The 209,210-nt window shown below is 41.0% G+C and overlaps 5 protein-coding genes across 6 annotated transcripts; 3 read left to right on the forward strand and 2 right to left on the reverse strand.

The window, feature by feature from the left end:
- The first annotated feature begins 22,100 nt into the window (after positions 1–22,100).
- GPD1L (glycerol-3-phosphate dehydrogenase 1 like) lies at positions 22,101–46,196 on the forward strand. 2 transcript variants are annotated; one of them, XM_086467797.1, is made up of 8 exons: positions 22,101–22,153; positions 27,569–27,746; positions 29,121–29,261; positions 33,093–33,240; positions 34,410–34,528; positions 42,072–42,305; positions 42,715–42,821; positions 46,063–46,196. In XM_086467797.1, the coding sequence occupies exons 1-8, from the start codon at positions 22,101–22,103 to the stop codon at positions 46,157–46,159; spliced, it is 1,077 nt and encodes a 358-aa protein (XP_086323923.1). In that variant the 3' UTR covers positions 46,160–46,196. The 2 variants fall into 2 exon arrangements, with proteins under 2 accessions (XP_086323923.1, XP_086323922.1); XM_086467796.1 differs by having other exon boundaries at positions 33,093–33,231; positions 34,416–34,528.
- An 18,515-nt stretch (positions 46,197–64,711) lies between these two features.
- On the forward strand, positions 64,712–101,513 carry CMTM8 (CKLF like MARVEL transmembrane domain containing 8). Its single transcript, XM_086468416.1, has 4 exons — positions 64,712–64,882; positions 93,288–93,461; positions 98,534–98,650; positions 101,430–101,513. The coding sequence occupies exons 1-4, from the start codon at positions 64,712–64,714 to the stop codon at positions 101,511–101,513; spliced, it is 546 nt and encodes a 181-aa protein (XP_086324542.1).
- A 4,480-nt stretch (positions 101,514–105,993) lies between these two features.
- Positions 105,994–139,590, forward strand: CMTM7 (CKLF like MARVEL transmembrane domain containing 7). Its single transcript, XM_086468527.1, has 5 exons — positions 105,994–106,155; positions 124,261–124,434; positions 127,113–127,211; positions 128,242–128,323; positions 139,376–139,590. The coding sequence occupies exons 1-5, from the start codon at positions 105,994–105,996 to the stop codon at positions 139,588–139,590; spliced, it is 732 nt and encodes a 243-aa protein (XP_086324653.1).
- A 1,177-nt stretch (positions 139,591–140,767) lies between these two features.
- CMTM6 (CKLF like MARVEL transmembrane domain containing 6) lies at positions 140,768–153,710 on the reverse strand. Its single transcript, XM_086467893.1, has 4 exons — positions 153,588–153,710; positions 147,710–147,886; positions 146,759–146,857; positions 140,768–145,258 (listed from the first exon to the last, which is right to left on the reverse strand). Exons 1-4 carry the CDS (start codon positions 153,708–153,710, stop codon positions 145,109–145,111), a joined length of 549 nt encoding a protein of 182 aa, XP_086324019.1. The 3' UTR covers positions 140,768–145,108.
- A 5,945-nt stretch (positions 153,711–159,655) lies between these two features.
- DYNC1LI1 (dynein cytoplasmic 1 light intermediate chain 1) lies at positions 159,656–185,412 on the reverse strand. The gene is made up of 13 exons (XM_086467977.1): positions 185,237–185,412; positions 184,832–184,905; positions 173,763–173,879; positions 172,934–173,164; positions 169,483–169,652; positions 168,191–168,284; positions 166,415–166,550; positions 165,927–166,038; positions 164,423–164,482; positions 164,258–164,302; positions 163,150–163,270; positions 162,816–162,974; positions 159,656–160,593 (listed from the first exon to the last, which is right to left on the reverse strand). The coding sequence occupies exons 1-13, from the start codon at positions 185,395–185,397 to the stop codon at positions 160,481–160,483; spliced, it is 1,593 nt and encodes a 530-aa protein (XP_086324103.1). The 5' UTR covers positions 185,398–185,412; the 3' UTR covers positions 159,656–160,480.
- Between the last annotated feature and the right edge of the window lie 23,798 nt (positions 185,413–209,210).

Consider the following 209,210-nt stretch of genomic DNA (forward strand, 5'->3'; position numbering starts at 1 on the left):
CGAATCACTGCTGTGGCCACCCTTGCCACCTGAGCCAAGCGCCACAGTCCTGTTGCGTTTGTATCCTCACAGCGCACCGGAGACGTAGTTACCTTGTGTTCACTTGTAGTTGGAGACCCGAGACACGGAGGAGCGCAGAGAGCCAATGACAGAGTGAGAGCAGAGGGTAGGTAGCTCCTGTGCCTCAGCCCTGTGGAAAGTTTTACTGCCTTGTGCACTAGAGCTTTTCTGAGTGCACTGAGCACCGTGTGCCCCTGTGTCCTGCACCCCAGAAGACACAAACCATCCGAATCCACGTACAGCTAGACGTCTACCTTCCCCACACGAATCGGCACAGAGAGGAGGGCTTCTAACTTAGATTCTCCCAGTTTTCTCTCTAGAAAATCCTACCATATGTGTTGTGATTGGGTAGCTGAAATGTTGGGCAACTTGATCGTGAATTTTGGGTGGTTAAACTTCTCGTGTTGTAGCTAAATACTGACGCATTGCAGTCTGGAAACTTGAATTTTAACTTAGTATTTCATTGGTGGAATATTTAATGCACATCTCTTCCAGTACAAGCAAAGATTATGAACTGAAGTTATTTTATAAAAGAAAACAACTTTTTGTAACAACTTTTCCAAGTCAGAGCTATTACTTAAGATGTTCATATCAAATTCCCCAATTGTTTACTACGGAAAGAAACACCATGACCACAACCTGAAAATCCTCATTCTTCAACTCAACTCCAGCACTTCTGATGAGCACAGTTTTCAGGAGACATCAGAATGAACAAGGCATGCTCCTTCAGGAAGCTCCAACCTTGCTGGCTGGAGATAAGGAGGAGAGCCCTTAATTTCTCCTTGTGATCTGTTACAACAGCCCAGAACAGTGGAACAAAATGCTTTAATGAAACAACAGTGTCATCACATCAGCCACCGCAACACATTACTGATGTATGTGCTACATTATAGGTAATGAATGTCATTTTTTCTGCCTTCGAGAGAATTTTTTGGAAGAGAATTACGTCAGCTGCCTTGCCCAGGTGCGGAGAAGCCGCTCCCTACCTTTCTATACAGTAAAACTCAAGTAATAATGGTGCGCTCATCGAGGAATTTCTGAAATGAAAGGGACAACAGGCTGTAAGTATGTTATGTCCCCAGGAGAATTTTGCAAAATCCCAAAACATTCTTCACTGCTTCTAGAAGGATTACAGTGATGTGGTAACATTGGAAGTCCTCTGATGGGTTACAAACTAGTCAGTGGATGGGAAACAAAATCCAGGACTAAATGGCCACTTTTCAAATAGAGGGAAATCACGACTCCAAGTTACTCAGTGTCTTCTTAAATCAGAATCCCTTCATTCGCTCATGGTTAAAACTAAAATCAAGTGCAAAAAATAGCAGAAGAGAGACCTCACAGTAGTGACTAAATCACTGATAAGATGGCAACTGAAATTTAACGTTGCTAAAAAACAGTAAAGCACATGGGGAGGAAATAGCTTTTACTATGCATGCATAATGATGGTCTGTAAATCACCTATAGTCTCTCAGGAAAGAGATCTTGGAGCCCTTTTAAGTCGTCTTCTGATAAACCCCATCTCAGTGTTCAAAGGTAATTGAGCAAACAGCTGTGATGAGCTCGTAGGAAAACAGAAATAACAGAATGCTGCTATATAAATCTATAGTACAGCCAGTGTCTGTCTACTCTGCGTTTATAATACTCTTTCAAAAAGGACAGAGTAAAAAGAGAAAAGGCATGAACCCCAGCTTTTCTGTTAGGGGAGAGCCAACCGAACAGAGCTTTTACTTGGAAAAGAGACAACCGGTGTACAGAACAGTATTCAGGTTAGTAGGAACGATTCTTCACTGTTCCTCGTGAAACAAGAACTATGGGGCAAATGGTTTAAAACAAGCACAAGAAAATAGTTTATCGCATGGTTTGCACTTGTAAAACTCATTGTTACAAGATGGTTTTGGATGCCAAATGTCTAGAAAGATTAAAAAAGCAATTGGTTTTGAAGAAACTTTAATGGACGTATTCAAAGTTCAGAAAGGCCCTAAACTTTTGACTCCTTGAAGACTGTGTATTGATGAAATAATCCCTGTCCCATTCTTGAGTCTTTCTCTAAGCACCTACTAGTGGAAGGAATAAAGTACCGGGCTAGACAGGCCTTTGGTTTAACCTGTAGTGCAGCTTTTCACATACTAAGGATTCCTTCCCTTTGGTTAACGAAAGGTCCTTTTGAGTCAAACATTGGCACTCACTTCAGCTTCTGGGTTGTATTTAAGCAAAAGAATATGTAATTCTTCTCATCCCTTTTTCCTTCCCAGAAGGTACATACTGTTGCAATCTAACAAAGCTGGACAACCTTTCTTAGCAATCTTGATATCAGTGAGCCCCTATCCTCATTTATTTTAAGTTATTAACTGTTCTTCAAAATGACTGAACCAGTATTTATTTTTTTTACTAGCTGATGGTCTGTCCCAGCAGAGCCAGACTTCGGGGTAACACACACTGACTTAGTCTGATGCAACACTGCATGATGTATGCTTTGTTACAAGTATTCTTAATTAGCTATTTATTAACAGCAACCTGCCTAATGAAGCTTCTCACAGTTTCCAAGGTAACACAGCTGCTGTGCTACAGTCCTCCCATAGAATGTTACTTTCACTCTCTGATCAAACCAAAATTTTGCCTCTTTCTTTACGTACCCAAAAGAATCAAAATAATTCATTGTATTTCCCACCTTTTAGAAAGCAAAACTTCTGGTAAGATAACAAATTCAATACTGTTTGCCCTTATCAGGAAACAGCGATGTTTCTCCATCCTTTGCTAAGCTCCACAGTTTTAGCTTCTAGAACAAGGTCAGCTCATAACCCGTTTGCTAATTTCTGTTTCCTGGTCATCTTGGTTTGGGTTTCTACACTTTTTTGATGTTCCCCTAGTAAACAGTTTTCTAGAATTACTTTCCAATTTCTTTTTCTACCTCCTGCCACCAGATTTCCACACTTCTTACGATCATAATCATATGGAGGAATGTATGGTCTACAGAAACTACTTCTGCCTGGTCAACATTCCAGCATTGAACCTATTCCATGGAAATGCCCCAAGGCTTGCTCAGTTTTACTGTCTGAATCTCCCTGAGACACTGCTTCATTTCACATCAGCTTTGGAGACTAAAGCCATCTGTCACTAAACGGCGGGCGATACTTGGAGCACACTGTCACCACTGTCCGTATGGCATCAGCACTGGAATGACTCAGACACAGTACCTGAAGTTCAGTTCATGCCACAGTCACACCTGCACCAAGCCTGCTCTCACTAATGCTTCCCCGAGTGCCTACAGCAACTGCCAGAGAGTGAACACAGCAGGTGGAACAGTCCACAGCAGCAGCATGTCCTCCAGTCCTTCCTCAGATCCAGTTCCACGGATTCCTGGACTTGAAGGTCTAAAAGAAGCAGTGACCCCTCTAATGTGGCCTTTTTGATAACACAAGAATTGTAACACTACGTGCTATCTTACATCGTGGTTTCACTTAGATTTAACCAGCATATCATCCATGAGTAAAACACTTCTGACCTGAGGATTTCAAGAACATAGGGAAGCCACCATTAACTTTGCAGTCTGCCAACTTTACCGTTAGCTTTGCTGAATCACTATATATCTTGCCCTACCTCCTTTGTGCCTGTGAGCCTGCAACGTTCGCTAAACACGCTGCTTTGCCAGTCTTCATCCTGTTGTCAGCAGCTTCTCATCTAGGTTTCTCATCCACCAGCAGAACCATCCTCCTAAACCTCACATAGCTGGTGACAGGGTAACGGCATATGGCAAAAGTACCCAAACTGCTTTTGCCACCAGAAGCGAGCGAGCGAGGAAACAGTGTGGCGTGCATGGTAATTTACTGTACCACGAGGCATTGCAAAATCATTTGGACAGAGGTTTGTGCTGCCACAGCTAGACTCTCATAGCTTGTTCACTCAGCTACAGTGCACTGCTCTGTAATATACAGGTTAGACCAGTTGAAACAAAACGTGATCAAAATGGCTGACCCTCTGGAATACAGACTTTGGGATGGTTAGCTGCAGAGAATACTAGTTTATATAACACATATTATATACATTTGCACTGGATGTCGTTAAATGTGCATGAGGAAGTGATGTGTACGACAACTGTGACAAAAGGGTATTTTCTGCATAGCTTTGAACTGCAACTGGAAACAAATAGGAAGCCAGTGCATAAAGAAACTAAGTGAGCATAAGAAACTTAAGTGAGCATAAATGTCACTGACACTACATATTGTGTATTTTAGGTAGTGGGAACAGCTTTATTCTGTGCCGACTTAGTTTGAACAGTTGTTACAGGTAGTTGCACATACAGTTCTTTAAAATAGATTCATTCATACACTAAGGCCAGAAGAAAACACTGAGATTATCTAGCATAACCTGCTGGGTAACAGAAACCGTTTTCAGTTTGATGTAAAATTACAGATAAATATCAATATACCAAAACTTCAACAAGAGTGTGCAGGAATTTTTCCCCACTGTTTTTCTAGCTCTATAGTTAAACATTCAGAGATTTGAAAAGTACACTAGTCTACTAAGGGTCAAATTCAGATTCAAGACCAGGCTGAGTTTATTCAATGCCACTCTCTTACATCGTATCTCAAACCAGTGCTCAAGCTCTCTTTTATCCCTCTGTTTTGGAGAGCTGAGTGGTTCCAGGGGATTCTGTTAGATTTCAACATTTATTATTCATAAGGCATGAGGCTTGTATCACCGTAAAAACACTCATCTTAGTGTCCATCCACTTTCTAAATTACGTATCTGTGTACCTGTAATCTTATGCCTAATTTACAAAACCATTTTTAAATCCTAAAAGTATTACTATAGAGCACTTATACTGCAGAGTGTATATTTATTGGTAATATGATACCAGCTTATGCCACTTGGGCTCTGATTTCATACTCCACCAACAGCAATTTGCATAGTTGTTTGATAATAGCATGCAGTATCTTACAGCTCAAGAATCAGTCTAATTCAAATTGGACCAGTCTCTAATCCCCTTATTCACCCACAGCAGAGCTGTATTTTACTCACATCATCTTTAAAAATACTATTTAAGTAGTGTTAGAATCCACCACACAACTGGATGACAGTTTAAAAAAAAACCAACTATGCCTTAGAAACTATAAACAAAACACAAACACCTAAAATTATTTGGCACTAAGAAAGGGAGATAAATTCAGTTAATAAAACTTTCTAACAGCTGCTTATGCAGAAAGTACTTTAGATTACTAATTTCAGACTCCATTCTGCAAGCAGTTTCATCTACAGAAACTTAACTGAAACAAATACAAGATTCTAATGCAACATGATTGACTGCTTTTTTACCTACAAATCTGCATTAAAAATACTGTAGATATTTCAATATCAGTGACCAAATTACATAGACACAACAAAAGACAATGTTTGAAACATTTTCTGAAACTGGGGCACTTCATATTAAAGCGAGCGTAATGTTCACTCCCTTTTTCATGACAATGTGTTAGAAACTGGGCAGATTATGGAGATTTCCTAGATTTTTATGAGTAATGTTAACACAAAATGCAAGAACCTTAAAGCAAATCATGATACCTATATTTTAACTGCTTTTTACTATCAAAATAAATCTCATGTAAATTCAATAAATTACTGAAACATATTTTGCCATTCAGTTCTAAATTTTAGCTCTCAGCAATAAAACCAGTCAATAAGTGTGTAAAAAGCAGTAAAACATGGAGTTTTTTACAGTTTGGGGGTTTGTAGTCTTGGGAGTTATACTTTGATTAACTCTAGAATGTGTGGTGTGGGCAATTATCCCAAGCTGGGGATGACATTTTGTTTGCCAGGGTTCGCAGTGAGTGATTTTAATTTGACTGATAACAGACAAATTATAATAGCTTGTGAAAAACACATGAACCAAAAATTTCTTACATATTACAAAAAATAAGATTGATTTTTGAAAAACAAAACATAAAACCAATGTGTTGCATATTGCCTAATTTGTGCAAATTCTGGGCTAATTCTTTTGTGGTCTGCAGGTTTAATGCTGGTATAACATGGTAGGCAACATTATGTTCATCAGGACCCTGCAGCACTGAATTGACTGTTATCTTCACTGATTCTGAAGAACAGTAGAAACTGAGGTTCATAAAAGCCTGACAAGGTCATTTATCTAATCCTCTTCTGTTTGCTGGACAGAAACAGACAGCCATATTTTTTTCTTCCTCTTCTCCAGTGAATTTGCTTGTAATGCTTGCTCTCTCATATCACACAGCCTTGACAAGGGTATCCAGGGGAGATAACCTCAAATATGCAAAGGGCTGAGTTATGATTCCGTCTCTCTGGTTTCTAAACCTCAGCTGTCAGCTTTGATCCTTGACTTTTGAGAGCCTATTCCACAAAACTGAATGTGAGTTCTCACGTGGCTTGATATGAGAGTATTTGCATTATTTCAAAGGTAGAAACAAATGTCAATTTTTTAGAATAAGCAAACTGCAAGTTCAGGAAGCTGCCGTTTTTCAGTTTAACTTTTCGTGACCTTGGGCTTTTCCACAGAGGATGCCTGGAACAGGCACTCCTTAGCTGCAGCTTCACAAATCCAGACATTCTAAACTCTGAGCTCTGCCAGCTTCAATCAATCATAAACTTCCCCCTACCATGGTGATACTGTGTTGCAGCCTAAAAATAGGGCTATGCTTTCAGAAAGCAAGACAGCATTAAAGTTATGAAAGTTGATAAAACAGATTCTAGGCACTAACAACCTGAAATGACAACAAGAGGAAGAATCCAGGGGTTTGCACACACAGACTATCTTCCTCCTTCTTTATAAGATATACAGGAGATAGAAGAAATTTGTTGTAATTTTTCTGACATGCTGTTTGTGTGAAATGATGAAGGAATGTGTCATCTTACTATCCGATTGGGGAAAAATAGTGACCCATTCTGGGGGACCTTGAAATCCTGATCAGGAGAGGTCAACCCCTAACTGACAAGACAGGCATTGGATCTCTAAAACAAATCTTCTCACAAATATTTGAAACCGTCATCAGAAATAAAAATTTAAACAGCATCAGCAAAGCTTTGAAGGGTCTCAGTAAGAACTTTCCCTATCCAAATTAGGCTTCATTTAATGATAGCAGATTTTAAAATTCTGTAAATTCTCCACATAATTTTCAAAACACTTCATGAAAAAAAATAGAAAAGGTCTGAGGTTTTAGTATAAATATAGAATAGAACAGGAAAGGTCTTCAAAAGATGATGCACCTCTTTTTTTAGAAGACTACTTGAACAAAATCATAATCTAAAAGCTATGAACTCATACACAACACGTGCTTCATAATCTGCAATAGGGTCTTATTATGGGAAAACACAGCCCATATACTGATTTAATCTGATCCCAGATCCCTTCATGTCAGAAATCAAATTCAGATTGCTTTTAGTAGAGAAGGGCATAGAATTCTATTGCTGACAGGGAAAAATGGGGCTTATAGGGAGAAAAAAAAGACAAGAATCAGTCTGAAAGAGTTTTAGATTTTTTCTTTGCTAACAACAAGGACTGTCACACCACATTCGGAGCACCAGCAAGGTCTTTGGCCGTTGCTATCGCCTTATTTTGCCAGCAAGATCTGTTCTAACCAAGTTTAGACAACACTTTGATAGCAACACAGGCGCCTGGTCTACTTTAGAATTCCCAGTGGAGGTGGAGCTGCTCCAGTGGCCGCCTAAGAGTGTAATGGGGAGTTTGCCAAAAAAGGCTTGGTTAGATGCAGCCTTCAGAGGCTGCACATAAACCACACGTGTCAAAATCCTGGCAGTTAAATGCCAGGAAGTTTATAACCCAGGGAGAAATAGAAGACAAGTCTCCTGACATAACCACAGAATTTTCTCACTCTCATAGAGCTTCAGAAGGAAAACTAGTGTTGTTTGATGACGCAGTGCACCAGAAATAAGTCAGAGGTCATCAACCACAGACAGAGGTAACCGAGCATTTCAGGGTAATTTGAATCTTAGGAAGATATTGCAAAGGGAAACAGATCTAAGGAAGCCAACCCAAGCCATTGCACAAGAAAAGAGAAGGGTTTAAGGAAAAAGAAAGTTTTCTCTGCATGAAAGTAAACTGATGCCCTGATGCCAGAGGTTTTAAGATTATTTTTCTTTAGTAATTTTGAGGGGAAATACCACTTCTATCTACATGAATTTTATGCACAACATTTCTGACACATTCCTTGCACTCAAGTAATTTTCTTCACAGAGGACAGGAACTGTGTTTATGTCTTCAGAGGTACTAATGGCCTTATTAATTAATAAATATGGGAGAAAATACACAAAGCAATTTATTTCCTCTTTGTGGTTTCCTAACATTTCTCTGGTGTAAAATTAGCACAGTTCTCAAAAGTGAAGCTGTTTAAATGCAGTACTGGTCCTCAGGCTTGAGTCTTGCTAAAAGAAAAAAATAAAAGTGAGGGAAAGGTAGAAAAATACTCTTACATCAGCCTCTTTCACAGGAAAATTCTCTGCTTTAGTTCAAGTCAAGAGAGCTAAGGTTACCAGCTTCTTTTTCTTTCGTCAAGAGCAGTTTGCTTCAACCTGGACTGGGGAGGTAGAAATAAACAGCAAGCAATATACAGTATCAGTGTACAAAAAGGGATGAATATCCATTTGTAACATAGAACCAAGGCAGTACTTTTTTCATTTACAATCTGTAGCACAATGTATTTGATGCTTCTTCCTTGGAGAATAAAGTTATTTTGTTCTCACTAATGCTGCTCTTAGCTACCCAGGAATGCACACATGAAAGTACTGCCCAGGAAGCACGTACCTTCCTGCTTCACTGGCTTCACATGGACTTCCCTTACGTTCCCTGCACTGTTAGTGGCACCCTTTGTGAAGAGCTGCGCCTCTGAGAAATTTGTGCTGTATAATAGAGAAGTTCAAGAAATTCAAACCCAGTTGAAATCAAAGCACTTAGTGTAGTTGATCTCTGCTATGCATCCTGTGTCCCAGAGTCTACTTAATGTCACATAACATCAGAAATAAAATTAAAATACATATCCTAAAGCCTCAACCACAGCTCTAACTCTCTAGAAATAACAGCAGACAATGGAAGTTCAAACACTTATACTGTGTATACACAAGCAATAGGTATCATTAAAAGAAAAAAATGACATTGAGAAGGTTGCCTTTTTATGGTGGCTGGTGCTGAAATACATGGTACGTTTAGGCATCTTCTGTTAATGTAGGTCATAGGAGGCAGCAAAACTGCAACAGAGAAATAGAAGAGGTACAATAGCTGTGTCATAAAATGAAACACAAAAATGTGCTTCTAACTAGGGTACAAGATTACATTAGAAGTATCTGTGGGTGAAAGGAAGCTGAGGAATCAAATTTGGTTTCTCATGACGGAAAAGAATATTGAAATCTAGGACAATAAAAAGCTTCAGAAAATACTTAAAAGACTGGAAGATTTAGAATTAAATCTGGGCACATTATTTAGAGTTAGCTGAAGATCTACTCAGTCCAGAACAAAGCTTCTAGCAGAGGGATGGCAGTCTAACTCAGCAGACATGGCAGAAAATTCAAAATGCCAGTAAAAAGGACGACTCGGGTGTGAAGCTCACATCTGCAGGGTAATAAGGAATATGCATACAAAGCTCAAAATCAAAGTCAAGCAAGATAACACAAGAAGCCTTACATTCTGTGATAGCCAGCGCAACCTAGGAAAACATGTCACAAAACATATGTAGAAAGAGAAGCAAAAGGTGTAATGCATTATGTCATTTTGCAAGGGTGAACAAGCAGAGCACCCAACATTGAAAAGGAGATGATAAGGGCCTCATTAAGTCCGACTAATTCCTCACAGGAGTTGTACCAGAGATGAATGGACTGTCAGCTAGAAAGCAAATGGGAAACGTATTGCTTTGTGCACCAGTGTCCAGCTTAAAACTAATGTATTGCCAGAGCTGCAGAGTTTCTAATGAAATGCCTCTAATAATAGAAGATAAGCAATAGGACCTAGATCTCACAGTGGTCAGCTTTTCCCACAGACATAATATATTAATTAGACTATATTTCTATAAATTATAACAATGTCAAAAGCAAAAAAGCCCCAACTTTTGGATTAGTAAGACCAACTAACATCCTTGGTCTTACTAAGGAGGCCACACTCAGAGGCAAAGGGAAAGCAAAATAATTCAGGTTATTAAGAAGACATCTTCCTAGAGAGAGAAGAGAACAGAGAGTATAGAAAAGAGCTGGAGAAATTCAAGCACTTCACATTTCATGCCTCCAGGGAGGTTGCCCTTGGCCTAACACAGCATGAAAAAAGAACCCGAATGCATTGTTTTGGGAGTCACACAGCAAACAGAAGAACCGAAAGAGCAAACGCATCTAAACATCACAGAAAAAATATTCCACTTAGGCATGGATTCAAAAGTATTCAGCAAATATTTAAAAAGGGAACGTGTTCCATTCCCTCAAAGGGAAGGAACACTCAGGGAACGTGGCTGATGCCAAGGAATTTTCTTCACTGAATGCAGTCTCAAAATCTTCCAGATACATCTGCAATAGCCTATCCTGATTTTCCCTTTGAGAAAAGACTAAATCATATTTTTATTTAATCCAATATTCTAATAAAATCTCCAAGACTTAAAGGTGCAAGAAAGTGCCCAGTTAATGTGGTAATTAATGACTACAAAGTCAATTTTCCATTTCATTATAATTTGGACAGCTCACGCACTTCAGAAGACTTCTAATTGCATTACTGATGATGAATTTTGAATGGTCAAAGCATTTGACTTTTGCACATTTTAATGCCTTCAAGGCCAACACACTAAACAATTAAAAACGTTCAGATAAATACTCTTGCGAACTTGAAAGCTAAGCCATAAACTATATTACTACAGCAGATTAATTAGTCACGCAATAGTTTATGGGTGCACAAAAAAAGACAGACAATGCATCATCTCTACTAGCAGCAAATATGAAGATCTGAATCTCCAAAAGAACTGATAATATTTCTTCTAAAAGATGTAGCAAGTTTTATAGCAGTCAAGAAAATAAAAACAAATGAGAAGAGGCTTCATTATCTACTGTGTTAGTTTATTCTTTAATCCAAATGTTTTTTACACCATCCTGGAATCTATTCTGGTGTATTAGGTATAAACTAGAAAATCAGAGCAGAGGAGACACGTTTGCAGAGATGGGGATAACTATAGGGAGGATAGTCTCTTTGTGCTAATAATTGTAAAGAATTTTACTCTTTAACCAAATGAATACAAATTAGACTATCAAACAGTGCTAGAGCCTCTTCTTTACATAAAAAGACAGCTAAAGAGACCCGCTCCCTCAGCCTTTCATCATAAGGGAGATGTTCCACCTCCTTAATCATCTTTGTGGCTCTGCGCTGGACTCTTTCAGGCAGTTCCCTGTCCTTCTTGAACTGAGGGGCCCAGAAAAGGAGACAATATGTGGGTTTTATTCCTACTGTTAGTGACTAAACTCGACTCTTCTTCACCCTGTTTCTTAATCAACATAATTGCATCTTATACTCCCATGATTTATGCTTGCACACCCTATCCATGGCAGCCAAGTTGCATGAGCTTTGGGGATGAATACTTCAGGCTCTAGAACATTATTTTAGGTCTGAATACCACATTAATACACATAAGCATTGCAAACAATGAAGTTTTTATATCCAACATTAAAGAAAATCAAAACTAGTGATGAAATCGTTAACATCACCGCAGTTCATACTTATTTTTCTAAAAACTTGCAGGGATTTTTTTTTTTCCTGTTGCTTCTCCCACACCCAAGTAACCAACTGAGGCATCACTCAGGAATTCGGAACTCAGAGCTCTTTTGGAAACACCTCTGTTGAGCAGGGACCTAAGCTAGCTGCTAAAACCAATGAAGCTATCCCCAAACTACAGATTTTTAGGTTTGCTATGAAGAACATTCCAGTCTTTCTTAAACACAAATGGTGGAGACTCACATTAGGTCCAAAGTAGGAGATTAATTCAAATAATTTACTAATTTTAAGAATTGCAATGAAAATTGGTATGTTAACCAGCTGTAAACTTTGTTTTGTGCCACATCTTGCTCAGAAACGTTCCGTCTAATGTCTCCTTTGTCTCCATCTTGGTCTTTTGCTCAGTCAGTTTGCATACAAACTCTTTAAACCAATCAGGTCCCCATAGGTTTGAATTTTAGTTACATGGGGCAGGATTTATTGTCAGGAAACAGTAACTCCCTCTAGTGCCAAAGGCGCGTCCTCTTTCACAGCACACTAAACTAATCTCCAGTGAAAGTCATTCTTTGCCAATTAATATCATGTTCTTTTTATGAAGTGGCATTCAGGAGTCTTTTCGTCTGTTACCGGGCTGTGTTGTTAACAGACACTAAAATTTAATAGAAAAAAAAACCCACTTCTGTGCTTGCAAATCAGGACACTGTTGGGCACTGATGATTCTTCCTTTGAAACAAATGATGTTAAGCACACTGAAAAGCTTTGGTTTACATACTCAGACCCTGTCAGACTGGCACTAAAGCTGGCTAGCTGCCATCTTTGAAAGCTGTGTCAGAACCCCCTGGCATCTCACGATTTATGGAAAACGTATGATTTCCAAATAAACAAACACATTGAAATCAGTCACAGCTACTCTGGATGCTAAATGTGTCCTAGTTGTCGGTACTCAGGAGGTTAATATGCATAGACTTTACCACGGAATAACAAAACAGAAAGTTGGAACACCCTCGTGGGAGTTTTTATCCTCTGCAGATAAGATAAATAAAGCCCTACGCCCTTGAGTTACAAACTAGCTGCAGTGGATCAGTTCCACAGGGGACATTCCATGCCAGCTTGGTATGCCGATAACAGGGTTTGGATGCTGCTAGTACTATTAGGCTGCACATACTGTACACAAAGGTTACTGAAATTGTCACATTCGATGCAGAGAGGCTTTGCACACTTTAGAATTCCACAGCTTGCACTGTTTTCTCATGCACAGCAATGGAACAGCACGAATCTAAGTGGTAAAGACCAAAAAAAAGCCCACTGCTGGTGAGAAATAAGATTGCGTCTCATTAAAGGCGACCAGAGGCAGCAGGGAAGCTGTCCTACCTCCATCACAGAGAGATGACTAGCCTGCAATGCTGGACCTGCCCTCAATCCTGAAGATACACTAAGCAATATGGGTGGAAAGGAATAGGAAATGGGGTTTATAGAAAAGATCTCACTAGAAACTCCTGTTACAATGCTCTAAATCTTAGATAATGATCCAATGTCCAAAACCATGCATTTTTAAATCTTTGTAGGATCACTTATTATGACCTACTACCTAGAAAAAGGATAAACACAGGAAACAACCAGCTGCTCTGCTGTCTTAAGGTCAGAAGCTGAGGTATAAGCTGCCCCTCCTGTAGCGTATGTGGTAGCCACTTACAAAGCAGACAAGCACAGGGCAATATACGTGTCCTGTAGAGATCCGCAGCAGCAAGGCATGTCTCTGTATGTTGCAACGTGGCAGAGTTCTGTACAATGCACAAGCTAAAATAGCACAAAGTCAGCAGACAGAGAATTAGGGTCTCTACAGTGCAAATAGAAGGGGTGAAGACAGTGGGGCCAAGAAATTACATGTCTGGCCCAGTGCAGCTACCAAGTACAATTTGGCTCTCTTACTCCTGTAGCCTATACTTTTTTTTTCACTGGCACCCTATGAGTCCCACATAGTAGAACTCCTGCAGATTGTATGGCTTTACACAACTGATAACCCACAACCTGGTCTTCGTCAACAACCAGCTTGGCTTTGAACTCAGCTCAAAGGCTCGCAAACTTCCTTCCTGCTATAAAGAACCACTTATGAGAATGTCACCTGAGATTTACCTAAGTAACCAGCCTGACTGCCCAGGTGGAGCCACGGGAAAAGGTGATTCTCTTAAGTCTCCCAAGAATCTCTTAAGGCAGTGTTTCTATATCTATTATGTATTTTATGGCTAATGAAACATTGGCCGATGTAGTTGCTAGAGTTTTTACATTTTGCATGAAGAGTTGGTAAGCTGCTTTTTACTAAATACCGTATTAGTTTTGCTTGGCATGTAAAGTGTATTTTCAAGATATAACATGTTACAGATACAGATTTTGTTTATCCTACCTGATTTATTTTTAATATGCTCTTACATAACAATAGAGTGATTTGCTGCAATTCTGCAACAAGGGAATAAAATGTTTTCACTTCCAGTCTTAAATAGTTTTGTAATCTGGAATAATGTGCCCTTTGTACATACCTTCCTTGTATAAGTGAGTCATGTATTAATTGCTACTTCTTACGGCCATGGTCACTAATCCTGCATAACTTTACTCAAATAAACTGGCTCTGCAACTGCTCAAGTGAGTGAAGTCAGACACGAACACAAGCAAATTGCCTTTCTGTGCAGCCGGTCTTTGTCCTGTTGTTAGTCTTCTACTTTCAGTGATGCAGGATTGGCCCGGGTGCATCCACATTAACTAAGAAAACAGTTACGCATTTGCTTTGCTAGAAGTGAATCTTATATAAGCCTGTGTCATTTTAGGTTTTAAAGCTACTGTTGAAAAAGATTTCTAGCTTTAGCTGTCAGGAAACAGGCAGAATGAGCTGCTCTGCAAAGAAAGGTGAGTCAAGAGGACAAGCCAGGATGGCAGTCAGATGAGAGCAATGCCCTTCCTAACGAGGGTGTAGTCCCACACTACCAGACCAAAGCAGGTCTGGTGACAGTAACCATGTTCAGCCAAATGTCCACTGATGGCCAGACAACTCTGCAGACATCTGGCAGGTCCAAGGTCAACCCAGGGAGACAAGATCAAGGTCGGCAAAGTACAAGGCCGGGCATTGCATACATGCAACATAGTTCAGGCAGGTATGGACAGCAACACCTGTGCTGAAATGCAGCTCCTGAGACGGTAGGTGGAGTATGCACGGATGGAAATGCGCATCCTGGTCCCATCTGAGGTTTCTCACAGATCATTCTTGTGATCTAGCAGTTTACAGAGCAGTCTGATCCAACATTACACAGTTGTGCCACACACCATAGCTGCCTGTGAACAGAGGCAGCCAAAGCCTGGGTTCTGGGGAAGGGGTTCCAGAGGAGGCTCACAGAAAAAGATGGTTATGGGCTGGCCAAGGCAACTAAAGCCTATGGGCTCACTGGGGGCAGCTTAGTTAAAATGTTTTGTAAAAACTTTTTAGCTATTCATTTCCATTTAAAAATGGAGTACGCTTCTCATATTTCTTACTCTCCTTGCTACATGAAGTGTTCACAAGCCCATACATACTGAGGCTCTCATTTTTCTTAAAAAGAACCAACAGTTACTTTCTGATTGTAGTACTTTACATTGACTGTTTCACAGTAAATTGATATTGTTTATTTGTTTCACAATGTTTACATTGTGAAAAACATGTTCCATGGTTCTAAGTTTAGTTTCTCTTGATAGACAAGGCAGTTCACTAATTTGTTCCAAAAAATGACAATGACATATAATCAAATTTGAATGCAACAAAAAAATCAATTATGGAACTGCATACAATTTCACATAGTCTGTGTCAATAAAAGGTATTAAACAGTAACAACCTGACTTTCAGACACAATATTGAGAGCACCAGCTAAGCATATCATTGATCTAGCAGGAATTGCTGGGCACAATTATTTCTAAAAATCAGTCAATACATCTTTCTACAATAACTTTATCTGAATGTTTTCTTCAGACTGCATGAGACTGAATATCCGATATAGAGAGAAATGAAGATATACATATCTAGGTCAACATTCACTGTGTTAATGGAACTGTTTTCACTGTCTCAATCCTTATTTTAGAAATTCCAAACTTCACATCTTGTGTTACTAAAAACTTGCAGCGAAAGCACTGGCAGTGTCTTTCCAGAAACTTTCAACCTGGAAGTGTAGCTATGTGCTGGTTAAAATTCATTCTAGATGTAGTAGAAGTCATAGAGCACAGTAAAGAGACACTACAAGTGATCTACCCTGATTCCAGATCATTGGACAGCACATCAGATTTCATTATGGATGAGAACTGCACGGTCACTTAGCTATGCTTCCCATCATGTGAATATCAGTTACATCCATGAACTTCTGATTCCATAATTCAACTGACCACAGCCATTTTACATCTTGACCAGCTGGAAATAGTTTTCACATCAAGTCCAGACATTTTTTACTATGAGATCCTTCACTGCAACAATGTATTGCTGCCAAGTGCCCCTCCAGAGCTGCCCAGTGTCAGTATGATGCTAGCACACAGCACTCACTGTACCTAACAATGCAAGAAACCAGTAGTGGTAAAGAGCAACACAAAGAAAATCCTGACTACTGCTTGTTAAGAGCTTGCAAGCTCACTGAAAACTCTCCTACATTAAAGTGTTGAGGCAGTGATGCCAACACGGGTGCAGCAGATCTGCAGTCATCTGTAGCATCACAGCATAAATAAAGAGGCACAAACTATTCCACTCCAGTTAAAGCAGTTTTCCTGATTGCAGCATTCCATGGGATAATGGTACATGCAGAGAGAGACCTGGTCTTCTTTTTGTTCCCAAATGAGAACAGTTACGTCACATAGACACTAGCCAGTGCAGTTTATCTAAAGATCCAGATTTTAATTTCACTATGGGGGTTTTTTCCCCACTCAATAATCCACTTGCAATCAGCAGACTGCAGGAAAAAGTTGACACGTGATCCAAACCCAAACCTTGTTTGACTAATACATTTGCCAAAATTTTATGTAGAATTCCACTGAAATAGGGATAAAGAGTAAATAATTCCAATTCATTCCTCCTAAACCTCAATTATACTCTATATGTGCTTGGTAATAGCCCTGTGTAGCTACAGGAATACAGTTCCATGGATTGGGGCTGCACAGCAGCAGGAGGCTCATTTTGGGGGTTTGTAAGAGATCCGGTCACTGCACTTTCTGGAAGGCAGCACAACCATTTGAGCAACAGTTGTCTGCAAAGCAGGGCTCAGTGATGAGAGTGGGACATGGCTGCAAGAAGCGCCAGAGCAGAGGGACTAGCTAGTCTCTAGCACTTGTAAGGGTCACATCAGAGATACTGATCTCTGCTTTGCAAATTGAACCGTTGTCAAAGCTGGCTGTTAAGCAGCACGGAACTAGGCCTTGTTCTTACACTATCACCATTCTCCCAGCTTCCAAGGACAAAGGTCTTTGCTATGGTCTGCTTTGGGGAGGAAAGGTTAGAAAGAAAGCATTCCCTGCATGCCATCAGAATGGTTCAGCTAGTAAGGTGAGGTGAAGACTAGATCAATTTCAAGAAGAATGGAACATCTAAAGAAAGGAATGATTTGAGGCCATCTGCACTTCAAAAAAAGGAAAAAAAATCCACAAATGTAGGGCAAAGCTTGCCTTTGTTTTTTTCTTTTGTAAGGAATATCTTTTAATACTGTTTATATATAGGACAGAGCAATGACAAGCAATTCTTCTAAAAATAGTTCTCCACTGCCTAGAGATTGTAGGCAAGAAACACTTACCTGACAGACACCCATATTTCCCAAAATTAGTTTTGTGTATTGCCCTTAGCCCACATAATTCTGTCTCTGTTTTATATTTAGACTCTGTATTCCAGAATACAAATCTAATAGCAGTAAATTGTTTAGTCAGACATTTGACTTCTTACACTGTGGGCTGAGTCAGTCATTCAACAAGCACTTTAAGCTAGAAAAAAGCAGATAAACACAGCTAATTTGCCTATTTGATTTTCTGCATGGCCTGCACAAAGAACAACTTGTGTGTCAACAAAGAGTGGAAGAAGAAAGTGCGGAAAGGGGAATGAGCAACTGGGGGAGGATGGCCTTTTTACTGACCCAAAAGGTTTATCATGCCATGACCTTAAATAATAATGATATAACACAAAAGCTTAATGGAATAATTTGTAACAAATTACTGTCAATAATAGGTTACCTGAAAGAAGTACACCATTGGGCCGGCAGAGGAAAAAACAGTACCGGCAGAGTCTGTAATATACAGAGAGAAAGTCTTTATGAAGCTAAAATGAGACATTTATTTTCCAGCTTTCTCCTTATCTATTAAGCTTCATAATTTGTACTTGACCTAGGTTCCCGGCTAGATTAAAATTGTATTTATCTTGAGGGCCTGCCAAAATGCAGTATGGTCTCCAAGCAAAGCTGCAAACATTCTTTCTTCTTTGAGAATGAAGAGGTGATATATTTGGAAGACTGACTTATTTTGAAGGTGCCTGTCAACATTGCATGAGGCGGCTAGTTATCTAAAAATAAATTGAGTACATTTGCCTCAATGTAAGGAAACGTAAAATGGCTTTTAACCCTCAAAACACCTTCCTTTCCTCATTAACTTTTTGTCCTCAAAAATGCAGAACAGTCAGCCAAAGTAGAGCAGGACTAGGAAGTCTGAGTTGAGAATGGGCATAAATGAGAAACATTTGAATAAATGTATGGAAAGCTGACAAAATAAGCACAGATAAGAGGTGGGAGAACAGGTTATGTGAAGTCAGGATGAGGAGGAATAGGGAGTGGAGTTGAAGGGGATGAAGTGTGAGTGGGAGGGAAGGTAAAATCTTTATGCCTTTTGTGCATTTATTTTTTGGGGACTTTAAAACTACTGAACGGTCACTGGGAATAAAAAAAACAAATCAAAAATTAAAAGCCAAAAGACTGTGGGACATAAAGAACACTTCCTTAATACTATTATTCAGTTACATCTACGTTTATTTAATTTAGGCGGGATCTTACCCTTGTGTCTGTCTTTAAGAAACTTTAGAAACTGAGGTGTCTTACAAAAATATTAATCATTGTATCTTAGTCTTCTTCCTTTTGAGGTCATCTACTCAGAAAGGCTGAGCTGTGCTACATAATCCATATCCATAGTTAGGCTAAACAGTTTATAATACTAAAGTAATCACACAGTTTTTCCAGTCCCACACTCACACAACAGCACGTATGCAAAAGAAGTTCCTACAAAATCAGCAGAATTTAGAATGACTCAAGACATTTTTCCAGACCTTAAGATGTTCTAGTGCAACAATTACCTAATTATATATAAATCAGAGTTCTATCTTTTGTACAGAACACTAAGACTAAAATTAAACTGCTATTTAATGCTTTTAAATGTATCCTAAGGAAACTATGTTTTATAATAAACTATTCAATGAGAAAGTCAGTACATTAAATGGAAATTTTCCAAGTAGGTAACCAGGATTATTTTCAGAAATTTGAAATTAAAGCTAAATATTTTGTACTATTATAACTTTCCTGTATTTCCTAGTTGCCACATTTCTGCTTTGTACTGGACTTTTTATGGTTATAGATTAGCACTGACATATCTTATTATCTCTGAGTACTGAGTTTTGAAAGGAGCTTGTCAGGTTTTGATAAATGCTTGGACATCAGACAAATAGAGAACTTCCTAGAAAAAGAAGAGCAGGCACCTCAGCAATGTCTAAAATAGTTAAAATAGATCAACAGATTAAGCTGTAAGTGCAATGAGTCTGCATATAAGTAGCCTAGAACATGCAACTGGGGAATCTCAGAGCTTTATACTGCCCTTATAAGAGTTGGGTTTGTTCTTCTAAATGGATGCTTAATCCATGCTGCCTTATTCATCAGCATGTGTAAAGTTGTCTTCTTACCTCAGATGCAGCTTAAATTAATCAATACTCTATTAATCGCCCCAGCAGCCAAGAGGGCAAACTGCATCCTAGGGTGGATTAAACACAGTATAACCAGCAAGTCAAAAGAAGCGGTTATCCCGGCAGGTCAAAAGAGGTGATTATCCCGCTGTAGTCAGCTTTGGTGCGGCCTCACCTTGAGCACTGTGTGCAGTTCTGGGCCCCACAATTTAAGAAGGATGTGAAGGTCCTTGAATGCATCCAGAGGAGGGCAACAAACTGGTGAAAGGGCTGGAAGGAATGTCCTATGAGGAGTGCCTAAGGACTTTGGGCTTGTCTAGTTTGGAGAGAAGGAGGCTGAGGGGTGACCTCATCGCTCTCCACAGCTTCCAGAGGAGAGGGAGGTGTCAATCCAGTGATAGGATGCATGGGAATGGTTCAAACCCACGCCAGGGGAGGTTTAGACCGCACATTAAGAAGTATTTCTTTACCAAGAGGGTGGTCAAACACTGTAACAGGTTTCCTAGAGAGGTGGTCAATGCCCCAAGCCTGTTGGTGTTTAAGAGGCGTTTTGGACAATGTCCTTAATAACATACTTTAATTTGGCCAGCCCTGAATAAGTCAGGCAGTTGAACTAAATGATCATTGTAGGCCCCTTCCATCCAAAATAGTCTATACTATCCTATTTGTATTCTATTCTAATAGGTCAAAGTCTCTATTTGGGATGGTATGGCTAGGCCTCTGCAATGTACTTCTGCAACGCATCTGAGGATTATTGAAGATTAATATGTGTTTACATTGTATTTTGGTTCTTCACAGAGTTAACTGTTTAACTAAACTGCAGTTTAGTTCATGGTGAAGATGTACGTTAAAGTTCAGGTTGCAGGCTGCCAGGAACACAATGACAATTCTGTGTAAAACACAAAAGTAAACACCTCCCCCTCATAAAATATTGCAGACTGATGGACCATAGCCTTCTAGACTGTTGAAGGACTGTCAGCTTTGTGAAAAACTCCATAGAAATTATAATTTGTCTGTATTTTTGGTATTTCCCATTTAGCTTAATAAAGACTTTTATCTTTTCTGTCCAGGTCATCAAAATGATCCTGAAATGCTTGCATCAAGGATGTACTTTTTGCATAATTTTCATTCACCTATTTCATTAAGTATTTAGACTCCAGTCACTTGTTATTCAATTTTATAGGACTACCTCTTCCCTAGTCCCTCAAAAGCTAGGCTGGGTATTATCAACACTCACTCACAGAACTCAAACAATAATGAGATGAGGTTTTTCTCCACATCAGGAAATTATACCAGTGGAAATGAAGATACTAGTGCAAGAAAATTGGATTTAGGCATGTTCTGTTTTTTCCCTTCTGGTTTAGTTTAAATTGATAGCAAACTGGCAGTGGGGTAAATTCAAACCCCACTTTTAAACAGAAAGGAGAACACCAGGTAGCAGTTTATGGTGCTTCAGTTGCAATGACTCAAAAGGAAAACAAGCTGGTCCAACTTTTCCTCACATGTAGCCTCTGATTGAAGGAGCATTTCAGGAACTGCTAACACCATCAGGATCCAAGCAAGCCACTTGGAAAAGGTACAAGAGAAGTCTGCTGAAGCTCCCTGTAATGAAAAGCTCGAAAGGGCATTGTCTTGGTATATGGTTTACTCTAACAAAGGGAGGGGGGCACTATCTTTGCACAGAGACAAGAACACGTATCTGAGTGCTTCCAGGTTATTATTAAATACAGCTAAAGGTGTCAGTAGAAATACACCTTTGATGAAAAAATTTACAGATGAGTCTAAACCATCTTATCAAACCAACAGCTCATCCGCATTTTTTTTTCACCCTGGAGAAGCATGGGGGATGGAGAACAATACGATTTTGGGTAAAACATGAGGGGAAAGAAGTATTTGAAAACACCCCTATTTCTCTCATTAAGATCCCACCGGGCCTGACCTACATTATTACTTGATACGTTGGTTCCTCCACATCTGGGCGCTTCACAGATTTACTCCAAAGCTATTCAGTGCTGCTAGGAGAGAGCAAAAGAGTTTTGTTGTGACATATATGACTGAAATGTATGGCATTAGTGGAGTAGAACACGGTGACAATAAGGATGTGGCACAACGCCTGAAGGACTGTCAGGTTTGGTTGAGGGCTCCCGCCGTGGAGGGCGAGGCAAACGGCAACGGCCCTGGGCCCTGGGCCGTTGCCGTTAGCCTCGCCCTCCACGGCGGGAGCCCTCGACCCCTCCACAGAGCCGGCACGGAGAGGGAGAGAGCGACGCGGGGCAGAACTACACTTCCCGGCAAGCCGCAGGGGCGGAGGGAGACGAGGGCGATCCCCTGCCGGCGGAGGCGGGGGAGCGTGAGGCGCTCGCCTCCCGAGCCCATCGCCGCGGCCATTGGCGGGGCGCGGGTGGCGCTGCCATGGCGCTCTCCGCGGCGCCCCTCAAGGTCTGCATCGTGGGCTCGGGGAACTGGTGAGTGCGGCGGCTGCGGCAGCCCCCGAGAGGGCTGCCACCTCAGCGGCGGCCCCGGCCTGCCCTTCCTTGGGGCTGTGCCTCCCCGGGCCTTGGTGTGGCTTCCCGCGCAGCGCCGTCGTGCCCCCGGCCCGCGCTCGCCTCCCGGGTGGCGGCGATGAGGGCAGCCGCGCCCCGGAGGCGGCGGCCCCGGTGGTGGTGGCGAAACGCGGTGTCGCCGGCAGCTGCCAGCAGGGCTTGGTCTGTGGCGGGCTTTTGGGCGCCCTTGTGCCGAACGGGTGGACTTCTGCAGCGCTGGGTCTCCCTCGGAGGCAGAGGTACTGCCCTGAAGGAAAGGGAGGGAGAAGCGGCAGGATCGAGCACCCTGTTCTGGCGTGCTTGTAGGCACCCGTCTGTTCAGCGAAGCAGTTATTTCAGGTTATTTTTAACCTGGTATTTGTTGTGTGGTTTGTCCGATGTCAGGTGACGTAAACATTAAAGATACTGAACGTTGTTTTGTTAACTAAGCGCTGCCTGTAGGACTTCTGTAACAACTCCACTCCTCAAGTATTGTTGGGGGTTTCCTATGTCAGCTGTTTTACAAGGCAGTGAGTTGCGAGATGCTAGGTTGTTTGAAATACCTTTTCTTTTACAAATTGATTGTGCTGAGGCACACTGAAGGCTTGAGACAAGGTTTTATTGCTGCATCTATCACTGGCTTATAATTAGACTTAAACTTACTGTTGTGTCCACTGAAAGCAGTAGATTTACTAATCACTTTTCTAAGAGGAGCATTGTGTTAATAACTCTTTGGCTTGCTGCTTCAATTTCTCTACCATTCCTGATCACTTTTTACACTGGGTCCCTATTTACAATGAATAAGTTAAGTACAATGTGTTGCATAAACATGTCTTCACAGTTTGTCACTTTAATTACTGATGCTAAGCATACATTATTTCTGATAACATTCTGATTTTTAAGACTAAATCTAAATTCAGAGGAGTTTAGTGTCGAGTAAAGTACTGCAGTTTATTAAACTAAACAGCCTTTTGTCAAGATGATCTCAGACTTGTTGCTCACCGCCTGCCCCCTCCGTGCAATTGGCTTTTGGTGCTCTTTTGCATAGTTAAAAATATCAGGAACTAGCAAATTATGTTTTGCTTTGTGATGGCTCGTTGAGGGAGTGGCTGATGTTTCAGTGCAATATCTCTTGCTTTCCTTGCGCTAGCTTGTCAGATGAACGGGGAGATACTGTGCCTTGCAATATATGTCAGAAGAAAATGATGTAGTTAGACCTATCAATCTTTTAGGAGTATTGTCGCCATTCTTCCATGCTTGAAATCTAACAAAAAGTTTTACAGGAAGTTTGACTGCATTTATATTTTATTCACTGTGAAACACACTTGCAGAAGCTAAAGGATCTGTACATATTGCCTACTAGCAATAACCACATGCATATATGTTTTCTTTTCACCTCATTGGATCAGCTTAATAACAAGAAAAGCTTCTGCCTAACAGGGTGGATATTTCGGTGGCAAAATGCCCATATCTGTGATGCTGAGAGGAAGAGATAATGCTATTACTGGCCATCAGCTTTTTTCTTTCTTTTGGGGATAAATATATTCAAATAATTGGTGGCAATTTTTTTTTTCAGCAGGAAAGAAGAAACTGAAGTAATTAATTTTAAATTGCAAATTACTTGGTGTGCAACAGCTCGCTCATCCTCCTTTCCCCTTTCCCCCTAAACGTTTCTGAAAACAATCATTCTTGGAGAAGTAGGTGATGTCTTCCTCAGAGACCAAGGGATGACAGACACCAAATGCTGGCTGCAAAGAGCACTGTGATTCAATAGCATATGTAACCATTGAACTAAAGAGGACTTAATTTGAATTGTGTACCTGTGTGCATGTAAGTGCCTTTTTGAACTGGGGCCTGTGGTTCCTAAGTGGAAGCATTTAATGCTCAAAAGCAGATAAACAGAAATAAATTGAAGCACTTACATGCATCTTATCATTGGTATTTTGGGGTCATATATTTTTGAAGCCTGTATTACTGGAGTGTGTGACTGGTATCACCTAAATTCTAAGCATGTAAGTAGTTGAACTGCATGGCGTTTGGCATCTTTAGCAGTTTGGAGACTGTGGGGTTTTGGGGTTCTGTGTGAAATAATTCTGTCCCACAAGTGCCAGTAACTGTATGGATGTCTTTGCCTTCTCACAGCCCTTTAACCTATATCTGGGATAAAAAAACCACTAAGGGAGCTTGGCCCAACAGTGACCATTTAGTAGGGTTGAACCAATCGCCTTGGATGATAAACTACTTCCAGTCAGACTTGTTTGGTCGATTTGCTACAGGGAAGGTCACCTTAACAAGGAATTTGACTTGGCAGGGGTCACTGATGGAAGATCATGGGACAGGACAGAAGCCTTACAAGGCATAGGAGAGCAGGAGCTGTGCTTTTTGCTGGCCTAGCCCATTTAGGGTTACTCAGCTGGTGGATAAATGATTGTATTGGGATCTTTAAGATAGGGAATTATGCAAGCTTTCTCGAATGTGAAGAGAATATACCTTGGGAAAATGCCTTGGAGCCTCAGGATTCAAGGGCAGTGCCAAGATTAAGTTAAAACACTGCAAATGCTGCCTCAAACGTGTACTACAGCCTGCTCTTCTGATAACACTTCCAGGGCAGGTTAACAAGGTGTGCATGGCCAGAATTTATCCCTGTCTGGTTTGCTAGAGCAAGTTGTTTATCTGACTGTCCAGCTTGAACAGAAACTGTAGAGTTTGGGAAGAGATGGGAAGTTACCAGAATAGAGGGGTTCATACAGCTACGAACTTGCTGTAGAAAAATGGGAGGTAAAACTTGTGGCTTAACTGAGGTGGTTCTACAGCGACAAGTGGTAGAGCTAGAGTTAATGGTATTTGCACTTGCATATCGTGACCTCCACTGATGCTGGTATCAGGGCAAGTTTAGGAGTTTCTGAATTTTGTGCTTTACTTTTAAAGTGATAAGGAAAGCAGACCAACTGTGACACACTAACAATGAGGGACAGGAGACAAAGTGGGTGGTCTTGCTCAGTAAGTGTCAGATACAGTTCTTCAGAGGTGTTAAATAAGTGTATGTGTTTGTGTTTGGGCGTACCTTTGGTACTCTTTGCAAGGAAGAGAACTGCTGTGGCGCACAACTGCCTTGTATTACTTGAATAGCATTGACCATCCCTCAGAGCACGTCAGGGTTAAGGTTTATGAAGGAATCTTTCACAATGGTTTTTCTTGTGTAACTGAGCTGCTGCAGGCACCAAGTCTTGCAGCCTAGCTCACAGTAAAACTCTTACTGCTACAAATAAATTGCCAAGAATTCCTGTTCCTTTGCCTTGTGATGCGTCAGGAGTATGCAAGACGAGCCAGGTATTCGAGTAAATTACCTCAGAGTACACACTGAGGAGTAGTAGGGCACAAAGGAGAGTATAGGCTTGCTTGTTGGATTAACAGGTGTGGGGAGCTGGTATTTCACCTTGCATAGAGCAATCTTAGACTCGGTGTCAGTTGTTTGACCTTGCTTAATTTAGTCCTAGAACAGTTGTTGCAACGTAACAAGAAATGAGGAACCAGAGAAGCCAGTCAGAATAACCTTCTTGAATTCAGGAACTAAGACTAGGGAAATCTTTATATTTTTTTTTTTAAAATACATTCAAAGGCTGAAAAAAAGACAGCTAAAGCATTTCAGTGTTAAATAGTAATGGAATTAATCTCTCACTCAAGTAGTACAAGCTGCCAAACTTTATGCTGGCAAACTGAAAATCCCAAGTTGGACAGTTGCTGAATCAGCTATTTCTGCCTTTCTTTATCAACACTAAGAACACAGAATGTGTGTGAAGTTCGAACCTGAAAACAGTGATTTGCCAGGATCTGGACTTTGTGTATGAATCTGCAGGAGTAAATGTGCTTTTGTTCAGGGAACTCAAAGCACTTTCAGAGGAACATATATCTGTGTGGTATTGGATGATTCATACAGTTTGTGTGGATCTGAAATTTGGGGGTTGAGCTGGTGAGTTGTCTACTCTTGCAATGGAAACCACTCTGTGTGCATGCAGATCTAGAATATGAGCTTAATAAGAGGTGGCTGACAGTTGTGGCTTCTGTATCACTTCCTGAACCCAGGGAAATTGGTAGTATGTGAAGTGCTATTAGAGAAGTACATTCTAGTCTTTTAAGACATTTTTATCATTTAAATGAAGAAGGTCTACTTAGAATAATATATTTTTTTCTGCCACTATTTAGAAAGTGACCTTAGGCCTGTGGTAGCACACATCTTTAATATGGCACAGTGAGTTGTGCCATATTAAAAGCTCTTGGAGCAAAATGAGTCTGTTCAGTTTAGTTGGTTAGTTGCCAGCTATGAGTTTATTATAACCAATGTCCATAGTAAATTTAGGGGAGTGCATGAGTATAGGTAGATTTGAAAAATTAAAGTGTTCTTACCTCCTAATAATGCATGCATTTTCCACGCATGTACACATGTAAGCCTCAGATTGGTGACACTGTGTATTTTTACCACGTGTTTCTAAATATTTTTTTGTCAGCTTAGTAGGTTATCACTAATTATGAAGCCACCTTCTTGTCCCAGGAAAGAAGGTTAGGTTAACAGGTTTTATAAAATTGCATTTTTTTCTTCCATGTAGCATTCAGGATAGGAATGGAAGGGAAAGTTGCGTTTGTTCCTCACCTTGTATGTAGCCTCACTAATTCTGATTAATTTCATTGTTGCTTAGAGATTTGAGTAGTAAAATTGACCACCATCCTACGGGTCTCACTGTGTGCTGTTCCTGGGGAGAAAATGAGGCTGACAGTAATGGAATTGTCTATCTGCAAATTCAGAGGATGCCATTGCAGCAGTTAAATTCTGTGAGGTTGGCAGCATAAGCATAAAGCTTATAACTTATGCAAGATATAAATGTTTCTTGGCTTTAAATGCATATCAGTATTGTACAGCAGTTGTCTGCTGTATATGACCCCAAAATACCAATGATAAGATGGATCAGTCATCTTAGCAAAGACAGCTTCCCGTTTCTTAAAGGTGGAAAGGACGCGTTTTTTAAAATTGAGTATGTCACTTTTTACCACTGCCTTGAAGATACAATCCATTTGATTTCTGGAAATACAATAACCCAAACTTTCACTGGATTGTCAATAAGCAGACAAAGTAAGTAAGGACGTTTTCAGTAAATGCTTCAGTCCAACCTGCTCGAGGTATATTTGAGAGAAAGCAGCAGGTGTGAATGACTGGTGTATTTTTCCACTTGTTTTACTAGATCAAAAATGCTGCATAGTAACTGGTCCAATAACCTGTGAATTTTTGTTTATTTTAAAGACAATCTCTTTCTCCCAGAGCAAAATCATAATTTTTTAAGAATATATTTGTTTTCTTTCCTGCAGGGGTTCTGCGGTCGCCAAAATAATTGGCAATAATGTAAAAAAATTGCAAAAGTTTGCTTCCACAGTGAAGATGTGGGTCTTTGAGGAGAATATTAATGGGAGAAAACTGACAGATATCATAAATAATGAACATGAAAATGTAAAATATCTCCCTGGATACAAGCTGCCAGATAATGTGGTAAGGCTTAGAAGCTAAATTCTGATTATGGAGCAGAGGGAATATTGCTCATGCTGTGAATGGAGGTGGAAATTTGTTTTGTTAACACCTTTAGGCTTTATAATGTTTCAGAGTGTATGCTGTTACTGATGAGATCAGAGATTTGAACAAGTAAAATTAGGAAATTACGCAGGTAAGTAAATCCAACGCACTGTACTCTTCAGGTTTTTTCTTTTTTTTTCCTCCGGTCTCACTATTGGCTTTATGTCACTTCAGCTTCTATGTAGGGAAACAAATGTGAAAACAAGGGCAAGATTAACAGCTTTGACCATACTCATTAAAAAAAAATTTGGGCCTCAACATTGGAAGGAAACTGGCTGGTCAGTGAGAATTGAAGGGATTTCAAGTACTCTGAAACTCTTAGAAGGTATCACAGGATGAGAACTAGAGTGTTTCTCAGGCAAACTGCAACCCATTTGTAGTTTTTGTGGGTCTCAGTTGCATTTCAGCTGTGTGCAGTCAGATCAGCATGTTAGATGTAGCATTGCTGGAGCAGAACAGTAGGACTCCAGATCTGTTCTGTGTTGGTGTAACATGATGGTGGGTGGGCAGGTGGTGACTCTTGCCTCAAGAACATAGGAAGAGGCTGCAGCCACTGACAATTCAGGAGAGATTTTGGGCAGGAAGAACATGAATTGCCACTCATGCAGTTTTCTCTTTAACAATAATGCTGAAATCCCATTTCCCTAGCCTTCAGCAAGTGCGGTGTTTCTGCTGTCCACTATCTGCTCCTTCAAATTTGTTCTCTTTATCAATAGGTTGAGCTTATTGCTGCATTTTAAACCTGAGTGTTATTTTAAGATGGTCATCAAGTGTTAGGAAAAGTGGAGCCTGGCAAGTGACTTCAAAGTAGGTCACCTTCTTAAAGGGTAACCAAAATCTATGAGTACAGAGAAAGGGAACATAAACTAGGAGCTGTAAGAGGCCTGGAGAAGAAATTTAAGTGTGTAAGGAACTAAATACAAACTACTTTTCTACATGCAATAATTTGTCAAAATTTGAGATTATTTTGTCAAAGAGAAGGCAGCTTGTTATTTTATATTTTCTTACTCAAAGTACTTGTTTGAATATTAGGAAACATTTTGATTTTTCATGGCACTAACCATGCTGGTGGCTGTGAAGGTGCCCCTTTCAAGACATAAAATAGCTTGTTTGAAAGCTTAATTTCTTTTGGTTTTCTGGGAAGTTTGTGTTACTGCTTATTTTCAATGATGAAGCACAGTAGTTTGTAGCATTCAGTATAAATCCAAAATGTGCTTTTACTTACCAGGTAACACTTGTGTGTAGTGTTAATTTTAAGAAGTTATGTGGCTTTTCTCTCCCGTAACTACACAGGTTGCTGTGCCAAACCTTAATGAAGCTGTACAGGATGCAGACTTGCTAGTTTTCGTCATTCCTCACCAGTTCATTCATAAAGTCTGCGATGAAATCACAGGACGGGTACCCAAGAAAGCGCTCGGTATAACTCTCATAAAGGTATGATAAATACTATGCATGAATAACAGAGAACGTGCCATGGAATCTTCTAAAACAAGATGGCTTGATATTTTGATATAAAAAGTCTCTTTGCATTATTCACTTGATTGTTCGTGAAACCTTTCTAGATGTAAGATTGGAATTTGTCTCGATCATTAGTGGATTGTTATGCGGTGTTTTATTTTAGGCTAGCACTTGCAGGAACAGGAAAATGAGTCTGTTCACAAGACTTTTAAAGAGAAGGAGGGTGTGAATATGTTTTGCACCACCAAGCTTTCTAATCTTTTATTTGTGGTTTCCAAACACATCATTAGATGAAGAAAAGAGCACAAGCATAATGCTTGATTGTTAGCGCACATCCCACACGCTGGGTTGATCATTTCAAGAACTGCTGAGAGAATTTCATGTGACTGAGAGGATAGTGCTCTTGTTCACGTCAAACACTGTGTTGCAACAAGAGAGTCTGCTCAGCATGGCCCAAAAAGACAGTTTGAACATAAGAAATAGGAAGAGGCAGAGGTGCAGGAAGTGTGCCACTGGAGTGTTTTTGGGTTTGGTGGCAGGAGAATTTTTAAATGTGGATGAGCTGGTTTGTGGGGTTGGTTTTTTTTCTTCTTCTGTGTGTTTAGCGGCAAAGAATAAGATATTCCCACAAGGTTTGGAAGATTCTAGTTTGTTGTTGCTTTGTACTTAGTTGCGAGTAGGCCATTTTCTCAGCACACATTCTCTTGTTTACTGTCATTTCTGGAAAATTATGCGTTTATGGATCTGTGCTTAAAAAGAATAGAAACCCCCTATCACTACTTACTGCAAGCTTGTCTCTTCAGTTTGGCTGACTAAGCCCATCAAAACTGTTTTGTTTTGTCGCTGCTGACCTAATATATTGCTGAGATATATGTAAAAGTAGTGCTTCCCGAGCGCACTTGCTGCATTTTGTAGATAAACTTTTCATATTGCAGAAGGATAAAATAAGGCAGTGTTAAAAGAGCTGAAGCATAGCATCAAAACCACACAACTGTCCTAGGTGACTTTAAGTTTATTGCTTTGAAGTTGTCCGTTTATGCTGCTTTCTTCTGTAAGATCAAGATAAACTTTGTTCTCCTTTAATTTGTTGAATATAATTTATGTTCTCATGTCCTTAGTGATAGGAATAGCTCTAATGAAATCGGTGGAGTAAATGAGGATTTTTGTCAACAGATCTGAAGTCAGATTCTGTATTCCTGTATTCCCTTGGGATTATTGCTCAGGGTACTGATTACCAATGCTTTAATGGAGTGTTGATTAATGGCTATGTTTAAGAAAAAAAAGGGGGGGAAATACTTACCTTAAAAAAAGGGAAAAGAAAAAAAAGGAATCCAAACCCCAAACAAAAAAGCCCCAACAAAACAAAAAGACTGAACTTAGTGTAGGGTGAGTAAAATAGTGGCACCTGCCATGCAAAGCAGAGTTGATTACTAGGCAGGTTCCCAGTGTCACGTTGGGACACTGCATCAGTAGGTGGTCTTTTGAAAGAAATGGTGTCAGGCCCCTTAATATTTTTGCAGGAGAATGCAAAGTACATGTTAGCTTTTATGAAAAGGCATAACCGTGCGTCATTAGAAATATCATTTCAGAAGAAAGGGCAGAGATTTAACGCCACAATGAAACTAAGTAGTAGAGGCAGAAATGCATTCTTTCTTCTACTTTTGCAGCTTCTTTATGCATGCTGCTTTCATCAAAGTCATATTTTTAGTGATCTCATTATGCTCAACACTAATGCTATTGAAGCGGCTTTTGTTAACTTTGGCAGTTAAAGTGCAGTTCTACTCTGAAAAATGTCATTAGTGGGACCTCTTGTTTCTGTGCTTTCTAAATTGCTTGGCAAATAAGCAGTGTGTCATCTTTTAGTCTTTTTTTGTCTTTATTTTTTTTCTTTTTTTGACAGTCTGATCTTCAAGCAGAGCCTAACATCTGATTATAAAACTGAGTCTTTGGGAAATAAAGACATTTGTCTGCTGGTTAATCTGTGTTCCCATTGAAACATTTGCAGCTATATTGCTTTACATAAGTTCTGATCACTGGTGTCTGAAAACCTAACAAATCATTGTGTGGGTGTGGGGGGAGGAACCGTGTACGTGTTCCGATGCGGTACAGCAGTGAGCACAGGAAGCAGGGTAAGTGGAGGTCATTCAGAATACTTTTCAGGCAGCCTCAACATCAATCTCATTTTCATCTACCTATACACGAGCCCTAGGGATTGCTCTGGCAGGCTTGTTAGGATGCAAGTGATAAGACCACAGAATTGGACTTGCATTGCCTGGGGATCATTGCTGCCCAGTGGAAATTCCCATGTTGGAGCCTTTGTTTTTGGGGGAGGGTTTTTTTCTCCTGTCATCTATCATTCAGTATTGCGTTTAACTGCAAGAAACAGGTGCAGCTCTCCCTGACTTTGTCAGAAGTTACATCTGTTTCATAGCAGAGCTGAATTTGGCACCCAAGCCTTTCTGATCTTCTTTCACTTGATGAATAATTGTTGTGTACGTATTCACGCTTTTGAAGTTGTTCCCAATGTGTACGTGCTTTTTCGTTTATTAATTGCCTGCTTAGAAGGTGGGGCCCTACAGTTATTTTGTGGGGACATTTTTGACACTGTGAGGGAAAAATACAACATGTATATGTGTGCTTGCTTTCAGATTCTTTCTGTATGCCTCACTAAAGATGAGAAAGCAGAGCTGTGCATTAAGTGATACAGATTGAAAAATAATGGAGCAATGCAAGCACTAGTTTAATTGGCCGGGTTTATACAGTCATTTCTGCATGTCTCTTGATTGCACCATGTTATTTAAAGAGTAGCACCTCTGATCTGCGGAAATGCAAATTATTGCCTGCCTGAAATGTCACTACTGGCAATGTACAAATGTGTGTGTATGTGGAAGTAGTAAAGGATCATGCTGCCTTTTTGCCTTTAAGCCAGAATTCAAAATTACCGATCCCCAAAAGTACCAAATCCCCAATATTAAAAACCAGTACTATATAAAAGGTGGTATACTGTGGGAAGGAAAGACCATTTCACTAGCTTGTCTGCCAGCGGCTCTTCTAAAAACTCGAAAGGAGTGTGCATTTAGCAGGCTGGGAGAAAAGGGTTTTGTGAGAAGAAAGTGGTCTCCTTTGGTGTTCTTGGTTCAGTCAATTCAGGGTATCAGACTCTCTTCTCCATTGCATCATTGATCTCTGGGGTGGTCTTAAATTATTCTCGGTTCAGTTCAGCTTTCTACATATCTGTGAACAGCTGTTCCAATTGTAATAGTATTCAAAATGGTTAAACTGGGTTTCTCTAGCAAACTGTTGTTGGTATTATACACAAGGGAGTCTGTCTCCACTATTTCCTTTCAGATACCTCTTCACAGAACAGGTTATTGGGTTGTCATTTTGTGAGTTCTGGTGCAACTTCAAAGCCAAGTGCAGGCCTGATTCACAACTGATGGATTGCTGATGCTTCACTGGTTTTAGTAAGGATACACCGAAAATAAGCAGCTGAGATTCTGAACTAACAAAGCTGAATATTCAGCGCTTCTTAGAGTCAGGTCTTTGATTGAGCATAGAATGAAAACTGTTACCATCGTCTAGAGTTTAGTCCTAATTCTTAAGGTGCTACCTCCTGTGAAAAGAAGACAGCTTGGAGATGTCACAACAATAGCCGAAGTTTCATGAGTAGCAAGTCTTGTCATCTTTAGTCTCTGAATAGGCCTTGTTGCACTTCTGACCCATGGACAAGACTAATTGTGGTGTGCTTTCTTCTCTCCTGTGTCTAATGAATGACTTTTTAGTAATTCCCTTTAATGTTGCTTGCAGGGAATAGATGAAGGCCCGGAGGGACTCAAGCTGATCTCAGACATTATTCGAGAGAAGATGGGAATAGACATCAGTGTGCTGATGGGTGCTAACATTGCCAATGAGGTGGCTGCAGAGAAATTCTGTGAAACCACAATAGGTACTGTTCTGAGTAATAAGAATGTTTAAAACATGCTCCTGTCCTCACAGTTGGACACCAAAAAGATAAAATGTTACTGTTTTCAACATTAGCTGGCTGTTATCAGAAACTGTTGGGTGGTTTTTATTTTAAGGTTGAATTTCCTAGAATGTTTATACGTACAAAAGTACTAGGACAATACCAGGGATAGAGGGAGAGGGAGGAGTGCAGTTTTACCTAGTCTTCCTAGGGTTGTGACCTTAGCAGGTGTAATACTAAGCATGCTTTTTATCACCCTCTACATGACAGCTTTATTTTATTACTGTGCTTAAGATTTGTCTTGGGTCTTCATGGCTTTATACGGATAAATGATTATATATTCTGTACTCCAGCTCAGGTGTTATGGTCACAGATAATACCTTTATGCATGTTTGGGTTGTGAGGTTTTTTTAAGGTATCATTATCATATTTTAATTTCTCAAAATAATTAGTTCCCCCAAAAGGTAGACATGGTTTTAGTTCTGTGTTAAGGTCTGCACACCTTTGCAGCATAATGTGCCTAGTCTTGGATTTCATAGTGTCTAGATAGACATATGTGCGTGTGTATACTCATACAGGTGGTCGTTCATAATATAGCACAGAGCTCATGTTATTTTTTCAGTGTTAATTTTTAGAATTTTGTGCATTTTTAGCTTTGTAAACTGTCATTAACAGCTTTTGCATTGAACTTATTTTCGAATCGTTGAATTAACTTCTTGGTGCTTAGAAACATTTGTCAGTGGCAGTATGCTCAATTAATAAAACATCCTTGACATGCCTTTATCAGTAGATATTTTTCTGGAATGCAGGGCCTTAAAATAATTGATAGACTTACACCTACTATATTTTTAATTCACCTTTGGTTTATTATTAACTGTTCTTTTTAAAGAGAATAATCAAAAAAAGAGAAAATAGAGAATTAATTGAATTGTTATTTAGAATCTGTTGCTGAGCAGACAATGAATTATGAAGAAGTCCAGGGTAACTCAGTGCAAAACTTTTAAGTGCGGTGTAGACATGTTCATACTTACTTAAAACAGGAGTCTGTTTAGGACAGAGATAGAATAACCTTATCTCTGCTTTTAAGTCTTTTGGCTTGCACAAGAAAGGCTAAATAACACCCAAATAAGTTATTCATATTTTAGCGTTGCTTTCTCTCTCAACAGGCAGCAAAATCTTGGAAAATGGCCTTCTCTTCAAAGAACTCCTGCAGACTCCAAACTTCCGAATAACTGTAGTAGATGATGCAGATACAGTTGAACTTTGTGGTGCTCTGAAGGTAAGATTAGCAGTCTGCAGTTGGTACACAGATGGAACAGTGATCTTTGTAGAAAAAATAGGGTCTTTTAATTTAAAGAATTAAGTTTATTGTGCTTCATGTAATATATAAAACTGCTACATAACATTTCCAGAAGAAACAGATGGGAGATTAGGGAGTAGCATGTTCTAGAGTTGGCTTTTAGACCCTTGTCTCACCATCTCCCAAGTTCTCTTTCTGCATATTTCTACATCTTTCATCTAACTAGTCAACGTATTTCTAAATCCATTTTAGCCTCTTTTCTTTTTGCAACAGTGTGTTTACAAAAAGAAAGGGAGAAGGAAGTTGGCATTAATCCTTTGTGTCTGTTGACAAAACTATTTCCTTCTTTGTTGACTTAGGCAATGTGAGCACTCTTGTATTTTGTGGACCTGCATAAGGTTTGTGTGGATAATCACATACAGAAATGACCTGAATAGTCATTTCAGATAGTTACTCATCTGAATTTTTTGGTGACAAAATGAATGCTGACAGGAAGCAAAGGCTAGCTTAAACATATTCTTATTGCTACTTTTTTCAGGTTAATTTACAGGCCTTTTGTGAAAGGAAGGTATTAGTCACTTGGCACTCTGGCCCATGGTACTGTAGTTCATGTTGACTGATATCTATCATGGAAGCATTTCTGATGGGTGTAGTGGTTTAGTAGATAATTTGGCTTACTTTTTTATTTTTTATGTTTTGCATAAATATTTTGTATTGAGTTGTTTTCTCTATTGAAATTGCATGTAAACTACAGCATTCACTTGCAGAGCTACCAAGCCAATGAATGGTGTCTTTAAGCTAAGGAGTTCTGATTCCTAGCAAGTAGAAGTAGAATCAGGAAGTAGATTGATAGCTATAATATAATTTTTGGCGTACTGGTGTTCTTGATAATTTTGTCTTGAGAGCTGTCATACTGGAAGTCCTGAGAAGGAGGAGGTCATGGGTCTCTGCACTGGGCTAATGGAATGCACTTTGGTGTGACATGCTTTGGAGTTACTGTATTTATAGCGATTTCTCAAGATTGTGGAGCTCATAATTTGGCCCCATAGCCATTGCTTTAAAATGCTGTGGTGATGTGGGAGGTTAGCAGGAAAGAAATCCCTGTATATAGACTCATGAAATTAGTCAAAATGTTTTACAGGTTTATTTTGCTTTGAAATCTGCTCAGCCTGATGGTTTCTGGCTAGCTTAAGTTCTTGCTTGATAGAGGAGTTCTGTCCCAGGTAATTTTTATTCCAGATAAATCTCGTGAAAGTGTGCTAGAGATGAGCATGCCCATCAAACTGAGCTACTAGTCAGCGGATACTCAAACTCCACTGTAAAGGCCCAGGTCAGGCAAGATACCAGTATCTCTTTGGAAGTGCAGAAGAATTTAAATAAATTGTTGTTCTTGACCTGGGAACATATTGAGGTGAAACTTGTGTATTTTCTTTATATCCTTGTTTTGTTCCTCCCTTCTGCTTCATTATTCATCATGCATCCTGCAGACTGAACTCTAGTTACATTTCTAAAAAGCTATATATATTCTGTGTGCTCTGGTCATTTGTTTTTTTGCAGTATATTTTGTTAACTGAGTTGAGACTTCCAAAGATGTGCATGGTATGAGCTCTAAACAAAATGTGAATTAAGGATAGATTAAGTTGTTTAAAAATGCTCTGGGTTTCTTGCCCAATTAAAAGGCATGAACCGCTATAAAGTAGCATAGATCAGTCATGCTAGTATAGATGACGTTTTTTAAACATACAACTCTTCCTTAATCACAAAGAAAATGTTATTAAAATAATACTTTTAACAGTAATTTTTCGTTCAAAACCCTTTCTAGTTTAATCCTAAATCTTGTGCTGACAGCATGTAAATAATTTCCTGATCTGTTTTTAACTCGGACATCACAAAATTTTATGCATTGGGAACATGTATGCCTCTGAAAGAAAATGAAGCTAAGATTAAACAGATGGGTATGATTTTATTGCCTGTGCAAACCAAAATGCAAAGCTCAGATGTGAATAGTGGAATGTAAACTTGAGCTTTTTTTCTTAGAAGTTGTACATTCTTAGTATTAGGAGAATTGTTTGCTGAGGGTAACAATGAGCACTTTGCTTTTTTGGTTAATCTGATAATCTTTGTAATAAAAAATGTGGAAAATAAGCATCTTTTCATGTGATTGTTTTTAGGGAAAAATCTAAAGTGTAGCTTCTGTCAGCTGACAGTTACTTTATTAAAGTGGGAAAGTTACATTGTGACAAAATAGTAAAAATTAGCACTATTTCGGAAGATGCCAGTGTCACCTTGTGTGAAGAGACAGGAATAAAAAGAGAGGTTCTAGTCTCTTTTCTATAGCAGTGCCAATTCAAAATGTCATCAGCGTCATTGCAAACTACAGCTTAGAGGAGAGAAGCAAGCAGGCAGACATGCCGGTCCAGACGGTCTTTTTGGATGTGGAATAGTAAAAGCAACTCCTGTATTGGTATGTAAAGGATGAGAAATAGTACACCATGAGAAACAGTACATTTTCCCAGCTTCTGCATTTTTCTATAAATAACCAGCTTGGGAGAAGAAGACTTTTGTGGTATTTCTGGCATAATAGACTAGATCTTGTTAAAAGTCTATACTTAACCTTGCTCTTTCTTTCTGCAAGCCTTTCTAAGCAGGGAAGATTTTTGATATAGAAGATTGCCTAAAGCCTGAGAAAAAATAACAGAGTGCTCTGAGCACAGCTTTCCCATACAATAATGATAATTTTAGGTTTGAAATTTGTTTTTCTTAAGAGTATTTGAATTCAGACTGTAATAATAGGTATTGCAGCTGGGTGATCATGAAAGAACATGTGCTTGATTGCTATTTACATACATATATATGCATATATATATATATAAAATATCCACTTCATTTACTGTATTTTTTGTGACAATGGGCTGATGGAGATGTATTGAAGTATAGAAATCAGCGCAGTGGAGCTGCGGCCTTGCATCAGCTTGGAGGCTGGCTGAATAGGCAGTAGTAGTCACTTCACAAAATCTGGTGCTACTGGGGATGAACAGCTGTCTACAGTAACTTGTTGGCTGTAGGAAAAAAAAGTGCTTGGCATGTTTTTTTCTATCCAGATTTTTTTATTTTGAGGACTGAAGCACATTTCACATTTATTTATTGCCCTTTTCTAAGGGTTGAAGTCAGAAATTAATAAACTTCAAATTTGGATAGTTCTGTTTCAAGGTATCCAGTTGGCTTTACAGGCAGCGTGATCCAAGGCCACCTACAAATTCCAGCTGCCATTTGCCAGACAATGAAGGGTCCTTCCTAGGAAGTGCTTAAAGGTTATGACGCCTCTGTAAGAGGAGTATGTGCAGCTATGCATACATATGGATGTGCTCCCCGATGCTGGTGAATGCGATACTGCAGAGTAGCACAGACCCGAAGTTATAACCTCTGAAGTGTCCTTAGAGTCTTTAGTGTGTGGTCTTGCAATCAAACAGCACAGATGTGAGGCAAGACGGAGCTGGTGTATGAACCTCGCAGCGTACTTGAGAGGCAATATAAACATTGGCAGCTGCACTCTTGGGTGTAAACTGTACTAGAATCACTTACCCAGTGCAGCAGTGCCAGGGGTGAGTGTGAGTGAAGAAGAGAGAATCTGATCTCTAGATATGGCAAAATGGCCATGCTCCAGCTGCCTGATACATATGTTCAGGGATCTGGAGAGTTAAAAACCCTCAAGTGGCAGCAGTGAAGGACCGAGGCAAATGTAGGAAGGAGAAGGAGGAGCAGCTGTGGCTGCCTTTCAGGTTGCTTCAGGCCCATCTCTAAATCTTCTGGCTCCAGCTTAGCTGTAAGGAAAGAAGTAAGAAGTGTAACGATGATTTATTGTTTACCAGGTTATGAAACCCAGCACTATTACTTGCAAAGGTCTTGCCAAGTGTGTTTATGGCAGTCAGTGTTGTATAGTCAGCTTCGGTACTGTAGTTGTTGATTGTGGCAATTACTCTTTCCTGAGATTAAGTGAAAAGTGAAATCCACTATTTACGTTCAAGTTTGCCAGGAGCAAGCAAGCAGTTTATGCTTAACCTCTCTGACAGTCTTGCTGATACTGTGTTTGATTTGTTGAGTCTTCATTTGACCTCTCTCAGCCATGATGTGAACCAAAGAGCTCCCAGTTCATGTATCAGCAGGAGGGAAAGGCTGTGCTGAGCTGTGACACTACCTCAAGGAAAGCTGGACGTCCCAGGTGAATTAACATTTCTGCTTAGTTCTCTAATGATCCATTTCATTATGGAGAGGTAATGGTTGCCTCAGAAATGGCCTCAGAAGCTGTCTTCATGAGCACTCCACAAACTTACTGTAAACAGAGTAGGACTGTAAATGGATGTTTCTGAGCACTAACTGTAAGAGCAATCTGTCAGCAAAGTCTGCAGACTTGTTAGCCTTGGTTTCTTGGTCATCTATTGACCTTGCATTTGTGACTTCTGGCATGTTTGCAGCAGGTCATGTGCAAGTAAAAGACACTTTTTCTCATTTGGTCTGACACATACTGTGAGCACTGCCTGGCATCACTACTTCTTTTCTGGAGCATAGCTTCACTATCCCGGTGATAAAATAACTGAATCTAGTCCGTGTTCGTGATCTAGAAAAACAAGGACTAAGACTAATGCCAGCTTCTGGATACCAGACCAGCTAAAGATGCACCTGTTAGTGCAAAGTATTTTAGTAGCTTAAAACCATGTGCAAATAAAAACACCCTGTGCATCTTGCTTACAGGATGCGTGGTTTAATGTAAAAAGCTGTTAATGCTGAGTTGGGGGAAATGTGTTTGCTCAAGCGTGAATTGGTTTTGAGAGCTCTGAATCCCTCAGGCCAAGAGGACCATTGTATTGCAGTCATTTTGGTGTTTCTGTGACAGTATTTTAGAACCTTTGGAACAACAGGTTTGTCTGTAGGCTAAAGTTGTCCTTGCATATTGGGCTCTCAGACTTCCATGTTGTGTATGTAAATACAGGGAGTCTTAGAGCTCGCAGAAGCATGGGCTCTTTCCTCTCGCACAAATCTGTACCCATTGCATTTGCAGGAACTCTTGTAACTTCAGGTGTAGGCTTTGGTAGTGTCAGTATTCAGGATCAACCATATCAGATACAGAAAGATGTTTTTGACAGATGGATACGTGACTCTCCCCGCTCAGTCTGCTTCTCAGAGGATCGCTCTAGTGCTTGTGCCATTAGGCTCTTGTGTGTTAATTTGTTCTTTTCTTATGCATCTTCCTGAAACAAACTAGGCTTAGTGCCTGCACCCAGAGATTTCCGAGTACTAAGCTGCCTGGTTTGGTCTTGTTTTGGACTGAAAGATGACTCGGTCTCAAGTTTTGTGAGATTTTTTTGTTGTTGTTTTGTTTTAGAAGGAGTGGCTCATCTTTCAGTAAGGTGTAACTTTCAATGTGGTATAACTCAGTTCTCTACAGTATATTAGACACAAGAGAGTTGTCATAGATTCTTCAAGGATTTAAATGGAACTATATGGTAAACCTTGTAAATTCATAGTTGTGGCCTGAGGGTTATGTAGACCGGGATGTAACAGTCCTCCTAGGCATGTGTGTGTGTTCTAGAGCATAATCATTTGTCTTGTTTCCTCATTATTTGCGAACTATGTGTAAGAAAATACAATGTGGACATTGTACAAACAAGGCGCTTAGTGTTTCAGAGTTAGACTCACAGCTTCCCTTCTTCCTTACCACATTTCCTCATAAGTAGCTAGGCTTGGTGTGACTTGCTTAAAACAATAGTTCTGTTGCTCCAAAGACAAACATTGCAAAAGGTAGAAGCAGACAACAAAATACCAGCGGCCAAATCATACTGTAAATTGTGATTGGGTAGCCTGCTTCAAAGGGGAAAGGAAAGTCAAAGCAAGCAAAGTTGGAGAGAAGGGGAAGCTTTAGTATTGGAGCGTTCAAGAAGTACATACAAAAAGCCCAGAGGTTGTTCAAAAATGTTTTTGTTTATAGCTGAGCATCAAACACTTGCAGACTTCACATATGTGTAAATTCCATTTAACTGGGTTATCCCATCTGAAAACTTCGTAAATACCTGTTTGACTTCCTCTTGCTTTGACACCAGATGAACAAATATTGGGGGTTGCTAAGGGAGAGGTTCCTGATGAAAATATACCTTGACTGAATCACCACAGACAAGATTTAAGCCAAGATGATCTAAAGTACCAGCTTTAAAAGTCTGGTCGTCTTTTGCTGCTTCCAATCTGATGTTGAGATACCTGTCTGCAATTTCTAAGGTCACCATTAGACCTCAGCTCGCTGCTTGAAAAGAAATGACTCATCCTCTGACCTCATTTGATTCAGAGTCACCTAGCTATGACTGACCACACAGCACTGCAGCTGCCTGCACTTTTTGGTTCTTACAGTCCAAAAACCAAAACAAAAATGGTTGTTAATCAACTTGTTGCTTTCATTAGCAACTTCTGACTGTTGCTGTTTCTTCAGCAACATTAAAGTTGGGTGGGTTCGTTGGTTGGTTTTTTCCCCTGTGTCAGGTGCTACATTAGGTGCCATAATGTTGTTTGTCCTTTGGTTTGTGTTGAGGTCCCTGCTGCTGTTGTTGCATGCAGGAAGATATTAGTACATCTATTGCTTCCTTGTTTGCTTTATCAGTACATCAGAACACCATCTTTTTTGGAATGTTTTATCTTTGGGAGGGAATTTTTTATTTTCTTTTTGTTAGGGAGAAACTAACCATGGCTAGTCTCTGACTCCCGGGCCAGAAAATAGCTTTTATAGTCACTTCACTCAAATGTCTCTCAACTAATCTCTATGTTTGTAAACCGAAGAAAGGACTGTATAGCTGGTTGTTCATGAAGAACGAGCACATTCTTTGTAGAAGGCTGTCACCAGGTCTAAGGGAAAAAAAAAAACCCACACATTAGGAAAGGTCATTCTGTGTCATGAACCTTCTGGGAATCCTTGATTAACTGCTACTGTTATAGGAACTCTGCCTACTTAAAAGAGCTGAATACTGTTAGCTTGGCTGAATTTGGTCCCTTAGCATATCAGCATGGAAGTCAATAAATATTTCTTAGATTCAATATTACTTTAATCATAAAGAAAATATAGATAAAAAGGCTGTGGGATGTCAGTCTAACTTTACCCCTACCTCAGGGCAGGAACAGCTCAATTAGATAAAACCTTCTTTGGGTGTAGTGTAACCCTTTTGTTCTTAAAGATAGTCAATAATAATAGCTCCACAGCCTCTGAGGCGACTTGTTCCAGAGCTTTAACTATGCTTTTATCCTTGGAAATACTTTGTAATGGAAGACTTGTAATTTTTTTTTTCTTTAAGGTTATCCCATAGACCTCAAAATCCCCAAATCAAAAAAAAAAACAAACCCAAAGAAACCAAAACTACAACCTAATCTTACACTAGTAAAGTGTTTGCAGTTCTTAAGAACATCTGCACTCTGTCTTTTGGTGTCTCCTGGGATTCTGTAAGCAGTAATAGACTCGTTTCCCGTATGTTTTCTCTCTTCTCATTAGAATATAGTAGCAGTAGGAGCTGGGTTCTGTGATGGCCTTTGCTGCGGTGACAATACCAAAGCTGCCGTTATTCGCCTTGGCCTAATGGAGATGATCGCCTTTGCCAGAATTTTTTGCAAAGGGCAGGTGTCTACTGCCACTTTCCTGGAGAGCTGTGGAGTTGCTGATCTCATCACAACGTGTTACGGTGGCCGGAATCGACGTGTAGCAGAAGCATTCGTTAAAACTGGAAAGGTACTTTATTCACTGAGTGAGATTCGTTGTTGCAAGTACTGGCACTGCTGGTTTGTTGGAGTGATAGTACAGGTATCTGAGAGATGCTAGGTGTACTGGGGGAGTACCCTTCTCTTTCCTCTCATTTTTGAGTGTTTTACAAGGCTAGAGTGAGTGTAAAGGTGTTAAAAAGAAGGGGTGATTAAAAAAAAAACTGTAGAGGGAAGATGTTGGGAGATGCAGATTTAAGGAGAATATTTATAGCAAGAATATAGGAGAATATTATATGTGCTCACTCAAGGTGAGTTTTGAGAAAGGAAAAACCCTCAGTAACATCTTTTTTTTTCCATCCAGATGATGTTGTGAGGCTTATGAAAACTTTATCATAGTTCTCCTTTTCTTCCCTTTTTTTTCCCCCTCTGTTGTTCAGTCTATTGAAGAATTGGAGCAAGAAATGTTGAATGGTCAGAAACTGCAAGGACCACAGACTTCTGCAGAAGTGTTTCGCATCCTCAAGCAGAAAGGAATGCTGGAAAAGTGAGTAAGAACAGATAAAGGAAGTTCCGCATACCTCTTTTTATCTCCATAACTTTTTCTGCGTATTTGATGTTGATATCTTCATGAAGGTAATAGCCGAAAAGAAGATCACTGTAATAAGCTTAATGTAGCTTAATCCCCAGTTAAAATCACAGGGAGAGGTGAATAGAACCTCAAAATAATATTGCTGTAGGTAGAGCTAATATTGTGATGTTAAACTTGTGAATGCCCTTCTGTTTGCAGAATTTATTGTTGCATCTGCTATCACAGAAAAGCACAGTGAGTGTGTTTTAACATGTGAAAAGAATAAAATGCATGAAAATAGAAGCTGAGCTTCCTAAAGAGACTTGTGAACAGGCTCTACAGCTCACTTAGTAGTAGTAAATTCATTACTTCTCTCCAAGGAAAGGAGCTTTGTTACTGAGGTCTGTGTAGGTGATCATCTGAATAGAGTGGCCGCTTCTGTCCACTTGGATCCTAGCTCAGATACCGCGGCTCTCTTTCCTAATGCGACATCCAGTTTGGTCTAGGATAAAACCTGCCATCTGCTTGTGTAGGTCAGGTGGTTTTTGTGGTATGAAATTAAGCAGGTTGTCCGGGCTTGTTCATTTGTATGCGAGTCAGAACACATGTGATTCCTAAAGCCACACACACAGTTGGCTCCTTATGAGATTAAGGGATGCACCTAGCTGTTCCTGTTTGTAGAGGAGGCAAGATCAGGAAATAAATGACTGCCAGTCAGAAGACAAAGCCTTGTTACTTTTTTTCCCAAAGCAGTTTTTAAAGTCTAGTTTTAATGGATCAGCTGCATTAAATTACTTATTTTTTAACATTTTCTTTGGGTATAAGGCACCTAAGTCTGTCTCTGCAGTGTACAGTAATTAAGCTAACTGCAGAAAAAAATCTAATTAAAATGTTGCCTTCAGTCTTCACTGTTTATGATTCCCTAAATGAGACAGGATGCTGTGTTTGGGGTTTTTTTTGATTGGGTGGGATAGAAATCTTACAACAAATAGAACGCTTTATAGAAGACTTTGGGTGGTGTTTCTAATGAAACGTACGAAAACAGAGAGTTGCTAATTTCTGTTTGGTATACCAACATCTCTGTGTCAGTTCTTCATAAAAGGTCTCATTGAACAAGACCTTTGAAAGCAACTTTCAAAGTGCTTTTCAAAAACTTTATTGCTACTGCTTTAAAACACAAAACACAGGAAAACAGCCATGCTTTTCAAAGTGAAGAGGTAAGAGTCTAGTAAGAGTAAAATTTCATACTCTTATCCTACAACAAGAGTGCCAAGGCTACGTAGAAATATGCAAAAGTCAAAGTTCAGCAGAAGAACGTTGGTAGCAAGGTTGATGCCTAATGATATTTACAGTACAATTATTTTTTTTCATTTTAACAGTTGGAGAACTAGCCCTCTTAATGTGCTCAGGCATAAGAGGCATTTGGAGTTTGCTGGCCATGAACCTCAAGGCAGGCAGTCTCGATTCTGCTTTCCCCATGTGAAGTGTGGCAAACCTGTTTGAGAAGGGTCACATGTTTTGTGGCCACGTCTAGTAAAATCTCACATAAGTGTAACAAATTTTATTTTAGTGCCTACCTTTACGTTTTTATGGTAAAAGCAAATTCAGCCCACCCCCAGCCCAGTATATTGTACAAAAGTGAGTGATAAGTGAGGCTTGTTAATAAATGCAGAAGTCTGTGTAAATTTTTTTTCCATATATTTCCTAGTAAGGGTTTTGCAACCTAAACCGTCTAGGATTGGATTTGAAAGAGCAGCTGTGTGGCTATATGCTAATTTTGGTTCCACCAATGAAATAAAAACAAAAATCAAGGCAGTTGGATTGACCTAAAATAGTTTTTGCTATTGCTGCTATTTTAATCTTGTTCTCCACAAAAATAAACCAAAAGAAGTGGACGTGTGTCCATGAAGCATAAAATGTTTCCGATAAAAATGAAATTCTGCATTTTGAATTGAGCACTTGTAACAAAAGCCGTAGAAACGATGGACTGAATTCACAAGCGTGTCCATTCCCCCAATTCTTTTCCCCAGTCGTGCAAAGTGCCGCATTCAGCCTAGTACAAACCCTGTGTCTGCCGCTGAGAATGCAGTAGTCGCCACGCTGTAACGGTGCTCCTGGCGGCTCCTGGCTTCTCGCGTGACCTCTGGTTCGCTCTGAGGTCACAAGCTCAGAGCCATGTGGTAATGCCAGAGTTACTTCAATGTAACACATGACAGCAGGGTGCGTGGGCAAGCACATGTGGTGCTCAGTACTGGCTGGAGTTCTGCTCAATACTGCCTCTGTGCCTTACAGGGAAAGCTTTAGAGTGGGTGACTGATGGGACCGCTTTCCTGAGGAGAAAGTCCTAGTCCAGGTGTATTCTGAATCACTCAGAAATTAACTATTTCAGCATCTCCAATGAGCCTTAGTTTTTATTTCAGTGAAAATAACAGAGTGTGTTTGGTTGAAATTTATGAATGTAAAAGACCACACCAAAATGGCATATTTATTTTGGTGAACAGATAATTAATCCCTAAAATCACCAGGCTCTGTATGAAAATGGGAGTTGTCTGGCTGTCACTGGCCAGGATGGACAGAAAGGAAATACAGATTCCTGTAAAGCGTCTTGGCTGTAACAAGCCTTCTGATTATTCAGAGAAGCCTGAATAATTTGGGGGTTGTTGGAAACGTGGCCAATTTAAAAAAAGAAGAAAAGAAGAGATAGAATTTAGTGTTTCAAAATCAATTCAATGTTTAATTTTGGACTCTTATTAAAACCTTGACCTTCAGTTTCTTCTTGAGTATCTTTGTGTCATATTCTGCAACTGTATTATCAAATTATTGCTCAGAGATAATGCATAACTGATGTGCCAGTCATCCTTTTTAACCATAGATGAGTACAGCTATAAGAATGTCAAGGAAAGATGCAAGTGTTTTTAATTTTTAAATTTTTTAAGTCACGTAACGGTTGTGCCATACATAATGAATGCTGCAGGCTCCATTATAGCTAGCTAGGCTTCTGAGTGACTCATTTTAAGACGTGGCATGTAGGTTCTGTTTTTATGCAGTGCTTTTCAGCCCAGTGTTAGCGCTTGACAAATACTAAAAGAAATTGATTTTTCAGTCTCTGTCTTTTCCCTCCCTCCCTCCCTCCCTTTTCCCTCCATCTCCTATTTCTTTCATTTAAGAAAGTGTTACACAATAAACTTAACGCTGCGTTTGCTTTCTCCGTCCTCAGGTTTCCACTATTCACTGCTGTTTATCAAATCTGCTATGAAGGAAAACCTGTCAGAGAGATGATATCCTGCCTTCAAAGTCATCCAGAGCACATATAAAATCAATCAGGCCATCGTACTAATGCAGCTTTCTGCCTTTCAAATTTATGTCTGGGTTCAAGTGGATGTATTATTGAGCTTCGTTCAAAGCCGCTCACTAGGCAACAGTAACAACGGGAACGTCTCTGAGCGTGTACCGGTGTTCATTATACAGCCTAGTTTGACATAGCATGCAGTCTTGGCATGGTGATTGTCATTTTACTGGCTAAAATGCAACTGTTTTAAGATACACAATGCAAAAGTTGCACTTCACATCTAGTGTGTATACACAAGTGTACTTTGTGTGTGTTCCTGTACCATGAAACACCATGTTTTGTTGTCTCTTATTAAGGCCTAGTCCAAAATCCACTGGACAGTGGGGGAAGAATCCCACTGGTTTTAATGGAGACTGAACCAAGCCTATAACCTTGAAATATTAGGAGTCTTTCTATTAGAACTTGGTTTTATTCTTGTATACACAATGAATTTTTAACATTTTGCATGCTTATGATTATATTAATTTAAGCAATATTAATGCAAAACAAGTGGAAGCAGTTATTCAGGGGGCTACAGGGATACTTTAATGAACTCTAGTGAAGAATATTTTAATTTTTGAAGGTCTTTAAAACTGTCAGACTGTTTTGAAACCAATTTCTAAGTGAATTTAATGTTTTAAATTACACTGTTTTAAAGGGAATATGCTAGAGGGGGATCATTACCTCCCCTTCTGTTTTTTAATCCTTGAATTTTTGTATTTCTCTGTTTCTCCCTTGCTGTTCCCAGGTGTTAGGCTCTTCTAGAATCCCATTCCCCAAAACAAGAGGGAGATGTTGATCTGGGGAATCTGAACCGTGGAGCCTAGGGTTCATTTTAGTGTTGTACCTGTGGTCGTTCTTCACTGGTATTGTTTGGTGGGTGGGGAAGGATACTGTTGGCTACCCACTGCTCAGAATTGTCATGCTGTGTTTCTAGCTTCACCATCAGCTACAAAGTGTTGCACTCCACACAACACTCCAAGGAATGTCTGGGGAATTCCCTGGTAGATTGTGTTTCTGTTGTCAGAAGGGTTTTGTGCCAGTACACTGACTGCATTCATTTCAGTGCCTGCCAGTGACTGACATGTCAACTGGACTGTAGTCCTGAACCAACCTCCCCAGAGAACCGGTGAATTCTGATGTTACTCTTTCACTGGACAAAACTTCAATGGTGCTGGATCAAGTCCTTTCAACCGTCTCCCAGAAAGCTTCTCAAAGGCATCTGTCTTTTATTCCACAGGCATCTCAACTAGGTTTTTTTCAGGCATCTTTGCTTCATAAGGGAGGTTAATATTATTTATTACTGGAAAATCTGTGATTTTATGGAGTTTGGGGGTGGGGGTGGCTTGGGTATTTTTATTTTTTTTTTCACAAAGGTTGATGCAAGAGAAGATACATAAATGAAATCTGTCTTGCTTTTCTTGCATACCAAACTGATTTTCTCGGTAAAGCATACGCTAGGTACCTAGGGAGTGGACTCCATCTTGCAGCTGGGAGACAAGGGTCAGCATCGAGCCTTACAGAGCTCAACAAGAATGCCCATCTGCTCTGAATACCCACTCCAAACCTCTGAGCAGTATCAGAACTGTTGTTCACTGTTCTCGGTGACGGTTTAGACCAGAAATCGTGAGCACAAGCCCATCCCAAAGCTTTAAGTTCTCGTTCCAAACTTGCTAAATCAAAGTGGATGCCTGGGAATAATTGTCATACTTAAGTAGCCTGGATTACTCTGAAACAGGCGAGCATTGGGGCAGCTGGGTGTAGACAGGAAGACGCTTCAGCTCAGGGGTACCATTTCTTGTGCTCCTATCATGTTTTGCATTAATTTTTGGGAGCTCTTATGAATGTCATCAGATAACTCACCGATGAGAAAATTTATTTGCCTTATTTCTGGTTTAGTGCTGAATATAACAGGTGGCTAGAGGTCAAGTAACGTCAGATGTTTAGGGCAATTGAGATCGCTGGTAGAGCTGACCTGGAGCGTGCACTCTGCTTAGACAATTAAAAGGACGTGTTAGGATCGGAAGCGCTGTTACACTAACGCACACGTGGAGCATACACTCCCCATTACTGCATAACTTTCAGTGTGTCTGCTTGTGCTTTTTGTTGTGGCTTTTTTTTTAATATCAAGCTGAATGGCTTTGCCTTTATATGTGTATATATCCATATATATATATATAAACTTTTTTTTACATGCAGTATGTAGAACAGTAGCATTTTGTAAGATACATAAAGGGCTATATGAGCTAAATGTGGTAAATTAATATATATTTTAAAATTATTTCTTTATTATTCCAATACTACTTCTACCACTGGAACCCCAAAAACTTAATCGTTCTTGTTTTGTACAGAAGCCTGTTCTAAGGCAAATCCAGAGAAAAGGTTTTTATGGAATTCTTTCCTTCAGTCTGTAATGGTATTCTTGTTCTTTTGAAGTGAGGTTTCAGTAACTAAAATAATTTATTTAAATTTCTATAGATACTTTACCATTTGTATTTGCTTTTCAGTGCTTGGGAACGTTCAGCTTGGCACTAGATATTTTCCCCCCACTTTTACTGCTTATTAAAAGACTGTGATATGATACTGGAACTGAATGATTAGGCTCCTGTTCTACACACACTCTGTTTTGCCTAGTACTGGGATAGTCTTACTGAAAACATTAACCCCTCTGTAAGGGGTCCTAAATTTGTAACTAGTTCTTAATTTCTGAACATTAATTACTAAGGAAAGCATTATCTTCTAATGGCACATACTCGACTTGCCCTAGCCATGTGTACTGATTTTGTTTAAAGATTGTGAATGTATACCCATTTGAATGGAGAGTTAGTACAAATAAACATTTTTGTCTTGGGAATCGCTTTGGTTTCTGTTGTCTCATTTTATATGGCTCACGATTAATATTTTATTCACTTGATGGAATGTAGGTTTTTCTGGATATGGTGTGTGATGATAGCAGAGATGAGATTGCCGTGCAAGAACTTAAATTTTTAAAAGAGCTATTTGATATCCAGATGTCAGCATTTTCATTTCTGTCCATTAGCAAAACAATTATGTTGTCTTTGACCTCTGAAACAAGTCCTTGTCTTCAGTTCCTTGAGTTACTGTGTGAGCCACAGGAGGGCACTGGTGGGTAAGTGACCAATTCCCCCTGCTCCGCAGTTACTTCCCATTTATTTCTGAATCTCCTTAGGTTCCTGTAGGACCGCAGCTGTCTTACACTGTGTTCCTTGTATTTGGAGATGGCTGTAGTTCAGGACCAGATGCACTGGAGCTGGAAGCGAGAGAAGGAGCTTGCTATAAAACACCCAACGCCTTATTACTTCTGCCCAAGGCCCAGTCTTGCCTGTTGTCTAAGACCCTGCCAGTACAGGGCAACAGCCGCTACTTCAGCTCTTGGACAATATGGTCTCTGAGATCTTTCAGCATCAGTTGGGTTCCTGTATTGTGCATCCAGCCCTGCTTGTTTCTGTTGCATCTTGAAGTTGCAAGAGCCTGGAAAATTATGGGAGCAGATTGTGCTCAGTTCTGTCCGTTTTTATATTAAAAGGAGCGGGAGGTGTCACAAGTGTTTAACCAGGGAAAGGGAGGTCTGCCACTTAGTTGTGGGGCACCATGCTGTGGAAGAAGTATGGGGGTTTTGGTGAGTAGAATAATGCACTGTCTACCTGAAAGCCTCAAGGCATTTCATTATTCCTAATGTCCTAATTCCTCATTTACAAATAGGGATACTGAGATGTAAAGGTGGTTGCCCAGCAAACCTGTGACTGGATGCATTTAATCCCAGTTTTAAGCCAGAGTTCTCAGATTAGGTGATTTCTCATACTTCTAGCTCAAATTTTATTTAAGGGTGCATGAAATCAACTAGCAGAATAAATATGTAGGTATCTAAAACATACCATCCAAAGGGCCTTTAATTCTGGTAAGTCTGAGTCAACAGGAAAGGAAAAACCATCATGAGAGTACTAGGATGGATAAGTTTCTTTCACATGGGCATTATCTTCTGAAGGGGTGGTGCTTTCTCACTAGATCAGTGCTTACAGGCTGGTGTCTTTGGCCATCTGACTGTATGTAGCGCTCAGGCTGGCCCTGAGGTGCAGGAAACATGGCAGACAAGAAGTCAGTTTCCAAGGGCCTGTGCTGCTGCTGCTTCATAACACCCCCACCCTGGACTTCACTGTGAGGCTGGAGGTGTATGGATAAAGTACATAGATACTGCAGGGGCTGGTTAATGCTGAAATTAAATGGTGTCCTGGAACATGTAGCACTTCATATTATTAGAAAGTGTAAAACTATTTCTCTTCTGCCTGTTTCCTGCCCACACGGAGTTTTCTCCTGTGATTTGCCCTGAGCTGATAGAAATCTGAGCGCTGAAAAGTAACACTTCTATTGTGAATAATGGATGGGAAGAGTATCTGCCTTCAATCCCAGCATGTGCAAAGGAGAGGTGTTTGGCATTCAGATGAAATGAAACCTAGTTCTCTTACCAGTCTGTGCTAAGTTGATTTCAGTTCCCAACAATACGCTTTGGGTAGCGGCTTTCAGATACTCTCGATCTATCAGTCTAGTCCTGCGCTTGCTGAAAGCAATTGCAGAACTGGATTTTAAGAGGCGAATAGTCGGGTGACGCCCAGCGGAATGGTAGCTCTGGCAGAGCTCCCCATGTCTAAATTGAATTTACCTGTTTGTTATATTTGCTTATTGCCTACAGTATCTGTTTTAGAGAAATGTTGTGAAGGGTAATTGTAGGGAGCACTGGGGACCGATGTTGATTATTTCAGTAAGTTACTAGAAACATGATGAATTACTACATTTAAATGTATGTCCTTCTTGAAACTCATATTGAAGGAATTAGTGAATAATAAAGCACAGCTCTGACCTGTGAGCAATCTTGATTGTTTAGATGGGGGCAACTGCCCAAGTCTGCTCAGTATGACGCATATTGCACTGATGTTGGCACTGCTTGTTGTCACTACACCGCGTGTTTCATTTTCTTACTGGATGGGAGTCATTTAGTGTCTTTCACCCTACAGCTTCCCTTCATATCTCTTCCAGCTTCCCTCTTGTCTTCATGGAGCTGCACCTGTATGTGCTGGTTTGTAGTGAACCTTAAGAAGGGTTCTTCAGATCAAAAGGTGGAGGTGTGTATATGCACACGATTATGCACATCTATACAGGTAACCCCCCACCTACCCTCTGTTGAACGTTTGTGTGCACAAGGAAGCCTTGTAAGGGGCTGGGAATTTTGCATAGGCTTTTAGCAAGGCCACAATGAGAACTGATGTTCAGCTGCCTTTGCACTAGCTGTGTCCATCCATTCGTTTAGAGCTGCTTGGTCAAGAAGGTAGAGCTTAGATCTTTTCCAGACCATCCCACAGTCTCTGGGATGGCAGTCATCAGCTTGGGTTAATTAAAAACATTGCTACTATTTTCAGGGAACAGTGTCACGTCTATGCTACCAGTCATTGAAACTCTGAAATGCCATGTTTGTAAAAAATAGTGCATATTCCATGTTTAGGTGAAAATAATGATATTAATTTAACTAGTTTGCCTTTTCTTTCTCCAAATCCATTATAAACCTCATTTTAAAAATTGCAAACTACTGCATCACGTTGTTGTCACAGAAACACACTTTGGTTCTTAGTGGGATAGATTCTTTCCGAATAGTTTGTTTTGAGGACTTAGCAAATATCTTCAGTTTGATGATTACTGAGCACAGGCATGTGGTAGACTCAGAAAGTACAACCTTGGGGATTTTTAGTTCATTTTTTTGCCTTTTGAAGGCCGGAGAGAACTGGAAAGCAAGCCAAATTTGTTAGCAAGCACTGGCTGGGTAAATAGTAATATATTTTGAGACATTTATGAAGCATTAGCTAGTATTTAAAATTCAAACTTCAAACAAAAAATACTTGCATCACAGTTTCTTGGAAGATGTAAGCCATTTTTTTAACATGCTATTCTTTTTCGTGGTATCTACTTGATATTGTAGCATCAAGGATAAACCAACACGTACCATGATCATGATTTTGAAGGCTCAAAATACTCACTTGAAAGCACTTTAGCAAAGTGAGCTCAAAGCAAGCTGTTCTGTGTTGTGACAGCTGAGCAGAGACAGCCTTGGCCGTGCCTGTGCTCTGGATTAAAGACCAGGTTTTATACAAGTGTTTTTAGCGGTGTATGTAAAGCCAGTTTAAGGATTTTTCTAATTTCTACTTACTGTCCAGAATTGCATTTCAATGTGACGGAGATGCTTCAGTTTTGTTTTTCTTTTCAATGCAGACTTCATCAGCATAATTTTCTCCAAGCTTCAAGTTAGGTAACCGCAGTAGCGCTTAGTCATCCCAGTCTTCCCTTGTCTTATCCTCCAGTTTTCTTCATCTGCATTTTTTTCATGCTGCAGGCTACTACAGAGAAGGAACACCTGTTATTCCCAAAGCTTTAGCCAGCACGGAAAAAAAAATAGGTCAGCATACCACCATCTGCATTTAGCCTTGTCTTACGTTTGTTGCCCAGTAGAGAGATTAAGTGTGGGACAAGATCTTTCAAACTTTCACACTGTTGAGTTTAATCCTTCTGCCACTCACATCTTTATTCATATATTCACTGCTTTAAAACAGCAGAAGCTCAAATTTTTTCTTAGTGGTATTCCCTGGTGCAGTTGCTCAGGCTGCTTTAAGTCTCTAGAGTATGTGATCACATCAAAATCTTGGTAGCTAGGAGTGATCTTCACCCAGCCAGAGTGCTTAAACTTTGCAACAAAGGCTGCTTAAGTTAATAGAATTCACAGAATCCATAGAATCATTTAGATTGGAAAAGAACTTTAAGATCATCAAATCCAACCATTAACCTAACAAGTAAGTTGATTCTAATGTATTCCTACTTGAAAGCCACAGTATCCTACACTTACATTTAGTGTACCTAGTTACCATACTCATTCAAGTAATCTTTTTTTTTTTTTCCCCCCTCAGAAATTTTGTCTCCAACTTATCCACAACTATACGTTATTCACAGATAAATTCTAAAACTTGTAATTCAGCTGCTTGTAACCGTTTGGCAGAGGAACGTGCAGTTACCCAGCACGACGATTTCTAGGAGTGGCTTTTCTTCCAAAATACAATGTGGTTGTCCTGACAGTGCTGGGCACTGTAGAGCAGCAGAGGTGTTTCCTAGCAGGCACAGTTAGCATTCTGAAAGCAATCAGATTAGAAATGAGAGAGTGGAATGGGGTTGGACTGCCTACCCTACAGGTAAATTGTTTTAAGTGTAATTTGTATATACTATGTTTGGAGAAGAAAGGGAACAGAGTTCAAAATATTGCACTTGTTGGAAAATAGAGAGTGAGACCAAGTCAGTTTTAACCAGTGCAAGAGCTGGTAATGCAAGGACGTGCACTACAACACAGGAGGAGTGAAGACAAAGCTGTCGAGAGCTGATTCAAGCCGCTTTTGGCCTGTCATTCTGTACCAGGCACGGCTTCACTGTAACAGCTTAGTGCAGCAATGTTCTCTTCAAAACTAAAACCTGGGAAATGTCTCCTCAGATAACTTAGCGTTGCTGAAGTGCAAGAGAGATTTCACAAGCACACTTGGTATTATCAAAATGCACTGAGATACAACAATTGCTGTTGAAGTTACCCCCCCTTCTGTCTATCACTCTCCAAGCAAGAGATGGAAAACTCTTGAGATGAGAAAAATATGCTGTTCACGCACTCTAGACAGGTTACACAGAGGAAATATGCACTTCACTCACTTTGCAGCAGGATCAAGAGAGTTCAGAAAAATGCGCTGATAGTCGTGAGAAAGGCTGGTAAGAGATGGTCAGAGCAATAACTGCAATCTCCTTGCGGTAAAGGCCTCCATTCTTTCTTGCACATGCTGCATTTAACAAGTGAGAAATAATCAGAAGTGTTGGCTACCTCTCTGTCAGTTTGCGATTTTTCTCAAAGCTGAACCAAGCAGGATTAGGTCTAAGTAGTCAGAGAGAAGCCTTCAAAAGCTCCTCAAAATGTTCTTCCCGAAATTCTGAGGGAATTTTCTTCCTTTCTCTTGCAATTACAGATTCAGAGCTAGAAGTGAATAGCAACGTACCCACACCCCTGGCTATTAATAGTTTTATGTGGTCTTAACAATCAAATAATTACAATGCTACCAGTGGCTGCAGCCTGGTGTCACCAGAGGTTGAGGCTAAATGAGAGAAATTGAGCAGGGACACTCCTGACTCCTGATGCATTTTTATCCTGACCCACAAGTGGCTGGAAATCTTGCTGGTTCCTTCCACCTGAGAACTTGTGTGTTGTGTACAAGCTTCCCCCTAGCCAGAATCACTGGTTTTCTCATTGCTACTGTAACCAGTTCTAAAACAAAGAGTAGAGGACTTGGTTACATGATTTGTGAATTATCAGTTATGGTGATGGGGGCATGAGAAGCGCTTTGTAAATAATCACATTTAGACAGAACCCGTCATGTCAGCATGTGGGCTGAGTGAGGGGAGCATCCAAGGAGTGGTAAGCAAAAACTGGGAGGTTTAAACTTCTCTGCTCTTCTAATGTTGGGACAGTAATTAGGTCCAGACTGGATGGACAGTCGGATTTTAGGAAACAGAGTGGAAAGGCCTGGTATGGGAAAATTTGAAAAGCACAATTCCAGGTAACCTTGTTTTAATTACAGAGTTGGACTACACTGATCTAAAACTCATTGTTATAATGACTGGGAACTCTGCACCAGGTAGTCAGGCCTCAGATAAGTCCCTCTTGAATGCATCACCAAAAATGACCGTGTGGTTTATTGTCACAGAAGTCACCGGGTAAGTAAGCAGGGAAGCTAAACTATTCATAGCAGCCCACTTGAGTCAGGATGAAAGCATTTCAGCTGGGCTGTTACAGGGAAGTTCCTGGGGTTGCTGACTGTGCTGAACATGTCCTAAGGAATCAGTGACTTCACTCCCTGGGACTGCTTGCTGTCTACCTGCCTCTGTGTGTTAAATGCATGTTTTAAAAAAGGAAATGCATGCGCGCACACAGACAGCACTTGAACAGGGAAAATGCTTAATTTTCAAGTCTGCTTTCAGTCCTGAAGTATTAGTGTTAACATACGATTTATCTCTATTCAATGCAGTTTTCTTGGGCTTACCTAGTCACAAGTCTTTGTGTAGCTAGCTAGAGTTTGGAAAGATTATTTTGCTTTCAGAAATATTATCTGGCTTGAGATGATTAGTAAAATGCACTGAAATCCAGTAGGCAGATCTGAAGAAACAGCTGATCTTCATACGGATTTTAATACAGATTTGGAGTGTTTGGAGTTGGTGGTGATTTGGGTTGGCAAATTTTTTATTTTCTGTACTGCCTTTGAGTAAACATAGCTTATTGAATCTGCTGTAGTCCAGTATTGTTGACTGATTATAATGCCTTGGTGGCTTTTTTTGGCACAACTTATGTTAGGGGATTCACTACCACACACAGGGTAGAGGCGGCTTTGTTGTGTAGTGCTAACGGCAAGACTATGCCTCTCTCTGTCACCCATCTTACAGCTGAGTGCTAAAAGTTATTTTCAATCACATTAATGAAATACTGTGAAATAATGGTTTCTTTTTCAAGGTGGGGATACAGATAGAGCAAGTATGTTGTGCATGTAGTCCTTCAAGTCCTGCTTTTTCTTTACTTCCCCAAATTTGGAGGTGAACTTGAACTGTATCACACTCAGATGAGGTAGACTGTGGATCTGTAACCCCTCTGTTCCCCTCTCCTAGAGGCAGTTGTCATGCGTCCTTGTGGCTCCTTTTCTGTGCTTTTATAAGAAGACGTGATTGAATACTTGTCTTTGTAGTAGAGGTGCCTTCACCAGCACCTTTTTTGTTTTTCCTTTTCTATGTGTGTTTTTTTCTTCTTGCCAGTTGCCTTACACCCAGTTGCTTTACAGATCAGAGTACTTCTGCAGGCTGGAGGTTGTCACGTATAACTCATCTTCTGATTAGACAGATACCTTGAAATACCCCTTAAAATATCCCAGTGTTTTCTTTGCTATTTATGAAGATTATTTATTAAATCCTGCATTTCAGCACTGATGAGAGAAAGTAATCCTCTTACTTGTATTTCACTTGTGAATTACATCAAGAAATCCTCCACTAGTGAATTCAGACAGCCCATAAAAGTCAGCTTCTAGCACAAGAGGGATGCTTGTATGCAAGAAATAACCTCAGATTTCATCAAAGTAACACCTGGTTTGAATATATCCTTGCTAACTTTGATGTTTTTCCTTGTACTGTCTGCTTGAACAATGAACCATGAAAATACGATCTCCCTTACTAGTACTTCACTGAAATAGTAATCATAACATCACTTAAAAAGGAAGCACAGCGGTTTGATACATGACCTTTATTTGCACACACTGATAGAGCTTGTTTCCTGAGCCTCCGACTGAATCCTTGTGTGGCAGGCAAGGAAGAAATCATTTGACTGGCATATCGAGAGAGCCACACTGCTTTTGTAAAATCATAATTTGATCTATTTAGTGACTACTTTTAAAAATAATTATCTGGGTCTAGGAGACATTCTTTTAATCATATAGATATGTCTCTCTGTGTGTATGTGTACGTATATATTTACATATATATACAAAAAACCAGTTTTCTAATGTACTGAGGAGATGAAGGTTAAGCTACAACACTCCCTGTCCTCATCTCCCTTCATAGTCTTTTAACCTATTGGTCAATTCCAGCTGAATGGGACAAAGTGGAAGAGTACCAAAAGATGTCAAATTCTTGTAAATGCCAAGAAAATGTGCTGAGGATACCTCTTAGTAGAAAAAAGCTATATGGAGTAGATTGACCTTATAAATACCCCCACCGCAGCAAGTACTTCCAATGGAGTCTGAACTTTCTTGAACATTAAGGTGACCCAGCCTCAAAGTTCATAGGAAAAGAAGCTTTTTAATCATGGGGCCTATGGGGACATTTGTGTTATACATGTTATAGCATCTCATGTCAGAATTGTCTCATAGTTAGCATCAAGCCAGACATTCACAAATATATGATGGACCTAATCCACCCCAATATTAGTCATTAGAGCCACATCCATCTCGGAGCATCCTCTGCTTTCTCCAAATCTAACACTGCAAACCAGAGGGCTGTGCCAATTCACATAATTCAAATTCCCAGGTAATGATGTTGCTTTCAGTAGAAAGGCTGTATTATAGCTGCACTACATGCATTTAGTAAAATCCTTCTTGGTATGTTTTTCTTATGGTTCAAAGAGCTTAGATAGCCAAACCCCTATCAGCTCTTCTCTCAATCTCCTAAAAAACCCTTCCTTTCTTCTGAAATTCCCTTTTCCCTCATTGATCTAGCAAAGAAGGATTATCCATGCTCAGTAGCTGGTTAGTAGGGTGATAAATGACTTGACAGGATAAGCTTTCTCAAGACATGTCATAAATGGAATCAGCCTTTGTTCTAAGGAAATCCCAGACCCTCCAAAATTCAGCCCATCATCCATCCTCTGACTGCTCTGTAGTCTGACACCGTGCACCATTCTCACACAGCTCAAAGCCTGCAATTTTCAAAGCAGACTAAGTGAATTGATAAATTTAACAGAAGTTGGCTTTCTGCTTCGTTTAAAAAACCCAGAAGGTTTTGCTAGACTGGCAACAGACAACACACTCTGTTCCCCATAAATACATGCAGCCGTAATAGAAAAATCATTCTCTCTTCTATTTATTTCCTGTTTCTCCAGGCTCCTATTTCTCTTACTGTAGCTGTTTTCAGGAATCTAGAGCAGAAGAATGCACTGAGAGCCTTGCCTCACTGCAGCTGTTTTTTCGTGCACTGACACAAGACTTACCAGGTATCAGTAGCTTTGCATGTTGGTTTTGTGCATATTTGTATCAGTAATGCTATGAAAGCATCCAGTAATTATTTATAGTCATGAGCAGTGTCCTGTATATTGTAAAACAATGGTGCTTACTTTGAGTTGAATGTGACCGTGTTTTGTGTTAGGGAGATTTGTTTCTTCGGTTTTGTTTTGTTTCAGGGCTAAGACTGTTCTACGAATACAAATAATAGGGTCATTTTTTTTCTTTGTGTTCATAGAAGTCTTCTGGCACTTGTCTACTTGCAAAGATAAATTGCTGATTTGAAAATACCGATACCACATCGCTCAGTCACTTGGAGATTTCAGATCACTAGGTGGTCTAAAGTGTTCCTCTGTTAAAATTCTGCTCTCCTTCTGTTAATGGATGGATGTCAAATGTCTTTATCCCATATGAACAGAACAGCTGTGCAAACCAGCACGAAGAGCAGCAAAACATTTGCCTGCATTTCTCTGCCTTCTCCTTCCGCTGTTGTGTTCTCCAAGACTTAGGTCAGTGCCCTGCCGGGCTCCCAGCTCTCCTCTCCTGCACTTCAGCCCCTCACGACAGAGCAGGTACACTCTGGTACCTCTCTCCAGCCAGCTGCCGCCTTTCTCAGCAGGTCCAGCAGTCAGCCCACTGGCCTTTTTTTGTTTTCTGGATGAGATTTTCCACCTTTAAACCTTGCAACCTACCTGCATAAAACTGATTCTCCCAGTGCAGCAGCTTCATTACCCAATTATTGGCCAGGCACAGCCCAGCCAGCGAGATTCATGAAATCTTTTATTCTGCTACCGCTTCAGGACAAGGAGGTGATGTGTCAGGTGTTGGTACTGCAGGGTATATTGTACAGCTGGCTGACTAGATCATTAACAAGATTGTAGCTTTATGGAATTAATTGGAATTCATTCCTGTGGTTTCTCAAATCACTTGGGTCATCTCTTGTCATGTCCTGTATAATACAGACCCAAAAAAAATTGTCAATATGAGCTTGGTAAAGAGTGTATTTTTAAAAAATCCATAGCGTTGAATTATAGATCTAAAAATATGGAGAGTCTAGTGTTTTACTTAATAAATTATTTAAATAGCTAATTATACTGTATTAAAAAGATAAGTTAAAAAACCCCAAACAACAAAGATGCTTTCTTTTCAGTCTGAATTTGTCCGGCTTCAGCTTCCAGCCGTGGTATTTGCCTGTCAGCTACTGGATGTCTTCTCTCTGTGTGTATATGCACACAGCAAGCTCCAGTCACCTCCTAATAATTTGGCATAATAGAAGGCACATGTTGGGTCTCAGGCATGTTTTGGGGTGTTGTAGCAACCACAGCAGAGCATGACAGCTGTCTGTTAATAAAGGCTGCAAGCAAGCTGATGTCAGAAGTTATGAGGTGGCTGTAAACTCTCCCTAAACATGGATGATGCCGTGATGAAACCACGGTGGAATTGTTCAGTCTTTCATTAATTATCTAAAAACAAATATGACATTGACAATTGTTGAAGGTGATCTTTTCCTCCAGCTGTTTTGCATTGGGCTTGGGTGCTGTATAAACATTACCTGCTGTGATTTACATGAACAGACAAGCACCATCCTTAACAAGTAGAAAACATACATGTACGTGTCTTCGGTGGAAATAGTTATATTCTCAAGCACTGTAATCACTAGTATGTGTTTGTACCATAGTAATATTTAACGGTCTACGGAGGACTGGTGACCCCAATGACAGAATTTATGAGTGTGCCTCAGGGACAGTCTGTCTGGACATGTTCAGGGGCAGAACAAGCTCCCTCCTCACATAACATGACACCAAACACTCTTGAGTGTTCAGGCAACTGGTGATTTGCAGGTGTGAGAAGGCACGGCCACCAGCTGTGCTGGGAGCTGCCCTTGCAGGCCCACTGTAAAGAAAGACAGCTGAGGGCAGCTGAGAAGCAGCCTGTGAAACACAATGTGGGCATACTCTTGCAGGTGCATCGCAGGTTTGAGGTCCCTGACCCCGAAGTATGAAAACCACAACTCCCAGTCTGAGAAGATTTGTATATAGACTTCGCACTTCTCGCTACAAACTCTCCTCTTAATTTGAGCAGACGTGCTTTCTGCCCTGGAGTTAAGCATATGCCTACAGCAGGCAGGGATGGTGTTCTAAGTACAGATTGGCTCTGGAGGAAGTAAGCAATTTTTCCTCAGCACAGTATCTAAGACACAGTTGTGTTTCAGGGCTGGGAAGGATTTTTAGATAAAACAGCTGGTGAAAGGCTAATGCACAGAAAATACATGGCTTATGTACTTTGTGGTTTCTTTTCTTAGCACAGTCTCTATCACCAAACAGTTTACTTAGTGTCATGATAATGGATTTCAAAACTGGAAAAAAATTACAAAAAAAATCTTAAAGTCAGTGTATCACTGTTCACAGCATGGAGTTAATTCTCTGTATGGCAGTGCATATGTTCTAAGGCAGCTTTTTGGCAGCTAAAATGTCTGTGCATCTATAGTCAGGCCTTTGTCCGTATAATCCAAGTAAATGTCCTGTAAAGAAAGAAGTATACGTGAGGAGTACAGAACATAAACAGCTAAGTCCTGCATTTTCTAGCATTAGGTTAGTAACTTCTGTATCTGATGATCGAATCCTGTGCACTGTCCTTAGTCAGACCGTATTTTCAATTGGTATAGATTTTATGTTTGTTAATTTTGCAGTGCCCAAGCTGCAAAACCAACCAAGCCTCGTGTTCAGTAACCCCACGTACTACAGATTTGCAGAATAATAGCCATTTTGAAAATATGGGCGTCTCATCTATGCTCTCTGTGTTGCAGCAAGATCCAAGTATCTCAATCATGAAAACCATCTTTACTTTGCAAACTACCAGTTCATACAGAGAGTCATTTGCCTTGATTGATCATTAGGCATGCCTATAGCACATGTCACTACCAAAATACAAATGAAGTATTTCTGGTTTGCGTTAGTATAAATCAGCTTTTCTGTATGGTTGTAAGAAGCCAAAGAGTAATATATGTCATTAATCATTTACTTAAATACGTTTGTAGCTCAAAGGCTACATTTTGCTGATTCCAAAAAGCCATTAGGAAATATTCCAAACATTTCTTGATTTAATGCTAACTAAGAATATCTCATGCTCAGATTAGCACAGTGGGATGTCAAAGGTGAGAAAATCTGTCCCGGACACCTGACACAAATCCATGTTCCTTATGTATGACCTGGGTTCCATGGAAAGTACAACTCCTTTCTTGCCCTCTTCAGAATAAGTTCCCTTAGCTTTCTTAGGTCACTCCTAGGTGGTTTAAAAGCATAAATTTTTGTTGTTGACTGAAATCTGCGGATGAGCCGTAAAAAAATCTCAATCACGTTTCCTTTTATATGTTTACTTGTTTTACTTACCTAAAAAAAAAAAAAGTCTGAATAACTTTGACATTTGAAAATTCTAGGATTTGGGAAGGGGGAAGGGAAGTTGTATTTGTTGTACTTCAAAATAGAAAACCAGTTCAGGAAATTCCTGTCAGCTCCACTCCTTGGGCCTGTGAGTCTACTTTAATTAGCGCTTCCATTTGCCCAGATTGTTGCTAAGAAGGTAGTTCTACAGAGCTCAATCAGTAATCTCAAAAATGTTGACACCTCAGGATTTGAGAACCAAACCAGCTTAAATGGAAGAATCTGTTAATTAGATATTGAGATGTTCAGGAATAATCCCTTTACTTAGAAACCTTATAATACTTGTATCAGCTGGTTTGCTTTTCCTAAAATATTTACATTGAATGGCTTCACCAAACTATGTATCTTTTTCTAATCACAGTACTTCATTCTAATAGTTGACAAACAGAAGTTACAATCTTGCCTGGTGTTTAAAAGCCTCACCAATCCTTCCCTTGAAAGGTTAATTTAAAACACAGAAAATGGGCCACCTTCCTCTCTCTTGGTAGTACTGTAATAAAAGGTTGATTGTTCAAGCAGCAGCATTCAATTATTTTGCTTCTTGATGCTATCTACATGTAAAAAAACCTAGCGAAGCTCAGATGGTCCCTGCAGGCTTTCCAGTTCTAGCCTTCAGTGCAAGGACGCAAAACAAAAAATTAAGAGCCTCACAGTTAACATTGAAACCATAAAGTACTACGTTGTCAAGTTAAAGAATGAAATATGCTTCCTGGAATGTCAGTGATATAGAAAAGCTTCTGGAGTGTTTGTCTTTTTTTTAGTGAAACTCATTCTTCGAGTATGTTTGCTGGAGAAAAATGTGCTAACTAAGGAAGTCAGCGTGGCAGACAGTGTTCAGAGAAGTTGCCCAGAAATGTAGCCATCCAGTTCTTGTTGAATGAGTCATAATAGTAGACCTCTATAACAGACATTGAAAACTTATATTAATAGATTTAACACCGTTGAAACAGAAAACAAATGTTTTCCTGTGTTGTTTTTTTTTTTTTTTTTTTCCCACGGGACTTGGGATGCTTGAACGGTAGATGTGCAGAGCAAAAACAATGAAATTTATTGCTCTGATTGCAACAGTTGAAAGAGAAACAACACTGACCTTCAGAAGTTTAGGGAGCAAAATAAATACAGAGTTTTAGCATTATGCATCAAAACTGAGACCACTGAATAACGTCCTGGAAACACCGTGAGAATATACATCCAGTGTAAAATAAATCAGCTTTCAAAGGCAAGTGATGTGAATGACTCAAACCATTTTGAAATTTGTGTTAATTTTGCCATTGGCATGAATTTTAGCCCCACATTTACTGACTTTCACTGACTGATCTTACAGGTGGGAAGCTCAAAAGACGAGAGTCTTTCAGAGGAGAAAATCAATGCTGTTACAATGGATCCTCACGAACAGCAGCTCAAAGCGGCTCTGGCATTGGAAGGAAGCTTGGCAGTGCTGAACAATCAGATAAAACACTTTCTATTTGCAAGCCAGTTGAAGCAGTCTCTAAACAGACCAGTGCACAGATGTGTTCTGTTCCTTTAAAATCTCAGCTCTTATTTAAGAGAAAGGGATAAAATAGGAACGCAACTATACAGAAATGCTGGTAACTCCACAAAAAATGATGGGTTTGCCAAAAATTGTAAAATTCCCCATTCATGACTGAGATGTGTTAAATGGTTTGAGCACGTGGTTTGCTAATGGTCTTTTTTTTTTTTTCCTCACAAAGAAATTAGCTGTATGTCATATCATGCTGAGTGGCTGGCCTCTCATTCTGATGACCTGCAGTTCATGTTTGCAAAACTCTGCCACATTTCTGCTATCTTAAATAAATAAAAAAGTCACCCGTGCCTGTGAGTACATGGAAGCTCCACAGAGCCAAGCCAAGACACATTTCAAGCAGCCCACGGAGCCTGTACTATAACACACTCACACTGTGAGTGGAGGCACAATCATGCACGAGAACAGTTCCTTTGGGTAATTCATGTTTCCGTATTTCTGGGAGAAACTGCCATCCTCCTCCTCCCTTCCCAGCTGATTCAATCCCTTGCTGAAAGGTTAATACTGCAAAATCCATCCTTTGTTAGCCAGTGGAGCAGCAGTAAACAATTGGAGGACAATAGCCACCACTCATATGGAAAACACTTCATTTTTACTGAGCTGCCACGTGCAAATACTTTGCAAACGAGAATTCCTGAATGTTGAAAAAAACTATAACCTTATTGCTTGTTGTCAAAACACCATACTTTTTGTGGAATGGAAGATCACTTTAGAAGCTCTTAAATGACCTGGAAATGACTTTAGACCGAAAAAGTACTAAAAAATCTAGGTTAGGGAACAGCTCAACACCACCAGGTAGCAGGCCAATAATGACCTCATACTTTCCGTTTCCTGTGACTTTCACAGCTTTTAAAAAGTCTTTTGCATCACGGAGACTCTTGGTTGTTTGGCAGATCCCAGCTCAATCCCCATTTCCATCTCCAAGAGGGCTGTGGTATCTCCTCACCTTTTGTTCCCTGCCCACAGCACTTTGAGGTGATTCCTCTCCCAACAGCGTGCCACTGACGAGTGATGGTGGCCAGCGGGGACAACAACCTGCAGCTTCAGCACGTTCTGTCAATGTTGTCTCCCTGTGGAGCCAGGGGCGACAGTCTAGGTGGATGATGACGGCAGGCGGCTGGGGCTGGACCCCCCCAAACCGTGATCACCCGTGAGGCCATGGCATGGCTGCCCACAGGGTGTTTTTCCAGAGAACAGCCGTCTCGGCTTGGCTTCTCGGCAGCACTGGAGGAAGACGTGGTCCCAAGGCCTCTGTGCATATAGAAGTCGATGTGGTCAGGAGACGGTTTCAGAGGGACCCCGCGTTGCCGCCTCAGAGGGCCCTTCCTCAGCGCAGGGGATCCCCCGCACCACCAACCCAGGGCCGGGGTCCCCCATATATGCCTTGGCGGTCGGTCGCCTGCGCCCCACCTCAGTGGGCTGCCGCCCGCCCCGTCTGGCGGCTGCCCCGCTCCCGCCTCGAGGGCAGCTACGGGAGGGCTGGGCGGCCTCCTGGGCGGGCAGCACCCCACCGGACCCGCCTCCCCGCCTGGGGCCGGGCGCCGAGCACCCTCCCCCCCGCGCTGAGGCGAGGGGCTGCCCGCGGCGCCGGGGCCACACAAAGCGGTGCGCGGCGGCGCCTTTCCCGCTGCCCGTGAGGCGGCAGCCGCCCCTTTCTCCGCCCCGCTGCCGGGCTCGGCGCCTGCCGGGAGGCGAGGGGTAGCCCCGCGGCGCCGACGATGGAGCCGCCGGTGCCGTCGCCTCAGGAGCAGCCGCCGCGCCCTCGCTCCCACACGGTCACCACCACCAGCTCCTCCTTCACCGCCAACCTGTCGGCCAGCTCCAGCACCCTCGCCTACGACAGGGAGTTCCTGCGGACCCTGCCCGGGCTCCTCATGGTGACCGAGATCGTGAGTGACCCCGGGCGGGCGCCGGCCCTGGCGGAGCTGGGCTGGGCTGGGGGGCGGCGGGGGGGGCGGGCCTCGGCCCGGCACAGGGCGCTCAGCGGGTTTTCGGGTCACTGCTGTGGAAAGTTCCCGCTGTGTTTTGGAGCTTGGGCCGTTTCCCCCCAGTTCATCACCTGATGCTGCTTCGCTGGGTCCGTACCGGCAGGTGAAGCGGCGGGAAGGGACGCTTTGAAATGGGGCTGGGGCGGGGGGGTGGGCGCAAGGCTCCCGCCCCGAGGGAAACCATCGACAAATGCAGAAGTAACGCAGGGCACATGCGGTCTGTAAGTCTCCCCCGGTGGTTGTGGTGTCATCAGCTCCCGTAGCGGAAAAATGCCTTTTGGCAGATGGGAACTGATTTTTGGAGGCTTTTCTTTAACTGCGTTCGTGTGTACGCTTCGTACTTCGTAGCGCACTGATAACTGTGACATGGGAGTTAATTAGGTAACTTCCCTTCATTTGTAGGTCAATAAAAACCATTTCCTTGTGCTTTTGGTGATTAGCTATATCTGTGCAGAGCGGGATATGAGCTAAGGCCTTTTGGTTTTGGTAGCGATTTTATTTTTGGCAGGTACTTTGAGGTGTAAAGGAATGTACAGACGGACAGACAGCGTGGGGTTTAGTCGCTTGTTTTAGTGGTGGGATCCCTCTGCAGGACTGCCTGCTTTCCGGGCATCAAGCAGTAGATACACAGCATCTCCACTTAAAAATAATACGTTTCTTTTAAGGCTGCTCATCTATGCTATTAATAGTTAAAGAACTTAGAGCTGGTTGCCCAACTAATTTTTTAGTTTCCTCTGTGATGTTTTTGCTTTGATGATGGTGGAAGGATTAACTTATCTGACCAGATTAATTTTCAAGGCTTGAAAACATTGTGCTTCGCCAGAGCAGTGGAATGGCTGTTGATTTTGCTGACTTCAAAGTTAAAACAACCAAGCGAAGCTTCGGGCAGACATGCAGCGTAGGACCTCTGGTAGGAACAGTGTCGTCAGAGAAAGGATGGTTGCTCTGTGGGCAAGTAGTGGTGAGGGTGTGAAGTCAGAGACTGCTGACAGGTGGTACCTTGTATGCTGGCTTGCTTGGGAATTCTGGCAATCTTCAGGTGATTGTAGGCTTCTTTCAGTTGTTAAATACAGGGGATGCTTCACTGTCAGGTTTATGATAGCTCTGCAAATAAAGTAGTCTTAGTTTTTGTCAGAAAAGCTGCTTTCTTTTCTATTATTTTCAGTTACTAATTACAACAGAATTATGAACTTTCTGGCACTTTATCTGAAGAGTGATCCCACTGTAGATTGTTAGAGAGGTGCCCAAGACTTTTCCCAACCCCTGCTGGAATGTCATATACTCAGCCTGGCTTCGAATACTGCATCAGCTACACTTAGATTGAGCTACACAGCCATGGGGCACGGACAGGCTCTTGCTCACTCTGTTGGAAGTGTGCTTTCTAGTTAGTGTTGATCAATGACCGTATTTGTGTGGCTTTCCTTTCTAAACAGAGTGTTGATGGGTTTTAGGTAGACTTTGTTTTGTATCAGCCATTCCCGACTCCTGAAATAATTATAAGATGATTCTTAAGCCACCATTTTGAGATACTTGAGTCCATATTGACATTTAGAGCCAGCTTTGGTTTAAGTTTCTTAAGTGAGAACGCATTTACCAGCTTTTGAAAGAACCTCAAAGCAACATGACTTTGTAGACTAGTGTGGAGTTGTGTCTGCACTACAGGCATCCACATGTATATTTTTATTGATCAACAGTGTGAAGATGTGCAGTTCCTGGCCAACACAAAGGAGCTGACAGAAGTCTGTAATGCAGATGAACTTATACTGGTTTGTGATGATGTATTTGAGAGAATGGAGGCCAGTTTCAAGATGAAGTTAAAAGCAGTAAGGCAGGTCCTACAGAAGTAGAGTATTGCTAGATACTGCCTTTGAAGAAATACTTCTGATTCTTAACCCCACTTATTTTAAAGCAGGTAGAGTAGCTGTTTTTTCTGTGACATCAAAGGAAAACATTGTAGGGAATACCTTGATTGGAACTGAGATAAAACCAGTTACTAAATCAAATAAGTGAGTTTATATGTATGTGTGTACATATATATATATTTGGCTTTTTTTTTTTTTTGGTCAAATCTTTTCCACCAGTTCAGTATGTCCTTTTTTTTGTTTCAGAGAGAAAATGTGCTTTAAGAGAGCATGACTAGCTTTACGCAAGATCTTTATTTCAAAATTGGCTGTGCACATTCAGCAGTAATGGAGTTGCATACCTTAAATCAGTTGTTTCCTGCCTGTTCTAATCCTATATATCTAAAAGTTGTAGCTTGCCTGCACAAATTGGGTCTTCAGCATATTTCTGACCCTCAGTACTGATCCCCCAGCTCACAGCATGATCCTTCTGCTAAGGATTTGCAAACCTGTAAATGGGACAAACTCAGTCTCAGGAGTTTGTAGCCTGACAGCTGATTTTCAGTCTAAGCACCAAGCTCTGAAGTGCGGCAGCTGTGGTAAGAGCATACCTTCGCTTCTGCTGGGCCTGCTCTGGAGACACCTGTGAGACGGACAAGGAAGACGACTGTTTTTAATAGTATCCGTTATCACTGCAGCTACTCCTCTACCAGACCTCGTGTTAAGTAGGATACTGTGTTAAAGATAAGCTAGGAGTGTTAAATAACAGCGCTAAATATTCTGAGAGTTTGCACTGTGGGGCTGCATAACACTTGATTACAGCAGCTGTCAGTCAGTGAAGTGAATGCAGCAAGAGGGGTGCAGTCTGTGACTCCTGGCTCTCTTTTTTGTATAGGCAAGGGACAAATCTGTGTTATTCTTCAACCAAAGAGAATGGGAAAGCACAAAGTTACCATGTAAATTAAATCTTTGGTTCCTTAAATGAAGGATCTTGATCAGGTTTTCTTCTTATCTCCCTAAGTTGGGTGCTGTGAAGATGGATTATCTGCTCTGTGGATCTCCACATGTGCTGGTAACCAGCCTACGTTTGCACTGAGGCTGGGATTTAATGGCACAGTAAATTCAGCTTAACAGCTCCTACTATGAGATTCTTTGCAATGCTGCAAAACACTGGTCTGCTATTAACTCAGTCTGCTGTTTCCAATTTGTTCAAAATGAGTTAGCTTTATAAAGACAAGTTTTATGATGGATCAGGTATTATTGGTCCTTTACATGGCTGCTTTAAAGCTAGCGTAAATCTGGGATGAGACTGACTCTGCGTACTCAGCACAGGAGTCATGTACCCAGAACTAGTTCAGCTTAATTTTGTAATGCTGTTCTGTCTAGCACTGCACATGTCTAGTATGAATGAATATATAGCCTGAAGTCTAGGCTAAATTACCTGGTGCTGACAGATTGCCATTGCCTTCTACATCTGCTTCCCTGACCAGAGAGCGTGCAAGGTTTCCTGCCACTTACTGGGAAAGAACTGGGGTCACTTTATTTTAGTGCAAAGAGCAAAATAGAAAATGCCACTGGTTTTCTGAGAGGCGCCTTTGGGAACTGGCATAAACCACAGCTTTGGTGTGTGGAAGCTTAGCCAAATTACTTATATACAGAAGTAATGATGCTTGCTGAACAGGGCAGGGGCTTCTGACTTGGGAGACTCGGATTCACTAGCCTTAGTTGGCCAGTGACTACTGACAATGAATTTATCTGCATCTCTCTAACTTCTCTGATTTACTTCTGTGTCTGGAATATGGATACAAATCTTTGTAAGGCACAGTGAGATCTGTTGGTGAAAATAGTATATAAGACATAAGCAGTGTTACATAAAGTCTTTAATTCAGATGTCAGTCAGTTGACACTGCAGTAAAAATATATCCTGTAGAAGATAATTGATACTTGTTCCTATAGTATAATAACCCCACCTCCCAAGGAGGATTTATATTTTCAAAAGAAGGAAGTGTAGTAATTTTTAGAGATGTCTTTTGAGTGTTTCTTTTCTGTACAGTGGTGGCCCAGAAAGACTATATAGTTGTCTTCCTGGAAATTTTATGGCCAAGATAAATGATGGCTAGTGATACCTTCTCAGAGCTTTAAATCAGCTTCTGAAGTCAAGCATTATGGATCACTTTGCAGAAGTGGAGAGTTTCATGGTTGCTATGGATGTAGTTATAAAAATATTTACTTTCTAGCAAAATGACCGATTCCTTCAGATTGTTGCTTTACACCAGTATGTTGCTAGATACAGTCTGTCATAAAACTTACCCACCTAATTTTAAGCGTTGTGAGGGCTATTTGTCCATAATAAAAACACATTCTACATAGCTTGGAGAGGTTTGGAAGGTTGCTTTGCTGCTGCTGCAAGTGAAAGCAGGTGATGGTGTAAATCTTAGTAAATTGTAATTACAGTTGCATTTCTTAATGCTATTCTGTGCAGATTATTCTTTGAGTGAAATGCCCAGAATAAGATATGTACTTGAAATAGAAGCCTCATAGGACATTATTTGCACCACATAAAATTATGGTTTGAAATTACATTTCTGGACAATAAAAATAAATTTGATCAGTATTTTATTCTTCTAATGTAAGATCTTTGAAGGCTTAATTGAAAAGAGAAATCTTGTTGAATTTGTTTATTCTAGTAGAGTGATGAGCCTCAAAATATTAAATAATGTTGAAAGTTATGTTAGAGTTAAGATATTAAGGTTACTGAAACCAAAACACCTGGACATGTCCAAATGTTTGTTCAATAGGCTTTACCCCCCTTTTTTTAATCCCTAAGAGATGCATCAAAATATTCTACAGATATTCAGGCTTTGAATTAAGTTAGCAATAAAATCATATAAATGTTAAGAAAAACAGAAGTAATACAGCGGGACCATCTACTGTGAAAAAGGTAAAAGACAAAAATTGTACTTTTTTTCAATCTCTTTTTGCATTTACCTTTTTCTTTTAGTCTTATGCCCTCTCTGACTGCAGTTCAGAGTGTTGTGTATAGATCCTATTCCTGCACCCCCAGTTCTTGCGTAGCCCTCAGAAACACAGAGGGAGTTTCATAAAGCCCATTTCCTCGCCTTAGTAGCAGCAAGACTTTCTCTATCAGGAACCATAGAGATTTTTTCATTGTTGTTGGTTTTGGTTTTTTTCTTCTCATAATGTGGTTTTTACTCCAGTCATAGCGTGTCTGCTTGTAGTTGACAATACTGAGGCACCTTCTGATGCGTCAAAACAAGTGCTTTGCCTAGAGGAGGGGTATGTAAGCACGGTCTTAAAATGGTTCACTTTGAGTGACAAGAAGTATCCTGTACTAGTCAGTCACTTCATCCAGTAGCTTCATCTTCCTGTGCATGAATAAGAAAACACACAATATAAAGTCCAAGCGCTCTCCTTTGCTCTTGATCAGGGAAAACTCTTGCTGAAGTCAGGTTTCTGTCCTCCCTTTTTTAGGTGTTGTTCCGCTGCTAACCCTTAGTGTAACCGCCCTTAATGTAGTGGATACACACATCTATATGACTTCCATCTTCCTCTAGGATCGTATCGTTGTTTAAAGTTCTGTTTCCTTAAAGGTCTTTGGTTTCCTGGACAAGATCAGGGTGTTTCATGGGAAGAGAGAACTGTTTGGGGGATACAAGAAAACAGAAGCTTTGGAAGGTGTTGCCTGGAATGTACTCCAAGGGCAGATAGAAACAGTATTAGGACTGACATGGTAAGAGGGTGAAAATGCCTCTCAAACTGAATGCAGATATTTTACAAAAGGTCAAAAGTGCAAAATATTCTCAATACCTCAAGGTTAAAGTGGAATATGTATCAAATGTCATTATCTCTTCATGAGAAGAATGCTTTAAAGACATACTTAAACACCATCTTTGTTCTGGGTGGATAGTGAATATAATAGAATTCTTTCTCCCTCACCCCTCCCAAACTCTAGAAAACAATTTATTTCTTTTGTACTTGCAAAAATTCTAAAGCTAATTGTAGGTAATTGTTTTGGCCTTCAGTAGCCTGTGTCTGTATGGTAATGAAATGTACAGTCCTCCCATTATTCCTAATGGAATAGGTACAGCATCCTGGGCACTTAGCTTTAGCATGATGCTGTGCCTGGGTGTGTGACTGATGAGGATGAGTGCTGAGGCTAAAATCATTGTGGTCTGAGGACAAAGGTTGATGGTACAGTTTGAAAGAGATTGGGACTGCATCCCTGAAAACTGGATTTTTCCAGCTATGCCAGCTGGTCCAATAAAAACCATGACAGAAGCTATGGAAGACTTCCCCCTGCCCCAGAAGTCTGACACCCCTGCGTAGTTGTATTATGGGAACTTAGTTGCTTGTGAAGGCAGTGGTATTGTCAGGTACAGCAAATGATGGAGAGAGTTGATGCTGCATTTTGTCCTAAAATTAATACAAATCCTGGACTTGTCTGTGTCCCTTTTCTCTTTAATTGTTGCGTTTTGTTGTTTTTTTTTTTCTCCCCTCGTGTTACATTCTTTTTTCTTCTTTCACACTGGGATTCCTGCCTTCTCCTTGGAATGATTTATTATACACTGTTAAGACCTCAGATTAGAGGATCTTAAAGTAGTGTATGCCTATCTAAAAAACCAACCAACCAACCAAAAACCCCAAAACAAAACAGAAAAAAGAAACCCCCCAAAAAACCAAAACATTTTTCGTGCCATGTATGATGAAGAGGTATATTTGCTCGCAGTGCTGTAAGAATGCAAGCAGGGAAAGGACAAAGACAAAAAGGTTAATTGACTGAGTCACACAAGACTTGCGTAATCATAAAAGGTCCCCAAGTTTCTGACTCCTAGTCTTAACCATTAACGAAGTGCTGCTTCTACAGCAAGAGCAGATGTGTTTCGCTCCCTACCCTAGTATGCTGTAAGCACCCCTGCATACTTCTGCTGGGGAGCCTGCAGATGTGTCTGCTCTGTCCTATGTCCCGCACTGACCGTGTAGCAACAGGCAGGGTTAGAGCAGTGGTGGCTCAAGGATTCTTCTTAAAAATTAAATTCTCAAAACCACAGAAAAATTCTCTTGGGGATCTCTGAGCCCTTCTGAAAAGGACGTGTAGCAGGAATTACGACATGCTGCCCTTGTTTGGCAAGTGCCTCCTCATTCAGCCTGCTGCTCTTTTCTGGGAATAATTGTGCCATATAGTCAGTTTCTAATGGTCCTGCTTTTTTATATATATGTATGTATGTATTTTTTAAGCTTTGTTTTTCTTTTGGACAAAGTACATATTGTAACAGTGTGGTATTTCTGCACTTGTTCCTGTTTCAGTTCCAGAAAAGTGGTAGTAAGTGTGTCCCTGCAGAGAGGACCAAGCCCTCTTTTCTAGGGCCAAATAGTAAATAGATTTTAGCATCCATCAGACCTTTGGCAAGGTAGTTCTGTTTGTGTGGCTTGGGCCAGTTCCCGTGGAAGCTGCTGGCACCGATTGACCTGCCTCTGAAAGGAGCGGCTCGGGTGTAAGACTGGTAAAACTCTAGTAAAGGAAGGACTGAGTAAGGAAAGAATCAAGTTGCTACTTTCAGTGGGAGCTGGGTCTAGTCCAAGGAAGGCTTGGTGTTAAGCTGTTGTTAGTGAACTGAAAGAGGCTGGGGTCTTAGTTCCACATTCATTAATACTGGATCCAGGCTTTGCCAGATCACTTTGCTATGCAGACTTGGATCAGTCCTAGGTGTGACTGCATTTTTGCCAAGTTAGAGCACAATATTGAGTGTTTACACTGTTCGTTTTTGCAAGGTATGGGTATGCAGATGATGCTGATGCAACCACAAGTTTGCTGAGACAAAAATCTTCAAAGCAAAACCAAAATTTCAACAAATTAGTATCGTTAGAGCGATGCTGTGTCAGCAGTTTGTTCTGGGCAGCCACAATGTTTCTGGTCCAGTATGAGATGTGCTAAAATCAGATTTTGTAGAACTGAGGTGACCTAAGTAAGCATGGTAATCATCAAGATGTTGTAATTCTTTGGGTATGTCATAATCTAGTTACAAAGAACAGATATATTGAAAAATGCTAGGTGGGACTGGAAAGAAGCCATGTGGGGAAAGCAGCTTCTCTGATCGTACTTGGGTAATTGCCGCTTGTGTTTAGTTGATGGCTTGATGTGCATGACTTGAAAGGAAACCTGTCAAGAAGCTCTGCTTTATACCTGAAAACAAGACTGGTTTGTATCATCAGCTTTAAATGTGACTGCTATGTCCAGGCCTGGATTTAAATATATTAAAAGTGACACTGTTTCATGCAGACTCCATTTGTTTAGCCTGGAAGCTGTACAACTGACAGGGTCCCCCTTTTTTTTTCCTTTGTATGTGCACAGAGTGATTAAAGAGTCCCTTTAATATGTATTCTAGCATCTGTTCTCTGCATTCAACAGCAGTGCTATTCCCAAGGCTGCAGGTCCTGCAGCAGGTAATAGCTGAATGTGGCAGTGCAATTTTGAAAGGAGTATGAGGAACTGTAGGAGAATTTTAAAGACGGAGACACAGAGAGTGTTTCAGGCAAGAATTAAGTGTTGAGGGGCAGGGGAATAGGCAAAAATGCCTCTAACAGAAGGAAAACCTCTGCAATGTATCTTTAAAATGACACTTCAACTGATAAAATCAGCCTTGGTTGTCTCTAACTGGAGACAGACACTGTAGGACAGACTTTGACAAGGATTAGGTGAGGGGAGGGTGAAGCTGTGGTTGGATGCCTGTTACTACTGCTGTAGATTGGAAAGCATAAACAGATACACAATTGTCCTCTACAGGCTCAGACCACAACTGTGGTATGTGCTGGGGAGGGTGGTGCTTCTATTCAATCCTTAGAGAGGGGAAAAACACCCCAAAATGGCAGCATCTGCATTGATTTTGTTTTAATTTAGTTTCTAAACTGTAGTGTACCTTGCTGCCAGCAACCTTATATGCTGATTCAAAGGGCTTGCATGTGTATAGGCACATACAAAACCATTAAAAAAATGCTATTATAGCTGAAGGCCTTCGAAGTTAAGAAGTGCCAGAATTGATGTTCACCCTGGCAGTGTTGGTTTGGTATTGGATTGTGTGCAGACACTGGAATCCAGCCAAAACCTGCGTGATCATGTTATTTTTATCAAGAAACTGCTGTCACGGTCATTGCACAGGAAAGTTTTCTGAGAGTTACTGGGATATTGTGCATGTGGCATTGGAGGAAGGCATGTCATAAGTAAGTAAAGGAATTATTCAAAGAGAAAGGGTGGTCCCCTGGTTAATTGTTTCCTTGGAAAATCTGATTTTTATCTTCTACTTGAGCTATGGTGTTCCTATGGGATGCTAGATAAGGCAAGTAAGCCTGGCATTTGTCTTTCATTGTGCTCTCTTTTCTCCTTGTTTTCTGCATCCTCAGCTTTGGGTCTGAGATGCGAAAGAAATCATTATTTGCAGTTGTAGCTGAAGTCAGTAGGAGCTATGTTCTGAAGAGGCAAAAGGCAATGCCGTGTTAAGAGCTGTGGGAAGAGTTTTCCAGTGAAATTTGTCAAGTACTTTTGACCTTAATTTTAGTGCACTGTCTGTAACATTGGGATACCATACTTCTTTATCTCACAGAGGTGTGTTTATTCATTTACTAATGACCTATGAGATAAATAAGATAAAGTATTTTTAAAGAGCCCACGTGGATCCAAAGCCGTGAGATGCAGGCTGAGAACAAGTCTGCAGGCTACACAAGTAAACAAGGAGAATGCAAAATAGTGGAAGGCATTAGTTCTGAAGAAAGCTGTCCTTCTGTTGCTGCATGCAGGTGGTGTTGTGGAGAAGGGGGAAGTACATGGTCATGTAATTACAGACTATACCATAATGTGTACTTAACTAATGACAGAATTAAGATGCCTGAAGAACTTTTATTTTTGGCTTTGTTGCATGCTTAACGGAAAGCATTTCAACATATGTTTGTGCCTGTCTTGCTCTTGTGCCCTCTTCTGCCTCTTTGTTGCAAGACCTATCTTTCTAACTCTTCTAGTTGTGGAGGTTTTTTGTCCCTTCATTCTTTCAAGCCTTCCTTGCCCATCAGCTCAGGGCAACTTGCTAAAGACGTGTTTTGCATGATCTTCATCCAGACTGCTCTTTGGGCTTGATACAGATAATCAACATAGAAGAACAGAAATTTGGCAAAATGGGGTCTTAAGAGAAGGAGGTGTGAGGCAACTGAAAGAACAGGCTCTGCTCAGTATGAGACATCTGTATTGGCTTCATAAAGCTGCAGGTGGACAAAACTATGAAAAATACTGCAGTATTTTAGAAGAATATTATAATACTTATAATGATACAGTGATTTAGGAGGTTATTGGTGAATACTGTGACAAGTTTGGTACTTGCATTGCAGTGGATGCTTTCTTATAAATAAACAGATGCTTTTGGCTGACATATAGGCATGGAGCAGGCTGGATGGACTTGGTTTTTGTCAGACCTACCGGTATCCTGTGATGACCTCAATGAAAGATTTTAGAAAAAGGCTGAAAAGTTCTTCAATGTGAGAAATTTAGTATACATGGGAAAGCAGGATCTCTGTTGGTATTTCTGATTTATATTTCAAAGCCTTGGCTGTATGCATAAGCCATGTTCATTGGACTGTGCAGTACAGTTTCAACAGGTATGTACTACAGTGGATTGCCAGTTGACCTCCAAGCTGAAAATATTTCTCCTTCCCTGTGGTGTTACTAAGACATAGCACAGTACAAACGAATACAGTATTGATGTTCTTTTTTTCTTCTCCAAATGCACAGGAGTTGGCTACTGTGAGAGTCTGGATGCCATATAAAATTCCTACTGGACAAAAAGATAATCGTCACTGAGGAATGAGGAATTTAGTTTTGGAAACCCGTAATCCTTATTTTACTGTTTTGAGTAGATTCTTGCATTAATGAGATTTGACTTGCAAAGGCAATGTGCAAGAGGAAAGTAATGACCTACTTGAAGAGACTGATTCTCTTGTGGCGTGTTGTCTGTTTGAATTATGACCTCCATCTGAAGATGTATAAAACCAGTTTTGAACATATTACACAGGCCTATAGAACTATAATTGAATTATGAGACTTAGCAAGAGTGGAATAATGATAATCAACTTTATACGTTACTGATTAGACCTTCATTGTTCCATTCAGTATATTTAAGAGTTTTCCCTGTTTTCTCAGCAAAAAGGGTAAGAATCTTAGCCAGGAGAATAAGGTTTACAAATGTTTTGTTCAAACTTGGGATTTCTTTCTAGACTTTGGCAATCACAAAACAAGACACTTGTACAAAGAACTTGACATTCTCTTTGTGTAATAACAGAGGACTACCTAGGAAATGTTTGCCTGAGGTAAGCAAGTCAAGATAATGTGTTAATGGTGAGATGGGGTCTCTTGGAAAGTGTTTTACCAAGTCAAGTTAAAATTAAGCAGAGTACACAGCAATAAATGAAATTGAATTCTCTAAGCTTGGTTACATCTAATTTTCACTTTCTTAAAGCTGAACAGTGGAATGCTAGCCTCAGCTCCCCGCCACCTCTCCACCAAACCCAAACCAACCCACATCTGAAGTAATTTTCATTTTAAAAACTGAGCTTTATTTCAAAATGCCTGAATGAAAAAAAAAAAGTGAAGTGCATTTTAAAAGAACACATCATTTTGACTTGTGGTGGTTGCTGTTTCTGTAAGATTAGACAGACAGTGTACACAAACAAGAAGATGACCCTGAGAAGAGGTGCAAATGGAGTCCAGATGAGTTGATGGGCACGAAATCTGACTAAGATCTAATGTACACAAGTGGTATTGTTATGAAGAGAAGGATATAATGAATCAGGTTTTGATGCTGTTCATATCTGTTGCAAATTTCCCATTGACTTCAGTCATCCCAAGATATCTGCACATGAAATAAAAGGCACATGAAAGGCTACCTACCGCGAAGGCTGTACACGCTAATTGGCACTTATATTGTTTGCTGGGCTCTTAAAGATCAGCAGCTCCTTTCCGATAGTCATTTCCTACCCACTTGTTAGCATTTGGTAAAAGGGCGGCTCTGTTATTCCTTCCGTTCAGTGCTGAAGAAAAGTGTATGCCCAGAAACTTTCCCCACTTGTTTCTTTTGCCAGCTCTGTGGATTAGTCTAATAAAAGAGATCACCTCCCTTAAGACCTTTCCTCTCCAATACCCCTGTGCGGAGTACTTACTGTCAAATTAGATTGAGATTAGAAGGAGCCTAATTAACACTTTATACCTTTTTTATCTTGACCTACTGTGCTAAAATTGACTTTGGGAAAATGAAAGGCACAGTTGACCCACTTGTTACAAAGATTCCTCCCCAAATTCCTACAAAGCACTGTCATGCTACCAGTTTGTTTACCTGTTTCATATGCGCAGTGTCTTTGGCTTGAACAGAGTAGCTGACAGACAATAGAAGGGAAAGCTGTGCAGGTCCATTCCTCAGAGGTGCTGTTTTATAATCCAAATGTCTAATTTACATGTTTCCTTAAAGCTCCCTGTAGTCGTGTATCCCACAGGGCAAGGAGGTCTTCTATTTCATGATGAAGCATTGTTCATTTTGTTGCATCCACATCACCGTAACCTCATGATGCTATTAAATCCTAGGTGTCAAAACAGCTCAACATCACAAATGTCAATCTAAACGTGTTTCTTCAGTCCAACAAATGAGTGTGTCCCATAGCTTTCCTGCCTTATCACTGAGTTATCAAATGACATATGTCGTCTTCTGTATCGAAGGCAAATTGCTATGCATGCTATGTTCTTTTTTTTCCCCTTTGTGTGAACTAGCAAACCTCCCAGCTAGTGATGTCTTTCAATGGCCTAATTCCTTTCTGCTTTCTTGGTTTTATTTGCTAAGAGCTGTAATATTGTCGGCAGTAGGAGACTGCATTACATGCCTGTGTTTGTGCATAATTCATAATAGTGGGCCGAGTTTTCAATGTGTGTGGATTTGAGCGTTTTGATACAGCAATAGTTGGTAGCTTGAAGAAAGGGGTACCTGCAAAATACTACTTTTGTAGACAGATTTTTTTTTTTTTTTTTTTTTAGTTCTCTAAAGAATTTTCCCTCTTTGATTTGAAACTAGTAATATCATGTTTTGAGGGGAGAACGTACTGAATATCTCTGACTACACACAGACTTTTTAAACAAAAAGCCACCATAGGCGGCCTTCCCTTCCCCCCTCAGTGGGAAAACAGGAACTTCTGAGCAGGAGGTAAATAGCTGAATTACTCAACAAAGAGTATTTGAACAAAGACTAGTAACACCTCTTCATTGTATCTGCAGTATTGTCGTTCTAGGGAAGAAAATACTGGGCAGAAGAAATCTGTGTTCCAAATCTGAGGAAAGAGAAAGGGGAAAAGGTGTGGAAGTTAGCTAAGTAAATATAATTTAGTTGGTTGTGTATATTTGGGATGGTATAATATAAACAGAACTACAGGAAAAGGCTTGGGTTTTTCAGAAGAACCGCTTGGGTGGGAAGGGAGCCTGCTGCCAGCAAAGAGCCTACCCTCAACCTGAAACCCCTCAGCTCCTTGGCTGTTGTTACCTTACCTAGAGCTCTCCTCCTTTTAACTTTGGCATGTGTACTACATCACTTGCTGCTAATAAATTGCAGGTCAGATGGCAGACAGCCTTCAACAAAGTCAGTTGCTGCATTTTTGGGTATTGACACTGCCAGCTGCATGCTGGGTCAGGTTGTGGCCACCTCCACTGAACCAGCAGCTGCCCCAGTTGCAGCTTCTGTTGTCTTAAACCATGATGAGCTGTGACCTGAGCGCTACAGAGGCGGTTGACTGGTAAGCAGTTGCAGATTTGATGCTGAAGGCTAACGTGCTCGTTTCCCAGGAGAAAGTGCTGGGCCTGGAGAGGAGCTAGAAGGAGAATGTACGGGGAATACCTCTCCGCTATGAGGTGTAATTGCTCTAAACCCTTCCCTTTCAGCCATGGGAGATCTGCTAATCCATAGTAATCCCTGTAGTTGCAGCAGTGCCGACATCTGTGAACTGTATTGGAAAATCAGATTTAGAGAGAGAAGTGGAATTGAATATGCTTGAAAACCCCAACTCTATTAGCTGTGTTTGTGGGGATAGTAAGGCATAAGTGCATTCAGTGAAAGCGGCAGCTAAGAAGGGCTTGTCCCTGCTTGTTTCTTGACTTTTCTCTGTTTATGTATTAGAGGAGGCAAATACAGAAGTTCTGATTTCAGGCTGGTAGCTCTTAAAACACAGACAGCTGAAAAGGTCTCTATGCCTTGCTGTTCACTGCATTTCACAGTTTAGCATATGGTGATACCCCAAACCAGTGATTTGTTTACCTCGGATACACTGGGCAGTAGAATACAGTGATTCAGGAGCAGCTTTGTATGCAATCATCCTTGCAGGGCAGCAATCTCTGGCAGAAAAGCAGAGCAGATATCTGAGGGACATTAAATCATTTCTGCTTACTTATTTAAATCTGAATAAGCCAATGTCTTCAGGTCGTGACATTTTTTTCTTGATTGGAGACTTCCTCTTTGCACTAGAAAGCTGACATTCATAGCCAGTTGTTCTGCTCTTTCTTTACACAAGGCCCATTGAAGCAGTTGGAGAACATTATACCCTGCCTCACACACAGGCATATATAGTTAATTTATGACTTTGGTAGTTTGAATTTCAAGTGTCAGGTATCCCACAGAGCTTTTTACTTTGTTCTGTTATGCTGCATGCACCACTTGAGTATTTATTATGGAGAGCAGACAGGCTGTGGGAAGTCCTTCAGGCTTGTGGACTTTTTTCCTTCAGAACCTTAAAAATAAGTTATAGAGCATGGTAACAAGGACTTTTCTGAAAGCATGACTGATCTGCAGTGTCTTTTTACATGTTTGTCCAATTAATTTTTTTCCTTTGGCATTAATATTTTCACTTGTGTATAGTTCTTCATCTTAAAATTGCTTTTGCACTCTAAACTGCTCTGCAAACATTTAATTGTGGGACAATGGTAACAACTCTTATAGTAGGTGTCTATTGAAAACTTAATTCTGGATTTGCCCTGTTCCTGATTCCTTCAAAGGAAATGCTTTATACTACTACTATGAAAAGAAAAAAGAGAAAGAAAAAAAGGAGGGAAAAAAAGGCGCAGCATTGTCAGAAGCAATGTTAGTATTTGAGATTATCTCTTGTTCAGTTGTGTCTTGTCAACAATTTTAAATATGGCTCTTAGTACAAAGTTATCTTTGATATATCAGTGACAGATGGAGATTTCAGAAAAGCACATGCCTGGAAATTGACTTCAGACACATTCAGATGAGAAATGGGGCTGAGTGTGGGGTTTTTTTGTTGTTGTTTTTTTTTTTTTTTGCCAGTGAGAGTAGTAGGCATTATGACAGCTAATTTAAAGCCAAGATGAATCTTACCATTGCAATGTCTATGCCAAGACATCATCTCTTTCCAAAAAGCCTGCTGTAGGTTGAAATCTTTATACTGTTGCCCACATGGCCAAAATGGCCCCTTCTGACTGTGAAATCTGTGAACACAAATATCTCCAGAAGAGCATATGCAAATGTTAAGTATTTATAGGCATGCTGTTCTTCTGTGTTGTTAATGCAAAATGTATTCAGAAAAGAAAACAATTCTGGCAGAGAAGGAAAAAGATTTTTCAGTGAGGTACTTCTACAGCATGTGGATCAGTCTTCGTAAATCCTTAATCTTTACCTGAAACATGGGTAATGGTTCCTGGAGTTGGACATTTGTATTTGGGACTTGATATAGAAATAGTTAAGAGGTACAATAAACTTCTAAATAGGCAGGCAACACCAGATCTGGATGCAGACTTATTTTCTCTATCTTCTGCTTATCAGGCAAGGGGAACTGTTTCAGCTTTTGGTGACTAGAGGATTTTGTCTCGGTGAGAAAAATTTCTGTATGGTACAACACCAATTTCTGTCATGTTCAGCTGGAAATTAAGTTACTTTCATTCTAAAAATTAATTATTTTTTTTTTCTGAATGAGCAGTTAACATTTTCCTTATGTTTAATGGACGTAGAATGCAGTAATAGGCTTTCTTAGCAGATACTCTCTTTGATTTTTCCATTGCATCATATCTGGCTTTATGACTGTGAGCCTTAACTATAGGGCAAAATAAAAGTTATTCCCAAAGAAGTAATAAGCTTTCTATTTTAATGTAACAGCTAAGATTCGTGAAACAATGCTGTGTGTCCGCTAATTATAGGCATCTCTATTTACATGGCCTAACAGGAAGATGGAGATGTAAAAATAGCAACAAAGAGCCAGTGACATTATTAATAAAGCAGCTGTATATAGTATTGTTCTCTTGAAGAATGTAGACACCATTTAAACAAAGTGGACTACATAAATAATCAGTCATAATTCATAAGTAACTATTGTTAGGAATTCTCTTTTTAAAATAGTTCATCTTATTAGTGTACAAACGATGTCAGAATGACTTTCTTTGTGAGTGGGTGTATTTTACAGGGACACATGCACCAAATGTTAAAAGTAACTTACAGAAATCATTGCTGTTTATTGAGAAGATGGTATTTTTCTACCCTCAGAAACTGTATCCTTTCAGGGAAGGTGGGAGAAAGGAAGATAGGGTGCTATAAAACTTCTCCCAAAGGAAAAGTTTGTATGTAGATAGAAGAGGCAAGATCAAGGTAGAACACTTTTCACTTATTTGAGTTTGTTAGAACAAAAGAGCAAACCCTTCCTACCATCATGTTGCATTGAGAAACAGTGGTAGCTTGTAGTAATAAAAATAATAACAAGTAGCCAATTGGGGAAGACACATTCAGACAGACAGATAGGACCCTGTATCTTTTGAACTCAGAATCTAATTCTGAGCTTTTCCAGTTTAAATAATAAAAGAAAAAGTAAAAAGAGATTACTGACAGAGATTACTGAAGCTAATAGTCTTTTTTTCTAATTTTTCTGTGCAAGGGAAATAATTTCCTCACAATGCACTTCCCAAATGTATCAAAACAAACATGTATGCAGTGTACGCAGCAGGTTAAACATGTGCACTCACCGTTTGTATGGGTGCTTTATGAAGGAGAAATCTTATCCAGAACACACGGGTGATACCATGGGCTTTACCTCCAGAAATACGTGTCTACTACTTGACTTGAAAAGCCTGTGGCCTTTCTCAGACAAACTCCCATATGTTTGTGAACCAGTTGCTACATTTGCACAAACAAAAGGTGGTATGTTAAGCTCGTCATCTGCCCCACCCAAGAAGTGCCCCCCTAAACCCTGAACTGGGAGTTAACTGGGACTAACAGTTAAACTGGGACCAACTTGTGAATGTTACTTCTTGAAGAAATTGGCTACAGCTTCTACTCAGAGCTCCAAAATGCATTAATATTTAAATGATAAATACAAAAGCATTTAACCTTGTAGTTTCACCTATCCTGATGATTTATAACCAGGCTTTTGAAAATAGCAAATGGTCGGACTATGGAATTTATTTCCTAGTTTTAAATCTGAAGGTGTTTGTACCAAATCCTCAAGTTTTTACCCCCAAAACCCACCTCTAGAGGCTGCGCAAAAGCAACTATTAGGAAACAAAGAAATATATATCCTGAGCCGTGTGTGTCTCTGTGTGACTATTTTGCTTTGTAATTGTCTACTTTAAAATTCATACTTGAAAGCATCAAGTGAAAATTTCCTCAGAAAGTAACTGAAAAGGCAGATTATTTTGTGTTTGGATCTAATATATGTTTACTTTGTTTTCCTTTCTCTGCTGCTGAAGAGCAAAGCATAGTGGGAATTCCAGTGAGTAATTCCCAGCTCTGTGATACCATGGTGTTTGCTGTAGCAGTACCATGTCTCCCAGCTCTGTCAGGAAACTGTGGAGACAGTGAATTTGAAACCAACAGTGTTGCTGCACAGTAGCAAGGTTTCTTTTGGGGAATTGCTAGGTGGTGGGAGTAATCTCCACCACAGCCAGGCCTTGCTGAAGTGGAAGGAAAAGGGAGCAGCAGTTCCTTTTACTCGCATCCCTCATGATTGCTAGATAAGAGACCAGGCAATCTCTTTGCGTTGAGGTCATGTTTAGAGATTAAGCACTGTGGAGGTCATCACCTTCCAACTGTTTCACTGGGTGCCCTTCCAGAGAGGTGAGTAAGTGCTTCTTAGGACAGGCCGTTTGTCTTAGGTGGTGTTTTGCACCACCCCTTTTTATTTTTACATTAAACTGTGGCCCCGATGGAGCCGCTGATAGAAGTAACCAGTGCGTTCCCAGTCAGCCGCAGCAGTTCTGAGGCTGGTTGCAGGTCTTTCTCCTCACTGACCTGGGATGGGCCCATCGCGCTGTATTCTGCATAAGAGTACTTTTGTCAGATACTAGAACATTATGGGCAAAGATGAGGCCTTGTCTTCTCCTGCAGCTATGTAAATAAATGATGGGTAGCACAGCGTTAGCCAGGGTGCGTGAGTTAATATATGCATAGTGCACAGTAACCTATATAAATGTCTCTGTGTGTGCAGATCCTCAGGCAAAACACAAGTGTTAAGTTAGAATTTACAGGCATCAGTAAACAGTAGTGTGCTCCTGAACGCAGCCCTCAAACCTTAAAGCATTTAATGTGGAAAGTGCCCTGGGACAAGGACCAATCTTTATGCTTTGTACACATTTTAATGGCCTGTTAATAATCAACCGCTGCTCTGCCGAGAAGATAGATTTTATGATTATATAATTCAGGCTGGTTTCTTCAGCACTGCTTGAGATGATTCCTCGTAATTCTACTTTAGAAGCAAACAGTATATTGATGTGGCGTGTAGCCATCTCATACTATTCTATTAACGCTTTTGCAGCTTCCAGTGCTCAGTTGCCAGGGACTCCTGCAGGAAAGTAACAGAAATTAAAACCAGAAGTTAGTAATGGTGGTTGGAATGGATCTGGTCAGTGGTCTGTTTAGTCCAGTATTCAGTCTCTGATAGTGACTGATACTGAAAACTTAGGGAGGAGTGTAAAAGGAACACATATGGGAAGATCCTCCTTTGCTATTGTTTTCTAGCTTCTAGCCAACTGCATAATTAGGAATTTCCAGAGCTGAAGGTTGCATCTTGACTATCGTATATATAGGTATTATATACAGACAGGGCTGACCTGTCCTCCAGGCGTATGTATGATGTTTCCCGTGGCAATTAATTCTGTAATTTAGTAATGTATTGTTGTTTTTTCTTCTTGATTTTTTTTCCCTTTTTTTTTTTTAAATAGCATTTCCTTCTGTTTGCTTTTCAACTTTCTGCCTGATAATTTACCTCGATGCTTCTTGTGTTGCAAGTCCTAATCCATTCCTTGTTCCTTTCTTTATACTGCATGCCATTCTACAGACTTCTGTCTTACCCTTCTTCAGTCTTAATAGGAAATCGGACTTGTCTTTTTTCCAGCCTTAACTTTCTTTTCTTGCAGGAGCCATTCTCTCTGTGCCTTTCATAATCCAACTGAATAATTTTAGAAATGGGAGAGAGGAACGAACACAACATACTCAATGTGTGGGCACATCTTTGATTTATATATTACATTGTGATTTGTTGTGTTTGGTGGAGTTTTTTATTATTTTATTCCTTTCCTAACAGTTTCTAATCTTCCATTGTGATGCTTCTGATCACATGGAACAAAATTTACAACCCAAGCAGAGTCTTTCTTGTTTACCTTCTGCATATCCGCTACCCTACCTCTAGCTATTTTTTCAGACAAAACTTTCTGAGAAGCTATAAGAAATAAACTCTTTTGTATTGATTTCACAATTTTGATGGCAGACAGGCCAGTCTGTGTTTTCCAGAAAACTTCTCTGCTTTTTTAATATAAGCTACCTGGTTTTGCTCTGTATTACTCGTGTTAGCTCTGGTCTCACACATGCCATGCATATTTCTCAGGTGAAGCAATGTTTGAGCATTGTAACGTGCTGCTGGGATGGACAGTACCTTTTCCTTACTCTCTCCCACCCCCGAGTTATTTTTCTTGGCTGTCAGCTGCAGTGAGCCGGAGCACCTTATCATAGAAGACTCCTCGCACGTGAGTTGCAGTGCGTTCAGTGGAGTCAACAGTGGAGGCTAGAGAAGGAGTACCTTTGTGACTTAGTCATTTTAGTAGGTGGTAGACTCATTAAGGTAACATGAAATCGGGGTGTGCCACTGCATTTTGCTCAGGTACCATTATGTTTACGCCTAGCCAGCACTGCAGTATTGCAATGCCCGTTCTGATCAGAAAGATAAGTTTTCTGCTTGCATGCCAGCCAGTAACTGCCTGCCTCTCTGCTCTTCTGAATGAGACTGTATAGTTTCTTGGGTCTCCTGCAAGCTGGCTCTGCCTCTCGGTGTGAATCCTTTTGTAAGTGCAAGCTGATACCCCTATTTATGTATGCTGTGGCCAGTTCAGTGCATCCTCACTGCATGGCTGATCTGGATAATGAATGTTATGGTCCGAACATCAGGACTAGCCCTTCTTTACTGGCTTGGGTGTGGGGAGGTCTGGTCCTTTTTTTTTTTTTTTTTTTTTTTTTTTTAGGTGAAGGTGCTCTTGGACTCTTTCCTGGGGAGTTGGGGTAGGTATTGGGAGGACTTTGCTGCTCCATGGAGCTATGGGAAAGGCACTGGAGGTCCATCAGCTGTTGAATGGCTTGGTCTGAATTCTCCCTCCGTAATAGGCATGCTCCCTGTTGAATGAATGCCTGCCAGCAGGCCTTGACCCATTTCAGGCCTGGGTCAGGAGGTTTTTCTGTGTGGCTTGTAGTAGGATTTGGACTAAACTCTTGAGTAAGAGAGTTCAGTCTTGCTTCTGGAGCATGTTTTGGCACATGCTCCTTCTGGTGGTTTTCTTTCTTAGGAAATATATCCTAAAAACCAAGTCTGTGGGGGAGTTCTCTCAAGTGATGGCTAGTATTGCCAGTATTTTGAGCCCTTGCATTTGGTCTGTAGTGAGGGGTGCTTGCTGCTTCTGCCATGGAGCCAAGAGCATGACAGAGAGTTTGAAGACTTGTAGGAAGATTCAATGCTGAAACTGCTTGAAACTAATTTAGAAGGTATTCAGACAATTTTTGGAAATTCTGTGACAGTAGAAGAGACTGACTTTTGCACAGTTTTATTACAAATAGAAATATTTCCAAAGGTAGAGGAGACTTGAGATCTGTGGCTGCTACTCAGTTTGACACTAAGAGTTTTACTGTATAAAAGACAAAATATTGTGACCACTGGCATATTTCTGTGACCACTGTGGATTTTTAAACTTTGCTAGGATGGCAAAGCACTGAAAAAACCACTAGCCTCTTCTTTTGTTTGGTGTACGATGTGCAGAAACATGCAGAATTCAAAGGGGCTTGAGTTCTCTTCTTCAGGACTGTCTTCACCAGGAGAGTGTCTGAGTGAATCATAAAGCTTTCCTCCACTGAGGTGCTCTTAGCAAAATAAACGCTTCCAACTGCTGATGACACTGGATGCTTACGGAGGAGAAGTAGTATAGAGTGTTGTGGGTAATGAGGAGGGGGACTGATGGGTGATTGGTCGGTACTAACTCGTTGTAATGTTTTGTGTTTAAAAAAACTGTTTGAGACTGGGAAAGAGAAGCAGCAGGCTAAGGCAATATATTGATTAGATTATTACAGAGTACATTAACATAGACCTTGAAATGTCAAAAACACTGAAGCAAGGATCTTGTATCTCTAAAAATGTAGCTGAAAGATGTTCTTGAATTTCCCTGTCTTTGCATCTTTACTCAGTATTATTAGAAATCTTATTAAAGTTTGGATCCTTCCAGTTAAAAACTAAGTTTAAAAATATGTTTATCACCTTTTCTCTGACTGCAGCACATAGAAGATTTTTACATTTTGTATTTTAGTCTGGATTGATATTTGATTGATTTATCGAGTACTTGTAGATTTTCACCTTATGTTTTCTTAGGCATTTTTCCTTCACAGACATTAAAGTACGATTTTCTAAATAGTGGGGATGACGTTCAGGGTTTGTTTTTTTTTTTTTAATTTATTTTGGTTTTATTTGTTTTTGGTGGACTTTATTTTGGTTTTGTTCTTTTAAGTAAAACAAATAAATGATCCTTATTTCAAGTAGTTTGTGGATAAATCTTCATTTGATGTTGCTGTTGTACCCAGTATGGAAATGAACCCATCGAAGTTGCTTTGTGCAGATACTCTAACTTGACATAACCCTTGTGAAAGATTTCGGGGTATATATATTGCTTATTTCGTTCCCTTTCGATCTGCAGGGGTTTGGCACTGTCTGTAGATCGCCCCAGTGATGTTTCTGCTGGGCGTCCGAAGCCTGCAAGTTCCCAATTCGACAGCGTTTGTCTGGGGGTGGCGAGAAGGGGGAAGGCAGCGAGGATTGTGCTCCCTCTCGGGGCAGAGGGCGGAATTGTGTGTCACTTCACAGATCGTGTACGAGAGCACGGACTCCGGTTTAAAGACATTATTTAGGTGCAGTGCAAGCATTTACTCCATTGAGCCATAACTGGAAGAAGAAAAAAAAAATCTTTCTGCATCTGTCAAATATAAGACAATCAAATCTGCCTGTTCTTACGGCTGACTGTGCAGGGTATGTCTTACAGGAACAATTGAGGAGGAATGCCCTTATTTTCCCTCCTTTTTTTCTCTTTAAATAACTTCCCTACCCCCCCGGGTATTTTGATTCACAGTATAAGATCCTGCATTCGGTGTGTGATCCATATCATGACCGGTTTGGAAGAATGTTTGTTATTCTTACCAAATGCTTACAAACACCCAAGGGGTGGTTGACTAATCAGCATCAAATAAGGGGAGCCCCTATAGTGCTGAACTGCTGGTCTGGCTGCCCTTAGGGAGCCTTGCTTACCTCTTAGTGCCTGATGAAAAGCACTTGTCATCCCAAGGGCCATGAAGGGTGAGATAAGAAACTTGGGAGCAGGCATGGTGCTCTCCCTGCCAACAGCAGATTCCCTGGGGTTTTTGCCTGCAGAGGGTACCAAAGGAAGAAAACGATGGAGGTTGAGACATTAATAGGCTGCTTGTGCTGCTGCTGAGGTAGCTCCTGACTTGTGATTTAGTAGGGAAATAATGATATGAAATAATTTAGAATGGTCTCTCTTCTAGTCTTAAATCTCCTTTCTTGGGAAGGAGAGGCAAGATGTCTTGCTGTCTACTTACTGGATTCTGTCCATATTTAGGTGGCTTGAATGCAGGAGACAACTGTTGCTGCAAATGCATAACTCTTCTAGTCTACTTCTACCACCATTTCCATCTGTGCCAGTAGCAACTCTGTATAAATCCTACAATACTTATGCAAACAGAGAACTGAAATGGTCTGAAGCATCTCTAGGACAAAGAATAGGAAAACCTTCAGGCAAATGTGCCAAATAAATAGTTTCAGGTTTTTTATTTCATGAAACTAGATGAGCCTTGGGTTTTTCTCCCTGTCAATTCTGCCACAATGAGATTTCTTTTTCGTTTGAAAGGGATGTATAAACATTTTTGACTGTGATGCTGAGTCAACTGGTCAAGATGCATGCTGTAGAATTTGTAATGCTAATGTCGCTGGAGAGGAGTCACTACGTCCTAGGCTTTTTAAATTCAGTTTGCAAGTATGAATTCAGTTCTGCAGTTTTTAAGCTACTTCAAAAAGCAAAGCTAGCTACACAAATTCAAGCTCACACCTGCTTTCATACCTGCTGACTTGTACCAGCAACATGAGACAAGATGTGTCTCATCTACTAGGCAACAAAGCCTTTATTTTTTTTTAAGTGACTAAATAGTCCAATACTTTTGAAGTTGGAAAAATTATGGCACTTATTTAAGGGTTTGAATATGCAATTAAGCATCTAATTTTAAACCTGCACACTCAATAATATTGGACTTTGCTACAAAGTTATTTCCTTTTTATGGTATCTGGCAACTGCTGAAGTATGCATTAGTACATTTGACACATTAATGCATTCTAGTAATGGAAGTACCTGATCAAGCAGCAGCCAGATGATCACAAAATAGATGTTTGAGGTGAAATCAGAGACTGCAATAAACAAGGGAAAACTGCTTGCCTTTATCATGTACTGATGACTGAAATCCCTATCTCCCATCTGACTTGAAAAACTGGAGCCAGTTGGTGGAGCCCTTTTAGTCTTAGGATCCAGCATGCCCTCTCATCAATTACCATATGCATTATTTTCTTCCATCTTCTTGATGCTTTTTCCTCCCTTTCTCAGAGTCGTTTTTGACAGGAATGTAGTATGTTCCTGTAATTCTAAATAAGCATGTTCTGACTTGCTCATAAATTAAAATCAAATACTTAGATGTTACTAATTCTCTCTAGCATACCTAGTTATAGATACAGGCCTTTCAGTTACTGAGTGGAGCTTTCTCCTGTGTCTTTCAGCTGATCTGAAGCAGTAAAGGTAGCTGTGTGCTGTCTGTGCACGCTGAATTACTGTGGGCACTCCCCAGGTATTGCAGTCACTGGTCCTTGCTTTATGGTATTGCATACCGATCACTCACTTGCCAGATCCTGTACATTAGATACTCATTGAGATGTCATTTGAATAGTCCAATTATTCCCAGTGGGGAGGTTTGTTATCAAATCAGCAGGAAAAGTGGCATTCTCTGCTCCAGCAGACGCACAAGTGTCATCTAGTTTGTACTGATCTGTTGAACAGCAGACGTGTAATGTAAGGGACAGTCAGAATATTACGAGACAGGCTTTTAACACTGCAGAAGCTATTTAACATGCTGAGAAGACAAGCTAATCACGAAAGACTTGTCTAGATGTCTATGTTCCTTTGACTCCTTAGGGATTTTGTAGATGCTGACGGCCAGTGTGAACTTTATATCAATTTATTGTGTATGTTTACATAAGCAATAAAACCATTTGCCATATCATTTAACAACACACAGAGTGAGTTGTTGACCATGAGCTGATCTGACCTTTTCAGGTCTAATCAAGAAATGTGAAATCTTATTTCAGCCTGTCAGCTCCAGTAATATGCAGTAAGAGTATCTGTATCTAACTGAAAATGTCAGATGCACTCTAATGTGCAACCCATCAAAGTTACGATGCATATGAACCAAGAACTGGTTAAGAATATAAATCTGTAACATCCATGGTGCATCTCAAATGCTTAGATAAATTTTTCTGCCATTGATATGGACTAGCTAAAAACATGCATTAAAAGCAATTCTTTGGGAATACATGTGAGATGTACAGCCGCTTAAATATTAAAATGATCTTGAAAGAGAGGAGATAATACCAGGTTAGAATATTCCTGAAGAACTAGTGAGTAGTGAGAATATCAGTGCTCTTGTTAATGTCTTGCTAGCTTTGCTATGTCATAATGTAAGATTAGTGGTCTCGTGGAACGTCCAGATTTTCCTTTTTAATTTTAATAATTTGCTGCTTGTGAAGTTTTTATTCTTTCCAGGAATAATCCATTATATAAGCCTAGATGTCCTTATCAGTCTTATTTGTGTTGAATTTAGTGTTAAGCATTTTTTACATTCTTGTGCTTTTTATGAAAAAGTCTACTTCTATGTTTAGAAGCTTTCTAGAAACCAACATTGTGCTCAGTAGGTTATGGTCTTTAATGATGTTTAATTTCTTTGTTTTCTTTGTCTCATCTTGGAAGTTTCTGTTCTTGGTATTTTGCTAGATATTCAGATTTAAGATAAATCTGTCTTTAATAATTATTTATCAAAGGTGAGACCAATTATTCATTGGTATAATTTCTGGATGATTAATTTGAATTTGGATTAAAGTGGATGGGCACAATGAAAAGCAACTTTGTATCCTAAGAAAATGATATTTCGTTAGTTAAACAGTCTATCGAGATTGCTTAATCTTAATGCAGTTTCCACTAAAACTGAGTTGGTTTTTAGTCTAATTGTGGGTAGTTTGTGCAATTTGAGGCATTATTAACTGAATTGCTACTATTAGTAAGATGTTGTTGGAACCAGAATTAAAATGAACTGTGGGAAGCATTGCTGAACGGATAACTTTGCATTAAAGAATAGTGTGCATTTAAAACCACTCGGTTAATGCTATTGGAACTGTTCTTGTGAGACAATACTGCCCTCTCCTGGTATGCTGAGGAAAGTAGGAATTTTTATCCCAGTCCGAGCAAGTTCTAGGGCTTCCTATTAAAGAGAAATTGCTGAATTGGTGAAAACGGTGGCGAAAATGCTCTTAAAAAGACCATTATGTGCCGTCTCTATTACAAGAGCAAAAAAAAAAAAAAGTGGAACAGACATTTGTGTGATGCTTTTATGTATGCATGGTGCAGATGTGGATGAATGTACAAATAATATACAGGAATATACTATGAACACACAAGACAACAAATTGAGGGCTGATTTAAGTTTGGGTGGCAATTTGGAGGTTGAATTGAGGACAAAATAAACAGATACCAGGTAGCCACTGAAAGTTAGCGGGACCAGTTACAATAATTTTTTGTTTAACAGTATAGTTTTGTCTTTGTATATAATGTTTAGAGATTTACCATTAATGTTTCATGTTAAAACTCTGCAATAGAAAAATAAATGGGACCACGGCCAACAACTTGCGTAGGAAGAGGATTAGGTCTTGTGCAAATAAAGCTGTAGCAAAACTGTCATCTTCTGTCACGGGCTGTTGGTTACAAAGACACCACCATAGCCTCATTTGCACATCCCTCCACTGCACATTCCTGAGAGCTGAGGAAGGTAGGCCAAGGAAATACTACTATTGCATGGTCTATTCTGAATGCATTTCTTCAGACATCTGTTATTAACCACTGCTGGAGACAGAATAGTAGGGTAGAAGGTTCTTCAGGTTGTCTGGCTATGCCTGAGTCTGTTACAGGAAATAGCAACATATTTATTTAATTTTTTCTTCCATTTCTCACTGCTAGGCAGTTTCATTATAGTCCAGATAGCAGAAAGAGATGAGCCTTGTTTGAAATACAAGAATTTTAGTTCCCACATCTGACTCCAGTAAAGTGTCTGTGGTGGGGTTTGGTTTTTTGTTTGTTTTTAATAGAATCATAGAAAGGTTTGGGTTGGAAGGGACCTTAAAATCACTGAGTTCCAACCCCCTGCCATGGGCAGGGACACCTTCCACTAGACCAGGTTGCTCAAAGCCCCATCCAGCCTGGCCTTGAACACTGCCAGGGAGGGGGCAGCCACAGCTTCTCTGGGCAAGCTGTGCCAGTGTCTCACCACCCTCACAGTGAAGAATTTCTCCTTTATATCTAATGTAAATCTCCCCTCTTTCAGTTTGAAACCATTACCCCTCTCCCTCTCATTACCCTCCCTGACCAAGAGTCCCTCCCCACCTTTCCTGCAGGCCCCCTTTAAGCACTGCAAGGCCGCTATAAGGTCTCCTGGAGCCTTCTCTTCTCCAGGCTGAACAACCCCATAACAGTCTGTCCTTACAGGGGAGGTGCTCCAGCCCCCTGATCATGTTCATGGCCTTCCTCTGGACCTGCTTGAGCAGGTCAATGTCCATCTTATACTGAGGGCCCCCAGAGATGGAGCAGAGTAGTGGGTTTTTAAGGTATAAAAATATCCCCTTTTTTCTATAATTAAGAATTTTCTAATTGCTGGACAACTTTCAAAACACAACTTTTTTTCCCGTGGCACATGACTTGACTTCTGTTTTGTTTGCTCCTCATGCCTCTTAATGCATTGGAAATCACCTAACACTAGAGAAGACTGGAGAGAGCACATTAAAATCTCTGGTTCACGTATTTCTTCTTGTCTTATATGTGAATAGATTGCTAGATTCAGGACCAGGAGGGAGGTTTTTTTTCCCCAGACTGGTTTGCTTGAGGACTTCGCTTGAGTGTGAATTCTTGTCTAGTACTTAGGGTCAGGTCAGTTGGGAGATGTTTTAAGAACTGTGGAATATAACGATGTTCCCAGCCTGACCCGCTCTGGTCCAGTGGCACGTTACAGCAGTGGTGGTTGTTGATACTTTACTACTGCCTTTTATAATAAGGTCCTAGGAGTTGTTTTGCATCTATAGTGCCTGCCAGTCCACAGAGCAAGTGTGGACCATTTTGAACTAGACCCCAACCACTCAGTTACCTGTGACTGTGTCAGATGAGACCTGAAGATCCCAGTGGTTCTTCACAGGCTTCTGCTTCTAAAGTGACTTCACTGGCTGCAAAATAGAAGTATTTACCTTCATGCACATAAGCTAGTAGGCTACACTAAGCAGTCCTTTTGAGAGCTAGCTGTAAAACCACTGCAGGTATGGCTCCATAATAGTTAAAAGCTAAGTCAACACTGAGATGCCTTGTTCTGCTTTTCATTTTGTGACACCAGTTTTATGTTTTTCTGTTTCGTTAGATTAGTGTTTTGTCAGTGTAGCAACTCAGCTCATCAAATGGTTATGTGAATGGCAGTGGTGTCATTCCTTGTCCTAAACAAATGTGTGAGGTCTAAGACTGTAACAGTTTGCTTTCTTCTCCATAACTTTTGCAGGTATTGGGGCTGCTGGTGTGGACCCTGGTTGCTGGAACAGAATACTTTCTATATCCTGCCTTCGGCTGGGTGATGTTTGTAGCTGTGTTTTACTGGGTTCTCACTGTCTTCTTTCTGATCATCTACATGACAATGACCTACACCAGGATTCCCCAGGTGCCATGGACCACAGTGGTAAATACACCCATTCTTTGTTGTTTCAGGTTTGCTGGATTGTAAAGAGAATAAAATATTGATGCATTTGACGTGCGGGAAAAAAAACTTTACAACCTGAAAGGTTACAAAGTAGGTATGTTTATTGCGCACAGATGCACGGGGGATCGCTCCACCACAAACGTGCATGCCCATCGTGGCCGCTTGTCCAGTATTTATACAATTAAAACACTACATCTTCCAGAGACATCTATACATATTCATGATCTATCCCCGAAAAGGCAGTTCCTTCCGGTCACTCCATTTCCATAATCTCCACCTTGGGCCCCTCCTTGGTGCGCTTGCACAGTCCCTCGAGGTGGTCGTGAACAGGGGTCTTCAGGGATGAAGGCCATAGGTCTTCCTCGCTGTCTACTTTTCACCTCTCCCCTGAAATCTCTAATTTGGCTGAGCTTGCAGTCCCAGACCGGTTTCGGCCTGGTCTGTCCTTGAGTGCACATCTGGTTACCTCCCTTTTGTTATTGTTTGAAGATGGATGTTAGCTAGCCCTCCTTAGCCCTTTTCTCCTCCCGCCTTTGACACCTTTGAACCATGAATTACATCCTTGGTTTGTCTTTTCTGTTTCCACTTATCAGCTTCTTTCTCCAGCATTCCGGGCCTCCTTCTCAGGCCGTTTGCAGGGGTTAGCAATTAATTGCCTACTTGCATGCATGTTAGTTCTGGGAAAGCAGGTTTTAATAGTTTTAGCGTTTTCTATGTAGCTCTCTATTAATATTTTCAATATATCTTCATTTAGAAAGTATATTTTCTGTATGGCCTCCTATCACATTCTATCAGTGTAGTTAACCAACTGTATTTGTGCTTTTTGCAGATTTTTCCTGAATTATTTTGTGGCTGCGTACCTGCAGTGTTTGACCTTCATACTACCCAGACAATTTTAAAACACTTTTCCTATGATGTTTCACGATTTTGCTCAGCAGCTGATGTAGTGACTTGATTTTTTAATAATGTGCATGTGACTGATACTTAGGCACAGTGGCCTCTTTTTCTCCCTGTAGTGGTTACATCCCTTGAAGAACGAGTCTGTTGCTGCCTCTGGGCTAACAGACCTGGCCATATGGCTTAAACAGCAGAAATCCCTACTTGAATCAACAACATGAACTTGGAGTGGGACCCTGGCTCTTAAAACATGAGTCTTCCTCTGCTAAAGTAAAAGCAAAGGTAGTTCAGAGGTAGCAACAGTCTGACAATGCATATATGGCCTACTGTGAAAATGGTGCTGAAAATTAGTGTGTTATATATGTAAAATACATGCCATGTAATCCTTTGCTTTTAGCTCAAGACTTAATGCAAATCAGATAAACAGCTTATGTAATTACAGAAAAATTTCACAGGCACTTAAAATTCAGATCCAGTTTTTGTGGTTTGAACAAACCTGGCTAGCTGTACCTCTCAACAATGTATTTTTACATTATTTTCGTAACAGGCTGCTGTTCAGGGTAATAGATCCTAAAAGTCATTGTCATCTCAGCCAGCTGGCTACTTGTGACCCATCCAAGAATTATTATAAATTTTAGCTTTGCATTTGTCTGATACAGTGAGATACTGTTCTGTTGTGGTGGTTTTTTTTTTACTAGCTAAAGATTATTGACTGGATTCTGGGTTTTTTTATGATAAAATATATTTGACTTCTTGCAGACAGCTTGTTATCAGCTATATTGTGTATGTGGCTAAAATGGAATCATTTTTTCATCTTCCCATTTGCTGCTGTAATAAATAGCCAGCTATAGCAATTACTAATAAGAACAAGGATTATGTTCAGATAGCTTCTCTATTTTTTGAGTTTTATGACCAGCAATTACCATTAAGGCTATAACACTGCTATAGAAACATTGAATTATTTCAATTACAGCAGTAATGTGTCTGGATACATTTAAAGGTGGTGGTGGTGGGGTGTTTGCCATTGCATTAGATGCAAGTAAAGTATATTCAAAGGGAAAGCATTTTTGTATCTATTTGGTACAGCTTTAGTCATTATCCCTCTTTCATCAGTTTAACACTATTATCAGACAACAGCTGCACATAAAAGATTTGTCCCTGATCTATGTGGTAGACAAGCTGGAGTATTTGATTTGTTTCTACTTCTTCATATTGAGGGTATTTCTTGCTCTGAGTTCCAAACATATTATAGATAAGATCACATAAATGTAGGTCCGAAAGGTAGTCTCCTTTTACAGTAAAGGGTAATATGAAGAGAAAATAAATGCAAAATAAGTAAAAGATGCTTGCATTTCAGCTTGTTTTGCCCTACGGTATTAAAAGAGCTGTTGGAAACAGCCTTTGAATTGGACCTCTGCCACTACTGGCTGGCCAAGAGGAATGTTTGGTCTCTTTTCAGAGAGATGTTTTTCATGTCTTCATTCAAGAGATCCTGACACACACCTTTTTGAGTGACACGCACCTTTTTGCATGAGTGAGTTTACACCCACCTTCCCCTATTCTCTGAAGTATCCTGAATTTCAGTCTCTGCTAGTTATTGCTCTGCCTCCTTAGGCGACAGTTAGCTCAATTGTATTGTATGCTCTATTCAAAATTACATCTGGACTTCTCTATCATAAATTCAGTTTTTGCAGGTTAAGCACATTATCAGATTGCTTAAGATGCGGTTACTTTTACTGCAAATTAACCCAAAGGATGTGCTTCAAAACCAACTCTACTTAGTAGTGCAAGTTCTCTGCTAAAACAATCAGTGGAAGCTTTTAAAATCTGGTAAATTTGAGTTTGAGAAGCAGATGGTAATTTAGCATAAACCATTTGGTTCGAGTAATATATTGGCAGTGAAGGCCCAATCAGCTTGCATTGCATTCCATCTTCCCCAACAGTGTTATTTCCCAGAGCAGCAATTCTCAAAAATTATGTGCTTTTTTCTTTTCTACATGACAAGATATTGCAGGGATTTGTAGCTTTCCAGGGTAATTGAGCCTTTCTGGAAGGGGAAATCTAAAAATAACAACAACAAATAGTCTAGGCAATCAAATTAGGAGTCTGAAAATCAGTGCTTTACAGAAGTTCACCTGAACCTGCCAATCGTTGGCATCTTACCCTAAAATTGTCAGTTTGGTATTTTATTACTGTAATGCCCATATAAAACGAGAGGTGAGATCTGTGGAAGAGATAATACCTTTTATTAGATCAACTGATACAGGTGAGATAAACCCCGTTCATTTATAAGTGTATGAATCAAACCTCAAGTGCCAGGTCTCGGACTCCATCTGAGCGCTGAGGCACTGCCCACAGGTCCCTGTGGAAAGGTGGGTAAATGGCTCTTTTCCAAATGCCCTGAAGTTGCAAGGACTTAGGAACCACAGGAGGACATGCATGTCCTTCAGCCTGCTCTGAAAACTGTAAGAAGGCTTTTTGCATGGGAAGTCTCGTATAGGCAGTGATGACCTGAAGATGACAGCACAGCATGTTGCTCTCTGGAAGGGCCTGCAGTTGAGAGAGCACATATTTGGGAAATGGCTTCCCTTCAGAATGTTTTGAACCCTGTGTGTCACAGGAGCGTGCAGCAGTGGGCCAGACTACACCGAGTCTGAAGTAAACTCTGCCAGAACCAAACGTCCTGGAGATGGATGTGAGGAGCTTCCATACCAACCACTACAACCTGTTGATCCACGCTTTGGTGCACTGAGGGAATTGCTCATGTGGGTGCAGCTGTTGTTGCTGCCTTCTGAACTTCTCTTTGTGGGCTGCAGCTTTGTTTTTAGATGCTGCTGGAGTTTGTGACTACTGAATTGAATAGTGAATAATTGGCATATATTCCTAGCATCCACTTGTCACACCATGGAAATTAGTAAGTTGGAGCTGCACCAGTATAGCAACATTTAGAGACAACTGGGGCAACAGAGTTAAGGGTTATGATATTTGTGTGACACTCTGGAGTGCAAACGTGGGGCCAGAAGCTGAAGGGAGCAATCATGTACGACATTAGGACCTGGTCTAAATTGAGTTTCCAGTTCCTGCAGTAGTAACTAGCTGCAAAGCATGGTACAGGTATTCCACTTGAACATGGCACCAATGGACTAGAAGTGTATTTTGTGGCCAAACTCATGTGCCTTGGACAAGTAGCAGGGTGGAGTTTTGGGGGATTTTTTTTTTTTTAAATAAGAATGAACTTCCCATAGCCATAACCAAGTAGTGAGTAAGTAAAGGACAAAGTGTTAAAATTAAGTACTTTAAAAAAAAAAAAAAAAAAAAAGAACAACCCTCAGACCTTTTTATCTTTCATCTTAGTCTTCGTTCTCCCTTCCTTTCCGGTTCTCTCTCACATGCAGACTGTTCTTGTTTGTTCTCTATAGTGGTACGTGAGATCAATGTTATCTGCTTTGCTTCTTTCTTAGTGATGAGCATAGGTACCCCAAGACATTAACTCTGCTCCTTGGAAGAGAAAATGCAGCGTCTGCCATGGACGGGTCTTGATGACCTATGTAGTCCATTCAGATTCTTTTCCTTGGTTTTATCTGTTTCTTTCACCTCTCAAAAACTGGCAAAAGGGAAAGGTACTGAAAGGTGGAAGAATGCAACTGAAAAAATTTACACCCTCTTTGTCTCCTTCAGAATTAGAGAAAACACAGTTTTGGAAGCTTTATAAATATTCTTCACATGCAATGAGCTACTGATTCCTACAGTATATCTTTGTTTAGATTAGAAATGTAATCAAATGGCAGTTTCCTTTTTTTTTTTTTTTAACATAGCGTCATATTCTTACTGCCTAACACTTAGATTATGATAACCAAATGGGGTCCTTGTTTTCACTTTTGGAAAATCACAGCACACACCAGCTTTAAGACTTCTCTGGATTTAGTGTGATGAAGAGAACAGTTTGTCTAAAATGTGCTTTAAAGTTTATGGATCTTCAAAATCAGCAGTTAAATTTTAATCTTACAGATAGAAACTTGGAAGAAGGTAAAGATAGTTGAGTCACATTTCTTGTGTACATTATATTTCAGAGGAGAGTTTTGTATTTTTGGAGTAGCAAATGGTAACAAATGCATGTGCATATTAATTACTTATGTTATTTGCTTTCTCAACAGGGTCTGTGTTTTAATGGCAGTGCCTTCATTTTGTACCTCATTGCTGCCATTGTAGATGCATCTTCAGTTACCAAAGAACTGGACAGTCACAATTACAACAGCTGGGCAGCTTCTTCAGTGAGTTCAGTTTTTGTTTGAATCTGCTCTGTATCTAAAAAACGCTCTATGAAAAGAAGGCTTGCTGGACATGCGGGTTGAAATGCATGCATTCTGGATTCTGACAAGCTGCAGACTGATGTAGAAGCTCACACACAAAACGTATAGGTAGCTGTAATTTAGTTCATAGTTTTTGAAGGTGACTAGAAATTCCACCAGGAGATGATAGTGACATCAGAAGAGGCTGTAATGTGTTTTTAAGATCATACTGCTTTTCCCCTCCCTTGCCCCCATTTATTACTAGCTCTCTGGCAGAGGTTATAGGCTGCACATCAGAGTAGACAAAACAGATTGTGTGAGCACTGAGTCACCTTGGTGCACTTGGACAACTTCAAAAGCAGTTTAAACTAATGCAGCCAACTTTGCACACATGTGGATAAGATGCATTCAGCTTTTTGTGGGCTGAGCCATACACACAGCACCTTTGGGAAAGTCCTGAAGTGGTATTGCTGTTTCTACAGTGATCTTCCTGTTACAGCCTCAGCAATTTCTTCTGAGTTGGGTGAGCAATGCCTGAAAAATCATGTGACTTCCCAGTGTTTTAAAGTGGATGCAAATCATTAATTAGTCTGACATGACTGTCGTACTACTTAGATTTGGAAATCCAAAGCAGTCAAAGTGGGTGAAAAGCAACTTTTTTTTTTCCAAGAGCCTTGTCACTTTCTGAGTAAGTGAACACTTCCTCTAGCTAAGTTAAGGGAGTTGTAAAAGAACCTTTTGCATGTTGTGGCAACAGCAGTAAAATTCAGTTATACCCAGTAATTCCAAATTACAACTATTTTGCTGACTTTTCATGCTTCTGAAATTGCCCTCTCTGGACTATTCACAAATCCTGTCTTCTGTCTGAAGCTTATTGTATATGGCCCGAACACAGACACTTGAACACCTGCACTGTTTTTGTCTTGGGAATTGGTCAGCTACATCCCTGTCCTTTCAGTGGTATTCAGGGTCTTCTCCCCTTGGCAGTTTGTAACTATTGTTCTGGTACTCAGCCTCTGCTGTTGACAGGAGCTCGCTTGCTACTAGATAAGCTTCCATGCTGATTCAGGTTTTATGCAAAATGCATGAATGCTCAGTGTCTCATGGGATGTTTGGAATCTCTTCTAATACCTCCTAATAGTGTTTATCTAATGCACTGTCTAAATAAACTATTAAAAGTAGATTTTTGCTTTCTGAACCCATTAAGGGTTTCATGGGTACATGTTTGTGAGAGTTTAGCAAACCATCTATCCCCAACAGTTGTTCTGTTAGAAAGGCTCTGCTAGAGCCTTTATTGCATAAGAAATAAAATTATTGGAAAAGAAGAATGCTACAATTTCCTATTGTGACATGTTACATCATCAGCTACAGTTTTTGGTGCCGCAGATTAAATTTACATTAGACAAGACTCACAAAGAGCCCTCTGTTGGGAGGACTTAGGCTCACTGCCTGTATGCATGCTTGGTAGTGCCCTGCTCTCAGAGCCAAAGTGTCTACCGAGGCAAATGATGGTATATAAGCAAGAAACATTGGTAGAATCATAAAACACTTTGAGGCTGGAAGGGACCTCTGGAGGTCATCTGGTCCAACTCTCTCCCCCTCTTAAAGCCAAGCTAACTCATACCAGGCTACCAGGGCCTTGTCCACTCGAGCTTTGAGTCTTTCCAACGATGGCTCTTCCACAACACCTCTGGGCCTCTGTTGTTTGATTACTCTCACCGTGATTTCCTCCCCCCCCCCCCCCCCCCCCAAATACCTAATTGAAATTTCCCTTCCTGTAATTTGGGTTTGTTCCCTCTTGTCATATCATTGCTCACCTCTAAGAAAAGTAGTGTTAATCCTATTTGCAGTGTCAGCTTTATTTGGTTCACTTACCAGCACAAAACATTCTGGTCTTATCATAGGACCACTTTGAACATTGTCTATTTTGAATAACATCCAGTGATTAACAGGAACGTAACCACTGGCACTGAATTGGACTTTTATCAGTACAACTGAAATAGTTCACAGCTGTTCTTTAGTTTCTGTGCGCGTATGCTGCAAGGACTGCAGAATCGCCACCACTGATGCTGTGGTTTTAATATTTAAACATAAATTTAGCCTGCTACAGCAGGCTTATTCTATAATCCATTTCTGACAAAGCAGTAATATCTCAAAGTGGCTGCCTGTCGCTGTTACTTGCACTGTGGAATACCTTTATTCATCAGTAGAGGACCTCTGGAGTTGGTAACCCGATTGGTACTGCTGTTTGAGAACGTGTCTGGGCCTGCGTTTGAATCCAGGTTTTCTCTGTGAACAAACCTGTTTTGATGCCCAGCGTGCCCTGCTGAGGTACAGGTGGGCTGTAGGCAATTCTTGGAACATAGCAGCAGTGCAGGAGTGTTAGCTTGACCTTGCACTGTCCCATGGACTATCCCTCCAGTCTTTACCAGGAATTGATGTTAAAAGCAGCAAGTATAGGCTTGGTGGGAGTCCAGTCTATAAGATCCATACTGAGGCAGTGTAGCGTGGAGACACGAGCTGAAATAAGCCATGTTTTGTCTGCTTCTAGGCCTGTATTTCTACACGTAATATAAGCTTACTTACACAGTGGTGACTGCACTGGCCACACAAGTATGAGGAAGTGAGAGAGTGCCATTTTAGTCAGCCGGCTATTTGTCCTTTTTTCCAAACCCTATAACTGTTTATTTCATAGAAATGACTGTACTCTCAAATACATTTTTTTCCTAATATATTTTTTTTTTCCCCCCTCTCTCTACAGTTCTTTGCCTTCGTGGTTACCTCCTGCTATGCTGGAAATACGTATTTTAGCTTTATATCTTGGCGATCACGAACTTTGCAGTAAATATTTTAATAAAATGAATTCTGTAGTATAAAATATCTTGAGGATTTCAAAGCTTTTGTCAAGAGTATAGAGGGATGAGGTCTTTTTGAACGTTTCTGTTAGAATTGACACAATATATTTTAAACTGAGAGTAAATAATTATAATGCAATACCATCTTTAGAGACATCTACACTGACTTTGTACTGTATAATAAAATTTCATACCGCTTCTTTTAAAAATAACATGGTATTTTTCTAGACATTGTATAGATGTTGTTACTAAACCTTTAATAAATCTTACTCAGACAATGTGCCAGTTTTGTAAATGTAACTTTCTAAATGTTACAGGTATACTTTTGATACTGAATGCTACAAATCAAAACTAAGATTGATATTGTCTTGTTATTATGTACAAAAAGTGACATTGTGCAGAAAAAAAAACCACACAAAACTTTAAAAATAAATAATTGACCCAGCTGTGCATGTTTTGTAAATTGGGAGTAAAGGTTGCTTTTTTAAATCTATTTTTCAGAGTAAAATATATACTACTAAGAATTATGATGATCCTGTCAGTTTGCATATTCTAACAGCCTCTGGCAATCATGAGATTGCTTTTGAAACCTGTTGCTGTAGTTCTGAAGCTTGCTGAGGAATGTTGCACCTGAAACACATTATCTTAACAGGCTTCTCAAATCCAGCAGGCTCCAAGGCGTAAGTCTAGACAACAGTCCCATAGTGCTCAGTGTTTAACCTACCGAGAGAATCACAAAACACCTACTAAAGGTAGTACATTTTGTTTCTCAGAGGATTGTGGGTTTTTTTCTCCTCAGATTAGGCTATAAATCTATACTAATAAAAATATGGTCTTCTAAATCCGATTAAATGATATAAAGATGAAATCCATGGAAGAATTGTCAAGATGCCAGTGCTAGAAACAAAGAATTTCCTCCCTCCTTTCCTGTCTACTGGCATCATCTGTGAGTTGTTAGTTTAACAAATGAAGCTTTTAATTTGGTGCTCATATTTAAATATCTTTGAGTCAAGCAGAAGTACGACAGAAGAGTATGACTTTCAAAACAGATACCTTTGAAAATGTCTTTCAGATACAAATTACCTAAGGAATTTTTTCCAGGAATTACATGGAGACTGTAAGCTTGTGATTATTTTGTGGTATTATTTGAAGTTTCCCTTATTTAAAACTACTGGAAAATCTTTTATTTCTGGATTAAGAAGATTTGGACTCTCTCCCAGTCTTCAAAAACTTAGTTGGACTATTATATATGGTAGTAGAGAAATCTTACTGCTTAAAAATACCTTCTTTATTTCTCCCTGTAACTAAATGTTGTGTGCTTACTTATGTGCGTGCCCTGCAGCAAAGAAGATTTATCAGCAGCCACCTAGTTCTGTTCTCGATCACATTGTTTTGTTCTTAGATTATCTGTCAGAGTCACAGGATTTCAGTGTAAGGGAAGCCAAGATATTATTTAAAAACCTATATTTGTCTGCAGATTGCATCTGGCCTGTACAACAAAGGTCAGGCTCTCTGCTGCTTGCTAAAATTATCCAGTTGTGAGAAGGAAGAAGGGCTACCAACTATGCATTTTATCTACGCAGATAAAATGTGTCAGTAAAATCCCATATGCTTTTTTCAATTGCTGGAAAAAAAATCAAAGGCATAAAAATTATCCAACTGTGAACTGATAAAATGTCACTAGAAGTATAGCCAGAATTTAAACCTTATCAGTAAAAATGCTTCGTAGTAATAAAAATGCTTTTGTACTAATAGAAAATCTTTTAAACTGTTACTTGATGTACCTATCTTAAGTCCAAAGACTGTGATGATGTTTGCACAAATGTTTCATGATTTTGTGGTAACTGCGATGGTCTGGTCTAAAGTCGTAACCCAGACAACATTTGTGGATAGAGGCAGTAAGAGGGAGTAGTGTGTTTCATCCAGTTTACCAAAAACTGCTGTGGAAGCTGCGTGTTCTATGTCAGAATAAACCCATTAATGCAGGACAAAACCACACTGTCACCAGACAAGGAATGGTTCTGGCAAAACATCTACCACCTCTCTGAGTCTTCAGCACTGATCCGCAAGGGAAGATGTGTGGAATGTCTTCCAAAGGGAAATCTGTGAGTTGAATCCATAATTCTGATTTTTAAAAAATACACACTAGGCAGAAATTAGCTTTATGCTTGCCCTTGCCTTTTTTCCCACAAACTGTAACTTATCTGCCTTGCTCTTTCCTTTCAGAAAGATAATTATCTTACTTCCCATGGTCTTTCTCATAAGTCTCATTTCTCAGCTGTTCTCCAGCTACCAACTGTCTGTTTTTCAGGTGTTCTGAGTATCTAGTTAAAACTGGAAGAATCAGTACAAGCTGAAAATTACTTCTGAAGTTTGCTCCTCGTATTTCAGGCCTGAAGAAAGGTATAAGCACTCAAAAGGTTATCTGGTCGTTCTAGTGCATTAGTCTTAAATACTGATTTGCAAACTATGACTGATGCCTTTGTATATTTTAATATTGATAAAGAAGATAAGCTAGCTGTGATTACATAATTGTGTTTAATAGAACAATTAAAACAAGAACGGTGGCTGAAGGCAGTGCTTAGTGTTCCTAAGATTGAAAGAAACCTTATTTAAAAGAACTGGTAAGTGTTGAAATTCTTAATACAGATATAAACAAAATACTAATCAGCCTGCAAAATGAAGGTATTTGACATTATAAATAACTTGTTTCAGACAAACAGTCCCTGAAAAATCTAAGTCACCCACATACATAAGGATACTTGATGTCAACTTACGGTCGTCAAATTTCATTTATTAAGGAGTTGTCACTAACTCTTACTATCATCGTACATGATGCCCTTAACGAGGTGAAGCATGAGAACTGTAATAAAAATTGCAGATTCAGCAGTGTTTTAGACTGACTTTGTGCCACTGGTTTACAGAAGATGCCTGTACTTCTGAGTAGAAAATATGATTGTTATTCTACTTGTATTAATTTAAAGGTATTTCTGTTTTACTGGGCTGAACTTGGATCAGCAGGGCCCCAGTCATATACACACTTTGAAAAGAAGTAAAGAACTAAAAAAGCTGAATCAGCGGGTAAGAAAAATGTGTTTCTTAGCAGGAAGTACAGAAGCTACTCCAGCCTTCCTCCGCAGGGCTTGCAGGAAACCTGTAAGTGTGCATGCTTCTGAACGTGAGCTGTAAGAGGGGAAAAATGAAGCAGAAGTTTAAAAAAAACAAACCACGATCTTTTTCTCAGCAACTAGCATTTTACTTTTGGGGAGACTGGTAATGTTGTAGCTTTGATACCTAATGAGATGAGGTAAGATTTGGTGGGACAGGTAATAATAACCTTTATTGCAACTACTAGCCAGCTTAATGGAAGCCCAAAACGATGTACTGGTTAGTCTGTTACAGACCATTGCCCCCACAGGCAAACCCTGTCTTGCAACGTAAAGTACTTAGTCTAGCCCGTTGTTCGTGTTGGAGATCATCAGAACTTGCCCGTCTTCCTAACACAGTTTTAGTTGCTGAAGGAGCTGTTAAATGCCAACTATGAACAGAGCGTGCATCCTAACTGCAGCAGCGCATAGTGCTGCTATGCTAATAAAGCAGCACTTTACCTCACTTGTCAGAAAGCAAAACCAAGTCATTTTTAAACTCGAGGGAACATACAGCTTCCTTTGCCGAGTTTTGTTAGTATCTCTGCATGATTTCATTCAACGGGGCTGATACACTTTGAGAGTCATCACAGTTTTGACTGTCGCTGCCCATTTAAAGCAAATCTTTCCTCTTTTACGAGACCGCCAGTCAGAAGATTTGGGGTTTTTTAGTGAGAATCAACGTTGTGCGGGAAGACGGCCTTGGCGGACGTACCTCCACCACCGCGAAGCACCGGAGCAGTTCCCCTCCGCCCACCGCCCGTACACTTCGACGCGCCGGGGGCTGTTCTGCCGTTCGGGCGTAGCCGCTGCCCGCCGTGGCGGCGGTTCAGGCGGGAGCTCCCGGCCCGCGACCCCACGATGTACGCTGAGCCGCCCCTCTCCCTACTCGGGAACGTTCCCTTCGGCCTCTATTTTCCCGTAACCCAGCTACGCACCGGGGCCGGCCGGGCGCCTCGCTGCGGCTGCCGGTCGGGAAAGGTGCCGGGGGGGAGCTACGGCGCGGCCCCCCTTCGCCCGCCCGAGCGGGGCTGCTGCGCCCAGCCGCCGGGCCTGGCCCCGGGCCCGCCGCCGCCTTCCCGCTTTCCTCCCTGCGCGGCAGCGGCGGCGTCTCCCCCGCGGGAAGCCCCCGCGGCTTCTCCTTGCCCGCCCCCTCTATGGCCCCCGCCCCAGCCGCACAGCGAGGGCGGGCGGGGAGGCGCCGCGCTCCGCCCGGCCCCCGAGGCATCGCCGCCCGCCCCTCGCCGGCCCGTCCCGCCCCGTCCCATCCCGTACCCCTGTCCCGGGCCGGGTGGCGGTGGTCAGGGAAGCGCGGGAGGGAGCCATGTCTCACGGGGCGCGAGTGATCCGCACCGGGGTGAGCAGCGGGGGGCCCGCGGCCCCGCCGGCCGCCACCGCCGCCTCCTCCTCGGCGGGCTCGGACGCAGAGCTCATGGACGGCGCCTATTTCCGCTCCTGCGCCGGCATGCTGAAGGTGGCCCAGATGGTAAGGGGCGGGGGGCGGCCGGCGGGACCCTCGGCCCGCGCGGGCGTCACGGTCGCCCTCGGTGGGTGTCTCCTTCGGCGGCGGGGCGGGAGGGCGCCGTCGGGGGGGGGCCGGGGCCGCAGCTCAGCGCCCTGCTGGCCGCCGCCGTTCTCTTCCCCGGCGGGAAGAAGGAAGAGCCGCGGTTCCCGTGGCGAAGCGCGGTGCCGGGGGCTGCGGGAGCTGCCCGTGCCTTGTCCGAAGGCGGCGGTGCGCAGCGCCGGTCGGACGGCGCGTGCGAGCCCGGGTGAGGCTGCTTGCGCCCAGCGCTGCCCGGTGTTACCGCCGTAATGGCAGCTCGCGGTAACGATGAGTATTAACAGCTTTTTTTGCCACTGACAATAACGGTAACACCGTGATGCGAAGGCAGCCCGTGCTCCAGTGGAACACCCCATTCCTGAGCGCGGGTAAGTGTTGGGGAGAAAGAGGAGCCGAGCGGCAGCACCGACGGTGGGCTGGTGAGGCTGGGCACCGCGGCTGAGACCCTAGGCCGGCGGGCCCTGTCTGCCAGAGCCCTCCCGGCAGTGCCTCATTGACCCGGGGGGGGGGGGGGGGGGATCTGGGAGAGGTACAGCTGAAAAGCAGAAATTCGGGAGAAATCGAGAGCAGAAAGCTGCCGGGGTTGGAGCTGGTGCCTTTGCTTGGCTCGGCGCAGGAAACCTTGCTTTGCCCAGGTATGGAGGGGATTAACACACGGATGAACTCTTTCTGATTTCTGTGGCGCATAATTATTCTTAGTCCATGGAGTGATTTGTCGGCTTAATTCCAGTGAATAATTACAGATGGCTAGGAAGGAGCATGGAAGACAATATGAAGCAATACCTCCTCGCATACAGTCTCATCCTGCAACAGCTTGCACCTATGGTGGAGTTGTTGCCTTCATTTTTGATAGCCCTCAATGTGTACCCCACCTCCTGCTTTTTTTTTTTGAATAGTAATTTTTTTTAACCTATGTAAGTTATTAGGATGCACAGAGTTGTAAATTGACACTGAAAGTTAGGAATCCGTTTGTTCTAGGTTGCAGTGGAGTAATATCAGATCCTAAACTTTCTTTTTAAAAGGCACCCAATTTCTTGCAATTCATTAATTGCCATCCGCTGCCGTTAGAAACGAGCCTCGGTGGCAAGAGTTGTAGTTGAAAGTGACTGGGCATGGCTACCTGCACCTGCGGAGCATTCGTGAGACCTCAGACTGGTCCCTCGCTACGAGGCCTGTTCAGCAGGAATATGAACAGTTGTCTGCTGCCTTCTCTTCACTTGGGTTGTTCCCAAACCATCGCATGGATCTGGAATATCTTTTCAGGAGATGAATTAAATTCATTTGAGCATGTGTTTACATTGCAAATGAACCTGTAGTCCTGAAACGGTAGACTTGTGCTTTGCTGGTTAGCTAAAAATCTTTTTATCCTTTTGCTTTCACCACTGTGGAAAGAACAGTTCCTTTTAGGGACTAGAAGTACCTAGTCCTCTCTGCTCTCCATCCTGCAGTGGTGTCACTGCAGCTATGGTGTGTGACTTACAGCTAGCACAGGCATGCTTATTTGTGCTGAAATTTCAGTCTCTGGTGCACATATGAAGTGTGTGTGTATACATTACATATTTTTATGTAATGTATGTAAATCTATGTAATTTTATCTAATACTTCACATACTTTACACAAAGTAATATTTTATTAATAGTGTTCAATGTCCAGTTCATCAGAATTTAGGCTAGCAGCATTCTGCAGTGAGTTTAACAGAAGTTAAACCAATGTAAATTAGTTCTCCTTACTACTCTTTCAGCTTCACCTTCTTACGTTTTCCTGCTTTCCAGCTTGCCTGTAAATAACATCAGTAGGAGTTACCTCAGGTATCCAAGGAACTTTGGGCAAATGAACTTCTTTTAATATGGTATCATGTACCATATTAAAAAGAAGTGTTGTCTTCTCAAATAATTCCCTAAGAAAACTAAAAATTTGTGCTGAAGTGTGTAGAAGTAACCGGGATAAGTTAGTTCTAGATTAACTCCTCCACCCAATAAAATATGGAGAGCTAAATATTTTTGTAACTCTCCTTTATCTCTTCCCAGTATTTCCATTGTATCCATGGGTCCATTTGTATTAGCATTCAGTTCTTCTAGTAAGAAGTGTTCTTTGAGAAGTGTTCTTTATACTAAATCTGTGAACGTTCCTCCATTAATGTTAATGTGGCTGGTGGGAGTGCAGCCTTACTAAGAAGGAGCGCCATTTTGCTGGTAGAGGACGAAGGTAAGGCCTTTTGGGTTAGACATATACCACATTAAGTTGCGTACTGGGCCTCTGACTGGTTGTGATTATGAAGAGGGAACATTACTGTTTCTGGTTTTTTTCTTCCTCAATCCTTTTTGCCAGGAAAGAAATGGTATGAGAGAGAACAAGAAAGAAACATTTCATCATTTACTGTAATATTAATGGCTGTTGGCGGTGCTTGCAAGCTAAAAGAAATATTGATTGTATGTATGTGTGCATGAAATAATTCTAATAGATGACAACAATATGCTATGGAAATTATATGAAGGAAACAGAAGATAATGTTACAACTCTTCTTCTGTAAGAAAGAGCATAACACAAGGACTAAAACTCAGCAGTCTTGGAGAAGATGAAGAGATTGTGCACCAGTCTGATGATTAGTGAATTGTTGCTAATGTCTAAATGTTACCAGTGCTTTCTCTTCAGATTCTGGGTGCTGTGGTGTCTAGTGTGGAATGAAATTTGGAAGTAAAATCGTGTTTCTTGCCTGTAAGCCTATACTGGCTTTGAAAAGGTAATGCATTTTATGTGTTGAGTTCCTGGCTTTCTAACGCTTAGGTAATGGTCTGTAAATATTTTGAAAATAAAATGGAGGAGAGAACGTAGTTCTGTGACTTGTGTATTTTGCATGGCAGTAAGACAGTTTGAAAGCTGTTTTTCATGGGTGAGTATTAGTAATGTTAGTAGGAGCTCCATTTTCAAAATCTAGTCTGAATTGACGCTCTGGTTTTAACAGGAGATTATGAAGTATCTTCAACATCTAGCCCACTTGAACTGGTTTAAATTGATGGTGATTAATACAGCTTTTTATTTTCTTTTTTCCCTCTTTTTTTTTGTAGTTACAGTTTTGCCAAGATCTGTGTTCACAGGGATACATGCATGGTCCCGTTGTGGCAGCCCTGGTTCTATAGCGGCAGTGTATTAAGTGTGGGAGTGGGCGTGTATCAGTGTGTGTGATACACTTACACCAGAGAAGCTAAGTAACTTGAATTTGGCAAAATCAGCACACGTGGTGAACTGCACTGATTTGTTTGAAGCACGTTTGCTCTGTGTCTGTGCTACTGCTGGCTTGTTTTATTGTCAGACTCTCTAGGAACCTGTGTTACTTAGCTCGTCGAGTTCTCAGTAGTTGGATTCTTGGAAGCCTTTTCAGGCATCCTGTGCCATTAGAGACAGCATTATGAATTTGCATCTGTATTGTCAGTAGGGTGGCTCAAGTGGCAGTGTTCATAGATTGAAACAAGCCTGATTCAGCTGAATTTCTTGTGGAGCCCTTAAGTGCCTTTTGTATTTTTACAGCTGAGGTCTGGAGGATGCCGCAGGCACTGTATTGGACTAGGTCCTGCTTTCAGCACAGCCTGTTTGACAGTGGAGCCCGTATAGGTGTCCCACCACCTTAGGCTGTTGGCTGGTAGGAATGGATGTGATCGTATAACCTGTCCAAAGTGTCTGATACGGAGATTTGCAAGAGTGTGATGAATACAGACTGAAGAGAGAAAAGAAGTATCGAGAGCTCACATGTAGAAGAACCGTCACGGCACATCACGTGCTTGTGTAGGTCCCTCAGTCTTCTCAAGGTGTTCTTGGACTGTTCCTTGTTTCTGAACTCTGAGAGGTGCAGAGTGGCCCATTGCTTTTGCCTGTCTTTCACCTGCTTCAGGCTGGGCCAAGCTAATTTTGTCCACAGTTAAGACCAAAGGCGATTGTTCCCACAATAACACTGTTGTTACTGAGCGGACAATAGTTCTGGCACAGCCTCAGAATACAGGGTGTTTTAAGCTAAAACCAGTGCTGATTCTTTCATCTCAATATGGACCAGGAAGGAGGAGTTTCACCGGACAGAAAAAAAGAAAATCTAAATTAACTTCTCAAGGCTGAATAAAAAGTTTACAAACAATTGCAAGGTAAAAAAGGATAAACTCAATGAAAGTTGACCTAACAACATCATTTTAACTTGTTAAAAATGCTAAGGCAATAGTTAAAGCTTCTCTGCTGTGTATCTACTTGATTTAAAAGGTATGTCTTGACAAAAGCAATTACATACTTGGTAAGGGAATGGCCAACAAGACAGTCTCTAATTCTGAGTAACTTTGAAGTATGCTTAAACCCCTCTGGGATATTTGTATACTAACATACAGTTGAGTAATAGTATTTGAGAGAATCTTAATACGTTTAACACTGAAAGTTAGAAAATGCTGGTAGTTAGGTTGCTGGAGCCAAGATTAGTTTCTGAATGTGTTGGATGATACCAGACAAATTTACTGGGAGACAAATTCAGAAGAAGTTAAAATATGAAAAGAAGCCAAAATCTGTTAGTGGAAGAAAACAATTCCTAATCAAAACCATTGATACAGGAAAAAGAAATTCACAAAAGCAAATGATGCTCGGGATGATTTGTGAGCCACTCAGTCTTCTAACTTGATCTTAAGCCTGAAACGTCTTTCTGTCCAGGGAGGTGATTGACGTAAAACGTCTAATTCTTCACAGCAGTGCAGCAGTGGTGTATGATTTTTTTGCCTGTATGGTGATAATGCTGCTTGGCCAGAAGAGAGGGATTCTGCTGATATGCAGAGATGCTGAAACTGTAAGCCTGTCTCTGGGTCCCATGTGGACTGCACTTTCAACTTTCCCCCACTGTCACTCTGTCTGCAGTTCTTCCAAAGGAAAAGAATGGCCAGAAGTAATAAGCTTGGTGAAAGTTGTCAGATGCTAACCTATAAAGCTTAGACTCAAACAGTTCTGTGTTCTGCTTGACTTTTCATCTGGCTGATAACAGAAATCATGAAAAATATTGCTGTAATAGCTATCAGTGATGTCACCACATATTCTACAAAAAGTCTAATTTTGAGGCATGCAGGGGGCATTTTATGTTTGCAAGGAAAATAATAATTGAGGGAAACCACACCAAGAGTATGCTAGTGTCTTCACTCTGCAACTATGTGATAAACTACTGGCTAAGTAATAAGAAATGACCCACGTTTTTTGGCAGCAAAGTTATTTTCAGGCTGAGGTCAGAGCTATGTGTTGTAGCTGCTAATTATTTTTGTTGTTCTGCTAGAAGCTGCATGCTGAGCAAAGAGAGGAAAGTTACCCAAGCCGTAGATGGCTCTAAAGTAATCGGGAATACTTGAGTGAGGAATGTCCAAGCCTAGTAATTAAAACCAATAGGTCTGGGAAGTCCTGTTGTTTCCTCTCTGAGATCACTGAAACAGGCTGGCTTGGCCAGTTGTATTTTTTCCAGACCTCTGCTCTGGGTGGCCATTTTGCAGTTTCTGCCCAGCTATTTGTGTAAGAGCTGGGAGCAAACAGTATGTCCTCTGTGTGTTAACCAAGGAGTGCTTGGTGGTAGGCTAACACAGTTTTCTTTGAGACAAAATTTCACAAACATCACCAGTTTAAAGATTTTCTGTCTCACCTCCATGCAGCTGTTCTGTTCAGAAGGTGGTTACGCAGTAAGAAAAACGAGGGAACTGATGTAGCTTTACTTCAGCTTTCCTTTGGTTTTCTTTTTTTCCATAAGAGTTTTTAGCAAACAGTGCAGTCATAGAGACTACTGTCAGCAAGAGCAAGTGTCTGGCATGTAATAGCAGGAACTACATAAGCCTGAAGTGTTTCCATGTGCTTCAAACCACAAGCTGAGAATGTAGTCTTTTTTTCTTTTGGGCAGGGGAAGGTTTTGTACCATCTGTTTTAATTTCTCTTTCAGCAAAAAAGAGACTAGTAATTTTTCTGACTGCTCTAGAAGGCTAAAAAGTCAACTGCAGTACATTTTGTAAAAAGACAATTATAGTCATTGTTGAACACTCAGAATATCTGTTCTGAATGTGTCGGTGAATGCTTTATTTGTATCCTAAAAGAGGCTTCCTAAAAGCACAAAATTGAAGCTACCTTTCATTGTTCATTTGACCTATCCGTGAGGATTTGTTGCAATACATTCGCTAGCAACCTGAGTGCATGTAGTGCTCTTTGTATAGAGGTGACTGAAGGAGGGTTAGCAAATGTATTTTCTGGAAAAAAAAAAAAAAGAAAGAAAAAAATGAAATGAAGCCTAGAAATTTACCACATCACCTGAGACGTGTTTAGTATGCTTGAAAGGGCAGAGTGAGATATTGGCAGTGGTTTCCTGGCACATTTTTTTTACAGGAAGTTAGCTTTGCAAATGTAATTTAAAAATCTTAAGCAAGTGTACATGGTGTCCATGGATTGCAAGATGTGGTGAAAAGCGTGGATTCTTACTGCTCTGTGACTTTCCTTTACGACATGCAAATGCGGTGTATTCCCTCTCTTCGCTCTCTTTGGAGGTGGTGTGCCTTTGAATATCCTCCTCTCCTGCCACAGAGAAACAGAAACTAGGGTATCGGTTCTTTTCAAGTGCAGTCTCCGTCTGCTCAGAGCCTATAAATAATAAAGAGCATCTTGCCAAGCATCCTTCACTGGGTTCCAGGGCTGCAGGTGCTGGAACCATGTGTTGTGTGTCGTTGTGAGCCAGCAAAGCTGTGGCCGTACCTCGGTGAGGCCAGTGGACCTGACCGTGAGGCTCTGTTAGGTACCTGCTCTGCATTACTGGGGCAATGGAGTACTGTACCCCAAAGCCAGACAGTGTTTGCTTACTATGAGTAAGTGTTTCCTCCACTCTGCTCCCTGGGGAGTCCTTGTGAGGTATTTGCTCAGTACTGTGGGTGAGTTGTCTCCTTTGCGCCACTGTCACAGCATGTGCGCTGTGGCCTTGTCCTCCCGTTTTGTGGTGAGATGTAAAGTATGCAGCAGCCAGAAATTGCTACTTTCTGCACACAGATCCAACTCTAAAATTGCTGTAATTTCCTTTCGCCCACCTGTGAGCTTCCTCTTTTTTGCATAACTCGGATTCTTAAGGGATCATCATGGCTGAAACAACTCCCTGCGCTGTGATGCTGGTAGTTTGATGAATGTAATGGTAAGTACAGATGTGTCTGGCTGGTCAAAGCTAGGTGACTCAAGCTTTCAAAGCCAACGCTTATGGCTCCCTTTCCAGCTCACAGCTTCCCTTGAGGAAAATGGAAATGCAGTGATGACAAGATTGACAAGCTGCATCAAGGGGGAATTTTCTTAGAGTGTTTTTGATGCTTTGTAGGCTTTTTTTAAAAAAAGTGCCATTAGTGAGTTCAAGAAACAAGTACTGACTGCTGGGAGAGAAGTATGCTGTTAACCTGAGATGACCAGCAGCAGCTGCGGAACTACAGAACGACTTCGCATACTTTCCTGCAAGTCTGTAATCATGGTCTGGGAAGGCCACTTCGAGAGCTCTCTTATTTGTTTGGGAAAAACACAGTCCCCAGTTGCTGCTTGTCACCTGCTGGCTAATTGAGCCTTTTGTAGATTGCTTGAGTGAAGCTTCCTGGTAGACACAGGAGTGCTGTCCCAGCATGTGTGAGAGGCCTGCCAGTCCCCAGGCAGTCACTGAAAGCTGTCAGCTGCAACAGTGCCACTGGGGAATCTCATCTATTCTCATTTTTCCCCTTCATTCATCGGCCTTTACTTCTCTGGCACCTTGCCAAGCATCGACCTAGAAAAGGTCATTCTTTTGTGAGCTAAGGCCTGGTCTGATCTAGCAGCCAGGTTGTGATGATGCTGGTGGGTCTGGGCATTGTCATGATGTTAGCGTTTTCAGGAACACTCGCCTGTTTTTTCCTGATAAAAATTACGATGTACCAGCTCAGCTAACAACATGAACTTTGGCGATGTAAACAAGTCCTCCTCTTACTCAAGGAGACCTTGCTCAAGGCTCCGTTGCCATGACTAACAAAGCCTTTGCTAGAGATGACAGATATGGACTTTTTAACTGCTGTCTCTGTGACTGCCAGGTGTCAGCGTGGTGTTCTCTCAGGCAGGGAGAGATACAGCAGGTGTTAACTGAAGATTTGAAGCAGTCAAGCAATAAAGGCCTCAGACAGTGGGAATGGCTTGTGTTGTAAGCAGTAGCTGTAAGGGTGAGCGGTGAGCAGATTGCTTGCTGAGGGTTAGCAGGCATAGGCACTGAGACTTCACTGAGCAGTTTGTAAGGTATTCCTTATCTCTAACAACTTTCAGGAAGATGAGATTTCGTATGCTTTTTATTTTTTGTGCATCTAGTTTGATGGGTTACTAGAATGATGGTTGCCATGAGGTACTGGTTTTGTGTTGTATGTTCCTTTTTGAGTTTTAAGCAGCTGTATGCTGTTAGGTGTGTGCTGGGTATCCAGGTCAAGGAGGAAACTTTGCAGCTTGCTGTGCAGTGTTTGTGGGTGTTAATAATGAACACTGTGTACCCTGGGCTTCAAGCAGCCAGCCAGTCTGAGCTAGGCTTGGCTGGTCAGCCAACATGGGCTCCTTCTCCATAGGTGGTATTGCCATGCCTGGTCAGTAAATCCATTTTTAGACAGCCATGAACTTTATCTACAAGAGCTCTTTAGCTCACAAGTAAGGTTTAAGCTCTTTCTATATTGTGTATTAGTGACAATATGGGACTTTATTGGCTATTTAAAGGGCAAACAATGCGAACAACCCAAACAGTATATCTGAGAATGGTTCACAGGTGACTTGCTCCTACAAGGAGCTCTTCTTACCAGCCGGCTAAAAGGAAGTATGGTAAGTGAGGTGTGCAATCTCCTGCCCCCAAGGAGGGCTCCTTCTCCAGACCCAGGATTGGTGAAATCTCTTGCTGCTTTTGCAGCAACAGCCTCAAAGGACAAAGTTCTCCAGCAGTGTTTGCATACCTTGGGTGTCATACCTCCATCAGCATCTATATTCCTGCACATCATTGTTGGGTTCCTTTCTACCATTGAGAGCCACTTTCCTGCCATTCCTTAAGACAGCTCTTAATTTTTAGGTTCTACCAAACCCACTTTTGTTGGCCTACGGTTTGCTTTGCCTCCTGGTCCTTCTCTTTTTCATGCCTCAGAAGCACCTTGTGTGCTTGAGGCAATCTTTTCCCCCCTTTACACAAACCTGCCCACACTGTGGACTGTTTTTTCCTGGAGAAATGAGCATGGCTCTCTAGGAGGTTCTAGATGTTGAAAGTGCTCGGCTTGCAGAGGAGAGGAGTAACAATCACTACTTGCTGTGGAGTTTCTGAATCTGCAGAGATTTGGTTATATTAATCCCTACATTTTTGATTACTGTCACCAGATCCTCCACTTCTTACTAGAGGACTCTGGAGAGTCAAGTCTCTTGCGATGTTTTTTACTTCCTGTAACCTTAGTTGTGATGTAGGGATTCTCCCTACTGTGCAAGATGTCTTCTACAGTGGAGTGAAGTACAACAGGAGCCACATACATGCATGCTTTTTGCAGTGATCAGGTAGTATTTTTCTAAATGGGCAGTTGGCTTGGTGGTGTGGGACAGAGGTTTGCCAATAGCACCGCAAACCAGTACCGTATGTGGGAGGAGGGCAGAGAGCACAGGTTGAGCTGGTGATTGTATCTGTGCGTCTGCAGAGAAAACTGATTATAGAGGATGTGTCCTCGCTCTCACCTGAAACAGCAGATTCATCTATGATTTGGGGATTAGGACTTGATTTGAGTCAGGAGAGACCACTGGAGTGAGTGGCAGGCTAGCTGTTACGTGAGGGCTGTTGCCTGCACAGGGAATTAATTCCTAGTTAATAGATGGACAAGCTAGGCGCTCACAAAGTATAGGGGCCTCCTGGCTTTGTCCAGAGTAGTACCTTCAGTCATTGCAGGTGTCTAGAAAGACATAAGCATCTCTTTGAGAGTTAGAGGGAGAGCAGCTGTGCTTCCCAGAGTTAAAATCCTGCTAGGGCATTTGCTGTATTTAAAATTCTGTTCCTGTCCTTTGCAGACATGCTAACAGTCAGCTGTGCCATGAATACTGTTTTGCAATGAATTTTGTGTGTTTTGGGAATTGTTTGTGACTTGAATATGGTGCTTGTGCAATGTCACTCAATTATCACTTGCATTGCTGCAGTATTTTGAGTGTTGTGTGTGCATATTTTATGTAGATTGGAAAAACTTAACTGATAATGCTTTTACAATTGAAATGTTTTAAATTTAAGTTGATTTTTAAAACAAATCTGTTAATACTGTGTTGGAGAGAAATAAGAGGTTGTTGTTGGTAACAAACTTGTATTATGTTTTGTTGGGTTTTTTTTTTAATTAATTTGCTGCCTGATGAGAACATAGCATATTCCTTGCCTTATAACTGTGAAGTCCTCAGCTTTCAGCTAATAACATACGGGATTATATGGTGTGTTTCAATGTGGTGCAGGCAGCTGTTGGGATTGGGGTAGGGAGCTAGTTAGGCCGGCGGTGGTGGGATTGGAGTGTTGCATACACTGTGATCAGTGGTAGGCAGGACTTAATTATAGCTAGTCATTACAAAGAATTGCCTTTTTAATGATCATGGCTAACACCCTGTAACAAGGGCTCTTTAATAATGTCATTCCTATTCTGGTTTTGTGATTACCCCACGTCCTTTTCTACAACTGAGGCCTGTGCCTGAGCAGATAGATAACTCCTTATTAATAGATGAAGAATACCACTTGCTTGTACTTAGGATTGTCCTCTTAGAGAGGGTCTGAATAAGATTGCTTTGTCTTTTCTCACCCTCCCACCATTTTTATCTTCAATAAATAGCCTGTAGATGGTGGTGCACAAGAGAAGTCACTTATCAGAGGCCAGGCAGCCTCCTTATTTTAGCAAAGCAGCCAGACAAGAAGGAAATCTGCCCAGACACAGGGGCTGAGAGACTATTGTACAACCAAAGACTGACTGCTTCACAGAACCATGCACTTGAAGGCAGCTGATTTTGTCTGTCATTAGTGAAGTTTTAAATGGACTGGTTTTTTAATCTTCTTTTTCTAATAGGGGTTTGGCTGTTACAGCTCGCATTTCCACCACCACCCTGGAAGAAAGACATCTCAATTACAGCAGCAGTCAACATTGTTGCTTAAATTAGCTGAACCAGTCTTGCATGAACTACAGTTGTAACCTCTGCCTGCGCTTGGCTCATCTTTCTGTTTTGGGAAGCTGTTTAAAAAAATGGTTTTATTCTGTCCAGAAACACATACTTAATAATATATGGGTGTTGCTTCACTGTGTTGAGGTATAACATTCGGAAACGTACAGCTGCAGTCAGTGACATTTCTCCAGGGCATGGTTATCCTGATTGGCTCGCTTAGGGATGGAAAATTCCACTTACTATCTTGGCTGGTGTCACAAGCTGGAAACTTTTACTTTTTTTTTTCATTCAAATACAAAAAGCATTTAGCTCTTATTATATTTTTTTTTAAAAAAAGGTTGTGATAAAACTGGGTGTGAGTCACTGTTGTCCCTTGCTCCAAATATGTAGACAGACGGTTTCTGTACGATTGCTTGCACTAGAGCTTGGGTAAGTTTTAAGAGAGTGGAAATCAACCAGTTTTTCTCAATTTCATGGATAGTTCTTGAGGAAAATTATTATCCATAGATAAAAGTTACTTAGTAAGACAGCAGTTTCAGTCTATCAGTTCAGTATATAATCTTGGGATTCGCAAAAACCCCATTCAATTCCTTTCTGCAATGAAGATTTTTAATATCGTTCTTTGTACTACTGCAGCAGCTAGAAGTCCCAGGCCAGGAGTAGGCCACCTGCAGTGGGTTAACCCCAGCAGCCAAACACCCACCCAGCCTCTCACTCAAATAGAGAAAATAGAAAGAAGGCGAAAAGGCCCATGGATTGAGATAATGACAGTTTTATAAGGAAAGCAAAAATAGGAATTCATTCGCTTCTCCCCATCAGCAGGCAGGTGTTTAGCCACTTTCTGGAAAGCAGGGCCTCAGCATGTGTAACGGTTGCTTGGGAAGACAAATACCACATGCCTCAAACGTTTCCCCTTATACCTCCTTTTCCTGAGCTTTATGACTGAACATGGCATCATATAGTCTGCAATATCCCTTTGGTCAGTTGGAACCAGATGTCCTGTCTGTGTCCCCTCCCAACATCTTGCCTACTTGCTTTGGGCTGAGGAGGGGAGAGTGAAGAGAGAAAGCAAGCCATGCTGCTGTGCAGGCACTGTTCAGCAGCAGCTGAAAGATTGGTGTGTTATCAATACTGATTTAACCACAAACGCGAAGCACGGCACCATACAATCTGCTGTGAAGGCAGTTAAGTCTATCCCAACCACACACAGCACATCACCACTGTGCGGGGTGTTGTACAGCCACAGTGGGAAAGGGTAACCCTTACTTTGCAGTCATTGATAGAATTGTGAAAGAACAGCTGGATATGGGCAAGTGATAATGTGCAGTACAGAACAGTCAGAAATGGTCAAGATGATGAATAGTAAAGTAGCCTTAGTATTAAAGATTACGCTTCCAGTTAGAAACAGTTTATTTGCATTGTCTTGTGCGTGGAGGATTTTTGCAGTGCATGATAACAAAAGTCTATTTTAAGTAAATAAAATTTACTTAGTAAATAAAAGTTAAGTCAGGAAATAAATACCAATTCCCATTTTACGGTGAGCTAGGACTCTTATTTTTGTTTATCTTGTGTGGTGTAATGGCAATGAGTCAAAAGCAACCCCCGAAAGGACTTTTCCTACTGTTTCACTTGTTCTGTGGCTTCCTCCTTGGATGTTTTAGGGTCATTTCCACCTGTATTTTCACCCATGCTTGTCTGTTACATCTGTAATCTGTTGATTGTTGATTTGGGTTTTTTTTTGAGGTTGAGATTGTGGGTTTGGCTTTTTTTTTTGTGAGCATCTATTCTCATTCACACCATAAACAGTCATCTAGAGGTTTATTAGCAGTGCTACTCATTTTTGCCTTATTTTCCATGTCTAAAGTGTTTTGAAGGTGAAAAACTTTAGCACAATGCATTTGAAGTCTTTATTAGTCCTCATTTGACAGATGGGGGAGCTGAAGCAGCAAAATATATGATTTACTGAGGTTCAGACAGTAAGACAGTTCCAAAACTGGAGTAAGAATTCAAGAGCAAGTATCATTCAGTTCCTCCCTTGTGTCAGTGTTTGTCTGTGGAAGTGTGTCTGATGCTCAGAACATTAGGCTTTCCTTTAGAGTAGGTTCTTGTCAATATTGGAGATCATGCTGGATTTATGTTTGTACAGGTAGCTGTGTCTGAGGAAATTTATTTCACTCCAAATGTTACAAAAGAAGTAAGTATTGGTAATAAAGCCAGAGCTTTATTTATTACCTCCATTAAAGCAGGACAGTAGAAAAAGATAGTACAAAGCACTTGCACAGATTGATGCCTGGGTTATAAAATTGTTCTGCAGTCAGATAAACTACAGTGGTTTACCACATGATCAGAAAATGCTTAGTGGTGCCAGGTGGCCTGTGGGCACATGGAGAGCAAAATAAGTCCTTTTTTGTGTTATGGTTCCTTCTTTACCCTCAGGGCACTAGTGAGGGAAATAGTATCTGTAATCTCTTGACTGGTGGGCATGCACTTCTGCCTGCCCCTTGTTTGGAGCAGGTGATTCTCTAACTTGCTGGCTTGATCCAGATTCTTCCATCTTTGCTGATAGAAGAGCACACTCCAGCATGATTGTATTAGTGAAGGGGAGTAGAGCCTATTAGTCTTGAGATGCAGGCAGCTCTTGGCCAGTTTCACGGTGGCCCATGTGACTGACAACAGGACTGGAAACTGCAGGAGCATCTAGCCACCAGAGAGGCTGAGGATGGTGCTGCTGGTTTGCTCTTGGTCCCAGCATCATGCCCAATCCACTGTGAGGCTAGGATGTTTGGAGACAAGCTTTCTCTGCAACTTAATTACATCTGCAGGACTACAGCCAGCCAGGAGTAAGTGCAGGGAGTCAGGTGGAATTCTAGCTCTCTGAAATCAGGAGTACAACAGCATCTGGGCCTAATGCCGTGGCCTTTTCTCTAGTGTGCACTTGCCTTAGGAGCTGTTGAAAGTTGGATCTTCCTCCTGTATATAATCTCTTCGTAATACAAAGGATGATTCCTCTCCTTTCCTTAAGAAGGTACTGAGTTTTCCTGCAGTGGAAGATTGACTTCCTTGAAGTCTTCGATACACATTTTCTTTATTTTTCACTGAGTGTAATCAATGAACAATGGACTTCAAATGCTGCTTCTTTGACAGGGACAAAAAGAAACAGGGAGGAAACCAGCTGACTTTTAAAAAGGGACAGCATTTCCAGGGAACACTTCAAGTAGCATTTTATAGCACAGGGAAAGAGAATTTACCACTTCTGTCCAGTCCTTCCCTATCGTCTCTAGCCTGAGAGGTGCAGGAGGAAACTGTGCCATTCTGAGCAGATTGATGTCGTCTCTATGGGCAGGAAGATCCAGGGAACTATAGGTTCATCATCTCGGAAGGTGATGAAGAAATTCCTCCTGGAAAGCATTTCCAAACACTTGAAGGACAAGGAGGTGATCAGGAGTAGTCAGCATGGATTACAAAGGGGAAGTCATGCTTGACCAGCCTTACTGCCTTCTGTAATGAGGTCACTAGCTTGGTAGACAAGAGGAGAGTGGTGGATGTTGTTTACCTTGATCTCAGTAAGGTTATGGTCTCCCATAACATCCTCGTAGACAAGCTGACAGAGTATGGATTAGATAAGTGGGCTGTGAGGTGGATTAAAACCTGGATGGCCAGGCCTAGAGGGTTGTGATCAGTGGTACAAGGTCCAGCTGGAGGCCAGTCACTAGTGGTGTGTCCCAGGGGCAATACTGGGGCTGGTACTGCTCAACATCTTCACTAATGACCTGGACAATGGGGCAGAGTGCACCTCAGCAAGTTTGTAGATGATAACAAAACTGGGAGGAGTGGCTGATGAGCCAGAGGGTTGTGCTGCCATGGAGAGGGCCCTTGACAGCGGGACAGAGTGGAATCTCATCAAGTGCAACACAAGGGAATGTCAAGTGCTGTATCTGAGGATATATGAGGGTAAGCCCCTGCAACAGTACAGGCTGGAGCCCAACTGGCTGGAGCCCAACTGGCTGGAAAGCAGTTCTGCAGAGAAGACCTTGGGATCTTGGTGGACAAGCAGCTGACCGTGAGCTGGCAATGCACTCTTGTGGCAAAGGCGGCCAACAGCATCCTGGGCTGCATTAGGAAGTGTTGCCGTGGGTCAAGGTCCTTCCCCTCTACTTGGCACAGGTGAGGCCACGTCTGTGGTATTGTGGGCAGTTGTAGGCTGCCCAGTACCAGAGGGACATGGACTTACTGGAGTGAGTCCCAGTACAAGAGGGACATGGACTTACTGGAGTGAGTCCCACATGGGTGCACAAAGGTGATGAAGGTTCTGGAGCATCCTTCGCATGAGGAGAGGCTGAGAGGGCTGGGACTGTTCAGCCTGGAGAAGGGAAGGTTCAAGGAAGCCCACCAACGGTTAGAGAAGTGTTGTCCTCATCCCACCTTTATCCAAGAGCAAGATTCAATGCTTGCTGTGACTTCTTGTTGAGTCTTCCTACAGAATGAAATTTCATTAAATTTAGTTTTCGTTTTCTCGTGAAAATAATAGATGTGTGTCTTGCATCACTTCAAGTGTTCTCCTAGATTATAGGGTAAATGAACTGTTGATCTTCTGATTGTTCCAGTTACTTGACAGCTAAAAATCAGACGACTGCTTAACTGACGTTAAGATTCAAAGAACCAAGATGGATGGACTGCAGCAGCCTGAACCAGCGTGGTTACTGGCTGCTGTCATCCTGCCTGCTCAGTCTTTCATGTCCTTTCCATTGGAGTCCTGGCTTCTCCCTCACACTCCTTAGCTCACCTGACCCTGCTTTGCGTGATGGCAGAGTCAGAGTAAAGCTATTTGCTTTTTTTATTAGTTCACTTTTCTGCTGGCTTAGTACACTGAGGTGGCTCAGCACAGATGAATGGAGGAGCCAGTCCGTGACAGGGAGTGAAATCAGAGTGGGAAGGAGATGACAAAGGCCATGGCCCCTCAGGAAACCACAGCTTAATGTAGTCCTGGTGTATGTAGTCGTAGATTGGACAAAACTTCATTAAAATTATTGCAGAACTGTGCCAGGAGTCTTTGAATACTGAGTTGCGGAGAGCATTGGTTTGTTGACTTCTAAGAAGGGTAGCATCTCAGAAAGCTCTGCCATGCACAAGATGCAAGGCTTTGTGCACTTAGGATTCCCCCGTGGCTAGGCTGTGAGACCCAGCAAACAGGCATGGTACAGACAGAAGCACTAAACGTGCAGGATGCTGCTATGATGTTACACTCCCAAACCAGAGGTCAGGAACGTCCTTGGGGAGACTGAGCGATATCATGCATTTTCAAAGGCACATGTAACCTCCATTCTTGACAAGCATTGAGCATGATCTAGCCCTGCACCTCAAAGTCCTGTCTTCCCTACCCTGTATCTGTTTCAAAGGTGGGAGGAGATGTAGGCTTACCCTAGCGCAGAAGCCTGTCGCTGGCTTGGACTGAGCATCACTTAACAATGCTAATATCAACTACTTGGACTACCACAGTAAGAATAATGGAGCTGGACCAGATCTAACAATAGTGTAGCCACTTGTGTGGGAAGGGATCCTGGAGCATTGACTTTTATCTTTGGAGTCACCTTTTTGAGGTGGTTCACTGTTGCAACATTGATGTGGCTGTTTGGATGGAGTTTCGCCAAAGTGACAAGTTGTTGTGACCTTCTTATGAAGCTCTTACGTGTGTATAGAGCTTTTGGTTGCCTTTGAGGAGGCATATGTTTATCCTGTCTGCTTAGAACTGAGCAGGTGAAACTCAGTTAAAATTACAGTAGGGAGAATCTAAGCTATGTTGTTTGGGTGTGGGAATTTTTTTTCCCTTTTAATCTTGAGGAAATTATTCTGATAATGGATGCAGTTGATTAGGAGTTTGGAAGATGAGTGTGCAGGAAAGGATGGTTCAGTCTTGAAGTGCTGGCTTCCTCAGATAGTTTTTTAGTGACTTGGAGAAGCACTTAAAATGTGAATAATTAAGCTCCTGGCTGACTTCGGATGAACTAAAAGTTGCAGTGGCTGAAAGCATGCATTGACAAACTCTGTAATAAGAAGATACTTGGATATATCCTCAGTGGATTTATTTTTATCACCCAGACTAGCCACACTGGTAGAAGCAGCAAGATTAGTAAAATAAACAAGTAGCTTTAGATTAAAAAAATAAAACAGCTTTTGTCCTTTGTAAGCCTACAACTGAAAGAAGTTGTACAATAATGCTGTATAGTTTTATGTGACAATGTTAACATGTTAAAGCTGTGTAACTATTGTATTGGGGGTGGGGTGAATTAATCAATTCCTCCAAATGTTTATATCATTTGCTATGATACTACCTTATAGTCTGCTAATACTCCTGCTCTGTAGGTGGTAGAAACGAAAGGTTAAAACGGTTAGCTTAGTTGCAGCTAGGTCCTCCGATTTTGCATGTGAGATCTCACTAAATGGAAGTAAAGGTGCATGTGTTCGTGGGCACCTTCATTTTTACAGCTTTCAGTGATTACCTTTTGAAAGTCCGTGGGGTTTAGATGCTTCAGTCACTGGTGCAACATCAGGCATTCAACGCCTTTTCTCTATTTGAGACCTCTTTTGTTGTACAGAGACATCTCTTCAGGTTGGATTCTTCATGCTGAAGCTGCTGCTTTCTTTCTAGCAGTTGGCTCTTTTCCCACTCTTCATGGTTGTTTTAGCTCATTTAACAGCAAATTTTAAAACATTACCAGGCTCGTTACATTGTCCTCCATTTTGTTGGGACCATCCGCTTTACATTAGATATTTATCTTCTGTTCCTAAATGCCGTTTTGTTGTGTTTGAAATCATCTCCATGGCCCTCTGAGCACCATTGTAAAAATCTTTAATGTGCCTTTTGTCTTTCAGATCTCGCTGCTGGTTGGATTCATCAGTGTAAATAATTCGCAGTGGACAAATTACAGTGCATACAGCTACTTTCAGATTGTCACCATGTGCGACTTGGTTATGATTTTGTTCTTCTACATTATCCACATTTTCAGAATCTACAGGAAGCTCACTTGCGTTAGCTGGCCACTTGCGGTAAGCCTGTTAGATGGTCTGGGTTCCTTGCCTCTCTTGTGGGTTGATGTCTCAATTACTTAGTCCATTTTCTTGTGCTGTCACACAATCATAGGCTGTCACGTAATTCTTTTTTGCCTTGTATATAAATCCTTTTGTTGCTTTTGTTATTAGTATTCAGTAATTGTAAGTTTTCTAACTGATTTAGATCTGATCCTGCCCTCCTTTACACAGCTATAAATCCAGAGTTATTCCAGGGAAGGCAATAGTGTTATTCTGAGACAATTGAAAAGAAGCTACTGATTATCAAGCCTTCAGCAGATGGCTCATAGCTCGGGTCATTTATAGCAGCTAAGGGATTGCTAGAGTACGAAATCATAGCATCAGAATTCATGTACTACATCCTGTCCCAAAATAAGGTCTACGAGTGCTATTTAAGTCAAATGTGTCTCTTTTTGGTATGGTCTTAGGTAACCTAAACTATAGCAAGAAATAGGAGCCTCAGCCTGATTGCCGTAGCCTGGCCATTCCTGGGATATCCTGCCGGATGTTCCTGCCTCATTCCCGCATTTCCCCTGCACATCCATCTCTCATATCCTAGCAGAGAACTAACAAGCAGCACAGAAAATGCGAGACCTAAACTTCCTCAGTAGCTTTGGGCCAGGTTAACTAAGAGGAGAGTCCTGTGTCCTAGTGTGGGATGATGGATTTTAATAACCTCTTAGAACATGTCTCCCTTACACATAGTGACATGTTAGTTCCACAGAGGAAAGACCAAAGGGATGGGGAAAGCCCCCTGGAGAGATATAGAGGGATTTTGAAATCCAAGAAGCGGGTAGATGGCGTTTAGTGGAAGCTGTGTAAGTAGTTTACAGATCTACTTCTTTATTTAGTTGCAGGGATTAAAATAAGCTAATAAATGACATTTTGCAAAGCATCTTTTAATGTGTGCATTGCTGTAACTGGACTATGCCATTGTGGCCTCTGCATAGGCTAATTTTGTCTTCTGTTGTGTGTTTAATAATTCCTAAATGTTCCAGAGTCAATAGTGAGTTTAAGGTGCTGCAGTTTGTGGCTGGTCAGCTTCAGATAGCTTTATGGGATGTGATGCTTGAACACTGCTGCTGTTTTACAGCCAAACTCCTTTTCAGTTACATATTTAAGTATCTTTAGAACAGAATAGGAAGACTTATGAGAGACTTTAGGAAACTACAGCTAGTGTTTGGTCGAGTTTCCTGGCAGGATCTCTACATTGCAGTCAGGGGTGTGATTCGCAGTCAGTGAATTTGCAGTGCTTCAAGAGTTTGTTCAGCACTGACGCCTTTTAAAGCTGGGAGGTATTTCTCCAGAGGGACATTCTCCCAGCCCTGCCAGGGATTGGTTCTCCACCTAATTTAGCCTTTGATGGTTCTTTTGCACCTTTGCCTATCCCTTGGATTCCTCTAAAGTAGTGGCCTGTGTACACTGCTTTATTTGGTGTCTCTAAGGAGGCAATGACATGCTTAATTTGCCTGCTGCATTGTGGACTAGCCAGAGAAGTGTCTTTACAGAAATAATTTATTCCAGCAAAAACAAGAGTTGAAACCTTGATTACCTGAAACAAGGTTACAAGCGAGGGAAGTAAGTTTCCTCTCAGAGCTTACTTTATGGCAAAGATCCTCCTCAGCTGTTTATAAACACCTGAGCAGAGGGAAGCTGTGATATGGTATGATAGACTATTTCTATTCTGGGATTTCCTTGAACAATTTCCTTTTGGAACTATGTTCCCTCTGCTTTGATTTAAGACAGAATCTCTCATCTCCCTTTTATATGCCATTTGCTTGGCTCATGCTAGTAGTGCAGTGCAGGTACAGTAAGCAGATAACCTCCTGCCCATGCCACCCTGCAAAAGAAACAACCCATGTTCGGTTTGCAAACACCCATATCGGTTGCCATAAGCTTTGTGAGGATTCAAAATCTAAATCGACAGATAACCCCTGCTTATAACAAGATCAAATTGACTCCTGGACTGATACACGTCACACTAGAGAAGAGCTTAAATGTGGTGCTTCAGTGCTCTCAGAAAAACCTGTGGCATCACGTGTTACTGCAGGACAGCTGCATCCACCCTTACAGCCTTAGGAGCCTGGGTGTTGGTTGTCTGCGTAGTTGTGCTTTTCATGGCTTCCCTCCTGTTTCCAGTCTTGGTTGGTGTAAGTTGTTAGTAAATCCAGCAGTAGATCCACTGCTTACTTTCTAAGATTATCAGAAGTAGGAGCATTTGGTTTTCCACGTATGCCATTTGCTGCCATTTATTGCCATTTCATATAGGCTAGAGAAATATACCCTTAAGGCTTCTTCTTCCTCCAGAACTGTCCCATTAAGTAAGGTGCATACTTGAGGCAATAAAGATACATGTTTCACCCTCAGTAATGTGTGGTGTTGAAAGGATTGCGTCCATACCCAGTAAGTATGTCTTATTCCAGTGACATTAGTAGACCTGAAGATTGGCCCTCTCTTCTTTTTTGAACAGAAAGTCAGGCATGGTACAAAATCCACTCATGAGGTTTTTTTCTCTTCCCTCCTCCCCCCCCACTTTTGACTGGTGTTTTGTCCTTTGGGTTTGAGTAACCTCTGCTGACTTGTTTTCATTCTGAGGCATATCAAAATGCTTTCCTGATAAGTTTCCCCTCTGATGCAGGCTGTGCTTGTCTTTACAGGAGTTTCTTCATTATTTAATCGGTACAATTCTGCTGCTCATTGCATCGATTGTAGCAGCATCCAAGAGTTACAATTTGACTGGACTTGTGGCTGGAGCGGTAAGACTGTGTTTATTAGTCTTGACACTTTTTTAATTGCAATATATATTAAGTAGGGCATTGGAAATCTATGACTTGTAATTTTATTTTCTTACAGACTTGCCTTGCTTGTGTCTTGGTTGGGTGAACTACCTTCTAGCTCATTTCAGTGAATGTTCTGTAACACAATGCCAACAAAAATATTTTGTCGTGAGACTCCAGCCTCACCACTAAAGTGGGTATATGTCCTGTTAGGGAGTTGAAACCAAAGGCTCCTGCTTTAACTCATAGGAATTAAAGTGTTCAGGGGAAGAATTAAGACAATTCAGATTTTACGAATGGCTGTTGTAGCAGCTAGAAGTTACCTAAAGGATTTCACCCTAGTCTTCAGCTTCTAGTGTCCCCTGCTCTTGAATGGAGCCTTGTTCAAGATAATTTCCTCTGAGCTAAATCCCATTGGGGTCCTGGGCTGACTTACTGGAAGACACTTTCTACCTCTGTGGGCTGGAGGGCTTTACAGAGAGAGGGATGACTTCTGAGTGCGGGCAACAGTATTTTCACAGCAGCAGGACCTGAAATACAACTCCTCCAGAATAAAAATTAGTTTCAGAAACTTAGTCCTGATGATGCAAACAGACTAGAAGGCTTACCTGACTTGTTTATTTGACAGATGGCAGGGACAGACTTGTTTGAATGGGGCAGTAAAAGAGCAGTAATCAGAGGTGATGGAAAAAGCCTTTTCTTAGTTGCAGGTTCCTAGCGAGAAGTCTAGAAGGTGAGAGTCAATGCTGCTGTACAGCTTTTTCTCCACCTTTGTATATGATTCCCAGTCTATCTTTCAGTCACTATTTCGACAAGACATAAGCTGCTATTATACTACAGAAACTTTTATTTTTTTAGTATATTGGCCGAATGGAGTAAAAAAATTATTTTTTGGGTCTGTTAATGCCATAAAATATGTAGCTGGATATACAGGAGTGTCCATACATTCATGGAATATGTGTCATCTAATGTTCTGTAAGTATTTGTGGTTTGTTTTGTTCTCATCCAGACTTTCGGGTTCCTAGCTACCATCCTTTGTGTTTTAAGCATATGGTCATCCTACAAGGTTTCGTGCATCACGCAATCAACAAGTAAGTATCATGTTTAGCAACTACCAGAATGCTTCCCAAAATTAATATTTTTCTGTCACAGGGCTGTGTCCACCTGGAAGGATTTATTAACATCCTGTTCCTTGTTACTCAAAATTGCTCACAAAGCACTAAGTCCCTATTTTCTGTCAACACAGGTGTATCACAGCTTCTGATAGCTGTTAACAACTAGCTACAAGAGCAAAATAACTTGCTTCTAGCAAGTAGCGAATGTATTGGTGCTTTCTCTTTTCCCTCCCCCATCCCCTACCAAAAGAAGGTTTCCTGTGTGTTCCTTAATCAAGTAGATGAATTTGTGGCAACACAAGTGACACTGTCTTCCTTTTCAAAGGTGCATCTGTATGACTCCTTCATTGCTGCAAGACATCTGCCTTACAAAATAGGATACCAAAGAGGAGTGTCCACTACCGAGGAGAAAGCATGGGTGTTTTGTTACTAGCCTGGACAGCCAGTAGCTTTTGAAGATCTACTTGAATGCCTATGCAAAACAACGTTGTGAACCAAAGATTTTTGCTCACCCACTTCCTCCCCCGCCTTCAGAGAAGTTTATAATGGAGAACCTGCTTATGAGCTTTGCAGAGAAAGACAACTTCCGTCTCACAAGCTGGGCTGTGGTCATTTCCAGCTATTTGCAATAAGTGCATTTAAAACTTATTTGGAGAGTCATTTGGTTCTCCTTTCGGAGGGATGGAGAAATTTCTTCTGATTTCCTCCATCTGTTTACAGAAGGGAAATCCTGCAAATTCCTACCCGATTCTTATTTCCAAGGATGATTTGTTTAACAAAGGAACTGTTACAAACTGATTTGTGCCTGGATAAGCTGACCCAAGTCTTTGTAACCTCTGTCTTTCAGAGCTGAGGACTTTCTCTAACATCAGCTCAGCAAGCATCAAAAGTTATGAACTGCAACTTGAATATATCACTGCAAACACTCCCTCCTAGCCCCAACAATACATGATGAAATCAGGTTTTTTCTCCATGAATTTTTACAGGTTATAAACAATCCAAGATTATTCTTAAAAACTTCCCTCTGCCAAATACAGCAAAATACATACCCAGGAATCACAGAATGGTTTGGGTTGGAAGGGACCTTAAAGACCACCTAGTTCCAACCCCCCTGCCATGGGCAGGGACACCTCCTACTACACCAGGTTGCTCAAAGCCCCATCCAGCCTGGCCTTGGACACTGCAGGGAGGGGGCAGCCACAGCTTCTCTGGGCAACCTGTGCCAGTGTGTCACCACCATCACAGTGAAGAATTTCTTCCTAGTATCTAATCTAAATCTCCCCTCTTTCAGTTTGAAACTGTTACCCCTAATCCTATCACTGCCCTCCCTGATCAAGAGTCCCTCCCCCACCGTTCCTGCAGGCCCCCTTTAAGTACTGGAAGGCCGCTATAAGGTCTCCTGGAGCCTTCTCTTCTCCAGGCTGAACAACCCCAACTCTCTCAGCCTGTCCTCACAGAGGAGGTGCTCCAGCCCCCTGATCATCTTCATGGCCCTCCTCTGGACTTGCCCCAACATGTCCATCTCTTTCTTACACTGAGGGCCCCAGAGCTGAGCACAGCACTGCAGGTGGGTTTTCACGAGAGCATAGTACAGCAGGAGAATCACTTCCATGGACCTGCTGGCCACACTTCTCTTGATGCAGCCCAGGATGTGATTGGCTTCCTGGGCTGTGAGTGCACGTTGCTGGCTCACATTCAGTTTTTCACCGACCAGCACCCCCAAGTCCTTTTCAGGGCTGCTCTCAATCCACTCATCCCCCAGCCTATATTTGTGCTGAGAATTGCCCTGACCCAGGTGCAGGACCTTGCACTTGGCCTTGTTGAACCTCATGAGGTTTGCACAGACCCACCTCTCCAGCCTGTCAAGGTCCCTCTGGATGGCATCCCTTCCCTCCAGCGTATGGACCGTACCACACAGCTTGGTGTCACTGGCAAACTTGCTGAGGGTGTACTTGATCCCACTGTCCATGTTGCCAGCAAAGATGATAAACGGCACCAGTCCAAATACTGGCCCCTGAGGAACATGTGTTTAATGTTTTGTGGGATCTTTTTTTTTCCTTTTCATAATACTCATTTGTAAAATGGATATTTGTAAGACCTGTTCTGTGCATTTGCTATAAATTCTCTCTTTGGAGTCTAACTGTTTATGGAAAGCCCATTATAAATAGAGCAATGTGCTTCTTTCTCTCACTTACATGTGGTTTTGTCCCTTCCTCTGCCTCTGCTGGGATCCATGCTTTTGGAAACTCTGCCCAGAGCCTGGACAGGCAGAATAGTTCAGTTTTGTCCAACCTGGTATTGTCATGAAGTTCTATCTAACTTAGAGGCTGAGATAATGCCTTCTTGGCACCTTTCTCTTTCTCTCCTTTTGCAGTCCATCTCTGGTGAGCTGAAAAGCCTTTGCAGGGAAAAGGGAAGCACTGGTCCCTCCTCCTTGGTGCTTCCCCGTTCATGTCTAGCTATGTAAGCTGGTCTCTCCTGTCAGGTCAACTGCACGATGGTGCAGCTGCAAAAAGTAGGATTTATACAGTTTACCAGGTCCAATCTGGAGGAAAAAAAAGCATTTTCTGGCCTGCTATGTATTTTTCTATTTATCTGAAATTCGGTGTCAATACTGCTGAGTGATGTAATGGTCCTCTCAGAAAATTTTTAGTGCCTCATAGCAGGTCATCATACATTGCCGTTTGTTGCCACCTTACTTCTTTCTCTCATCTTAATATAAGTATCTTTACTTTGATTTTTTTTTTTTTTTTTTTTTTTTTTTTTACTCCAACAAGAGAAATTGGCCAACTGCTAAAGTGTCAAAAATTTTGAGTAAGGAAATGAAAATAACTGAGCAGATAACCTGGAAGGGTAGAAATCCCCTTCCTCCTCTTACACACTTTGTGTGATTCTTCTTGCTGTTCCTTTTCCTAAGTGCCCTATTTACAGCAACATAGAGCAGGAAACAATTTGAAAGCACAAAAGTCTGCTGTTTGTGGATGAAGATACGTATATTCACTCCAAGATAAACTGCTTTGACATTAATATAGAGGATTAGTCAAGTAAAACTATGTAACAGTGTTATAATATTAATTTCATATTGATTACTTTTTATTTCTTTACAATGTCCAACCTTGGCCTGCGTTTCTGCCCCCTACAGATGACATTTTGCGTTTGGTCAGAAATGGGTCACTTTTTAATGACCTGAATTGAGCATGCCTCAGAGGCTTTCTGGCTTAAAAGAACAGACATCCTTCTTAGCTAGAAATCTGCTGTCAGCAGAGTCAGTGATGGTTCAGGCTTCCTTGCCCTGCCAGCACAGGACCAGTCCAAAGGACATAACATGACAAGGGACTTCATTCTGTGCACTTTCAGTGAAAATACCTGCAGAAGAAGGTACACACATATGCATGTGTACACACATACACACATATATGGTTTTTTTTGCCCCAGGGCTGCTTGATCACCAGTTCTTCTGCCAAGACTGGCTTAACTACAGTTTTTGGAAAACAGCACTCTGACTTTAATTCGGGCTGGTATGGTAGATATTTAAGGATACAGTCTCTTCTGTTCCCCCAGAGGAGAGAAGTGCTCTATTTTTCCTTCACCTCCTGAGGTACCCACTCAGATAGCAGGCACCTTCCTACAAGCTTTAACCTCTTTTGGCAGTCCTATGGGAAACCAGTGTTCTGCTGCACACAGCACGAATGCAGCTGAGACCTCAGCACTATGGTGGCAGTGGGGAGAAGCACCTGCTAAGGACTGGGACTGGAGCCTGAGCTTGCTCTCTGCTGCATTTGTGTCTCCTCTCCTGACACTACAGTAGCATCTATTTTTTTCAGCCTCCCCCATCGCTCTGTTACTTGTCACCACATGGAGGAAAAAAAAAAAACCAGGGGGAATGTCATGCAGTCTAAAACCCAAAGAATTTCTGAACTGTGCTCTGTGATCATCCAAAGAATATGTTATGCTGCGAGTGCACTGGATCAAGAGAAGTAAATTACAAGTTCTGGTTTGGTTTTTGTGCCTTTCAACAGGTCTAAGGTATGCCTGCAGCTTTTGCTGTAATGACAGTGCGGGGTCCATAGACCCATGAGGTGCTCTTAATTAGGGATGATTTCAGGCTGGAAAACTGACATCTCTGCTGCCGAAGCTTCCTCACTTGCCCCGGATCCTCCTTGTGAAACATGTTTCTACCAAGAAAAGCACAGGTTTTGCTGGTATCACCAGCTGTACTGGGGGTCTGTGCGTGACAGCTCTGTCTGGCAGGGACTTTGGCACCTCACTACTGTAGCTCTGCCAGCAAAAGTGTTTTAAGTTTCCTTCAGTGTCAGCCTGGTTCTGAAAGCTCCATCTGTCTGCAACTTTGTCAAATACAGGATTCCAGCTGTTTTAGAAATAAACTATGTTTGCTGTTTGGGTGATGTAATGGCTTTGAGAATCAGATTGTTGTCTTGCTCTTTTTTTTTTTTTTTCCTTCCTCTACTAAAGCAGTGGCTTGCTCTCTGGGGAGTGTCAGAATACATCCTGTAGCTGGAGGACAAGAGGTGGGAGCCACAGAAAAAAACTGTTCCCCTGCTGTTGTGTTTGGATGTGCTGGTCTCTGACTATCCCACACAAAAGTTGTCTGTGCTCATGAGCTCCAGGATGAGTGTGGTGTATCCTTTGAGCCAACACAGGTAGAGTTTGGGGTTCAGTTTTACTGAAAATTAAAATGTAAATGTTGGGGGAAGAAAATAGGTGGTACAAACTGTTGCATATTGCAAAAGAAACTCACCCTGATGATTGAGCTCTAGGGGCTTGAGCTAAGTTAGAAAGTGAATAGTGCTTTTATCGGGTAGAAACTGGGAAGATGAGAAGGGGAAATGAAACTTTAAAAAAAAGAGGAAGGGTGGCTTTGAAAAACTTGAGGACCACAGGGCTGGGTGAAGACACTGCAGGTAATGTGACAGCTTGCTCGCTTTTCTGTTGCCCTGAAATGGTTGTGGTTTGCCTTGTGTGAACTATGAAGGAATGGATTCTTTGCTCCTAAAAGGCTTTGGGAACAAATCACTGTGTGGGGTATAGAGGGGATAGCAGGACACTAGGATAATGATAACTTCTAATGAAGCAGGGAGTGGTGGTGTGTTGAGTGATGCTCCAGGTAATGGGACTAGGAGCTTATTAGGACAAAAAGGAGCAGGACACAAGGAAAAGCAGGTGCAAATGTTAGTAGAAAGCTTATGAGAGGAGGAACTAATGTGAGCACATTATGCGCTAACAGAAATGCTGGCAGCTATCAACAGTTTCTGGCTGTGTCAGTACTCAAAGGGCAGACCTGCTTGGAGTGATAGAAATGTCTCTTTTCTGCTTGCCTGCTATGTACAAGTCATACCCTGTGTCTGGGATTTTCATGTTCTGCTGAAGCTGTGGGAGGATGCACTGAACCTGACCCAGAGGCTGTGGAACCCAGCATCAAGTTGCCACATGCTCTGCCCTGTTTAACTTAAAATTGCTCAGGGCTCTGCTGTTCTTAGAGAGAAAAATGCTGCTGCTGAGCGTGAGAGGCTGTGTGCTGGCCAGTGGCCTTGCCCATCCCTCCAGCTTGGGGCAAAAGTGCAGACCTGCTTTTGGACTGTCACCTGAAAGCCAAGGAAAGCTGGAGTGACGTATCGCTGGGCCCTGCTGATGAGCTTGACGCTGGGCTGGCATCCAGGAGGTGCTGGTGTGAGATGGGGAGAAGTGAGTACCAGAGAAAGGGTCTGTGGGAGGCCCGCGTCCTGTTCTTTGTGCCTGCAGAGATTTACACCCAGGTGGCGGGAGAGCGCCCTCCCTACAAAGCTCTAGGGTATTCTTAAGCAACCCTCCCGTTCAGGCCGTTTCGGTTTGCAGACTGGAGCGCAGGTGCAGGCGCCAAGCCCTGGGCTTGCCTTTCACTCCTCTGCAGAGGCACCGGGCTCCACACTTGCGAGGCCATCCCATCGGGAACAGGCACCTCTCGGTTTCGGTCCCTGGCCCCAGGGCTTGTTTAACCCCACTATGAGGAAGCAGGTCAGAAAGTCGCATGGGTGCTTGTCATACTCCTCTCCTGGAGAAGGATGATTTTTTTTTTTTCCAGCACAACAGCAACTGGAAAACAGGAAAAGCAGTAAGTGCTGTTAGCTGCTCCTTCCTACGCCTGTCCCTTCTAGGGGTCACTGGTTATCCACAGCTGGCTACTCCAGGGTTTGTTTCTATTCTGCCTGTCCCTGGGCCCAGAGTCCATCAGCCTCAGCAAGTCCCCTGGCTCAGCACTCTGGTTTTTCACGGCCAGTATGGTAAGTATGTGCCATTGTTTATAACTAGGGACTGGCCGGTATACAGTGGGTTCCCACCAACCAAGAGCTTGCATCAAAAAAAAAAAAAAAAAGAAAGCCCATATTTATAAACAACTAATGAAGTGGCTTTATCCTCTTACTATCTCCTATCTGCACTGGATTACTGCGTTACTGATTTGCCAATTTATTAAGTATCAAACAAGCTGTCATCACCTGCCTGGACCAGCCCCTCTGCCTGGGGGCAGTTGGCAGAAAAAAATAAATGTTTGCTTTTTGTGGTCTGCCAAGCTGCTGTCTGAGCTGCTCTGACAGTGAAATTTAAGCTGTCTGGCCATGCCCAGAAGCAGCACTTCATGCAGGTAAAAAAGTTGAAAGGGGGGGGGTGTCAAAGAAAAAAAAAAAAAAAAAGAAGAAAAAGAAAGAAAAAAAGAGTTGCAGCACCACAGGAGTTTCCTGCCTCATGGGTGAGGTGGCTGCCAAGACAAGCTTTTGGTTTTACATGGCAGAATTTAGATACCAAACTCTGGCATTGTTCTGGCTTAGTGCTCACTGCAAGTGAAAGCTTGGCTCTAAGAAGTCCGTGTTGAGTAGCCAAAGGCATGATATTGTGGCTGCTTGTTTTGTGCTGGGGGGGACAGTAGTATGATAGGGAGGATTCATAACAAGGAGGCTGAGCAGGACCTTGCCTTTTGGGGTGGTGGCAGTGGGGAATAAAGAGGGCAGAGCTAGAAAAGGTGCAGATGAAGAAGCTAGAATCAGGGGGCCACTGTGGAGTAGCAGCGCTACCCAACATTGCCTGAGCGAGCAGCTCCCAACAGTGCTGTTCCTCGGGTTAATGGTTTTATATCACTTCCTGAACATGATTCAGCCTCCAGCAGCACCTGGTTTTTGCATATTGCTGAACTGCAGCTTTACAGAAAGGCGCATAAGATAAATATTTTCAAAAGCAGTTTTGTCACTGGATAAGTGCTAATGGGCTCTCAGCTGAGACTTGTGGTTGAGCAGAGTATCTCCTTCAGAGCGCTAGCCAGCCATGAAGGCGAGAGCCTTTGAAGCAGAAGGAAGGCTTAGGGCATAGCTAAAATTACTTCAATTAAAATGCATTTTTGTGGATCCTGGTTCGAACTGAGTTGCATTCAAAATGCCCAAGATGTTGCAGATTTCATATACTGCGCTTTTAGGTGCTTACAGACCTAGAGTAACAGCAATGCACAAAGCAACCATTTGAAAGGAATAAACTGCAACCTCTAAAGCATTAGCAGGAGAGCAGCAGTCCTGCCCTCCTCCCTGTGGCAGGAAGTTCAGCCCAGCAGTGTGAAGGAACTCAGGAAGGCACAGCTGTCCCCATGCCAACACTTGGTGCTGGCCCTAAAATCATTTCAGCAGTGCCTGGTGCACAGAGGCACTGCCATGTCCCTCACCTTCGGTGCCTCTGGGGAGGTGTGCCCGCAGGCTGGGGCCGTGCAAAGGCAGGCAGCTGGGCACAAACTGAGCACCTGGGGAAAAGAGGGAATAGCACAGAAGAAAAGGAACAGACTGAGTGCTCTGTGCTTTGCATGTGCGGGTACGTGCAGAAAAAAGGAAGGTGTGGTGGTGAAGGAAACACCTGCCTGTTTCTGTGGCTGACGAAGGGGCTACCAGAAAGACGAGACTACACCAGCTTTTGAAGTGGAGCTGGTGTGTGTGGGGATGACGTGGTGGGTCAGCCAGAGTGGCGAGGCATTTCTCCCCGCAGGGGTGAATATCCCCAAGCCACTAATGTAGAGTCATTGCTGAATTAAGTATGTCTGAGCCACTTGTTGTTTTCTTACATGTTTGCACTTGTGCAGGAAGAGCAACAGCAGACAGGCAGCCCTCGGCATAGGAGGAATTATAGGAAGACTCTAGAAACCTTGGGAAAAAAAAAATCCCACAAGTGTAGGCTTAGACACACCTAACCCTTAGGTATACAAGGACAGACTAGGAAATTAGAGACAGCTCTCATCCTGCACCTATTTTACAGCCCAAAGAGAGTAACTGCCATTCTCCCAGGGAAAAACACAGTGTATCTTGGAGGCTATTTGCCTTAAACCCAGCCATTCTCCCTTGCATGTCCAATGGAGAAGGCCAAGAGTACATCACAGCAGCAGTGACTCAAGAGTGCAGGAGTTACCCTTCTGCTCTGAGTCACCCTCTAGATGTGCCTCTTCCTCCATCAGCCTTGGGGGAGCTTGGCCTCCCAGCAGAAACGTCGTGGGGTAGGGCTGAGCAGAGACCCCTTTTACTTTCCCTGTAGAGCTGCAGCAACACCCACCTCTTAATTCCAGCACTTACTTAACAAGAGTTAACGCGATGGCTGGGTGGGTGGGAAGAGACCAGGCAAGGAGTTGTGCATCACCTCAAAGCCTGTAGTGAGCCAAACGCATCCATTTGCAGCTTCCTTGTGTTACAACTGCTAGCCAGCTGTGATGGCAGGGTATGATCTGCCCCCACCCCCAGTACAGCCCTGCCAGTGTGCACAGTTACACTAACACAGTTTTCTTTTATTGAGGTTATTGGGGGTTGTGTGAGGTGGACTGGTGCTGGTGGCTTTGTACCACCACAAATACAAATCACTGCTCTGCTGGTATAATGGCTTCTTTTAAATCAGAAGTGCTTTGTCCATCTAGCGCAGTCTACTGTTATTTCTACATTTGTAAATCACTCTTAACATAAAACTAATGATCTGCATCCCCCTTTTTCATGAACTCCAGCCAAACAAGAGTACAATGCTGCAGCTGTAGCTATTAAGCTATGGTGGCAGCAAAGCACTTCATTAATACCTCATGCTCAGCAGTTTGTGATGCATGAGGGTTGAATAATTATGCCCTTGTTACCCTCAAATGCAAGGCACAATTGGCAGAAACAAGCATTTACTGTATGAAGTCAAGGACATTTATTCATAAAACAAGCCTTTCTGAGCAAGAGGACTATGAGGCAGAAAACAGACAGGCTTACGTTAGCAGGACAGTTGTTTCTAGAGCTGTATTGTACCCCTTCAGCTAGATCTCCATAGCCACTTCATCCCAGCTGTTTTGAGAAACTAGCAGGCAGAGCTTTAGCCAAAGCGTTTGTAGCTATGAATTGCACTGATAGGGAGGTTTAGTTTAGATTTGAGGGATAGGAATGGGAAGCAGAGGTTTAACAATGTGTCACTAACCAGTGATCTGCAGCCTTTGAAACAGAGCAGACAGGCATAGGAGGGTGAGAATGGGTGTTGTGTTAACAATAAAAATAGAAGTGGTGAGAGTCTGTCCTCCTGAGGATGCCTTGTTGCTCACACCAGGGTAGCGGCTCCATGTCTTTGGTTAGTGGTGTGCAGAGACCACAGAACAACTAACTGTTCCTTCCTTACCTACAGCTCAACGTGAACAGGGATTTCAGAATGGTGTCTACATTGATATTTTTGGGAGAGTGACAGCTGGTGCAAAGAAGTAGTTAAAAGGAGGGCTGTACTGCAGCCAGACTTGCATTATTTTGAGCAACATTCACTGTTCTCTAAGCAAGGGTAGGGCATATGGTAATAAAAAACCCCACCTGTCATGCTTTTGTCTTACAGTATTATGCTTTCAGTAAGCCCAAGTGAGGACTAAAAAGAGTCCTGAAGTACACCCCAGACTTAGCACTGCAGAACACTACATGCTTCCACACAGCACATCTAGCAACAGATACCTGACTGGGTATTTGCTGTCCTCATCTGGCTGCACAGGAGTTATGCTGCAGAAGAATGTGCTTATGCCATCATCTCCTTGTGAAGCCCTGACTTTCACCTCAGGACTTGCCAACTTCAAAACAGCCAAGTCTGGTTTATTTTCCCAGTCCTGTTCTAATATTCAGCCAAGAGATAATAGGTCACAACAAGCAGACTGAATGAATGATCAGGACACGCAGGCTGGTCAAAGCAAGTTTCGCTGGGGTGCTTGGAGAGGGCTGGAATTGCAAGAAGCCCTGCCTGGCATGCCTTACAGCTGTTTGCCAACATTTCTGTTTGTGGACTCTGATTTTTTTCCAGCATGCATAATTTGCATTTTTGCATAATAAGCTTCTCTCATTTAACTTCCCAAGAGTCCAGGAAATACTCAGGTACTCCCCATTCCTTTGTTCTCCCACCCATGATCCAAGACCTTTCATTGAAAACCAGTGCAGTACAGACCACAGAAATCCTCAAAGCCACAGTTCAGTGATGTAGGTGCAGATGTAGTCATGCAGCTGAAGCTTGACTTTGTAATAAAAACGATTTTTAAAAACATCTCTTGACAGGTTACAAAACAAAAGGAATAAAAGTAAAACCCTTTCAAACTGTTTAGATAAAGGATCTTCTTGAGAACAGTATTGATCTGACGATATTAAAAAACCTTCACGCTGCATTTTGAGAAATAAGGATTGGAAACAGTATCACTGAAATGCTCAGTTCAGGTTAGAGCCACACTAACAAAACAAGAGGCCAAGGGCGCTCCAACTCCACTGAAAATACAGGTGGGGAGAGGGCGAAGTCCTCCAGACCAAGTCATTTCATGGACAGAATCGTCTTTGCCCTCTTGTGGCAAGCTTCTGCAGCTTCTGGGCAGGTGCCCGTGCAGGCACCTGCACTCTGCGGGCGGCACGAACAGCGCAAAAGCCATCACTGTCCTTCCTTGTGCTTCCTTCAGCAAGCAAAGAATAGCTGTTCTGAATCCAAAGGAAGTCAAACCCGAACGCCAGCCATGTCGTTAACCTTGCTTGGGTCCTGCAGGACAGCCCGAAGGGGGCTGCGTGGGAAAGCAGGCGGCTGGTCGTGCTCTTCGCCGCAAGGAGAAGGCTCACCCGAAAGCAAGGGCCCACGGACATGCCTTGAACAACGGACGTGCAGATGGCAGCGACCAGGTGGTGCCCGGGCGCTCGCAAAGGAAAGCCGCAGGCACCAGCCTGCATTTTGCCCTGCTGAGCTATTTTGATAATTTACAGTAAACTAACTTGAATTATGCTCCCAAGAAAGGAGTTGTCACAATTCTAGAATAACACGACTTAAAACTGTGTGGTCATGCTCCAAATTATTAAATCTTCATTAATCTTTCTTAGGACTTCCAAGTTATTTTCTCCTGCTGTGTAAATTCACCACTGATGTACCCTTTTAATACGTTTTTCCTCAATTGTTTTCTTGCCTCTACTTTTCAAATGTAATTAAAAGCATGAGAGACCTTTTCCCCTTATGAATCCTGACGGTCAAGACTCATCTCTGGCAACCTCATCAAAAAGACAATTTAACCTTTAATGTTACAATACAAAGACAAACATACCATGGCACTCCAATTTCAGTGCTGACAATGAAGAAAGCGCCGTTCTCCTCCTGTTTAGAAGATGACCACCAGGTAATAAGCAATCTGTAGGACTGCAAAACAAAAGCTACCCTACCAGAAAGCATGCAGGTTTATTTCCTTTTCCTTGCCCCTTAGCACTGACAATCAGACAAACATTTTTAAAGGATCCAGCGGCTCCCCCTCAACCAAGTAACTTTGTCACCTGCATTTTTCTACACTGAAGAAATTATTTGCTCTTAACACCTTTTGCTAGTTTGTGCTCCTTCCTTTAACAAGTCTGCCGCTTGATTTTTTTCGAGCTCCAACTAATCATGACATTGGGAAAGCAGCACTTGAATTACGCTTGTCACAGTAACCTATAGACCACGGTAGGTGTAAGGGCTATTGCAAACTAGTTTGGTTGGACCCTGTGGTAAGAGGCAATACTGACCTTATCTGACCTTTCCCCCGGAAGCTTTCAGTGAGAATTTCCAGCTTTGCAAGTTGGACCCTCTTCCCCAGTAACGGGCAAAACCAACGCAAGCTCTTCCCTCCAAACCAGGAACAAAGAATGACGTTATTTCCTAGGGCTGGCTCTGGTAGAACTACATAGCAACACCAAATCATAGCAGCAGAAACGAGAAACGCTGAAGTTACTAATACTTTATTTAAAAAATGATTACAAAATATTTTAGAAAGTTCTTTAGACCAAAAAAGCATAATACATTAAAAAAGACCACAGGTTTAGAATTGAAAAAATATTTAAGCATTTCAAAATTATTTATATGGAAATTCAAGGCACCACTGGCAACAAAACTGTATAAAAATTTTATATATATAAAACCACTGTAGTATCATTCTGATTTAATAATCATTAAGTCATTTAAATTCTCAAAGTTATTAAAAGTGATAGTTCTGAACAGCATAAAATTTAATATCTAGAGAACTGCTAATGTTTACAGCAATAGATTAAAACAAAGATGAATATCCATCTTAAAGGCACTACCAGCATCTTGATTTGTTACTATTTTATATAACCTTTCAAAAATTTCACAAACTATTTATTTCCCTTCAGTGTAGAAAGCTTGGTATTTTTATTGCACAAATCTGAACGAGGATCACCATGATGGCAATTATGCAAAAACATCTTGTGCAGAGCTCAGAGGCGTGTGAGATAGCTCACTGCTTTTTCAGGTTGGATGGTACAAACATGGAACCCAGTTGTAATAGACCACAAGCCTTCCCTGCTGTTTTTAAGCCCAGAGTGCAAGCAGTAAGGCACAATTCCTTCACGTCTTTAGAACCCAAAGGGCACTGATAGCATTGTGACTTTAATGTGGGCTAAACGCCAAACACAAAAATTAACATTCACAATCTCCACAATGCACGTGCAGATTTTCAGAGGAGAAACACACAGTCCAGCCACTTAACAAGTCCCCACTGTCCTGGAGAATCCTCTGCACGATTCTCAAGGCACTGTAAACAAAAGCCTGAAAGTGGGTGCAGAGCCTTTAAATACTTTTGGACGGGCTCAACTAGAAAAGACAAAAGCTTTCAGTGTGTCTGAGCAGGCTCACAGCACCTCTGCCAAGCACGGAGGTGAAGAAGGGAGAAGACAATCCCCAGGTAGAGGTACTGGGCCAGGTGCTGCTTTCCACAGGTTTTACTACCAGTTAAGATTGTAGAAAGATGGTTACTTTGCAAATAGAAGGAGAAATATAAGACAGCTGCTTGTAACAGCACTTCTACCAGAGCTCTCACCACTCCTGAACAACCCCTAATCCACTTCAGTCAAAATCAGCCACCTTAATGTAAGCAATTTAAATAGCTGCTTTAAATAAAACAGGCTGATTTCATCAGGAGCAGGCTGGGAAACAAGCAGACTGTGTTGCTGACAGAGCACGGGAGGGGTAAGAGACATCCAGCCACACGCACAGAGCTCCTGCAAAACCAGATGTTTAATCCAGTTCCAACACCATTCTCTGGGATCAGTCTAATTAAGCCAGACACTCAAAGCCTGAATCTGGTACCAGAAGCATCAAAGGGAGCATGTCAAGACTGCAGACCAGTCCGCTCAGCCGCTGCAGCAAAGAAGTCTCTCCCTGACCTCACCTGCGAGGGCAGAGCAGCTGGGAGGGACACATGCCTGCCCCTTATCTTCAGAAGCTGATAAAGCAGCTGAGGAAACACCCTTGCAGAAGCAGAGAACAGCATACACACTAGCAAACCTGCTTCTCAGCTATTTTAAAACAGATCAAAAAGAACACCTTGTACTTAGAAGCCTAGGATACCACCACGCAGAAACTGCTTTGTAAGCCAACAACTGGTTTGGAAGCAACAATTTAGCAATTGCCTTAAACTTATAACCCATAATTGATTTGCTTGTAGTCTACGTGACAGATCAATGCCAGCTGAACAGTATCTGGAGTGGAGCAATACATATTGTTGTAAAGAACAGCAGGACTCTTCTATTAGTAAGCTCCTGTGATATACGGGAGAACAACTGACCAGTGTCCCAATGACTACTGTTTGTTGTTTTCATTAGCTGAGGGCAACGCTTGCATCCCATTCAGTCAGAGATGGAATCTGGTCCTCAAAGCTGTACACGGGTCAGCCATTTGCTGACAGAATGGGTATAAACTACCTATTTGAAACAGCTATAATGAACATGAAAAACATGCCAAATGCCTCTCGTTCTAACGACCCAAAACATGCCAGGGGATGCCAGCATGGACGTAGTAGGAGAATCCATCAAACCATTCTGCAAAGGTTGGTAGTATTAGTTTCAAAAGGCCTAATGGTCAGATCATGGGAGTCAGGAGATCTCAGTCAGAATCCCTTCTTCTGACACCAACTCCTTGTGGCACCTTTTCATAAAAAGAACTTGCTCTGTATTTCAGTTTCTCTCCGAAGTATCAGCAGTAGGTACCTTACAGATCCCTTTTGCTACCAGTATCTCCAATTCAGGAATGGACACCGATAACAAAGCACTTAGGTGAGGAAAAGACCATAGAAAAAAACAACCAAAACCCAGAACTCTATTCACATATTTTCAAGCTGAGAAAAATCACAGGAAAAATTACTTCAAGATAGAAGCCCTGTCATGGTGCTACATTGCTTAATACATATCAGCAGCACAGTGCTACTCTTACACTGTATTTACAGCTTTTAATTATAGATCAAGATTTAGAGTCTATAGACATTTTGATGTGAAAACAAATTCAGCAGGATCCTGGGCAATAAAGAAAGAACACCTTAGAACGTTAATCATAGGCACGGATGCAATCCCCAAAGTAACACATCGCAAATCACAGCAGAGATATTTCTCATTATGGCAAGTTCCGTATCATCAGTAACACTGCTTGTAAACAAAACACCTCTAATCTACCCCATTTTCAGAGTCAGCTACAGCAAGCTCTGTACACCTAGACTGAAATCAGGTTTTAGTGCAAATGGACACTAATAAATACAAGAAAAAAAAAAACCAGCCCAAAGAGCATCTGGTCTTCACAAAGCAGGAAATTCTGTGAAGGAAAGTATGTCTTTTATGCACGGCTCTGAAACCAAGCTGCAGCTTAAACCTGGTGCTTCACACCACTTGTCAATGTCTTACGTCCCCCAAGCAAAGTGTAGTGTTAAGCTTAAGCCTCGGAGCTTAGAAAGAGACCATCAAAAACTCACATTCATTGGAAAGTGGCAGTGCTGGAAAAAAAACTTTGACCTTCTTTTACAGTCCTTTGTCTTACAATTCATCCTTTTCCAAATAGAGCTTGCTCAGCTAGTTTCTGGAGGGCTTAGTCTCAACGCTGCCACAACAGGTTACAAGACTCTAAATTTGTCAGGCTAGGGGGTATTGATGAAATACAGTTAATGCCTGGAAGACACAGCAAATGTCATGAGCACTCAAACAAGAATTGTTTTTGCATAATCAGCTTTTTCTCATTTGCTTTGGTATTTTGGAACATCTCCTGGCTTACAGCCATTTCCTCTGTTTTCAAAGGCTTTCTCTTAAGTGAGGTCTAGCAGTCTTGCTTCTACCTCAGACATCTGAAAAAGGCCTTTGCACCACTTGATGTATTTTACAGCCATCAACATCTGGTCCGATACATCCATCACCTGTCTGATACGTGTTGCATCAGTAGTGTTTCTCGCAGTCCTACAGCCTGTTGCTTTTAAGACAGATCAAGGGTACATACAAGTGCTTATTTACCTGTTTACCAACTGAGCTCCTCAGTAGCAAGAAGTCTCAAGCTAGTGCCATTTATAAACAAAGGAAATGGTGGGGTCTGTAACTATTCTGGCAAAACTTACCATGAACTATGCACAAACAAGCTGCATACAGTATTAACCTTGCAAGTAACATTCACCAGGATATTGCCAACATGCTGTAACATTTTTCCCATTGCTGTTCAGATTGCTATTTTTCAGACTACTCTCTGAAAATATCATCTTTTTCCTCTCATTGCTATTCAAGTTTCTTCCCACAACATTTAAAAGATTTTGAAATAATCTGAAAGAAGAATCTGGCATACAAGTCCAAACCTTGACAATCACAGGGTGCAAAACTGTCTCCTTACTCTACCATTACATTACCCTCTCCATAAACCCCCTACACTCACTATTCCATTAAACTGATCTCCACAGACAGAATCGAGACATAGGAATAGTAAAAACAAACCCAAAGCCCTTACGTAACGAGAAGTATTTCTGTAAGGCTGCAATTAGGTATCCCTTTTACATTCACAGTTTGACCAGTAAGTACAAAAATTAATTCTGCTGTACTAATTTGTAACTTGTAACAGAAGTATCTGGTCCATTTATACAGAAAATATAATCTTTAGGGTATAGCTCAGAATTTATGCATCACACCATCATGCATTAACCTTTATTAGTCACCTCTGTCAAAATCAAACCAGCACATTGTTGTCCTTAAGTTATTGTATTTAGACACAAGTTTTTTCAGTGTATGTCACCTGGACGGGTGGCAGAACCAGTTATTAAGCAGGACCAGTTACCTTAGAACATGATGCTCAAGATGCCATTACTTGACCTAAGGATCTATAAAAATTTGTGATGAGCAATGCGTACAAAATTGATTAGAAGAAAGAGACAGAAGTTGTTACCTACAGTGCACTGAAAATTCATTGTCGTTTGCTCCACTCAAGAGAAAATTAAATAATTCCAGAAAGTTAGCTTTGTTTATTCAGTGGCTGATTTTCTGTGGCACCCTGAGCGTTGCCAGGATTTTCAGAGCGTTCATCGACGTTTTGTTTCCGACTGTGAAAATACTCTGTAATAATTTCAGCTAAAAATGCACCACTTGCAAGAAATCCGAATGTCTGTGAAGTGAAAGGAATGTATGATTTTAAAATATACAAACATTAACGGTATTCTAACATTGTTTGGAGAGATCTGCTGGCCTATTTACATACTTAACGCTTATACATTAAGATTACAGTCCTTAAATTGGTAGTTCCACTTACATTAGAAACAGATCAGAAGTCATAATTCTAGCACATTTAATGCAAAAGTTTCTACAGTTCTCATTCTCTAATTGTGTGAACCTTATAATATGTTCTAATCGGCCCTTAATATCTTAATTTTATTGCAAAAAATAGTTGTTAAAGCAGCATGGCATTGGTGGTATAGCAGAGTATTTATCCAAGAGATGGCTGCTGATTAAAGGGAGTAAGTGAGGAAGAGTAACACATGGAAGATGAAGGGAGATAAGATCTGCAGAGCCTAAGCAAGTCCTTACTGGGTCAGCAAGGCGGGGATGAAATGACATCTTTTTAATGACATTTCATTATTATTCATGGCAAGACAGCGGTAAGGAGAAGGTTGTTTTTAGCAGCTTCTTTCAAAAAAGAAAGGAACAGATGCATTGTTCTAACTTCTACCTAAATTTTACACAACGGGTTTGCCCCAAAGCAATTACACTAGTTAGTCTTAAATCATAATAGTTTTGGGTTTTCCAGCTCCAGAGAAAAACGTGGAAGACTCTGTACTCAAACCATTATGTCTGAATATATCAACATCACAGAAGATGACTATACAAGTGTGTATCTCTATATAGCCCATGCCGCCTGTGGGACAGCATTATTTTGCTTTCTTTTCTAACTCATTTTTTCTGATTCAAGAATAAAATCAAAATCCGATGTTTTAAACTCACATATTCACAATTCCAAGGTTATTCAAAAGAAGTGCCAAATGAGTGAGGAATTATGACATCCACAGCATCCCAAAGCCTCTTCAGTGCCTTGCCCTGAGCCTCTTCAGTGTTCCCTGGGAGACACATGCCCTGTTGCTCTTCTAACATTTCTTTCACTGAGGAAATGGCTGCTCTTATTGCAGCCTTTGCAAGCCAGCATTCTCCACACATGCTTTATAACGCCTGGCAAAAGACGTGGTTTCTTGCTGACTTTGTGAGGTGGTGGCATTACGAAAGGACAACTGAGAAAAAAAGTAGGCATTTCAGAGACAGGGTACAGAGAACTGGGGAAGCTGTGAGAGATGGCAACGTCAGAACAGTGACAGATGACAGTCAACAATGTGGAGCCAAGGCAGTGAAGTCTGAGGAACCCAGAAGCAAGCCACAAATGCTGGGGAGCTGCAAATGCACGCAGAGCTTTCCAGCAATCCTGAGGAATGCCTGCACTTTGGGTTTCCTATGGTAAGTTTCTGGAAGGTCCAAAATAGCTAATTCCTCCTGAAACATGGCAATGCACCAAGTTCTGTTCCCGGCCCAGTTTCTTCCCTGCAAATTGAGTGAAGTTTGAGGGCAGAGAAATTAACATACAAGATAAATACAAAGTAAATCATGCAATTTTGAGACTTACACATGCAGCGCTTTCAACAGCAGACCCAGAGCTGGTTGCAGCAAGCACTATTGACGCTATCAGAAAAGAGACACCTATGGCTGGCATGGTCCAAAAATTCTGCAAATATAAAAAAAATTAATGTTATAGAACTGTAGATATACTACCTGAAAAAGAAGAGGCATCATAACAGCAGCTGAGCTAATCTGTCAGCAAATTTATGCTTTGAAACTTTGATGCTAATGGAAGCTTCAGAAAAGATATTTTACAAGTACATTCCAAACAGCATTCAACATTATCAACTACTTAAAAGAGTCTGCATTACATACTCCCTTGTTTTTGTCATCTTTAAGTATTTAATTCATAGCCTCTAACTTTTTTCGCAATCAAATTCAAGCTCAGGTCAACCATGCCAGCATTATTCCCTATGTAAAACATTTGGGAAATCAGAAACCTGTAAGTAAATGTGCTCACTGAAATCTCTTACTATGCTCCCTTGTCTGTACCTTATCTGAACCTTCATGTAAAAAACCCTACTGTTTGCTCCAAAGACAAATAGGAACAGAGACTCATAAGATAGTACAATATTATCACTGACTTTACAGAGCAACTTTGTGCCACTGCTAGATCTTCTGACATTTTTATATGATAAACAGGCCAGTTACAAGTATCCTGCTGGCAGTAAACTGTGCTCCATATACACACATATATGCGATGACTATGCAGTAGCATTAGTCTGCATGAAAGACTTCCACACAAGTCCTAAAATCCTGCAGGTAACCAACATGACAATTTTGGAAAAGTTGTCAATATAAAAGGGGCTCTCAACTAATTTTTTAAGTATAAGCTACTTTAATCTACCCTTTAAACAGAGAAGGAGTTTCATTCTGCATAGCCTTTTTACTCCACAGCAGTCTTTAAGCACTTACAAGAAATTGTTTGGTTGGGTTTTAAAAAAAAAAAATTCCTTACCACTCTCTGTACTTTATCTTCCCCAAATGTTTCATATACATGAGTGCAATACACACACAGGATCAGGAGGCTCAAAAGAAAGGCAGTGCAGCTTGTGAATTCAAAAAAGTAAAGTCCACCACATTTGATACAATCCTCCACAATTTCTTCACAAATAACAGCCAGAAGAGAGAGAATCTGCAAACAAACAACATGCTTGAGTTGGATTAAGTCTCTAGTATCTTCAGCAAATAGACGTCTCCGATACGAACACTAATGAAGACGGCTGTAAGGAGAATCCTCAATCTACAAAGAACCCAGTAAAATTCTGCACTCTTTTCTTTCAGGCAGAAACAATTCTATAGGGACACGGTTTACACTTGCTGTTCAAGCTAGTCAATAGACTACACTCAGGTAAGCTGAGCACACACCGCCAAATACAAGCTTCTTGATTAGACAGCCAAGATTCCCGACTTGTGGTTTTGTGCAATTGCCAGCTGGGAGCAGACGAGGCAGGCAGCATGGAGAGCACACATCCTGCTCAGAATAAGCAAAAATGCTGTTTCTCACCACTTAGAACTGCACTTAACTTTAGATGTCTTTGGGTTCACGGCAGAGGGGGCTATTGGACATCACTGACCCAGTCAGCTGTGTCCCTGAAAGCTCACACCTGACGTTACCCCCCTTGATAAAATTTCAGAGAAAGCACATGTAGCTAATAGCTCACCTGCCTGTGACCCAGTAACCCCAGCAGCTCAGCTATACTTGTAGGAACCAAACCTTAAACTATGTTTAAGCTATGTTGGACAGTGTTTAATCTGTGCAGAAGCTTATGTTCACCTTCCTGCCACAGTACATTTTGAGGAAAGAACATGAGTTAATTTCTGTACAGTCACATGCATCTGCTCATGGATTTTCTACTATTTTATTGTATAAGAAAGAATATTGCTTTATTTAAAATGTTCTCTCATTTTGGCCACTTCTTGCTAGTTTCCTTCTTCCCATAAAGCTGACATGGGATTATAGATCCTTGTAGTAAATTCACCAAATTAAAACAAAACCATTAGTAGGAATAAGACTTGGTCATAAAGTTGAGACTGATATAAGGATGATGATCATATTTTTGTAAGAGGATATGGGCAATAATGAGGTTGACGGTTCTTTAAAAAAAAATTAAAAATATCAAACTCTAAAATACAGAATTGTTCTTGGAAAATAACCACCAGCCTTTGGTTTCAGTTTTCTGACAGTAAAAAGAACAACAACAATTTAGCAGGTGGGAACTGTAAATTCCCCCTGCTAAGCCAGACCTCAGAAGGGCACTTCATCATGTTTTGAAAACACTGCGATCATATAAAGTAAACAGGATCTCAGAAAAGGAAAGAACCCAAGCTGGGAAACTGCAATATTACTATCAGGCCTCCACATACTTCCCTTCTCTCCCGCAGCAGCTGGCAAGGCAAACTTCTCCGCAGCCCTCGCACCTAAAACAGTGACTACAATGGCCATCCCAGGAATGTTTTGAACTCTGAATTTCCAATTTTTAAGGTTTTTTTTTTTCATTTCAAAAGATTTCCTTACAGCTGCATCCAACAACTTTCAATTTCACATTTTTACAAGGTCAGCTAACAGGCGAGATACGTTTTCGTGTGCAGTTCTCTCTCTTTTTATCGGCACTGAAAACTGAATGCCATCACTTTCACGTGGGATGAAAAAGAACAGAAAGGAAATAAACCTGCCCTTAAAAGAATTTATAAGTGCAGATAACCATAATATGATCTAAATAATTGAAAAAACCCTCTCTGCTGAGTGTACGAACAACTAGAAAAGAATGCCACTCAAAAAGTAGCTATAAAGGGTTCAGGGTCAAACAAATGAGATTCACCGAGCAGAGTCCTATGTGCGACTTGTCCAAGTCAATATTCAATTTTTTATTAATAAGCTGAATAACAGAGTACATCATTACATTAAAAAAAAAGCTTTGGCTTGGACAACTTTAATCAAAGTAGCGTATCAACAGCACATTTATAAGCTGCCAGAGAGTTCTGCCTGGGTTTCTTAACTTGCTTCTCGATATCACTATGAGAAACTAAAGGGATTACTCTGTTGTCCTACTACAAAAAAAAAAAAGGAATAGTTTTAAATACCACTAAAAGAGTAGTTCCTAACTTCAGTTTATATAGCTACAGCTATGCAACACAGCAAGAAGTTTTTTCTAGTATTAGCCAGAAGACTATAATCTCTATCACTCATCTGCATTTTAGTAACACCCCACTATTAGATAACAGTATAAATACATGAGCCACTTCAAACAAGCCAGGAGATTCCACATTTCATTCAGCTTCCCAAGATCAGTTCCGCTGGAGATCCAACTTTGTCCATCAGCGTTAGTCCTGGGATGAGCACAGACCTCTACAGGCTTACATGAAGCAGCCAAAGCTCCTTGTTGCATTTTTCTATCTGCCTTCTCCACACTGAACCCATGGAGAATCCCTAGCAGCCAATACCAGAATGTCGCTACTGCTTTTGTTTGAGCCATCAGTAAGGAGCGAAGAGGGGCAGCTCAGTAGCTCCTCATTTTCCTGAGCGCTAAACCTCCCCGGCCGAGTTCCATTCACCCTGAAGCCCAGGGTAACACCTGAAGGCCGGAGCAGGCAGCCACCCCCTTCCATCCCTCTCACCCGGAGCCCTGCACCGCTGCAGCTGCGGTGCCAGTGCGGGTGGGCAGGGGGAGGTGACCCAGCAGCAGGTCAGGGCACGGTTCAGAGCACGCACGGGCTGCAGAGACCTGCACGGGGACACAGGCAGGCTGGCACCAGGCTGGCACACCGGGCTTGCTGGCTCCTGCAGGAAAATCCACACCTCGCCATATGCATGCACTGCTTGCTGTAAGCGGAAAAGCATCACTGGAGATGCAGGTTTTAACTTTTTTTTTTTTTTTTTTTTAATACTAGTGCTATCTGTCTGTACCTACACCAGAAACTAAACTTCTTCATCTGTCCCTTACCCCAAGAAGTCATTCATTGATATTGTCATTACTGTTGGAAGTTTCTACACAGGTGTCAAGTTTCTAAAGCAGATTTAACAAGTGAAAGGCTATAAAAGAATGCTTCAAAAATAAAGCAGATCAATGAATTTTCCAACAGGCCTGTGAAAATGCTCAGAAGCGGTATTTCCAGTACAAAAATCTTCTAGTTCAGATGGGTGCACATATTAATTCTGTTAGTCTCCACAATCAGGGCCACTATAGGAAGTGAACAGCTCAGAAAAAGAGCAGATGCTTAAGACTGAATTACACTTTTCCTTTCCAGTTAGGGCATTTTGGTTAAAGTAAAACAGTAGTGGATGACAAGTATTTCTGCTTAAGAATTCATTTCTACCTCAATCTTGGCACAGTATGTGCTGTGCCATTTACCTTCCTGCAGACTTTGAATCAGTCATGGACTAACAAAAACATTCCACCTATATAGAAACCCCAAGCAATCCAGAAACCCACTCAATAAGCATGCCTCCCAGCATCCTTTTGGCAGTTACCTTTTCCTTATTTCATTTGCTCAAAAAGCTTTAAAAAACAGGCTAAGACTACAACGTATGCCATCATTAATCAGAAGAAAAACATTTCCAAGTTCTAGAAACCAGTTTTCTGCAGGTGATCTCACAGTATTTTGTAAAACACCTGATCACTACTGTAATGAAGACAGCTGACTTTCTGAGTGCAATGCCCTGTTTAGCAGTCCACACGAGTGATTACCAGTGCATAATCCCAGTAACAACCACTATTGTAACACAAGGCTAATATATGTTAATGACCATCACTGGCATTTCCAAAAATCAACTTTCCCAAAACATGAAAATTTCTCTTCCTGGAGATACTGGGACTTCCACCTTCAGTAATTTCTGGGGCACATTTAATGTGTTTTGACCAAGAACTACAAGATCTGTGCATTTTGGTAACGGGAAGCAGAAAGGGGGGAACAAACTGTTGGAAATTAGGAGGATGAACGACTACAATTCCATTTTCTTTTTCCTCTCATTGAAGGACAGGTACTGTCCATAAACTGCTAATTCTTTAGCAGCATATCAAGCAGCCATCCATCCTGTTCAAGGTAATCATAGTTTTCCTTTTTCCTACCTAGAAAGCTTGTTAAATAACGCCTCTGTTCAAGTAAATAAACAGTTTAAGATTCAGTACACCAATAAATTTGCATATTAGTGGGCGAACCTACTTATATAAATGATCTGCTTGTCTAGGAGCAACGGCCAGCAGATCTTACTTTATTGTTTTCCAGGAGACGAAGTAAAAGTTTATGTCCTCTTATATTTAAAGCATTCTTGGGTGTGATTTTTTTAAACACTCTTAGAAAACATTATTTTTGGCAGTGTTACCGTTACTTTACCAGCACTCAAGATTTCTGCTTGAGGGTTTTGACTGTGTGCAAGACAAAGTTTAAAAACTGAACGTCCTCTTTTCTGCAATGGTGAAGTAACGAGAAAGAGTTGGAAATCACCTACAATTCCCATGACCATGAGACATCCAACTAAAAAGCCACTTTGTTGGCTGGAAAATGTACCCTGACACACACTCAGTCAGCTGCCCTTTCCCACTGTCGGTTTCACTACCTCCCTGCCAGTACTTAAGAATGATGCTCCTTGCATCTTTATTGACAGCTGTCACACTGGCACATTTTGGAAGAGCCCATCGCTGAGCACGGGGTCTGAATCACACACCCAACTGCTGAATGCGTTTAGGAATACCATTACACGTAGCAAAAAGCAAGCAGAATATAAGCTTTTTATTTCCTGGCAGGGACAGGACCGCCCAACATGAAGTGATGCACTGCAATGTCTCATACAAAAAGCCACCGTCAACACTGTACCCTTCTGCTGCAATTTTCTACCATGGATCATGGGAGAAACTAGTGCCCCAATTTTAGCACAGGCGGTGCAGCGTGATAAAGTTACAAACGGGCTGCAGGGACGGCAGGAGAAGGGGTCCAGCCCCGATGACCCAGCAAGCCCTTCCCAGTTCTACTGCCCTACCATAAGGTTCAGCCAAAGGCTTCAACCTCCTGTTTTCATCCAGCGTGGCCCTCCCAAGAAAATACTAAGTTTCCTGTGAGGTTTCCCTCTGATTTTAAACGGTGACGACATAAGCTGAACCACGCCGGCTGCAGCACCGCACCTTGGTCGCAGGCAACCATCAGATGTCAGCACCCGCTCCTGTAGCCCGAACACGGGAATGGAAGAACCCTGCTCCTTCCTCGCCGTAAAGTAACCTGAACCTGTTCAGACGGTGGCGTTACGAGACGCTACCCCATCTTTCCAGCTGAGTGACAGCTCCCCGCAGCTTCAGCGGCCGGCAGCCAAGGCGGGCTGTGCCTCCCTCCGCCCGCAGTCAGCAGCCCCCCCTCCAGGCTGCCTGCCGCCATCTCCCCAGGCCTGCGCCCTGCCAGGGCCGTGTTTAGTATTTCAGCGGCGGGGGTCGGCCCCGAAGCCGGAGCTCACCGTAGCACGCCCACTTCGTTATCAAAGCCGCGCTTTTGGCAAACGGGGACACCTGTAAAGCACGCGGGCGACAGCCGGTGGCACGGCGGGAGCGGGCCCAGCCGGCGGCTCGGCGCCCGCTGCTCGCCCCGCCTCAGCCACCTCGGTGAGACCTTCGGCCTCTCCTCCGCTCCCCAGGCAGCCATTCTGCCCGGGGCTGCTCGCTTCGCGCAAGACCCGGCACGTCCCCGGCCACGGGGCAGGGAGGGGCACACGGCAGCTGCCCGTGGAGGCGGGCGGTCACACTCAGCAACCGGCCACCCCGGCCCCGCTCCCCCCCTCCCCCGGGGCGCCGCCGGCCGCGCCCGCCGCTCCCCGCCGGGCTGAGGGGCGGAGAGGAGAGGAGGGGACTCACCGCTTGGAGCGCTTTGGCCGGCAGCCGCCATCCGCGCAGGTGCCGCAGGGTACAGCCGAGGGGGCGGCGGGGCGGCTTGGCCTGCGGCTCGGTGGTCTCGTTGTACACAGCGCCGTTCTCCATGGCCGCGCCGCTGCCGGCTGCCAGCGGGGGAAAGCGAAAGCAAAAGGGCGGCGGCGGTGGGCGGGGAAGGAGAAGGGGAAGGCGGTGACCGGGGCCGGGGAGAGCGGCGGTCCGCCTAGGCCCCGGCGGGACAATAGGAGGTTCCTGCAGCGGTGAGCAGGCGTGGCTGCCCGGGGCGGCGAGGGGCGACGGCGGGGAGGCGGCCCCGGCAGGCAGGCGGGGGGCTGGGGCCCGCGGAGCACTTAAGGCGGCAGGGCCCGCCTCGGGCCTGGGGCTGTTCCCAGCTTTGTAAAGAGCGCTTATTAAGAAGAGTTTACCAGGTTATTTACTTTTCTGTTGTCACACGAGATGAGGATACCAGAAGGGTTTTTTAAGCCAAAGCTTTCCCTGCTTATTTGTTGTCAATGAGAGAAAACACCAGTATCCCCGAGTCTCTACTAATACACTTCCAGACCTTTGCCCAGAACAACTTTTAAAAGAAGCTACAGCTTCTGGTACCGATGTAAGAGTAGATTGAGCTCACTGTATGTAAGCAAAGACGTGTTGCATTCACTTTTTTGTTATTCATATATTGTCCGCAGAACTATTATGGTCCTTCACAGCCTACTTCACTTACTTAAATTCAGTCAAATACAATCTACTGATAGAAAAGATGGCAATTTGCTATGGTAACCTTGGCTGTATACGTGCTTAGGGAACAGAGCAGGCTGTTCAGACACTGTCTGTCTTTCAGAACCGCACGGTGAAGTGGAAGAATGTGTGCTACAGTGACCCATGAGGCAGGTGCTATGCTCAGCTCCACCAAGGGCCACCTGTAACTGGGCAGCTGGAGCAGTGTGGGCCAGTAAAAGCAGTTGGGCCACGCTTCACGATGAATGCATACCAGCCGGCCACAGGCGTGACCTCTCCCGGTAAGACAACACAAGCCAGGGGAACATGCAGGTTCCCCAGGCGGGGTGGTACGGACATGTCTGTGCCATAATGTTCGGCTGCAGGAATTGGCTTGACAGGCAAATGAGTGGGGCAAGTCCCGTAATTCCCAAGGCGTGGGAGTTTCTGCTAAAATAAGTGTGGTATCACCGTGGGTGTGCCCTAGCTTCTGCAGGGGGTTGGGATGAGTCTAACCTAGCTCTGCTGGCAGCATCCCAGACTGCAGGACTGAGCAGGTAGGAGTAGTCAGTAGCATTTACTGTTACTGCTTACAAGTCCCCAGTGCCTTCATTACCTGTGTTTTTTACATCAGTACATTATAAATAAGATTACATTACAGAGGCTGGCATCTCTCTTCTGAAGGAAATTCCCTTTTTGTTTTGTTTTCTTCCTTGATAATATCTCAAAACTGGCTGAATAACTCCAAAGCCACAAAGCGTGTGACCAGACTATGCCTAGGCTATGCTGCAGTCTGACAGAGACAGGACTTAAAGGAGATAGAAGCAATTATCAGTTCTTAAGGTAGCATCTAGGGCTATTTTGTAGCTGTTCTCTTTGGAATCTTTACCAATGTTTTAATACAGCATGGCGAGATTATGAACGCAGATGTTAGTATTGAAGACAACTGTCTTGAGGAGAGACTGCTTTTCAAGGAGTCACAGAAACACAAGACAATATAAAAGATAAAATATGTGGCAACATTCTTTTAGTTACTGCTGTCTCCAAGAGTTGTTTTTCCTGTTCAGGCCTTCTCCAGGAAGTACATATCAATGATGCATGAATTATAAAGGCCAGCTTGCCATTTAAAGCGTAACTTATTTAGGCTACTTTATTTATAAGGAGGTGCAGGAAAAGCAAAACAACAGCCAAGCTACAGGAACTGTAAGATCATGTGACAGAGGGAATGAAAACTGGACTACAGCATAGGACCTGATAGCTTAAAAATACTTCAAGCGTTGTGTTAAAACATACAAATGCTGCTATTCACACAAACTGCAGGTGTTCTTCACGCTTTTCATCAGCACTGTCTTTCAAGTACAGGATCTCTCCTTTAAAGAGGGAATGCAAATCGAAACAACAGTTATGGTAAATAACACGCCTGTTTAATGCAAATAACTGTAATTAGCTGGCTGTGATGTAATGGAAATTCCATTCCAGATGTACATCTATTAATTTTCTTCTGTTTATGTGCTACACCTGATGGAGTTTTCCAAAACCACAAGTCTTTCATACCCTCCATGGCCTCTGCTGGCATGGCAGGACCAGAGCTAATGGCAGGACATGGTGGCAGAGGAGCAGCCCTGGAGCTAGATCCTGAGCTATGGTAACATCTCCAGTCGGCCAGGTGGAGAGTGGGAGATCGGTGGAAGGATTAGTGATGAGTGACCTAGTTTTCTCCCTCATTACATCTTCTCCAAAGATACCCACCACAGTGACCAAAAAGCAGTTATCAATTAAGCTGAGAAAGCCACCTCGTTAGGGGAGATTATGGAGTACACAGGACAGCTCATGCCAGTTACCACTCCTTGCCGCTGATGCTGAAATAATTTACAAAAAAGTGTGACTGGAGCTACTGGAAGCAATCGAGTCAATGCCAGCTGCTGGCATAAGGCAGGTACAGGCCAGGGCTACACCACCGTTTTCATGAAGTGAAACATGGCTCTTGGGCACCAGCTTTGTGCTGTGTTACAGGGTGGCACTACAGCCCAAGTCCCTCACACTCAGAATCAGCAGCAGGGCTCCGCTGACCTCGCACAAGAGTATTCTCCTTTTCTCACGTTCATAAATGCAGTTGTGGGTTTTTTTGCTCTTCTTCTCAGAGGGTGAGGGAGAAGGAAGTAGAGGAATGGGAAAGCAGCTTAAAAGCCCAAACCACTGAAGGAGCCGGACTTGATTTCATTTGAAGGGCGGTGAGGTTTTTTGCTACCGCACAATTTGGGAAGCTCCACTGAAGTCGGCCTGTTGGAGGCACAGCTCTCCGCCTGGCCTCAGTTCTGGTGCTCCCACACAGGCATCTCTTTTGTTCAGAACCCCAGCCCCATGTATTACATGAAGTGAGTACAGGATGACTAGCTAGCCGATGGACTATTCAAAGTACTGTGACAAAGAGCTCAGAAAAGACTTGAACGTGTTGCATCTGATCAAGCTTCTTCAGCTCTTGAGGCTCTATTTTTGGGCTCAGCATTGCAACTGAACTTCAAAACCCTGATTACCATGCTAACGTGCTAGCATGTGTGGTTTTTAAACAGCTGAAGAATTAGCATTTTTAACAGCTATTTCTGAGTATCCCTTATGGCACAAGACAAAAAAAACCCCTCAACTCTCCACATTTCCCAAATGCAGGGTTAGGCAGCTCTTGTCAGTGGTTTTCTGCGTGCATCTGCAGGGCGCAGAGAAGCACAAAGCCCCGAGGTGTCTGATAGGCAACGGTTCTGCAGCTGCAGGTGTCCTACTGCAAATTAAGTTTCCTCCCCAAGAACAGACTGCAGCCCAACAGGCTGGTACTTGCATCCCTGATGTATTACTAGAAATTTAAGGTTAGTATAGTATGGTAGCTAGTCCATATAACCTAAAAGTCACATGTGCATTTCAGAGACTGCCATTTTCAGCTGAAAAATAGGAAGTGTCTGGAAATAAAAGTGGCCATTTACTCAACATTTTCAAGCCTAATATCTGCAGAACAGGTTTATTACAACCAGTATACTGAAAGAACTGATGTAGGAACATGGTAGAGAGAAGGAGGAAGAGGAGATTTGTAAAATTCCCCCAAAACAGTCTAGTTTGAAGCTAATCAGCTCCTTGTCTACACAGAACTAGCCGTGAAAGTCTAAAGGAATTTATTTAGTTTACTTATTTTGTAGTGTTTTTGCAGTATTCATAATGCAAAGCATTTAAAAAGGGATCATGTTTATCAAAGATCATCCCCTCTAGTTCCTGTATTAGCTCTTTGCTTTCTGTATCTTGTGTGCTGGACTGAAACTTAGTACCAAATGACACTACAGCATTAAAGGCACACAAGAGCGATTAGAAACAAAATTAAAGTTATTCATGCTGTTACTCTTTTTAAAATTGGGGTCATCACAAACCTAACCCCTCTATAGCTTACGGCGTGAAAGCACAATAAAGGGTTATGCAGAAGTATCGCTGCCATATTAGCTTTAATGCTTTACCCGATTTCTTTCTTAGTTTTGGTGCCCGACTTGAAGGAGGACAGGGAGAAGGATTCACTGGTACCTTTTGTGAAAAGGGCCTTCTGTCACAGAGACTCATTTTGCATGATAGTTCTGGCAAATACCACCTTAATTGTCTATGCTCATCAAAGCAGCAGTCAGGGGGATTGCAACTCAAGAGGACAAAGCAACCAGCCCAGTAGTCCTGTCTCCTCAGAGGGAAACGAGAAGCCAAAGCCACCAAGTTACACAGAAACACATTCTCAGATGTTTTCCTTTTGTAGTAAAGATACCTTAAAGTTGGGGGTTTTTCCCAAACAGCATGAGCAGGCTTTGAACTTCAAGGGAACCAGGCTACTTTAGTCTTACAGAATAAAAAGGGAGGGTAGGGAGACAGCCTTTTTGTAAATAATAGTCATTTGTGAGTAATAATTTAAAAAAGCAAAACCAAATAAACAATCGAGGTTTAGGGAACAAATAGATTTAGAAGCTTTAAATATGCAGAAGTGACATTTTGCCAACTCTTGTTTTAAGAAGTGAAATTATACTGAGTCATTGGTATGGTTTTCCCCTGTCCCAGCCTCCACAAAAAAGGGCACCTAGAGCAATAGCTTTTAATATATTACATGTCTAGTTTTCCAGCTTTGGAAGGGGTGTGTGCTTTGACAGATGCCCGAATGAATTAAATTAGAGGTTGTGGGAGCTAAAGTTTTGTTTCAAAAACCTGGACAGGACCAACTAGTTTAAGATGTTGCCATAAAATCCAAAGTTTCACCCCACTAACACCTAGCACTGCAGCTGTATGAGGAAGCGTACTGGTGGTGATACAAGCAGGACCCGTTCTCTCAAGCACATTTCAAATTCTGTTTCAAGAAGTTTAACATATAGAATCTAGAGAACTGTTCTGATACTGATGCATGCCATGCATCCAGGATTGGAAGCTTTTTTTTTTTTTACTTCAAGACATAATTTATTCTATACAGTTGTTTATCAGCATGGCATGCATTTCCCCATGTGCCACCTTTACTGAATCACTGCCATAAGCAAAATTTTAAGGACTCCAGTTTGAACAATTGATCAATAGTTAAGCATCTCTGCTGAAACCTGCCCGTCCACCGTTCAATATTCTGAGTCAATTTTTAACAAGTATGCTTAATTTTAGGGCATTCAACATGCAACAAAATGTAGGTCGTTCTTAAGTAAATTTAAGCATTTTGAAAATACAGAGGTAATTCACTAGAACCACCACAGAATGCGGGAACTGGAAAAGAGTACCACCATGTTAAAAATAGAGGATCTAGCCCCTCCTCTTCAGTGTTTCAGAAGTTTTCATAACTTAATTATAGAGAAATTAACATAAGAGTTGTTGATTTAAAAAAAATAAAACAGAAAACCTGAACTCATTAAAGAAGTCTCTTGGCCATCATTTGCTCAGGATATACTTTTTACACTTCCTATTCTGTGGCTTTCAGTAGAAAGCGACCACAAACTTCACACAGAACAGTAAAGTGATGCTCAACATTTGTGTACCAAAAGCGTAAGTATCAACTACTTCTTAGGCAATATAGTGGAGTCATCAGCAGGACCCTTAGTGTAACTAGTGCGCTTTTAAGACACATCACAGCAGAAAACACTCAGGTCAGATAATCTAGTTTTACTCCTTGGAACAAATACTGCAGAGACTTATCCACTTCTTTCCAGAAACAATCTTTTAAGGAAGTTTAAATATCTACCAGTGATACTATTTGCCAAGAGGTAAAATGTAAAAGCATGTTTTAAGACGTTTTACACCACATCCTTAGATTTAACTGTAAACAAACAACACCACCATGGTTTCAATGGAAGTTATTTAAATTTGAATGCAGAGAATACTTTATTAACTGATTACAGTTTTGATGACCAATTTTAAACCATAACTAATGTGGGAAACATAGTGGGGGACCTTAAGGCTGAGCCATATATATATAGACAAATCTGGATACTGATAATCTGTACATTTAACCTCTGCTTTTTCTTTATACATCTTTTATTCAGTGTCTGAAATTAATCAAAGGAAAAAAACCCAAACCCAAAACTGGCCACTAGTTTAATCTCATATCTGGAATGAATTTTTGAATGCAGTGTAAATCTCAGTGGAGATCAAACAGATTTTTTTAACCATACTCCAAATGAAGTGTTCAAGTATAACTGGAGTTTGTTGTTGTCGTTACAGCTTTGTGCCATTAATCTTCTCTTCCAAAAGCTAGTAGTTGTTCTCTGCTGTAGAGGTTAATCTATTTAAGACAGTATTAAACTTGCCTAACAGGTTGGGAAATCAATATAAATTAAGTGCCTGTGGTGTGTATCAGTTTTCCTGCTCTAAGCAACCCCTATCACTTAAGTGGACATACTTACAGAATTACACTGACTTACCAACAAAACCCAGAAAAAAAAAATTAATTTACTATTCTTGCACTGTGAACAGTACTCCTACACGATTAGGTGATAACCGTTTTCCATCTGTACAGCTCCCTTTTGTAAAGCTGGGCAACACATATGAAAGAAAGACAGACATCAACTGTTTGTGTTCTGAAAGGTATTTCAGTTCTTTAGTTCCAGTCACTGAAGGAAGAGGCAGAGGCAAGTTTGAATTATCCCAGAAAACTGAACAATTGGTTTTATTTGGTGTCTTCAAGATGCTTCACCTTCTGTGGGAGATGTAGGTGTTGTAGGAGAAACCATTTCAGGCTTTCGTGAAATTCTGTCCAATTCTGCCTGAACATCTGTTAAAACTGGCTTCTGACCTACAAAATAAGTGCGTACAATTCAGTCGTGTTTACAAAGCAGTTTTGGGAAAGCCTATAGTATCATTAATTCTCAAATCAGACAAATCCTAAAAATTGTTACTGCACGCTTTGGGTGCAGAGTAAAGGCATAAGGCCAAAACCCAAAAGAAACAGAAAGGAAAGAGTAGAGATAAAGTCATATCCTTCCATATTTCTGATGTCTCGAAGAAACTTCCATAATTATATATCAACTGTCAGTATATGAAGAGTTAATATAACGTATAAAATACAGAAAAGTCTATTAAGGCTAGGAGTTATGAATACTTCCACACAATTTTCTGCTCATATGTATTTTAAATAATTCTGAATGTAAATCAGGGGTTTCGCCACCGAGCGGTGAAGTCAGTTCTATGTCAGTGCTACATACTTGGTCAGCATAAACCTGACACCACTGCTCATGGGTGCACGCAGACCTGCGGATGGCAAATCCCTTTTTCTCCTCACCCACTTACCTCCTCCCTAACTTGGAATGGCACAAACATTTGTGCAGTCACACTCAGACCTGATCCAAGCTCAACAGACACTATTTTTTCTCCCCACCATTTTACTCCTAACTCTTACTGCCCAGTCTAGGTTTCTATCCTGCCATGTTCCATCACAAGAATGGAGAAGACAATAAGGGAAAAGGCAGTGCAGAACATGACAGCTTAACGCCATGACAAGCATGCATAGTACCCCAGGCTGTAAAGGAAAATTCTAACACACATGCAGTTTTAGCAGTGTCCCAGCATCCTTTCTGAAGATGCAAATTAACATGAACTATCCACAAAGCTAATTTTTGCCAGATGTACTATGCTGCTCTTCAAATCATTTAACAAAAGCTAATACTGTATCAGAATCAAAGCAGCTAACATTCTGCCTAATAAGCAGAGGAATCTCCCATAGCTGCTGAGGGGAAAAGTAATTTTCCAATCCCAAACTACTGTTTTAACAGCCAATTCTCAGATTTGAAGAGCGAGTGTCATAAATAACACTAAACACAAGACAGCAAATGCTGAGGAAGGTGAAGAAGCCACATCTAAACCAAACTTCCTTGTATCTATGGTAATTCCTTGAAAACCTTCATCCTTTGCAACGTTAAACCAGCTGCACACTAACCCTTCATTTGTTGCGTATTAGGAAATTTCTGAGAACGTTTTTTCTGCTTAATAGTTTAATTTTGTCCTTGATGTTTCTGCCATGGCCTGGACACAACTCTTTTCTGAAGTGCTGCCTCCATCTTCCTGGCATCGCCCAAACCCACTGCTGGCCACTCCCCACAGGATTTTTCAGTGGGTGCTCTCAGCACCTCCTATTATGTCAGCTGCATTTGAGCGATCTCCATATGCTGTTCAAACCAACACCGCTGACTCTGCCTGCAGTGGATTAGGAAGTACTTGTAAACCGCTCAGCCAACTGAGCTTTGCGTTTAAAAGAATAAAAAGAACACACATAAAAGACTTTTCAGGGTCAGTCTACATAAAGCATTAGGGCAAAGTGTTTTGTTTTCTCTTACTACAAAAAAATAAATACTAAAGTCTCACCTAAGCATTACTAACCTCTGGGGAAGCGGGGAAGGAAGATGTCTGTATAGGTATGTTCCTTAAGTAATACAGAAACATTTTAATCTGCAATAGCAAGAAGCACTGGAGTAGTCTTGCATCTAGCTTTAGAGCAGTTACTATTAGACATTATAATAATGCTAATTATTAATCACATCATATAGAAAAGGCTATCAACAGAAAGTATTTTTACAGTCAATACAGGCTATCACCAAACTCAGTCAAAGCCTTCACACATCAGAGCTAGATCACTTAACAAAAGAAAATTTTAAATTATTTTAACACTGACAGTATTGTTTTAAAAAGAAATCAATTTGAAATTAAGTCCAAATATATCTGAGTAATATTAAAGTGCATATATAGCAGCAGCCATTTTATTGGGATGGTAAGGAACAAAGGAAAAATGAAGAACTCATGTGGACACAATTAATGCTTAAACAGCTACATGAAAAGTTTTTCTTTGACCCTCTGAGAGCCATAGAAAGGCAATACTGACCTGCTGTGAAGACAAAAGCAAAACCCATATCCAATAAAATGTTCAGTTAAATATAGTAGTGTTCGTACTTCTGATAAACTATACTAATAGGAATGGTCCGCCACTCAATTTAGATCAAGTTGATCTTTTACCACTAATCATACCTGACTTTTTTGCTGATGGTGGCAAGTTGCTGCCAGCACCTCCAGTGCCACCTCCTCCTGGACTGCCACCAACACCACCGGGGCCACCAGGGGAACCAGTTTTCTTGCTCAGGAGACTATTGAAGAAGTTAGCCAGGACGCCTTCACTGGTAGCTCCAGCTACAAGGGGAGGGAGGAAAAAACCCCACAACAACACAAAACCAAAACAAAAGAGATTTTCTAAGTAAATACTGATTTAGTCTGTTAATCAATCTAAATAAGCATATTACAGAAAGCGGGCAAAGCAGCTATTTTACTTCCCCAGCAGCATTTGTGCCCTTATAAGAAAAGGTACCTTTCATATTGGGATCAATTTTTTTTGACCCAGTTGGGATAGGTGTAACACTGGCAACGTTTGATGTTACAGATCTATTTGGTGTCCTCGGAGATCCACCAGGAACTCTTGGAGAAGCATCCTATGCACAAAAAAAAAAAATTTCCAAAGCTGAACTGGTCAATCTTCTAAATGACTAAATCATGCAGTGTAAGAGTACAGCAAATGATGCATTTTGTTATTTCTCACAGCTCCTACTATTTTTTTTTTTTTTAAAAATAATGTAGTATCCCATGCAACTGAAATAACACAGGATTAGATTTTGCTGATTGTGTACAAGTTTTTTCACACTTGTGTCACGGTCTTAAAATATTAACTTTAGTGCAACTAAAGCACTAGTGAAGCTTTTTATTTTATCCCAATGAGAAACTTGAAAATCCACCTGTTACTCAGTAGTGCCTCTGACTGTAATGAAAACTGCACTGATTAGATCACAGAGGAGCTACAGCAAATTTCTGGGAAAGACAACCCATACCACCAGTACTGTGGAAAGGACTAAATGCAGCCCAGGAGAAAAAGCATTATTTACCACTTCAAGGATAACAAGTCATGTTTGCAGTTCATCTAAAGAGGTAAAGCTACCTTTATAGGATCACGTGCTCCCCACTGAACTTGTGTTACTTTTTAGTTATTTTATTTGTATTTTAAATGTAGATGATGTCATAGTTTTTCATTTGACCTTAATTTTATGCCCGAGTCTTAATACTCTTAGAGAGATAGTGACAGATTTAGGATATAAAACTCACCAAGGCAATTCAGCCAACAGAGTTTACTCCCTGGCACACTCTTGGGAGAGAAAAAGGGAGGCAACTAACTGCTTAGATGCATTCTAACATGTGAAGAGTAAAGCCATGACATTTAGTCCTTGCTGTCAATACAAGTTGTCGTGACTAGCTGTGAAGAAGTGTCATAATTTTAGAGCAGTACATGATGTAGACTTTAAATACTACGTGGTTTAAAAAAAATTGTATCAAAGAGTATTTGATAGTGCAATTAAGACAAGCAATTCTCTAAATATATCAAAGTCAGTAATTTTCATGTGATGACATTTAAAAATTTTATTACTAACCACTGGCCTTCCTGCAGCAGTAGGTGGTTGTTTCGCCAACTGTGACTGCAAAAAACAAACCCATGTAGTGTTAGATATTACAATGACTACGAATACAACCCCAAATTTGTATTGAGAGTGTTGTTAAATGAAACACTGGCTGCTTGTTTTTATACAGAAAGTTACCTGCTGCTTCATTAGAAACACTTGGTCATCTTCTGCTACAATTTCTTTTTCATGAACAAACTGCAATACAAAAACATTAACATAATTTTGACAAAAAGAAAGGAATTTATTTCTTTTTATACCTCCTGGTAAGTATGACCAAGGCATTCAATAATGAAGTAAATGTGTAAAATACTATGTTGACTGCAGACCACATCTATATTTAAGACTGCTACCTCATGATTCCACGTAAGCTAAATTAATTAGACGTGAAATAGAAATACAATTAACTCCTTTGACCCGGCAGGCATAAGTCTCTAGATATACTTGTAGAAAGACCCATTAAAGAGTTCAAAGTGTTCAGTAAAAGAGGAATGAAGTAAATGGTGACAAGGCACATTCAGGGGTCTTGAGAACAGTAAGAAACACTCACAGATGCACACGCTCTGCAGCATGCTCACATCTCCATGAATTTATCAGGGCCCCACCATGTTATTATTTTATAGGTAACTGTGGCAAAAACGACTCTTCACCTGTGTTGCATTAGACTGCTACATGAACTGGACAAAGACATTTCAGATCCCAGTTCTATGCATCAAGTTGCGCTCTCCCTCCAAATAAGCTCACCACAACTTTGCCAAAAAAAGCATGGCAAATATCAATATAAAAGTTTATAATCCAGGTCTGAAGTTTATAAGCATGCAAAAAAAATGTCAGTTATATATTCCTTGGACACATATATATTACTACTGTGTGTTAAATATCTTGATAAATATAGTAATATATATATATACACACACACATTGATTTTTTTTCCATAGAGATCGAAGAAAGGACATAGGATTTGTTTTCTCAGCTAAAATAATTCACAGTTGGAAATATGATCAGTCCCAAATTCTTAGCTTTGTTAGAAAAAGCCACAGAAATATCTGCCTTCAGTAACTTCTGTACGCATGAGGTCCACTGCTCTGGCAGTTTGTTCAACAACCTCACATACGTTTTTGGGTAGTTCTGTCAAAGCCTTTTGTTAAATAGTTTGAGAGAGAAAATATACTAAATATATGTAGAACCTGTTTTCACATATTTATTTTTGATTTTACACTGTCTCAAGCTTTCTTATTTTAAATACTCCAATAGAAACAGAAAGCTTTATAAAGTTATGAGCGACTCAGAGCAAAATTGAGGGTTCTTAAAATACTAACTCAACCTGACCAACTAAATGACACTTAAGACTTTCCAATACCAAATATGTACTAAAAGCAAAACAGGTATATTTGTAGTCTTGAACAATGTAACAATGGCAGGAAAAAAACCCAAAAAACAACCCACAGTGTAAGCTGGAGAAGAGCTATACAGAACAAAATACATAATGGTTTTTTGATAACTAAATAAGAAAAAACCCTTCTCAAGTTTATCACACTCTTATGATAAACTGGAAGTAAAGTCTCAAAGAAAGAGAAACGGTCAAAAAACTGTCAGGTAAATAAATAGGTAAGAATTTGAATGCCAAAACAACTCAGTTTACCTTTCTGACTGGTGGTTTAGTTATGATGTCTTCAAAACTGTCTTCTGCTTTTAGTGTCTGAAAGTTCTCGTGCAGTATGCCTATCTTCTTGTCATTATCCCAACCTGCAGGACTACATAAAGGATTATTTAGCTTTAAATTCTATTCTTAATTCAGGTTATTCTTGTATGCAATCCAGAACTGCACAGAACTGAAAGCCAGGAAAGTTGTCATAGCTCCCATTCTCCTGTGCAAGCTAGTTATTGATTAGTACAACTGGACAGAGATTGGTTCACCATAAGAGAGAAGAGCAAATCGCTGGGTTTAATATTTCTCTTTGGGGCAGCGAGCATTTGTAATCTCAATCCACTGGCACTCACCAAACTCCAACTCAAGAATGTTAAATGGAACTTTGAAAAGCATAAACAAAAAAGGCTCTAAATGCTCTTTTACAGTCTTACATGAATACATTTTGTAGTCATATACACATAATAATGCAGGTAACTTACATAAATACTGCATCTTTTTCCACAACAACAGCTGGAACATTGAAAGGAAATCCATACAACTTCTGGACTATATATTTATACACTAAATCAATGTTTTTGTTCTCCTTTACTGAAGTGTAAATAAGTGCTGCCCCATCTGAATAAACTTGTTAAAGAAAACTCAGGTTAGTGGCTAGTGAGAGATACTAAAGTGACCCTTTTTTGTCAGTTTAAAGGTTATCTACTTTGTAGAATTCAGAGGTGGAATACAAAATCAAATACATCAAACAACTTCCAAGACTTAAGCTGTTTAAATTTAAGTATTTCTTTCCGCATTTGTTTTAGGCTAACTCAACTATTGCTTTTAAAGTACAGGCTCTTCTCACTTTCAAGGCCCAGAATACCAACAGTTTCACTATGATGCCTTCAAAACAGTCTTCTGCTTTTAGTGAACAAAAATTTTCATGCCATATCCTTTATCTTGTCATTATCCTATCCTGCAACAGAGACACTACAGCATCGACAATAGTAGCTTAAAAATGCCAAAGATCTTTCATTTCCCCACTTAAAGTTTTTAAATTAGGGGAGCAAGTTCTTAACATTATATAGTGATCTGCTTTTAAATGAAATGAAGGCAAATGAGTTGTGCTATGTATCAGTAACTAAAAGACCAAGACTGCTTAGTATTCCAGCGTGGTTCAGTATCAAATTAACACAGCTTATGCATGGGATTAATAAAAGCAGCCAGGGAAATTTTGACTAATTTTACTTTAGGATTGTAAAAATGCCAAACCCCTTAATTTATTTCTACATGCATGCAATTCAAATTCTAGAAGAAAGTTATATAATGGGATCCAATTCCCATTCAGTGACATTTAGACTAGAATTCCAAGTTGTACACGGTACGTACAATCACAGAGACTAATTTCTACTAATCTTTTGTATTCTTCCTCCATTCACAAAACTTATCACAATTACCCGTAATTCAATTTTCAAGAATTAGGTCTTGGAAGTCTTTTGAAGGAAGCGCCATCTTGGTACTCAACTGAAGTCGCAGGGTCTTGAACGAATTTTTCCATCTGTTAACTGCTGTCTCTCCAACAATACTTAAAACTTCCTTGTACCACAGCACAAATGATGACAACACAATGTAGGCTTATTACTGGCATCTAAAATCTAGCCCTCAGCATGTCTAGCTGACTAAACACCACCAAACAGTATTTTAGACACTTCTTTTAAAAAATGAAGTTTAAAAATAATAGCAGCACAGGGACATCTTATGTACATTGTCTCTGTACCAACACAGGAGAAGCCAGGATCCTTCCTACAGGAACTCACACTTCCTTCCTTCCCTCATCACCTCATCCTGTGGAATTACTGAACTCTGAAAAGACTGCATATTTGGGTCAAAAAGAATAGCATCTCTTATGTGCATCTGAAGCAAGATCATACTTAAAATTAGTTATTTTGTTATTATTTTAGGGAGCTTGTTAGCTTAGATGTGCTGATTTCTGAACTGACTCCTAACTATGGAAATGAAGACAAGTAAAGAAATTCATGGTAAGGTGACATGCTAGACTGTTGCAGCTCTGTAAAAAACAAAAACAAAAAACCAGAAAACCAGAAAACCAGACAAGTTTAACTCAATATTGTCGTGGTAGCTGAAGCAAACTGCCAGCTACAGTAAAGTAGTTGCATGCTTCTTCGGTACAGATGCAAATATTCTTTTAAGCTGGTCATAATTAATGCAAAGATTTAATTGAGTCATTATCATCTTTATGAAGTGTTAAAGGATACATTGTAAGCAAAACCGTCTGATATGTGACTGAATGAAGTCGAAGTGTTCATCTCTGTAGTCGTGCTCTTTTTCCAGAACACTGATGGCATCACACTATCAAAATAAAAAAATTAATATACCACTTTCAGTTATCTGTTGAAATAGCAGTGCTGCTACACATCCAGTTCACAACTAGGCAAGGGGGACGGAGTGGGGTAGGTGGTGCAGAGAAAAACAAAAACACGCTGAGATAGTTTATAAGCATAATTGAACGGGGTTTTTTTAGTAACATAACTTAATGTCCAGGTACTGTGGTCAGCACTAACTTGGGTGTTAACGTGATTGCTGTCTTTCATTTGCTCCCCCTCCCCGCCTCCAATGCAGTAACTCAAAGTGTCTGTTGAAGACTGATCCACTGAATGACCACCATTTTCTGCCCAGTGTTTTTTGTTTTTTTTTTTTTTTTTTTTTTTTTTTTTTTTTTTTTTTTTTTACACACTGGTATTACAGGATAGTTTTTTTGCAAAACAAGGTGAAAGCAAGAAATGTGGAAACAGAAGGAAAAAAAAAAAAAGGGGTGGGGAAAGGGAGAGGAATAACAGAGCACCAGCAGGTAAGAAAAAAGGCACTTTTCAAATGAGAGGATTAGCCGTCCAGTGAAGGAACAGCATATGCATCACAAAGTTTAGTCTTTCACTGTGGGCCAGCAGAGGCTGCAGATGCAGTATGCTTAATGCCAATGAGAACTGAAGAGCTGGGGGGGACACGAAGGAACGGACGATCAAACAACCAAGCCACAACAGAAGCACACTATTTTTTTTTCTTTAGACTAAGAATCTGGTTATACGTCTAACAAACAACAACAGATCACAGAAACACCCTAAGAACTGAGGAAAGTTAATAGAGCAGCACCTTACTAACTAGAACCCTCAAAAATATTAATCCTCAGAAAAAAGATCAGAAATATAAAAAAACCTACCAAAACACTATTTGCGGAATAAGGACGACTGTGGAGATCAAGGGGAATTCTAGTTGCTTACTGACTAGCTCACTTCTGTGAGCAAAACCAGGTCTGAGGTAATCCTCAATTCCTTGAAAACTGGTAGAACTAAAGGAAAAACTAATCCCAAAATAACATGCAGTGAGGGCTTCCAGAAGACAACCAACCTTCAACATCAAACATTTTTAAAGAAATCTTATACAAAGTATTCAGAATGATTTAAGAACCATGTGCTTCCCACCCCAAATCCACAATTGACAGAGTTGCTTAAAAAAAATAAAATATGCAAAAAGCCTAAAATGTGAAACAAACCTTTGTACAAACTACTACTACTGGAATGCCTAAGTTACATGTTAGTGTATCTGCACCCAGGGGTAAAATCACACTGTCATCTTTGTCTTCCTGTAATGAAGTATTTCTTCTCTGTGGAGAAGCTGGAAAATCCTCGCCTGGTTCTACATATTCCTGGAAGTCTCTTACCACTGAAAGTAAAAAAAGTTATATTAAAAGACCAGCTACTTTATTATTTCAACAATGATTTCCACTGCCCTTGACCTCTAGCACTGTTGACTGCATAGTACTTCTGCTTCTTTATGTTGAAAAAATTAAGTATGCACCAAGTGCTGACTATTTGTTTCTCTATGCAGCACACGAGAGAACTAGTAAATCTGACATCTGCTTGATCGGCAGCCAGAACATGACCAGATAAAACTGTCCGTAAGGACAGCATTAACCCGTTTTTATTTCATCCTTGTGGAACCGCTAGGCAGTTGCTATTAACTATTATTGCTTTATACGTTGCCTAAAGGACTCAAGTTTCCTTGCATTCTTCTTGGAAAAAATTAATGGAACAGTTTGTTAGAATAAACAGAATTAAGCCTTACACGTACTGCTCAGCTGCTACTGTATACCAGATTTTACCTAAAGCCCCTTTGTCCACACTTCTCTGTGTACAGTGAATCTACAGTAGTAATAAGCAAAAATAATCAAATACACAAACATTAGTTATTAACTAGCTTTATGATTTGTTAATAGCATATTAAATATTTGGTATGTTTTTACAATAGATCAGATACTACTTTAAAATCTAGCAAGGAGGGTAAGTCAGAATATAATAAGAATTAGAAAAAAAAAAAGATAGTTACAAGTGTAACTCTCTTGTCAGGTTTCAATGCATACACCTAAGCCTCTAATAACACAGTCACTTGCTATTCCTACAAGTCAGGGATGCAATATTAGGCATAAAATATCTGTACCTTTCACATCACATGTCCCTTTTCACACAGCAGAAACAGGATTCTATCAAAACCCACCTCTGATTACTTTTCCATGAGTAACACATCCTGATTCAGCCAAAAAAGGAGGCAGTAAGACAGTTTAGCTGAATCGTGCCCACTAGCAGCTAACTACTTTAGCACATTCTCACTGCTTTGTCCCCATTTATGTTAATCCACCCCTACCTTCACTAAACTCATTGAAGCCCTCTGAGTTATACCTAGAAAAGCATTAGTTGAGCAAGACTTATTTCAACATCCTAGAGAAAAACAGATTTATTAGGCCAAGATTATTCAACTTTCCTACAGTTCTTGGAGCTCACAATAACAAAAAGCACATGCACGGATTATCACCTCTACGTGAACAGTCAACTCGGGCTCTTATTTAGGGAATGCTGCTACTTCAGTCTGGTCTGAGAGCCTCCCAAACTGACCGTGTTTTAAACCCATAGTTCTCACCAAGATATGCCTGCCACTCAAGGGAGTCTTTCCTACACAGCATCCTGTCTGTTCTAGGATAATTGCATGCTAAAATAAAAATCACACGACTCCAGTGCCAGAAGTCCTCCAGTGTATTCCCAGAATTCTCACTGTATGATCAAAACATACTAATCTTTATACAAGTACAGAAAACATTAAACATGGGGACTGATGTCGTATATCACAGCTCAAACCGTGGAATGCAATCTCAGTTCTCTCTTAGAGACACAATGAAAATGACCAGGCCACAAGGCTTCATTAGACAAAACTGAATTCAGTAACAGGAAGAACTATTCCAACCCTTCCCACATAGCTGCTACGTATCCCCTAATGCCCACCCACACCAGTTTTAGTCCTCACAGCGTCTGTCTTTGGGTGCAGTTAAGTCGCTAGAAGTGAAAGACAAACACAGCAGCACACCTCCAGAAAACTACAGGCACAAAGCCTCGGTAGATTTCAAGTCTGTTAGCAAGTTACATCAGCTCATAGAAGCCTCTCAGGAGCACTGAGCCTAACGTAAGAATAAAGTAGGACCATGTAGCCAGAAGTCAGGCAAGCAAGACTCCTACTTCTTCCTTTTATCAGTGTCAAGCTGCTGCCCGCCTAGCAACGCATGAGCCCATCACAGAAGGTTCAAGGCAAAAACCAGCTTCCAGTAGTATCTGGATTGTATCGAGGGCTTCTGTTATACCCAACATGCAGATCACCAGCATCTGTAAGATTTAGACCAGATAAAACTTTTAATGAGTAGCTGTTTTTCTTGACTGACTTCATCACTTAAATTTTCTGGATTTTGTAGAGTTTCACTATTCTGTTTGCTCAGTCAGTAAAGCAGCAAAACTATCAGCCTACACATTTTTGATGACAGAGGTATTGTGTCCTTACTAATTTCATGCAGTAAAATCCTATCCTGAAACTCTTTGGGGAGGCATTTAATACACCCTCCCTGAAAACAAAACTAAACCAAAACCCACACCCAAAAAAAGCTCAGCTCCTCCCTCCTAAACAAGTTCTTGTTGTGGAAGATAAAATTCTCAAGGATGATGCTTCCCTTAGAAGAACTTTGCTCTCAAAACACCCCCCACCCTTCCAGGGTATCTGCAACTGTCACCTTATGGGCTGCTTTAGGCACAGCTACAACCTGCGTTTCTGAAAAAGCTATTCAGCCATCTGACAGTTGGTTGCTTAAGAACATACCAGTTACAGAGAGCAACTTCAGACTTCTAAACAAAGTTTAATCATGTTATTTGATCTTAACACACAGCTTTCTCAAATGCTTTTCCTTGTAGTAATTCACTGAGAGGTAAATTTTTTAGTACCCTGAGGGAAATACTACGGCTACCCAAAAGTAATACAGAGCTATGATGTTAGTGAGTTCAGTCAGTTTAAGGAATCCTGCAAAATCTTTGTGTTCTGCACATTTAAAACTCAAAAACAAGACACTGACAGAGCTATATCATATCCATGCCAAAACACACATATAGCTGCATTAGTGTCAATAATAATAATGACAAAACCCTTCAAGTAGAAAAGGCTCAGACATTACCAAGCTGTCATGAATGCTTTCAACATTTACACTTTTGGCAGGCAAAGAACAGGTCCCAAATTCTCTAGACTCACTAATTGCAGGAACAGTTAAGAAGCTGATGCAGTGATTTGCCTTTAAAATAAATAAATAAAACATTGAAAATTAAGTTTTTTCACTTGGGAGAATCTTACCTAGAAAAATCTGTAAGAAGCAACACTATAAATTTAACCCAGCTGCGTTCATTCTGAAAGCCTGCCCACCTCCCCACACCCCCCCTTAAGGTACTTCTGTTAGAAAGAAATAATCATATTTTTAATACAGCTACTTGAGACTTATCTGAAGTCTGACTTGCTTGATAACTCCTAACTTTAAGTAACATTTCCAAAGAATGAAAAAGACTGCAATGGAGAGAGTAAGTGGTGCAGAACGCATTAAGCGTATTTGATTTAAATGGATTCCTACATATTTGCAGAATACTCACACTTTTGTTCCATTTCTTTCATTTCTTCAGGAGGAATTTTTAACTTGTCAATATGTTCTCTTACAACACTTGCCCATTTTTGCAAAGAATCCAGTGCAGTCCAAGGCCTAGACATGTCTACTACCAGCATAATTAGAGTGTCCTTTAGAGAGCTTGCCTCCATCGCAAATTTAAGAAGGCCTTTGTGATACAGGTCACCATCCAAAATCCATACATTACATCTTGTTTGGTCTACAAAAAAACGAAAAACATTTCATGACATTTACTTGAAACAGTCCACTACATAATGGCTATTAAGTCTTCTTTAGACATGTAAAACACAAGGAAGGGGTCACTGCAGGGGGGTGGGCCAGATGATCTTTAAAGGTCCCTTCCAACCCAAACCCATATTGTATGGTTCTACAATACACGATACAGGTCTTGCAGATTCTGATACCACCAAGACAAAGGTTTTTCTATATGTTCAAGAAGATAAATACATGCTACAATAATTGAGATGCAAGACAAGATCCTAGGCACCTTTTCCTCTAGGTCTGAGGAATGCACATCCATTCAGAATGTTGCAGCTAAGACTGCTTCCCTTGTCTTTTGTTTTCAGCCTTTTCTTCTGACTGGTTCCTCTCCTCCTCTACCACTTAAGTGGTCATTCATGGTATGTACTAAAGGAATTACACTGAGAAACTTCCTGAAGGTACAAATCACTCATGGCCTAGGCTGGGCTCCTGCAAATTATAAAGAACGAAGGACAACCCACTGCGATTCCAAATATCACACTGCTGAACCATTGCTTTCAAACTTGTTTAAGATATTACCAGAAATACAAACTTACCATCTCGATCTTCATCATGCACACTTAAATACAAATACTCCATTCCTCTTCCTTTTTTGTATTCCTCTATTCCTTGAATTTTTCCTATCAAGCTAGTTTTACCTGCTCCATCTTCACCTGCAGAGACAAAAGTTAGATACCACTCAATCTTTAAGCACAGTCACGTACTAAAAACCACCTGCGGCAAGAAGGAAATCATACATTAATAGGGTGACTGAGCTCATTAAAAGTTTTGAAATACGAGCAGGTTTTGCCCAACTCATCCATCTGTTCAAAGTGCATGCCTCAGCTTCAAATCTTATTTCTAATTATTGATAAATGCAATTATGCCACTAACTATCCTATCTGAAATAGACTCTTATACATATCTTTGGAAAGATAGCTTAAGGAATAGTTAAACACCTCAAACAATTTCAGTCTTTCAGCTGCAACCAAAGTGTTAACAAAGTCTTTCTAAAGCAGAGTTCAAGTCACAGTAAGCTCATCTTACAATCAGAAGAATAAGATTTAGAACTCTCTCATATTAAACAGCACACAATACCAGGCCAAGTAAGACAAATCTGTTTCCTTAGCTTTTATGGGTTGGTTTCTTTGAATCTTTTCTCTGTTACAGGTCTAAAGAAACCTTAAAGAGAGGTGACAAACATGAAGCCCATTGCCTTACAATAAACACACAGTGACAAGCCTGCAATCCAGATCCACACAGAGGTATTTGGGTACACACAGAGTGACAAGCCCGCAATCCAGATCCATTCACTCCTGTTCTCTTCCCTCCAAAGGGAGCTCAGATAACCAGTGAACCTTATAGCACGAGCACAGTGTGAACACCTCAACTATTGCCAGAGACTCTTCTTGAAGAACTTCTATTTCTAATCATATGTCCCAGAGCTGGACAACTTCACATGCAGTTTTCCCAGTCTGAAAGAGTAACTGAGCTGAGTTCGGACATGAAGTGGGATTTTGCCACTCTAATTTGGCAGTACAATGGGTAGTTAGACATTAGAAAACTCTTGGAACTCACTCACAGGTTATAAAATTAAGATTAAAAGCACGTTCCTAAGAAGCACCTTTATCAGTTTTATGCCAAACAGAACATTTTTCTTCCAAGTCTCTCCTATACAGGGAGAGTATAAACACTGGCTTTTAACTATGTAACAAAGAGGGGAGTTCAAGGACAGTAATTTTCACTGCTAAATGTAATGAAATTTTCTCTTTAAAGGGAACTGACCATGATCTTATAGACAATATTATGGCTACATTAAAAAGACTACAGATATAACCATTGAAAAGAGCAGAAAAATCATACTTTGATAGACTGGCTTTGAATTTACTCAACATATCATTCCCAAGATAACTGCATGAAGTTTTCAATTTAGAGTTCAGCTCTATTTTCAGATTTCGCTAACAGTCTAGAAGCTACCAGAAAGCGTAAAACTGTTTACTCTAAGTAGCCCAGGGGATTTTACTCAATGGAATTAAAAAGTATTAAAAAAAAAAAAACAAACAAACACCACCAAAAAAAAAACAAACCAACCAACCAAACAAACAAAAAAAACAGAGAGAAAAATAAGACCAGAACTGAAGTTTAAGATCTGGTTAAGTATAAAGAAGCTAAGTGAAAAATGAAGTTGTGTCAGTTTAACTTTTTCAACATTTAAGAATTTGTTCGCTAGTTCCAAGACACACCTAACAATTATAGCTACTTTTAAATAATCATTGGAAAGCACAGCTATTTTCTATTCGTACAACAAGTTTTTCCTCTTCTTCTGAGAACAGTCTTTTAAATAAAAATTGTGCCCAAGAAGTGAAGGGTTCAAGCTTTGTCACCAGAGATGAATTACAATTCCTCCTCTGCCCTCACCCAAGTAGTTATCAAAGCTTCTTAAATTTGTCATTTACAAATAACTGGGGAGACTTTATTAAGAGCTGCTGCACTGACATGTTATGCTGCTGCAGTTGCTGTTACTTTTGCCAACAATTTCTGTATGATTCACTCTGTTATTTTACCTTTTCAAACAGACAGCTTCAATTAATTTGTGCCAGTGGAAGGCTCAAAAGGTAAGACAAACCAAAATTTGTTATTCCTTTTAAAGAGGGGTTGCACTTAACAACTTGATTAGCTTCTCAGAACAGCTGACTCCTAGCTAAGTTCTCTTGCACGCTAGTTTGTTTCACATAGGTGGCATAAAGATTACAACTTGTTTGCACTGAGAAAGTTTAGCATCTTCTGCAAAGTACATCTGCCAGTTCTTAACAAAAGCGGCTGCAACTTGTCTAAGAAACATCTGTGGTTATGAAAAGTTCTAAACATGACAAAAGATACACTCAAGCAGTCTAAACTAAAACATACTTATACGAATGCTAATATCTATGCAACTTTATTGTTTGAAAGTGCTCATGCTAAACAATATAGGCAAACTTGAAATATATGTCCCACGAGCCCCTTAATCATCATGGCTGTATGTTGTGTGATTTCCTTCCCACTCCTGTATTTCCAAATGCCTGAAGTAAACTGAAGTTCAATACTGTTAATATCTCATGCCAAAATAAGAGCTGGAATTTTATTTTCCCTCCTTAAGTTCTCTTGCAATTACATTTGGACCCTACACAGAAAGAAATTTTATCAGTGCAGCATAAGACAAGTCGATTTGATGTAAAATTAGTACCTTTGGACCTCTATGCATACACAGGAGTCATTTCAGCATTCCATCACAGAATTACTTAATTTGTTCTGTGAAGAAGATTCTTTACTCCCTTCTCCTTTGCAAATATCCACCCACTTCAAAACACCAAGATCAGGTAGGTGGATCACTGACATACATAACTGTATCATACAAGTTACTGCATGTAGAGAGCAGTACTCATCATTCACTGGAAAGCCAGAATGACGCATCAGTGAAGTTTTAAGGGATTGGTACTACTTTTATTAATTACTTAGGTAAATGAAGAGAATAGGACAGTTTGCAGATGATATAAGAGAAACCAAAAGATCCGTGAAGAAAAGGGTTAGAAGTAATACTGACAAGTGTCCAAACCAAGTTAGCGATGCATAAACCAACTAGTTTACAAATAGAATGACTCACTTGCAAGTGTGCAAGACAGCTGCCTAGCCAAATGTGCCCTATTCCATAGGGGTTCCAGAGTTCTCAGCAGATTTAAGCCAAATTAGAGTCAATATTATGGAAAAAGCTGTCAAAGTAAAACCAGGACCATCGTATATTGACATAAGAACTTCCTCCTTTTTACCCACACGATTAATCATAAAAAGTTAGGAAAAGATGACTGCCTTGGCCAAGAAAACATGCTAAGGCTTGAGGTTCCATCTACCTCCACTTTCTATTCTTAGTATGTTGCATATACCTTTTAAAAATGTAACAGCTGCAAATGTATTTGTATCCCTGTTATTAATTTATTTTTTCCAACCTAAAGTCTTCAACAGAAAACACCTGAAAAGTCTCACTTCGAATATATCGAGTTATGCTGGGAAAGAGCAGCAGTATTAATTTTGCTTTGTAGTTATTCTTCAGCAAGAATATCAAAATACAAATCAATCTTAAACCAGTGCTTATCTAAAACTCCTGAATAGTTATTAAAAAATCTCATTAGCCTTTAGTAGATATAGAAGCTTCTCTCCACCAGAGGAGGGCGGAAAATATTTGTGAGTAAATTAAAGTCTATTAGCTATTTTAGATTTAATGTATAACGTACAGCATAGTAATGCAATTAGCATTAAGCACTACCAGGGACATATACACACACTATATGGAATTTGAAATTACAAACCCTATGACATTTAAGCATATTTATCTTTTTTGTTGTCTCTGGATATCTCTAAAGTATATGAAAACATAACACTGCTTAGTTTCAGACTTAAGCATCATTGCATATTAATGTTATGAAACAGATTTTTTTTGATTTTTTTTTTTTTAAGTGCTATGGAAGCAATATATATAACAGCGTCATGCACCTTCAAGAAAAGTCACCATCATCCTCCTCATCCCTCAAACTCTGAGATGGAAAATGCTTTAGCTTCTTTATTTCTAACTGTGTGAGAATCAAATTAACAATTGACTTCCGTATGTAAGCTCACAGAGCAAAACATTTCTGACACACAGTTCTCAATACAGAATGGCACGGTAGAATAAAAATCAAATAGACCATTGCAAATTTAAGATTTTGCATTCTTCTTTTGCAAGCAGCATAAAAGGACCTCCTTTTCCAGGGTAAATCCTAAAGAATTAAAATGCTCCATTACATTGAACTGCACTTACACATTAATACTACAGTGAGGAAACTGAAGCAACGCTTCTAGCAAGCAGTGCGATACGCCAAAGCTGAACACAAGTAAAAGAGGGACAACAGATTTCATTTTGCAGAAAAGTCAGGCTAGGAAGCAGTTGAAACAAAGCCAAATCAATCTACTTACACACAGTATTTCACCATCTTGTTAACAAAATGAAAAGTCTTCCACTCGAGTAAACAAAAGCCATTTTCATCTCCACACTGCTACTCTTTGCTCCTCTGAGGAGCTCGAGTTTGGGGTTGTGCTCGGCAAAGCTCCTCTGTCCAAGGTGCTGCTCTGTCTACACAGCACAGTTCGATGACATCCTTCTGGTGGCTGCCCTCAAAGATACAGGAAGCCGTAACACAAAACCCTGCCCAGCCTCCTCCCTTCCGCAGGCAAAAGGTATGTTTACTGACAGAAAATGGAGTGTCACCAAGTGTTCTGTTACAAACCACAATTTAGCAGAATGGTCACCCCTAGATAGGAAGGATAGGCAACAAGGTGATTGAATTGCCTTCTGCGAAGGCGGGCAAGCAGGCACTTACCTACGAATTGCTACTGAAACTGTTCAACCATAAACAATCACATCAGAGAGAACTTAGGCTGTCTATCACAGAACTTCTCTAAACCTCCAATGAAACATTTTAAAATTAAGAATATTTACTACTCATGCTATTTCCACATTAGAAAATGAAAACAGAAGTAGATTTTCACTTGTCTTAAAACAAGATATTTCTTACTTCTCACAGAAGTCTGTACATGGAAGAGCAATCAATTTATTACCTCCAGGACAGACATGAGTTTTGAGTTTTTATTTAAATTGTTTCTCCACTGTAAAGTGTCAAGTGTGTTTAAAATATGGCAAGGCAAAGAAGCAAGAGGTGAATGTTTCTTTTGTATCATTGGTATTGTTGGTCTGCCTCCCTTCCATCCCGGGCTCATTTTTTTTCCAACTCTCAGAAAAGCCCTGGATGCACTTAATTGCATGTAATTATTATACAACTTGCCTCTAAAAACCATGTTCAAGCAAAGCCAAAGAAAACTAGATATAATCGTCCTAATTAACCCCTTCTGCCCCCCCAGCATATTTTTGTGAACCAGCTTTATACCTTTTACAAAACAAAAGACAGTTTCTGAGTAGAACAATTCACAATATCTAATATTTCTAACATAAAATATTGAGTATTTTTATTAATAGAAAAAATCCATCTCAAATATGATAGAACAAAGTAACCAAACCCAAACTTGAATTATCAAACAGGGCAAGGATGCCATCCCAGAATCAGTGTGATCTCTATTCCACTCCATATGAAATGCCTGAATCCTAATACAGTGGACTGGAGACATAACAGTCTTCTTCCTACTAGAACCAAGCGCATGTGTACTATAGCTATTTTCAAGATTAAACACTTTTCACAAGCTAATAACCGCCTCTTCCACAGCTGTATATTAGTGAAAGAGACTTGTTTACACATACTATACTAATTGAAGACTGCCTTTTGCAGAACAAGACCAAAATAATCAGAGTAAGCCAAATTTAGTTTGCTTTCAGAGAACTGAAGAACAAAATTAATTATGCTAATGAGATCCTTCTCTAGAATCCCTCAAGACACCATGGAAGTTCACAGTAAGTAGGGCATATCAAGTCTTCAAATAACTTGCCACTAAATTATGAATAATTCATTAGCCAAAAAACTTTTCCACTAAGTTTGTTTTGCTCCACCAGATAAGTCTTTCCCCTCACATACGAGTGACACATTTGGTATCTTTGTGGCACTGAAAAACTCAGTAACTTTTCTGAGGAGCACCTTAATTGCACTTCTGCATTACAACATGATAGAAAGCAGATTGTAGACAACTGTTCCACCATGCCTTTTGAGAAGTCCTGCACCGCAAGAATACACAGCCTGACTGTAGGAACAGGTACAGCAGTAACAGCGTTACCTATGCTTGGGGAAACCCACAGTCAGAGAAAGCCAAATATTACAGAGAGTTCTATAGTGAATACAGACAGCACACATCTCTAATGCAAGCCTTCTCATTTAACACAGCACTAAGTCATCTAGTGTATTTTACCCAGGTTCACTACCAAAATAGAATAATCCTGTGTTACTATGAAAGTGATATCTTTATTGGTACTCCTGCCACTGACCTGCCTGGAGAACACAGAAGCACAATGCCTTTTGCTGTTCCTCACCTTTGGAGCTATTTCAGAGATAGATCCAGTAATCAGCAGCACCTCTGACAAAGCAGAGATAAATTAAAATAAATACAATTCAGGAATTTAAGAACTTCCCATGCTGTTCTAAGTAAGTTTTACTACACAGCATCCATGTAATTCTGTTTTTTTTGAAAGGTATTATAGCAGGAAGGGCACTACAAAGAAGTACTACTTAGTTCTAAAAAAGTGTAGCTGCAAAACAAGCAATTAGAATTATATCTAGATCAGTGCCCCATCAAAACAACTGACACTTTAGAAATATAACTCTGCTGATTGAAACAAAACTTGGCTACATTTGGAAGGCTCTCATCACCTGTAGAAGGTGAAGAAGCTGCAAGCAGAGGAGGAAAAGAAGCCATCTGACTGAACTTCCACAGTACTAGAGAATTAAGAAACATTTGAGACGAACAATACGGACAGTATCGACAAGCAGTGTTTCATTGTCTAATGACAAAATGATCATATTGAAACTTTCAGCTATTTGAATAGGAAAAAATAAAGTGGAAAAGTAATTTTTATAGTGTTGAGTACAAATTTAAGTAATCAGATTTCATATACTCTGATGACAATTTGCTGTATCAGAACTTAATTTTGAAGTTCACTGTATTCCATGGGTCCACCAACAGAAAGTAGCAAGCTCTTCAAGATGTACCATTTTCTACAATAACAGCCATTCCCAATACATGTACATACAGAAAAGTGTACCTGTAAATTAGCTGTAGACTGTGGAAACTTCTTCTCAAGCATCCTGACAGCCACTGTACAGGAGCAGAGTTCAAAGATTCAAATAAACAGGCCTGGCCTTGAAAAGTGAGATGTCTGGGGTAAAGAGAAAATGTGGACACAAGGCAGTTGAACACTCACTGTCCACTGAACTCAAAGCCTTTATCATCAAGTGGGGTAAAATGCATAAAGCAAATCAAAATGGTAAGTGATTCAGTAGAAGCATTAAGTGTGCAATACAGACACTTGGAGTCAGGTGTACATGTGTCACTGGATGGTATGACATCATTAGAGTTGCAGGCAAAGAATCTACTATGCTTCAGAGACAGAGGAATGCATGAAATACAAAGCCAGAGAGAAAGCAACTATTCAGTTCACTTGCAAGCTGGGAGCCTGTTTTCTTGAGCGTCCTGGAATGACTTTGAACATTACTGCGTGAACGCGTGCTGCAGTTTATTGGATAAATGATTAGTTCAGGTCTCTGAATCCAAGCCTTCACACATTCTGTAGCACTACAGATTCCATCCACACCCACCAGTGGTGACTTCTCAGCTGCTCCCTCTATTCCACTTGCTCATTCAGATATAATTGTATCAGGAAGGGAAGGAACAACAGAGGTCCCAGTTACAAGCATCAGTTTTCTCATCACACTCAACACAAAACATCTCCTCCGATCAGCTACTTTTATTACATAAGTGAGCAGAAGAGATAGTCCAGTAGGAAAAAAGAAAAAAAAAAAAAAAGGAAAAAACCCACCAGCAACAACAAAACCACACTCCATTGGCTATCTGCAAAAAGTAGCTAGAAATGTCACCGAGAGCACCCCATTTCCTTAAGAAAGTAGGGAGACATCTTACGTTTTCTGCTGGTATAGTTTGCTAAATGAGGTAGCTATGGTCACTATGACAGAACTGCCTAAGAATTAGAGCATACTTGCCTTACAGAAAAGTTTAGGAATGCTTTCATTTTTATTATTTGTTCATACAAGAACAGAAGAATGCTTTTATGCTACACACGGTGCCAATCAAAGTTTAAAATCTTCACAGAAAATAGTTATTGAAAAATGACTGTATGTGAAGCAATTTTGGAGAAGTAAAACTATAAATTATTTTTTTGGCTGATTCGGAGCAGAGAATTACCAGTATTGTATGTTAACCTTCACTTCACAAAACCGTGTGCCATATCTAGAGATTAGCATTTAGCATTCCAGTCTCCTTTAGTGATTTCTGTGATGTCTTGAACTGCTTTCCAGGTTCTTAAAAAATGAGATGTTAACATAACTAAAAATAAAAACTGAACTAGCAGAATTAGCATGCCAGACATAGCCAGGTTCCCAGAACAACTAGGCATACAAGTATATGCAGCATCTGAAAAAAAATAAATGCTGTAGGCAAATTAGAAAACTTGTCCTAGCAAACAAAAGAACACTAAGTGGTGGGTTTTCCTGGTTATTTTTCTGTGCCTTTTTTTTTTTCCTTTTTTTTTCCTTTTTTTTTTTTTTTTCTTTTTTTCAGGCAGTGGGGGTGAGTTGAAGGTTTCAGGGATTTTTTTTTTTTTTTAATGCAGTGAAAATAAGCATTCATTTGTCACTATATATCATGTTTCAGCTGGACAGTTTTGACCAATATGACTGTTTATACTGCAAATATTTGCCTAGCACAAAATGAGCTAAAACCATCAAGACCCTGGTCAGCTTTACAACTCCTGCTTAAAAGTATTCAAAGAATGACAGAGACCAAAAATAGTCACGGCAAGATGTGATCTGTATGAACAACAAAAGCTAGTACAAAACTATTTAAAGGAACAAAGCTTAAAAATAGAGGAAGTGTGAGATAGCAGAGAAATTGCAAACACAGAGCTCAAGTCCCTGAACAGACAGAACTCCACATACTGAATCCAGACAGTCCAACAGAGAATACATAAACCTCTCCTTTCCCTGTGCCCGTGTGCTTCAGCAGCAGCATCATAACTTGCAAGTGAACAGTGAAGTGTAATACATGGATTCAGTATTCTCACAAAGAACATGGCCATAGTCCTCATTGGCCAGTCCTCAGATCTGATGCTCTTTTTCCTAAATACATGCCAAACTTTCTTTTTCCTTGGACTGTGGCCTTCTAGAAAACACAATTGCTAAGAAAGAACTAGAATTTCTTCTACAAATCTGCACATCTTTTTAAAAAATGCATCAGTCAAAAAGAAACAAAAAAGTGTTATATTAGGTCATTCTATAAGCTCTACATAAATGGGTAAAAAGAAAATTTCTATACAACAGATTAAACATCACAAACTAAATGAGCATTTGGAAACATTCTATGATGCCCCCTCTAGTTCTGAAAGAAGCAGTCTTCAGTTACTGAGCAGTAAGGATTGCCTGACTATGAAGAAAAAGGAAAAACAAGAATGTAATCTTCTTGACAGGGATCACAGCTTGAAGAAGGATCTTCCAACTTCAACAAGGACAATCATCCAATTTAGTTACAAAATATCACATAAAAAGCTGTCAATCATTATGAAATCTTTCCTTTCTTTAATATCAATAGAACTTCCAATCTCAATATCCTACTTAATTACGTAACATAAAAAGCCACAAATTAAAGGGTAGTAAGTCTTGTAACAGGTTCACTAGACCATCCCATCATCCTTGCACAGTTTTCTCCTTCACAGTCAGTTTTAAGTCACCACTCGGCTTATCAAAACAGGAAAAAAAGGGTCACAGTGATTGCTTTAGGATCACAGAGGGGAAAAAAAACCTATCTTGAATTGAGAGTACAAACCACAAGACTACACAGAATCATAGTGTGCAGAGTCCACATGAGTATCTTTAGTGGATTTTAACCATGTTTCCAAATACTAACACACAGTTCTTTCTGGGGAGAGGGAGGTTGCCAAAGGAGGGAAGCAGTAGCTAGTTAACAGATCCATACACTTGGATTCATTAAATTGTCTACTGGTGATAGTATTTAATAGTCTTTCAGGAAAAAAAACAAACCCACAACCAAACCAGTAATAATAACAGCAATAATATATAAACACGCATTTGAAAGCATCCATTTGTGTCCCCTCCCCCGTTAAGTTTTTTAATTTTGCTTGAGGTACCATTCTTCTTCTTTCCCTCAACACTAAGTAATAGGTGGGCCTCTCATTATCGGCCTGTCAAAGTCCCATTCTGTAACTCCTAATCCTTGCCAAACGCAAGGCTGGACTATCACACTGGGTGGAGATAACAGAGCACAATGAAAGCCAGCAGCAGTAAACGATGCCGCTGCTGCCGCAAAAGTTGCTGATGATATTGCTGCTGACGAGCTGGGTGCGTGTGGGCAGGACACAACCAGCACGCCCATACAGCCTCCCCGCCCTCCAGCCAACAGGGAGCAGCCGTCATTGATACTGCTCGGGCCACGGAAGCAGTTTTTGTGCCTGTATGGCACACCATAGGCCCAGCAAGCCGCACCGGTTGCACGAACGAGGGAGGTTTCAGAGAAGGTTGAAGGACCCGCACGCACCCCGAAGTCAACACTCATCGGGGGAGAAAGACAATAAAAGCCGCCCTTCCAAGGTAGCTCTACCTAAGGCACTTGGGTGGGGGCAGGACAGTAAGGGTAATATTATGGCGAGGTACCTACGATGAGGGGGATATCCAAAGCATCTCTGGCTATTGGATATCCAAAATGGAGCAAAAACATGCAAGGGAAGAAGCGAGAGGGTTAAGCCACCACCTTGCCACCACCACCCCCGCTTCGCGCACTAAACAAGAGAAGCTCCAGGCGCCCAGAGAAGGGTTACGGAGCAAGCCGGTGCGCGGCAGGGGAGGGGACGGGATGAGGGCGCCGCATTTCTCACCCAGCAGGAGGACGTTCTTCCCCGAAGGTAGCTTAGAGCGGGAGCGCGTGGACACCTCGCTGAGGATGCAGGACCTGGCGCGGAGAGACGACAACGCTTAGAAAGGGGGTCCCGCTTCCCCCCGGCCCCCCGCCCTCGGCACCTCCGGGGGCGGGGGGGGGCATGGGGGACGGGGGGGCAGGGCAACGGGGGTCGGGGCGGCAGGGCAGGGGCTGCCACCGCCAAGGGGAGGAGCCCTCCCCTCTCCCTTAGCTCGCTGACTGAGAGGGACTGAGCACCAGGACAGGGGGGATCAGTCAACCCTCCCCCCGCCTCGCCTCCCCCGCAGGGCGAGGAGTCGCTGCGAGGGCGGTAACGGTCACCGCGCGCCCGGGTCCCCGGCCGCGGGGCGGGGCGGGCTGTTACCAGAGGTTCTGCCCATCGTCCTCATCGCCGCCCGGGCGCAGCTCCGCATTGTTGTTGGTCGTGGCCGTAACGGCGGACGAAGGAGAAGAAAAACCGGCAGCCGAACCAAGCCCAGACGAAGAGGAGCCGAAGGAACCGGTTCTCCCCACCGCCGCCGCCATCTTCGCTGCCTCCTCCCTGCCCCGCCGCCTCCCTGAGACACGGAGCGGGCGGCGGCGCCGCGGCGACTGACAGGAACCCGGATGTTGGGAGGTCGGGGGGCGTGGCCCGGGGCGGGGGCAGCGGCAGCCGCTGGGGTCCGCTGCGAGAGCGCTTCCCGCTCAGGCGCCGTTTCCGAGGGCGTCGCGCTTCCCTCTGCACAGCGAAGGCCGGGGGCGCCGAGGCTCTCGCCATCTTCCTGGGTCTTCATCAGCCGCCCCGGGGGAGGAGAGGGAGGTCGCGAGCGGGGGAGCAAGTGCCTTTCGTTCGGGCTGTGTCTGGTGCGGGTAGCAGCCCCTCAGGCAGGGCTACCCTGGTGAAGTGAAGTGAGGTGAGGTGAAATGAAGCCAAGCGGCCGTCGTCTGCCTTTGCCCCGGTTACTGCTGCGAGGTGTTGCTGTGGGGCGGGGAGCTGCTGCTGTGTGCCGAGTGCTGTTTGCTCCCTAGGCAGCCCCAGCCCTGAAGGAAGCACCTTGCATCCAGGAAAAGTAAGTGCGGCTAGAGGCGAGACGTGCCTTTTGGGGGAGGACAAGGTGGTCTTACCTTCTCCAGGAGGCCTACATGTTATTTGTTCTCTCACAAGTATCACTTAAGTGTTGGAAAAAGGTGGGTCAAATCCCAGAAGAAGCAGGCAAGCAAGCATGTCAACTCTTTTCCCTCAATTTACAGAGGTAACATGTTTGCTAGGGTAACACTTGAATGCCTTTAAATTGTATAAAAATTCAATGGGTGAGTTTTGTCCCTTTGATTCAGGGAGAATCTAACATGGGATGCTTCCTTGTGTACCTGGTTTTCAAAAAAAGGATGCGCTTTTGCAGGGCCTCTGGTTATAGGCAGTATTAGCAACTTATGTATGCCAGCAGTTTGTACTTCAGTATTTTCTTGCTGCTGTGTTTAGTTTTTATTTTTCACAGAAAAGACTGCTTTTTAAGTAATATTTTAAAACAGGAAAAAAATATCCATTTTTTTTAATCTGTATATTTCTCTCAATGGCTTTCTGTTGCTTTGTGACCCAAACTATGGACGTTCATTTCACATGTTGTATTAGTAGAGATCAGGTGTTGGACCTTGTAGGTCACTGTTCATCAAAGTAAATTTCACTGTGGTCCTGTAGGTATAAAGTAGGCGAAATGTTGGTAGCCATATTACAGGTACTTGTCATAGCAGATGCAGTTACTGGTTAGAAGTGTTTAGTTGACAGAATGCAGATGCGGAAAACCATCAAAAGTTTTGGTGTTATCTTCTGTTATCTCTGTTGAGTCAAATGATTTAAATCACTGAAGTAGTGGAAAATTGATTATTAGAATGGTGGAAGAGCTCTTCCAATTTAGTGAGTTGAATCAGCTGGTGGAAAGGGTTTGACGAGTGTTAGAGCCAGAACGAAGGGTGGGGAACAGAAGTGACCAGAGAGTAAGGAGAGAAGGAAGAGCAGAAGGAAGGAGGAGTTTGAATTTGGAAAGGAGTGTGATGGGAATGCCCTTTCAGTGACAGTAAACAGTTAGGTCGGCTCAGCTGCAGGTCAAGTTGCAGCTCTAAGAGAGGAAAAACCAAATGAACCCCCCCAACAGATTCTGTAATACATTTGCTAACTGAAACAACTTCCAAGAGTCCAAACTTTAGCAATCTATTTCAGTCAAAAGGGATAACATTGGTTTTAACACAATTTGACAAATAGATTGCTCTTTATCCTGGTGTGCAGTCTTGAGATTTTTGTGAAGCTCTACTAAAAAGTGGAAAATCTTTACAATTCAATATCTTAGCTTTTAATACCTCACTCACAAAGGCACTAAAAATAACGAGAGTTTTAAACTACTTCATGTTGCTCATTATTTTAAATGATGTTCCATATCATATTGTTTGCATGTGAACTATCTTAAGTTGAGGTATGTAAATTGTATTCCCCTAGGACTTTTTTGAAACCAGAATGTGTATGACAGAAAGTAATATTTAAATACCTGAAAGTAGTAGAAAATAAAAGGCTACATGGAAGAATGATAATAAGAGCATATTGCTTTGTGCTGAGTAGGGAACATATTAATGTTGAGAAAAGACAGTAAAATTTTCCTGCTTTTCTGCTTTTTTAGAGGCTAATGTTGCTATGTGGGAAAAAAAATCTGGTAATTGTAAATCTACCAAAGATTATTCACAGCGAAAGAGACACCACCTCTTTGCTTTCTCCACTCCTCCTTCCCCTGACATCCATTCACTCTGGAGTCTTTTTAAGGTGGCTTTCACTGTCTCATCCTCTTGTAATGGAGGTTTTCGCTGTGTGCATTTGAAAGAGATGTGTACAATCAAAATTCTGTGGGGAATCGCTTACCAGATTGTCACACCTGACAGTTCTGACGATGGTTGTGTGGTATATTTGCTACCTTTACCAGAAGCAATCCCTCCCTCCTCTTCTGCCTCCTCTCCATTTTACTTCTCTCTCGGGAGCTGCAGAGGAGAAGGTGAAAATGGAAATGCTTGGTCATCATACTCTCAGGTTAGGTTAAAAAAAAAAAAGGTGGAAACAAAAATGTTGAGAGAATCAACTGTGCAGTATGCTGATACAGTATCTCAGTTAAATTATTCATAGAGTTAGCTGTGCAGCATGATAGGAAGAAGAAATTTAGGAAAAGCCTGTAATGAAGATGAAGCAACCATAGGAAAGGGGGGGGGGTTATATATATCAATATGACATTATTTCCTTTCCTCCCCTGTAAAATAAGTTTCTGTCTGGCAAAATGATGTTGTGAATGTGTGGGAACAACCATTCCATACAGTCTTTTCCAAAAGGTAATGGTGAACGGGAACTGATGTTAATGATGCCCAGCAAACATAAAGGCTTAATTTTCTCCTACCTCACCCGACCTGTAGCAATTTATCCAGGCACATTAAATATAAGGTCTTCTGCGACTATCAAATTGTAAGTTTTAAAGTTGTAAGTTTGAAGTACTTAAAACTACCATTCTGATTTGATAGTATCTTGTCCCCAGTCACTCCTACACTTGCAGAGGTAGGTATGACTGTACAAAACAAACGAAGATAATGAAGATTAGACCTGTCAGCAATGATAAGAAATAACGTTGTTTCAACTGTTGATTGCTAACAACAGTTTTAACTTGAAAAAGCATTGCCAGCGGCTTAACTGCATGTGTATGTAAGCGCAAACTACAACAACATCTCATTGGCAAAATAATGTTGTTTCCTAATACAGGCATGATCTGCATTCCTCTGTGAGCTGCCCTGGGGTGATGCCAAAGTGCAGACCCTGAGATGTGAGCTAACTACGCTGTGCTGACCAGGGAGGGACCAACAGGGAAAGACACCTCCTGTGCACAGCTGGGTAGTGATCACAGGAGTGGGGTCTTGGTTTCTCTCTCATTCGGTGCCTTTTTGGTTTCTGGTGTGCTTTGATTATCCTGTACCCCTCTGCTTATTCTTAACGTAGGGCTCCTTTTTGGCTGTCCTCTGTTCATGTAAAAACTTTTGTCTGAGTTAGCATTGTGTGAAATCCAAAAAGTGATGGGCAAGCTTCTCTGTCTGCATGTATTGTCAGTGGCCAAATACTATAAAATTGGTTGTGAATTTAGAAGGCATTTTTTTCATAAGCCTATGGAAATGAATTGTTATAGTTCAATTACATTTAAAAGATCCATTTTGGGTCATTAGAGAGATTTTACCTTTAAGGCAAAACTGGCTTCTTAGCAATGTTGACCTAGTTGTTGAAACCAAAATCGTAAAGGTCACAGTGCTCAATACATACTTGTAGTTCGCTGTGCAGAAAGCATCTCTTTGAAAAGGCAGCAATGAAGAAACAGAGTACATAGAATTTCCAACAAGATGTTTTGTCGCCTTTGGCTGTAGTTTATTAAAAAGTACAAAACTAAACCTTAAAAAGAGAAAGACAAGTGTGATTTGCCATTATTTGTGGATCTGCATTTGTGTGCAATTAATATTCAGAAAGCATTCATGAAGGTGGTAATGATTTTTGAAAGTGCCTTTTTTGTGGTATTAACAGCTAGTCATCTGAAACTTAATCTTGAAAGTGAATTACTGATTATTTTCTTGCTTACAATGCTCAAGTTATTCTGTCAGGGAATGAAAAAGATACTGTATGACAGCTGAAGAGTTGACAATAGCACAAATTGCAAATGGGTAACCAACATAGAATTAATATTTCAATCTGTATGCTGAAATTTGTTAATATAAACTGTATGGGTAATACTTAGGAATAACAAACACATCTCAGGAGATTTAATGGGATGAATCCGCAAGAAACATTAGACTATGACCAGTTTTGTGGATCACATTTCTGTTTTTCGTTTGACCAAGTGTAAATCTTGTTAGTCGTCCAATAATGTTTTTGCTGGTTGATAATATAAGCTCTGCAGACCATGCAGCAAAGTACCACTTGCTTCTAATTTATTTTCTGCACACTGCACTGTAAATTTTTAACAATGTGCAGGGCTAACCAATTTTATGAAGCAGAGTGTTATGGCCTGCTGCAAAGAGGATGAAGAGTGTTTTATTTCACAGAGACAATGTTTTATTTCTTTAATCTAAATTTGTTACCATTCTGCAGCAGAGCACCTTAAACATGTGTTTAAGTACACCCTTAAATTTGCTTGGAATCAGTGGGATTTAAAATGTGCTTTACATGTTTGGCTGATGATTAAAAATATGTGCTTGCTATGCATTTACAGAAGATAACTATGCAGGATCTCATCAGCCAAGAGCTGCATGCCCTTACTTTCCATTGGAAGACCAGGTATATTCCCTGTCAAGGCACATTCAGCTCTTTCAGGGCCACACAACATGATTGTTCCTTTGGTCTGAGCAGGATCATTTCTTCAGGGGGGAAATGTCTTTTTTTTTTTTTTCTTTTTTAATGCAGTACTCTTTAGAAAAAAGTATATACAAATTAATAATTTCTCCCATTACTGTAGAGACAGCAGCAGGCATTCCTTGTGCATTATTTGCAATTCTGCTTCTTTAGTCAGTTCTCCACTCAGGGAGCTGAGTGACTGCTTCTCAAGTAGCTGGTTTGCTTGATACTGTCTTTTTGGTTGTCAGATGGCATGGCTACTTGGATAGGTTACCATAAAACAAGGAAGGATGTGTGTTTGTGGTGTGGTAGCTACCTCATGCATGTTGTCTCAAGGTATCTGTGAAGAAATTTGTATTTGCTCTGGCTTCAGTAGGAATAAGGTAAGATATCTTCCATGTACTGCAAAATAAGAGTGTTCATAGAGACAATCACTGCAGAGTGGCTATAAAAGTGTAAACCTGCACTCAGGCTACCTTGCAATAATTTATGTAAACGTGCCCTTCCAAGCAGGGTTTGCCAAACTGTCACCTGACTGCTCTGTTGTGTGGTCTGAGGATCTCTCATCTACAGGACTTGGTTTCTAATTGGTTGTCTCCCTCTGGCCCAGTCCTTGGGTAGTATTTTCAAAATTATTTATAAAAACTTAAAAGTGGCTAATGTTTCAACATTCAGAGTCCTCCTTTGAAGATACTGAGCATTTTTAGCTGCCACCTAAGTAAGCATGCTAGAGTGCTTAGCTTGGAAAGAAATATTACAGTTGTGTGATTATTGTATTAAATATATTTGGTTTCGGTTTTCATTATCTCGATGGCTTAATGATCTTGAGAACTTCTCCCATTTTATCCTGCCTGTGCACAGCAGAGATTACTTGTTTTGCTACAGAATTTGTTACAGGTTTGTTACTTGCCAAGAGACATCTCGATTTTCAGTTTACTATCTGTTAAAAAGCAAAAACTTCGGAATATGTTTTATTTGTTTACGCAAACTGATGTGACTTCCTGCATTTTTCCCTTAAAATTCTAGTAATTCAAGGTCTACAGAGTTCAAAAATACATATAGATATACTTGCCTAAACTACTGCGTTAGAAATTGCTATTTTAACTAAGCGATATGTCATTTCATATGTTGGAGGAGGATTTTTCCATATTTCTCTCTCTATGAATTATGAATAATATCTCTGGTAAGGATCATGTCCTTTTCAATAAATCTGCCTGTTAAAATCATCCTCAATCTCAAAACTGCATAAATGGATGACTTCGGTTAGTAGAATCAAGTTATGAATGTAAGATTAACCTGTACTCTACTCTCTGTGAATTGATAGAAAAACGTAGCCAAAATAGAAAATAAACAGAAATGTGGAGAATTCCCTTAGAATAGCCTCACAGTGTCTTAGGATGTATTTTTAAAAAAAGAAAAGTTATTAATTGGATGAGAGGGGAAATACTGGCAGTAAGAGTTCTCACTTGAAAGCAAACCTTAAAGAAATAATATATTCAGTAAACAGAATTATAAACATTTTTCAGAGTGGAAGGAGGCCTGGTTGTTTTGGTTTGTTTTTTTATTTTATTTAAGTCCTTATGTTGTACTAAGAGATATTATACACAAAAACAATTAGCAGAACTGCACCCGGAGTGCCAAGATGTGTTGTCCAGACATGTTTTTAACATATAAGGCAACGTTTTAAAAGTAAGGGGGGAAAAAAAAAAATGTCAAGTCGTAAGTGGAGAAAATCAAATCTCAGCATGAGGCACTTGTAGCTGTCCTTGAGATAAGCAGAGTAATGGGACAGGACCATTTGATGACCTTTTGCCTGACTGCTTAAAAATAAGCACTGTACACACTTCATATACATCTCTCCCTTCAATGTGTGGGAGGGCAGAAAAATCTACACAGTAACAGATGCTCTGCTCTTGTCCCTCTCACAGCACCCTCCCAGGTTCTTATCCCTGCCCTTCGCTCAGTGAAGCTACGCTCAAGTGAAAGGCCTCTGTTGAATTCTTAGACCCTGTATGATGGGAACAGGTCTATGGATGTAGCTGAGGATTAACTGGTCTTTTAAAATAATGTTGATTTTAGCTGCATTTAAAATTGTGCGATTCAGGCTTTTATATAAAAATTAAAAAATGACAACAACAAAACCCAAACAGACCAGAATATTTTATAGATTTATTTACTCACAATAAAAGAATAAAAACAATTTCTAATTACTTTGGTAAGAATCTTGCCAGTGTAAAGGTAAAGGATCCAATCTGACTTCAGTGAAGTACTGTACTATGAAACTGATTCACAGCAAGAATACCTGAGTGCGTAGAAGTATCAAAGAAAATAAAAATTCTTGGTTTATTCTATATGGTGTATTTTATAAGAAATTCAGATTTCTTTGTAAAAAAAGTTTTTATTGATAGTTGTCCAGCATTCTGTTTCTCACTGGGGGTTGTTGGGTTTGGTTGATTTTTTTTTATTTTTTTTTTTTTTAAATATTTTTCCTCCAAATTCTTTGCAAACTGCCAGTTTAGCACGTGTCTTTAAGATGATTTTTGGTGGAAACTTGCTGACCCTTGACTGTAGGAAGGCAGTAAAAGTATTTTAGCTAGGTACTCTGAAGGCTTTGAAATGAATATTGGTATTTATTAATGCAATAATCCATGTTGTGGAAAGAGGCGAACAGCGGCACTTCAGTTGAAGAATTTGTCAGGTTCACATCACATTCTGATTGCATCCGAAATCGCCAAGTGCTTTGTTTTGCCTTTGGACAGACATTCAAAGTGCTAGTCAGGACTGTTACGGGCTTGTTGCATAGGGATGGGGATTCAGTAGTGGTTGAGGTACATCTTGGGGCTGATTCTTCTCTTGACTTGAACTAAATCAAGTGAAAACTTTCTTAGGCCAGAGGTATTGCAACAATTCAAAATGAGCGTGAAAGGATAGTCAAGCACAGAAACTTTCTGCAGGATGCTTCCTCTTATTCATTCATTGCTTCAACATGTGAGAAACGCAGAAGCTGGGTACAGTGCCAGTAGGACGTCTGTTATGATGGCAGAAAGGGAATGAGGAAGTACCACTGCCCTGCTTCCTCTACTAAGCAAATACAGATATCTCTTTGATTACATAGTCTGGTTTCAGTATATGTTATAGATTTCCAAAATATATGTTAAAGGCTGCAAGTTGTAACCACTATAAATTACTTTAGAGTAAGCATTTTAGGCTTTTATATTGTGGTAAATCCATATAGACTGCATATTTGACTTTAGTAATATTTTGCCCTGCTTTCATAAGAGTAAATATGCGTATACAGTTATTATTATGTGATTTTGTTTAATAACTAAATTTAAATTTGTGCAGAAGACCACACATTTAAAAAAAAAAAAAAAATCTGTTTTAAATGTTTTTTCAATATGTCCTTTCTCCTAACCCACTGTGTCTTTCACAGCCCTTTTCCTCTCACCATTTCTAACTCATCTATAAAACATCCTCTCATCCACCAAGTCACTCGGGGCCATTAGGGGCCTGGAGCTTCTTGTGTTTTCTGACTTGTGATAAAGCTCTTCCTACATCACTGTGTTTTGGAGCCCTTTTCTGCTCTCAAATCCTTTTTTAAGATTTGTGTTGATCTTTGTGCTGATCTTCCCTTCATGCTTGTGTCAGGATAGAGTCCGCTGTCCAAGTGAGCAATCGCTCTCATTCCCACTCCTACACCCCTGCCCTTCCTCAGTTCAAAAGAGCTGCCAACTAATATGACAGTGAAGCATTCGGTTAGAGGAGTGGTGGGCTTCCTGAAACTGCATTCCCTGTGCAGTATCTGTTTGTAAGAGTGACTCCCGTAACAAATTTGCAGTGTGGAACAAAGCCAGAGAAACCATGAAGAATGAAAGATGTCCAGGCTAGCTGAGCAAATTGGATTCTATAGGGGAAAGACTGGAACATGTGAGAAATTAAGAAACACTGTTCTGAAAAAGGAGAAAAAAAAAGTGCAGAACCATTGTCAGGTGTTCTGTCAGTCTTCATTTCCTACTGTTTTAACTAGATTTCTTCCCTTCTCAGGCATCTCTTAGGAACTCAGTGATGATGACGCCAGTTATCTGGCACTATTATATTATATATTTATATATATGTTTCTTCCAAAATGATAAGAAGTGATATAATTCTCATAATAAGAGTTGTCACTAAGCTTCAGAGTCATTGTGGTGACTTGTAGGGCTAAGCCTTCCAGCAAACCTGTCAGTGCAAACTCTGAAAATCTTTTCAGTTTGCATGTCAAAGATTATCATAGACTTTGATATGTATGAAAAAATGAAAAGTCTGTTCCATGGACATTCTGCATTCTAGAAAGGCAAATCAATACAGTCAGTGAGGAGAGAGTATGGGGATCCATGGGATTAAAAGTGTACAGTGTGAGATTAGGAGAATAATTGATCTAACTATGACTAAACTATTTCCAGAAGTGAATTAGAATAGCCACATTAGTTTGGCATTGAACACATGTTGAGGAAGACCGGCTGTCTTGGTGACAGGGCATGTTGGCTTGAAAGGAACGTGCTAACATATCTATATGGCTCTTGGAACCAGGGGCATGCGGGTATAGAGTGTCTGCAGTGTGCGGCACTGACTGCCACAGTGTCACAATCAGCTTGAACCTCTTCACGTTGCGTACCATGTGGTAAGGTAGATGTGCGGTAAAAAGAGTGTGACCTAGCCAGGCAAAATGAGTATTAACAGAAGATTTTTCCTCCGCATGTACCACCAGAGAGGTAAAGCTCTGTTTAAACTAAGGGATGGTGTTAGTAGAAGAGCCTAAGTCATTGGCTGACTAGGAATACGTTGAGTCTAAAAATCAAAAAGAATTTTCTGCCAGGGCAGAGATGCTTTGAGACTGCCATCTGATCATGTAGTTCTAAAAGGGGATTTGGTCAGTTTCTGAAAGGGGTTAAGTGATATGACTGCATGTGCAAGAGGGGATCATTTGCAGTGATTCAGGAGCTCCCTTCTAGTCCTATGTTCCCATGTCTTACAGTTCTGTTCAAGTGGCAGAGTAAACAATAAATTCCACTATTGAATAATCTGGGAAGAGCAGGGTCCTAATTATAGCCTTGTGGTGTAATAATCTGCTCTTATCTTTGTAAATATATTTCAGCTATTGTATATATATTTTTCAGTTACCAGAGTTAAGGAGCAGGTTCTCTGGTAGCTGGAGTATATAACCTTAAAAATGGGTAGGGAATTAGGCATCTTCAGTTGTACAGCTGATGAAACGATTTTGTTTAATCTTGATTCTTTTTAAATAACAGTGATAGAACCAGGGAGGTCCTGGTCAAATTTCTTGTAAAAAATACGCCAAACAATGTACATCATCATTTCAGTGATTGTAATCATGAGGACCTGAGAACTGCTGAATTCAGCCAGATGAAAAGTCCACCTAACCTAGTATCCTGTCTTAGTAAGTAGATAGTTATGGAAAAACTGTACAAAGGCAGTCATGCTTACAGTGATTTTTCCATCATGCTCTTCTAGCGTTCGGTGGCTAGGAGACTCTTTTGTTTAACAGTTACTGCTGACCTACTGAATAGGACTGCTGAATTCATGAAGTAATGATTTTTTTGATCCATGTGCAGTTTGGACCTCACAATATCTAATGCAAATGTGCATGCTTCCCACATTTGTATTATGAAAACTAGTGAATAACTGTTCCCAGCTCACCTTTTCCATAAAATTCATGACATAATACGTCTCTATCATACTCTTCTTCAGATGTTTTTCTAATTCTACCATAACCTTTTTGATAATGGAATGACTAAAACTGCATATAGTATTCATAGGGTGTCTGTGGCCTGAGTGTATCCAGGACAGACTTTTTGCATTCGTTCTTTGTTAATTTTTAAATAATTCCTAAGTTTCTGTTTGCTTCTTTAAGCACCAAGTGTTTTCAGATTTCTTTCCTGGTGATACTAACACCCCATGTATACACATATGTATGTACTTTCCCTTCCTCTCTTTATGTGCGTTACACTTACTGACACTGAATAGCCTCTGGCGCTTTATCACCCATTCAGTATTGAACCATCCTCTGAAGCTTTTCATAGCCAGCTTTTAGATTTCCTCAGCCTAATAGTTTTGTGTCATCTGCTTTTTTTTTTCCTTTGTTTTACCATGTGTGTACTTTTCCACATCATTTATGAGTACATTGAAGGGCCTAGAGCTCTCTGAAGCCTATGTCAGTGAACCCTGATACTTTCTTCGTGTGAATATTCCTTTATGAAGAAAAGAATACAACCAATATGAAATCTGACCTATAAAAATCACTTATCCTTTTTTTTCTTCTTCTGAAAATGAATTCCTGCCATTTTAATTTCACTGTTTATTTATTGCGTAAGTAGATGCATTTTTAATTCATTTTCACAACGTAGCTCTGCTTTTCAAAGGATTCGTAAGATAATGGGAAAACATGCTATTTGATGATTTAATTATCACACATGTTGAGTTTAATGGCTCTAATTAACACTTTTATTTCATCAGCGTATGGGATTCTGGCACATACCAGCAACTGAGAGTGATTGTCAGGATGAAGTATATAAAAGAAACTTTTCATTTTATTTTTTGAATGTTAACATGTAATGGTTGTCTTTGACTGTCTACAGTCTTCTATTGGCTTAATCCACTATGCTTACTTATTAAGCTATGAATACCTGCAAATCCTTTAAAGGATTAACTGTATCTGCCTGCTAAGCTTTCCAAGGCAGTTAAAAATAACTGCAGGCTGATTCTACTGACACACTAAAAATTGGACCTGCCCTACATTCTGTGTCGTATTTGCTGCTGCTTTGACAGATGTAACAGTCTGGAGGTACTTAAACCTTCTATGAAGATTCAGGTTGACCAAGGGCTCTTGAAATCCCCCATTATAACTAGCAGCTGTTTTCCCTTAACAGTCCATAGAGAATCAGCATTTGCTGTGTCTCATGAAAAATGCCAGTGACCAAGGACGTATAAGGTGGAGAAGGAAATTCAGCTTAATACCAGTGCATGAAATAAAGGTATCCTTCTCTGTAGAAAAGGCCATGGCTTACACAAGGTGGTCTGACCAGTTCCTGCAGTGCAGTCCTTTAGGTATGATATGGCTTTTGCTAGCTGCAGTCATTGACTTCAGAAAATGTGTATCTCTTCCTCATTTACAGAATTATTGTTATATTGTGATACAGCATGAGTGTGTATGCTGGATGCTCCTAGACGTTATTAGGAAGGGAGCCAAACAAATGAGATTCATTACAGTGGAAGCCTTACAAGGAATGCACAGTTTCTTTTGGTGCTCCAGAGAGTGCAGGAGACAGCAGTACATTGAAATGTCTACTGACTACCTTTGTGCTCTACTATTCCTGCTGGCTATCAGGGAAGAAGAGTTTGCCTTCACATTCTTCCTTGGTCAGAGAAGTTAAATTGCGGAATATATAAAATGGAAACTTTGAGAGAAGGCTTTTCACTTTTCATTGTCTTTCGCCAGATATTTTCTCTCTGAAGTCTTGTACAGGTACAACAGAAATTCCAGATTGCAAAAGAGTATGATACATGCTGGTCTTTTCTTGTTGGCAAAGGTCAGAAACCTGATGTGGATCCTTCTTTGCTACAGTGATTCCTACCTTCTTTAACAGATTTTTTAGGTTTCTGCAAAAAAGCAGAAGTTGGTGTGTACCTAACAGCTGAAACTGGTTCTAGCAGTTTCAAGAGCTGAAGGAACATAACATGGCATAAAGCTCCTTTGCTCCCAAGTGATAGGCCTCAGGCTAAATAATACTTAGGCAGATGCATGAATCCTGCATTTGTTCTGAGATGATGAAGAAGGAATATTGAAAACCAAATGCAGTGAGATGTAGGCACTCACAGGGGGCAGCTCTGTCAGCATTCCTTATAATGAACTCCTGACTGTAAAACAATATGTACCTGGGTCGTGGCTTGCCAGCCACCTGGTCAGAGTGTAAAGCATTGACACAAGTGCAGAAAGAAAATTGGATTCATCAGCGTGGATTCAACTTACAGTCCCAAAATAATGTTTTACACAGAAAGGCTGCTAAACTTCTTTAGAGTGAAGAGCTAAGTAGTTGTCACTTAACTACTTAATTATTATGCTGTTTGGCAATGGAAGTGCTGTAGATTTTCCTGCTCTTCTAAATATGTAAGCAAAGTCTGCACAATCCAAGCTGAAGGGAACTGTCAAACTTTACTCAACATGTAGTTTGGAGGGAGAAAATGGACTTTTACAAAATGCATTTCGTGATATAAACTATTTAGTACTTTGGTTTGAATAGAAACTATAATTTTTATATTTTAAATAAGAAATCTTGTGGAACTCAAGCTTGTCAGATTTTTGCCAGAAACTTGCTGGTTCCCTGCCAGCTCATCTACCCATCCACTTGGCAGGTTGCCCAGCCTGCCAAAAGTTGCAGCTGCCTCTGCGTCAAGGGTGGCAGCACTTCCAGGGCTGTGGGCTCCAGAGTGGGTGGCCAGATGGACTTCCTCTCAGGTACCACCCCAAGGGTCCCCATCGTCACGGGGTGATGTGCTGTGCAGGCGTCCTCCTGGCGGGATGGTAGGCTAAGGAACTTTCAGGTCTGGAGACATTTTATCTTGTGCCAGCTTTTAGTAGCCTTCTAAGAAATTGTTTTATAAGTGGATGTCCTGTTCATGTCACTAAGGAAAACCTTGTATCTGAAAAGGGGGATGTATGCATTTAACACATCACTTTGTAGCAGTCCTCCTTCCAAGGTTTGTGTAGAAATGGCACAAAACACAACAGCCCATATAGAGGCATGTTGCTTTTTAAGTTGGAATTTGGCTTCCGACAGAGCGTTAGGTTTTGTTGGGGTTTGGGGTTTTCTTTTTATCTTAACATGCATTCTTGTTTCTCCTACAAATATCTGATCTTATTTTAGATTCAACCAGACCTCAGCAATATCTTGTGGACTAACATGCAATTTTTTAATCAGATACTCATGGTAACTCATACAGCCTCGGTATTAATAATGTACTGTGGAAGGACTGTAATAATAAATAAAAGCTGATAAGCTTTATGTTGATGTGTACAGGGTTGTTGACCTTAATAGTTTTTCTCCTACCTTTTTAGTGCTGAGAACAGTACAATTTAATAGCACAGAGCAATGCTAGTGAAATTTTGGGGATTGTAACTCTTCACGTTTGTATAAAAGTAAGTGCTAACCATTACTCAGACAGGTTAATAAGTAATAAAAGCACACAGAGCAATTTTGGTTTATTTTTCTGATTGGCCTTTAATAGTTCACTCCGTTTTACATAGCTTGTTAGAAAACTTACTTTTCCTAACAGAGCTCTACTCCAAAAATAAATCAGTTCCACAATAGTAGGCGTGGTTGGACAACAACTTCTTTTTCTGCTCCAGCTATTGCTTGTAGATTGCTACTAGATGCCTTATAAATGAATAAATATTTTACTGAAGTTAAATTATTATATCGAAAAAGACATGTTAATGTAATAAAGCAACTGTGATACACCAAATATTTTATAGACTGTGCCTGGAGATGATACATTTTTTATAATTACCCTCAGGGAAATTTAATGAAGAATTTTTAATTAACATAATACAGTAGAGCATAAGATAATTAATGCTTCATATCATTACTTTGTCAAATAGAAACAATGATCCTATAAAAGATGACATACTGATAGATTTTCTTCAGTTTAGTAACTTTTTCAGCAGCTTTGCTTAGCAACTTTACTTCATGCCTTGCCCTATTAAAGTTAGTAAGTCCATTCCTGAAGTTTCTAGTCAGGTAGAATAAAGGTTTCAGAATCTAGGTGGATAATTTTTTTGCTTAACACTGTTATCTAGCAGTGTGAGAAATGAAGAACCAAACGTTGCCACCTTTGATTGGACCAATGACTGATCACAACCAGTACAAAGGATGGAAGCACTATAATTGGAGAAAAAAAAAAAAGATTCCTCTCCTGTTTCTCAGCTAATGCAATATGTTGGGGTGGAGAAGGTTGGCCTTGTGCATTTAACAGATGCTTCCAATGAGCTGTCCAAAATGAAACCAAGCTCAATTGATTTGCCTCTGTGATACTCCAGCTCTGTGTATGAAGGCATTGGGGCTATGCTACTAGTAAAATTAGAGTGAAATAGAGATAAATCATACACAGTTTCTAGCTGAAATGATAAGTAGTTTCTCTTTGATTTTATTATTCTTTTGCACAGGTCAATATAAAAATTTTGCTGACATGTTTTTCACAACATTTACAGATTAAAAGGAGTTGCCTAACTCCATTTCTGCTTACAAACTTAATAAGAACATGCTTATATAAAACAGACTATGATGGTCATACCTTCAGCTACATACTGGCGTAGCTCCAACTGCATAGCTGTTGACTTCATGAGGATTTAGATACAAACTTAAAGTTAAGCCCATGCTTAACTGCTATGTCAATCTGTCACTCTCTGCCTCTCTTGTTGCTCTTAATATCATATAAAAGTCTATGAAATTTAGCTCATGCTGATACATGAATGAATGTTCAGCTGTTTCTGTATGTTCTTTGTACCCAAATATGTGGTTGATTTACTCTTGTTCCAAGCCTGAAGAAAAGACTATATCCACTGTGATTTCCATGGTGGTATGCTCTGGGTGTGAGCAGGTGTGTGCTCTGGGGGTGAGCGTGTGTCTGTTCTCGAAGGCGATGTATGGGCCTCTTGTCTAACCAAATCAGATAGACTGCATTTCAGAATAAATCCTTTCTAGTGAATCTGCTCCCAAACTCAGGCTTTTTGCAGTAGAAGTAAATGAAGTCCTCTTCTTTTGTGCCTTTTGATTTAAATCATGTAAAATTTATCAGTTATTGATACCTGTTTTTCATTGTATTTAAAAACTTTTACAGCCAATATTACATTAGTAATAGTAGCAAAGATTTAGAAAGCGAATTGCACAAGAGCTATTTTATAGCTTGAGATTGTCAGCTTGTATACAAAATTAATAAAAAGATTTGTAAGTGCTGCAATTATCTTGATAAATCAGGAGCCAGGTGAAAATATTGGCATAGATTAGAATAAAAAAAATATTTTAAGCATGCATTTCCTTAAATTTTAATTCCTAAAAATTTTGACAAGCATGTCTGTGTATCTCTTCATATTTTCAGGTATTTGCTAGATGTACTGTAGTTTCCCCTGGCATATGCGTCCTGTAAGGCAGGGGACAACAGAAGCAAGAAATAAACATCTGACCATGTCATAAATCCAATTAAATCTGACAAGGCTAGTAAAGTCAAGTGGATAACAAAGCAATGCTGTCTGGAAGCAGCTTTGTATTTTAGATCATACTGGAGATGGTCAGGCACTAACTGGACAAAGCAAAAATTCTCCGGGCAGCTGAATTTTCTGCATCCTCCAAGACCATCTTATACCCTGACGAGGTCACAGCACTATAGCATTTTCAAGTGTCAGATCTCATCTCTTCACTGTTTCTAAGCGGCAGAGAGGAGGAGGGAAGCGTTCCCCACACAGAATGGAAAATATGTGTTAATGCCATTACAAGGTAATGCAGTGAAGCAGAAACCGCCGTTGACATCACACAGCCTCTCCTCGAACCACCACCACCATGTTTGGTTATAAGAAGCTTCAATGGATTTCAGTGCAGCAATCCTTGGGCAGAATTTCTGGTGATTGTCTAATCCCAGGACCTATGCATGTTAAAAGTTGCTTTCCTTTTTCTAGCTCTTGACACATGTAGTTGTCCTGTGTCTCGCTGAATGAAACCGAACGATTCAATGATTGTTTCACTGGTCTGCTGCCTTCATTCATGCTTAAGACTCAGAAATGCAGGTGAGTTTCTCATCTCAAGTATAGCAGCATCAATCTAGTGATACTCCTTTGGCAAAATTAATTTGGATTTATCTTGAGAGGAGAATCCATTCCATGGCCTTCTGACTAGAAATCTAAATTCTTCACTGCATGTTTCTGTGCAGAAAGCAAATATGTACTCCCCTTACTTTATTGGTGTAACTCAAACAACCCTGTACTACACTTGGAAGTTCTACGGCTTTGTCTCTCTTCCCACTCAAACCTATTTCACAATCAACCGTCAAGTAAAATGTTCACCTTCCATTTACACTTGGGTAATGGAAGAAATCTTGGACCCATCAAGTATTACACAATGTTCACTATTGTTACTGATAATTGTCGATGTTATTTGCAGCTCATAATAACCACCTTTTCTAAAATAGTCAGACATACAGTTTATCAGCTCTAATATGGGCCCTGAAACTGGCAGAAACAGCTGTCCTCAACTTTCGGATGGAGGAAGGAATATTTCTTTGGGAAACAACATGAGAATTTGGGTTAGCTCATAGGTTGCAGCTAGTTTGCAGCTGACTAGCACTGGAAATTTCCCAGCACTTTACTAATATTTCTATTTCATTGAAACTGAAATTATATTAACTTCAGCAAAATTTTCCAAAGGGAGATTTCGCAGGTTTAGAATGGGATTTCTGGTCTAGAAGCCAGAAACAAATACACATGATGACTCAGCGGTTAGGTTATTAGTTGATGATAAATGATTAGATTTGGAGTAGGGAGCTGAAACTGTTTCCGCTCTGCGAATTCCACATGTTTGTATGCACTGCATCTTTTGAATCTCTTCCCCCTGCAGCTTGAAGAGATTGGAGTTTTGTTCTTGCATAGAGGCCAAAAACAGTAAAAATCAGAAAATCTGTAGTGCCTGTTCTCTAGTTAGGCTTAATGTTGGTCCTATCTTTCCTGACACTGAGAATTTAGTGTGGGTTGGGATGGGAAATTTTTTTTTAACTGTAAGGATGGTCTCTGAGGTCAGGGCAAGGAGCAAGGAAAGAATAAATAATGTGCAAGATTGCTTCTACAGAAAATTAAAAATTGAACATGTCATCATGGTTCTACATCTTTCTAACAGCACTGAAACTTGATCTTCTTGCAACAACTTTGGACACAAATAGAATTTAGCAAATGGATATCTGCTGTAGGTGCAGCACAGGCGTATGCTGGCGTACGGTTACCATATGTCAGTCCGCAGTGATTCTCTAGTTCGTGAGCCATGTTTCGTTCTTTAAATAGCTTTCCATCTTTTTAACATTTTGGAACATGGGACTATTTTCATTATGCTTTTTTTCCTCCTTCCTTTGAAGCCGCATGCATTTACAACTGACTTACGTTAGGCAGAAAGGACTGATAGAAAGAAGCTAAAATAGCTTTCAGAGATTACTACTACAGTCAAATATATTTGGAACTTGAAGAGCCAACATGAACTATTGAAACAAAATAAAATCTAATTGATCTTTGTAAGTAAAGAAAACATTATATGCATTGGGATTTTTCTCCTGGATTTGTCCAGGATCATATGCAATATTTTATTCCTGGTATATAACATAACAAGTTAAAATTTAGTCAAAAAAAAAGAGAAAACCTTTGTATTTAATCATGTATCATTAAATACTGAGGTTTTAACTTGAATTGGAGACCTCCCGAGTCAGAACCTTATAGTCTCATGCAGAGAACAATGGTAGCTGCCAACAGGGTATTTCCTGTTGGTTTTCATGACAAACAGACAAGAAAATTGGATATCTTCATATGACCTGCAGATGTGCAGTATGAAAGCATTCAGATGCAAATTTTAGAGGCCTGCTGTTTTAGGAAAATAGTAGATAAACAAACCTCCTAGCTCTTAAAAACCAACTCCATCAGAATAGTCTTAACATCTTTCAGCAAATTGTGTGACACACAGAATACTCTCAATTTTATGTTCTTAAGATCCTAAAAGTTTTGGAGGAAAAAAGTACTTTAAATTTACTTAAATGCCTTTAATTACTTTTTTTTTTTTTAAAAAAAAAAAAAGAAAAAAAAAGGAAGGTAATGAAAACATACGCAAAGATTCTGCTACACTGTGTGAAGGTAGAAAAATTGTAGCGAACACATTCTTTGGCTTTTGCAAGATCTCATATAGGCTTTATCAGTGAAATACTTCATTTGTATCTTTAGTGAAAAAAGAATTGCTTTATAGTTCTCAAGAGAGAAACCATCTCTTTCTGAATGTCTGGAGAAATGCTGAGAATAATAACCGCCATAAGTAATTAGTAAGAATTTACTTTTCTTTTCTTTTCCAATTTATAGATTATTCCTGCCTGGAGACATAACATAATTATTTCTCAATGAACTGCAGCTTACGAACTGTTGCAATACCAAGGACATCAAGTGTTAGACTGCCCTACAAAGTGTGTGTATCCGTGTAGGCCGGCACAGGAAGAATTGTTAAGACTGGGCTGAAAGAACCGACGTTTACCCAAAGCCTCTGAGTTGACACAGGTATATTTGCTCTCTATTTCTGCATCTCAGAAAGGGTCAAAGAGCTTTGCAGTGTAGAAGGGCAGAAAGTAGTGCTTGGCATGTTGGACATAAACACGTGTCATGCAGACAGCCTGCTGTCATGAATAAATCAGCTCCTGCTTGTGCTAAAATGCACTGATGTAATCACAAAGCGTTTGAGAGACCCGATCCTTTTGCTCTTAACTATGTAACGCTGGAAATTTTACCCCTCTGCAAATTAAGGATTGGGCCTTAGTATACTTCTGTTGAAATAAAGGCTTTTCTGTCAGTTTGAGTGTTTTGAATGGAAACCAAAGTTCCATAAGCTTTAGGCTAACCTTGTCTACAGGAAGGTAAACAACCGAAAATGTACGGTGATGGGTGTATAGTTTTCCTTCCACAACCACCTTGATTTCCAGAGTAATTGTAATTGGGTGTGCAAATTTCTTCTGGATGACACTGGGAGGGAAAAATTACAAAAATGATATAAACCCATTTTTTGTTTCTTATCCTAGGAAAGCCTTACATGGCACAATTTGTGTGATCCCGGGACTTAAACCCATTAACAGAAAAAGATAATGGTGCTATCATGAGCTGAGTGGAGGGAAAATATGTAACAATACCATACACAAGCAAAACCAGAGCAAGTGATGCCATGAAGGAGTTATTTATCAGGCGCTACAATGTGAGGAACAGATGAGCACCTCTTTTCAAAAGGGGAATCTTAGAAATTTATTGAGGATATTGTGGCATCACTCCTTTAAATCCCTCAGGCTCCATTGTTCTCTGTGCTTCTCAGCGGTACCCCTCTGCTCGCAGAAGTCCTGCACCCGCTTACTCTCTTTCCACATCCCAGTGTTGATGAGGTCCTGTCTGTCTAAGTTTGCCTCCCAGGCTCAGCATCTCTGTTTTGCTGGGAGCAAAGCTGTCACATGTCACAAAGATATTCTGCCTTTCCTTTTTGTCTGTGAAAGCAAGGTGTGAGGAGGCCCCACCAAGCAATGCATGTTCCAGCATCAGAGTGAAGAGCAGGATCTGAAACAAGTAAAACAGTGTCACTCAGAAACTGCAGGAGTGAGAAAACGAGAGGGCTTCCTTCTGCCTGTGAAGTTTGCAGACAGTGGAGGCTGGTGTGAAACGTATCTGCCTGAGGCAGGTGAAAGGGGAACTTACTGCTTCCTAGAAGTCTCGTGGCTGAGGAAGTTTTGTGAGATAGCTTTACTTCAGGGGGTTTCAAAATGTGTAATGGAGATGTGTGGTACTGGGCCAGTTCCCACCTGATGCAAAATAACCTCTCTGTGAGAATATACTGGAGATATGGGAAACAGCTGTCAGTCTACTCCTGCTGCTCCGAGTGAACTGCTGAAGTAAACACAGCCAATGCTGGCTTAGTCACTGCTCACAGACAGAACAAAAACTGCAATAGTTTGTGATGCGCCATAATTTTCCAGGAAAATGTATTCCATAGCACTCCGAAAGAAAAAATACTGTATTTAAATGAGATTCACAGCAGTATGTTTTATTGACTTTGAGAGACAGATTCAGAAAAAAAAGGATTACCAAGCTGAGACTAATAGCTGCGTTCAGCGCACTCAAATTTACACTAGTTTACATTTTAAATGAGAACTCCATCTGTAGGGGGAAGATGGTACTTAAACACGCCTTACTTTATTGTGTAGTGCCACCTAGGGGTTAAAAGGTTTTAAAAGCGGCAAAGGATAGGAAGAAGCCCTGTTAATAGCAGCGAACATATTTCAGACATTAAATTGTTTCTAGTTTGGAATTTACTAGGTAAACAACGTGCTGCCGAGGTTTCCATGCTGGTGTATCCGGCAAAAGAATTGTCACTGTCACAGCCCCCTCTGGAGCTGGCCATACTCTTCTCTCTCTTCCAGTCTGGCAGCGAGCAGGGATGTCACAAATCCCGATTTTCTCCGCTACTAGCTTGTATGATCAGTGGAGTTATCTACATCTGCTGCTGCGAGGCCGGGTAGGAGATTGCTGTCTTGCTGGTTTTGAGTCTGCAAGAACTTAGAATTAGAGCCTTGGAAGGTTTGCTTCGTGAGGCCAAAATCAGAGAGGAAACCCTAGCCTACTTCTACTTAATCTAGTCTACTAAAGGAAGGTGCTGTGCAAGGGGGGAATGAGGTGTCTGTGAGCAGACAGGCTTTATCTCCTGAAACTCTCCCCCCTTCCCCCTCCCTGGCACATGACAAATTACAGTTGGCTCCTTTCGGCTTCTTTGGATTTAGCCCAGAAATGGGCAAAAGAACCCTAGAAACATCTGCCTGTCTCTGTACCGTGTTTGTTTTTTCATCATTGGGCTAAAAGCCTGAACTGTGATAATTTCTCCCCTGAAAAACCAAAACTCCAGAAGAGGTCATATTTTAGGAGAAGTGGGTTTTTTCACACACTTTTTTTTTATTCTCTCAAATGATATTTGATTTTATTCTGTACCTCCCACAGCAGATGGCGTACCTGCCTCACAGAGACCAGAGACTCTGTGTTCTGCTCGCTTGGCAAGATCTGCTGTACTTCAAGCAGAATGAAATTATACATACATATAGTTAAGAAATTCCCTCCCCTGTCCTTAGAGGGAGGTGGTGATGCTGTCACAATATTTTTGACAGAAAAATGTCACCATTTTTGATTGCCTGGCTGTATGCTTGAACTGTAATAAAGGGCAGGTGTTTCTTCCCTTCCTTCAGTACCTTCTGCACACATGAGCAATTAAGGTTTTATTATTAACAAGAAGAGGGGGAAAGACCTGGTTTTATTTGTGTTAAATGCCTTTTTAAAACCATACTGAAAAAAAGAAAACAGGCCAGCTGACAAAAATTGCTTTGTCCCTTAGAAATGAAAAAAAAAAATTATTTTGGAATTACAAGCCACAAACATGGAAAAATGACGCTGGAAGATACACCAGAGTGGTGTGAGTACCCCTCTGGTAAAGAAGCCCTGCGGTATGACTGTCCTCTGGATGTCATGATGTAGAAGAGATGAGGAGCTGGATGCAGAGCTGCCGTGCTTGGAGCTGAACGAGCTTCGACAAGACCGTTAAAGAAAAGCTACAGCAGGGAACAGGAAGCTCATTGCGGTGCCCACCTTGACGCGGAGTGCTCCGGGCCGAGCAGGCTGCTGCTTCGGTACGGTGACAAACACGGGGCCGAGCTGAGAGAGGGCGGGTGCCTTGATACCAGGGCCACCTTAGATGTTTGTGCTCCATCCCTCAGGGTGGATTTTTGGTGACTTTCTTGTTTTGATAAAAGTCAGAGCGAGTATGTGGTTACACTGGTAGTCCAGGCTTTTGCCTTTACAGGCTCTGTTGCTTACGAGAACAGCATGGTTTTTACATATATCTAGGTGTGTATGTAAGTACACATATAAATATGTAAAATGCCAACATAAATAAATAATTACACTAGCAAATATGTACACACTAGGAGGACTTGCTATTATAACTTTATGGGCAGATATTCTGTAATACAGATACAGCCTAATGGCCTGGGCCGGCAGCTGTTTCTTACAAAAGATACAACACATTCATATAAGCTACTGATGAATAAGGATTGCAGGACTCTCTTGTATACATGTGTCTAAAAGCAAGTCTGAAGACCGGAGTTTAGTGGAGGAATTGGAGAAGTGGTGATTGATATAAGTAATTAAACATAATTTGAAATATTCAGAATTTCAACTGCGAAATAAAAAGAATCATCCTGCTCTTGAAATTCCTGAATTGATGTTTCCAGAATCTCTCATTTTACAGGGCCTGGCTCATTAAAAGTTGTGATGGTTTAAAGGTGTTGAGAGCTGGTGTGTCTAAAAGCATGTTTCTTTCTTCCCAACTCTATCCCTCTATTGAGCACAGTATCACTCTCCCTGACACACTCCACTGCTCTGAGGTGCCTGACAGTAGGGACAGGGAAAACATTGTAACTGGAGGCCTACAGCAAGAAGAAATCCTGCTTCCACTACATTGCTTTTGCCATCAGCTTCCCCAAGGACAAGTCCTGAAATCTGGTCTTTCTGGACAAATGCTGTCTGTCAGGCAGGAGGGGCAGAATCACGTAAGGCGGGCTCTGTGCATCACCGCGGGGCGTACCCAGGCTTACTGTCACGAGGAGAAAGACAAGCTGATGTTTAACAGGACTACATGAGAAGGGGGGAAGTCCTAGAGAACCACAGCTGGGGAAGTAATACGAGAAAGTGTTCCCGTACCTACAGGTGACGAGGAGATTGTGGAAGCAGCGTCTCACGGAACCTGCTGCGCAGAGGCTGCCCCCCAGCGCGCTGAATTCCGAGGACACGTCAAACCTGAGGTGGGAAACTGGGCTTCCTCGGGCCTCCTGGGGGACCGAACCGGTGCCCAGACACCCCCTGAGGCAGGAGTTCCGGCCGCAGCCACGAGGCCACCTCAGGCCGTTGGTGACTACGGACACGTGCGCAGTCGGGCGGACGTCCACACAGAACCGCACACACTAGCGAACACTTTGAAGGAAGCCCCCGGGTCACGGCTACCGGCAGTGGCTGCTCCGGAGGGGATCCGGCACGTCTGAACCGGGCGGAAAAGACCAAACACGGCCGGCACTTGCAGTGAGCTCAGTGCCGCGGCAGAACCGCAAAGCA

Source organism: Leptosomus discolor, chromosome 7, assembly GCF_034619465.1.
Source record: "Leptosomus discolor isolate bLepDis1 chromosome 7, bLepDis1.hap2, whole genome shotgun sequence".
Classification (NCBI taxonomy): domain Eukaryota; kingdom Metazoa; phylum Chordata; class Aves; order Leptosomiformes; family Leptosomidae; genus Leptosomus; species Leptosomus discolor.

Bases quoted from the DNA above. Each gene is read 5' to 3' on its own strand.
- CMTM7 (XM_086468527.1), top strand. From the start codon at position 105,994: ATGTCTCACGGGGCGCGAGTGATCCGCACCGGGGTGAGCAGCGGGGGG. The intron at 127,212-128,241 runs GTAAGACTGTGT...GTTCTCATCCAG, and splicing joins CTGGACTTGTGGCTGGAGCG to ACTTTCGGGTTCCTAGCTAC. The intron at 128,324-139,375 runs GTAAGTATCATG...TGGGTCCTGCAG, and splicing joins GTGCATCACGCAATCAACAA to GACAGCCCGAAGGGGGCTGC.
- GPD1L (XM_086467797.1), top strand. From the start codon at position 22,101: ATGGCGCTCTCCGCGGCGCCCCTCAAGGTCTGCATCGTGGGCTCGGGG. The intron at 22,154-27,568 runs GTGAGTGCGGCG...TCTTTCCTGCAG, and splicing joins ATCGTGGGCTCGGGGAACTG to GGGTTCTGCGGTCGCCAAAA. The intron at 33,241-34,409 runs TGAGTAATAAGA...TGCTTTCTCTCT, and splicing joins AACCACAATAGGTACTGTTC to CAACAGGCAGCAAAATCTTG.
- CMTM8 (XM_086468416.1), top strand. From the start codon at position 64,712: ATGGAGCCGCCGGTGCCGTCGCCTCAGGAGCAGCCGCCGCGCCCTCGC. The intron at 64,883-93,287 runs GTGAGTGACCCC...TAACTTTTGCAG, and splicing joins TCCTCATGGTGACCGAGATC to GTATTGGGGCTGCTGGTGTG. The intron at 98,651-101,429 runs GTGAGTTCAGTT...CTCTCTCTACAG, and splicing joins ACAGCTGGGCAGCTTCTTCA to TTCTTTGCCTTCGTGGTTAC.
- DYNC1LI1 (XM_086467977.1), bottom strand. From the start codon at position 185,397: ATGGCGGCGGCGGTGGGGAGAACCGGTTCCTTCGGCTCCTCTTCGTCT. The intron at 173,165-173,762 runs GTAAGTTTGTAT...GTTTTTTTGTAG, and splicing joins GCATGATGAAGATCGAGATG to ACCAAACAAGATGTAATGTA. The intron at 166,551-168,190 runs GTATCCTTTAAC...AAGTTTATTCAG, and splicing joins CAGACGGTTTTGCTTACAAT to ATGGGGCAGCACTTATTTAC.
- CMTM6 (XM_086467893.1), bottom strand. From the start codon at position 153,710: ATGGAGAACGGCGCTGTGTACAACGAGACCACCGAGCCGCAGGCCAAG. The intron at 146,858-147,709 runs GTAAGGAATTTT...TTATATTTGCAG, and splicing joins AAGATAAAGTACAGAGAGTG to AATTTTTGGACCATGCCAGC. The intron at 145,259-146,758 runs GTAAGTCTCAAA...TTCACTTCACAG, and splicing joins CTGTTGAAAGCGCTGCATGT to ACATTCGGATTTCTTGCAAG.